The sequence below is a fragment of the Apodemus sylvaticus genome, chromosome 16 (assembly GCF_947179515.1).
Source record: "Apodemus sylvaticus chromosome 16, mApoSyl1.1, whole genome shotgun sequence".
In the NCBI taxonomy this organism is placed as follows: Eukaryota; Metazoa; Chordata; class Mammalia; order Rodentia; family Muridae; genus Apodemus; species Apodemus sylvaticus.
This window is the reverse complement of record NC_067487.1, coordinates 77,889,402-78,177,759: the sequence shown is the minus strand read 5'-3', so window position 1 is coordinate 78,177,759 and position 288,358 is coordinate 77,889,402. Positions and strand designations below refer to the sequence as shown.

The following is a 288,358-nucleotide window of genomic DNA, read 5'->3' as shown; positions in this document are numbered from 1 at the left end:
TTTAATTTTTTGTATTGATTAGTTTATTCAAGCTCACATAGATGACACTGTACAACTATACAACTACAATATGAACATTTTGTAGTTTTCATCTGATTTTTGTAAAATCTTAATTTCCATTTATTTATTTATTTATTTATTTATTTATTTATTTATTCATTTATTCACATTTTTGCCTCTGGACTCATTTGCTTCTTGGTAGATTTTATTTAACCCAGCTGTTTCTCAAAGATTTGTTTTTGTTTCCTGTGGAAGGGAGGTAGATTGCTTGCACAATACCCCAAGTTCCAGAAATTTGTAACTTGAGCAATAGAGGGCAATTTTTCAGTCTTTTTACCACCAGTTTTCAGAGGGTCAAATCATTCAACTGCATTTAATCAAAGAAACTCCTAAATGTTCAACAAATGAGTGCCGAGAGCTTCTGTGAAGCAGCCTGCTGTTTGCTGCTCTGAGTGTCCCGGAGTGTAGAGGAAAGTTCCACCACAAACACATCCAGGAAACACTTCCAGGAAAATCCAGGACATCCTGATCATATTTCAAATACATTGTCTCCCTAGTCTAATGATTTATCATAGTGCCTTGATATTCAGGAGAGCTTTTTTTTTTTTTTTTTACAATTATGGATTCCACATTAGTGAATAACTTTTGAAAAAGGCTTACTTTCAATATATTGTATCCTCTTTTTTTTTAAGAGTATTGCTTAATCAATGGTGAATGTCAGACAAGAAATTTTTCAGTAATGAAAAACTACACAATGTGGTTCATCAACAAATATAAGGCCATACATTAGCAGACTAAAAATCATTTTGAGGTTGATTGTTGTACTGGATTGTTTTGTGTGTCAACACAAGCTAGAGTCATAAGATAGGAAGGAGCCTCAGTTGAGGAAATGCCTTCATGAAATCCAGGTATGAGATATTTTCTCAATTATTCATCAATAGGCTCCATCGTGGATGATACCATACATGGGCTGGTGGTCTTAGGTTCTCTAAGAAAGCAGTCTGAGTAAGCCATATAAAGAAAGCCAGTAAACAACATGCCTCAATGGCTCTGCATCAGCTCCTGTCTCCAGAAACCTGCCCTGTTTGAGTTCGCATTCTGACTTCCTTCAGTAATGAAAATCAATGTGGAAATATAAGGCCAATAAACCCTTTCCTCTCCAACTTGCTTTTCAGTCATGGTGTTTTGTTACAGAAATAGAAATGCTATGACAATCCATAATATTGGTCCATACATCTTTAAGGTTTTCTTTACTATAAAAACTTTACAAATGAAAATAAATAAGAATAACATTGTTCTGTGATAGTAAACTTAGTTATTGAACACTAGAGATATGCTTGAGAGCATGTGGGATGCTTTTCTAAGCTAAATTCGGTACCTGTATGGAAGAGAGATTTTGTTATTTATAAGAACACTGTGTGTGTGTGTGTGTGTGTGTGTATGTGTGTGTGTGTATGTGTATTTGTAGTAGAGTGTAGTGTAGTGTTGTGCACATATGTGTATTTATATGTATTTTCAAAGTAGTTCAAAGTGTTTTAGAGACCTTAAGATCATATTCATAATATGGCAATCACCAGATTCATGAAAGATAAGCTGTTACCTGTAATTAAAGCAAAAATAAGAGAAGTCTTTTTCAATGAAAGGTTGTATGTGTCCAGCTTTGTGTCATTCTGGGAAGGCTTCCTGGCTAAAACTCTTTCCTAACACGAATCAGTTCAGTGGTTCTAATAATGAAGAATAATTAAATCCAAAATAGTTCTATACCTTGTCAAAGGTTGCCCAGTTAATTAGTGGCAGAACTCTGAGTCATGCAAGGATTTTCATTGTCCAGCCACTTTCTGAAACATGAATGAAATGCTGTAGTTCTAAGTTACTAAAACCTGCACAGAAATCTTTAGAGAAATTAAGGTATTGTTGCTTCTTCTTATACTCAGTGTTCTCTGATCACTCAGTATGGATAATGTTTATAAAATATCCATGGCATATCTGAGAATATGCACAGTAAATATTCAGGTTTTAAATAGTCAATGAAAGAGCTTGTGTATTTGGTTTAATGCATTGGCTCTGAGGCAGGGTCTCAGGCTGGCCTGGAACTTAAAGCAATTCTTCTGCCATGGCATTGCGAGCACTGTAATTACAAGTGCACATCACTACACTCGGATTCTTCAAGGATCTAAAATGGCCTAGGGAATGTTGCTTCTCACCTGGTCAAGACCGCATATTCCCTATCTACTCATATTCATTGGAGCATGCTCATAACACTGAACATCATTACAAATTGTATATAGGAAACAAAAAAATCAAAGTTACTTAAGACTGTGTGCCTATGAGAGACTGTTGAAACAACATAATGAATGATAAGGGTGAGACTTGCCTTCAGAAGCGTCAATTTCTTCATCTTCACCATTCTAGATAGTCAGTATCCTCCTTTTTGTTGATATCAAAATATGCTTTTAGGAAAGAGTGGTTTTTTTGCAACTTACTTTATTATCATGTTTCACAACATACGTATTTGGTTGTTTTAGTATCTGTCCTGTCCGATTAAATGCAAAATAGTAAAGGCCACTTCCCTATTGAAGTACATTCTCATGCCTGCATAGTTCAGAAGTGGTCAACAAAGACTCGGGTCCATAGTGAGAAGCACTTATCTTTAAACACTTGAGGGACATGTATGGGTATATGGTATATAGGATGTACCATGCATGGGGGCTCATGGTGAATCCTGAAGGTGAGAAGTACAGAATTTGGCTACATGTGCGAGGACTTGAGTGAAAAATGCAATTAGAAGAGAATAAGAAAAAAGAAATAAAAGAGGTACAATGGAAAGGGAGGAAGGAAATGTAAGCAGAGAGGATGGAGTCAGCCTAGTTCAGTGAAATCACAAGAAAGCCTTTGCACAGGCCCTATTGTGGGGCTGTTGACTTACATTAGATAGGTGCCACATCCTATTTCTTTAGAACATACTGCGGAATATGTGGTGACAATCTCAACTGCATGATGGGTGAAACAGCTGGGGCGTGGGACTCAAAGACATCTGTGCTCAGCTCCAGACAGTTATTGCTACTCATTTATATCCAAATTCAACTCTCAAAAATCTCAAGCACCTATTTACTGGGAGAAATAGTAGGGCTTGAAGACTTCTAACATGAGAACACATCACACTTTGAAAGGAAATATATTTTAAAAAATTTTCAAACCTTTATAATACATTTCACTCTTAATAAAGTCAGAAATTTTTACTTGTTGTTTGAGACAGAGTCTCATTTTATAACTGCGACTAGCCTGAAGATGTCTCTAGGCCAAGCTGGCATTGAACTCACAGAGATTCACCTGTTCTACTTCAAAAGTGCTGGGATTCAAAATCCCAGAGTACCCAGATTCAGTAACTTATTTTAATAAAAGCTTCATATTTATGCCAAGTGATCAATTTAACTAACCCAAAAACATTGAATTATAATATTTCTTGTTTTAGTAAAATCAGAAAGATTCTGCTATTTCTCAAAACAAGAATATTTGACTGTAACTTCATTTCCCTTTTATTCTGTATCATAAAAGCCCTGTACCAAAACAATCCTTATTTTCTTGATAGTTTCATGTGTCTTATTTCACAAAAGGAGAAAGATTAAGACTAGAACTAGTTCCTAGTATCTCCACACCAGTTTCCTCTGGGAGTGGGCCATGCAGAAACTATTTGTTCCTATACTCATTTAAATATTCCAGCCGAGGTATAAGAAAACCCAACTTCCATGTTAAAATCCACATCTGCTTATGCTAGAATGAAAACCCATCTGAGAATCAATGAAGCACATGGAGAGTATCTAATTAAATCCCCATGCCATTTCCTTTAAAACTGTCAAATTGAAATTGTAATCGTGTATTCATTCACCCCCCAATGGTGTAGTGGTAATTTTAGAAGTGGGAATATTTAAGCAATGAGACCCAACAGTGTGTGTTTTGCTAGGATATCAACAATGGTGGATATTTCTTGGGTATTCAGCCAGAGGTCTGGAAACAAAACCTCTCCTAAATAGTGAACCACAAAAGCTTTTCCAAGTATACACCCACACTAATAAAAAACACAAAATCCTGTGTGGAGAATAAGAATTCACAGTGAATGTACTTATTAGGAAATAACAAAATAATCCTAAACTAATGAAAATAATACAAGGGATTGGCACATTAAGTCAAAGTGAGGGTGATGTGTACCATAAATCAAAAGTCAAACTGAAGGTTTCTGGCACTGAAGTCACAGAAGCACTCCAAAATCTTATTTTGCCTGCTATCCTTTGTCATCTAATTGTATTCTTGCCTTAAAGGCTTCTCAGCTAAAATCTAATAGTGAGTATAGGAGGATCATTGCCTTGTTTACTGATACCGTACCTGTTGCCTTTTTTAGAGGGTGGCACATAGTCGAGGATGAGGCTCTTTGGAATATGAGTTGAAGTAACCGCATGTTCTTCTCCCACACAAAAACTCATGAAAACTCAGAACTGCAATTGTCTTAAATAACAAATAACAGACAACAGCAATCACACAATACAGTTAATGTACTGGCTGTGTGCAGTCACATCCTAACTTAGGTCAGGAGCATTCCTGTTTTGAGGAATGTTCCAAGTTTTAAAGGAAAATCTTCATCTACTTGTTTCTGGGATACAGTACAGTTTACATAACCTAAAGCCATTGTTAAGCCTCTTCCCTTGATACTCTCACTGACTGAAGGACTGAATAAAGAACCAAAGAACAACAAAGAACCAGGAGACTATGGTAGCATTGTAAGTGCCTACATATGCAGATGTCATGCTTTTACTCACTTCCTGTCATTTTAAACACTCCTGTCCTGCCCTCTTCTATAGGAATAGGAGTCTGTCCTATAACTATAGACCAGGCAGGAAAGGTCATTGCGCTGGAGCATCAATAGAAAACAATGCAGCCAGGAGCAGGATTTGAGCAGCTGTTTGCCCATCTCTACACCAGCCAGAACTCCACACAAGTGCCTCTCAAAACACTTTCCTCAGTCAAGCTAGGCCACCCTTCAAGGTCACCATTTGAAAATATAGCAACAACAGAGACAAATGAGAAAGGTTTCATTGTCCTGCATGTGTAGGGTGACCTTCAGGGAAGAATCAAGAAAAGTAAAGTTGACAATGAAAAAAAAAAAAAAAGTAAAACTTAATACCAGTTCTGTGTAAAGCTGTATAGAAAATGGAGTGGACTAAGATTCATGCAAATCAGAAGAGTAACTAGGCAACATGTGGACTTGCTTCCCAGAGTCCTCTCTGCTTCGCTTATCCCTGTTTGTCTTTGGCTATCCCTGTAGGTGTTGCCTTAGAAGTAGGTGTTGGGATGTCTGGGAACTCAGGAGAAAGGGAAATGGCCCCACTGCTTTCATTAAATTAAATTTCTCCTCTTGTCCTTCTCTAGTGGTACATCAGGAGTACCAGGAGAGGAAAGACAAAACATAAGTCACATGCTACATTCTGGTCCCTACTCTAGACACCCAATGCCTATAGAGAGCAACAAAACGGTAAGACAACTTAATAAAATGTCACACTCCTGAATCAACCGTAAGAGCTGAAAACCATTTAAATAATAAGAGAATCCATAGACTGCATATCTTCACAATAAATCAAAACTCTCAAATCAGAGTTCACCCCAAAGTGAACAAATATAAGATTATAACAAAATCAAAATGTTAAACTCAGATAAAAGGTTAAAAAAGAAAGATAAAGCATGAGTATTATGGGATATTTCAAGCAGAGGTCAATCACATTGAAAGTTTTTTTTAAAAAAAGTATTGTTTGGGCTCCTATGTTTTCAAAATCCTATTTTTGTGGTTGTTTTATTTTGTTTTGCTTTGCTTTGCTTTGCTTTGCTGTTATTTTGTCTTCTTTTTGTTTATTTGTTTATTTGCTTGGTTTGGTTTGGCTAGATTTTTTTCTATTTAACAAAGCACACTGTTTTAATATCCATATACTCCTGTTCTCCCAAGTTAGTGATAAATTTCTAAAATCTTACAAAAATATTACACAACCATATTGTCAATCCTCATTGGAATAACTGCAGAATTACACATTACTTATCAATAATGTCTAATACATGACCCAAAGTTAAAATAACAAGTCTTATAGCTTTATTTTCAAGAGTTAACTGAATTTTGCAGATGTGAAAGTATTATTACTCAATCAAGCATTTAACATATGCTTATTTAACCATAAACATATTTAGCCATAGATGGTTCTATTTTATTTTTTGAAGTGTTATGTATTAAACCAAGGTCCTCGCAGGTACTAGTCATGTGCTCTCTACTAAACATCCAGCACTATAGACGCACAACATAGGTTCTAAGAGCATGGTTTGTTTTTATTAGAATAGAATTTGCTTTTTCATTTTATATATATCATAACAGTGAAAGAAGTGTATGACCATTAAAATAAATGCTCTGAGTTACCAACAAATTGGATTAAGAAGTAGTAATTTTATAACATTCAGATGATTCATTCTTTCATATACATATTTCTATTGAACTGGGCCATTGCTAAAGATAAAGTATTATTTCCAGTCTAAAATATAGGATTCTGCTGTACTATATGTGTGTTAATTATGAAAAGAAGCTCTCTATTTAATTGGTCTTAGTCCAGATAAAAGATATATAGAAGATATGCAGGTTCTAGGCATTTGAGATAACACCTTGCTTTTATCCAGAGAAAAAAAAAGCAAAGACTTGTTAAAATGGCCACTGTTTTAATTAGGAATGTAGTATCATGAAATACTTTTTATTTATTGTTTTTACTTTATCTGTGAAAAAATCTTGCCTATTGAACATCATCTAATCCTGATGTTACTCAGATAGTTAAGTAAAAGCATTGCTTTCTCAGCAGTACTTAGAAATTAAACTTTACAAGCAGAACAAGGGCTTAACAAAGAGATAGGGATCCAAATTATGCAAGTGAAAAACTTAACATGGAAGTCAAAGTGCATCTTGTTTACTGTTGTTTTTTTGTCACATCTGTGGAATCCATTCTTGTCCCAGGCATGCTGAGATATCAAAGGTGGGTTAATATGAAAACTATTGTCTGTTAGAGGCGGGTAAAGTCAAGGCTAAGAAAATTAACCTAACTGTTAATCTAGCTATGTGAAATTCATAAATTATGTTTAAGAAGGAATTGCAATGTCGAATGCAATCCTGACGGTGCTAATTTGCAAGGGGTTCTGTAACTGTTTGAAGGAAGTCAGGCTCAGTAGTGGGAAGGGCTGCAGGGAACTGCAAGAAAGCAGTCCACTAGGTAGATCTCCATGCCAGCATTGCCTGGGACTCACGGTGAAAAGATTATATACTATGGCCAGAGATAGCTACCCTTCAGATCATTAACACACAAACCTGACCAAGGAGGTCAAAATGTCAGCATGCTGAGACTGGCACTAAATCCCTGAGCTGGTGAAGACATAACTCACATTTCTCTTCTAGTTTTAGTTCTTATTGGCTCTAACTTACACAGAAATGTGCCTACAAACTGCAAGCTTGCAATTACTAATGTGAAATAAGACAAAAGAACTAGGAAATCTACCTTTTGGTGTTATTTATCTCATGAATGTGCATGCATAAACATACATCCACAGTTAGGTGCTTGTTATTAATTTACTATGAATGATTTTCTCCAACTAGGGTGTTTTATTTGTCTAAATTTACTTCTATGAAGTCTTAAAACATGAGGAATCTGGCCATCCCAGTGATTTATGCCTATAATTCTAGCACTTGGAAACTTGAGGCAGGAAAGGTAAAATCTGCAATTTCAAATCCAGCTTCGACACAGTGAGTTCCAATTCTAGTGCGGGCTCCAAGTAGGAGTCTTTCTCAAACACATAACAAATTGTAGCTCATACTAATATATATGTTAATATGTAATTTATATATAAAATATATATTATTATTTATTATCTTTGACATTAAATATATTACCTAAAATGTTCAAAATGAGTAATCTTACTTAGAAGATTTATGAATTTTTACATGGATCGTGGGAGTTAGAGGGAAAACAGAAGTCTGGAATAAATAGGGAAGACATACACATTTCCAAATTTGATTTTCCTAAATTTTAATCCTTTAGTTCTTGATTTAGTAAATGTAAACTCTAACCTTCTCTGGTGATAATGTTTCCGGAACACAAATATAAAAAGACCTGGTTATGCTCCTCATTGGTTCGTTTACTCAGGAATAAGACCTGGATTCCAAGAGACTGAACAAAACACCGAGAGTACAACATGTGTTTCTCCTGCGTACTTGTGGATCCAAGGTTCCTTAAGGAGTTCAAATCATTGATTCAAGAGGTATTAAGCTTCTGAAAAAAAATTGGCTTCCAGAATCAGTAAGTGCTGAATATCTCTGATGGATACCCTGGAATTTTGCACACACTGACACATGATGCTCTACCGCAAGCCAGAGTGCTACAGTTCCACACCAGCTGTCTTGATGCTTCTACATTTTTGTGTACTTCCTTTCCAGTTAAACCATACAAACACTTCCATGATTTTCATTTAGAATTTATATTAGTGCTTTTCTAATTGATGAGAGAAAATACCTGTCAGGAAACAACTGAAGAGAGGAATGGTTTGTTTTGACTGACAGTTTCAGGAAGGGTTCCATCTTGTCACAGTGACAGTCTTGGTAGCCAGTCCTAGAGCCCGCTAGTCACATGGCATCCACAGTTAGGAAGTGGAGAGTGGTGCATGCTGACATTGAGGTGACTTACTCTTCTGTATTCAATCCAGAATCCCGCCAAGCCCATGATACCACTCACAGTGAAGATGGTTCTCATCACATCAACTAGAATAATCCAAATAATCACCCCAGGCATACCCAAGGGCTAAACTAATCTAGATGATCCTTGCTAGGAATATGCCCTGGGATGAAGATCTGTAAAGATGATGTAATAACTATTACAGAATCTGTTTAAATAATACTCGAATAGCCCTCCAGCAAGAAGCTGTGATATACTCCAATATTTATTAGTCTGGCTTAGAGCCTTCAAGAAGTTCTCATTACCACTGTCTATTTACCACTGTAAATTCTCATTACCATGGCCTAATTACCATGGTACATTATTTAATCCCAACAGTAAGGAGACAATGGCAGGCAGATCTCTGGGTGTCTGGGGTCAGCCATAGAGCTAGTTCCAGGACAGCTAGAGCTACACAAAAAATCCTGTCTCAAAATACAGAGAGGCAGGGAGAGGAGTAGAAGCAGCAGCAAAGGATGAAGGAGGAGGAGAAGGAAGAGGAAGAGGAGGAGGAAGAGGAGGAGGAAGAGGAGAAGGAGGAGAAGAAACTGTGATCAAAGAATGTAAGATTTCCCCTAAATACAAAAATTTGGTGTAAGAGTATGAGGAACAAGATTATTATTCCTGCTAGTTAACATCAGCACATCTCAGATGGATAAGATATAGCCACTTCTCTCACGTTGTTTTCCCTGAAAAGACAATAATCAGATGGCACTCTGCAGTCTGAGAACTGAAATGTCCTAAAACCAGACAGTGTTAATGAGAACGTCTTGAAGGCTCTAAGGCAGAGTAGTAAACATACACAACCCTCAGCAGTTCAAAAAAAAAAACATTTCAGAGAATTAAGGGGTACTTTATGTCAACCTTTGCTTTTTCTGGTGCTGTCTTCAGAATATAAGATTCAGACCTTTGACTAAGGTGTCCTAATGTACTTCGTTAAACTAAAAATACTTTAAAATTCCCTGTTGAGTGAATTAAAGTGAATGCATTCATTTGGTAGGTTATATATACATATTTATTTATCCCAACTTGTTTGGAGAATTACAGTAAGTTTTTCATCTCTTACAACAGATTTCTGTGTTAAAAATGGAAATTTGGTGCTGATGAGAGGTCTCAGTGACATAAGCATCAGAGAGGACCAGATATTCTTCTTAAATAATATGTAACATTCTTTTCTGTATTAGCACTGATATAAACATATAACTTAAATTCTTTTTAAATGTCACTATTGGACTTCAGACCCACACAACAAGAATCAAACTTGGCAACAGAAACTTGAGGAGTTGGCAATCAACTCTGCAGGCCTTCTGAAGTTCTAGTTCATAGCCATCCCTTCACTAAACTAACACAGTACGCAGCCACTCTCTAATCTGTGTTCTTAATCTCACACCCACCTTATGCAAACTTCTCCTTGCAAAAGACCAAGACCATAGCAGAAAACTACATCCAACCAAAATGCAGAGTTGTAGAGTCCAATCCCAGTGGACATATGTACAAAACAGTTTCAATACATAAGACTCAGAGAACACCAGGAAACAAAGGGAAAACGACTGTATGAGCCAGAGGATCAGGGAGTTTGCTGTGAGACTGTGTCTTCCAGGAATGTTAGAAGCTAAATCATAAAGTCTTACCAGCATGCCTGCCTAAGATGAGCTGGGTAAGTACAGATATAAAAAATATGCAAAAATAAGTGGGTAAAAGCCCAGAAGGGCTCGACCTTGTACAAAAAAATTATAGAAAACTAAAGGATGCTGAGAGTCGGTGAAGTGGTCTTCTTCAGGGAAGACACGTCAATTGGTTATGTGGTACTAAATGTCAGGCCTGCAAACAAGTAACATATAAACTGAGGGGCTGCATTTATGTATTTAGGAATATATGTGTACATAGTATATGTATACATACACATATGCATGTAACAACACTATTAAAGAAGCCATAAAGTTGAAAGAAAACAAGGAGACGTGGATGGGAGAGTTCAGAGAAAAGAAAGGGAAGTGGTACATAATGGAAACAATCTCAAAATATTAAAGGAAATAACTTTTAAAAACATATGTTGTTTCATATATAGATCAATGCCCAAGGCAGTCTAATAACTCTCTAATAGAACTTTCTAGAATAACAACAGCAGAAAAACCACAACAATACGATTCTGGGCAACTTAATGAACTTAACTGTTGCCAGTCACAAAAATCAAATAAGATAAAAAAAATCTTAGAGGGTTGTGGGTATAGAACACCGACACTGACTACACAAGACCCCAGGTTCAATCGCAAAGACTGTAAAACCAAAATGAAATAAAACCTTATTTTCACATGATTTCAATTTATTAAAACACTTTATTTCAAATGTATTGATTAAACATAAGTATTTTATCAGAACAAGTGTCCAGACCATGACAAGTTAGAGTCCCCATACACCAGAGTCATTGCCAGGTGTAAATCAAGTAGTAGTTAAAGTCCTATCAGTGGAGTATAATTTATGAAGCTTCCTCTGCATTAGTACAATTTCCAAAGGTGGCTTGGTAGCAGTGATTTCATTAATTCCCTAGAATAACCTGACTCATTATATTCAGATAAGACTATTTCAAACCTTAAACACCAGAAGCTAATGCTGACTTCAGAGGAGATTGAGACCTTGTGAATTATTTAAAATTTTTAGAAATCTACAGAAATCAAAGTCATTCATTTGCCAGTAATTCTGCTGCCGGATAACTGTTCAAAACGCTTTATGACATATAACCCTCCTGGTTCTCAAACATGCATGTGGCAGAAACACAGAGTGGGCTTATTTTGCTCTGGGATTGCCACACCATTAGGACACTAACTAGTATGTTATGGCGATTGTAATAGACTTTGTAGACTGGTGGAAAATACATCTAAAAATAACCGTGCCGTTTCTGAGCAAAAGCAGAGGTAATTGATGTTTCCTAGAAAAATGATCCCACCTGGCTTTGTAGAAAAGCGGCGTGAGTGTTTCCGTGCAGGTAGATCCAGAGCAGAGCTTTGTCCTCGCTATCGCAGCAAGTCTCTGAAGCCCCAAAGCAAGGTTCATAGAGTTTCGTTCGAATGCTCCACTTGAAACTCAGATTACACTATTTAAGTGGCCGATGGAGTTCTATTAAAGGCTCCCTGCGGCTCAGGCATTTTCCCCCCATTATAATACATTGCTGCAGATACAACACTGTAGATGCTCTGTCATTTAACTAATACAGCTCAAAAGGTTTCCATCTCTGTGGAAGCTTCTAAATTATGTCATGACAAATAAGGCAAAAGAATGTTTATTTGGCAAACACATCACACGACCTATCAGCATTAAAGTACTAGTTCTGTATTTCAGCTTCCGCCATGCCATAGGTGCCGAGCGGAAAAGCACTAGACGTGTTACAAACATAAGCAACTTTGGCAGCAAGCGCATTTGTAAATGTGCATTTGTAAACTTTAAGTGCACCGCCATGCTCTAACTTACACCCTTCAAATGTCAAACGGGGATGCGGGCGGCTCATTACTCAGCTTTTTCTTTGCCCTCCAAGAAATTGGTAGGCAACCACTGGGATATTTTTCCCTCCTTTAGGCGACCTGCAAAGCAGGAAAATGAAGCAATTCAAAGGAAAGCAGTTTCCAGAAGAAAATAAAACATAGGTCCCGTGGTTGAATTGTTTGGAGCGACTTTTTTCAACTCTCCTCTGAAAACAGGGTTAAAGATGAATGCCAACGCTGACTTGGGAAGGGAAGTTATTTTCCAAGCATTCGCCTGCCCTCTCGGCTGAGGCTGCGCACCCTTGTGCCCTATACACTTCGGCAGCAAGCGCATTTGTAAATGTCCATTTGTAAACTGTAAGATGCACCAGTGCCTTGGGTTTTAGAACCAGAGAAGCCTGAACTCCACATCCACTGGCCTCAACATCATGTCTCATAAGCTATTAGACAAATTGTTTGCCTGAAACTATTCACATATTTTTTACGTCTATAACATCTTCATCTTTGTGATTTAAGTTCTTAGCTTTTGAACTAAAAAAAAAGAGAGAAAAGAAAAGAAAAGAAAAAAGAAAAAAACTAATATCATATTTTACAGCCACATTCTGTAAGTAAGGAAATTAAGAGTCGCTGAACTTGCATTGGTACTATCTTAAACGTAGAACTGTAACAGAATTGAGCACAGACTCCATGACGCCCCCACCCCCACCCCGCACCCCGCCTTCACCCTGCCAGCTATTTCTATCCCAGTATTCAGGACTTTACACATGCTTTGTTTTTGCCGAGTATGCCGACCTTGCTAATGTAAAGAGTTATTTTCATTTTTAACCCAAACAAATCTTTATTTAATCCAGCATGTTAGAAAGTGAAGAGGAAAAATATGTCAAACAGCTCGTCAGGTCAAATATATCTTGCATCTGTTATTTTGAAACTTTGTCCCTAGTTCTCCTGAACTGCTTCTACTTTTCTCCTGTTCTTGTATTTCCCTTCTGAGCTGAAGCAATGTGTCTCCCTCTAGTCTCTACAATTCCATGAGTACCTTGGAAGAACTACAGGACTCAGGAGACCATTCATAAGTGCAACCCCCTCCTGCATTAATGTTGTCTAGGAACTACTTCGAACGACATTTTTTTCTCTACACAATTTACTTGGTAGTCTAAAAATTATAGTACTTACAATGAAAATGTGTCTAAAATTATTGTAAAGTTTTAAATGCAGATTGTATTTATTTTAATTATAATATGTCATAGTATAAAGTTATATTCTTCTATTCAGTTGCGCCTTTCACTAAAAACAAAATACAGAAGTCAGTTAGTATTGTGGCTGTAATTATTCACTAATACTTAGAAAAGCCTCAAAGAACATTGTCACTTAATAAGTATCTGTGATATGAATGGATAAATGCTTCCATTGACCAAACTGCATCTCTTCACCTTCCTGTATTCTTACACCCCAACTGTCATATATGGTGACTATCAGTATGAAATACTATATCTAAGGCCAATGTAACTACTTTTTGTACACTGTACCATCCTTTGTCAAATACATACTATAAGACTCATACCTAGTCAAGGTAAAAATTCTTCTTCTAATGTCCCCACTATCTATTATACTCTCAAGTAAGTTCCACAGCAATACAATAATGTGTTAATCTCTATCATTGTGACAAAGAAGTCTTAACCTGATAGATTCCTCAAGTTTATCTCCATTTCTCTATTTTTTAATTGAAACAATTGTCATACTATATATTTTATCATTTTTCTCTTCCCAAATTCCTCGCAGATCCTCCTCATCTGCATAGATGAACTTTGTGTTCCTTATCTTTTGCTCTATCTTTTCAAAAATGAATAAAAACAAACACAAAAAAACAAAGAACACTGAAACTCACACCTACCTCACAAAAACAGAAATCAAAATCTACAAAAGAACAATATGACAAAAAATGCCCAACCAAAGCAAAATGAGATCATAAATCTACAAAAAAAATAACACTGAGTTTAGTTTGTGTTTGCCAAATACTCCTGGGCACTGAGGCTGCCTTAAAGTGTGGTTAGCCCCGCCCCCACCCCACCCCCACCCCGACCCCAACTATTTCCTTCCCTCCCCTTCTGCTTTTTATTTTTTATATTTTTATGAAAGAAAAAGTTGAATCTTTCTGATGTCTCAGGGAGATTAAGAGTCCATCATGGGGGGGAGGGGAGGGAAAGCAGCAAGCTACTGGTCTCTTGTTTCCATTAATTATGGCTATAAGCATACATGTATATACATACATATTACTAAATATAGCCTGCTCAGTTTATACAATAGCATATATGTTTTCAAGTTTGACCATTTGGTATTAGATGATCAATGGTGCGTTCCTCCCTGAGGAAGACTCCTCCTCTCACCTCGGCATTCCTCAGTCGTCTGTAGTCTGGGATGAGGTTGAAGCACTTGGGGCTTTCCGTCTCCTTGTGGCATATTTATTATTCCTAGTTGGGCAGTTATATTGGAGAGACTTCATATTAGAGAGATTTCTAGAAGACAACCTTATAGCAAACTCAGATTTTGGTGGTTTATCTAGTTCTAGGAAAGTCTCTATTTCGTTGAGGTTTTCCACCTTAGTGGAATGCAGACCAGTGAGGGCTCTGTGCCTGCTGCATGTGCATGCTGCATGTGCATGCATGTGCCTGTTGCAGCAGTCTCTGTGAGTTCATATTTGCATAGGTCATGTTGCTTTGGGATCTCTTGTTCTCTGGTTGTCCTCCATCACGCCTTGCCTTTGCCTTCACAGTTTCTGCTTCTTCTCCCTGGAATTCCCTGAGGCATGAAAGGAGGGATTTGATGAAGCATTCCAAATGTTTTTGGCTCTCTGCCTAGTGTCTGTCTGTAGGTGTCTGTATTTGCTCCCATCTACAGAAGGAAGAAGGATCCTTATGACCTCTGAGCAAGGGAATGATCTATGAGTAAAGCAAAATATCATTAGGAGTCGTTTTATTGCTAATTTTTAGTAGTATTTTGATTTAGTAGTATTTGATTTTACAGTAGATCCTTTGATTATCTAGTCTCAGATCCTGGGTCACCCAAGCAATCTTGGTATAGGTTCTATCTCACAGAGTGAGCCTTCCATCAAACCAGATATTGATTGCTTACTTCCACAGACTTTGTAGCCCCCTCCCATTTCAGTAGAGCAATTTTAATATTTTTGAATTTGTAAGGATTTCGTTTTGTAGCCCAGAATGTGGTCTATTATAGGAAATGTGTGTGCTTTTGAGAAAAATGTGTGATGTCAATTTAATTCTGCTATTTGTTTGCTTTTTGACCAGATGACATGTCAAACGGAGAAAATGGGGCACTAAAATCACTATTAAAGGAACGGTGAGAATATGTGCCTTAAAATCTAATCATCCATGTTTTATTTAATATGATTTTGTTATATATGTGTTAGGATAGTAACATCTTATTTTATAACAATAGTTCAATTAATTTGATTAAAATATCTTTTTAAAAATCTCTTCTGATTAATTTGTTTGAAGTTTGTTTTATCAGATATTAAGATACAGATTCCTGCTTCTTTCTTAGTTCAACTCAGTTGGAAAGTTTTGTCTATCTTCTTATTCTGAATTGATGCCTATCCTGACATTCTTATTTCTTGTTGACATCAGATACATGAATTGATCTGTTCAGTCAGCTGTGTCTCTTGACTGGAGAAAAAAAGACTATTGATATTTAAAGCCATTACAGAAATGTTTGTGCTAATTGTGGTCATTGTGCTGTTGGTTTTTGGTGTTATTGTTTGTGTTGTCATGTGTACTCATGACAACACAAACAATAACACCAAAAATTATAAAATAATTAAAAGTTTATGGATTTATAACTCTACAGTCTGTCTGCTGTGCTCATTCTTTTTCTCAGACCAAAGTATTTAGGTTGGTTTGTTGGATATAAATGTTTTTAGGCTGTTTGGGTCATCAGAAGTTTTACTTTGTCCTTCAATTATGGCAGAACATTTTGCTGGGTATAATAATCTAGACCATCAGAGTCTTATAAGGCTTGAAACTCATTGTTCCAGGTTTTTTCTCACTTCCAACATTTCTACATAGAAAGTATTTCTTATTCTCATAGGTTTTCCTTTACATGTAATTTGTATTTTTTTTTCTTTTACAGCTTTCAATATACTTTCTTTGCCATGTATACTTAGTGTTTTAATTATATGATGAAGGGTTTCTCTTTATCTTGTCTGTTTGGTGTTTACTTTGTTTCTTTGTATCTGTTCAACTGTGTCTTTTCTCAGTTTGAGGAAGATTTCTTCTGTGATTTGTTGAAAGGCTGCTCTATACCATTGATTTTAGATTCATCTATGCCTATAATTTGAATACTTTGTTTTTCTTACATGGTGTCCAATATTTCATGCATTTTTTCAGTACATTTTAAATATTTCATACTTCTTTCTTAATTGGCCTAGATCACCTGCTCTATTCCGATATTCTATCTTCTGCTAGATTCATTCTATGTATAAGGATTTCTTTTGAGTTTTCTAGTTGAGATCCTGCATGTTTCAATTCCTTCTTTATGTCAGCCGCATTCCTTCCAAATGCTTCTATCTTCTTGTTGTATTTTGTTCTCCAATTTTGACTATTGCTGTCATTTACATAAGCATCATATTTGTGTTTATTTGGAATATCTAGGGTACTTATTCTCCTAAGGTTCTTTTTTCCCCTTAATTTTAATGAGCTGTTTCTTTTTGTCTTCTAAAATTCCGTGAATTCTTTGATAATGTTTGTGATCATTATTTAAATACTGTATTCTGATGTTCATCTAGGTAATTCTTATTAACAAACATTTCTACTGTGTGATAGGTTTGGGAGAAATTATAGAGACTTTATCTCCCATGCTGTTTATATGTTTGTGATGAAATCTGGTCATGTGGAATTCTTTTCTTAGTTCTAAGTCTAATATGGATTGAGAAGGTTGAGACAGAAAAGCAGTTGAGCAGGTGTGTTGACTGGTCAGGCTAGATGCTAGAGAAGCATCTTATCTAGTCTCTTTATATGAAATTTTAAGTAATTGTCTGTATTTCCTGATTATATTTTTCCCATTACGTTTCTTTTTTTTCTACTAACCGAGAATACAAACTGTAAGAAAATGGAAATATTGTCTAATTTTTATGGCTATATGCCAATTCTTTGACAGTTCACTTACCATGTTTGATACTTACATATATTGTACCAGGTCAATGACTCCTCTCAATTATGAGAATATAGAGAAAGGATATACCATCATTACAGGCAAAGTTATTCTGCTTCTTAGTCTGCACAGAAACTGCAAAGAACATAATGATTTCAAAGGGAAAATGTATTTATGTTTTGAGTAACACTAGAATTTGGTACCACTAGATAAGTACCACACCAGATTTAATACAATATGAATATTTTAGAAAATATTTTATTTTAGTCCTAGAATTGCTGAAAAGTATGTATTTATAAACCCTACGTAATATAAAATTCAGAATTTAGTAATTACTGTGTGGGGAGTACTAGTCATACAGATCTGCCCCAGCCATCTTCAGAGACATCTTGTAAGACATGCACCACATTTGAATTTCTCTAATACATGCAATGAAACCCATGATACTTAATAAATTTAACAATAGAAATTAATGAACTGATCATGGATATAATCATTTCTTTTCAATGTCAAAACTGCAAGTTTACTTCCTTCTTTTTTTGTCTTTCCTTTTTTATTTTGTTATTCATGAAACTTCTCTAAAATATAAAGTCAAAAATCAGCAAACTCTACTATGAAACAGAAAATGAAAGAACTATTCTAATATTTGATTTTCCGGAAAGTTTTGCAGGTTTTATGTAGGTAGAAAGAGAGAGAGAGAGAGGGAGAGAGAGAGGGAGAGAGAGAGGGAGAGGGAGAGAGAGAGGGAGAGAGAGAGGGAGAGAGAGAGGGATAGGGAGAGGGAGAGAGAGAGAAAGGAAGAAAGTAAGGAGAAAAAGAAAAATTCCACTTAGATTTATAGCAATCCATTATTTTATATGTACCACCCTGCAATTCTCATATTCTCTCCAGGCTCTTTTTGCTTCATTTAAATATATTTTCCTCTCTCAAACAAAGGTTCTCCTTATGACTTATGACCTAATTATTATTTAACGGATTGCTCATGTGACTTCGGACTGCACCTGTATCCTCCTGCCAGCAGAGTCAACTTAAGTGTGAGCCCATGCAATTGTGGTTGTTCTTTCTTTTTTCACTTTTGAAAATGATTTACTTTTTTCTTGTGAATTTGTGGGTGTTTTTTTCCTTGCATGTGCATCTGTATGAAGATGTCAGAGCTCCTAGATCTGGAATAACAGACAGTGGCTAGCTACCTGACACATAATTGCTGGGAGTTGATCCCAGGTCATCTGGAAGAGCAGTCTGTACTCTTAACTGCTGAACCACCAGTCCAGTCCCTGGATGTTCTTTTTCTAATGTGGTCTTTTACACGCTCTGTAGTTCCATTAGTTACATAGTATGGAGCAAAGATTGTTTCACACCAAAATAGTCTGTGCTTTAAATACAGCCTTTTTCCCACCAACTTACACTCTGAAATACTTGAGCACTAATAAATCCTGACTATAACAATTTCAACTCATAATACTTACCTTGTCCAACACACTGAAATATTCGTAGTGTGCTGGAAATAAATCATGAAATGCCGACATTATAGATTCTTTCTCCGCTGAATTCCAATTCTCCCTTCATTACATTTTTAAAATTCAGATCAAGATCTTATATTTCAAATATTATATGTTTATATATCCAACCACAATCAGGAAAGAAAATTTAAAAAACAATGAAACACCAATTCACACATCTTGTTGATGAAAAGCAGCATCAAATAATAAGCATCCTAGCAGAGGAAGAGCCATTTAGAGAAATAACTTGGAAGTACATAATTGAGCTCCTGATGGAAAATGGGTACATTCTTTCACAAAGACACTCTACTTTCTAGTTTATTTAACTCATGCTGCTTAATAAAATGCCACAAATTCTGGGGGCTGTAAAAACCAACTACCAGGTCATTATCTGAATTTGATTTTAAATGAAGGCCTTCTTTATGGCTTATAGATAGCTAATACTTCACTATGTGTTCACGTAACTTTCTCTTGTAGAGGGAGTTGGGAAGGAAGAAAGGAAGGAAGGGGTGAGGGCGTGATAGAGGAAAAGGTGGAAAGGTCTTTCTTATCTCTTCTTCAAGCATGTTAATCCCAACAAGAGGGCACTAACCACATGGCCTCCCATCTGAATCTAATTACCTCTCAAGGGCTGGCTCCACTTCTAAAGACCATCATAGCAAGGATTAGAGATTTCTGTGCTGATTGTGAGAGGTATGCAAACAAAGGACCCATAGTGCCAACAGGGATCAACCTTTGAACCATGGAGACAAAAGCTTATTTAGTCCCATAGTCCAAATAAAAGAGGTTTAGTCTTCCAGTTTAAATCTCAAAATAATTCTAATTAAAAAGGGGATCTGAAAATCATAAGTATAGCGATACAACTAATATCAATACATTTTTAAAGAAAATACTATAAATACAATAGAAATGTGCTGAGAAATAAAAACAAGAAAAAATACATGTCAGATTTATAGTAGATATTCTGTAGTGATGGTATTAATCTGAAAAAAAATATCTACTATTAGTCCTAGCGATGGTTATTCTGTTTTTACTTTTTTAAAATTTTTACTTTAAAATTAATTTTAAGAACATTAAAATTTTAGAATTTGAGACATTTCACCATTACACACAGGTTGAAAAATGTTATCAGGCTTCAGGACTTTGAAAGAGATTTTTTTTTCTTTCTCATAACAGTAACAAATATTAGCAGAATGACTCGAGTTGTCTGGAAGAACTGCTAAAATACACTGAATATCCAAATGCAACCTTTCCCCGGGAGTTTGGAGGGGTGGCTCAGTGGTTAAGAGCACTTGATATTTTTGCAGATAAGGTTTGCTTTTCATCGCCCACAATGGTAGCTCACAATTGTCTGTAGCTCAGCTACTGGGCACCCACCACCCTCCTCTGGCCTCCACAACATTGCCATAACCACACATGACATACACATGAAAGCAAAATACTCATTCATGTAAAATAGAAATAAAGTCAAGAGTACTTCAAAGGAATAGTCACCCAACTAAGCTATGGACAAGACATTTACAAATATAGAATAAAGGAAAATATATAGTTTAATGTACTAAGACTGGGTACTAAGCATGGGTTGTTTACATAATGTAACAATGTACTAAGACTGGGTACTAAGCATGGGTAATGGGTTGTTTACATAAGTTGCAATACGAGTAAGAAAGTAGAATAATCATGTCTTACACTGAGCAACCTAAAAGACAAGATCAGCAGAAGTTCAAACTTAACTCAGAATGGACTGAGACATTTATCTTTCAAAACAAATTGTACTAACTTTAGAGTGCTTTTTAGGAAATATAAAGAATAATTGGCAATGTGGAGAAATCTACACATATATGAAGGAGCTTGTTAAGCACCTAGTCTACTTGGAGATACTTTCAATTAATTACTATTTGCAAGACAATTCAAAAGCTATTTCAAAGCTGGGCATGGTGGCGCACGCCTTTAATACCAGCACTTGGGAGGCAGAGGCAGGCAGAGTTCTGAGTTCGAGGCCAGCCTGGTCTACAGAGTGAGTTCCAGGACACCCGGGGCTACACAGAGAAACCCTGTCTCGAAAAAACAAAAAACAAAAACAAACAAACAAACAAAAAGCTATTTCAAATCATACCCAGTTCCTGTTCCAGGCAAGCACTGGAACTGATGCAATGGGAAATTTTCTAAAAGTGTTTTTTTCACACTCCACATCTTTATGTAACTAAACTGTATATTCAAAGAATCTAAAATATCCAATTTTTAAACAGTAGTGGATGTTAGGATTTTACTGAAACATTTTGAATGGTAATTCACTGGTTATTTTGGAGTTTTAGATACTAGAGATTTATGCTTGCTAAAGTTGTTGACAGGCTGAGGCTACCCATTCAGTTTATCCTCCTCCTCCTCCAGTTTCTACTTATTTTAAATCTGACATCTCCAACCTTGTATGATCCAATATGCACGGTCAGAGTCATTTTATTATCCCATTTAAAAAACTTCAGGGCTAATTATTCTGTATCAGTGGCAGATTTACCATGCAAGAAACAGTGGGTGCAATTTTCAGAAGCAAATAAATAAATAAATAAGCCAAAAGAGCCCGTAATAAACCAACTTATTGATTTGAGAATATTTATTCTAATAGTTGATTAAAGAAAAGGCAAAATGCACTTAAAAATGTGACATACTTGTGAAGCCAGCAATGCTTCACAAGCATTTAAAGCATAGTTACCCTGCATATATGAACGTTATTATAAAACCCGTAATAGAACAAAGAAAATAAAATAAAAGTTAGTATGAGTTAAGGAAGAAAAAATACTGAGAAGGAAAAAAAATGAAAGAAAAAACAGAGTCAGACTGAAAAGCCTTTTACTCTTTAAAAAGAGAAAAGTGTGCTTCTCCATGGAGCTTTGACCCTTTGTAAAAGTCAAATTAAACTCAACTATGATTAAAAAATATATACACAGGAAAAATTAAATGGATTTACTCTTCAAATGGCAGCAATTCCCTTAGTAACCACCACAAGCCAACAAGAAGCCCAATGCCAGTGATTTGTTCTCTCTTTGGATCTGTTGGCCAGTGAGGTCCCATAGCCCCCAAACGTTACAAACTATGGTGATACTCTTTGTTATCTTCCAGAACTTCAGTGTAAGATCCTGTTGCTGAAGATATCACATGCTGATTCTTAGAACATGAATAAATCTAACTGGCACTCACCTGGAAGCCTCATCTCCACTGACTAGCTGTTGAGGTTCTGTGCACGCAGCCAGAGAAGACGAATCATAAATCATACTAACCTGCAGTCCCTTAGAGCTACAACACTGATTAGTCTGCTGAGATGTGCCTACTTGTCACTTGAATGTCATAAGTGCTCTCTGATTATATTTAAGGTCTGCTCCACAAAACAAACCCATACCTGGGACCATTATCATGACCCAGAACCTGTGCTAGACAGGCTTTATGTTTTAAGGGAGAATCTACTACTATGACCTCATTGGTTAGACATAATATTAAACTGACTCTTGATCCTGCTGCTTCATCTCTATACCTATTGATGACTCCAGATCTAGACTGTTATCAGAGCAACCTCTTTTGGCAGTCAATGTAAATTAGCAGAGACACACAATTGGCCACATTGAAGAAAATAGAAAACTGAGGAATTGTCAGCCCCAAATCTAACATCTATATTAAACCCATTTTTCTCTGAAGATCTTCATAGAAGAGGAGTCAGAACCATAAGAGCCAGAGGTGATAAAAAGTTACTAGAAAACAGTGTTTTCCAGGCACAAGTGAATTGTTGCACATAGGAACTCAAGTCATGGCAGTGTGCACAAGACTTGTGCAGGCTCTAGCCAGATGAAATCCCAGCATGGACAGAGGCGATCAGCATGAAATGCCACCTCTCTCTGAGGCTTTCTTAGTATTTGATTCTTAATTTTATGTGCCTCAATATAGGCTGGCCTCAGCACTTAGGAAATGGTGAGCCATCATTGAACTAATATTTTTATGTTTCTTTTCACATTTTTAAATGATGAACATTGTTGCTGTATATCAATATTGTTGCACTTACCATACCCACAAGGATAAATAAGCACTTAAATTTACCATGAACCAATTAGTTTTATTCAAATTTAACGTGATGTTTTACATACATCTCATTTTTATAATAATAAGATACAGGGAGATTCTAAGTTTTAAATGACCTCTAAAATCAAAGTAAGACCCATTTATCTGATCAATGGACCCAGAGAGTGGCCTACTTGTCTGATGGTGCACACAAGCCAGCACATGTGAAAGGCAAACCTTCCCCTCAATACCTCTGCCTTCTCCAACTGTGAGTGAAACCGTCTGGGGAGGTGACTCCCACAGTAGCTAAAGAGCTTACAACACAAGCATAATGACATGACATCAGATCCTCTGAATGTATGTAACAGTTTGCTATGGCAGCATGCACCTACAACTCTAACAGGAGAAACATAGATGGGATTGCTGGATCTCATTAGTCAGTCTGGCTGAATCAGTGAGCTCTGGGTTCAGTTTAAAATGCTGTACCAAAAGTAAATACATGGATGAATAATAAGATAGAGAGCAACTGAGATAAACAAGTAATTCCACCCTCTGAATTTCATATTCACTCATGCACATCATTCACATTAATGTGTCTTTACAACACACATAGACAACATGCATGTCCACCCACATGTGTGCACGCGCGCGCACACACACACACACACACACACACTGCTGTAATTAATGAGATGCCAGGACATTACATTTTCTTCATTTGCATCAGAACCAAGATGAGAATGATAGATGCTAACTTGATAAAAAAAAATTAGGACTACTGATTACTTCATGGACACTAGACAGGTTCATGACTGAAGTGACATTATTTAAGTGATCAGAGTACTTATTTTATTGTCCAGAAAATTAATAGAAATGCTGGAGAATTCACTTTAGATGTCTACTCAAAATAGACAAGAATCTAATCCAAAAGGAGGTATTGATTTCATTATTTTCTCATTGTTCATGCAAAGTAATTGTGCATGATATTTTACACACTAGGAATGAGATGACAGTACATATTCATTTGTATATACTTCTTGTTACTGTAATGAAAAAAGATACTAGTGGACATATGACCCATAGAAAAATAGTGGGTCATTAGAGAAGAAGGTTTATGGGACATATGGGGAGGGGGGAAGTGGGAAAGGGGAAATCATTTGGAATGTAAGCAAAGAATATAGAAAATAAAAATACATAATAAAAAACATTAATTTGTCTGTTTCATCATCTATGTACTTACTACAAATATACATAAATATACATATCAAATAGCATAAAGAAACTTTAACAGATTAAAAGCATTATCTGTGGTTCAATGCAGCAACACATGAATCTCACTGAGAAAGTATAATAGAATAAACTCTGTCAGGGAATGGATGGGAGTAGGTGTGGGCATGGAAACATGAGGGATCAGGTGGGGGAAAAGTCAAAGGAGAGAGTACTGAGAAAATTGGAATTGGGTGGGGGAGTGATCTCTGGGACAAGATAGAAAGCTAGAGCAATGGAAACTCCCAGGAATCTATGAGGGTGACCCAACCCAAGACTCCTAGCAATGGAGGACAGCAAGCCTGAACCATATAGGAAATATCAGCCATCTCCTGTAACCTGGCAAGACTTCCAGTGGAGGTAATGAAACCCAGCCACAAAACTTTGAATCTCCAGTTTGTACTATTTATAATGTATGCAGGAATAAAGAGGAATAATTGAAGAAATGGCCAACCAATAACTGGTCCAGCTTGAGTATCAGGGAGCCCCACCTGTTACAATCGAAGACGGGAACCCAGTATAACCATCATCAGAGAGGATTCACCCAACAACTTATAAAAACAGATGCTGAGATCCACAGCCAAACATTAGGTGGAGCTTGGGGAATCCTGCAGAAAAGGGGGATTGTAGGAGCCAGAGGGGTCAAGGACACCACAAAAAAAAAAAAAAAACCTATGGAATCTACTAACCTTGCACCATAAAGGCCCACAGAGACTGACCTGGCAACCAGGGAGCATGCATGAGACTGATCTAGTCCTCTCCATATATATAACAGTTGTGCAGCTTGGTGTTCATGTGGGACTCCTTACAGCAGGAGCAGGGGCTGTCTCTGACTCTCCTGCATTTGACATCCTTTCCTCATACTGGGATGTCTCTTATGGCCTGGATAGGAGAAGATGCACCTAGCCTTACTGCTACTCATTATTTCAAGGCAGGTTGATATTCATTGGAGGTCTCCCCTTTGCTGAAGAGACAGTGTGGAGCAGAGTCTGAGGGAAAGACATCCAGAGACTGCCCCACCTAGGGATCCATCCCATATACGTTTACAAAACCCAGACACAATTATTGATGCCCACAAGTACTTGCTGACTGGAGCCCGATATAGCTGTCACCTGGGAGGCTCTGCCAGTGCATGACAAATACAGAGTGGGACACTCTCAGCCAACCATTGAACTGAGTGCAGGGTCCCCAATGAGGGAGCTAGATAAAGGACACAAGGAGGTGAAGGGTTTTGCAGTGCCATAGGAGGAACAACATTATGAGCCACTCAATACTCCCAGAGCTCCCAGGGACAAAAACACCAACCATAGAGTACACATGGAGTTACCCATGGCTCCAGATGCATAGGCAGCAGAGAATGGCCTTGTTGGATATCAAAGGGAGGAGAGGCCCCTAGTCCTGGAAAGGCTCAGTGCAGCAGTGTAGGGGAATACCAGGTCAGGGAAGCAGGAGGGGGTTGATTGGAAAACAGGGGGAGGTGGGAGATGGCTTATGGGACTTCCGGAGGTTGAGGATCAGGAAAGGGGAAATCATTTGAAATGTAAATAAAGAATATATCTAATCAAAAAGATACTTTATAATGTTTGTGACTATTAAAACATGATATTTAAAAGTCTAGAGGAAATGACAAAAGGAATTAACATGCACTGGGAGCCCTTGTCAGACCACAGAGGAACTAGCAAGTGCCACCCCATAGTCCAGAATGCCCCTCAATTCATGCCCTGTTAATCTATCCTTCATACTAAGACTAATTCTGACCATAAAACCTGTAATACTGAATATTCTACTGGATTCAAGTAAAGCAACGCTAAGCTAAATAATTTAATTTAGGGTCAAATTACAGTCTTCCCTCTACTTTTTTTCTCTGTTCTCCCTCCAGCATACTGCCGTCTTTTTAATCTTGGGCTCCTCAGTTACAGCTGTCCTACTTCTGGTCCTTTTCTACTCTTCCTTGATTCCCACCTTTGCTTCAGCTGTTTGCAGAGTTTCAGTTTGTTCTTTGCACACCTGTTTGAGACACTGGGATCTTATGTAAGATCTTTCTTGCCGTCTCCCATTCTGTATCCTGGCTAATGCAAGTTTGTTTTGAGCCATGTTTATACAATAGCACTTATAACATTGGTCTAAAATTATTTCTTGATCCCTTATCTTTACCGCTAACTAAGTAATTAGTTCTGTGATATTGTGACTGAAAGCTTTTAGACCTGAATGAAGGATTCCTGAAGCAAGATAAATTTGTTTCCATTGTATGATGGCTTTTACTGACCATAATTAAGGTCCAGCAGTGTGATTTAAGAGGCTTAATGAACCTCGATTTTTCAGCATTCAAATTAAAAGGCTGCTAAACAGTTCTTTGACTAACTGGGGAAAATGGATGAGGCAATTTGGATGGAAGTTGCTATAAATTAAGGTCTGTGTTTATTTGATATGAACTGTGGGGTCCTAAGACGTTCCTGAGTTCATGGTCATAACACAATCCTCAATCCTACTGAGAATTGAAAGAGACTTAGAAGACATCAATAAGAAGCCCCTACTCTTGGCATGATACTTATTTGAATTTTAGTAATTCTTAAATTCTATTCAATATTTTTCATATGAGTATATACTCCAAAGGCACTTTCAGGTATGGAAAAACTATAAGAAAACTATTACATAAATGATATTCATGGCAGCTTTTTATTTATAGGAAAAACAGAAAATATATGTGTATGTAAATATTAAAATATATTAAATAATATTAAAATACATAACAGCAACTAAGGGGAAAAAAGAGGCCATGAATTTGAAAAAGAGCAAGGTGGGGTATATGAGAAGGAAAAGAGGGAGGGGAAGTGATGCAATTATATTATAATACTGAAAAAACAAAGAATAAGAATTATCAGCCAATCCTCCCCCAAAAACTATTCCTTGTTTTAAAATTTCTTATCCAATCATTTGTAAAAGAATAAACCCTTGGGATTTTCTCAGATTCTCTTAATTTCCTTAAAATAAGATAGACTAGGAAGCATTAAGGTCAACTTCTCTGCAGCACCGTCCACATGAAGCACAGATGCTGAAGCACAAAATGCTGACTACTTTAGAACACCGGGCTTGAGGTGGCTGGAAACTGGGTGTGTGTGAGACTGGGGTCAGCAGCCTCAGATGCAGTGTCAAACACCAGGCTTGAGGTGGCTGGAGCCTGAGTGTATGTGAGACAGGGGGTCAGCAGCCTCAGAGACAGTGTTTACATTTTCACCCTGAAGGTGATGAAAGTAAACCTCAGAAATTTTTAGGAAGTGAGAGTCTTGATCAAATTGAAGATTCAGAAATAATCATTTAGGCCAAAGTGTAAAGGAGTTGGAAGAATCAGCTAATGGGTTGTCATAGTTAAGGTGAGATAAGGAACCAGGGAAACAAATCTGTTTGGGAAAGAAAATGTCGGGGTCAGTTTGGGCCAACCTGAAATCACTCTTAAAAATTGACTAAAACACACTTCTTACTTAAACGGTTATAAATCTTTTCCTCTTAGGCCTTGGATACCATATACATTTTTACTCTAAATTATATGTTTTCACTGTATGGTCACAGACATAATAAATAGCTAGCAGTAACCTAAACTATTGCTAACTCCAGATTTTGGGTAGCTTTTAGCCATAAACCTAGCTAATAGAGCTTGAATTATCACTCATTGTTAAATTTGCTTTAAAAATTTCTATTGCTTTTCATTTATCCTTGAATTACAAAAAGTAGAAATATGGTAGACATTCCCTAAAATATATGCACATACACATATATGTATGTATATATAGTATTTAAAGGGGCATCAATATCTCTACTAGACACTGCAAACTTATAAATGAATGAATAATAAATAAATAGGTGCTAGAAATGGATTACACCATTTAGAGTTGTTGGCAAGTGATATCCCATATCAGCAAGGTATGTCCACTGATGCGATGTTAACATAAATATTATAGGAGTAATCAACCACTTTTTCTTTGGTTTTTCAAAGCCTGCTACACAAGTTGAAACCCATAACTTGCACTTTTATTAGGGACAAAAACTTATAACTAAGCAGGTCCTAGGTCCTAGGAGAAACCCTATGACTACTGTTCCACTAAAGAAAATATCACATTAAACAAGCTTCTAATGATATCCTTATAGCATAGATTAATGTATCTATCAACACTCATCAGAAAAAGTTTCTTCTGGCAGTCCATTTAGATTAACACAGAGATGCACGATTGATGGAGATATAAAGAATAAGAAACTTGAGAATGTTAAGCCAAAACAGGTAATCTATATCATACCTCTTCTCCTCCGGCTCAGGGGTCATGGTGAAGGAGGGGGCAGAATGACTGGGATAGCCACAGGAGACTGACAACTACAAGGAAACTGTTTTCTGAACGCCGCGGGACAGGTGCACGATGAGTCCACAGTAATTGTAACAGCAGACACAAGACCAGCTAAACAAAATTCCAGAGCGGGAGTGAGCATGAAGTCCACCCTTGGCTAAGAAGCATTGGCAGTGGACAGATGCTGGGAGAGGGACAGTCGTATTTTTAATGGTGTTGCCCCTGTTGGGTAGACCACTTTGGAGAGAAGATCATGCATCACAAAGATTAGGCAACAAACTTTACGTGATGGTTTTAAAAAGCCAATACAAATTTGGGTGGATAGGGAAACAGGGTGGACCTTGGTGGAGTAGAAGGACCATGTTCAAAATGCATTGTTTGAAATTCTCAAAGAACTGAGAAAAATAGCGTTTTTAGAAAACAAAAAAAGTGAATGAGGGGAAAAGAAAATTGTGTCCCTGTGTGTGTCCAAATTGTCTGTTTACTTGGAAAGCTAGAGCAAAGGAGACTGAGAAAGCCAGGTCTATGTCATTGGCTAGCTTCCTCAGAGCATGAGAACACAGTACAGGAGTAGCAGAGGCTGCTCAGGTGTGGAGAGTTGGGGGAGCTTGAAAGGCAGCCTGCCTTCTGGTTGAGCTAGGTTTAAACTCCAGAGACAGCAGATAACTCAGCAAAGGACAGAAGGAAGTTTACCTATCTCCCAGACACTAGGCTCCTGACAAGAGACCTCAGATCCTAATTCTGTGGTCATCAGTCAGGTAGGGCAATGCCCCAAGCCCCTGGTATTCTGTCTGGACTCCACCCCCCAAATACCTAGCCACACCCAGGTAAGCCTGGCCCACTATAAAAGGGGATGTTTGCCCCCTCCTCCCTCTCTTACTCTCTTATTCTTACCTCTCTTGCCCTCTTGCTCCCCCTCTCCGGCATTCCCTTTCCCCCTCTCTTCACGTGGCCATGCCTGGCTTCTATTTCTCTACTCTCTCTGCCTTTCTCTGCCTCTTCTACCTTCAGGTCTGCCCTGAGAAAGTGGGGTATGGTTTCACTCGTCACAACTCTTAGCCAACAATAAACACTTTAAAACCACGGACTGCCTCTTTTCATCTGCATCCGCCGTGCTGGAGCAATGGAGCAGGTCTTCCTCTCAAGAGCCGGGTCTAGTAGCATGCAGGAGGCCTCCCCGTGCTCCCAGCCACATCTCTGCCAAGCCAAGTCACCAGCCCCAGCAAGCCAAGGATTCCCCTCCCTGTGGAACTGCCCAGAGCCCTCCTCCCCTCACTTTTCCTTTCAGCTTCAGGCTAGACCCAGCCCCTCTGCCACCCCACCCCCCACCCTGGTTCTTAGCTCTCCGAGGCATCCAGCTGCATCTATGTCCAAGAGCTAGAACTTGTCATCCTCTGACTGAGGACTCACGAGCTAGCTTCTGCTGGTTGCCCGGCGACCTCAGACTTTGCTTCTCCATCCCAGGAGCAGGGTCCTGTGGCTTCCCACAGCCTGATGCCCACCTGGTAGGGGCGTGGGGTGTGCCCAGTCAAACTCTCCCATGTCTGCCTCACCCAGAGGCCTGTCCCTGGCCAGACTTGGGCCACCATTTTAACCCTTAGAGAGTGTACCCAGGCAAGCATTATGGTCCAGGGGGCTTCCATCTGGTCTGCTGATCTCTAGAAAATCCATAAGTAGCTACAGAGCTTTGAATGGGATATTATAATGTACTTTGTCATCGTTTCTTGCATGAAAATTATTTTTGATAAATATACTTTCAGTACTTATCCTATGGCAAAGTGACAGCATTACATGCCATGCTTTTTCATACAGAAAGGAAGATACAGACTATTGACAGAACTGTTTCACTGACATTCAAACAACAAAGTAATGAATATCTTTTAATTCCTCACTCTTTCTACATGCTAAAGAAATGTTGCCTTTGTGTATGTGAGCATATGTGTACACGTATGTAGAGGCCATGGCCAGTGTTCTTCCCATTCCTTGTGTCAATAAACCTTGAGCTCACCAACACAGTTAGACTACCTGGGCAAGCCCAGAGATCCTTTTGTCTCCTTCAACAGCACTGTGAAGATCGGCATGCGCTGCCACACCCATCTCCCATATGTCTGTGTGTGTGAATACTGAATACCTAAGGAATAGCCTTACATTTGCGTTTACCACCGGAGCCAAGCTCCCAGCTCCTTCTACCTCCATTTCAAAAAAAAGAATGGCCAGAAGCTTGAGAGATGTCTCAGTGATTGAGAACATGGGCTGTTGTTTCAGAAGACCAGGGTTCAATTCCTATCACCGCATGATGGCTCACAACTGACTGTAATTCCAGTCACAGGGATCTGACACTGTCTGCTAACATCCATAAGCACTACATTCACATGTTGCACAGACATAAATTAAGGCATATGCTCACATACCTGAAATGATAATAAATAAATCTCAAAACAATAAATGACTAAACTATATACATTGATATGAGTGCCAGACCTTCTAAGTAATGGACTATAATAACGAGGCAAGCATATGAGGCTTTTTTTATTCAGCAATGAAAAGCCAAACTTCCTCAGTATGCTTTCTTATGTAAATGGGCATTAAAATCAGTCATTTTAGTTTCTAAATCAGTGTGAAATCTTTGAGATATTTAAAGTGTAATTAACTCTAAAACTTGTAATGTCAGAAAAAGGAAATATTTCATTAAGTCTTGATTTAACAAGTAAATTTGAAGTAAGAGATTTTTTTGTAAGCCTCAACTTCTCATAATGTTAGCTAGGAAAACCAATATTCTATCTATTCAAAAATTTTTGTTTCAACTTTTACGTACATTATGCTAAAATTAAAAACCATTCTTGGTGACCTTAGCTGGTATGCTAGAAATATGTACAGTTTGTAAGTATTGCATTGGGCTCAAAAACCCAATGTTCTGTATGTTCTTTATTCATTCACAAATGTCCTTTATTCATAAAACCTCCCTATGTAAAAGGCCAAAAAGAAACAATGAAATAAATCAGCATATTTTTGCCTCTTTATAGAATGATTGGAAATTGAATTCTTTCTTTATATACTAAATAGAACACAACTGGAGTCGCTGGTCTGTTATGTGGTTGGATGTTTGCTGGGGTGTCTGGACGGGGCCATCACCCATCTGTGCTCAATCCATGCTCAGTTGTGGGTGTCTCTCTCTGCTCTTTTGTTTTTTAAGTTATATTTGACATTTCACTGATCTCTTGTTGTTATGACCTTTGAAGTAAAACATTATCACTCTCCCCATAGTCTACATGTGCGGTCCCAAAAGGTGATTTGTGTATTAGGTAGGTTTTTTTCCTAAAAGCTAAATATCCACATTGGAAGCCAAAGACAATTGGGAAAAGAACACACAAGATTGAAATTGTAAACTTCTGAGAATTTCCCAAGAGCCTCACACCATTTCCATATTTTGAGAGGAATGTGAGAAACAAAACAACGCCTCATGCAAATAAATAAATAAGAAAGGAATAATAATTTATTTGATGAAGCAAAAAAGGACAATATTTTGAGCGTCTGTTTCATATATAGCTACAGCAATGACTAGAGCTTTCCTAAATGGTACCATATGGTTTCTTGGAACAATTAGGTCCATTCTCTGCCGTAATGCTGATGCATGAAATGCCATCGTCAGAAAGACTTTGAGTGCATCAAGCCTTCAGAACTGACATTAGCACACTTTGTCAGTGAAAGTATCATGCAGCACCACCTCTACAAACAAAATGCTTCAGAGCTTTAGGGGCACAACTATAACTTACTAATATAGCCTGTCTGAAATCCAGATAAATTTACTCTAGGTCAAAACATAGAAGGCTTGGGAATAGAACCTCCTCCTACTGGCTGCTCTGGGTCTTATTTAGCTACCTCATAGTAATTCAGAGGAAGTCAGCCAAGAAATAGGTGAGAGGCCATCACAGCATAATTCAGATAGACAATGAGTCTAACTGCAGGCATTGTCTTTTGACATGGGCTTTTAGTTGTTTTATATGAAGCTCTGATCTGGATTTGTTTGTTATGCTAAGACTTGTGATGGAAATGATCCTTTGCCTCCATGATTTTCATTTACTCTTTTTGCCATGCTGAAAGAAGACGGTTCTGTAGGGAGTTACACTGTGATGAGCTTAGAACTGCACTTTCCAGTCTACCTGAACGTTGACCACCCAATGGCTACAGCCTACCAATAAAATGTAAACAGCAGCAGCTGCATGGGGCCATGTCACGGAGTACAACACTGGCTACCTTCCTTCTCCTTGATTTTTCTGCCTACTATGGACACAGTTTACTGAGAATTCCACCTTTTATCGTTGTTAGCAGAAATACAGAAGGACCCTGAGGCTCGGGATAACATTTAGTAAATAAAATAACAGCCTGAAGATGCAGGTCTGTGTGGCACGGGGCGTTAGCTGCAGCCTTTTCTGACTTGCTTTGCTACAGAAGCATGCAACTAATGCTTCATTAATTTCTCCCACAGTTCAAAAGTAGCACAGTGCAAGCAGTGCGGGTGTGCACAGGGAAGTTATGACTCACCAGTTTTAACAAAATTTGAACCTTCTACTTATGCTTTCAAAAATATCTCAAATTCTAGGTGTGACAGAAGATCCAAATCTTCTGCCTGGTATGTACAAAGTGTAGGTCCGGAAAACTCCTATTTAAAAAAAAATATTATTATATTGGTTTCAGTCAATTTATACAAAAGGAAAATTGTGTAGTAACCCAAGATTCTGATTATAAATTATGTCTGAAAGGAAACAGTTTGTTTTTCTAAGGATAGCATCTATTTTTAATAGCAAACACTATAAAATGCTGTTCTCTCAGGTTAATTAAATATATAAATCATATGCAGTCAGATCACTAAGCAGCCTTGATGCTGCTCTAGCTGGGTCTCCATTGTATGGAATTGACAAATAAAAAGCAGTGGGCATTTTGAGCTTTCAGAACTCCTTCCTACACTAAGAACCTTCACCACGTAGTGGAAGAATGGGCTTGCGGCATTTGCTTGGGTTCTTGCTCTGGACATACCTCAAGGACTGCTTTGACTAGGACACCTTCCTTCTCCCCACACAGCCCATCCCTTTTAACCTACAAATCCTAAGATGCTAGATCCACGACTCAGCATCAATCTCACCCAGAAAGCAGCCCTAGCCGGCCCTTGCACTCTCCGTGCCCATGCTCAGTGCAGGGAAGACCTGCTTCCCTCCGCAGGATCCACTCAGTAAGAACTAGCACCTCTCCTTCCATCTTGGTGCCCTGAATATGACTTCCCTCCTAAAGTAGACAAAGTCAAGCATCACTGCAGAGTGAGAGCTGACCAAACACACTTGCCTTGACACTGTTTAGAAACTACACATCAAGGAACCTTAGTACACCAGGGGCATAACCTGGGTCTGGGATTTTAGTTAGTCTTTTCATGTTTTAAATCCTCTACTTACTGATTCCCATTGCCAAATGGATTTTCATGATCTCATGTGAACTTGATCCGAAAAGCCATGAAGGCAGTTATGAGCACTAGAAAGTAGCAAATAACCTATTTTAGGGTGCAGCAGGACATTCAAAGGGCATGTTTTGTCTTTTAGGAGGGCACAAAGGTTCAGGTCGAAGGAGCAGGTAAGGGCAGCTGAGTAGGCAGGGTCATATCATTTCTACAATCTCTAGCTGGGTAGGCTTGTTACCCGAGCACATGTGATAGATACGTATTTTGAAATTAATAGGCTAATCTAGGCTTAAGAAAGGAAATGTAACAGTGAAAACATCAGAAGTATAACCAACCATTGGAGGAAGCACATTGCCTAGCCAGGGCGAAGAGAAACTCAAAGGACCCAAAGTTCTCTTTTAACAAATTAACATTCGTTAACAAACCAACCAACACTTGGCAATTTTAGTTTTAAACAATTATAAACGAGAGTTTTATAGTATTTTCCCTACTTCTTTTTCTAATTTTTCCCATTCATCATCTTTTAAAGGATTCTACAATAGTTTCCATGTTAAAAAATAGTTTTCTTTCTATAATGGAATAAAATGGGGGTCCTATATAAAAGATCCTACAGTGTGAAATACTAGAGAATAACTTAAGCAAATAATGGACATAGTCACTTTAATTGCCACCTTGCTATCTCTGACCTACTTTATTTGGCTGTCTTTATGAAGCCTCACTCTCTAACTTAGAGGAGAAGTTTTGATTTAGAATGAATGTAAGACAATTGTTGATACCTCTTTCTGTTTTGCTAAATGGACTCTATTTCTTTACAAACAAATCACACTATCCAAAGTCATTGTGGATATGGTTTTCCTAACAACAACTTTATATTAAATTAGCTTTAATATAGAAGAAAAGCAATTTTCTATTAGTATCATTCCCTGTAGAGTATCTCGCTCAAGGTAGTCTTAAACTCTCCTGCACTATCACACACAATCCAACCAAATGAAGCAGAAATTCCTCTTTTAAGATTAAAAGCCAGTCTGAGCTCTTTTAGACCATGAATGGGGGGGGGGAGACTTGAACCACAATTTTCTATTTCCTATAGCATGCTTTGCCTGCAAGCTCTTCCCTATTGATTGTTCACTGTGAGTCACCTTAACTAATCAAAAAAAAAAAAAAAAAAAAAAAAAACAGAAAAACAAAAAAAAGGCATGGTATTCCTCTGCAATGACAAGTATCCCAGCTGCCCAGAGCCCATTTGTAAATTACAGAAATCATTTGAAATGTAAATAAAAAATAAATCGAATAAAAAAAAAAGAAAAGAAAAAAAGGAACAGCAGATTTTTTTTTTTTAAAAAAAGCAAGGTCTAAATAAAGCAATTTAGAAGAGTGAAGTTGTTGCCATTTACAGGTATGCACCGTTTTTTTCATGGATAATGATGATAATAATAAACAGATCGTAAGAGTCAAACCTAAAGAGAGAAGACAGTATTCTAGAAAACACTCACATGTAGAGCCAGTCACAGTGCATACATGGCCCTGGCATAACTGAAGTGTAAACACTCTCAGTAGATTTATTTGATCATCCCCCTCACATGATAGTCATGACATAAAGGTGGAAGACCAGGTCTCCAGAGACTAAATATTCATTCTGATCTTCAGTGTTCTGTTCACACTGGGCTGTCTGTGTATACACACTGCACAAACCTGTACATAATGCAAGAAATTAAGCCAGACCATCAGAGTGCGCCACATAGGCTAACATAGGCCATCATGAAACACACTTCTTGCTGGTATTTGGGTGTGATTGTTAAATTATTGGCTTGTAAATTGGTTGCCTTTATCTTCCTTGAGCACGGCTGCTAAGAAATTTCTTCGTTGTTATTAAACTCACATCTACCCTTATTGTTTATTTACATTGGTCTTCATTTGGGCTATTGTAGTATCCTTGGAAACATTCCAAAGTTTTTGCTCATTTTGTTGGGTTTTCTTGGTCAAACCTTTGACTATAATAGACAAACTAAAGGCAGAGAAGGAGGCAGAAGTACGGGGAGAAGAGTAGGTGAACCTTGGACTTTAGCTACTCACTAGTTGTACTGTCAACTTGCTACAATCAATAGTCCTGTGTGTGGGAAGGGAGGGGTCTCAGCTGAGGGATTATTCAGATCAGACTGGCCTGTGTTCTTGTGTGTAGGGAACTGACTTGGTTGCTGATTGAGTTGTGATGGCCAGCCCATTTCACTTTGTGTAGTGTCACATGTGAAGCTGGACCTGGGCTGTAAAAGAAATGTGGATAAGCGCAAGCCAGTGGGAGAACTGGTAAGCAACATTCCTTCCTACATCGCTTCTGTTTCAAGTTCTGCTTCTAGGGCTCCCTCTGACTGCCCTCATTAATGAAGGGACCTGCGAGCTGAGAGATGAAGCAACCACTTCCCTCCTCAAGTTGCACTGGTCCTCGCATTTGTCACATCACTAAAAGGCAAACCACAACTGGGCACAGTGGGATCTGTCTTAACATTTTACTATTTCTTTGATTTTAAAAAGCTCACTTTAGATATGTCTGTCCTACAAATTATCTGACTTCTCAGAGCCAATGTTTCATCTAAAAGGGAAGAATAGAATCATATACCTAGCAGGGAGAAGCAGACAATCAACGAATTCTAGCTTCTTACTAATACTTATGTCAATGCATGAATTCTGTGTTTACTTTCTTTGAACAATAATATGAGCATTTACCAAACATAAAATCATGTATGCACACACACAAACACACACACACGCACACACTCAAGCAAAATTTTATTATTTGTCAGAATTATGACATGCAGAAAATAATGGAAATGCATGTAAACTGAGTCTTTTTATGAAGGCAGTATGGGTACCTAAGAGAGTTTCATTCCTGAGCCCCCACCTCCTCTTGCTGGATTGTCTGTCTCTTACAATAGTCTTCACCAGGGTACACAGGACTCACCAATGACCTATTGCAGACAGTTAATCCAGAGCAAACAGAGCGGCTCTCACAGTACAGGCAGTGACTTGTTCTCAACTCTTTAAAGTTCATAACTCGGTCTTACTGTCATTTCTTTCTACTGGCTCGTGCTTTTACGAAGGGTAAAGCTGAACAGAAAGAAAACCAGAGTCATTAACTGCTCGAAAGTTTAATGTGCTACCAAACCAGAATTAGATGTGATAATGAAATCCCCACTGCTGAGAGCAGACTTTGCTTGCTGATGTATGGAGTGGAAAGGTGATCTCATAACCAATGAAGATTTAAAAAAAACACTTAAGTTTTTTTCTATTTCTCATTCAAATTTTTGTCTAAAATGGCTGAACACTGAGCTAGTTACCTTTTAAAATGTAGTAAAATTCTTTGTTTCTTAAAAAAAATATATATGCAATGTAAATATATATAGATGCCAATGAAATCCCTTTACATCTAGAGACAGACTGGAACAGCAGATAGAGTCTAACACTTCACAATGTTAATCTTTATTCATCTGTGTTCATGGAGCATTCCAAATCATCACTGTCCTTTCCACTGGCCTAATCACAATCCTAAATCCATGGTCAAGGTATAGCTAACAAAAGTTCCAGACATCTTAGCTACAACAGACCCTTAATTCATTTTACCATTTTCCAGTCATTGTCCATCATGAGGACATCCTTTGAAAGTGAACCTTCCCCTCCGGCTAGCAGCCTGCAGTCCTAGCTGGCCATGTAAGCACCATGGGCATGGATAGCCTCTACTCCACAAGGAACTTTTGTTAAGCAAGACAGAATGTTCAATGGGATAGTATATCAAATACATTTCCAACTTATTGTCAACTTACAGTACATACCAATCACTATTTTGGGATGTAGTCCTATTATACATCAAGGAATACCAACACTTCAGCTTCCGTCTCTATGCTTAATATTTATTGTCAGATGGATCATGTATTGTTCTGCAAGTACAACACAATCTGTCTGCCTTTTTTTGTCTTTGAATATACCACTATCTTGCCCTAAAGTTCTCAAGCAGAATTGCTTCAGCTTACTTCCTGCCTCTAGGTACCGACTGTGTCTTTCTTCCCACCACTTCCACTCGGGGACCTGTTATAGATCACCATCTGCTGAAACTGCATTCATTTAAAATTGAGTTAACATACCCCTTTCAAGAAAAGTTTCCTTTTGCCCACCCCAAACTGACCTGCTATCTTACTACTTTACATCCAACTGTTTTGGCTGTGTGTAAATCTAACTGATACATCTCTCATCCTGTGACACACAGTAGGAGTTCATTTACTATGTGATCGTTGACTCTGGGCAGTATTGCAATTTTATTTACATCCATCCACCCTTCTCCTCTTCCTGGGTTTACAAGCTTCTTAGTCATAAAAAGGAGGGGTGGAAGGTGGATGCTTATTAATCTTCATAACATTTCATTACCTAATAGACTCATTGCATATAATGCAGACTTGATAAGTATTTCCTGAATTGCATGATTAAACTGGGTCAGTCAGGCTCAGCTAAATGTACCTCAGTATTGCTTTCAGACTTCTCAGGAGCAATGCTAGTAATGCAAAAGGCATTTGCCTTTGCTGAATCATAGCTGCGTTTAGATCACAGGAAGCTTTGGAAGGTACCACCTTTTGAATTAAATACAAAAACAACAACCTTCCTGTATGTTATATTTTACATTCTCCTGGCTTATTTCAGGCATGAGGACATATCTGTAAGGTGTTGACCTAAATTTCTGCTGACCTAATTTCCTTGTTGCAAAAGGATTTCGGCGCAGCCTGTCCCCGCTGTGGAAAGGTTTTGTTCTACATCACTGTCAAATTTCAATGACAAATGGAATGAACTTTGTTAGTCCTTTGGAGATTTCAGGATATCTCAGGATATTCCCTTTTAATATCTAAGAGGATTTCAGTGATTTGTCCTACTGGCTCCCTGTTTCCCAGGCATTTCTTCTAGGCTGTCAAGCATGTCCAATGGAAGCACTAGACACTTCCTGCAAATGTTTTTACTGTATATGAGGTTGTTAATGAAATGGAGAAGTATACAAGTGGCAAATGAAATTATTGGGCTCTTAAGTAAGTGATAGAACTGTTTTCAGCACTAATGGATTCAGCTTTGTGTCTGGTCCTGTGTATTTTGAAACAAACAGAAAATAACCTCTCTTATGACTGAAATTCTTTTTATCCCAATGGTACACACACCAAATCTATTTTCCAATATACACTTAACATGTTAATTGTGTGCATTTGTGTTCAAGAAGGGACACAGTAAAGGAAAAATGGGATTAAGCCCAAATAATTCAGTAAATATGCATCCATAGAAAGGAATCTAACAACAAGAACAACAATTCCATCCCTTGAGTATTTAAAAAAAATGGAATATACAGCAGGTTTTGGAGAGGGTGTGAAGAAAGAGGAACACTCCTCCACTGCTGGTGGGGTTGCAAATTGGTACAACCACTCTGGAAATCAGTCTGGCGGTCCCTCCGAAAAATGGGCACCTCACTTCCAGAAGATCCTGCTATACCACTCCTGGGCATATACCCAGAGGATTCCCCACCATGTAATAAGGATACATGCTATACTATGTTTGTAGCAGCCATATTTATAATTGCCAGATGCTGGAAAGAACCCAGGTATCCCTCAACAGAAGAGTGGATGCAAAAAATGTGGTATATCTACACAATGGAGTACTATTCAGCCATTAGAAACAATGAATTCATGAAATTCTTAGGCAAATGGATGGAGCTAGAGAACATCATACTAAGTGAGGTAACCCAGACTCAAAAGGTGAATCATGGTATGCACTCACTAATAAGTGGATATTAACCTAGAAAACTGGAATACCCAAAACATAATCCACACATCAAATGAGGTACAAGAAGAAAGGAGGAGTGGCCCCTGGTTCTGGAAAGACTCAGTAAAGCAGTATTCAGCAAAACCAGAATAGGGAAGTGGGAAGGGGTGGGTGGGAGGACAGGGGAAGAGAAGGGGGCTTACGGGACTTTCTGGGTGTGGGGGGCTAGAAAAGGGGAAATCATTTGAAATGTAAATAAATTATATCAAATAAAAAATTTTTTAAAAAAATGGAATATTACGTCTACAATGTTTTCACAGATGTCTACACAGGCTTCTTTCTAATCTAAATCCTGTGTTTACATGCAGTCTTGATATGAGACATATTAGTTTTGAGATTCAGAATTTTAATAACTTTCAGTGATATGGTAAAAGTGCCTTCAGCTGTTTAAAATTACTAGAATTCTCTTATGTTTGATCACAAATTATAGCTCAACAATGTTATTCCAGTGTTTCTATTGGAAGAAATTCTCTTGGAAGACCTGAAAATACCACACCCTGTCATTCAGTGATGTGGTCAGCAAAGTGTAGGGGACTTTGACAAAAGCATCTGTCCCAGCAATTTAGACTGAACTTAAGTTGTAATATGAAATAATACTAAAGTATAGAAGAAAACTAGCAAGGAAAAGTAAAAGCTATTCTTAAAAGAAAAAAGATATGAAACTCAACTGCAGGTTGAGTGAAGAGAAGTGGTGAGTTATTTTTAATAAGAATAACAGACAAAAATCAATAAAGAAAAAACTTTTGAACAAATCAAAAACTGTTGGATGTATTTCTGAAAAGCATCCTTGATATTAACAACAACAACAAAAAAAGATAGTACACACAGGTAACCAGGTAATGTAAAGAGAAAAAGAGACAAATAAAAGTTCTTCACCACCACGAAGTTGTTGGGGACAGACACTAATCCACGTAATGACTCAAGTTGGCAAACCATTACCAATGCATTGCTGCACCTCAACCAGATTAAATGATGGCCAGAGGAACTGACCACTTAGAATTGAATATCGTCTAGTGTGTCATATTAAAGAAAGGCAGAGAAGAGAAGCACATTGTAAGTTAAGAAGGAGAAAGGGGGAAGCAAGAGAAACATCAGGAAAAGAAGACAGTGTGAGAGACCACATGTCTAGTTTTTACCTGCAGTGCTGGTGTGGCCGCCTACAGCCAACTAGACATTCCCTCATAGAATTTTCCAGAATCTCTCAAGATATCCAAATGAAATCAAAGAGTTCAGTATGAAATCAAAGGTCATTAACATCCCAAATAAATTGTTTTAGAGAAGAAATAGCAAGAGTGGAAAAAGTATTGTCTCAATGCATTTCATACACAATGGCCCAAGGTAGTTTACGTGCATACAAGAGAGTTTGTGTGGAACTCTTGAATCTCATTGATAGACCCTAATTAAGAAGTTCATATGACCTCTATCTTGATTCATAAAGGACAGTAAAGCTTTTAAGATTAAAGTCAACTGATAAGAGACAACATGTGTTCTCATGTAGCGATCCTCTGTGGAGACATTTAATGTCCTTTCTTCCTATGAGATATAGCTTTTCAAATTTTCAGAAAGTATTTGAGGAACAGATAGCCTTTGGCTGTCAGAGGTCATTGACTCAGCATCCTACCCTAGCAGCGTCACTCTCACTCTCCTTCTGTGGTAGCACACACCTGCTGCTCCAAGGTCTCCTGGTCACACACAAGGAAAGCAAAGCAAATTCTAAGATCCATTTTCATTTTATCAGGAACAAAGATAACAAGTGAAGCAAAAGCCAGGTAAAATATAGCTTTTTGCAAAGTTCCCTGAGCCCATTTCTGTTCAGGCAAACTCCTTGTTGAACCTTTGCTCAGAAGTTGCAGTAGAATGAACAGAGTGTTTGAAAACCCAGTCATTCCCACAAGGATTTGTGAAGTGTTGGATGTCTGGCATATGGGTGTTCTGAATAAAAGGATTTTGCCAGGACTTTTAAAATCAGAGATCCACAATTAATTCTGACTGCTTGGATCAATAAAGATTGTTTTCCTTTGAAACAGAGCACCCGTAAAGTTATATAATTTGAGGTATAGGAAAATCATTGCCGAACAAGCAAAGAGTGCTTTGTGCCCACAGAATCCATTTGGCAATAGTTTCAGCATGAAAAGTAAGACAATTATTTTGATGGGACAAATGCATGAAAGATTATATGAGTGAAAATTTCGATTTGAATAGAATACATCTATGTTCTGACTCAGATGTAGTACTAACCACTGCAGAAATGCACTTCGGTGTGAGCTCTTTCCTAAAGGAAAAGCACATGTGAGAAGTTGGGTTATTTTGTGTAATGCAGCTGCTACTTGTTCTGCAGAAGCAGAAATGTGGCTGATGACAAGGTAGAATGGAACGTGACACCTCTCCTGGCAACCAGCCAAGAATACAGAATGTTTTAGCCAGTCTGTGGTGTGTGATCCATTTCTTAATTGTTGATAACATATAATTAGGACAATCTTAGCCTCACTTAATGAATGCAGTAAGTTAAACTGCAGTGCTGGAGTATACTTGGATAGACTTTGTTAGTCTTGGAGTACAGAACTGCAGAGTAACATTTTATAAACAGTACAAAATGGAATCTTCCCTTTACAAACTATTGGCCTGGAATTATGGCCAACATCCTAACCCACGCTATAAATTCTGTGCACTGTATAAATGTCAACTGATACTCATGGACAATGTGCCCAAAATAAATTTTCCCTTTGAAGATTTTAAAGGTAAGATTTATGTGAAGAAATTTGGCATATGTTTTAAAATGGCAGATTACATGCTCTGCTAATCAGCTACCAACTTGATCTATTCTGAGGGGGCTCCTTTCTCAAATGGTCTAAGCTCAATCTAGTAGCCTATACTGTTTTATTTTAATGCAATTATTTCTTTCAAAATAATATATTAATTATTGTCTTTTCATTGAAATAGATTACTGATTTTTCACAGCCATATTGCTTAGAACTACATTTTTAAATGAACTTATTATAAAGAAAACTAACATCCTTATGTAGGCCATAATTAAATTCAACTGAATTTTTTATGTTTCTTATCAAAGATTAATTTTTTAGAAGGGAAAAATTCTAATAATCTATGAAATAACCAAAGAAATTTAAAGTTTTGTCAAATGCATTCTAGTTTTTATCTAAAAGAAATCAATAAAACTAAATCTTGTTTAAAGGGAAGAAATATTTGTCCATAGTATGCACACTTTCTCTGATGTTTTCACCGTTTTTTGCTTTTTAAATTTGTTCTAATGCTATCAGAATCAATTTTTAGTTTCAGTCATCCCAAAGGAGTTGTCTTGACTGAAGCTCTTATCAGCAAATTGTAATGAAGAATCAGCTCACATAGCGTTACTATGGTGCTCACATATCTGAAGAAAATTTTAGTGGAAATAAAATTCCAAAGCACTAAATTTAGAGGTATTTCATTTCCTAGTAAAAGGCATAAAAATAGTATTACGAGATACAATTTGAATTGCAAGGGGAAGATATTTATTCCTCCATGATGTTCAAATGTACACATTCTACAAAGCCAGTTTTTTTTCCACAGTGCTAGAGACATATTAAAAATCGTGTTACCTAAGTTGCAGTAAGGCCTCTGAAGGAAAATGCCTAAGAACGGAGAGCTTCATTTTCAGCTGGCTGATGTTTTCACACAGAAATATTAGCAGAGGAAAGCAACAGCTTATTGAGTTATACTATTATGTACTAATATAGTTACACTATTAACTGTTAAATACATACATACATATATACATACATACATATGAGAATATGTAACATAATAGTTATACTAATATGTACTAAGAAAAAAGCAGCAGTGCTATGTATTTGTGATAGGATACTATGCTGTTTATTCTCTGACAAAGGCAACGAGACACAGAAGATCCCATTGTCAGCCTGGTATGCTGACTAGACATTCCAGGTATAAATTCTATTTTTCATTAAAAGGAATAATATTTTCCTATGCAAAAATCAACCAAATTCCATTTTCCAAAAGTAGAAATAATAAAAAGATCTAAAAATTATGATAAAATATATTTCCTAAATTAAAATCCCCTACAAATTTAATATAATTTAGTAATACTTCAGCTCACTGTTCAGAATCATGAAGAGTACCTCAGGTCAGATTGCTTCCCAGAACTACCACCTAAGCGTTTGCTGGAAGAAGAATGTCTTGAAATTATAGTTAAATTTTTATTTCATTAATGCTTTCTGTGATTAAGCCACAGAGAAACCCAGAAAAGGTCTACAATAGCTTGTTGAATTTCATTTCATCTGAATTTCTAGGATTTTAAAACAAGAAGAGAAATTTTTAACTTTTCACAAAACACAACTAAATCCATTAGCAATCTCTAACTTCTATGAGTGGGTGATATAATATAAATACTAATGATTGGGGATAAGAAGGTGTTCCAGTTTTCTAATCACTATCTATATGTTTGCAAAGAAGGTTTGGGACACACAAAAGACACAGAGAAGGTCCTGTGCACACAGGAACGAAGGGGAGAGTTTCTAGAAACTGTCAAGTAAAACCCCAGCCTCTAATTCCAATGCACACTTCTCAGTAACATGAACACATGTGCCCATGATTTCAGAGACGGTTTTAGAAAATGTGGTCATTATATGGGATTCTTTTTATCATGAATTTTGGATTTGGGAGAAATTTTGGCTCAAAATTTAAAAAGCATAGCCAGCACTCATGAGACTTAGTGTGGTACTTGCATGGTAGAACAGAAATCTCCTGTCCAACGCAGGACTTGCAATTATCCATTTTTACCATAAAGGCAAATATCTTCTCACATACTGCAAATACAGAGCATAGTTTAAAAATCATGACTGTCTAGATACATTTTCATATTATCATAGTTTAATTCTCATTTCTGTTTAAAAAGGCCCCTTAGAGAGTCTGAGGTCTAACTGGAAAAGAAGTATAAAAGAGGTGAATTCATTTGCTTACAAGTAAAACAAAAAGCCAGAACATTTGTAAAATAAAATTTACTAATGCTTTTTCTTTTAGGAAACACTTAGGAAACAGGTTTTTTTTTTTTAAACACCAGTTTAAACTGCACTGCAAATGCCACAGTTTGGTTAATTCATTATTTATTGATAAAAGACATGTTTGTCTGTAATTACTTCTCCCTCTTTACAGACTGGATACTAAATATAAAATACTAGTTTTTATCCACTTTTAGTTCACAGCAAACCCAGTTTCCCACCTTTGCTACTTGCTAGACAAAGTGTATTCCGAGTGGTTCCCATATTAACCTCACCAGGAGATAGAGTACAAACTGCACATTCAGCTGCACATTTCCAGACTTTGGACTATACAGGGAGTGTTAATTTGCACATACTAAATCAATGTATTTCAAAACATTCTGTAAATCACATTTCATTTTGCTAAGGCCAGTACAGAAATCTCACTGCCCTAGATCAAGAAATGATAAGCTTTTAACGCAAAAGTAAGGCTCTGCAGAGAATAAACAGATTCACTAAATGCTTTTAGAGCCTACTTTGTATTACATGAATTAATCCCAGACAATTTAGCCATACGTCTCTCATTATGAAAGCAGAGTTCCTTCTACCTGTGAGTTCTCTAGGCCATGCACTTGTTCAAACATCATAGAAAGGCTGAGGACATTGTCAGAAAAGCCATTCTGGATTGGGAATTTTGAGATTATGTCTCAGTACCCTGCTCCCCTTTTTTCTTTTCTCTTCTTAGTGGTTGGGTGGGGAGAGGCCCAAAAGAAGTACAAACTCAACTTCTGTATCTGAATGTAGAAGAAAATCAGCTATAACTACCTACACAGCATGCAATTGCTTCCCTAGACTTTCCTTTCTGTGTGGCATACATGGAAACAAGGAGTTTCCATAGCACCCTGCTCTCGGTCCCAGGGAGAGCTGAGTAGACAGCTGTGTTGAGACGTGGCAAATAGAAGACCTCCGTGGAAGAGACCCAGTTTGGGCTTCCACCAGAAGCCCCAGGGTATTAAGCGACTGAACTCTTATAGCCCCAACCAGGCAAATTTCCTGGTAATCAGACCAAACCAAGAGAGCAGGTGTCAACCTCATATCTAGTACCTACAAACCCAGTAGACAAGGGATTTCTTCATGAATCCCTGAGAATCAGTTGAACTCAACATCCAGTAATGCCAGTTCTTCCCTATCACCCTTAAGTCTGTAAAATAAGCAGCCACTAACTTGAAGAAGAGCCCAGAAGTGGACAGAAGGCTGAAAAATCTGGGAGGCTAAGCATGTTTTCCTAAACAGACAGCATTACCTAAAAGGATGGCTTTAATTATTGAATTGGATTGAATTTTAAAATGCATGGGATTCTAAATTTATAAGAAAACCAGAATAGTTAGAGACAAAATAATGGAACTGTTTTCCAGGGACATCCCAGTTGCTGTGTTCATGAAGTCAATGTTCCATAACTAACACAACGAGTAAAGTTTCTGCAGTGAAAATATTCCGATCCCCAGACAAATCTTACTCACCTGTGAGATCACTACATGGCATGTCGCTATAATCGGATGAGCTTTTGCAACTTAAATTTCCTATACATGATCCAGTTTGGTTTTCTATTTTTGCTTTTTCATGCATGTGTAAGGTAAAAGTATAACTTTATGTTGTAATTAGGACACAAAATAGTGGGCTTCATAATGACATTTTCTACATGTGTATGTCATTGTACTTTGCCCATGTGTCTGTCTCTCCCATTACTTTCTATTCTTTCTTAATTTGTTTTTGGATAGTTAATGGTTTGGTTTGGTTTGGTTTGGTTTGGTTTGGTTTGGTTTGGTTTGGTTTGGTTTGGTTTGGTTTGGTTTGCTTGCAAATAACCATACTATTATCTCCCATAGTTATTTGAGAAAACACATAAGATTGTTTAAATAAAGTTAAGGGCATTTTATAAACTGACCAATACCCAACCTTGTGCTTTATGTTTGAATCTTCCAAAGGCTACCAGCTGCCAGCAGATACCATTTGGGGGAGGTAAAATTTTTAGGATGTGGGCTCTAATTGGAGGAAATAAGTTGTTGGAATTGTTCTGTTCAAGTGTATGTTGGGGTTTCTCCTATGCCACAGGTGCCATAGTTTTCCTGAACTACAAGGCACCCACTATGATGTCATGCATCATCATGTCCTCAAATGAAAACAATAGCCTGTGACCTGAAACTTCTGGAAAAGTAAAGAAAAACTAAACTACTTCTGTCAGGAGAATGCTCAACAGCAAGAATTCTTACAAAGCAAGCTCAAGGACCAGAGTTTGGATCCCAACATGCATAAAATGAGCTGGGTGCTCTCTGCATGCCTTTAACTCCAACATCAAGAAGAGATAGAAACCTTGGGGATTGCTATTGCCCAGTGTAGCCATGAAAACAGAACAAGGAAACCAAAATAAACACGTGAGCTCCAGGGTCAGAGAAAGACTCTTCCTTAAAAGGAAAAGGAGAAAAGGAAAGAATATACGCAAAGCCTCTTATGAACTACATATACCATACTCACACATGTCCACATCACAAATATCATAACTGCACACACCAGAACCACACACATACACACACCACACATACACACACATACACATATGCATATGCACACACTACACACACACACACACACACACACACACTCACACATACCCACACATACACACAAGGCCCTCTTTTAAGTTGCTTTTCGCCATATTTGCTTTTCTGCCTCCTTATTTTTCTCTTTTGAGTAACTTCTATAATAAATATGAAACAATTTAAAGTTCTTAACTTTATGTCATGATGGATTTAAAATAAACTAGTATAAAGATGAATCAAACAAAGAGAAAGTTAAATGTTAGAAGAACCTAGGATAAATCTATCTTCAGCTAATTTTTTAATCTTAAGCTTTATGTTCTGTGATTGGAGAAGGTACTGGCTTTGGTAGCCATTAACTCAAAAGTTTAAAACCATTAAATTTATTTTTCTTATTTAGTTGTTATTAATAAACATAAACTGAATTCTGCAATCCAGCTTCACTTGTAAAGGAATAAGGAGAATACGGAATCCCAAGAATTCAGTGATAGCAGAGGTTACAGAGTACGGTAGCAGATGTATTGGGGATGCTCTCCTGAGCCACAGGAGGAATAATCTGGTTGCTAAGAGACCCACAGGTCAAAAGAATTAGTCCACAGTTGAAAATGCTGGTCTTCTTGCTGCTCCTGCCATTTCTGAACCCAAAATGCTCCACAGACTCCATGATTCCCATGCCGTCTTTTACCTTCCCAAAGACTCTATTCAGCCACTCAGTCTTGACAGTGCAGATAAAAACTGGGACCTGCATGTGTTTGGTGCAGCATTTGTCATGGACAAGATTCCACAACCTGTATTCTTCATGATAAAGTTCTAAGCCTCAAAGTGTTCCCCATAGATGGACCTGCCACTAGTGCCATTACGACATGAATTGTGGGATAATTCTGTGAAAGGAGGCACCCTTACATCCACAAATGATTCTAATTTTACTTTTCTGAAATCAGACAGACTGGAACAATGGCAATACACTGGACATATTAATAAAGGGGGGATGTTTTCTCAGAGTCCCAACACTAGACAGAGGACTATAAGCAACTGATGAGTTCTTGAAAAGGGAGAGTTAGTATCTCTCAAAGATGAGTTCTCTCATTGATTGTCCAGTGAGGAATGCTCAGCCTTGAATCCATATAAACAAAAAAGGCAAAAACAGACTAAGCAGGCTATACATACTTTTGTATTATATATATATATAATACAAATATATTACATACATATACATATATATAATCAAATATATTATATATAATATAACATAATAATATATTAATATATATGTATATATACATATATAATCAAAAAAGGGGGCTATTGATTTGAGAATGAAGGACCATGGGAAGAGCCAGAGGTAAGAAAAAAGAAAGGTAACATGATTCAATATCAACTAAAATATAGATTTAAAAATAACAATAAATAGTTTCCTAGCCCATTTAGGGAACTGGAATAATCTCCTCGCCATCATTTTGTGATTTTGCTGGAAGCTCTGGGCAGGAGAGAGAATGGCGTCTCCACTGTCCCCGTACATTGCGCCCTGTCTGTCCGCGATGCCACTCGCCACTCTCCAGGCATCTCCACGCCAGTTAAGCCAGTTCTAATTATACTTTCTGTTACTTGCAACCAAAATGTATGAAAATATATATGGAAGAACACAAAAGCAAAGAGAAGAGCAATTCATACCTCTTTATGTATTTCAGTCTTATGTGCAAAGTCATTTAAATGATGTTGGTATTTAAATTGTTTAACGTTAAAATATGGGAGACATTTTAGATCTCAGAAATACCAAATATTACCTTCTAGGAATAGGTGCTGAGGTCTCAGTTGTATGCAACAGCAGATGTCTTTACAAGAAGGAAACACAATCATGCCTGTTCTGGTCCTATATAGTTCAGTATGTCAGTGGATAGCCCATCTGGTTTACAGGTGTCAGCACCAGAAAACTCTGGGAAGAAATTAGTCCAGAGGAGATGGAGCAGCTCCTCTGCTCAAGAGGAAAGGGGGAATTTTCTACCCACACATTGAGCTTTCTGTTTCTGTTTTGTAGTATTCCATCTTGGTCCCCTCCCCTCCCCCTTCACCACTGAAAGGCAATGGGGAAAACAGACCTCACCAAAGCACGAGCAAGAATGACCCACAGTGCTGTGCTGGAAGACAGCCAGTTCTCCAGCACTGATGTGGTCTCCCTTAGCTCCTCTGGGGTGGACGCATGTCGAGGCTTAGTGACAGCAAGCTATGGCAGCAGCTGGCGCACAGGGAGCTGAAGCAGAGTTGCTGCAAGAAGGGTGGGCAGAAGAAACACTCCAGAAAATGCTCAAGTATAATTTCAAGCAATCTGCACTGTTTGGAATGTGGGAAACCACAGGGTAAACAAGCCAGGCTGGCATGCAGCAGGCAACAGTAAGGCAGGGCAGTTTTAATGTGACCCAACAGAGAAACCAGATCAAAGATCTGGAGCAGTCAGCATGAAACAGTATTCTACAATATTGATTCGGTCTGTGAACAACTGTTTGTTACATACCAACTATGTGTCATATTCTATGACACTGGAGCCTGGAGAGAAAGGAAGGATCCTGGCCTTCTGTACTGAGAGCTAATGATATCAGATACAGATTTCCAAAATATAGATAATTTTAGCTTTTTTTTCTCCTGTAAATAAAAAACTCATTTATTTGGAGTCCCCATTCACATCATGACAGAAATAAGGCCTCCTTTTCACCTACTTTCCAATAGGTTCCCTCTCATTTCCAGGGATTTAAAGTACCAGGGACTGGAAAAAAAAAAGAGGACAGGAGAGGAGAGGAGAAGAGTGGAGGGGAGGGGAGTGGAGGGGAGGGGAGGGGAATGGAGGGGAGGGGAGGGGAATGGAGAGGAGGGAAAAGGAGGGGAGGGGAGGAGAGGGGAAGGGAGGGGAAAGAAAGGAGGGGAGGAGAGGGGAAGGGAGGGGAGAAAAAGGGAGGGGAGGAGAAGGGAGGGGAGAAAAAGGGAGGGGAGGGGAAGGGAAGGGAGGGGAGAGGAGGGGAAGGGAGGGGAGGGGAAGGGAGAACAAAGAAGGGGAGGGGATGGGGAGGGGAGTGAAGTGGAGGGAAGGGGAGGGGAGGGAAGGGGAAGGGAAAAGGGGAAGGGAGGGGAAGGGAGAAGAAAGAAGGGGAGGGGATGGGGAGGGGACTGGAGTAGAGGGGAGTAGAGGGTAGGGGAGTAGAGGGGAGGGGAAGGGAGTAGAGGGGAGTAGAGGGGAGGGGAGGGGAGAGGAAAAAGGGTAAGGGAGGGGAGGGGAGAAGAAAGAAGGGGAGGGGAGAAGAAAGAAGGGGAGGGGAGATGAAAGAGAGGGAAGGGAGGGGAAGAGAGAGGAAGTGGACAGAAGAGGAGGAATCTCAACTTATCATCCACATCCTACCAGAACTCTAACCTGTTTTGTGTTCATTTCCATCAGCCCTCCTTGGGAGTTAAGTGAGACTCTCTGGTCCTGTGCTCACATAGCTGTGGTTTCAGCATCCTCAGATGTTTGTCTGCTTCCTCGCTGTTCATGCATCATCTTGGGTCCTGGGCAAGCAGTTGCCAGCATCTACACTCGCTTCTTTCCCAGCACTCTACCATTTTGTGAACTAATGACCATTTTACCAACACTGGACTGAGAAGAGTATAAAATCAACTATTTTTCCCAGGTGTAATTGTCATCTTGAAGGCTTACTGATGAATAAGCTCACCCTTTCTCTTTCATAACTCTTTCTGGCAGTATCAATACAGTTGTTCTAGCCAAAATTTCTCTCTTAGCTGGCTGATTCAAACTGACTTCTCTTAGTTTCTCACTGAATTGTTGTTTGGCCTCAAATTAACTCTTGCAATCTGTTCTCATCTTCTGCCTCCTTCTCTTTCTCTGGTTCATTCTATCTTCATGTGTGTCTAGTTTGTTCTCTCTGCATTCTGTCTCTGTAAAAGCATCCAGGTGAAAACTGTGGCCTCCTCCTGCTCCTCCTGCTCCTCCTGCTCCTCCTGCTCCTCCTGCTCCACCTCCTTCCTCTCTCTCTCTCTCTCTCTGTCTCTCTCTGTGTCTCTCTCTGTCTCTCTCTTTCTCTCTCTGTCTCTCTGTCTCTCTGTCTCTCTCTCTCTCTCTCTCTCTCTTCTCTCTCTCTGACTCATTCTGTCAAATCTTTCTCAATCCATCACTTTTCCCCCTCAATTAGAAGTAACTTGGCTACTTCCAAGTTCCTTCCTTTTACCTCCAAACCAAATTTATGTGCATTGTTTGGGATTAAAAGCTTATCCTGTGGGCATGTCTGTATTCAAACCAGAGGGATTAAAGGTATGTGGTGTGTCTGAATTCCAGCTGGATCACATAAAACTGAAGGACTTTGGATGGTCTCCTTTGGCAGAGCGGCCATTTTGCTAGATTAAAATTTCTCTACAGGAAGAAAAGTGAACAAAGTTACATTTTATATGGATAAATGGCTATTTTTGTTGAAACTATATCTCATACAGTACATCCTGACTGCAGTTTCCCCTCCTGCATGCTCCGCATATCCCTGCAACAATATTCCCTCTCCACCAGATCCAATCCCCTTCCTTTTCCTCTTCAGAAAAGACAAGAGCTAAACAGGACAAATCAAGATACAATAAGATAAGGCAAAAACCCTCATATAAAAGGTAGACAAGGCAACTCAGTAGGAATAAAAGAGTCCCAATAACAGAAAAGGAGTCAGAGACACACCCCTCTGACTATTAGGAGTCCCACAAAAACACTAAGCTAACAACTGTAACATATACACAAAGGACATATTTAAATATTATAGCACTCTTCTTTTTTTAGTAGATATTTTCTTTATTTACATTTCAAATGTTAACCCCATTTCCTGGTTTCCCCTCCAAAAACATCCCATTGTCCCCTCCTCTGCTCACCAACCCACCCACTCCTGCTTCCCTGTCCTGGCATTCCACTATACTTGGGCTTTGAGCCTTCTCCGGACCAAAGGCCTCTCCTTCCTTAGGTGTCCAACAAGACCATCCTCTGCTACATATGCAGTTGGAGGCATGGGTCCCTCTTTTGTTGGTGGTTTAGTCCCCAGGAGCTCTGGGGGTACTGGTTGGTTCATACTGTTGTTCTTCCTATGGGGCTGACAGCTCCTTCAGCTCCTTGGGTCCTTTCTCTAGCTCCTCCATTGAGGACCTTGTGCTCAGTCCAATGGTTGGCTGAGAGCACCCACCTTTGTATTTGTCAAGTACTGGCAGAGCCTCTCAGGAGACAGCTATATCAGGCTCATTTCAGCAAGCATTTGTTGGCATCCACACTAGTGTCTTCTTGTGTTAAAAGTTAAAAACACTGTGAGGTTACAAAAATGAGAGCTGGAGTAAGGCCCCAAAATAGAAGTCAAATACAAAATTGTGAATACTCTCCTATGTTCTTTAGCAAGTACCTATTTGACCATTAACTTCCATTACAACAATTGAAGCATCTTTGTGTGTTAGAAGGGTCCCAAACAACACTTTTTCCAGCTCTGAATTAAACTTTTGATGTTTCAAAACTGATTTTAAGATCTTTTGTCAAAGCATAGGCAGAGACTATTCACCATTCATGAGTGTTAAATTTCCTAGCAGCAGTTTGTCTTGCAAATTCTACCAGCTCACGTAAAACCTTCCTTTGCTCCTTTAATCATCATGCCATCAGGATATGTGTACTCTGAGAAAAAAGTCCCTCAGATCCACATCACTCTTCCAACTTGCATTCAAAATTCAGAAGCTGAGCATGCTCAGAGGATCTGACAGGGAGTACTACTGAGGCCTCAACTCTAAATAAATAGTTTAAAATAAAAAGTTGTATAAACATCAGGCCATGCCAATGATGCGGTTTAAGAGGGAGGGCTATAAACACAAAGTAAATTAAATGGGATCTGCTTTTGTGGGGTAGAGGGCTACTTAGACTGGCTATTATAGAGAAGATTCTGTTGTGTGGTGCGACAGCACGTACCCATGTGGCTAACCTACAACTGGTAGAAGAAACAAATCCCACCCATACCTAGGACTGGTGCCACAGCCAGACCACAATTCCTGTGGGGATGAACTTAATTTGCTGAAAATGAAGGCCAGGCTCTGTTGCAGCTCATTAGCTGGTTACAGACACACTGCAAGAGAAGAAAGTGGAATTTGGTCGATGTTCCAACTTCTACATGTGCTGTGAATAAAACAGACTATTGTTTTTTTTTGATAAAGAAGTATTGTTTTGAATGTGCAGATTGGCTAAGTAAAGCCAGCAGAATTTTTTGGCCAAATATAGTCTCTTGCTCACTCCTAAAAATCCTAGCTTTCAAATTAGGAGCTGAAGTCATTGAAAAAAAAAGTTTACATTCCTTCAGCCTGCTGCAGCAAAGCCAAACAAATGTTTGGCTTAAAGTTCACTTACATCTCTTTCATGAACCTTTTCTTTAACATTGAAGTCTGAAAAATATCATTTCTTTTTTATCAAGTCATTTAGTAGCCAAAGTGTGTATATGTGTGTGTGTGTGAGCATGTGTGTGTGTTTGTGCATGTGTGTGAGTGTGTGTTTGTGCATGTGTATGTGTGTGTTTGTACATGTGTGTGTGAGTGCCTGTGTGTATGAGTGTGTGTGAATTTGTGTTTGTGCATGTATATAAGTGTATATGAGAGTGTATGTGGTGTGTGTGTGAGTGTGTGTGCGCATGTGTGTGAGTGCATGTGAGTGAGTGTGTGCCCACTAATCAACAGTATTATGGAGTTAGTGTAGTGGTGTAATTATATGGGTCATATTCAAACTTAAAGAGAGCTATGACTTTATAGCTTCTGCATGATTTAGGTCACAGTCACAAACTGATTTTTTTAAGCATCATTAACCACTGAATGGACAAGGAATGTGTTATTTTCAAGAAGTTTCTTTGGTGCCAGTTCAGGCAATAAAAATCTTAAGATGGGGTCAAGCTGGGAGGGTAACTTGCTATGCAGTTGCCTTCTCAATAGACTTTTTTTCAAAACCATAAAAACGGTGTGCCCTTTGACAGTGAACTCAAACACTGACTGGACAACATGGACTGACAGTATCAGTGTGTTTTAGGAAAATCTCTTGATGGCCAATTTCTTCACAGTCCATAAGGTTAGTGATTTGGTTCTACAAAGGGCCTACAAAGATGATAAACTGAAGGGACTGAGTATGCAAGGTTTTTATGATCCTTGGTCATTCTCGATGTGATACCCTTTGCAGGTTATGCAAAATTTTTCTATTTATTTAAATAATTCTTTGATTTTGCTATAGTGATGCTGCTCACATTAATCAAATTCTCTATTAGGAAGCAGGTATAAAATAGTTTCAATCAAACCCTTTTACAACATTTTGACTACAGCAATCCATACGCAGATCTAAAGGGAGGGAAAGGGAGGGAGCCTTGTGTGATCCCTTCTATCTCTTTGCTCTCCATGCTTAGCAGTTTCCAAAATGCAAAGGTTTGGGAGAAGAGTGAAAATGTCTCATGGTTGAATTGTAGCTCTCCTCGGATCAATTCTAGTTTCCTCCTCACCTTATGCAAACAACATTAGAACTAGAGATGGCTTTTATCATATGGAAAGAAAAAAAGAACCCTATATATTAAAATAGTATTTACATAGTAACTTCTATCAAGACAACATCAAAATCCTGACTTTATAGCCACAGAGTCTCTGAAGTCTCCCTAAGGAAGCTTTGCTTTCTTGCTGCAGTATTTTAATAAAAATTTACCTATATTACATCGTCAGTATCATGGTGACTACAGTATCGGTGTGTTTTTATTTTTCTGTGTTTATTGTCTATTTTCCTAGATGCCCAATTTGTAAATTTGTCTATTCCTGTTCTTTTATAAACTACCAGCAATGCTTTTGATTTATTTGTTTAACATCTCTTAAGATTCAGTCTAGAAATGGCATAGACTCTATGGCAGATAAAACTGAAGGTTATCTTTTCTGAATGTCTAAACCGAACCTTAAACGACAAATACAGAACTATTGTTTTAGTGAGCCTTTTCCAGATCTGAATTTTCTCTAATAAGGTTTACTTTAAGCCTTTCTACTAATTTATAAGATGTGCATATCCCTACTTCTACAAAGGTAAAATTTCTTAAAAGGTAAAATTCTCTTTTCCACCATGCGTTGCTGTGAATACCCTGTTCCACACGCCCGGATCTCACTTCCTTGCCTTCTCTGTCTGTGCTGGGGCCTTGAGTGGGATTTGCTATTGCTGTGTCTGTGTCCAGTAGCATTTCACATTCTTTCTCCAATCTGCTCTGAGACAGAAATGGAGATCTAAGTCTATAAAGAGTTTATGCTAACGGGGGTTGATATGATTCTGACTGGAAAGCAGCTATTTATGTCCCCTACATTTCTGCCAGAGAATTGCAATTCAGAAACTTCAGTACTCAGGTAAGTAAGAAGTTATTAAAAAGTCCATGCCTAATCACCTCTAGCCTACTTCAAAAAGTAAAAAAAAAAAAAAAAAAAAATCCATATTGAAACAGAAATTCAAGTTGACCCATTAATGAACTTTCCATTGAAAAGTAGTTCAATTTTGATACTAGTTTATATATTAAAGTTCTGAAATCTAACTTTACATTAAACTATATTTTACAAAGCCCAGATAACTTTCACACATGCTTGCTGTTTTTTTGAATAATAGCAATAACCTGAATACACTTAGCTCTTTCAGGTAACAAGGAGCACAGGCTTATAGTGCAAATTAGTATACAGTATAGTAGGAAAACCATGGATGCCATCACCTTTACAACAAATTCCCCAAACATACAATGCTACTCAAAACTGGGGAGATTGTTCAGACTGTGATTTATGACAACTAGCTTTTACTGTTGCATCTCAGCATGTTTCTGCCTTTGAAACTATGGCTTCGAAAGCAACTTACTGAATTTTAAAGTTAAAAAATAATGAAAAATTTTCAGTTCTGGATACATAGTCTCATATATTAAACAACTCAAAACAAAGCAGTACCTGGTACCCATGTATGTGCTCATTCATGTACATGCATGAGCACATGCACACATATGCATGGTGATGCACCAAAAAAAGCAACAGGAATTTGAATGTGAACCATTTCAAATAGTTCTTAGTATTATTCTAACAAGCTACCAAGTATGATTGGTACTGCTATTCAAGTAAAAGCATGGTAGGTTATCCATTCCAATCAGCCCATGTAGTTGCTGATTTCAATTCTTACAACCCAGAGTTTGCAATCTCTTTGCACCGTGAGGACAAATTGAGTGTGCTTTGTACTCAGTGCATTCATACCAGAAACACCCTAAAGGTTTCAAAAGGAAAACTAACTGGAAGACTGTTAGGGGAAAAACTGTTCCCAGACATAGGCATGTCCGATGGAGAAGCACTAACACTATGCGGACCTCAGATGATAGACCGTTCATGCATCACTTTGCAGATTTTCTGACCATGTTCACTCTTGTGAAACACTCATCTAAGTATCCTGAGAAAAGGATCGACTCAGAAGGAAGTGTGGTGGAAATTTCCAAAATACATAGAGTCTGTTTGGACAAAAACAGTAAAGACAGGCTTCTATATTTAATGACAGGGCTTGGGCTGCCGGCCTTCTGTGATCACTGGCTCTGTGTGGTACACTTTGGTGAGTTTATGATGGTGTAAGAGGGAAGTACTCCCTTCCCCTCAGCGCTGTTTATTCTTAGCTTATGCACACAAAGAGTGAAGAAAGTTGTCAACAACACATCCAGTTTATACACTGAATGCTGCTAAGAGCCAGTGGACTTAAGTGAACCAAGAAGCTCTTGCAGCCTGATAGTCTTTCATTCATTCATTCACACACACACAAATATTGACTCTGGACCTACTATGTGCCAGGCATAACAACAGAAAAGGTTAGTTGGGGAAACATGTAGAAAAGGACACAGAAGTGGCCAAGAAGACAGGAAAGAGGGGAAAATGCTTTGATTTGTATTAATTAAACAGTAGTGCTCAGTCACATCAAGTGTATTCCTTTCTAATTTAACCCATAATAATCTGAAAGAAGGACACTATTCAATCCAATATTCTCATAGTAGTTTAAAAATGCATATACGTTCATTCTTTAAAATATTTTTTAAAAAGAACATACAACTCTAAGTATACATGGGCAGAAAATAATGGATAAGAAGTTGGGTTGTTTTTTGGAAATAAAGATAATTGACACATTTATAAAGCCATTGTGTGTGCGCATTTTACAATCAGAAAGCAAACAGATTGAAGTGAATATGGCACAGTACCGAGTAGTTAACAGCTTTGGGTAGATGTTTGGGAGAAGAACCATTTGGGAGGAAAATGGAAGACAGTGTGTTCATCTGGAATTCAGTCGGGTTATAGATCACATTATTTCTTTTTAAATGAATCCCTGTCCTTAGGAGGTGGGATTTGGGAGCTCTGGCCCATGGCAGGCTGTTTTAATATCATCCTGCGAATTGGGACAACAGAAATAGCTCTTGTTCAGAAAGTGCTTCCAAGTCATGATTTCTAGAAGTCACCTCACTTATCACTATGTCAGAATATTTTTCTCCAGTCCATTAAAAAGCAGGCTTTGCCTTTATGCTGCCTTCAAAGATTCCAAAGGTTCACTCCCAATGTCAGGCTACAATAAAATTCAGTGTAATGTGAACCACTCTATGATATTGCCGTTCCTTATTGCCTTTCAGCTACACCATTCTAAATGCAATAAAGGAGAGGTTGTTCTGAATGGGACAGAGAGAGAAATGAGGTTCATTCCCAAAGCTGAAAAGTCTCAAACTGCAATAGGCTAACAGCTTAGAGGAGAATTTCCTATATTGATGGTTGGTTATGTGTATTTGAACATCTGAGTAGCCTGAAAAGCACCCAAGATTGCCCATTTCATATCCTGATGGTTTGTATTCGGCATGCATTCCACAATGGGCAATAAAGCACTGCCCAAGACAGCTGCAAGTGTATCGATGTGAGAGGGCAAAACCCAGGTTGCACTGTGGAAGTAGGAAAGGAGACCAGAACAGACCGGTAAAAAACAAGACACTTCCATGGAGCCTGGCTCTCCTCAGTAGGTTGGAGCTATTGGGGGACCGTAAACCTAGGAATGTTCTGAGATGCCAGTTGGGCTCCAAATGATCCAAGCAGTTTATGTACAATCCTGGCACCAAAAGGCGTGATTCTCCATGAGTACAACACTCAGAGGTGAGTTTCTAGACTGGAAGACAGAAATGTACAACTCAGCCTAGGCTTTAGACTGCGTTTCATGGACTCACTGGGAGCCTAAAGGTGGTGACACTGTAGTTTTGTGTTTTGTAGAGGGGGGGGGGGGGTTGTTTTGGTTTGGTTTGGTCTGGTTATTTGGTTTGGTTTGGTTTGGTTTGGTTTTGTTTTGTTTTGTTTTTGGATGATGGTATGAGCATTCTAAACATAAAAGATCGAAAATTCTCTGAGCAGTTCGATGGGACTTTACATATGGTCATCTGTTTATTTTAGGAAGAGAAGAAGGACTGGCAGACAATCGCAGTCTATAAATACCACTGTCCCTAGTCATTATTTTAAGTGTTTCCTTCACCTTCAAAGAAAGGAAGAAGAGAAGGGGAAAAAGAGCTCTAAGATTTCAAGGGTAATTATATTTTGAAGTAGCATCTGAGGAATATGAATGAGTCCAGGTCACATTTGGGTAGTTTTGTTGCTGAATTCCCACTAATGATCCCTTTCCTAGGACCTAAAATAGACCCTTCTATCCCTTCTCCCAAAAGGAAAATAACAAAACTCTCAGAGCTTGCAGGGAAATTATCCCCTGTGACATGAGTGAGTCACGCAAGCCACTGCAGGCAAAGGCTCCCTTCTTTGAAAACACACTCTGTCTTCCTTCGAGGGAACCTTAATCACCAACATCTGATGGGAAAGCACAAAGAAAAACTCCGTGTCATGCACCAGACATCGCCTTGAGACATTCTGTTTAAAGCAAGTGGGTGGACATAATTCACTTCCATGTAAAGTTGGAGTTATAGGTAGATTCATAGAAGAAAATGTGTCCTAAACACTTGCAATCTCAATTCTATGTGCCAGCATTTGCCTCAGTGGGCTGCTCTCTTGGGTTGTTATTTGTTTCATTTGTTCAAAATAGCAAAGCTGATTCCTTTCCTTTGGAACACATCTTATATTCCAAAACAAAGTATTTGCATCCTATATATTTGACAGCAGCCTTCAATGTTTAAGACGTCACTGACTGAGCCAACTCTTTAAAGATTTAGCAAATATTCTTCATTGGAGATTCATTAAGAAAATGAAAGTGTCATTGATTAGACTCTAAGTCTTATCAGTAGGTTTTTACATAATAGAACCTGTTTAATATTTATTTTCTACATTCTATTGCAGTTATTAAATCGCTAAGAGCTACAAGTTCTGGGATTGTATGATAGCTATGAGCAAACTACTTAGGTTCAATAATTAATTTCTTAAACTGTATTTTCCTATCACAAAACACAGAAAAATATTTAATTTTCATCAGATACTTTGTATCAATGAAATTAAATACAATTATATATTATTTTGTTAGAGATTTTAATTGTATTTATTGAAATTATAATTTTCTCATTGTTTTTAGCTATTGCAATTATTAGAGAAATAGAATTATTCTTTCATTAAAAAACATACAAATACATATATTAAAATTAAGTTAAAGTTAAGACTCCCCAGTCTACTTAGCTTCTAGGAAGTTCAGTTTTTGATGCAAAATTTAAGAAATATGAAATAATCATGTTTTAAATTTTATAAATAACAATAGAGACAAAGGCAAGACATGTTATGTGCATATGTGCACATATGTGCATGTGTGTTATATGCAATGCCATATGCTGAGCCAAATATAATTAAATCTTAAACTCCTGCCAAAATGAAAACACACTGTTCTGCATGGTTATCTTGGTGGGATCAGCTCCTCTGATCGAGGCCACCACACTGCCAACCACAGAGATAAGCTGTCAATTCAAAACCACCATTCTAACGAGAGGCAGAAGAAAACGGTCCAAGATTATTTTCTAAGAAAGAAATACAGATAGCAGCTGAAGAATCTAGGGCTGAAAGCAGCATTATAAGACATGGTGATGAAGACACGCACTTTCAAGGAATAAAAAATTTGGGGAAATATGACATCAAAGTCAAAGTTTATGTTTCTTCATTTGGTGGGGGTGTGACATAGCAAGCAAGCAGAAGTAGAAGAACTTGAGGGAGTTCGGTCCTTCCATCCATAATGTGAGTCAAGAGAGAGTTCAGGTTCCCAGGCTTGGGGACTAGAACTTTTATCCATAGTATCATCTTGCAGGCAATAAAAAATCATTTAAAAATTTAAGTAACATACACAATGAAATGAACATATAATCTTTTTTGGTAGCCCTGTGATATTTTACACACATATGTTTTATATAGGTTGGATTCATTTATCTGGTTAAATATTGATCATACCTTACACTGAAAACACTTAGAATTCTTTCTTCTAGCTCTTTGAAGGCCTACAGTGCATTGTAGTTGTCATACCATGTGGTAATAGCAGAAATTCTTAATCCATCTAAGTTTGGCCAAGAGTCCTTTGATCAACCCCATGCTCTTGTCACTACTCTCTTGCCCTCTCTACCGTACTCCCTAGTAACAACTGCTCAAACTTCTGTACAATGAAATTCTAAATTCCATTTGTGAATGAAATCGTGCCATATATGTATTTTTTAAGCCTGGTTTACTATTTACATAATGATTTCCATTTCTACCTCTGTTATTCCATATGTAACAGAACAGTCTTCCATTGTGTATTTGTACAAGTGTTGATTTCATTCTTTAGCAAGTTAATTTTCAATTCTCCCAGCACTATTTAATGAAGCCTCTTCTTTCTCTACTGTGTTCTTAGCATCTTTATAGAAAATAAGTGGTCTTTATGGGTCTGGTTTTAGGGTCCCTCTGTTTTCCATTATTATAGGTACCTATTTTTATGTCAGCTTCCATGGTAATAGTTTTTGTAGTACATATTAAAATCAGATATAATGTCGCCTACATGTTTGTTGTTGCTGTCCAAATTACATTGGCTATTAGGGATATTTTTTCATTAGAGTCAAATATTTTTTATGTCTCTGAATAATGTCATTGGTATTTCAGCAGAATCAGTTAAAGAGAACCTGTAGACAAGTTTCAGTTGGTTGGTGGTTAACTCTAAAAGTTCAAAAAAATCCCAGTTAGTTGATACTGTTGGTCTTCCTCTGTAGTTCCTATCCCCTTCAGTGCCCTCAATTCCTCCCCCAACTCTTCTAAAGAGCATACACAGGCTGGACCCAAGCCCTTTATGTGCAGTGAAGTCTTCAACTGGAGCTGGGGCTATCCCAAAAGCTATTGTCTGACTGTGGGATATGTTCTAGCTGAGCTGCCTTTTCTGGCCTCAGTGGGAGAGGATGCACCTATCCCTGCAGAGACTTGATGTGCCGGGATGAAGAGATACTCAGAGGGTCTCCAACACTCTCAGATGAGAAACAGAAGAGTCAGGGAGGAACTCTGGGAGGGGCTAGTAGGGGGTAGTGATTGGGATGTAAAGTGAATTAAAAAAATCAGTAGTTTAAAAATTCTAATAGTATTTATTCTTCAATTCAAGAATATAAAACTTCATTCCACATTTTATTCTAAAGACTTTCTAACTTGTAAGTATATGTGGATATACATGCATATAAGTACAGGTGCCCATGGAAGTCAAGAGATGTTGTTCAGTCCATTAGTTGTGACTCATCCAACACAAATTCTGGGAACAAACTCAGGTCTTCTACAAGAAAAACAAGCTGTTCTACTGGCCTTCTACTGAGCCCTCACTTTATATTCTAAAGTTCTTCCAGTTCTATAATCTGTGTTTTATAACTTTCATTATAGACAGATTCTCCTACACTTCTTAATATGTTGCATCTAGTTTGTTAAGAGATTTTTGCTTCTATGCTCATCAGTGATACTAGCTGTGATTCCCCTTTTCTGTTACATCTTTGCCTACTTTGATAGCCGGGCCTTGTTGGTTTCATTGAGTACCTTGGGTACATTTCCCTTTTTTCAAATCTAAATATATAAGTATATAAATGCTAGTTAGAAGAATATAGACAATATGGCACAAGCCTGAATTTCCAGTATACATGCAGGAAGTACAACAGGGTGATGACTTTAAGGCTAATCTGGGCTACATCATAAGTTCTGGGTTAACATCAGCTTCATCATGAGACCTTACCTCAAAAATAAAAAATGGAAGCAAGGAAAAAGAACAAAGCATACTGTTAGGTGCCATCAGAGTAGACTAGAATATAGAGTGAATTATTTTCAACTTTACTACTCAGGAGTGTCTTTAAAGCTGCTGTCAATTCTGATTGACAAGTAAAGAGCTATCTCTAGACTAAGTCTCAGAAGCCATCTCTCTATAATTCCCTCACAGGCTCCTTTTCTAGCCTTGAACCTTCCTCAGACATGTGCCCAAGTCTTGAGTTGACTCTAGACCTCAATAATCATTCTCTGTGCATATGTCTGTCTTCTCTGGTGTTTTGTGCAGCATAGTATGACTACCATATCCTTCAACTTTTTTCACTGTTCATAGGCTTAAGGACTTTGCCTCCTTCAGTTAGTAAGGCTGATAGTGCAGCTGTCAGCAATCTACCAATGAAGTGTGCTGTTTGACCTCAGGAGTCTTATCTGTCTGAATGGCTGTCTTTTCCTTGGTGAGTAATGTCCCATATCTTAAAATCCACGGTTTTACTGCTAGTGGAGTTGCAAATTGGTACAACCACTCTGGAAATCAGTCTAGCGGTTCCTCAGAAAACTGGGTATGTCACTTCCAAAAGATCCTGCTATACCACTCCTGGGCATATACCCAGAGGATTCCCCACCATGTAATAAGGATATATGCTCCACTATGTTCATAGCAGCCCTATTTATAATTGCCAGAAGCTGAAAAGAACCCAGGTATCCCTCAACAGAAGAATGGATGCAAAAAATGTGGTATATCTACACAATGGAGTACTATTCAGCCATTAGAAAGAATGAATTCATGAAATTCTTAGGCAAATGGATGGAGCTGGAGAAGATCGTACTAAGTGAGGTAGTCCAGTCTCAAAAGATCAATCATGGTATGCACTCACTAATAAGTGGATATTAGCCTGGAAAACTGGAATACCCAAAACATAATCCACACATCAAATGAGGTACAAAAAGAATGGAGGAGTGGCCCCTGGTTCTGGAAAGACTCAATGTAGCAGTATTCAGCAAAACCAGAACAGGAAGTGGGAAGGGGTGGGTGGGAGAACAGGGGGAGGGAAGGGGGCTTATGTGACTTTCGGGGAGTGGGGGGCCAGAAAAGGGAAAATCATTTGAAATGTAAATAAAAAAATATCGAATAAAATAAAAAAAAATCCACGGCTTTTGTACATTTTATTTTTTTGAGTCAGATTTTTGTTTTGTTTTGTTTTTTGTTGCTGCAATTGTTTTAGAAATTAGGGCTTCAAGTTTTCCAAATAGTTTATGAAGAACTGGTATCAATTATACTTCATCCATGAGTATAACACTACTGTAACTCCATATGCTCTGGACCCTGCCTTGATAGGAATGACATTTTTTTAACTGCTTCTAAATCTACTCATGGTTGATCTTCATATCGCTGTAAAAGAAAAGTTGTCTCTACTCAAAATCAGCAAATTAATCATAAAACTGGGTTTTAGACATTTTTATAGCTTTGATTATACACATTAGGTCATCAAGTGCTCACTTTCAAATTTTTATTTTCTACTTTTAGTTGCCACTTTCAGGCAACACATTTGTATCCTTCTTCCCTGAGCCTGTTTGGTTGTATTTAAAGCAGTAATTGAAGCAGAGAAGGATGCCATCTCTGAAGCCAGTATTTTCATTGGCTGTGTAGCTATTCTCCCAAAATGAAAAATTCCTTCATGGAAGTAGGAAAGAGGTTCATAATTAACAAAAGGTAAATAAAGTCAGAAAGCCTTTTCAAAGCCTTGACAAATTAAAAGCTTATAGAACCCTTCACAAGATTGTAAAGCAGTAAACAACAGCTATGAAAACGAGACATTCTGACAGGCTGATCGTCCTAGACATTGTTCGGGTAGCCTCAGGAATGCCCCTTCTCATAAACCATCACCCAGTCTAGGCTGCACTTCTCAAGGACGTAACTGTTTGAGCCTTCCATATTCATGTCAGTAACTTCACTTATTCTCCTCAAAAGAATCCTAATAAACTCAGTGGATCATTAAACTAGACTAGTGTCCTTAGTCATCAGTGCCCCTACCTGGATGAGTATATGCTTATTCAAGCCTTCCCATGCAGTCACAAAAACACATTTGACACAGGAATGAACACAAATAGAGCCAATTGTTGAGTTGAGAGGAGTGGGTGCAGGCCCTGGACAATGGGTACTGACTGACACAGGAGACTGAGACTGATCAGTGTGTAGGGTAATATTTGTATGGCACCCTTTCCCCATGTGGGACGACATGCCACATTGCTGTAGTATGGACAAACACTCCTTAGAACGTATCCTAGGGTATACAATCAATCCCAAGCCTTCTGAGAGGAGAGTGCCTTCAGGGGTTAACTGTATGAGGCAACATGCCTCCTTGAAGAAGGTTCACCATATAAGTACAAAAATGTCTCCAAAAGTACGTAAAACTAGAGAGTCTGTTACAATCTCTACAAGAAGCTCACATTGGAGAGGACTGTAAGCAAGGTATGGCATCAGCTGCATGGCCTGTGTCAAGGTCAGTGAGAGACACAACTGTGGCTTGAGTGTTTTCCCAGAAATCACTTCCCTGTGTGGGGAGGAATGACAAAGACAAAAAAGCATGAAGGGCCTGTCTGCTGTGTGAACTTCTGACTTTGCAGGAAGCATTGGGGAAGAGAAGGAAGAATTTGAGGTGTTTTTTACATCTGGCAAGATGTAGGGAAGGAAAATACAAATTAGAACTGAGCTAATGACCACTTCCCAGAATACAAAACCTGGAACCCAGGGGAAAAGAAATAGAAATGATAGACATGTCCAACCTCAATACAGAATAAGGACTTCAGGGCCTGAGCAACAGCTCATGGAAACTATAAATAGTTAAGCAGTATAGGTGAAGAAGATAAAACTTAATCTTGGAGTGCGCAGTCACCACCCAGAGTATATGCCGTGCATTTCTCTCTCCAGGGAAATATAATTGAGGTAGAAGTTGCTCATATACACTGGGACCCTTTAAGTAGTCAAGAAAGACAAGAGGCATGGTGCTGTCAGAACTATCAGTGGCCACAATATGTTAAAGCATGTTCTTGCTCCCCCTGAGCCCAAGACCAAGCAACACAAGCTTACCCAACAAAGAGTATGTCAAGGATTGGCAAATTCCCATTCATTTGACAGCAGTAGCACCTAGGCTGATATTGAATGAATCACTAAAAAATCAGCGTGGGTTATAAGGGACTTCACACTGTAAGTTCTCTAGTCCATGTTGTTGTGTCCAACATTATTCTTTTGATAAGGAAGTTAAAGCAAATTATGGAGTCTTTTTATGTGGTATTAAATTTTATCTTCTCCTTTAGCACCCCTTTAACCATCAATGACAAAAAACAAACAAACAAACAAACAAACAAACAAAAAACCCTTGCTGGTAGAGGACAGTGGTGGACCTTTAGAGATACTGCCACTTTTTGCTAAAAGGTTTCTTTACACAGTGCTAATCCTTAAATATTTTCACACATATGGAAGCACAGTAAAGGAAGCAAGTAAGGCATTTAAAAGAGACACTCTGTGAATATGAAAGGGCTCTCCTAGGAACCATAAGGTGGTTGGTTGGAAATCCCAATAACAGAGGTATGATTTGTTAAACAGGAAGGACACTGAGGTCCCACAACAATCAGGCTATTGCTATCTATCTCTGTTGCTTGCATGCATGAAGTAGATGGGTAAAAGCCTTTTGCTCTTCAGCAAATGTTCTTTGACTGCAGGGTGTGGAGGAATGAGGCTGGACCTGAGATGGAAGTTCACTCCCTGTTGTCTGGCTGTCATCATGTCAGAGGGCAGCATGCAGACTGCTAGAGGATAATTTACCCAAACAGTACTGCTCAGATATGGACCTCATATACTACAATATGAACATGATGGCGAAATGAGTTCACTGGCATGATTTGGAGCATGTCAGCTTCGGGAGCATCAAACTCCCTTTTAGCCCTCTTTAAAACAAACTTCACAGAAGTTACCTCATACCCAATACTATAAGCCAGGACAAATCCTGTGATTTGGAAGGTCACATGCCCCAGTGGGCAGGCCATCTATGTTATGTTGCCAAATGGATATGTATGGCGTGTCTATCAAATTACCATCTAAACACCTTTTGTGCCCTGCATTATTATGTTGTCAGGCCTGTCCAGTCTTAAAGGCATACTTCTTTTTCAATAGGAAGCATAGCACAGAGACTTATAAAAGGGCCAAGCTCCTGATAATAAGAAGCTGTTGCTATGGCATAGTGGCTCGATGCATGTATACACAGTCAAAGATGGAAGAAAATGATCAAGCAGCTATACCACCAACTCCAAGGCTCGGGGAAATGTTCAGAAGACAGACAAGAAGAATGCAATAGCAGGAGAAAGGGGTGGAATGTTGTGCAGCTATTCTTTCCAAATTAAAGCATTCTTTCCTGGAAGGAGGCTAGTAAGACTCAGGAAGTAAATGAAACTAAAAAAGGCTACAGTAGGGGAATTCATCATGCTTTTGGGGTTTAGAAGATTACACAATTTGCTATGTCCTTCTCCAAACCTATAAATGAAGTGGGTAAAAAGACTCCCCAATGAAGTGAACCTCCTACAACCTGTGAAGAGAGAGTCAGGACCAAGCTTTAAAATGCCAGCACTATGTTGAGATAGATTTTTCAATTATTTCTATTAGAATGAATCAATTTTTACTTGCCTACTTCATGGAGTTGTAAATAACAATAAATAATACTCAGAGCATGGCACTATTACTTTTCAAAAGTAACATTCATGATGGAACTTTGTGGGAAGTGTGCCTTCCGTCACAACCATGCACATCTTACTAATTAAGAAACGTGATCTAATTGTAGCTAAGCAAGCAGGAATGCCCATAAAAGTGCCTAAACTGTACTACAAAAACTTGATCTAAAGCAATATAGTAGTAAATTATCAAAGTGGGATTAGTAACATTAGTTCTTAGAAGTTCATAGTCAGCAAAACAATACAACACAAGCCAAAGGCTCAGGAATAATCTTCACTTGGGTGGCACAGCCACTATGAAGGAATGCATTTCACCCTGAAGAATTCTGCTTGTAGAGAGTTATGGTAATCCATTAGATCAATTACAGAAGGCGCAACATAATGTTTCTTAAAGGAAAAGTCATTCTATAGATAGGGAAAGTTTGTCTGTGTAGTTCATAGAGTGAAGGACAAAACCACTGTGAAAATTACTTAACTTCTGCAACAGTTTTGGATGTTCTCCCAAACTCCTAAAGCTATTGCTATTCAAGCAATTCCATGAACAGATTTCCTAGAATTTGTTAGTGGTAGAAAATTCCTGGTAGAAATTCCTCTGGTCCCAAACCAGGTAGAAACAGTTGTCTGGCGAAGAAGACAGTGCCATCCACTAGGCAGAAAGTGTAGAAAGAAGTCAGATTAAAATTGGATCTATCTTGGAGCAAAATGAGAAACTACTGCATGCCCTTGGTATTCACATGCAGTTTTTGTTTGCTGTTCAGGGAAGGTAGAAGGTACAGGGAAGGGCTTGGTAGAGATCCACTCATCCACTACCGTAGGTACTGGTGCAATGCTTAGCTATTCATGTGAGTTCACTCTAAAGGTCACAGGAAGAGCTGGATAGAGAGAATGGTATCAGGTATGTTTAACATAACAAGCACTAAGTAATCAATATTTGAAGAACAAATGTGGAGATATGGAACATTATCTGAAGAAGTAGAAAAAATGGGAAGGATATGTGGTGGGACTGGTACTTATGTCAAAAGTATTAATCAATTTGCTCAATTTCAATGTTATGTTGAAATATGCCATGAACAAGTTAAGCCTTCTGTAAAATAATATTTTCTCTGAAATTATATAACTATTAGCTATTTTGTTGGTTTTTGGGTTTATTTTCTTCAAGTCCTATGTTACAAATTTGAGGAACCTTTTTCTTTTAATGTCCAGATAATACATAAACAAAATTTTGCTGGAACTATATGTAAAGCTATATGCAGTAGCTCTGCCTACCTCTAAGGACAACAGATCCATTTACTATAACTGATGCTATGGGCTTTTCCCTCTGTGTTTCTTGGTTCCTTTGGTTGTTTCTTGGTACCCACAAAAGGTGTGGTGGTTTGGAATACTGACCATTGGTTATGTAGCATCAGTGTTCAGAATGTAATGTTCAGTTTCCTGTCCAACTACAATTCAAAAAAAAAAAAAACAGATAGCCTGTGGTTTTGCCTTTTCTTTGTGACTTGTGGTACACTTGAATTAGCTCCCCTTTATGAAGTGTGATGTGATAAGCGATGATAGTGGCTCCAATACTGAACATCACATGGAAACAAGCACACAATGTAAAGTAAATGAACCTTGTAAGGGCCCTTAAATGTCAGTGATAGGCATGAAACTTATTTCAGTTGTATACATATTTCTTAGCATACTATCATGAAAGTTGACTGAAAATGAGACTCTTGATAACAAGTCAAACCAGGGCAGTTATTATAAGTCTCATCTCCTTCAGCAAATATTTACTTAGTACTTCTCAGAAGCTACACACATACAAAGTCCAAAAAATAAAATAAAAATGACTAAGATGGAATTACTATTCAGTCGTGTGATTGCATGTAAATGAGAATACAAAATCAGAATGAAGTAATGGACATAGAGAATTCATTATATTTTTTAGGAATATCTCAGAAGATGCCAATTGGAGGCCTTCAGGTAAAAGTAAATTCTTGTGACAGAGGGAGACAATTCTAAATGCTTTCCTGGCAGAAAGCATTCCAGCTATGAGCACAATGTGATTACTATCTGGTAATTCTTCAATGGTGGATTCTGAAAGTAGTTTTCTGGAAGAGTATGAAAGATACAGTGTATAAAACAGACAATATGAAACAAACAGTGTGGTCTTTGTGTCATACTAAAAGAAAAAAAACTAGACTACATCTTTTGGGGATATCAAGCCCCCATGAATTATACTTGACAATTTGGTCAAAAGAATAAAGCATACAAGTTTTAAGACTTTTAAGCTATTTATTACTCTCACTTCTCTTCCAGCTCTTCCTATGTTACCATATCCAGAATCATGGCCAGAGTGGAGTGGACTCAGGCTGAAAATGGGGACTTGGGCACAGTGGATAAACATACCCATGTATTCATATAGAGCCATATTCAGTTTTATTTCCAAATCTAACTAACAGTTTGCAGAATACACAAACAACACAGAAAGCAACCAACTAGCAAAATAGTTTTCTGACTCTCTAGAAATATTAACTAAAATGAATTTCATCTTGCACACCTCAGAAAAAGGAAAGAATGATTTAATATAAGAGTTTATGTTGTGATTAAGAACATTAATTTCCTCACAAAACTCTCAGTATGGTGAGAAAGTTAAAAAGAAAATGAGACTTAATACATTCTAATAAATCAGGTCACTAGAAAAGTCAAATATGAGAGTTGAGGGGATGGCCTAATGAGAAATAGAGTTTTTTCATGAATTAATTTATTCATTTACTTTAATCCTGATAAAGCTTCCTCTCCCTCCCCATTCTCCCTGGCCCATTCTCCTCAAAGAAGGGGATAGCTCCCATGGCATATCAAGTTGCCCTAGGACTAGGTGCATCTAGTTCTATTGAGGATAGACAAGGCAATGGGATCCAATGGCGGGCCTTAGAGTATCAGAGGAACCCCTCCTCCTGCTGTCAGAGGTCCCACATGATAACCGAGCTGACCTGATGTGTATGTGTAGGGGTCCTAGTTTCATCCCTTGGATGCTCTCTGGGTGGTAGTTCAGTCTCAGTGAGCCACTATGGTTTGTCAGATTAGCTGATTCCATAGGTTTTCTTGCAATGTCCTTGACCTCACTGGATCCTTCAATATTTTCTCCCCCTCCTCCACAAGATTTCTCAAGCTCAGCCTAATGTCTGGCTGTTGGTCTGCATCTGCTTCCATAAGTTGCTGGGTGAGTCTCTCAGATGACAATGACATTAGGCTCCTGTCTGAAAGCATAGCAGAATATCACTTAGGGTATCAGGAATGGGTTCTCTCTCCTGGTCTCAAGATGGGTCTCAAGGTGGGCCAGTCATGGGTCAGCTATTCCTTCTTTCTGCTCCCTTTTTAGCCCTGCATATCTTGTAGGCAGAAAAAACTGTGGGTTGAAGGTTTTGTGGCTAGATTGGCAGCTGAAAATATTATCCTGAGTGAGGTAACCCAGCCACAAAAGAACACACGGTATGCACTCACTGAGAAGTGGATATTAGCCCAAAAGCTCAGAATACCCAAGATACAACTCACAGACCACATGAAGCTCAAAAAGAAGAAGATCATAGTTTGGATACTTTGATCCTTATTGGAAAGTGGATCAAAATACCCATGGCTCACAGCTAACCAATTGAGCAGCTAGAGAAAGGACCCAAGGAGCTGAAGAGGTTTTCAGCCTTGCAGAAGGAACAATAATATGTACCAACCAGTACCCCAGAGCTCCCAGGGACTAAACCACCAATCAAAGAGTACACATGGAGGGACCCATGGCTTCAGCTACATATGTAGCAGATGATGACCATTTCAGATATCAGTGAGAGGAGAGGCCATTTGGTCCTGTGAAGGATTGATTCCCCAGAATAGGGGAATGAAAGTCAGGAAATGGGGGAGGGTGAGCAGAGGAAGGGGTAACTCGGAAAGGGGATACCATTTGAAATGTAAATAAAGCAAATATCTAATAAAAAAAATAACTATAAAAGATAGCTCATTACCTAACTCTCTGCGTTTGTGGATCACTGTATTTAGTGGTATACACTATCAACAAATGGATTGACACAAAAGAGATACTGATGGAGGGAGGGTCGGGGTTTCGGCAGACTTTGTCTTCTGTAATTGAAAACAGTACCAACATAAAGATGGGGACCAGAACAGTATAAATTTTGTAAATTAAGTATTATCACCCAAATTCAAATATATTTTCACTGCAACAGTCTTGACAATATGGCCCTAACAACACTTTAAAAATTAACATTTGAGGGACTTTAGTTAAATAAAAGTTATCAGCAAGAAAATGAGAGTTCATGCAAGTTTTCATACCTGAATATTCTCCTTTTCTGGTACAGAGTTTGCTTTTCAAATTGACTTTGAGTCTTTGTTATTAGATGCTATGCATTTTTTAAACCAGTAGCTTTAATCAGAGCATCTGAACACTATATGTGAAATCGCTTCCTCCTTCTCTGAAAACTACATAAAAATAAAGATGATAGCTCTTGCAGCCTTGTGGTGTGGTTGACATTGAAAATGACAGGTGTTGCAGGTTATCACAATTATATTGACTCTCATTTTATTTCCATTAGTTACTTTTGTTAACTTACCAATTATGCATTGTTACCTTGACCCATTTTTGAGATGTCTCAATGGATCTGAAAGGCAGTAATTTGGGACCTAAAATTTGAGCTTTCAATTGCTATATTTTTAGTACAACCTTAAAGGTGCACAGGAAATTATGAATCTGGATGAGACAACACAGAGCTGTTCTGTAAGAGCATACAATAATTCCATTCACAACTCCTTTCTTTCTGATGTTTCCAAAAGCTAATGTCTTTAAATAATTTCTTGCTCACAGCCATTGGATTAATTTTTTTATGAGTGAGTTTTCAAACTGTGTCCCTCTGCTAGATATAAGAATGAAAAATATTTAAAATCAGGTATGCTGACTAGATAGTATAAACGTGCACTTTTATTATAATTCTCAGTGCAAAGGTTTTAGACATTGTACATGGTATTCCGATTCCTACAAGAAATATTTGAAATTCAGGAATCATGAACTATGCCTGAGTTCTTGGAAACTATGTGTCTGCTTTGGAGGCTGTTGGCTCCTGTGAATGGAAAAAAGTGCCACTGAGAATTTCAACCAACACGAAGCAACTGTTCCCAAGAATGTGGCTTAAGATTTTCAAAGAGAAGCCAGACAGTTAATGCGTGCAGCTGTACTAGATGGTGACCGTGAGTGAGAATAGGGCAGTCAAGTAACAAATGCTGAGCCATGGGGCATCGACTTCTCTGGAATAACTAGAGTTCTTTATTTTTATCTGAACTGTGCTCATATTTCAAAAGAAACAAAGTCAAATACAGACAGAGAATAGATTCTCTGCATCAGCGCTGGTAAATAAAATGGTAGACAAGCTACTGTCCAAAAATCAAAGAAATTACAGATTCTCAAAGTTACCCTGACAACAAGAAATACCTAAATCTTGCATGTTCTTTTGAGGATGGCACATATGACAATTTTAAGTCACACTAAAATTCAACTACAAAATTCTTCCAGAATAAATTAGCTTCCAAAAATCAAACATTTTCAGAGAGCCTATAAAAAAAAGATAAGTGTGAAATGTAGGCCTTCTGTGGAATCACCAAGATCTCATAGCTCTTTATTCTTTCTCTAAAAAGTTTCTCTTGTGAAATATAATTTAGAGAATGCGCAGAAAATAAATTTAGAATGGGCCAAAAAGTTATGAGGCCCGAAGCTCCAATGACAGCTTCAAGAATACACACTTATTCAGCTTCAACCTCTCTCCTCTTGGTGAACAGATATCATCGTTTTTGTAAGATAAAGTTTGACTAATATCATTGTGAATTGCTTATACAAATTAAATGTGCTACTTCTATAGGAAACTTTAGGTCAGCAGCAGATGTTGGTGAATTCCTACAGAAATGCATGCCCAGAGAATGTTGGGTTTCTTTTTTTTTTTTTAAATGGCAGAAATCTGCTAGCTATTCCTGCCTTATCTACAACAGCTGAGCAATCTCTCAGTGCCACGCGGAGACGGGAAACTTGGCTCAGACAGAGCGTGGACAAGCTTGCCTTAATCGCATTGCTCTTTTACATGTGCAGAAGGACATCAACATTGACAGTGCAGAGGAAAGCAGCCATTTGCTGAAAACAACTGTCAACGTTGTCAAGATTTTGGAACCTCTTATAATGTGATTTGTATGACAAATCTTGTGGTATTTTGTTTGTCAGCAACAGTAGTGAATTTCCATGTATCTGGGAAGGAAGGGAAACTGTTCAGAAGTGGAGCGGTTTCTTTACACAGGCTGCAACCGAAGGAAAACAGTTATTAATTTCAAACTGACACATTTCTACTAGAACAAGAATTTTTTTCAAGTAAAAATTCATTTCATACACCGTACAAATGTGTACCCCACACACACATTTTGGCTCAAATGTTCATAAATTACACTCATCTTTCAATTTTCCTTTGTTGCCTTTTAAATTTCAAAGCTGTTACTGTAGAAATATTAATATTTCCTGATACAAAACTGTAGTACTAATGAGAGGTATTCTCAGTGAAATAAAAGGTTCGGTTCTTTCCTCAAGAATGGAGTTGTATTTCCATAGGCTCATCAAAATGGCTTTAATAAGCTATCCCCAAGCTACAGCACACAAGTGTTGTTGAGCAATATTCCTTTCAAATGAGAAGCACAGAAATTCTCAGGCATGTCTCTTTCATTGTCCTGGTTCCTACTTTAAGGTACTTCTCTCATACAACTATCTCTTAATATGGTTTCTTCCTATGTCTTCAGCCAAAGGGCTCCCCTCATGGGTGGAGTCCTTTTGAACATGTTTTACCATAGCCCACAGCTATTCCTTCTGTGCAAATGACAAGATGCCCCTGAATACTTGACACCAAACATGATTCCAGCCAAGAAAGTCTCAGGTTCTCATCCACAACAGTTGTGGCTCCTAGAGCAGACTTGCCAGTGTCTAAGGAGAAGACTTCTGTCCTAGTGCCTCTCTGTCCTTGAGGATCTGGTGAGAGAACTCTCTGCACTGAACCTCAAGCCTCAGCTCCACATAACACCTTCATAAATGCTGCTGTTAGTGTTTGGTATGGCTTTGATGCTTTATTAATGGAATTGAATAAGATCAATAAAATGGAGAGGCAACCTTACCGTGAAAATTCAAATACTTTGCTTCAAACTTTTAGTACCCAGATCTTCCTTTGTTCTTTTTATTTATTTGTTTTCTGAAAAAGAATAGCTGGCACATTCCATGTAGCTATATAAATCAAATGCAACCTCTAAATGCAAAATGAGAAAGTAATTTTAATTCTCCGGGTAACCATGTTAAAAAGTAAATGGAAGCAGATGAAATTAGTTTCAGCAAAGTATTTTATTTAACCCAGTGTATCCATAATGTAATTAGTTTTAAAATGTAGTAATGACATAGTTTACATTCCTTTTTATTTGCATTATATCTTTGAAATCTGGTGTGGTTTTCACACTTGCAGCACATTGCAAATAGGACTAGGAACATTTCCAGCACTTTATAGCCTGATGTGGCTAGCTGCTACTGGACTGAGCGTTAGAGTCCTAGGGATCGTAACTCCAGAGCCTCTTTGTCTATTTTGAGACTCATTTTTTCCTAATACAAGTATTAAAATAATTCCTGTGCCATTGGAACTGTAACTTTTTTCACATGGAAAAATTCGTGAAAAAGTTGTTTGAAGCTTAGGATGTTCTCTGAAGTTTCATTTTTCGTTTTGTTCCTAATTCTTGTTTCAGTCTTCAAATCTCTTATACTTTCCATTTTTTCAAGAAGATTGAAATTGTTGAAACTCGTGAAAACTATGTGTAAGACAATATGATGTAGTTTATGGCTTAAAAAACTATTGTCAAATGCTTCCGGTCTTTTATTCCTCTGCCTGACCATTGACTTCGACAAAACCCTAGCTATCACATCAGCAGCATGCCTTATCTTTGATTAGTATTTAAGGACACTTGTCCCCTGTAGCTTTGGTCTGCCATCTTCTAGCCATCCTAGACTAGTTTAAGATTAGTGTATAGTTGTGTTTAATGGATACATATAAATAAGAAAGAGAGATCTCTGTAGCCTGGTTTAAATAGTTGGCTTATGTTTAAAAAAAAACAAAGTTGATAAAATATGTATATGGTCTGCCTTTCAGTGGGTATATTTTCAGTACATTGTAAATGTGCTAGTGAGAAGAACACACATCAGTTTCAACTACAAATAATCCTATAAACACAGTGCCTAAGCCTCTTTCCCTCCCCAAGTTTTTCTAAAACAAATCTCTTGCTAATACTTTCAGCTAATTACTTGCTAATGGGTAGGAGATTCTAATTCTACAAGCAGGATTCTTCAAACTGAAAGTCCTCTTTGCTATCCAATGCTTTCAGCTGCCTTTCTCCTTTCTCGGTACTCTTCCCGGCCCCTTTCTTTCCATCTCTCCCTTGCTCTTGCTCCCCCCACCTCTTCACCTAGTGAGCACTCAGGCTAAGCTGATCTACACCCAGCCCTTCCTTCCTCTGGCCCTTGTTTCATTCTCTCCTTGTAGTCACCGTGTGGCTGGCTTTCAGGTGATTGTGACAAAACCACTGTGGGCTTTTTGTTTATCCATGGTTCTTCTATAAAAGTGTGTTCTACTGACACTTATACCTGATACTTACAGAACCTAAAAGAAAAGATAGAACATATGCAAAAATATATTGTCATAAAGTATCTTGTAAATTTAATGTAGCAGAATCTACATTAGCCACTGGCTACCCAACTCACTTACTATCTTGGCAAAACAGCAATCTATTTGAAAGGAGTGCTAAATGTCATGGGGTTTTTTTAAATGCTTTTGAATACAATCTTAATCACCATTTCCAGTGGTGTGTCTACCTCCCAGCTGCAGCACTGCTGATTAGAGCATCAATACCAATTGATTTTCGAGCATGCACTTGCAATGTCTATTGTATCTCATTGCACACTATACACTATTGGTATTTAGCCAAAGTTAAGAGAAAAAAAAATGTGTACAGAACACAGGAGTCCCTGAAAGTTTCCTAATTCCCAGGAGAACTTAGGAATCAGGTACTCGATGTCAGACTAAATGGTTTCTTACAGTTAATGTGCTTGGTAGCCACAGCTTCAAATAATTCTCACATCCAGAGCCAGGGTTGTTCAGCTGTATAATAAGCCCTAAAGTCTCTCCTTCAAAAAGGATGCAGGATTCATGGGTTTAATTTTGCTGCTGATAATGTGAAAAGTATAGCCAGTATATGACTGAACAAGTGCTCACTCCCAGTTCCCACTCTAATAAAATTCTCATTGTTTCAAAAGTTTAGGAAGGATAAAACGGTTAATCTCCATGATGACAAAAGGAAGCCAGGAAAATAAAGTGACACACTTGAATGAACTGTGAGGAAATAAAGTGCACAACATGCGATAATGCCATGACTCCGTGTTATTGCGCATTTCTGGGCTGAAAAGATATGGCTTGATGGGTAATTTGTCATGCTGTGCAATAGAGAACAACAGTAAAGAGACTTCAGACAGAAGAAAATTACACAAATAGTAGGGTGGAAAGGTATAATTGAAGATGGCAAAAGATTGAAAGAAAGACATTTAAAATTACTGTACTGACCTACTAAATGCACTTGGGCGTGGAATCCTGGCCTCACAAGAAGAGGCATTAAATGACTGCGGGTTGTGACAGGACTGCGGAGTAATGCCAATCTCCTGAGTTTACAGAGAAGAAAAACACCACACACAGCCTGATGGAGCAGCCGTAACCTGCCTCCTTAAAGAGAGCTGCCTGGGATGCTGGTGAATTACTCTAGGGAAACTTCCCTGAGTAAGCCTGCTTGTCTCTTTAAATTACAAATGCAGCTAGGACACTGAGGGCTTAACTAACTCCTCAATTGTCTGTAGGTCAATAAATTTCTACCTTGCAGGACTACAAGGCCACTGTAATACTTTTTGAAAATAAATCCATGCAAAGAAAATTTCTTCTCACATCAAGTTGTTTCATTAAAAGGATTGAAGAGTTCTAAAGAGTAACATGACTCTGTGGCTGTATGGATAGTTTTATGTCAACTTGACACAAGCTCAGGTTATCTGAAAGGAAGGATTCTCAATTGTAAAACTGCTTTCATGTGATCCAGCTGTAGGGTGCTTTCTCAATTAATGATTGATAAGAAAGGGCCCAGCCTATTGTGAGGTCACCCCTGGGCTGGTGGTTCTGGGTTCTATGAGAAAGCAGGCTTAGCAAAGCATGGGGAGCAATCTAGTATACAGCACCTCTCCATGGCCTCTGCATCAGCTCCTGGCCCCAGGTTCCTGCCTTGTTTGAGTTCCTGTCCTAACTTCCTTCATTGACGGACTGTGATGTGGGAGGGTAAGTCAAATAACTCCTTCCTTCCCAACTGGCTTTGTGGTCATGGTGTTTCATTGTAGCAATAGAAGCTCTAGGATAATGTCTAACCCATTCAACCCTGATATTAACGAGACCAGCCCAAGCAAGAGCACTGTAGCCCTGTGGACTCATTCATGACTCCAGTCAAGATTCTGATCCTCATGAAGATCAAGGTCCCTTTTAGATCAGTAGGGACCAGATACTTTCTGAAGATTTATTTCCTGCCCAATGATTCTACTACAAACAGTAGAATTCCCAGTGTTTTTCCATAAATGTTACTCCCTTTTCCTTCCGGGGCTTGTAAGGCTGGAGATGTCCTAAATAAGCATACCATTGAATAGTTCAAATTATTCATCTACCTTGCTCCCTTTAATAGAGAGAGAGAGAGAGTGTGTGTGTGTGTGTTCTCCAAAAAAAATGTACTTTAAATACTTCATTAGTTTCATTGCAGAAGCAACTACAGGCTATTAAATTAAAATGTTCAAAGATCATAAAACATGATGAAACATCAGAAAGTAACATAAGCTGAACAATCTGAGTATGGTATTGATCCTCTAAAGAATGAGAGGAACAAAAATTAAGTTCCCCTTACATATACAAACATAGTCACTAAACAAACATAAGTATTGGTGACTTTCAGTGTCCTTTCACACTATGGGGATTGTACAGTACAGAAAAACATTTATTCTTCAAAAAGTATATTCAAATTAGTTTGTCGGAAAAGAGTCAAAAACTCTAATATGAGAATCCAAGAGCTGTTTCATGGCCAACATTTAAACTATTTATAAGAAGTAAAATCAGAGACACAGATTTATCTTCATTCTTGTATTATCATAGCCAAACAATGGCAACTATTAAAATAATGAATTGCTCATACATTTATAAATTTAATTAGCTTGTGTCTACCATCTAATTATGCTATAAGTAAAGAAATAAACAGACACAGCCCACCACAGGATCTCCTGGACAGCATTGTGGGCGAGAATAAGCCACCGTGACTTTAGATAAGAGTGGCGCTGTGGTGTGTGCAGAGGACAGTAACACCAGAGAGGCTTGTTACCTCGCTGAGGAGAGATGGGCAGGGAAGGGAGGTGGGCTGAGCAGGGAGAGAGATGGGCATAGCTGGGCCCTGCCAATGGGGAACGGGGCTGTGCCCTAGCAATGGGGAAAGCAGCTGGCCCTTGCAAGTGTAAGCTTAGTTCCATGTTTGTAAACCAGACATTCACTGCCTACAATGACCTTCTTTCTCTCCCAGCACTGCTACCAGACTCAGAAATGGATGCATGACCCATCTTGTATCTCCTGTACTAAAGCCCTCAAAATGTTTAAGATACTTCTGAACGTCTTCTGCCCCTTCAAGGAAAGCTTTGGAATGCCTCACTTGATGCTACTCTCCTTCAATGTCTTCCTCCTTGCCCAATAGCAACCTCAGTCTCCTGTGATGCAGGCTTCTCTCTGCTCTTCCTCAGTTTACAACCATCCGTGAAGCTGGGTGCGCAAGAATGAACCTGAAGGAACAGGAACCCTAAGCCACACTGCTGCCCCAACTCATCTCCTGCTCTGTGCACTGAAAGTGTGTTCAGTTTTCAATAAAGACTTTGGAAAGATATTTTAAAACAATATGTAGAAAGTGTGACTTTTTAAACATTTTCCAGTATAGCTCTGGTTACAGCTCTAATCAGCAGGGTGGGCTTTAAGACCACACATTCTATATCCTACTTGACACTGACTCACTCCACAATCAGGGTAATCATCTGTCTTAAAAGAGACCTAAATCTTACCTTGTGGTCTTCTAATCCTTCAATGTCTTCCTCCTTGCCCAATCGCTACCTCAGCCTCCTGTGATGCAGGCTTCTCTCTACTCTTCCTCAGTTTACAACCACATTCAAAACCTGCTGTCCAGATAGAGTTACTAACACCTATTCACACAAAGCCCTAACAATATATTTGGGCCAAGTTCTCCATTTTGATTTCCTGAGGTATTTCACATCTATATCAATATCCAAAGACATTAATCTGTTTTCCCAAAGTTGAGGATCAAATGCAGATACAGTGGACATTTGTGGCTCCAGCACCCTGATTGCTCTGTACAACAGGGCAACTCCAGATATTTTCAACCATGTCCAGACCAACAGCGTGCCATGTTTGTTTCTTTTTCTTAGCAGTAATTGCACTCAATAACTTGTGGTCCACTTCTATCAAGGGACGTTTGTAACTCTGAGCAGCTCTGGCTGATTTAAGACCATATGTTCTGCTTCCTACTTGTAAACCGAGTAACTCCATATTATAATAAGCATCCATATTTTAAAAATGCCTCTACCTCCAAATTATATCAATATTACAAAAAAAAACCCACTTGGTTTATTACAAAGATGAACAAAATTCCACCTCTTTATTCTATAGCCTAAATACAGATTAAAACTAAATTCTGAAAACAGAACTAAAACCAAAACAAACAAACAAAAAGTGTCAACTCATAAATGTTCCCATCTCAAGCCATTTTGACTAACTGGCTTTGCAATTCAGGTTTTCCAGAGTCACCTTTATTATCAAACATAAAAGCATTCCATTGCACACCTCAACAGAATTTCTTGTGTATTCTTAATGCCTTTCCAAGCAGTTGTATAGAGTCAGCACCCCATACATTAGGGAAGCATGGGTATGAGTGCTGTGGGCTTCTTAGAATAGCAAGGCGCTTCATAGTCGGGCCATCCCTTAACTTTGCTTACTTTTAATTCAGCTTCACTGACACTACATTGTCAGACAAAGACAAGGATGAACATAAGACATGAGATCTGACTAAAGAAAAATACGGCAGAAGAAAACACTGGAGTCATCCAAGGATCAAGTGCTGAGCTTGTGAAGAAGAAAAAAAGAGGCTCCATTTTACTAAATAATTGTGTTCCTGAAGGGATGTCTGAAGTGCTCTGCCGGGCTGATTAGGCCAGATCAATGTACACTTACCTCTCCTGAAGGCTGAAAGGTGTGTAGTGACTATGTGTCATTAAAAATTTACTTGACCAGGGGTATCAAATTCCATAAGAGCACAACCCTCGCAGGGCACTCAAAGTTCCCATTTAACTCATGTCATCCTCTATGCATCAAAACTGCCACAGACACCACTGCTATCACACAGCAGCTGACGTGCTATCTATATTTGAGAGGGTGGTATCAATTAACTATATTATCTATAAAACCACACTTGCAATTACTACCACTTTGCAATTTATCATTAACACATTTGGCAGACTTATTTTTTTTTTTTTGCAAAGTAACATTTATGTAAAGGTTAATCAAAATTCTTAGAATAGCAGTTATTATAATGTGATTTTTGATAATTGACTAAATCAGTGGCTCTCAGAAACACCCTTGTGTCAGTCCTGCTCAGTATACACCACACTGCCATTTGGGGAAAAGAAATACGTATTAGGAATGTTCATTTCAGACCTAGTCATGGAAGATCATATATTAATGTAATCAGGTGGTACATTTACATGCTCATTAGTAATCCATCATTAGTCCAAATGCTCACTATTAGGAATAAATGTACAACGAGTTATTCAGAATACCCAGAAATAGTATTTCTTATTTAAACATTCAGAATAAGCTGACTGAAATAAGTGCACACCTTGAATTTGAACTTTCAAGGCACATCACTAAAGTCAATCAGTTATGTCAGCACATTCTGCAGTAATAATCTCAATTATAAAACTCCTGCTCCTCCCTAACAGAGGCGATGAGGGTAGTTTCAATATTTAAATCTTTAAATCACTGTAGCTGCAAAATTTCCTGATGAATCGTGTGTTTAAATTGTATGCTTTAATACAGAGCATGCCACTAGAGCAAATTAGTTATGCTTTATGCCGTTTAATCTTATGTCAAAATCTGTTCTAGCATACTAAGGTATTTTAACTGCAATTAATCAATCAAGGAAATAAATAAAATGTTTTAAATGCCAAATAGCGTAACTTAAAAAAAAATAACAAACTACTATCTACACGTTTACTCTAAATTGATTTACTGGTCATTCAAAAGGAAACAAGTTAAAAGTCGGATGTTATTAAATCTTTACCTGCCTGGCTGGACCTTTCCAGCTAAAATGTAAACAACCTGGAAGTCACACTTTTTTTATAGCTCATGCTTGATACATTGAATTCTCAGTCAATGTGCTCAGTGTGCTGAAAGAAAAAAATCAAATAATTCAAATATCTACATGTAACCAGAACCTCTTGATGTTGGAGTCTACCACCTATGACACCACTCTGAATTTTCTTAGTAAAATAATCAAACACACTTTCTTGGTATTAGACAAAAAGTGGTGGCATTCATCAATTCTAGAGCCACTTGATAATAAGAAAGTACACTGGTAGATATATTTTCATGTATTACTGCAGAAAATTATTACTTTTCATGTTTGCAATTTAATAGTTTGTTAAAGATAGTTTGAGATTAAGATCCAAGAGGTTGATAATAATTCTCAGATCTAGTCAACAAGAACTCATTAAGCACCAACTGAAGAGCACACACTTTGTTGGCAACTTTGAAAACTACCAAAAGATTAAAAAGACATGTTCTTGATTGCCAGATCTGACCCAGAGGCACAGGCACAACCATCTTGCTTTAATGAGCATTGCTAGCTACACTTGGCTTCACCCCCACGGAAGAGCTACAGGCAAGGACAGTCTTGACCCTCAGCAAAGATATGAGAATATCAAGTGCATGTATGTCAAACAAACAGTCACAACAACCATGAAAACACTCAAACCACTTCCCATCAGAACCTCAAGGGGAAAAGTCTGCAAGGTCATGGAGTAAGTAGGTGTTATTAAGACACCTCATGATCTGTGCAGATAGCATGTACTAGTGCATTTACTAACATCTACACAGTAAGGTCCTTGCTCTCTGGAGGACAGCTTAGTCCATTTGTTTTCATCAAATTAGCTGAGGTGATACAAAATGATAATTTGTGAATTAATGGCCACCCAGTAGAAGGAACAAAGAAATTGTTCCTTTCATGGTTCTTGATAGTAATTATAGTTAAAGATTATCATTGCTAACATTATCCAGGAGATATTATAATAAACAGGAGTTTTCCTTCTCACCTCCACTACCACACTATTCAAGACTGCTGTGCACTGTCAGTCAGCCAGCCAAGACCACCTGTGGCTATTGACCATTGAAAATATGACTAGTCCAAATTGAACTCTGCTATAAGTGCAAAATGTATGTGTATCCAGATAGTCAATGAAATCCTTGTAAAAAAAAATTTACAAAAATTCATTTTACCTATTAATCTAATAGTATTTTGATATATTGAATGGAAAACATTGTATTACTTTATCCATGTCTTTTGCATCTCACTGTGAATACTAGACTTTGTAAAAAAATTTTTGTGGCTCATGTTGTATTTCTATTGGACAATCATAGCCAGAAGGCACTGCTAAAGACAATATTTTTTAAGTATACCCTTGTACAAAGTAAATATTCAGAGCATATGATGATGTTTTAATGTGACTCTGATATTCCAGTTTCTGTTAAGCCACTCCGTGCATGATACTACAAAGTTAAGAACAGCAAAAGGAAAGTTCAAGGTAAGTTGGGATCTGTTATCACACACCTGTCTCTACAAGGGACACCATTGCACATGCCACCATTTACCCCCCCCCCAATGACATCACATGGGAGCTCAAAATTCAAGAAAGTCAGTTCAACTGCTTCATTTTCAAAGGGTCTCAGCCTCCTAGCTCATTTTGTATCATTTCCTATCTCTTGATTTGACTCTTTGCTTTGATGACATTATTCTATAAATACAAAAATGAAAAGATTGGTGACCTATAAATTATTGAGATACCATTCTTCAGAGTTTAAAGACTTATTTTGTCTGAAGCCCTTCTCCTTGTTACAAGTGAGGGCATAGATGGATATTGGGCAATTCCAACATGTACATTTGGTATCACAAACGTAAATCTGACACTGCCCATAGCTGTAATCCAAAGCTAGAGTTGGCAAGCACAGGAATATGCAAGGGGTATGAAGGAACTGGTTCCAACCAAGCAAAGATAAGTCATAAGGCATCAAATCCAAGAAATGTTGAAGCCACGATCAGTGATACCCGGGGAATAGGCAAGGGATGGTATTTATTAGACTCAATCTCATGATCTAATATGGCACAAAGGAGAAAGAAGACATACACACAGACTCCAAGATTCCAGCTGTGAATGAACAGCAGCATGAGAGTAAAAACACTGTGCTTGGAATATCATCTGCTGCTCAGTTTAGGTATGTTTGAAGATAGATTTGTGAGCTTTTAGCCTGACTCGAGTCTCCCCAACATATCCAAACTATATACAAAACAATCAATTAATTAACCAGCCTCTCAAAGGCAAAGACTCACATACCATTCTCAGCCCCATAGTACCTATAACTTGGGGAAGAAAAATTAAGGTTCCAATTCTTAGCCTGCATGTTATAAGCCCATGTATTAGTGGATTTTTGAAAGGTAGAAATCTTAATAAATTCTGGAAAACAACTGAGTTATTACAGTTTGATGAGAACATAATTTATATTGAGTGTCTTTTCCATTGCTTACTACTAATACCAACAAAACCAAAATAAATATCTCCTACAGCATTCAGAAATAATATATTTTCTATTAAGTTTCTGGAAAGAAAAGAAAAACTCATAACTAAAGAAAACTTAAAATATGTGACATTCTGTCAATTAAATCAGCAACAGTACAAATGGTAACATAAGTACAAATTCATGTCATGTATGTGTTCATCTCCACACACAAAAGCCATTGCTAGTACGTCTGATCATATTGCTGACCACAAATGAGCACACCTCTGAACTTGTGCCTTCCTTTGTACAAACGATACAACACCCTTCCCAGTAGACGCAAATAGTATAAAATATCTTGGTGTAGCTCTTATTAAGCAAGTGAAAGATCTCTATGACAAGAATTTCAAATCCCTGAAGAAAGAAATCAAAGAACACAATTCTTCAAAGATGTAGAAAGAGAAATTCTCCACTTCATATGAAAAACAAAATAGCCAAAACAATTTACAACAATAAAAGATCTTCTGGGGGGATCACCATACCTGACCTCAACCTGGACCACAAAGCAATAGTGATAAAGACAGCATGGTATTGGCACAGAGACAGTGCATAAACGGAAAAGAATTGAACAACCAAAAGTAAACACCTATGGATACTTTATCTTTGACAAAGAAGCCAAAAACATACAGTGGAAAAGAAAGAATCTTCAATAAATGTGCTGGTCTAACTGGCAGTCTGTATGTAGAAGAATGAAAATAGACCATATTTATCACTTTGTATAAAGCTCAAGTCCAAGTGGATCAAGAACCTCCACATAAAACCAGATGCACTGTATCTAATAGAAGAGAAAGTTGGAAAAAGCCCCAAACACATGGGCACAGGGGAAAATTCCTAAGCAGAACTCTAATAGACCAGACTACCAACAATTGATAAATGGAACTTCATGAAACTGAAAAGGTTCTGTAAGGCAAAAGACACCATCAATGCGACAAATTGACAACCTACAGATTGGAAAAAATCTTCACTAACCCTACCTCCCGACAGAGGCCTAATATAGAAAATATTTAAGAACTCAGGAAGTTAACCTCCAAAAAGCAAATAGCCCAATTTTAAAATGGGGCACAAAGCTAAACAGAGAACTGACAACAGAAAAATCTCGAATAGCTGAGAAGCACTTAAAAAAAAATGTTCAACATCCTCAGTCATCGGGGAAATGAATGAGATCCCTCCCACCTTACACCAATCAGAATGACCAGGGTCAAAAACTCCAGGCAGCATATACAGGTTCTTCCAAGGCCCCCTGCATGTATTTAGCAGAGGTCTGCCTGGTCTGGCCTCAGTGGGAGAAGATGCACTTAATCCTAGAGAGACTTAAGGACCCAAGGAAAGGGGAAGCCTCGTGTGGTGGGGAGCACCCTTCAGAGGCAAGGGGGAGGGACGGGAGACCAGCACAGGGGGATGTCAATGGCTAGAATTTAAATAAATATAATAATTAAAAAAAATGTTGGACCTGCTATCATGCACTATAATCTCATAGGGAGACAACATTCTGTGTGTATAAATGTGGTTTTGTAGAAAGCAACTAGGTCAAGAGTTAGTTACTACTCAAGAGTTAGTTACTACTCAAGAGTTGGTTGTTATCAAAGTGAGCCACTTCCTCTCTGCTCTCTGGCTTCCTCCTTCACATGCATGATGCCAGAGGGTGTCTGCCATAACCTTCATGCACGGAAATCATAAACCATACAAGCACCATCGTAAGGTACATAGTCGTAGGTATTTTGTTATAGCAACACAGAACATAGATATTAGTCATCACATGTATTCTATATGTTACTTCTTAATTGTTATTAGGATGCATTGTAACTGTCAATGTAGTTCTGTTACAAAATTGCCATTTAAAGTTCACTTTGACATAATTTTAAAATACAAAGGAAATGTATACTCTAGGTTCTGTTTGTAAAGTTAGTATCTTGCAAATATTTAAATGAGAGTTTAAAACTGGTATAATCCACTAAACAAACTCAGCCTTCTACAACTATACATGCTCCTATTTGTATTGGTGCATGGATGTGTGTCTGTATAATTTGATCACATGCATAACTCTAATAGCTGGCCTAAGCAAAACATTTAGCTGTGTCATTGCTTCGAATTTCCAACCTGCATCTACTTCTAATTTCATCCCATTCTCTTCTTTCTCCCTTGCCCAGATACGCACAAATATGCACTGTACTAAAGTAAAACATGTTGGCTTAATATTTATTAACCTGAAGAAATACGGTGAATTGCTAATGTATTTATCTTAAAGATTAATAAGAAGTTTTAGATTCTTATTAATAAATTAATTAATTATTAAGAAATTAAGAACCCCTGTGGGTCAGGATTACTATGTTTGCCAAGCATTTGTGAAGAACCAGTTTCTATTCCCAACACTGCAAAGATAACATAAAACTTTAAAAGAACACGAATTCCAGTTATTTACTTTAAGTGTACCCAGATTAAGTGTCACACCAACTGCAAACGGCACTCTGTTCTTCAAGAATAGCATTTACAGGGGCCATTTCCAAGACATATAATTAGAACTTCTTGGATTGTTGACTAATTTCAGGTTCAGAAAGTGGATGTTCATGATAACCATGTAGACTTTTATCTTGGAGTATTATAAAACTCCCAAAAACCTGTTTCTGTCAAAGACACACACATGAACAAGACAGAACTAGAACTGTCATGACTGGGACGAGGAGTGCCTATAGACAGAATGGCCAGAATGACATTTTAGGACACTAGTGACTGTCAAAGGACATGGAGCACAGGCCACTACACGAAGAATGGATGAAAAATGGGAACAAAATAAACACACTGATCTCCTTTTCTAAAAACTAAACCTCCAATAAAACCTTTTTATCTTCCTGGGAGAATTACTCCTAATAAACTAAACAGAAGCAGAAAGAATTATATCAGTATTTTGCAAACCCTAAAGAATAAATGTCCAAAAGCCATGAACATCAACATCTTTTCCCAAATCTGCTCCAAAACTGATAAAGTTTTCAGAACTTGAAAGGTAAATCAGAGGACAAACAAACTCATTGACTGGCTTCACTATCAAATCAGCAAACTTAGGGAAAGAAGTACTCAACAGCAGCAAACAATCAGGCTTTCCTAGCCTATAAGTAAAAATAAGTATACACTTGTAGACTAAGAGAGACATACCAACCAGGAATAAAGTGTGGGCCTTATTTGATCTCCGTTTTAAGTAGTGGAAAAGACAAAAACTCATGAGATGAAGGCATTAACATATTTGAGAATAATAAAGATATAGCGACTTCTCAGGAGGAACCAGCTTTTTAGATATGGTTAATTTTTATAGTTGAAAAGGTGTTAATCATTAAAAGGCTGCTTACCAAATTAACAAATGAAAATATATTATATTATTTTTAAGATTAGCTTCAAAACAATTTATGGTGGATATAGAATGTTGAACTGAGAATAATGAAACAAAATATGAGCTGATAATTGATGAAGGCAGATGAAACAGTTTACTCAAGCTCATAACACAACATCTCTAATTGTTAGTATTCTTGGACTTGTCATAAAAAAAAGGGAAAACATTATTCTTGTGTAAATCAGTATATGACAAACTGGGGAGGCCATAAAGGAATCAGAAGCCACTAGTACACATTTTTCTTAATGAAAACAATTCTTTCAGACATTTGAAAATTAGATAAGAAATTTTACTAGAACATTGAAGGCTGATTCCCTTCAAAGAGTCATTGTCCACACTGAACAATGACTACAAATAAGAATAGGCCCTTGGTAGGGAAATAGATTAATCAATAAGGCACATGGCTACATCACTGATGGCACTGAAGGATACGCAAGGACACAATTATAAAAAAACTTTTCCTGTAAATATGGTCATTATTGGTCTTTTAAAAAAATAAGGCCTGGTTTATTAGTCTAATAGAAAATATGCATCTTATTCAACAGTTTCCTTGTAAATATTACTTGCAGAAACCAATTTTCCATTCTTGACTTTTTTGACAGTTTCCTGGTCTCCCCCTCACTTTCAACTCACATATTTTAGCCTTGGATTTTGACAATAGGATGAAGGATCTTTGGAAATAGTCACAAATGCTTTGAGGACTGGGGAGGTGGTTTAATTGATAAAACACTTGTCTAGGTGGAAATGTCCAAAGGTCCTTCGTATTTCTTTATCTGGGTTCAAAGTTCAGATCCCCAGAACCTACATAAATGCCAGGAGGTGTGGCAGCCTCTTGTCATAGAACAACTCTGGAGGCAGAGATGGGCTCCCCAGCCACTGTGCAGACTTGCCAGAACTTACGATCTCTTTTTGTGAATGATCCAGCTTCCATAAGTAAAATGAAAACTCAAGGAAGACGATGGCTTTGAGCCTCTATATGCATGTGCACATGCTGCACAAAACAGAGAAGTCGACAGTGAAGGGAGAAAATGTTTTCAAAATCAAAGACTTTATTAGAGGTTTGGATTCTACAGAATCTATTTGTCTTGCGGTGGGAAGGTCCTCTGGGCTTTTGCTTGAAAAGTTTCTCTTCTGATCTCATCTACCCCAAAGCACATGACCAAGTCAAACCATGTGATCTCTGAGAGGATGACTTTTAAGTCTAAGATTTTAAAACATGTTTTATGATCCTACAAATAACAAGCAATTATGCAGCAAGTTGACAGACTGTTTTAAATCTATACAAATTTTTCAGATACGTAATACAAGCTTGAAATTACTTTGCCTATAATATTAGCATATTAGAATTATTAATAAACAGTTGTATATATCATTTTCACAGAATTCCTAAAAGACCATGGAGACTTAAACCTTGCTGTATGCTTTGAGAGCAGAATCACCCATGGAACTAGGTATATATAGGTATATACTAGGTATATACTAGGAACCCTTGTATACTGGTTACGCATTTGAAATTCTTTGCAAGGATATATTGCAGAAATTTTAATTGAACTTTTCTTTTTTATTAGATATTTGCTTTATTTACATTTCAAGTGGTATCCCCTTTCTGCGTTACCCCTCCGAAAACCCCCCTATCCCATTTCCCCTGCCCATGCTCAACCTCCCCCCAATTTTCTGACTTGCATTCCTCTATTCTTGGGAATTGAGCACTCACATGACCAATGGTCTCTCCTCTCATTGATGTCTGAAATAGTCATCTTCTGCTACTATGTAGCTGAAGCCATGGGTCCCTCCATGTATACTCTTTGATGGTTTCGTCTTTGGAAGCTCTGGGGGTACTGGTTGGTACATATTATTGCTCCTCCTGCAGGGATGCAAACCTCTTCAGCTTCTTGGGTCCTTTCTCTAGTTGCTCCTTTGGGGACCCTATGCTCAGTCTATTGGTTAGCTGTGAGCCCTGGGTATTTTGATCCACTTTCCAAAAAGGATGATCTTCCTTCTTCTTGACCCTTATGTAGTCTGTGAGTTGTATCTTGGGTATTTTGAGCTTTTGGGCTAATATCCACTTATCAGCGAGTGAATACCGTGTGTGTTCCTTTGTGACTGAGTTACCTCACTCAGGATATTTTCTAGCTCCATCCTTTTGCTTAAGAATTTCATGAATTCATTGTTTTCATAGCTGAGTAGTACTCCATTGTGTAAATGTACCACATTTTCTGTATCCATTCCTTTGTTGAGGGACATCTGAATTCTATCTATTATAAATAGGGCTGCTATGAACATAGTGGAGCATGTGTCCTTATTACATGTTGAAGCATCTTCTGGGTATATGCCCAGGAGTGGTATTGCTGGGTCCTCAGGTAGTGGTATGTCCAGTTTCCTGAGGAACTGTCAAATTAATTTCCAGAGTGGTTTTACTAGCTTGCAATCCCACCAACAATGGAGGAGTGTTCCTCTTTCTCCACATCCTCCCCAGCATTTGATGTACCCTGAGTTTTTTAATCTTGGCCATTCTGACTGGTATGTTGTAGAATCTCAGGGTTGTTTTGATTTGCATTTCCCTGTTGATTAAGGATGTTGACCATTTCTTTAGGTATTTCTCAGCCATCTGTTATTCCTCAGTTGAAAATTCTTCATTTAATGGGTATTGTATTGAATCTGTATATTGCTTTTGGCAAAATGGCCATTTTAACTATATTGATTCTACCGATCCATGAGCATGGGAGGTTTCCCCTTTTTTGAGGTCTTCTTCCATTTCCTTCTTCAGAGTCTTGAAGTTCTTGTCATAAAGATCTTTCACATGTTTGGTAAGAGTCACCCCAAGATACTTTATACTGTTTGTGGCTATTGTGAAGGGGGTCATTTCCCTAATTTCTTTCTCAGCCTGCTTATCCTTTGAGTATAGGAAGGCCACTGATTTGCTTGAGTTGATTTTATAAACTGCCACTTTGCTGAAGTTGTTTATCAGCTGTAGGAGCTCTCTCATGGAGTTTTTTGGGTCACTTAGGTAGACGATCATGTCGTCTGCAAATAATGATAGTTTGACTTCTTCCTTTCCAATTTGTATCCCTTTGACCTCCTTATGTTGTCAAATTGCCCGAGCTAGTACCACAAGTACAATATTGAAAAGATAAGGAGAAAGGGGGCAGCCTTGTCTGGTCCCTGATTTCAGTGGGATTGCTTCAAGTTTCTCTCCATTTAGTTTGATGCTGGCTACTGGTTTGCTGTATATTGCTTTTACTATGTTTAGGTATGGGCCTTGAATTCCTGTTCTCTCCAAGACTTTAAGCATGAAAGGATGCTGAATTTTGTCAAATGCTTTTTCAGCATCCAATGAAATGACCATGTGGTTTTGTTCTTTGAGTTTGTTTATGTAGTGGATTGTATTGATGGATTTCCGTATATTGAACCAACTCTGCATTCCCGGGATAAAGCCTACTTGATCATAGTGGAAATGGGGTACAGAGTTAAACAAAGAATTCTCATCTGAAGAACTTCGGATGGCGGAGAAGCATCTTAAAAATGTTCAACTTCATTAGTCATTAGGGAAATGCAAATCAAATCAACCCTAAGATTTCATCTTAGACCAGTCAGAATGGCTAAGATTAAAAATTCAGGAGACAGCAGGTGTTGGAGAGGGTGTGGAGAAAGAGGAACACTCCTCCACTGCTGGTGGGGTTGCAAATTGGTACAACCACTCTGGAAATCAGTCTTGCTGTTCCTCCGAAAACTGGGCACCTCACTTCCAGATGATCCTGCTATACCACTCCTGGGCATATACCCAGAGGATTCCCCACCATGTAATAAGGATACATGCCCTACTATGTTCATAGCAGCCCTATTTATAATTGCCAGACGCTGGAAAGAACCCAGGTATCCCTCAACAGAAGAGTGGATGCAAAAAATGTGGTATATCTACACAATGGAGTACTATTCAGCCATTAGAAACAATGAATTCATGAAATTCTTAGGCAAATGGATGGAGCTAGAGAACATCATACTAAGTGAGGTAACCCAGACTCAAAAGGTGAATCATGGTATGCACTCACTAATAAGTGGTTATTAACCTAGAAAACTGGAATACCCAAAACATAATCCACACATCAAATGAGGTACAAGAAGAAAGGAGGAGTGGCCTCTGGTTCTGGAAAGACTCAGTGAAGCAGTATTCGGCAAAACCAGAACGGGGATGTGGGAAGGGGTGGGTGGGAGGACAGGGGAAGAGAAGGGGACTTACAGGGGAGTCAGGGGCTAGAAAAGGGGAAATCATTTGAAATGTAAATAAATTATATCGAATAAAAAATAAAATAAAATAAAATAAGAAAATTCTTCATTTAGCTCTATATATCGCTGTTTGAACTTTCATTAGAGTATCTTTCTGATATAATAGTGTTTATTATGGTCATTTTAAAATCTGCTACCCCAGGCTAATAAAGCAATATTACCATGTCTTTCCATCAACAATATTAAAAACATTCATCTCTAGGAAGTGTTATAAAGACGTTGCACTAGAATGCTGATCTAAATATTTAAGTCACAATCTGTTGTATGGCAGATCATGAATAGATTTTAAAAATCTTTACAAATGGGTATTTAAAGTTCCGATGAAAAAAATACTAATCCTTGAAATTTGACCAGTCAGCTGATAATTTTTCTTAAAATTCAACTCTTTTATCAGGGTACATTTTCCTCTTAGTCCTTAATTATTTTAGTCATGGCCACTGGTGATGGGCATGCATTTTACATTATCTGAACCAGAACTGTGCTTTCCAATTTTGTGGCTACTAGTCATGGGGACTTCCTCCTTGCAATAAAATAAATTCAAACTTCATTTTCTGTGTTCCATAACCACATGTGGCTGGTGGTTACCATATTACAACATGAAGATACAAGGTATTTACAGTATCACAGAACTTTCTATTGATTGGTTGAACAATGTTGGCTAGCATTAGCGAGATCACTGCTGAGGGATAGGAAATTCCAGATGTGTGTTATTTCTCTCTGAGTCTCCTTGACTATTGAGATATGAGTTTAGGACACGAGTTAACGTTCCATGCACAGCACCTCTGTCTGCTGTGCTTTCTCTTCTTTGCCTGGGAATTAATATTGAACAGTCCTTCCCCTCTAGAAGACTTTGCTTTGTTCAGTGTCATAGTCTGGGCCCTGTGTCTTCCCCTCCCTTCACTTGACAGTAGCCTGAGCTTATTTTACAGCAGCAGTTTCTTTTGTAGACATCAACCTCAGTCCTCAGGCTATGGACTTGAAAATTCGTCATGAGCACAAGTTAACTAACATCTGTTTTTACAGGTTCAGGTTTTTCAGGTCTCAGCAAATTTCCAGCTTCCTTTTGCTACCACAGATGTTTCTTAATTCAGAAAGGTAAATTTTGTTACATATAAAAAGATAAAAATGCATAAATAGTATAATGATATAATTATAAGATGAACTAAACACCCCTCTCAAAACTAAATGGAAATAGTTTGAAAAACTCAACCAAATGCTGAACCAGGTGCATTTAAAGTATCTCCCATCAGCCTTGATTTAAAAGTAGTATATCTGTATCAAAAAAGCAGTATATTGTATGTACAAACTGCATAGCTGATCTAAGAGACAACAAATGATTCTATAATTACAAATCATTTTAGGTTTCAAGTACTTTCATGAAGATTATATGAATATAATGTATAGTATGTCCTACTGAAAGTGATTTGATTTTTAAAACAAACTGCTTATTTTATTTTTTTGGTTATTATATTAAATATAAATATAATTTTTCTCAAAGTGAAACGCATATAAGGGAATGTTTAGTAAAACTTTCATTTTCTTTACAGGTATTTTAGGAATGTCTCTTTCTCCAGAGTAACAATGTACTTATTGCTTGGGAATTAAATTTCACCATTAGATTTCACAGTTCCTAAGAATGAATTCGTACAGTATGCTACATACAAAAGTGTTTGTGAAGAAAGAATGAAAGAAAGAAAGAAAGAAAGAAAGAAAGAAAGAAAGAAAGAAAGAAAGAAAGAAAGAAAGAAAGGAAGGAAGGAAGGAAGGAAGGAAGGAAGGAAGGAAGGAAGGAAGGAAGGAAGGAAGAAGGGTGAGGAGGTTGGGGATAAAGGAGGCAGAGGAAGGACAGAGAGAGAGAGGAGGGAGGAAAGGGAGGGAGGAGGGAGGAAAGGGAGGGAGGAGGCAGGGAACGGAGGGAGGAGGGAGGGAAAGGCAGAAAAGGGGATGAAGGGAAGAAGGGAGAGAGGAAGAAAGGGAAGGAAAGAGTGAAGGAGGGAGAAAGTAAAAAGGAGGGAGGGAGGGACTGAGGGAGAGAAGTAGAGGTATGCTAACTCCCTGCTAGTTCCCCAAATACAATTGCGTCCTGGTAATGGCACTTATTTTCAAGAGTCTTTGCTGCCTGCCATTAAAACATAAGCTCATTTCATTCTCTCTCTCTCTGTCCTCAACCAAGACTGAAGCCAACTAAATAGCCAGTAGCATTCACCAATGAAGTATTACCATAAACTTTTCTCATTTTTAAAATTTAAGAATGTTTCACTACACTTAGGTAATTGTTTCTGACACAAGGCCTTTGAAAGGTGGCCTAACAAATACTGGTGTGTCATGCAAAAGTTTGAAACTAGGTTCATTAAGATTTTGAGTAGCTGTTTTGAACAGAAGAATGAGGACTGATGGAGAGGTCGGCACTAAACACATAATTTTATGAAATATGAGGAAACCTAACGGTTTTGTTATGACGCACATAACAATCAAAGACCTGTTTCTTTTTAGCAAGCTCCTAAAAAGTCCCACCCGTATAATTATTAAATAAAAACACTTACTTATTCAGTACGCAGCTAGCTTTCAAGCTCTGAATAAGAGAAGTGCACAGTGAGAGGTGCTTCCGTGGTTTCCCTGGATACTGGGTGATGCCATTCAGGTCTATGTTTTATCTGAAAGTGGAGCCCTGCAGAGAAACGAGGCTTGTTGAGTGGCTGTTTAGACATCGTAAGTAAATAGGAACCTTGTTTATTCTACAAAGCATTTTCATTTTGCCCCAGTTTCTTTCTCTCATCACACCCAAGCACTGCAAACAGCAATAGTATGGTCGAACAGGTACTTTTCCCAACTCCCGTTAACTCCACTTAAGAAATCATGATTGCCAACGTGGAATCTCACAAGGTTTTGTCCTAACTTATTCCTCCTTAGCACACTTTCTAGAGGTGGACTGTTAAATTTGTGCCAGATACATCAATGAACACCGCCTGCCTATCTCTCTCTTCCAACTGAATTAACTAAAAAGAAATCAGTCTAAAAATTCATCTGTTATTAAATATAAATGTCCTTACCTTAACCAGTCATTAAAGAACACCAGCTCTAGTCGGGGTCACACATCAAGGGTCTCCACAGACGTGAGTTTCCATTTTAAATGGTACAGTGGAATCGTGGATTCCCAACAGCTTAAGTGCCATGACCATCCAGTTTTGACACCGAGTCTCTTAGAGTTACAAGCTTTCTAATTTGGGAGCATGATTAATCCCTCCTATGCAATAAGTTTTAACCTTCTAATATTTCTTTGGATTGAAAAAAAAGCAAATGAGCTGTGGCAAAAATGGCAAATAACTACAGTGCTTTACACAGTTTAATAACCCGAGGTGAAGTAAGTGTGTGCTTTGTTTCCATTAAAAAGTTTCCAGCCACAATTAATTGAACAAAAACTTGTCTTGTTCCAAGATTATTCTTGGAAATGTAATTTTAAAGCCTGTGTGAAATGAGGAAACTTAATTTTTTATACCATATGAAAGCAATTTCATTTTTTAGGAATGATTTTGGATAGACTTCCGATTGGATATTTTCCATTGGAACTAACAGTGTAGAGGCTTGGGGTGGGGAGAGCAGTTCTGTGTTCTCTTGCCAACACTGACAAAGGTCTGGTTGTCAATGATACCTTTACAGCTAAATTTACTCCAGAGTGACATGAACAGGTGCACCTCGGCCTGCCAGACACTTGTGCAGAGCGATCACGCATCTCACCGCTTGCCGATCAAGGGGGCAAAGCCTCGGACTTCATAGAAAAGGAGAGGAGGCGAGTGCAGCCCAAACTGGGGGGTTTCTCTTCAAAGCCAGCTGGTCTGGCTTTATTCTACAGGAATTTTTTTACCTGTCAGAGTTTGGACAACAAAGCCCTCAGCAGGTGCTGACGGGAACAACTTCCTGGAGAAGCAGAAAGGCACTGGTGAGTTACAATTGCCAAAAAAAAAAAAAAATATGTACTTTTTTTTAATCTCGAAAAGTTGATTTCGTTGTCGTAGAGGAGACAGTGCTGGGGTACCTCTGTTCACACCGCTGATGAGAGTGCTGGAAACGGAGCCAACTTACCCAGCACTGGGGTTGCTAGGTGCACAAGATAGAACCAACAACATTTGACGGTTTTTGAGATTATAAAATGAGCATTTTGTAAAAAATTATTTATAGATTTAGTATTACTTTCTGACTACTATTTTAAATGTGTGAGGATAATGAGCTCATCACACATATTACATGAGACTACACAATAGCATTTTAGTTTCATTTTAATCTAGTTCTAATCTTCTTTGAATAAAATGTGATTTTCCATTGAATTTACAAAATTAAATTGTGAAATGGCACATGCTTTTCTCAAAAATCTCATGTGCTATTAAGAGTGTGAACACTGTAAGATGATTAAAATACAAAGTTAATTTTATTTAATGTGCTTTTAAAACATCTAAGTGAACAGAATAATTAATAATTAAAAGGAACAACATTTTCTCATTAATTTACAGGGATTTTTTTAAAGAATAAAATCTTTAGAATGGATGATCAAGGAAATAATAAAGCATGTTTTTGCATCATTTATTTCCAAAATTAGTACATTTACATATTTTGGTATTTTTTATTTTGTGAATTCAAAAGTTGGGTAAAAATATTTTTTCAGAACAGGATTTTAATTAATGCAAAAGAAGGAAAAATGAGACCACATGTTAGGGCATATTTTTAAAAAGTGATTCTATTTCAAGGACTCATTCTTTTAACTAGGCTTCACAGCATTTCTCTACAAATTGTTGTATTATAGCAAATTGAAAACATTGATTTACGCAAGGAAGCAGCTCAAAGCTAGATCCTATACATAGCAAACATATGAAACCATTTTAATAAGTAAATTCCATATGCACAAGCAACATGGGCTAATGAATGTAAAAGACACAACAGCACACACTGATCAAGAACGCTATAAATTATTATGCATTAAAATCAATTTTCTGGGCTGTGGGGGGTAGGATGGGTACTTAAGAAGAGAAAAGCTTCTACAAAAATAAATGACTACGACTATGAAGCAAATGTTTTACTCTGATGGCGCCATAAATAATTTCCAATCTACATGTTTAATACATATTTGTAAAGTGGGAAAAATATAAAATCTGACTTTTGTTAATGATCATCTTATCTAAAATATTTTTAAATTAAGTGAGGTTTGGACATAATATAAACTTATGAATATTTTCTTAAACAGACTTAATTTCCCTTTGAGAATATGAAAAAAAAATGTTTTTAAATGACCAAAAGTAGTCTCTCTAGCTCAAAATCTAAGACTCAAAATAATAGTCCCCTGTACAAGCATTTCTGAAATATGTGTTTTAAAACACTGAAACTCCAATTTACTCTTTATTGCAAAGGATGGCCTGTATAATGTTCTCCAGATCATCAGACATATTTACTTAAGTGTATAGGAGATTCCACTGTTCTCTTCACAGATGCATTGTCAGATTTATTGTGGATTCTGAGACAGAGATCTACCAAATTTTTAAAAACATGCATCAGTCTCTTAAAGAATGAGACATGTGAAGCAAGATTCTTTTTCTGCTTTGTTAAATCCTATGTTCTTTAAGAGGCAGCACACTTGCTTTTGGAGATTAAAATTGTTTATTACAAATCATAAGCTCTTGGGTCTACTTTGGAATTACACTTATTAAGTTTTCAAGTGTATTAGTGTTGGCTAAATTTATCGTACCCTCATTAATAAACACAGCAGCAGCAATAAAGGAACATAAAAACTCTTGCTGAACTCTATTGGTTATGACTGTCAACTTTTTATGGGTAGTGGACCTATTTTAAAATGTTAAGTAGAGTCTAACTATACAAAATATCTAAAAATTTATCATTTTCATTGTGTCAGGAATTCAGACTTGGTCTGATAATTCCACATTTCCTTTAAACTATCAGAAGCCCTAATTCCCTGCTGCCACACAATGATATATTTGTCCTTCCTACTGGATCTTGAACACTAGGTCACAAAATACCCACTCTAACTCTTTCAATGTATACAAACTGGTTCTTTTAATAAGTCCTAGTGAGAAATCTCAGCTTAAAATGACCATGAGTCTGACCTGCCCTACACATTTAAAAGACTATTTGACATATATCTTCATAACATAATTATATCAGTGGTGGAAATTTAATCATTCTCCTGCTTCAGAGAGCCAAAAGATTTTTTTTGTTCATATCCTGTATCCATAAGCAAGCTGTTGATTCTTCTAGTAATTAACAATTATTAATGAGCCATGCAATAATTAACCATCTATTCAATCTAAAGCAACAGAGTTTCCATGTAAAATGGTTTATTTGTAAGTATTTAAGGAAACAAAAATTATTTTGGCAGCTTTATGTGGAGCTCCTCCTTGACCGGACACCTGACTGACAGCTGTCATCTGTCCATGGGCCAGATGTAACTTAATAAAGATAAAAATTGCTTATTACTCATCCCTGTTGATCACGCCTGGTGCCAGTAAGTTTACAAATCAGAATACCTAGACCATGGACAAGACAAATTAAAGGGGAACTGTGGCTTCTGCCTAGCATCCAGCCTCCATCATAGACTCATTTTCCATTCCTTCTTACTTGTTTAATTTCTTTTTGTGTCTATACATGTTTCATATACATGTAGAGAGAGTTAATTTCCTTAAAGGAATTGTCAGAGATGTATGCACACTGATCAAAATATGAAGCACCCAGGTAATGATGTCTATCAAAGATAGGTAGCTATTCTTGAGTCAGATTAATTTTGAGTTCATGGAATCCTTGAAAACCACATGAGCTAACTCAAAGTCTCTGCTGTGAGTAGGTAGACACAGGTTTGGGCATGTCTCTCAAGTCCATATTCAGTTTTCTTTGACTTCAATAATAAGGACAATCAGACTGAAAAAGGAAAGGAATCACATGAAAAGTCACATGTGTAGAGGGTGCTTTCACAGCATTTTTCAGTCACTAAACAATATCTATACAGGAATATATATTTGCTTACCACAGCATATTAAATGATGGTAAAGCACCAAAAATAATTGAAATGTGCCCAATTTGAACTGTTTAGGAACCTCTTTGTCATTTAAATAGATTCATAAAATGAAAATACAAATGTATTTTAAATAACATAATTTTTAAAAATGAAAAAATTATTATTACATTAATGTAGAAAATTAATGTAAAATCAAACATTATCTTTCAGAAAGATTAGAGAACAATTAAAAGTACTAAATATACCAGAACATAACCATGTATATAGTACATAATGCAGACTATACTAAAAAGCTGATTTAACAATTAACTAACTTGATGTGTGTGTGCGTATGCTAATAAACAAACTAAAGGCTTCTTCTGTGTGTCCTAGCAAGCTCAGAACCCATACTATTCAGGAGCATTTTATTAATATATGTATTTGATATCAAGTCAAATGTTATTGATTATATCAACTACTATTGATATATTTGTTGATGATCCTGTGCAATAAATGGGTTCAATCAACAGTAAGAATATCAATATTCAAATAAATTCTCATTTTCTGCCCTCTAGAAAGGAAATTGTTCAGATTAAAACACAGCTTTCTGATTTTCAAGAAATATATCTTATCTTTGGACTTTAAGCAGATCCTGCAGGTAAGAGGTAAAGCTTTAATACACAGACAAATTAACAAAGCAAAATGGGGAGAAACTTAAAATACTGATATAAGATATTGATTAAAACAGTGGCTATTGTTCTGTCCAAAAGTTTGTTTTAAAGTAATCAATAGTTCTATGACTAACATTGCCATTTAACAACTAAATTTCATACTTAAATTTATTAATGTTATTTGCCTATTATATTACATTTAGTCCAAAGCGAAATCAAACATTGCCCAGCAAATCATTTGATAATATACAATAGCAGCATGCAAATCAATTGCAAAGCAATTAATCAGCAGAGAAGTTAATAATACCCACTTCCAGCTTTTCTGGAAAATAGGGGCATCAAAACAAAATACACAAACTTGCAAGATGGACTAAGAAACTTAACCATTCTCTTGCATCTCAAAGAGTTTTAAAGAGAGTGGGCCGTCCCCTGTCTGCTTTTAAAGGATAACAAGTATTTCTCCTGTGCTGATGACTATGGTTCAAAGGACCATGGCAGGAGTGCAAGGACCAGAGTCCTAGCTTCTGTTTCTGCTATGTACTATTGTGACCAAAGCAAATCACTTAATCTCTGTGACACAGCTAAATGGATTGGGGCTTTGGGGTTAGTAATATACAAACCACAAGAAAAGGCATTTCAGCTAACCAAGAAAGTATTCTCTCTGCTTCATGGGAGGTGTCCCAAAAGGGCTCTGGATTATTGTTGAATTTCTAGCTGTAATGGCATGTCTTCTCCAAGTTGCCATGAGTACTCCAAATGAGGAAAATCTCAGACCAATGTGGAGCTGGGAGCGTAAACAGTGAAACAAAATCATTCTGCAGAACATTACTGAGTAAGCACATAGGAGAGTACTTTGGTTTCATTACAGGAAAGGTCACACCTCAACATTACATCACTACATGCAATTCTGAGGCTCAGTGTGTAATCTCATAGCTAAACTGGATGAAAGTCCAATGAATATTTAATATTTTCAGTTTTGTGAAATGGATGGAACAATTTAAGTAAAAATAGTTATGACAGATAGTTGCCATAAGCCAACATGATAATGCTTGTTTTGTCAGACAAGACAAACAAATGAACAAACAAACGATATTATGCCAAAGAAGTCCTACTCTAGACATTGAAGATACCTGTGCCAACAGCAGCAGTTAGCTATGACGAGGGTCTGGATGGACAGCAGTTATGTATGGAGAGAGTTTGAAGGCTTGAGCAACTATTCCAGGAGATGGTAATGCTGGGAAGGTCTTTTCTGATTTCTGGGCAGGCAAATACAATTACCAAATTCTTAAGAACATCTGAAAGTCTCCTTCCTGCTGGGTCCCTCTACTCAAGTCACTGAGACAAGTGCTAGTCTTATCTGGAAGGAGTTTAGGCTCACTAAAAGCAGGCAGTCATCACAGCAATCACACATGTGCTCTGTAACTAATGTTAAAGATCCCTCTATTTGATGCCCACTTTACAGGCTTTTCTAAGGGTTCAGGACTCCATCCAGAATAAGGTTTTTACTCAGACAATTTAAAAAAAATGAACCACAAATTAATTAATTTAGGTTCCCAGATGGTACCAGCAGGTCATCTTCAAGACATACACATAAGTCACATCATACAGACTGAGGTTTAGGAAGGCAGTGGTGTGTGTGTGTGTGTGTGTGTGTGTGTGTGTGTGTGTGAGTGTGTGTGAGTGTGTGTGTGTGTGTGTGTGTGTGTGTGTGTGTACAATTATATATATTCACACAATGATAATTAAAGAAAAAGAGGCCATGAAATTGAGAGAGAGCAAGGGGTTCATGAGAGAGTTAAGGGGGGAAAAGGAAGAGGAAAAAGGAAAGAATTACATTTCAGAAAATAAAAATTATTCATATAAAAATCAGAACCTAAGTTCCCTATGTTTCTTAATCAGCTTTTATAGAGCAGTCTTCAGTGAGGTTATTATGTGTAGTGTGTCTTGTTGTTTGTGTACAGTCTGAACAAAACTGGGTCTTGGAACAATTCATTTTATTTTGAACCCTCATGCTTATTATATTAAAAGGAGATCACACACTTGTTGGGATTGCTTGAAAGAATAAAAAAAGTAAGAGAGAGGAGGTGGGGTTATAGCATTAGAAGGACTTCACAGGTCTATGTTACTCTTACCAGAAGTCAAGACCACATAGCAAAGTGTAAGTGATACCTACTGAGTCCTCTCCCTCCTTCTTCCCTCTCGCCCGCCCTCCCTTCCTTTCATCCATTTTTCCTTTCTTTTTGAGAGAGGATCTTTCTATGCAGTCCAGGCTGGTTTCAAATAGTAGGCAATACTCATGCCTCAGCCTTCCAAATACTTGGGTTACAGGCCAATGCCATCTTACTGATCTCTGAGGAGCCTTTGAAAATGAAAAGCGTGCGTGATGTATGGAGAGAGTTTGTTTTTGTTTTATGTTGTTTGTTTTATTGTTGTTGTTGTTGTTGTGGATATTAATTTTAAGATGCAGCTTTCTGGGATGGCAGGTTTCATGGACAAGGAGTAGTTCAGACTGTCAGGTTTTAAACCCTGCTATTTCTGAGGACTGTCACCAGTGCTTTCCACTATCCTCTCGAACCTTCACAGTGCAACATCAGTTCTCACTGTCCAAAGAGCTAGAAAATGCATATAGTATGAGACCACATCTTGAGAGGCCAACAGTATCAAATGGCTCCAGCTAGAAATGTTCCTTTTGGTTTTAGTCATTGTCTAACACATTGAATACTACAATGCTTACATAATTCAATCACCTTTTTATATGAATTGTCAAATGATAAATATCCCCCAAAATGAGCAAAGTCTTGATCTTATTCAAGTCTTATACTAGTTTAAGGCAATAAATAATATAGTTTTGAGTAAGCAAAATGGCTTCAACTAACTCTTCAGGAAAGTTATTTTATCAAAATATAACAAACAGTGAATACTCTAAGTGCATGTGTGCATTCACAAACAACAGGAAACTCAGCCAGTGCTGATGTGAACAAGCAGTAGGCTTAATTCTCCTCTGGGTGAGTTGTTTTATAGACTCCATAGTCTAGACTTTCACAGCTATGTGAGGCTTAGTTAGGGACATATGGATGGTAAATATAAATCTTTCATAGACAATATATGAAACAAACCATTTTTGTTCATTATGAATCACCATTATAGCTATGAATAAGAAAAATATATAAATTATATAACCATATTTTCAGTATAAGATCTTGGTTGGGTAATTTAATCTTTGGTGGTTTAAAAAAATTGGAAAAAATAATAGAAGTATGCCTCAGTTCTAAAATAAAAATAATTTTATACAGAAAGGATAATTGGTCATTAATATGAAAGGACCCTTGTACTGACAACTGAGAAGAAATTTATAACTGAAAATGAAGGACAACATCAAAGGAATAGAGGGATGGAATGGAGGAGGAAAGGAAAGAGGAGAGACAGTAGAAAAGATGGAAACCATCAGTTGACTAACTATTGCTAAAGATGTCAAGAGAAACAAAAACTGTTGCAAAATGTTTCTCATGCAGTATTCAGAATCTTTTACATAAGACAAGCCCTCCTCTTTCAATTCCTTTCAGAAAGATGATTATTACTGCAAAACCCACTTGTCTGGTAAAAATCACTTCAGTTGGAGAATATTTTGTTTTAAATTTTATTTTATTTCATTTTATCTCATTTTTACAAAAAGTTATCTTTTTGTGATTTTCATAGAAGTGATAGGGATAAGGCATAGCAAACATTGCCCTTTGACCCTACAACACTCCTAAATAGTACGCCCTCTGTTTAAGAAAAAGTGCTTATTATAGACGGTTCTTTAACTCCCTTCACATTACATCGGATGACTTTTAATACAAGGGAATGAAGTCACATGCAGTGAACTAAATGATGACGCCAACGCACAAAGGGCGCGCATGCTTTCATGTAGTTGGGGTGTCACTTGAGTGCAAAGAAAAAATGAGAAAAAAAAGCACCCGGGATGGGAATTTACAGAATCTGGAGGGCAAGTATATGGGTTTTCAAGGAGCTGGCAGAGAGCTCATCTTCCAACCTAACATTTTCAGAAGCAATAAAAATTTTTCCTCAAGTCAGAGGCAGCCTTCCTGCCCATTTGCCCTTCCTTCCGCGTGTACTATTAAGTGGTTGGCGATGGAATGGAGTTGAGACCGTAAAAGCCCCTTTAGAGACACAGCAGGAGATTTATGGACTGCTCAAGACCCTTTACGTTATAAACGTTTTTTTCTTCTTTTAAAAGTTTAAAAATAAAGTTTAAAAATATTCACTTAAAGAGGTAACTCGTTGATAGTGTATTGTGGATAAGGCAGTAGAAACAGCAGATTCTGATCAAATATAATCCACGGGACTTCTGGGGCTTACTGGGCAGCCGAGAGATGAGAGGACGTTGTATGTCCCATCAGTAGACGGCAAGAGGAAGTAGAGGCACTCACAATGGAGCTGTCATTGATTTTAAAATTGCTGCTGGGTGAGTTGAGTGTACCAAGGTGAAATAGGGACGATTTGAACAACGTGGGTGAAGCAAGGGCGTAAGTAGTCAGGCCTTGGTGATGTCACTCGGCTGCCGGACAAATCTCAGTGACGTCACATGGCTACAAGGGGCACAGGTGAGACTCTGACTCCATAGGAGCCAAAAACTTTAGATTCGTAGAAAGTGACTCTTGTTCAAATTCGTAAGTTTAAGTGCAATGTTATTCACTCACTCCACAACTTAAGATTTCTGAAATAACCAAAATATACAATCATAGATCCTTACTCTAGGCAAGTATATCCTCATTTTCATGTATCTGATACAATCCAGTATGAATATAAAAGAAAAATTTCTCTGAAAATTATATTCTGCAGAGCACTGACAAGGCTAATATAAATTACCACCCATAAAATGTGAATTATCTTAGTATAATATATGCTGATTTAATCAACATACAAGCATAAATATATTTTATTTTAAATATCAAATGATCATGAAATTACACAGTTGAAGTACAAATCCTGAGAGAAAAGAATACATGTTTTGAAATGTCATTAAGTACCTATCTGGTAGTAATGTGTTTCTCAAGGCCATGAAAGATAGTTGACGGTGCAATGAAAAAGTGGAATACTTTACTGGAGATTTTCTATAGGCCAGGAAAAATAAAATTGTACATCCTTTTCCCAGCAAATGGTTAGGGGTAGGTCCATCTTCTCTGGAAACCTGGGTTCTAATCTCCTGTCATATTCACCTTTCTCTGTCTTTGGCTCTCTCCCATAATATATACCTATCGATTAGCAGACTTCCAGACTTTGCCAAAGCTGCACACCAAACCTTTGCCTTCAAAGGCTATGTATTCCTACCAGGAAGAAGCTCGCAAGTGTACTTTTCTATCTCTAGTTCAACGGCGGCTTATTGTTCAAATATCAAACACTTGAGACTCTATAATCAAATCTTAGTTTTCACCTTTCTAATATATGTCCTTTAGATTTACTTTTAACAAAAAAAAAATCAACAGTAACAATACTGAATCTTTAGAACAATTTAAATGCTTCTTAAGAATACAAAGCAGTTTCTAAGGAGACTTCTAAGGGATTCAAGCAAAAGCATCTGTGAGTGGCTAGTCCGCAGGAGTAGCCACTGAGAAGCTGATAACCTGAAAGCAGATGTATTTTCAGAAGTTTATTCCGGTTGTGTGCCTGTATCAATCCCTGCTGAGTCTGATTGTCCAAAAGTATCCTAGCTAAGAACAGAGTGTTGGAAATGAATACATCTGGTTTCATGTCCTTTGACATTTATGGGCTGAGTAGACAAAGTAAGGCTTCACTTTACATTTTCATTCTTAAAATCTATCAGAGATAATAATAAAAGCCCTCTAGAAGGCTGGAGCCTGGATAAAAGTAATAACATTTGGAGAGTAATTGATGCAGTCTTAATGTAGCAAGTGGTCACAAAATGACAAGTATTTTGAACATACTTATTTTTATATGCATACTAAAAATATTGAATTTTTGCATATGAATCTCAAGTATTACACTTAGATTATAAATACAATTGATTTGAAAGACTCAGATATAAATATAGCAAAGGCAATCAAGCCCATTGGTTTGGGTCTTTGGCTCAAAGAAGCCAGCAAGAAGATTGCTTTCAGCCACGGATTTACATTTATTTTCTTTCTGTTGTTGACATTTTAGTTTCATTATCACCCTATTCCAAAATATTTAGGAAACTTTCATCCAGAACAATGAAAAATTTTCTTGTACCTAGGAAGTGAGAATATTAGCATAATTACTTATACACTTATTTAAAGTCTACATAGAATTAGCACATATTCGGTGCATATATTTTGCATATTTCTTTCCATCTTAGCAAAAAAATTATGTTGTTTAAATTACTCTGCTTAACTTAAATTTTTAGATTATAAATAAGATATTTTAAAATAATATATACTCTTATTTATAAATAGACAATCATTCAAAATCACATAAGAAGGAGGAGGGAACACAGTTTACTTTATCATGCTATTTTCCTCTCTCTAGATTCCTTTTGTATTAATAAAAATGTTACCATGAACACGATATAAAAAGTCTTTAATGGCCGGGCGGTGGTAGTACACACCTGTAATCCCAGCACTCTGGGAGGCAGAGGCAGGCGGATTTCTAAATTCAAGGCCAGCCTGGTCTACAGAGTGAGTTTCAGAACAGCCAGGGCTACACAGAGAAACCCTGTCTCGAAAAACCCAAATCCAAAAAACCAAAAAAGAAAATAAAAAGTCTTTAATGTCCAAGTTCTGTTTTTTTCTAATAATATATACTTATACCAATAGACAAATAAATGATTGTCCCATTCCAAACATTACTAACAGTCCAAAATGGCCATGTTTTTCATTTTGTATAGCGTTAATGCAGAAGCGATATCTACCACACAAGCAACAGAACAGAATACTGCCCCTAGATCCCCCTAGATCCTCTAGAATGCTCCATTAGGCATTCCATGAGTTCCCCCTTCCCTGTGCCCAGTCTAGTTGCCATAGATGGCCATCAGACATTTGCAATGACATCAGGAGACTATCTGAGCAGCCACTGCCCTAAAGAATCTGCTTGCAAGAGACTGGGGATATCAATGTCTTCTTGGCCGACAACTGCATTCCAAAGGTCAACTGGGGTGAGGAGCGGACAGGCTTGGAGTGTCCGCTGCCTTTTCAGCAACCAGGCAGCTGACAAGCAGCGCACAGCGCCATAGAGGCTGAAAGCAGCCTGGAGACTCCACACCTGGGAACGAGTCAACCTGACCCAGCGAAACATAGAATTTTAAGTCTAAAGAGATTTCCACTTCTTCAAAGGTAAAATTCCAGACCTGTTCGCATCCTAATCAAGTCTCGGATGAGCCATTTCTTTTTCCATGACAGCCTCTGTGGGAGTGAGTAGGAACTTAGAAGTGAGGAAGTAGGAGTGTTCTCACAGGATCACTGCAGTTTGTTTTCTCAGCCCTGTTTCTGGCCCAGCAGCTCATTCCTTCCTCAGAGCAAAGCTTGGATGACGTCACACCAGCGTCCACATGGGGAGCACCGCCCCCAGGAACCCGAGTCCCTGAGAAGCTAGGCATGGGAACCATCAGTTGCCCTGTGTTCCCTCAGAGGACCATTAGGCATTCATTTTCCAGCCATGGGGAAGCTGAGGCCTTCTCTGTCTGCTGGGCACTGACCCACTTTCATTTAACGTCTTAGATTTCAGGTAGTATGACAAGAATCCTTTCAAACACGAGCAAATGGTAAATTGACATGAGAAACAGATATTAACTCAAATATGGATCTGTCCAATGTGCAAAAGAATTATCATTTTAGCACTGTTTTCCATCTGCGAATATGCTGATGTGAACAGAGATCATCTTCGTTAAGGGTTAATTACCACAAATGGGCAGAATTAGCATCAACATTCATATCTGTAAAGAACAAAGACAGCAACCTATTGAAGTCCCAAAGTTTACGCTCAATCTAAAGCTGATAGCACTGGCCTGCTTATTACTCATCTTACATAGTATTAGTTGTCATTTCATTGTTTACATTATTAACATTTTGGAGCAAATCCCTCCCTTGTGACGTCAGTTAATTAGATATTTTATCAAATATGAGGAAGATTATAGTTGGCTAGTAAGTCTCACTCACTTCAGATAACACCTTTTTTCTTTACTTTAATATTGCTTCTTATCGTTTATTCTAAAAGCATACTGCTAGTTCTGCATGCGTTTTAAGTACAAATAAACACAGTATTAAATCTCAATTGTTCTCTTTGCAAAAGCATTATGTGGTTGTCTGATGCTATCGATCACGCAGGTTAAGTTTGGGAGACAGTATTATTCCTCATGTAGCTTATTCTTTATTAAATGGAATTTTCTCTAGGGTGAATGCTTAGGGGCATTCTCTCTTGTTAAAAAAAAAATCTACCTAAAATCTGTCAAGGCACCTTCTTTTACAGTCAGTTTGCCTAGCCAACTAACTAGACATCCTGGCCAACAGAAAAGATGCTGGACTCATCAGAGGACTTAAGCTTTCCAAATTAGAGATGAGGATCACTTAGGCCTTCATAACATAACATAACATAACATAACGCATTTAAAGCGAAGATTTTTTTCCCTTAAAACTTTGCCCCAGTACTCTCCAGTCTGACTCCATGAAATAAAAGGCATATTTAATATCTCCCTACCTCAGAGGTCCCACTACTCACACAGGCCTATTGAGTAGTTAAAATATGGACAATGCGATTGAAGGAATAAATTTTCTGTTTAGTTTTAATTACCTTGAAATGCTGCGTATTACTCTAGCATCTACCCTATTTGCAGGGGACACACGCCTTCAAGTTAGAGGTGTAGAGCCTCTGTTCTCTGAGCCATTGGTATAGCCTCTCTATTACACTTGCCCTCTGGCACAGCACCCTAGACAAGTAAAGAACAGAACCTCACAAGATTCTGCATCTCTTGATGGTTATTTTTTGCACAATATCCCAACACTGTTTCAAAGTGGTAACAAAAGAAAGTTGTGCAAGAGGAAAAAGAAGTTTTCTCATTTGGGTTTGCTGTGAATTTTCCTTAGCACCCCAGTTCTTTCTACTCTGTGACCTTTACCAAGGCCTGCATATATTCACAGAGGTAGCTTAGTGGATGGCTTTTAGTTTTTAAAAATACTTCTGAGAACCTAAGTGCTTAGGGTTTAAAGCAAATTTGGGGCGGTGATCCTTTCCTATTAGTCTATTAGATTTGTTATAAATCCAGGATGCTATAGGGCAGGGAGTCTGGACCTGCCCACAGGCCCTCTTTTTCTCCCTGACAGCACCAGGTAGCCAGAAAGGCAGAGGTACTGGCAGCACTTTGTGAACTGTGGGTGGGTGGTGGGTTCCTTTCCCGGACCCCCGGTGTTTATGGAGATTTCTCAAAGCTCATCTCCAGTTCCTGGGAAGAAATGTTCTTGGGATCCTAAAAACCAGACCCGCCTAGAAACTCCACCAGCACCGCCACCGCGCGTTTCCAAAGCACACCCACTGCCTTTGCGCCCCCCTCCATTCCCTGGAGCCCATTACGCTCCATCTTTATCAGCACACCACGGGTCTCTTTCTCCCAAGACAGCTCCCCCTCTCCTGCCGAAAGCAGGCCGGCACACCCTTTCCTGTCCTGCTGCAGACAACATGCCCAACCCTCTGAGTACCCAGGCCCGGCAGGTCTGTCGGGGGCCCAGCCTCCTCCACCCTTCCCGAGGCTCACTCACGTGGCACACGCAGCGTCCCCCCCCCCACAACACACACACACACACACACACACACACACACACACACACACACACACACACACACACACTAGCATCCTGGGAGCTCCAAAACTAGCCAGGGAAAGAGTCCCCACCCCCTCAGCCCCAAGAAAAGTGGGTGGGAGGAAGTTGCGACCCGCCGAGAGAGCCGATAGGAGGGGAGAACATGTCGGAGGGGAGGACCAGCAGTAATTGGGTGGCGTTGTGGCCGTTGCGCCTCTCCAGTCCGCCCAGCCAGCGGGTCAGCTTTCAACACGAATCAGCCAGAGGGATTGCTTCTGCCTGCAATCAATAACTCAGCCGAGTGAGCTGCTGAAACCAGAGGCGTCCCTTGTCTGCTCTTTAAGGGGCCCTGCGGACTGAATCCCAGCCCTTCTGCTTCCCAAACAAAGAAGTGGGTACCAAAATGCCTGAGCAAAATTTTAACCCCAAACTTCGATGGCATCCCCTGGTTAAGATCTTTTAAAATGAAAAGAGCACAGAACTAGGAAGGTCTCTAGAAGAAAGGGTTAAAGGGGGAAATTTACGCCTTAAATTTCAGGTCTCCTGCGATATTTCAAGAAATGGAGTAGAACCAGTGTTTCAATAAGCATTTAACAATGGGGAGAGGAGATGTAAAGTCCCATTAAATTTAGCTGTCCCCACAGATGCTTTCGAGTCAGCCGCACACTTAAAAGCAAATTACCAATCAAGTCTTATTTGGATTTGCTGATAGAAGGAAAGGAGAAATGTATCATACTTCGTAGAGGAGAATTTTGGGGGTTTAGAGCATATATTTCAGACTTTCTTTTATGAAGACTAAGGTTAAGAGGTCCTGAGAGATATATCATGATTCCAACTTAATAATATACATCAAAGCCAAACAAGAACTGAAAGAAAAGGATGTGTCAGAAAACTTGGGTCTGAGTACCAGACCAAGTTAAGACTTAGGCATGGTGGGCCTGAGCTTGAAGGATGGGGTAAGTTCAATCCCCATATCTATCCCTAAAACAAATACTGCCCAGACTCTTCATTTCTTTGAGACTTGCACAATATTACTAAAAATAAATGACACCGATGGCCACCCAGATGAAGAGATTTTCTAAATTACTCCTCACTATGAAAAGTCCTGCTAAGACAACTGGGAAACCTGATAATTGACCCTCGTTCTGCTGCACCCTGGCTGGTCCTTGAGGGGTGGGGTGAGGACTAGTCCCATTTTAAAGCCAAGAAAAGATTCGTTTGTGTATCAAGGTCACTGAAACCTAGTCTGAGATAGAGATTAGAATACAGAAACACTTGTCCATGCTCCACACAACTAACCACTGCTGGGAAAGGTAAGGTATTGTTACTAACAGAATTCACATACATTAGTGAAGACACATCATTAATCCCAAAGTATTTTAAGTGGGCCTTTAAGCAATGCATAAAATGAGTCTTTTACTGAAAAAGTTTAGACATTATTACAAACCATTACTTAGATATTATTGCAAATATTCTCCCTGTTTGACAAATTTCACTAGCAAGAGAAATGATAAATTTTACTTTACTTTTTTCTTGTAATTCTTATTCAGATATAAAAAAGTTAAAGGTAAAAAGTAAAGATAAGGCTAGGTTCCCTGTGTAGGAAATGAATCCTACGGTAAAATCTTTCCTTGATAAAACAAATCTTTTGTAGAGCACAGATTCTTTCAGTTTGCCTGCAGTATGGTCAGCTTGGGATAACGCTGTGCCCAGTGAATCTGTGTAATATAAAAATGTGTGCTATTAATTTTAAAATCATAGACACTGATAAATCTGATCATTATTTGGTCCTTAAAATAATAACTGTTGCTACTTTAGAAGTTTTCAACCACATCTACCGGAATCTAATGTCAGCTTTAAAGACAATAACTACTTTTTTTTTTATACTTACACACTTTTAAGGTGCCAAAAGAAGCATTGAAAACTGTGAAGTAACCTCTGGAGAGATGAAGTGGAGCATGGACGGCCAATGGCTGTGGCAGTGAAGACGTGTAGAGGGTGAGTGTTCACATCCAGCATCCACCACAAACTTGCCATGGAAGGAAAGCCACCAATTCCTTTGTCTTGAAGTATTTAAAATGTTGGCATGTGTGACAGTGGCCATTCTCTTCTTTATGACCTGAGCTGTGACATGTTGCTTAAAGCTCCTAGCACCTTCCAGACCCCACCTTAGCAAGTGTCTACTACAATTAAGCTGTTCCCTAGGCCGCCATGTACATCATAATAGGACAAACTACAAAGAGGTTAAAATATCTTTTACGATGTGGAATTTGAATCTTACCATGTTTTGCAGATATTTTTTTTTCTAAATTTTCATGTTCAATTATATTTACGTTGAAAGCATTCTGTCTGAAGAATAAATACTATACACTTGAATAATCTTGAGGGGTAGATTAATCTATATCCTTTCTTCATCTCAGGGTAGGTTGCTGTGGCAACCGCCCCAGCTCACTTTAAAATAATTTTTAAAGCTCACTTCAAGAGCTACACCCAGCGTGGGCCAGGCTTAAAAGCAGGCAGACCCAGTGCATAGGGCTTTCGTAGACTGCTGCTTTAATGTAGGGAGGTAGAAGAAAGGAACCTGAAGTAAGATGGCTCAAAACAGAAATTGGAATGTTAGCTTTGAGCTGAAACAGTCAATCACCACACTCTCCGTAACTTCAGGTGTTTAAATGCATTGTGAAATAAATCCTTGGAGGGGATAGCTAATGTTTATTTATATTTAAAATTAAGCACTTATAATGAAAGCATTATTTGTGATTATACAGACATACACAGAGAGAGGGGTAGAGAGAGAGGGAAGGAGGGAAGGAGAGAGGTGGTTTAAAGGCAGATCGCTTCATCCTCTTTCCCTAAGGAGTGTTTCCTTTTATTGAATCCTTAGCTTCTCTCCCCACTGATAGAAAGGATGTAATAATTATGTTTATTTTCAAGCATAGAGCTAAACTGGAGAGCTCATGCAAACTAAGAAACTGAGGCCTGCAAAGGATTTATCTATTAGTAAGACGCTTGGTGATCTCAGTGTTAGCTATCACTCATAAGCAAAGGAAGTTATTGCTGTGCCACAGAGTCACATCTACAACTACAAATCCCAACCTGGATAGAGAATTCTAAGTCTCTCAACATCTAGACCAAAATACTTCCTACACAAGAAAATAAGTACCATTAGGTAGCAAGAATTACCAGTTTGGGTAAATTGGAGTAAACAGATAATGTGAGTCTAGCATTATTTAAAGGGAAATACAAAACACACTCTGGATTAACAACCTCATAGATTATTACAAATTTATTTATTTATTTATTTACTTGTTTGTTTATTTTTCTTCCACTTCAGCTACAAGGTTTATGTGAGGGGAACTAATGATAATATTAACTTAGCTCACACATCACTAAGAAGCTAAATATACAAAGGGGAAAAATCTAATCTTTTCCAAGGCCAACTGTAATACATTCCAGACCTGAAGTTTCAAATCATCCTGACATCAACTAAACATACTTTTAAATGTTTACACTACTGTTGATAAATAAGGATTTGTTACAGTGTTTATGACTAAATAATTCTTTAATACCTGACTGGGTAAAACAAAAGTTTCCTTTTGAAGGAAAATAAATAAAAGCTAAAGTGTACTGTGGTAAGTAGAAATACCCTCTATAATTAAGGAGAAGAGCATGATTGAATTCATGTATTGGCTATATCTACTCTGTCATGTAACATAGGCCCTCACAGTTCATTACATTAATTTAAATCACAATGACAATAAGTTCCCTTCGTCCTTCTTATAATTTGCTCTGTGAGGATCTTGGGAAACCTCAAAAATGATCTAAATGTTTATCTATATCACCATATCTAGTTACGCCTTAGCATGCAGCATGTCTAAGCTCACAGCTTGCACCTTGAAAGATACCATTCTGTTTATATAAACTCATGGTAGTCGCACTCGCTATGGGAAAGAGAGGCAAACACAATACAGCGTAGATACTGATTTTCAAAAGCAGAACAAACAAAAAGCCCACTTTGCCACAGAGCTCGTGCTCGGTGACAGCTCGTCATGCTTCCGTGTAATAAAATCGCAGTACTAATTAATAGTCTCCGTGGTAAGGAGCCAGGGGCTTGAAGACTGCTCCGTGTAGTTTAACTTGCCTGTAAAATCACCTTTCTGCTTTCAAGTGAAGCCTTTGGAGGGTGTTTAAATGTTGAGTCCACTGCTCTGAGAGAAGCTACTGACTTCAAACAACACAATGAGACAGGAGGCTTTTTTGAACTACATCTGCATTAAAGTAGTCCTCTGCAGGCCTACTGGAGAACTTACCAGGAAATGCAGCCAGTTATTGGGTTAAACATATACTTTTGAAAGGAGTTGATTTTTGTGTGTGAGGAAATATTTTTAATTAGCTAGATATTTCATTGGGCTACTATTGTCTACTCTTGTGTCTTATATTATGGGACTCTGTGAGTTTTCTCTTCCTCTAGTCATAATATTAAAAATTAACTTTTCATGTTTTATACAGTCTACAGTACATCTGGCATGCAGTCTTTCCCTAGTTTGCAGAGGCATAGGGTTGACTTGTATACTAGTTGATATATTTAATCTTTAGCTTTTTAGGTGTGGTCCCAATATCTATTACCTTTTTTTCTAAGTATCAAGTCTTTGTTAAGCTATATTTTTACTATGGAAAAGTGTTCGACAGGCTTAAACCTTAACCTAAGTATTCTTATCAGCCTCTGCTCCTGCTTCCTGTGCGGCTGAAACTCTTCAGGATAAGTGAAGTCACCCGCTATCGGTCAGGAGAGCCTAATGCATTTGGGAAGTTGGTTTTTAGTTTACTTGCTAATGATCTGGATAAAGTCCAGTAAGGTGTAGAGGAGACACTGGAGGGAAGGAGGGGGACTCTCCGAGGTAGCTGTCCCCTCGGTAAATGTGTCCAGATTGATTCGAAAGTTAATGGCCCCGAGATAAAGTCGAGATTTCAAAAACTTATAATTATTTTATTACTAACATTGGAGGATCCTTTCGGCTCACTCTCTAACCTAGCCCTCCTGACTCTCAAGGCCAAACGCTTTATAATAACATTCTGAGCAGGCAGGAAGCGCAAGCTGGGATAGAGGCTTGCAGACATCCTGAATCGTGGCTTTTACGCGTGAGTAACTGAGGCGCGCGCGGACCAGAGCAAGGATGAAGTGGCTACTGCGAATCCAAGGGGGTGGGGGAGTCACTAGAGCTGCTCTTAGGGTCGCGCTCCTATTGGTCAAAGGGAAGAGCTCGACTTCAGAAGGACTTTCCTGCTAACTGGCTCGCAGCCTCCCGGGGGAGCGAGCGCGCAGCAGCCGAGCGTCCTCTGTAGCGGCGGGGAGAGAAGCAGGGAGCCGCCGCTCCCCGTGTTGTCTTCCCTTTCATGTAATAAAGAATTGTCATTAGGTTTGCGTATGGCATGTGCCATTACCCCACCGTAAAACTAAAATTAGCAAAATGTCAGGAATGGAAAGATTGATTCACCAAGATGCAATTATCATTTAAAAGTGCTTGATTGAGGTACTGATGTTCAGTGATTTATTCTGCATACCATATACATAATTAAAGTAGTGTAGTGGAGTAATTTATCAATCTAGTTGAGACTGGAGGGGTGAGGAGGGAGCTGCAGTATGTTTGTTTTATTAAAATGCTGCGAGGTTCTAGTCCCGCCCCCCTTTTGCAAGAGTGAAACTGATGATTTCCCCAGCTCGCGAGGAGAGGCAACGGTTTGGGCTGGTTGGGATAGAGAAACGGAAAGGAAAAGGCAGCGCCAGGCAGAGGCAAGAATAAAATGAATTGGGGGACGGGGGGAGCACCGGCGCGTACGTGCTGCTTAGAACCCCAGCTCCCTGTGCTCCGTCTTGCTTGTCGCCCCCGCGTCCCCTCCCAGTATCCTTACATTGCCCCCACCCCCCGCTCTTTTACACGACCTATCTAAGGCTGTGAGCTGCTCTCCTTTTCCCATTCGTCTCCTGTCACTTCCTTCCTGGACGCAGTTTTCTGGACGAGTCTGGTTACTTTTAATCCCACCGGCCACTGAGAGCCACTTTCTCCTCCTCTTCCACCTCCTCCTTCGCTTCCTCCACCTTCCTCCTCCTCTCTTTCCTCCTCCTCTTTCTCCTCCTCCTCTTCCAGCGGCTTCGGTGTGCGCGCGAATGCGCAACCCCGCGCGCGCCTCCCCCTTGCCCCCCTCTCGCGCGCGCACACACGCACACTTCGTCTCCAGCTCTCTGCTCGCTCGCCTCGCAGTCACAGACACTTGAGCACACGCGTACACCCAGACATCTTCGGGCTGCTATTGGATTGACTTTGAAGGTTCTGTGTGGGTCGCCGTGCCTGCAGCTTTGAATCAGGTGGAGAAGCACTTCAAGGCTGGACGAAGTAAAGATTATTGTTATTTTTTTTCTCTTCCTCTCTTTTAAGAAAGGAAAATATTCCAAGGACTAATCTGGTCGGGTCTTCCTTCATGTAAGTACCTCTGACATTTCTCCAAAAGAATAGAAATAGCTTGCGTATTGTCTCTGAAATCTGCACCAATCTCTTCCAGGCACTGGGTTTCTACAACTCCTTTCTAGAAGGCTTAAGTTAAGGCTTGTTGTGCATTCTTTTCTTTAGATTTTACGATTTCCTTGTGTGTGTCTGAAAGTAACTTTTGAGATAGTAGTATCCGTTTGCCATCTGCTATTGAAATCACATCTGAGTGTTCCCGACACATCAGTTTGTTTAAAGTTTCAAGAAGTTAGTTAGCGTCATTAGCATGTTTGTTAGGGTGGAGAACGTGGATACTAGTGGATTTTAGTATTTCACAGACTGTTCTGTGACCTTGAAGTGGCTGTCTTAAAATTTAGCTGTTAGCTCACCGTGGAAAGCTGTTCCTATGAGTTGCCCCCAAAGACTGATTTGCCCCGGGTTTGGATTCTGAGCCACTAGTCCTTGGGATGACTTTAAGCTAGAGCAGGGCTGTGTGCCAGAGGCCACCTTTTGTGCATCTTCCTCCCTTACCGAAGTGCAGGCTTGAGAGAGTTTAATTGGTGGGGACCAGAAGCAGTTGCCCTGGCCATGAGAGTCTGTGCATGGCACAGTTCATGTTTGTATTTCAGCATGTGCACTGCTGCTTCGATCAAGGGAAATAGTAAGTTATTTAAAAACAAACAAGACTAAGTCACTTAGCCCTCCTTCTGTTTGGACTTTGGATGAAAGTTAACAAACTAAGTGACAAAGTTGGCCATAAAGGAAGTCTATAGAGCCGGGACACATTGCTTATTGTATTATTGTGTATTATGCAAGTGTTTGGGTGCAATATTAATCTGACTTCCTTTCCAGAGCAAGGCTACCAATTCTTAAGGAAAATGTAATGTCTGAGCCATTTTGTACTGTTCTAGATGCTGTAGTTATAAACCTTTTCCCTCACACTTTTGAAATGGATGTCTTCTGTATAAAATACTTGGTATGTAAAGGCTGACAGTGTATGTAGAATCAGGCTCTTTGCCAATTCTTCAACTAGTCCTCGGTGGAGAACTGCTTTGACACAAAGTGCATTTTACTATTGTTACTGTGATAGTAATTCTAATGGTAACTGCCTTATGAAATGCTTAGTGTCTACATGTGTTCTCTAAGTGCTGTAAAGAAAACTCCAGTCACCTTTCCATGCCTTTCCAGAAGAGTAGCCCAGCTCCCTTCCACAGGCACCTTGCAAAGGAATTGTGTTGCAGAGTAAAAATGTTTGTGTGGGGCATAGCAATCCCCTTCCCCTAGGACATGAAATGGGACCACCTGTGAGCCACACTTAACCTTGCAGCCATACTCATTTTAGCTTTAAGTGGATCAGCAATTTTCAATTTATAGATAAAATATCTCATTTAATTTAAAAAATAATGTCAGTCTGGCTAGTCTTAAATGTAGTTCAATATGTATAAGTACTGCACAAATGGGGTGTTTGTGCCGCTATTGATTCAATTATAAAAATATAGGCAATAAACCACATTAGTATCATCTAGTATAAGCATGATATTAATTATTGAGTTTAAAAGTAGTCCTAAAGCAAGTGCATGTTGGGTAAAATGAGTTGTCCCTGCGTACCATCTCAAGTGGAGAAAAAATTCCTTAAATCAATGAGGTTTTGTACTATTTGAAGAATAATACATTTAATCCTGTATCAGATTCTGGTATTTATTCTAAGAGTATTCATTGAAGCATACTTAACATATAATTTTAAAAAATTGGTACCCTAAGCAAGTTAAAGGGCCAATAGTTGGCAGTTATCTTTACTTCAACTTGTACTGAACTTTATATTTTTTAATTTAATTTTATTTTGCTGTGGTTCCCACAGCTTGGGATGTGCTGTATACTTCTCACAGTCCGTATTAGAAGCAGTATTTTACTTCATTCATTCATCAAGCTATTTACATCTTAGTTGCTGTGCATGTGACTACATAGAAGGGTAACACTAAGGTGTGCTATTCATTTCATATTAATGCTTTTGATATCAGTGGAAATCACAAATGACCATAGCATAATAACCAACTTTAAACACTTTCCAAGTGAGTCATATGTAATCTTGGGCATTAACTTTCCCAAGCAGAGATACTAAATAGCCACAGGAAACTTGAGTAACAAAGAGTTGCTATGACATCCTTATTTTTTTTGCTTTATAAACAGGTTAATTTTGTAGAATTTTAGGAAATTTACTCATCCTAATAAAAAAGTAACTATCTAATGATTCCTGAAAGTTAAATGAAGCCTGAAAAAAAAACAATATATTCTATAGTTTTCAAATATTTTTAGCTTTTCTCTGGCCTTCACCTTTTTCAGTGACTAAGTTGAACGGCATATAATTATGTCTTTCTAATAAATTATTCATTGTATTTAAATGTCTTTAATAGGGAACTATTCTAAATCACACTTTGGTAAAGCATTATCTTTTAAAACTTTCTTCTAATTATTGTAGTATATGCTGTGGGTTTTATTTCCCAACTCTTTGTGCAATATATTTGAGTCTTTGAAATCTCAGAAAGGGACAAAATGGGGAAATATCTCTACAGTAATAACTGTATTATATAACAAAAATAGTTATTAAACACAGAGCGAAGGTTTTCATGACATGATTCAAAACAACATGGAGAAATTTTGTGTGTAGCTAAAGGTCACAACCTCGCAGCATGGACTGAAGGATCACTGATTAATTTTTGACTTTTTTACATAAAAGCTTTTAGAATAATGCCTCCCAAATGACTATCTAAACTTAGGAAGCATGTTTATTCCTTTACATTTATATAGTGATGGTTTGGACCAAATGAAAGGCTTTCTCTTCGATGCTGCTTAGAGAGTGTAACACTCGGGAGAGCTGACTGAGATACCATCCTAGCATGGTGCCTTAATTCACGGACTCGTGGTGGTTCCTGCATTCAGGAAAGCTTGACTCTTCACTGGGATTTGTCACCTTTAAGAAATCAAACCAGATTACAGAGGCAAGTCACAAAATTGAAGCAACAGCGCTCTACACCTTACAAAAGGCAGATCGCACAGTTCACATGTTATTCTGATAGGGCAAAGAGAAAAGCTGATTGCTGAGGAACAGCAAGACACTCTGATCGAAATGATTGCTAGATAGGTATGCCATGACCCTGTTGCTTTGTCATTATAAAGAGACATTCAAATAGTGGAAAACGCAGTTTGCAAATAATAGGCTCTCAGTAGTGCTTTTTCATTGCTTAAATTTTAAGTTCTATCAACTCTCTTGAAACAAATATCAACTTGTCTGTGTGCAGTGGTTACAATAAGGCTTAAAGGCAGTAAGCATTTTCAGAAGTGTTGTGTAGAATGCAGAATAGAATTTGCCAAAATTAATATATCCTCATGATATTGAAAAATTGAGCAGAAAATACATAATTAACAATATGTAATACAATATTAACAATAACTGTATGTTGTTTTGTTACCTGTATATTCTTCAAGATGAGTAGCTACATAGTTATGATTCAATACAATCAAAACATATCATGATAGGTATTATTGATAAATAATATATACATTTATTTTATGAATGTTATATAAACATTCTTTATGAAAACTATAATACATGGAGACTTTGTTAAAGAATAGTTTTGTTTTACCTGTAGCATATTTAAAACTCAAACTTCCTAAACATCCAACACCACAGTAATTTCTTGAGTCTTTTAAAATTGCAGTCCTATTTTACCCTGCTGATGCCTCCTAGTGTCTCCCACAATAAAGCACTAATGAGTCATCTATAAATGTAAACATTGCACTTTCATTGCCTACATCTTCTGTGATACATAAAATTAATATTTATGTGTTTAATTTTCTGTGCGTTACTATACTAAGAATACTTTAGTGAATGAGATGCCTCATCTGTGGATTTCTGATGTGTAGGTTGACTTTGGCTTTAGCAGTATTCTGCTAAGTGTAATAAGTTGATATCTTTGGTTGAAATTCATGTAATCCTTCCTTGCATTCACTTTTATTGCAGTTGAAAATTAGCAGATCTTCCATTTTGTAGACCTGGAAATTAGATAGAGTTCATCATTGAATGGCCGATAAAAAGATGGTTAGAAGAACCCATCATTTTATTTAAGAAAACCCCCTCAAGAGATAACTACTTTTGTTAACTCCATGTCTTCACACATGCAAATTTCCATGTGAATATTGCATTTCAAAGGTTAAAAAATAAGAAGAAAGATAAGTGCACATGTTTCCCATAAAATAGCAAAAGAAAAACTTGATTAGGGAGAAAATGTCTCTATGCAGTGAAAAGAGGTTTACTAGGACATAATTTCTCAGGACTCACAGGAAGCCATCATGAGGTAGACACTAGTGGGCATCGATGTTACTGCAAGTTTTATGTCCTTAGTCTCACAGCAGCGAGTGACATGCTTGCATATCTGTGACTTCTTGTACCTCTGATTCTATCCAAGACAATTGCAATTTGAATTTATGATTTTTTTCTTTAGTACAGTTATGAAAGGGGACATTCCCTTATAGTTCTAAATTCAAGTTCAAAATCTCTGGGCCTCCTGGGTTGTCCCAGAGCACATGTGCATATCACATTCCTGACTTTTAGTAATACCGTGTTCTCAGGATACACGTGCAAATGCTAGGCCTGAGCTTAATTAGTTGTTACACTTACACAGGAGGGGCAGAAGAGGATGGGAGGAGGGAGGGAAAGAGAGGCAGAGACAGAGACAGAGAGAAGCAGAAAGAAATAGAGACACGGGGAGAGACACAAAGAGAGAGACAGAGGGAGACAGACAGACCCAGAGAGAGACAGAGAGACAGAGGGAAACAGAGAGCCCAGATTAAAAAGAACACAGAATATTAACAAAAAATGCCTATTGATTATTTTGTACTAAGTTAGTCAGTGATACAGTGCCATTATAATTCTTTGACTGTTGGACAAATTTCAAAGAATGTAAGGGGTGTGTTCCTTTCGGCTAAGGAAGCAAACATCTAGGAAGGGGTGGGCCTTTCCCACAGGAGCCGCATTTCTTCCCCTGGAGAATTGAGACAAATCTGTAGTCTGTGAGAGACTGGCCCATGAGAAGAAGAATGATTTGTAGTGATCTGTTGTAGTTAGTGAGCAGAGACAACCAGAAAGATTTTACCCCTGAAAAGCAGCTCCTGTCTACCGCTTAAGACTCAGTGCTAAAAACGGACCCTAAAGCAAAACAGAGCAAACCCAGAAAGAAATCAACATTTTTTAGTGTTTGTGCTCACAACTATAAAGTACACTGAGATAATTTTGACAACCTCACAGTGTGGATTGTACTAAGATGTAGAAATCAAAGGTGCTATACATTTTTCAGCACCATTGTGAGGCTATGCAGGTAGCACTAGTATCCTATTTCCTTGTCTGTTAAAAAATAATAGTGTCTATGAGAATGAATACTATGGTAAATATAAGAATATGGAAGGGACAGCCTGTCTCAGTGTTATTTTGTACTTTCTTGCTCTCATTGCACAAAGAGAAAACATGGTCCTGCTAAGAAAGGAGTTTACGTTACCTGTTATATAAACCCATGGCTTAGCCTCATTGGCAAAACAAATGGCATTTGCTTTCACAACAGTGTATCTGCTATACATTTCTATTGCGTAACTCTAATCTCTGTTACTTGTTTAATTTTTAAAATATAATCAGTATAAACAAAATTCAGAGTGCACATGAAAACAATTTTCTGAGGGCATTGTACAGTAAATCAGTGTCATGACAAAAGATCAAGGCAGTAAATCTGTTATGAAGAAAATCTGTAGGACCAGTACTTTTTAGTAACAGACACCTTTGAGAGACCTTATTAATTCTTAATGCAGAAAATGTGAAGTGAATGAAGCAGTGATGTCCAGCCTGCTTATTGAATGGCCGTGCAAGGCTTCAAGCGATGATGTAAATAAAGTCCCTCCAACTTGTCTGAGTGACTGGAGGAAGCAAGCTTTGAAGCAGTTCCTAATGGGAACCTGATTTTTCCAAACTGCATCCTGATAGTTCTTGGTTTTCTTCCTGAACCTTGTAACAGATACATATGAAGATGCGTAATACATTGTTTACAGATACTGTTCGTTTCTAGCCTGTTGAGTTTTAAAAGTGTTGGATATGGTTCTTTGTTAGACGATGTAAACTGCTTAAAAGAAAAACAGCCAAAAACCGCATGTTTTTTTCAAAAATGTATATGAATCTCTTCAATAATTTAAAATAATAGCAAGAAAACACAACCACATCCCAAATCCCACATACCGGCATCTGTGACTTAAATGTGCTCAGTTTTTATGAAATTAGGAGGGAGATTTGTCAATATAGATATAAGGAAATTTGCCTAGTAGGGTAATAAAGTTGACTTTCATTTCTTAGATCCTAGTTAATTGTTGATTCTGCATAAGGTGTATAACAAGCCATTCTGGAAAGCTGACATGTTTTAATGGGACTTGAAGGCTTGGGATCTCTTTATAGTAATTTTGAAGATGTGGTTATTTAGTTGAAATATTCACCGGACCATTTTATTTTTGGAAATCATGGTCACACAAGGAATACTTTATAGGGCCAACCACCTAATTGCAGACAATGATGTCTTTAATGAATGAACACACACAGAAGAACATATATTTTAAGAATATAATGGACCTGTATTTTTTCAAATTGACACACTTTTTATATCAGAACAAAACATATGTGTCTGAGCAGATGTTTTAAGTTATATCTTTCATGTAGGTAAGTCTGTAAATGTACAATTTGACTTAAATGGCTTTGTAAGAAGGTAGTTTGGGGAATTTAAAAAGGAAGATTTCAGTTACTGTAGTTTCAACTCTTTTTGTAAAGCAAAACAAAGCAAAGCAAAAAATGATGGTAGTTACACTCAGGATAAAGAAAGCGAAATAAACTCTTCTACTTCTGTTTAGTATGCACTTAGTTCCTGGGGCAGAGCAGATTTTTATTCTTGTGTATGCAGGGCAGGTACTGGCAGCGGGCTACAAATGAATCCGTGCTGGCTGCCAACCAGACTCACAGTGCAGAGCATCACATCATAAACTTCCCTCCCCTGTCTCCAAGTGCTTCCATTCCTAAGCAGTGCCCTTCTCCTTCGTAGGCTGAGCAGCAGAGGGCCTCCTTCCTGAGCAGAGGCTTTGGGAAAGGAAAGGCACAGTGTTTCCCTTTTTCAACTTGAAAGTCTGCCTCTTAAATCACTAAGGCACGAACTGCAAACTGGATTCAGTATGTTTCCTTTTTCTTCCTATATAGCGGTTTAAAATGAATCAAACAATAGGTGTGAGTTATTAAATGGGACTGACTACCTCCCCGCCCCCTACCTACATAGTACAAGAAGGCCTGATCAGATATCTATGGCACTTTTTGTTGTTGCACAAAGAAAAGATACAATGGTTTCTTTTCACTGAAACTTATGCATTATATTGCAGATAGGCCAGATCATTTTGTGATGCAAATTAACATCAAAGGTGGGGTTTTTTCTGCCTATCACAGGAAATAGCTCCTCCATCAGAACATATGATTGTACCGTGATTTTTTTTATTGATAAACATTCACATTTTTAATAATTATTAGGCCAAATTATAGGTTACAAAGAGCATGTGTAAGTGACTTGATTAATAATGCCACGTTAAGTAAGTTGATTTCTAAGCATCTGCGTTTTTATCCTTGCACGTGGAATTGTGGTCTGAGACATCTACTTCTCTTCAGCATGTAAAGTAACAAATGTTTAAAAGTAGCATGTAATTGCTAGTTACACTTTGAACCTTTACCAATGAGCTTTTTTTCCTTTAAATCCTATTAAAAATAATTTCTGGCTGCCAGGGCAGTGAGCGCTCCTTTGTGAGAGGTGGGGTCTGATTATTGCCAGCACACCTTTCTAAAACGAGCCTTCACCTTTGGAAATATATTAAATGGGACCCTTCAGGAGAAAGTGTTACTACATAATAAATATTTGTTCCACATTTATTTTTAAACTAAATTATTGCTTTCACGATGTTCTAACAGAGCGTAAGTCTTAGTAACAAACTAAACCAATTATTAATTACCTAAATAACATTTACTAAACACCCCAACAAGTAAATATAACTTTATGTTCCTTTAAAATAGATAAAATTTATTTTTTTAATTTTATTTAAATGTCAAGGGCAACTATTTATCTGTCAATACCAATACATACATCTTTGTAACAAAGTAGTAAACAGTAATGTAGCATATCTCTTTAGAAAATGTAAAAGGACTGTCATGAGAATATCTGTGGGCAAGAGCGGTCTAGCAAGAGAGGAAAAATATTGAACTTTGATGTACATGTTGTAAATATAGACAGGAGTAAAATTTAGACATCCCATTAAATATTGTGTGAACCTTTGATTTTGCTTTAATTTAAAATCTAGAATGAAATTTTTTTGCTTTTTGGATAGTCCAAAATGGCAAGAGAGTCTAAATCACACCTCCAATAAACATTGCTCCACCCACTGTCAAGTTTCAAGTGTGGGAATCTTAAATAGAAAATACACTATCTTGATATTTAAATATTATAGAAAGTATTCTTCATTTTAAAGCCTGAATCTCGTGGAGTTGCACCTAGTCGGTAGTTTGTCCCGTCAAGCACTTTAGACATTTTAAACTTTATTAACTAATAACTTCTTCAAGGTGTATGGCTTCCATCCACCTGAGAGGGGACTTACTAGGCTGTTAGTCTTTTAGTAAAGGTTTCTGTGGTCAAGGATGTCTTTTCTCCCTCTTTGTTAACTGTTAATAAGTCAAAATATATAAAAACCAGTCCATCTGAATTACCTCCTCCCAAGTGAAAGCAGCAAAATTAGCAGTTTACAAAAGTGAGTGTGCATGACTTCGATTATTACATGTATTGATACACTTTAAGGCCACTTAAAGTTGGGGTAGGGTAATGGTTAGGGAAATACTGTTACTGACACTTTCCTTGAACATTTGCACTTTTCTCCCTTTACACGAACTAAATGTCCACAGTGACTTGGACAGACTTCCAAGGGCTCACTTACATTGCCCACCCCCAAGCCCTAGCTCCTCATGGCTTTATTGGCCCAGATTGGTGATGTTGCTGAGTCTGGATGGAGTGAAAGTGTGCACAATGTGAGCCGTGTCCCTCTGTTCCTTCATTTAATAACTCAAAAGAAACATTCCTAAGGATTCTTGACTTCATCTTTCTCCCTTTTAAATCTATTTATTTTGGACTCCCATCTAACCTTCCTTCTTATAGATAGATAGATAGATAGATAGATAGATAGATAGATAGATAGACAGATAGATATACAGATATAGATTGGTTGATATATTGATATACACATACATATAAATGATTTGGTATTGTGAAAGCATGTACTTCTAATTTTCTTTGTCTACACTTGGGTGACTGTAGAAGTGTTTCAAGGGTTATTTACTTATACTTGAGAGATATGTGTGGTTCAACATAAGATACTATCATGTCACAAAAAGCTCCTAGCACTGATCTTGACAGTATAAGGATTATAGATGCTGTCTTTATAAGGAGCTGCGGTGACTTTAAACTCAGTGGAGAGCACAGCTACATCAACTCATGAGCTCTCAGAAGACGGTGCATTTATGGAATAAGCTGAATGATATTACAGCTTCTGTCTGACTCTCTGAAGTGTGTGTGTGTGTGTGTGTGTGTGTGTGTGTGTGTTTACACGTGAGCATACATGTGTTTATGGAGTGGTGAGTAGAGATGAAAATAGCAGAAAATATGAGAGACACAAAGCATGAGAGGGTGAGAATGGAATCTGAAAGAAAGAGAAAATCGTTTCAGCAAACACAAAGTTTAAAGAACCAATTACCACATTCAGTTGCTGCGTCTTGATCACTCATGCTCACGTTATTATATACATTGTGGGCCTATAAAGTGTGGAGCATGATCATGGGGGGATACAGGTCCAGCTTGGTTCAAAATCTAACCAGCAGTTTATTGGCCTGTGGTCAAAGACAGGTTACCTAACCTCCAGAAAGCCTCAGACCAGCATCTCTAAAATGGGGGGGTCATACTAGTCACCTCTTCAAGTTTTCCTTAAGGCTAAGTGCACAGAAAAGCAGTATTCCAGCATCTAATGAATGTCTAGTAATTATTAAATTGCTGCAATATCACTCAATTTTAACAATTTTATTTCTGACTAATGATCACTTAACAAATTCTTGGATAAATAATTTTTCCTTCAATATATTTAGACCATTAAAATGGGTCACCATCAGGTCACATATCTTGATGCTGTTAGGTCAATTTTAATGATTACTAAATCCACTATATATTTCTCCAAGAAAAGCAAAACCTTCATAGATCAGATGTTACTTTCAGACTTAGAAATGTGACCACAGAAATAAAATATAATTGCATCCTTGACTTTCAGAAGTAATTTATTGTAAGTTTTGACTTTAGATGGATTATTGTTTAACAATAACAGTTGCGTTGGGATTTCGGTTCAGGGAAAGAGTTGGATGCACAGAACTGGAAGTACTTTGTGACAACAGGCTCTAAGAATTTTTGAAGTCTTTCATTTGTTGAAATCAGTGCTTTGAATGGCCTATCAGCTTGTCTTGTTTATTTCACATTTTGCTTGTGTGTGGTAATCGAATTACTTGTGAAGAAGGAGTGATGTTGTAGTCATCTTATGTTGGTGCAGGAACATGCTTACCTATAACAATCATCGTATGGGTCTTGCTGAATAAGAGCTTGAGGTGTTTAATCATAAGGATAAAATGTATTATTCTTTGAAGAGTTAAAAAATAAGTAAATACATTTTACTATCCTTAGTTGCGTGAGTAATTTTTAACTCTAGTTATAGTTTGCCTACCTTGGGCAGTTAAAAGATAGACACAATTTAGGTATTTTCATTCATGTCAGAAGAAAAAAAATCATAGAAAATGCAGAATTTTACTCATGACTTTAGCATTCAACCTATAAAAGACACATTCGGGAGAATTTGATAAAACTTGCACTATTTCTGGTGCAAGAAAAGAATTTCCTTCTTTTGGTTGTTTTTGTATCCACTTAATTTCTCAAAAAATCATATTTTGATAGTAGGTAATGTTGACAAAGCTTTCCAGGGTATACAGCCTGGGGAGTTATGTCTGCTTGAAATAGTTCTCCTGCTTTTGAATAATGAGCCTCTGGTGTGCACCTTGCATTTCAGCTTTCTTTTCTAACCTTGTTTTAATGCCTGGATAAAAGAGTGCTCAGCGCAAGGAATACTTGCCGAGTGGACTTCCCTGTGGTAAGACAGCATGGACAGCTCCCAACACTGCAATCAAGGACGCTTCTAAAAGCTTTAATTTAAAAATAATAATAATAATAATAAGTCTGCATGAAGATGATGGCGCCCTCTAAGGCATATGGGCTTAGAGAATTATTCCCATCTGCAGCCCCTCCCCCTGCTTAGTAGCCCTTTCCAGGGTTATGATTACTGGAAAATGGCTGTTAATCACCAGGATTTTTTTTTTGACTGCAGCTGCTTCAGTCAGACTCCTAATCTATTAAACAACTTTGTCTCCAGTTTAAAATTTGCATTGTATACTGTATAGAATAAATTTTCATTGTAATCAGAGTATCCAAGAGAACTTCCAGATATGATTTATAGCAACACATTTGTTTGTATATATAGACCTCTCTTCTGCTATTGAGCCAACTGTTTGAACAATACTGTGGGTGATCAGCATAAAATGAAATATTACAGCATTATTGAACGCAAGTGCCACTTACAATAGTCACATTAACAGAGTTTGAATTGAGGCATCCTTGGCACTTGGCACAATAATACAAAATTTGAAAACTTAACTCAGATATTTAAATTTTCACTTGAACCTGAAAGAATTTTTTTTGAAGTTTAGTGAGCTTGTACCAAACCACTAGGTATTTTTGTCAACACTTGTGCTTATTACATTTGACATAATTTTAATAAATAATCCAATGCCAGAGTCAACATTCAGTGCTAAGAGAGGATACAACAGCACTGACTTACAAAGGATTCTTTTAAAACGCATTCTTACATGTAAAATTGACAGGCTACAAGAAGTGGTTGGACGATGTTCATCATGCTGGAAAGAATGTTTCAATTAAAGTTGAGCATTTTCTCTTCCAGCTCTTTTTTTTCTCCATTTTTTATTTGCTGTGCCAAGGTACCCATGTGCGTTTTTCCACTGTCATCTGGCTCGTTCCCAGCAGATGCACACAATCTGTTCCGCTGTCACTAACAGGGTTTGGTTTATGAAAAGAATGTGTCAGAACATGCCACTGCAGTCACTTTTACAGGTTTTAAAGAGTAACTGAGAATATATGCGTTGCCCTACTTTCTTCATCCCCATCCCTAAGATCTCCAAGAAACTTTTATAGCAGACCAGAAGCTTGCTTTCAGACATTCTTGACCAAATAGTTACTTTTTATTAAAAATAAAATCTCAGAAGTTCAAAAACGTCTTTAGTGATTAAATTTAAGAGCAGATTCTTATGAGCGTGTTTCAAATAAACCAAAGATGGTTTTGATAAAATTATCAAATTTCCAATTATGGTTATTTCCTGCATAATTAAATACAAATCTACTCTCATACTAGACTTGAGCCTACTATTCTACTAAGTCATTGCTTTGCTTAAATTATTCTCTGATAGAATATTAAAGAGATGGTCATAAATAGCAACTATTTAGTCTAATAGACAACATTATTATGTTAATCCCAAAGCAATTAAACTATTAAATACAATCCCATCCTTTATAAAGACAATCACATTCCAAGGAACATTGGGATATTCTGTTTTACATATATTCATATTTTAAATACAATAAGTAACTTTTTGAGTGAAATCTTGTTCAATAAGCTTTCTTTATCCTTATTAACTATTCTCAACAAAGATTTTAGGTTTATGTTGTTTCCACTGAAAATAATTTTTCTGTTTTTATATGAATTCTTGATGGACAGTGCATACATCCCTAAGTTAATAAACTTAATTATACATCAGTATTTTAAGTTTTATGTATCTATACTTCATGCATATTAATATGCAAATAGTTACTGAACAATATTTATATCTTGTTGAGATGTTGTAGTATTAAATATCTGTCGGAATTAAAGTCTCAAACATTACTTGAATGCTGATTTTAAGTTATTAAAACAATTTTCTGACTTCGGTAAAAATTTAAATCTCAGGGAACTCAAACTTTCTTAATCAAAGTTTAAAAGTCAGATGACCCAAAAATACAGATTCAGAACTGAATACAGACATGATAATATAAATGGTCATTGATAAAGTATATATTTAGAAAAGCTCACTTTGGATTTCTTCAACAAGAAATTTTATAAAGTACACTTCAGGTGTCGGAAGTCCTTATAGCAAAAAGTTGATACCATTCCATAGAAAACTCTTGCAGTATAAATTATGTTTTAAAACAGTTCTGCACATTTTAAGAAGAAAATAACTTACAGTTGGAAATCATTGGCACTGCTATTACAGCATATAAATTAATTGCTAAATTATCTCTATAGAATTAAAGCAGACAACTGTTATGTTTTAATTCTTAAAGTAAAAGGAATCCTACTATTCTGTACTTAAATGTTGATTTATGCATGCCTTTCATAAACAGATTTTATAATGTTTTTGATGAGCGTTGCACACATATTTAAGGCGAATCCTAAAAGCTGGACACAGTAATACATGTGTGCTATTCAGAGGTGAGGGAAAAGGATAAAATTCAAGGTCAGCGTGGGCTTCATAGTAAGACAGCTGAGGGGAGGGGGAGGGGAGGGCAGGCAACAGGAGGGAGAGGGAGATAAAGAGCAATTAATTCTAGGCTTTGTTTTATTTCCAACATTTTAATTTATTCATACTTTTACATGTCATATGATATCACATTCTGATTTGTGGGTACTTGTATTTCTTGTGGTTTGGTGCTCTGATATGTGTGTTGGCACAAAGAGCTGAGAATCTTGGGTGAACTAATAAGAGGTGTTTGGCTGAGTCCCATGGAATGGCCTGGCCCCACCCTCCATTCCTTTCTCTTTACCTGTTGGAAGTCAGGTGGGGAAGTGTTGTCAGTTTGGGGATTGACTTTTCATCTAACCACTGCTGCTATTGAGGCAAGGGTCATGTGGACACAGGGTAATTGCAGTCTTTAATCTCATATGAAAAACAAGATTTCAAGACAACACTCCATGTGTGAATTTAGGCATCCTGGATTGTTAATCCTAAAATCTCCTATATCACTCACAGCATAGAAACAATCTTAAAAGTCATTAGGGAGAAAAAAGTTTACTCCTTTTAGCACGATTCACAAAAGTTGAATATTCACAAATAGATTTTGCCTGGTGAAATACTACATTCACCAAAAAAAGATAAGCCTTTCTTTTAAAAATTAATGCCTTCCTTCTAAAGAAGTAATCCGATTTCCAATCTTAACTTGATCTTTTTAAAACTAAAGCAAATATACTTTCCAATGTAAATTACTTTTTGATTACTGAGATGAACTTTGGAAACATTTCATCTTAAAAACACTTAGAGTTTTGTTAGTTGCTTCAAATTCCAACAATGATGGGTACTCAGCTGTTTAACAAGAGTGGGAAGATAATCCTGCCAACAGATAGAGGGACACCTTTCTTTGTGGTTAAGATGTGATAGTTCATTTGCATTTGCTTAGTCATGGGTCTTTTAGAGCAAAGATAGATCATTTTGTAAAACTGTCCCCATAATATGTATTATTCATAGAATAAGAAAGCCTCCAGTGTCTCTCACTGCACAAACACATCAAAGACTCTTGCTGCACAGGTAAAAGGCTGGACCGCAGTGACCAGAAATCTTTCCACTAAGCTTTCTTTAGAGAATTTCAAGACAGTTGAAATTCTTTTTTCCATCTGCATTGACATATGCTGCCCAGTTGGTTTTCAGTATTTGTTGGCTGGTATGAAGGAGGACTGATCTATAAATGTAATTGATGCTCTCAACTGTGACTTAGGAATTCTAACTCTACTTTTCTCCACTGTCCCTAGCCAACATATGTCTAATAACTCATGTAACGTTCAGACTGTGTCAATGGTTAGCATTGTTAATTTACAGGAACCATGTATTGTGGTTGCTGTTGGTAGTAAATATAGTGGCCAAGAGTTTTGGAGAACTTTTAAGTACTGTAGTACGATCTTAAAACTCTATTAAGTCCATTGCTTTATTTATTCTTCAAAGCTTAATACTTTTTTTTCCATATTACTGCCTTTATCTTATTATAGGTGAAGAAACTGATCCATAACCTTTTAAAGTAATTTACCTAAGGTTATCTAGTAAGGGCAGCACATGAACCTCAAACCATGGAGTCTCCAGAGCCCATTATCTTACATACTGTTAAGCAAGATGCTACATACATCGTAACTGCTGGGTAAGAAAGGTCTCGCCTATTACATCTGAATTTTTTATGGCTGGTTAGGGGAAACTATTTAGTAGCTCCACAAAAACAGAAGACATATGTCTGTGAGCTTTCTAAACAGAAGAGAAACAAATATTAGTCTGACATATAGTTTTATATTGATAAACTGAATGGGAGCAATTTTACTGACAGACCTCTTTTACAAGCAGTGTCTTATTCCTGTTTGTGAAATGTCCTTCCCGGTCACAGTGTGAGCCTGACTGACACTGTTCATCACTGTCTACTGATGTCCGCCTTGCTTTTCACCTCTTGAGCTGTTCCCTTTCCAAACTTCACTTGAAACAATTATTATAATTTAATATACTTTCTTTATTTAAGAATTTGAGTTATTAAACAAAGTCTTTGCTGGATATTATATGAATTTCAGGAATTATTTAGTTCATTGAATTAGCGTGGTGTATATTCTGGGAAATTCAAATTCAAATACATATTATAAGTGTTTCTTTGTAGTTTAAAAAGAAAATAAAAAAATCCTGAAACCAGTGGTAGATTTGAAACAAATAGTGACGGCTTAGGATTTCTTATATTTAAAAATTAATATACATTGTTTATTCACCAAGTGTGGACTTTAAGTTTTAAACGAAGTATTGCTGGATTGAGTAAGGGAGCATTGGAAGTGCAAAAGAGAGACATTTTTCGATAATTTTTTTTACTATTAGTAAACAGTATGAGCTTTCTTTTCTCTAAGAAACAGGTTTTCACAAAAGTCTTGCCGTGGTGTAGAATGGAAGTGAGGACCGAGTCTGGTGGCGGGCGAGTGGGACTCAGATATTTCCGAGCTCCCCATAAGCTGAGGACTTTGGAGTCAATAGCTACAATGTTTCTACTGTCGTGGGTCTCTGTCCGGTGTTCCCAGCTCACGTTAATATCTACATTTGCTTCTGCTCTCTTTCTGTTTTGAAGAAAGACCTGACTGTCTTGCCAAGAAAACAGGAAAAAGCCCCTATGTTCTCTATATTTAAAAATGCTGTTGCTATAGCTGTTGTTTGAAGCTTTGGGTGTCGCATGTTCCTTGGGATTAATGTGCTGCAGAACTAAGGAGTTCCCTCCATCACTCTGGTGCCTACGGGCAGGGGGCTTTGCTCGGTGTTAGTCACTGGTAATGGTCAGCGCTCACTCATTACCAAACCACTAAGGCAAGCAGCTGCCTCTGTTTCCTAACACAATTCGGAATAAATGCTCTGACATCCTCTTCTAGAACCTTCCAATTATAATACGCACTCTTGAAGTGCCATGGACCATTAAATTTATTTTTAGAATTTATTTTCTTTCTAAATATATGGGAAAGAGTAATTTATCATAAAGGCTTTAAATTACTGCAGCTTGAAGAGGCAGTCATAATTATTGGATAAGTCTAAAAAAAAGATAGTTACATTAAAGTTGTTAGTAATAGTCCCAGAGCAAGGCTGATATAGTTCATCACCTCTTAAAATAGTTATTTCTTTAAAAAAATAATCATCCAAGGACTAAAATCAACAAACAATTTCTTATAAACAGTCATTCAAAATTTGTGTGACAGAGTTGATCTTGGGTGTATGTTAAGAAAGAACATGAAGTTGTCTTTGTATAATTAGTTTAGATAATAAGGTCTCAATCCTGACTAGATGAGAAGCTTTTCAAAAACATGATACCCAGATCCCACCTCCAGATTTGGATTAAGTTGAACTGCCATCTGGGCATTGTGGTTTTTTAAGCTGCTTGGGTGGTTTTTATGTAAAGACTGGCTTAAGAATTCCTAGTTAAATTATAAATATGGATTTTTAAACTTGGGCATGCAACTCAGAATGGAGACATTCTGAACGTTACAGAAACAAATAAACATAATAGTTCAGGCTCTGCCCCTTCATTGTGTTCTCCAGCACTTGATCATGAACACCACCTCTGAACATTTAATGCGTCAGTACAATCAGAAGAGGGCAGAGGGTGACTTCCGGGCATTAGAGGCACAGAGGTGCAAGGTGACAACTCTGGCCATGAGGAAATCAGTCTCATGAGCAAATGAAAATGCCAAGTGAAGTTAGAAATCCCATGTCCTCGACACAAGATATTTCAAAAGTGGAGTCAGAGCTGTGCGATGAGGGGCTCTACTCTTTCTGTATATAATTCCTCTTTGGTAGAGGGCGTCAACTACTGTGACCATTAAATGACAAAGCCAAGCCCTGCTGTCAGCCTGGAAAACAGAGTTTGGGCAGCCAATGCACCTGAAAAAGCAAAGGGTCTCATGTGGTTTTTACGACAGGCCATATTCTCAATTATGCCTTTCCATCTTAAAAAGCTTCTCGGGCCTGGCCTACAACGCTAATTTCTATTGAGTTTCAGGGAACTAATGAAGGTGTGAAGATGGGCCAGAAGTAGGACAACCATGCGGAATCCCTTTCTGTTCTCTAGGATGCCACAAAACCCTCCCTGTTGGGGATCTCGAGATAACTTGGAGGACTGGCTCTCGTCCTCCCACTCCTGCCCTAGTTCCTAGACACGGCTGAAAGGAAGGTGCCTGGTTCTGGTCCTCCTCTGCAATCCCTGCTTTGTCAAAGGATATAGAGCAGGTTATGAACAAGAGAGAAAAGCACCAACAGAGAAATGCCCCAAGAATCCTTTATACAAAGGAACTCAACTTTTATCTCATACAAAAAGTAATTTAAAAAAAAAAATCTGCCAACATTTTCCTTTTTCCTTCTTGTTCTAAAAATAAAATAAAATAAAAATAAATAAAGTTCTAAAAGGATATCTAATCTTCCAGAAAAGAATCTTGTATATATTAAAGGAACCCTTAAAGTTATGCTAGTAGAAGGGGCTATGTCTTTTTGAAAGCTGATTCAATTTTTTACTTTTATATATTCTTTTTTAATTTGTTTGGAGATTATAATATAATTATATAATACCCTTTCCCCCTTTTTCCCTCTAAAATCTCCTATATACATGCTCTTGCTATCTTTCAAATTCATGGCTTCTTTTGTCTTTCCTTATTAATACATATGATATATTATTATTATTATGTTACACATTCCCAAATATATAAATACACTGTATTCACTCTGTGCATTGTACTTTGTTTGTGCGTTCTCAGGGCTGTCCATATGGTGTGGATTAATGACTTGTTGTTCTTCCTTGTGGAACACCCTATCTCTTGCTCTCAGCGTTCCTTAGTTACCTTCAGTCCTTGGCCTGGGTTAAGACCTCATGAGCTTTCCCTCCCTGTTAGCTTGTCTATTGGTGTCATTCTTGTATGCACTGTGTAGGCAGCGATGATGCACTTCTTAGGTGGGAATAAATCTTTAAGAGCAAATTACGGTTTTAAAAGATGCAAAGAATAGTGGGAACTGGACTTGCTTAGTACACATTGGCAAATACAAATACAAAGTGCACACACACATACAAACACAAACACAATAGTACTGCATATATAGAATGAAAAGACATGACAGTAAAAGTACAGATATAATTTTACATAGAAAAATGTTTTATTCTGTTACAAAAACCATTACCATAAAAGACATGCTTAGAGTTAAGAAAGTCAGGGCTTTCCATGATTGTAACTTAAAGTCCACTGAACTCTTCAGATGGACATTTTCTCTCAGGTCATGCAAAAGATGAATAACTTTTCCAGATGAATCAGCTCACAAATGAATAAGCTAATAACTTTCTCAGTCTAAGTGTGATACTGAACAATCACATGTGTCATGAGGTGTTACCTTTCTGAGTAAGTTTAATACAAAAGATTTCAGATCTAGCTTCATGTTTGAATATCTCGGAGTTCTTAAGAACTATCAGTACCTAGAAGCCAGCAACTACAATTCTGATTGATAAGTCAGTGATTGATAAATCACTCATGATAGATCATTATTTTTCAAAGTGACCAAAAAAATTAAAATTCAAAGCCAGAGTTAAGAGCTATTGTTAATGTATCTTTCAAATCGCTAAAATGTTGAGGCATCTTTGAACAGTAAAGTGGTAAGTTGGGACAACAATATTACTTGCCTATAACTGAAAAATTTGGAAGAAAATAACATGTCTTCTTAATTTATAACACAATTATCTCTTCCATAGAATCTTCCTTTCCCAAGTTTATGAGACCATTCTAGATTCTAAATTATTGACATTTCTAAAGATGAAGTAACAGGGGAAGTGATGAACTTTATAAATAGACTGCCTAAAATATTTGCCATGAGGGGTCAAGATGTAGGCGAAGCTGGAAAAAGACTTTAGCTTGGGGATTAGCCAGAGGCCAACAGTTGTTAAATTCCCAAACTTCCTTAAGAAAGTGACTAAGAGTCTCTTTAAGAACATTTTTTTCTCTTCATTGGATAGTAAGTGAAACCCAGAAAGGGGGAGGTTGATTAAAAAATACTGTATCTTTTTAGCCAAAATTAGATCATGCCAACCATAGCAAATTGGAAGCTCTACTTAAACTGTAGCCTTGTGGGGTTGTTGTTTGTCTTCTTGTTGTCACGCACATGGAGAGACTATGTCTCCAGATCGTGGGCTGCTGGCTCTGCTGAGCAGGCCTGTTCTGCTCTCTGAATCTGACTGTCCAGCCTTGCTACACAGTGACCCAAGGCTGTGTCTGGAAGGTATGAAGTAGACCATGGCATTTGAAAAATACAAACATACATCCTGTATTTTAGCAGTTTCTACAAACAAAACCACAAAACACATTTCATTCTGCTTTATGTTGCTAGAGTAACAAAGTGACGAAAGAACTAAGAGACAGATAGTATAGAACATCAAATGACAGGCAATGTTGCTTTGGCAAAGCCCCCTCTTATCCCGAAAGGATAAGAATGTAGAAACACCTACATAGTTCTGCCCCTTATGCCCCTGCCTATCTGAGGCAATGGGATGATTCTCTCTCTGGCTGTGAGAAGAGAGAAGACAGTCAGGGGGGTCTCCATTCACCCAACAAGTACTTCACAGCATGGGAATGTTGGATCTACTGTAAAATGCAAGGTTTCTCCATTTGTGTAAAAGGAACCCTCATTTCCTAGCTACAGATCCCAACATTTCACTGGTAATTTTAGTCATCATTATAGTGTTGCTTTGGCCATAATTGAAAACTATATTCCCATTATATTCAGAGAATTCACATTTTTTCCTATTTGCAGACAATTTTTAACAAAAGTCTAAAACCTATATGGTTTACAAAACTACATCACAGCATTGCCACACAGAATGCTTTTTGTTGTTGTTGATTTTTGATTTGTTTTTTTTTTTTCCTGTTTGGACTTATTACTAAAGGAGCAGATACCTTTGCAGCTGAAAGCCTTGTTTATAGATATCCACAGCTAACTTAAATCTGGTGGTGTATTGACAAAGAGTTTTCCTCTCTGAGGACAAATTTCCAATGTATCTGATTGATTATCAGTGAAATTTCCATTGCTGGAAATTCTATTTTCATGTAATAGTGTATCCCTAGTTACAGAACCTTCCACCTGCTGTTTGCTGAGCTGAGGGATCGGGCAGGAGACTGAAGAAGTTAGCTCCAGCTTGGCGGTAGAGAACACTGAATTCACAGTTGTTTAGATCAGGAGCTAAATGTGTAAGCAGCATTATCCTCTGGTCTCCTTATATGCCAGTTCTATATTCTTGAAAATAAAGAATTAAAAGCCTGGTCTGTACTGCATAAAGATTCTGGAAATGCTCCACCCAGCAGTACACCTTCAAAGCAGGTCTAAAGATTATTTCTGTGTCTTGTGCTATCATTTTTGGTGTCCCTAGTAGTATTCATAGTGTGAATTGTGTCACTATATTGTGTCACTTTGTGCCCAGTAATACTAGCACAGCTCAAAAGACAAATGCATTGTGTCTAAAAGTGTAATATAATTAATGTAGAAAATACAGAATTTGTTTTCCTTGGAGATAATTTTTTTAATTTATTATTATTGTTGTTGTTGTTATTACTCACTTTACCTCCCAATCACAGCCTCCTCCTCCCAGTCTCACCCTTATAAAACCCCAATCAGGGACCCTTCCCTTCCCCTCACAGAAGGGAAGCCACCTTGTGTACCAACCTGGGACATCTAGTCCCAGCAGGACTAGACACATCTTCTCTCACTGAGGTCCAACCAGGCAGTCCAGGCAGAGGGGAGAGTAGCTAATGGTGGGGAACAGATACTAAGACAACCCTTTGGGGACAATTTTTAAATGGATGATATGAACTTACATGTGCCCATAGAAACCTATGGTGAACCTCAGATGAAAGTTCAAAGATTAGTAAAAGGCCATACTAGTTCAGTAATACAAATAGCTGAACATATTGTTTGAGTTTTCTTTCCTTGGTGCTGTTAGCCAGAGATCTCTGACAGAAACCTGAATGGCTAGAAAGAGATCAGTTTCCAGATTTCGAAAGTGTACCCCATGGCACCCAAACTCTTCCTTCAGAGAACATATTTCCTAATATCACACTCTCACAGGAGAATCCTCTCTCTTGTTCAGGTAATAAGGATGCCTGCCAGAACTTGAGCATGGCTACTGAGGGAATGACTCAGTTTTGTGGCTGACAATGTAGTTACACTAAGCTGTTCCTGTTTCTCGGTGTGAATGTGCAGTGCTTGTCACTCTAAATGTTTACTACTTATCTTTAGTTGACCTCACAGACCCATGATGAGGAGCCCTTTCTGGAGAGCTAACTGAGTAGACACTAAAGAGGAGATGAGGAGAAGACCAGTAATGGTGTGAGCATGTGGTAGCCAGCATGGAATGTATTCGTTATCAGGCAACTTCAGATGGGCTCCCTTCACTGCTGAAATCTCCTGCCTCGGTTACACCCCAAGTCACATTTCCTGGAGTACTTCTTCATATTGACCCAGCCACATTTTAAGACCCATTGCCTGTAGTTCCTAAATTTAAACTCTTCCATGCACGTGGTTAATAAACACTTAATAAATGAGTGAGCAAATCAATTATGGTCCCCTCTTTCTAAGTTCTATGGGTTCTTATTCATCTTGGTTCCCAGAAATACTTAGGAAGGTGATGTGGCCCCATAGATATTACTACCAATGAATTGAACTGAATGAGAGAAAAGCAGGGTTATGGGGAGATTTGATTTAGAAACTCTTGTGAGAAGTTAGTGTGAAGTGATTGGCGTGTGTATGGAGTGATTTGCATATGTAAGGAGTGATTTGCATATATAAACAATAGCTGGAAGACTGAGATGATCCTGACTTACCAGGGGTAGATATGTATACACTGAGTTGAGGTGAATTAGTTATTCACATGTTGGATTTTATTATCAAAAAAATCTCTCCATTTTCTGAAGTTAATAGGAAAGGAGTATTTTGTTGGATAGGTTATGAGTCTAAAATCAGCACTCCATATATTTAACCAAAACATTCTTATTAGTGTTTAATTAACTTCTGTTTAATGAATCTTTGAGACTCCTTTCTCGGCACGCTATTGCTTGAACCATGGGCTCCGCTACATCACAGGGAATCTGAATGAAACGGATGGAGATGCGTGTGAGGTACAGCACATTATTATTAACTGGACTGTGGGATACTTATCACACCAACATATTTTATCCTTTTGTACTGAAAACCAAACCACGAAAAGCTACTATAAAAACCCATAATTATAAAAACTGAAATGTATAATTTTATAACTGTGTGTACCTTTATCCTAAGAACGGTGATGGTGTTTTTCTTCTGAAATATGAAGTAATTTGCATCAGAAATAAAATACTTTTGGATTATTAAGAAAAAAAACTTGACCACTGGAAATATTTTTTAAATCCTATAAAGTCTTCTATATTGCATTTTTAATCATAATTTAAAAATGGGTCAGAAGTCTAAAGAAGTGTTCAAAGGGTTCATTTTAATCTGTGTGGTCTTTGGAATTCCTCAACAAGGACAGCACTGGACCACAATTCTTTGCAGGGGCCTCCCAGCTCAGTTCCTTCCTGCTCCTTGAGCCACTTGGGGGAGTGGTTCATAACTCTTCTGGAATGCTTCAGTGTATTCACATAGATACTAAAAGTAGAACGAAACTCAGTTCTCTACAACATAAAAGTAAAGTCCTAAAGAGAGGTGTGATTCATTGCAAACCACTTTTCATATCACAATAGAAATAGTGTCAAAATTTGTAACTTCAGTAACCATGATCCCTAAGCATTTAGTGAAATGGTTCATGTACAGTAGCACTATAAGATGAAAACACAGTATAGTGAACATTGTTCTTAACCCATACTGCATTGCTGGCTTTGTGAGCTTGGGGAGTATACCTTACTCATCTTTGAGTCTGTTATGCATAGTAGTTTTTCTATAATTGCTGAGGCAAATGAATGAAGGATAATAATTGTTCTATTTCAAAATAGAGAAGCTTGGAGGAGCAGTTCAAGTCATCCCTCCGTGGGCCTTTTCCCTGTGGAGTTGACTTTCTGACATCTAACTTCTGCAAGATTTTGTGTGTATATGGTGTTTACAGGTTTTTAACTAGAATGAAAACTAGTATTTAAAGTGTCTTTTTCAACATGACAAGATGTCAGCTCTTTGGAGTTCAGAGTTTTATTCGTTTTCATATTTGGGTTATACAGACTGGTGAAAAAGTATTCTCTCAACTAATAAAGTTACTTTTTGCACCATCTATAAACACCTGACAGGCTAAAGGATTTCTATCCTAATTGTTCTATGAACTCGAGGTAATAAAATCTATGTCATACCATGTGACACAACAGAGAGTTGAGCTTTAAAAAACATTCAATGACTATAACAAAATGTGGTTCTCTTCTGCCTATGAAATGCTGCTAATTCACATATCACATGGTGGGTTGATAATGCTTCTACACATTTCTTGACTTATTTTTCTCAAGATTTTCTTTGCTTAAAAAGTGTAAATTACCATGAATCTTGTTTATATCACTAGTAAAAGTCATGAGATAATCGAATGATAAGTCATTCAATATAGATAGATAGATAGATAGATAGATAGATAGATAGATACATAGATGGATAGATATATATACATACATACACACATACATGCATGCATGCATATATATACATAATATACACATACATAAGCACATAGATATATAGACACAGATAGGTACACACATGGATTCATTTGAAGGCATGTTCACTGCTCCACTGGGAGTTTAAACTTCATCAAACCTTTGCATGTGATAATCATCTAAATTATTTCATAAAAACATAAGAAATTCCAATACATAGAAAAAGAACTTATATCTCCCTTAAACCCTTTGTAAAATGCCATTTACTTATTCCACTGTTAGCATCAGCAGATGGTGAGAAGAAAACTCAAAACGATAATTAAATCATGAAGACTTACTTCACTAGAAATCTTCATATTTTCATGACATATTTGTTTCAATGATATTGTTCCCTAAAATTATCATCACTTGAATTATTTCATAAATTTCATTTATTCAGGCAGTCTCCAGTCACCTGCTTTCCTTTATACTTACTACTGTTTTGAACGCATTGGCTTGCATATCTAGGCATTATGTAATTAACAGCACATTTCTTCTTAGTACTCCTAGTGGGAGATTAGTTTGTTACCACATGTACAAAAGTAACTGCTCAGTAATCATCTCTTGTTCACTAGCAACAACTCCCGCCTAGAAAAGCTGTCACCCAGTAGATATTGCTGCCTACTGCTTAAGAACACCATATATCCTTATTATCATTTGAGAAATTAAATGATTACATTAAATTCTTTGTTAAATACTTTAATCCAGAAATCAGATGAAGAGAGCATTGCCTTGAACTATCATGTACAGAATTGAGTTTAAAGTATGATTTTACTTTCATTAACTAGTCCATTCATGTTCTATATTTCAACTTCCAACTCAGCTACTGATGCATTTAGACCTGTGTTTTCTTGTATCAGTTAATAAAAAATAGCTTTAAAATTACCATTTTATGCAGAAATAATTTAAAGGATAAGGAAAAAGCATGTGAATTCTTAAGTGTTAAGCAGTGTCAAACATACACTTTAGTATACTGATCTAAGATTGTTTTAGTCATAATTTTATATCAAATATTATAGCAATTTAAGCTATTTTTATCTTTATAATGCTCAGAAATGTAGAACATTCCGTATATATTAGTACCCATACTTCACTTCCAGTGATTTAATCCCCACTTGTTATTATGGAATGTTACAACCTGAACTATAAATGTATTTTGATAACTTGCTTTTATTAATGTTACTTAAAGCATTTATGGTCTGAGACTGATTGTATTGATTGCATTACAAAGCTTCAAGAAATAATCATCAGTACATTTTAGTGTAATTAATGCTTTAGTTTCTTGAAGTGCCTAAAATAGATTTCATAATTTCAAGTACTTGTGGCAAATATTCTATTCACATAAATGTAAATGTCTTAGGTTATTTAAAAGTATGAAATATAGCTGTTTACATTGCTAAATATTTAGGTTTTATACTTTAAACTTTCCAGGTGGTCATCCAGAATGGGAATCATTTTTTAAAATAATGGTTCATAGAAATGCATCACATTTTTAAACAATAATTGATTAGCAGGTTGAATTTACAATAGAGAAATTTAAGCAATCCTAGCAATAGTTGTTTACAACAAGAAAATTCATAAACTCTGTAAAAGTCCAGCATAAGTTGTTTGTACAGAGCGAGGTTATGGAGCTTGTCTTGGGTACCAACCAATGGGCATCAGTCGGAGACAAAATAAAGCAGTGGTGCCTCCCAGCAACGAAATGAAGAAATGGCTTCTTAGTGGGTGAATGCTTTAGATGAGTTATTCCTTGTACATACATATCTTTGTTTTGAAAAAGTGACATCACTAATGTCGTAGGGTTTTACATGAGGCCTAGAGTCTCCATGTTGAACAAAATGTATGTGCCTGTAGAGCCACATATTGCCATAGTTTATCCATGAGGCCTGAAGGGCCCACAGGCTGCTCTGGTACTAAGCCTTTCCTAGTTCTTTTTGGCTATGAGATTACACACACACACACACACACACACACACACACACACACACACATATATATATATATATATATATGGAGAAAGAGAGAGAGACAGAGAGAGACAGAGAGAGAGACAGAGAGAGAGAGAGAGAGAGAGAGAGAGAGAGAGAGAGAGAGAGAGAGAGAGAGAGATGTGATGTTTTGGCTGCATGCATATCTATGGACCACATGCATGCAGAGCACTCTGAGGCCAGAAGAAGATATTAGATACTCTGAAACTGCAGGTGCAGTTGGGAGCTCCTATGTGGCTACGTGGGACTCGCCAGGGTCCTCTAGAATAACAACCAGTGCTCTTAACCATTGAGCTATCTCTCCAGCCTCTCTTCCACATTCTTACATTCTTCTGCAGGTGTGTTCATGAATCAGTCAATAGTTGATGTTAGATTCTTTTTATCATGACAAACAACAAACACTGGAATGGAGAATTAGTTTCCAGCTTTAGAGATTCATACTTCTCATAGCCAAAAGTAAAGGGAACTTGTCTTTGCTGAAGCTTCCTGATCTGTAAAGTGGGCATGATGATGTACACCAGGGTCTTACAGGGATTCAGGGAGTTTGCGGGCATAGAACAACTCACCATATACAACAAGGCTTAAACTAGGTATCCTTAACAATCAGAACTCTCCCGATTTGTCTTTTGTAAGGAAGTTCTAATAAATACATCTACAATTACCAGAATAATCAACTAAAGACATTAAAAACAAATTTACATTTTTATTTTATATTTTCAAAGATTTAAAAAGTGTTTATAGTGGATTTTTAGTGGTTTCAATTAAAATCTTTAAAGATGGTACCATAGAATCGAAGAAAGATTTACGTATTTCTGGATTTTTCCAGTTTTGAAATGTTGATTAAGAGTAAGCAATTTCTTTCTCTTTTTTGATATTGATTTTTATTTCCTATGTTTGGATGTTTTGTTTGCATGTATGTCTTGTACCACATGCATATCTGTTATCTGTGGAGGCCAAAAGAGGACACTGGATACTCTGGAACTGATGTCATGGTTGGTTGTCATCTACCATGTGAACCTTGACCCTCTAGAAGAACAGCAAGTGACCACAACCACTGAGCTCTTAATCATTTCTAGCCCCCGTGATAAGCAATTTCTGGAAGGAAAGTCATCTTTCTGGAATATCAAACAAAACTTGAATGAGAGGGGTCAGCCTTGAAGTTTACTGACATAAATTTAAACATTAGATATGTATTAAGTAATATTAATGCATTTATTGTTATAGATTTGCACTTGGAAACATTTTTGTATTAGCCTATCCAATAACCATTTTAGAATATTTACCACGTGCACGTGATGCCATTATGTATGTATTTTTATTAAATAAGTCTCGCAGTCTTTGCTGGACACACAGTAGGTATTTTCATTATGATGCCCAGGAGTGAGCAGCATCCGGTGTGATGGCTTTGTGAGGGTGAATCTTAAGCTTTAGTCAGAACATGTGGGTTTATGAATATCATTTAAAGTCAAATTACTTGATTTTGAAATAAGCATATTGAAAATCCTTTATGTTTATCATTACAAAAAGTATCATTTTCTGACAGTAAATAATTTTTTGTCAGTCAAGAAAGTATAACACCCCCGATGGCCCACATAAAATCCTACAATGACACCGAGAGTCTCTTTGGCACATCTTTCTCACAGCTATTGACACAGTGAGCAGGACTTGTATTACCAGTAACGTCATTTTTTAGTCAGAATCTAATCTTGTGTTTGTCATCAGCTTGTGCCCTTAATCAGTGTATGATGGATGCATCTTTCATGTCTAAAAGCATGCGTGCCTTAGGTCTAGATGGCCATCCAATGGTAGCAACTATCCTTACTGTGTGGAGAGGTGGACAACTCTTTCACATTAAACAAAACTTTTCGTTCACTTGAAGTCACCCTGCGTTCCACATGGCAAGAGCTGCTGATTTGTAGAGATCACTTTGTTTTATACTGAGGCAGATTCGGTTCACTCTGGAGGGTGGAAAGGGGAGAATGTGAGCTGTGACCCACCTGAGCTATCCTTCTCTACCCTGCCTTTAAAAACAGCAGTTTGGCCACCAACACCTATCATTGACTTTAAATCAGTCAGATCATGTCAACCACGTCTTTGGAAATTCCATATTAAAGGCAAGTAATTCTATTTCTATCTTTGTAAAAGTTTGATGCTAAAGGAATGCAAACCTTTCATGAGGTTTCCTATGTGGACCTAAGTGGCACCACTCTGTGGCTCATTCTAGTCAATGATTTCAAGTTCGTAAAATGGGGTTATCTATTGAACAAGTTCTTACCCATGTAAGTTACTTTGTAACTTAGATAATAATTATTTGCATCCAAATCAAATTTGAAGAACTCTTTCCTAATGCATATGTGATCCAAATCTTTACCAAAAAGGTGTTGGCGACTATGAATGTAGATGATACGCAGAGTGAAAATGGTGATCATATATAAGCTGCGCACGCCAGCTGAGCATGTCTTCTAACTAACTGGATCTCTCAGAAGCCTGCTAAAGTTCTAGCTAGAGGTCCTGAGATTATTTTTAAGCACATTTGTTTTAGAAGTGAGGTGCTAAACGAGAAAGAGAAAAGTGGTAACAGGGGAAGTTGGTATGGAGAACTTTCGCTGCCCTCAGCTTGCTTGATCCTTCTTCTGAGTACAGTTCTAACATTCCGCCCCGGCCCGCATTGATGGACTCAGGGCCCTCTCACGGCTGTGTCCCTTCCCAGTCATCTCCATCATGGTTTTAGTGAATGTACGTGGAACAAAACAGCTGAGTCCCAATATCAAATCCAGAATCAAAGTTGCCATTCCTCTAAATATTTTTAATAAATTAATAATCTCAATACCAGGCCTAAGTTGGTGTTTCAGGACTGAAACTAACTTTTTTAAAAGTTACTAAGGTGTCATATTATAACATACTAGAATACCACTTATTCTTTGATGGAGTGATTTATTATGCTCATGTATAAGCCCTGAAAAAGAGATGTGTTCATTTTTTATTGAATATATTCTTCATTTACATTTCTAATGTTATACCCTTTCCCAGTTTCCCCCCTCCCAGAAAACCCCCAACCCATCCTCCCACACCCTGCTTCTAAGAAGATGCCCCTCCGCCCACCCCACTCCCACCTACCCGCTTCGGTTTCCCCATGCTGGGGTATCTATCAAGCCTGTGTTCATCTATTTTTACTCTAAGAATATAAACATGTCTGTTACAGTTGTCAGTAAATGAATTCAGAAGCCAATATGCCTACATGCTCAAATTTCTTCTGTAAATGATGAATAATATTGATAAATGAAAATTACAAATCTGCAATAGAGCTTAAGTACTGAATAGTAAATCATTCTGTTACTAACTCTGTGTTCCAATGACATTTTCTAGATAAAAAAGTCATTCCCATATTTAACAATATTTTGTGCCTTTGCAGCAATATAAGCAAATGTGCATTTGAAGGAAAGTTCACTTTCCTTCACATATAATTCCCTTTTGGAATCATAAAGTGCCCTTTTCAAAAATGGTTCATATCATCAAAATATAGTATTTAAAAATCTTCGTTCCTGCCAGACTACATACATTGCACGTGTTTGTTACAATTAAAATAGAAAAGTTGTGGATAGTTTTAAAAGACACCCTCATCCACCTCAGTCTGTCAGGGTGCATTATGGTGCTGGTCGTCACGCAGGAGAGAAAGAGGAGGACAGCAGCTTTAGCTCGTGTGACTGACACACACCTAACATGGCTGTTAATACAAGTTGGCAGTGACCTTGGCAGCATCACAAGCAGTCTCCTTGGGAGGATGAGTTATATTTGCACGATACTTCTCCTGTGCTGAGGGCAAAGTGGGTGCTCTTAGTAACTTTACTGTTTAATTGTCTCCTTCAGTTCTAACACAAATATTTATAGTTATCCTTATACTTATTTCCTATTTATTATTGCTGTCTCAAATAACAGCTTCTCTGTCTGGTGGGGAACTGCCATTTGTATTCGATAGCACTTTCAGAGTCAAGGTTAATTTTATTTTTATTATAGTTACGTGTTTGCAGCCAAATATTGTTATGCCCATCAGAACCAAAGTTCTAAGGCTCAGGAAGCACACCTGCAGAAGACATAGACTCATAATTTGATATAATAAAGCAATTATTATTAAAAATTTAGCTTTTACATGATAAAAATTCTCAGCACTAAGGACCGGGAAGATGGCTCCCCCAATAAAGCACTGGCTTCACAACCTTGGGCCTGAGTTTAAGCCACAGCACACATGTAAACTCGCTCTGCAACACCCAGTCCCGGGACACAAATGCAGACAGGCAGATCTTGGGTCTGCTGGAGAATCAGGGTGGGCTCCAGGCAAAGTGGGAGTCCCTCCTTCAAAACTGGCAGAAAATTTTCTGAGGATAACACATGCGTGCACATTAACCTATGTACAGACAGGTACACATGCACACACATTGTGACAGCATACATTATCACTTCAGGATTTAAATGATATAAAATGTATTTTTTCACAACTTCTGAGATAATTGAAAGAAAATATTTAAATTCATCATTGCATAGTTTCTGTTTCAGACAAATTTATCACATAGGCAGAGAACTGTGGTGCAGAAAATATTCAAATAATAACATTGTCATCATTTCAAATCATCTGTAATATACAGCTTAAGAATAGGTCACTACTGAAAGATCTACATTTTAGGGTTGATTTAAGTAAACAGACTTTGAGCAGGTTATGCTTTCTTGCATATAATTGTTTGTGAATCATATTCCTGTCAGAAAATAATCAGTGTCTATGAAGGGACAATATTTCCCACTTGTGCGGTTCCATTTAAAAATAACTTCTTTCTGAGTTATGGTGGTCCTCTGGTACTTTGAACCAGCTGTTGACAATAACACTTACAGGGGTCACTGTACTGAAGGATAAGATAATTGTCAATTTCAAACTTCGGCAGGCTTTCCAAATTAATCGATTGGCAAACTTAAAGCAGAGTTGCTAGGCATGAACGTATTTTAGTATTTCATGTATCAGAGTGATGCTTCCAATTAGTGGGTCATCTCAATTATTTTCATGCAGAGTTCCCTCAAGCCTTATCTGTTAAGACAGAAGAAGTATGTGAATGGATGTAGCTCTTGGTTATCATACTCCGTGAAGCTGGCCTGTATATACAGTTTCTTGTTATGCTTAAATTGTTATGAAATACACTGAAAGTTGGAGGTATTTGATGCTTGTATATTAATTGTAAGTCAGTATTTATTCAGACCCTATAGCACCAGGTGGAGGGAGGGCACCTGGCTGTATTCCCAGCGCCCAGAAGGCAAAAGCAGAAGGATGCCAGCCTGGCTTGTACAATGATTTTAAAGCCAGCCTGAACTACAAAGCATGGCCCTGCCTTAAAAACAAAAGCCTGGGAGAAGACACCACGCCCTAGAACACTTTAGAATCATAACCAGGAAGAAGAAAAGTCCCTGAAAGGCTCTGCTGTGCTACGGTATTCCATCTAAACGGTAGAAAAAGCTGAGTTATCTTGTATTTTTTTTTGTATTTTCTATTTAAAATACAAATAAGACAGGGGTTGAATCCACTTTCAAAAATATGTCAAAAAAAAAAAAAACTAAATGGAAATTCCTCATCGACTGCGACTCAAGCTTCCAGATTTCCTTTCAGATAGAAGCACATATTGTAGGTTTGCTTGAATTTTATACTCTTCACTTTTGCCTGACAAGGACCTTTGACACATAGCTTTTAACTACAATATCATGTAAATTTGTCTTCAGAACAAGACATATCTTTATAACTTGTGGCAGCACAGCAGAGGCAAGAACTGAGGATCTGGAGTCAGCCTCTGTCACCACAAGAGGCAGCTTTTAGTGTTTTCTGTGAAAAGCTGGACAAGTTGTATATGTTTTCCTGTGCTTCTATTTCCTCCACAGAAATGCGCTAATAATATGCGATGACAGTATGAATTTATGCAGATATCATATTTAATAGAAATCATAAAAATAGTTTCCCAAGGACATGCTCATGCAGTGTGAACCATGGTGAGGAACAACTGTTTCACAGAAATAAACTGTCAAGCACATATTTGGGGCAGGGGGATGCCAAATCGTATTATTCTTTCTTCACCCAGTATTTCATCTGAACTTGGATTTCTTAACGTAATAGTCTGATACTGAAAGAGGTGGCTATTTGGTCAAAGGTCATAAATCATGACATCTTTACTTAGAAACATATATTACATAGTTGATATCTCATAACTGGTAATAGAGAAATGGAGTCTTGGAAAAACATTAGATTTCCAAACTGAATTTCAGAATTATGAAAATCACAGCTTTATTTTAATTGTATAACATAAATTTCTGCCTGATAATTGATTTTCTTGCAGCGTATCAATAGAATTCATAAAATAGACTTTACTTTCTTGATTTGCTTAATTCTAAAATATAAGGTTTTTTCTTGGACAAGAGAGAGCTGTTAGAAAAGTTAGATTGTATATACATATGCAGTATTTGAAAAGGTAGTGAACCTGCTTGTGTTTGGCTGTGTCAGCAAAGAATAAACGTAAAACTTAGAAAACTGAAAATGGCCAATAGAACAAGAAACCCAAATGGGAATCTTGTTCCTGTTGTATACAGAGACGGGTGGGGACAGGAGAGAGAGGGAGAGGGAGGAAATTGGAGACATTTTGCAAAATATTGCATACAAATTTCAATGAGTTGAAGTTAGAGCTACAAGAGGTGGACAGTATCTCAACCCCACGCAGGCTGGGACCTCATGAAATACGGACATGCTCTGTCTCCATTGCCCTTTTCCGAGGCAGGACAAGCGAAGGACACTGCTATACAGAAGCATCATCAGTGTGCACTCCGCTCCAGATACTTCACTGGAAGAACTGTACACACTAATAATTGCAAGAATTTTTCTGGAAAAGGAAAAGAACATTTAATAATGCCAAGAATTGTTTTTGACTTAACTCCATAGCATTCCCTTATGGAGACAGGAAATGTTGTCACTTTGATTCCATAGAGTTCATAACTTACACTCTGCCATGTATGTAACCACAAGAAATGAGGGCATTTCACTGATTTAAAGGGTTGAAAAATAAGTCAAATAAACCTTATTTACTGGATTCAGTTGAGATCCTAACTTGAAATGTCACCATTTCTGAAATGATTGCTGTTATTTAGACTTCCATACGTAACATGGAAATTTTACTAGACGCCTGACATTCTGACAAACACCTAGCTACACAGATGTTTTCTGTTTTATCTCACTGTTTTATCCTCCTGAGAATTTCTCCAACATATTTAATGAAAACTGAAATTGTGACAAAGAAATCATCACGGTTTCCCACTTCTTTATTTACTGTGGTTTCACTGCTTATTCTGTATTCATAAATTCTAAAGAAAGGATTAATCTCATTGTGTGTCTTTTACTTTATTTTTTTATATGACTGATGTCTGAAATTGCACTCCTTTGCGATCCTCTGTCTTTTATTCTCTGATAGTCACTGATCACCAGCTCTCATCTGCATGTAAGAGAAATATCTAAGTCGTACTGCCACAGAACGCTCAGCTACTCAGCACCAGGAATCACATCACATCACCTTTCTTCATGAATTCGTTTTTCTCTCTGTCAATGAATCTGAGACAAAAGTTAGTAATTGTTTTTGTTTTGGTGAGTTAGGATTTTTTTGTTGTTGTTTTGACATTAGTAAAGTTTTGTTTTGTTTTGTTTTGTGTTTTTATCAAACCTAGTGATTGGCCAAGGATTCATAATATTTTGGGCTCCAAATACAAGCACAAATTAAAGATCTGAGAATTAAGCTACAGAAAAGATGTATTTTACCAGAAGAGACTTCACACAATTCAGAAATATTAGAAGACACCCTTAGAAAAGTTAGTGTGGGACATAAAGGATGGCACAAAGAGCACAGGACACTACTGTTTATATCAGAAGCAGCAAGCTGTTGGGATAATTGAGATGAATCTGCATGGAGAGTGGAAGTAAAAAGAATTGCAAGATAGGCAAGAATTAAAATAGAGGAAGTGGTAAAGGATTGAACTCAGGTAAAGAGAAGGGAAATGGAGATATATACATATACACATACATATAGATATATGCATGTGTGCGTGCGTGTGTTTGTGTGTGCATGCATGTGTGTGTGTGTGTATGTGTATGTACGTGTGTGGTGTGTGTGTGTACTTACTTTCATCCCAAGTACCAACAATACAAAGTGTTACCTCCTTGAACACAGAGGGGAGGATAAGCACAAGTAGCAGAGAGTATGAATTAATTATGTGAGAGCAGAAACCTTTGCCATGTTAGTCATTCACATATCACACAGAACAATCCCTGGAACAGCTATGTTTTTTAAAATTATCACTGAATTAAGAAATGAATAAAGTGTTGCTTTGGTTTGATTTTTTTACCTTTATTGATCAGTAATATGAACTTGTGTCTGTGCTCACATAAGTGTGAGAAGTTCAGAAGCAAGTGACATTAACAAATGAAGATCTCACAGAATCCCTCCCTCCCGGACACATTTCCTTAAGGTTATCGTATTGCCGGAATTTTGGCTCTTAGGCCTATTGCAAGTCCACAAGCTACTGGCTTAAGAAAAATTTTAAATAAAATCTAGTAGGTAACTAACATAGCATGGTATATCTTATTTTTTGTCAAGAGATTGAGAGTTGACTCTGGAAGCTGCAGTCAGTAGCTCTCTTCTTTTCAATTCCAAATCCAGTCTGTGTGATTTCCATCCTATGGTGCATAAGCACAAATAAATTCAGCATCATTTAGGAATAATAACTGGCCAGTAGGAAAAATTTCTCCTTATTAATAGTAAATTATATGGAAAAGATAATAGATATAATCTCACTTCTCCAAGATTCTAAATTTTTCCAGGATGGCAAACTCATTCATCGGTGTGCAAAATACTCTCCCAAACACACAAATTTTTATGGGAACTACAGAAATAGTGAAATCGGTAATTTTGGGGATAACATTAAATGGCTAAAGAATCCTGATCAATTAGAGTGTTTGGAAAGATAGGTTGGGAGAAGCTGGGTGGCAGGAGAAAAGATGCAAACTTAAAAGAGGTGAGACAATAAATCGGTGCTTTGAGTTTGTCTGAGTTTGGGGAGTGTTGAGACTGTTGCTGTGAGGCCTCAGCTGGCCTCAGACTTCACGCCTCCACCCCCTGAAACACTGGAATTACAAGCATGCACCACCACACCCAGGTTAGACTTTCATTCTTTATAACTATGTATATTTTTGGATTCTAGAGCTAAAAGCAAGAATATAATTTGAAACAAAGAGCTTTGACAAAAACTGAAGTAAGGAACAATTAAAGGAATCCATGAAATTCAATCCAGACTTCGAGGTTAGGGAGGGAGGACCTGTCTGACAGGTGTTACTCTCAGTGCAGGGGGCAGGAAGGAAGAGGGAGCAAAAGCCAGGTATTCTGTGAGAGATTAACTGAGGGGAAGAATTTCCTGGGTCCAAGCTGTGAAATATCAAAATAGTTTACTGAGGAAGCTTGTGGTGCTCCTTTTCCGGAAGCCCTTAAAATAGGAGAGGCGGAATCCTTGTGAAATAATTTCTCTATGGTATTATCTGAAGGTGGGAAGGATGCTATGACTGAGTTCAGCCATTGCCAATATTGACCCAGAATGCCAATGTTCAATTGAGCTGAATAGAACTACGGATCTATGCCTTCCCACTATGAAGAAAGAACACCCACCTCCTTTAAAAAATATCTTGCTTGGTAAATTATTGTTTTATGTAAAGATGAATTTTAAGAGAAGAGAAATGCTAAGGCCTGTCTTGGAATTCTCCCTAGTGATTTAGGAAATCCTGATATCAACTAATTTTTACAAAGGAATTCCTAAGTGTTACCATATTTATTGTATCTCTATAGCATAAAAAAGATAAACCCCTTATATCATCTTAAATTTTAGAGTCCTCAGGGATATGACCAATTAACTACTATGTCAACTAGTTATTTAATGACAACGTCCATTTTCCTAGTGTCCAAGGGTAATTAATTTGTCAATATTTCCTCTTTTGAAACACCTTTTTTCTAAATACACCCATAGGCCAGGGACACTGATATATATATCAGTATGACACCAGGGACATACAGAGAAACCCATACATGAAATATATGCATGCCATATATATTCCATATGCCAACTGCTTTCAATTAATATTTATATTAGGTATATATATTATAAAGCTGATAGCTACAAAATTTCTTCTAAAATAATGTTAGTGTAAAAGTGCTAGAAAAACATAACACATATATATATATTATTGCAAGGTTTCTTTTACTTTGAAGACAGTATCTGACACCTGGGCCATTCTTTCTGACCTAAAAATAGATTTCTTGTTTAGCGAACGTTCTCTTAGACTGCATGGAATAAACAGAAGGGCATTTGATATTTTGAGTGATATTTTACATTAAATTCAGTCTTGGATATAATATACTAGTATCACCTGTGGAGTTTTTAAATGGCCCTGACCCACTGTTGTCAATAATATCATGTGTAAATATATGAATGAATATATATATGTTTATCCTATTACCATGTATAGTGGTCTGCCTGTGAAAATAGTCTGATACATGCTGAAAATATACAAAATCTTGCTGCCTCCTTCTCCACAGGCCCTGATAACACAAGACTACATAATATACCATCTGCAATGAACTTGTATATAGCACTAAAGTATGTGAAATTTCAATAACCTCACTGCATTGCTGCCAGGAGTATGGTTTATTTTATTATACAGATTTAACCTCAGCACTGAAAAGGTAGAGGCAGTCTTGGTCTACATAGTGAGTTCCAGGACACCAGAGTACCAGGGACATACAGAGAAACCCATACATGAAATATATGCATGCCATATATATTCCATATGCCAACTGCTTTCAATTAATATTTATATTAGGTATATATGTTATAAAGCTGATAGCCATAAAATTTCTTCTAAAATAATGTTAGTGTAAAAGTGCTAGAAAAACATAACACATAGAATCCCAAAGAAATTATGAATGTATGAACTCTGAGGTAACAATTTTCAAATAGGAGAGTGTTATAGCCTGTAGCCAACAGTGATTGCAAGAGATGAAGGTAAGAAAACAGAGTAAACCTTACTGTCAGGCTTCTTCAACCCTTTTAGGGGACGTACCAACCTCTAAGGTTGCACTACTTTTGACTTTGTATCACTTAGGAATGTAAAAAGGCACCTTAGAAACTGAATTTAGTGGCTTGTGTACCTGTAAATAATACTTGGATTTGCCGCCTGGCTGACAGGCCTACAGCTGTGGGAAGAAGAAGCCACAGGAGCTCTAGATTGTCTCCTGCACTTCTACTGCTTGGTCTGCAGTTCTTTGGGCTTCAGGGACAAATTACATTCTTTGATTGCTAAGTATCTATTTATACTTTTGGCTTAAATAAGCACCTATTTCCTATACTTACCTGAAACGTGTGATTTTTGGTGTAACTAGAAGAAAGACTCCCCCATTCTTTCTGCATTCCTTCATTCACTTCATAGACTACTATGCTATCCTTGGGCTGAGTATCAATTTGTAAGCTCCTCACCTCTCAGAGGCAAGAATCTTGCCTCTTTCTATAGGGATAGTGTTATCAGAGGATCACCCAAATACACTGGAAAATGTTCCATACTCTAAGATTCAGGACAGGGAAATTAGCAGGGCATGCAGCTACTGGGGGACAGTAATTTTTTTGGAATCCACTTCTGGAAGTGTATGTAAAGAGATCTCCAGGACAGTCATGATTTTGCCTATACCTCTGAGAATTTTCTTTTAAATTCCAGATTAGAAAGAATCACGCTGAAGTAAGAGCTCCATTTAGTAATTTCTGACCTCTACTAACAGACCTTTCTCTACAGGAGGAAGTACTATAATACTTTCCATTAATATTATCTGCCAAGGATGACTTGATCTATCCTTGAAAACAGCCCAGGACAGAATGTGTAGACATGCAGAGATAAGGAGCCTCCTGCAGGCCTTGGGCTCCAGGAGCTGTCTCAGCTCAGCTCTGGCCCAGGCGCCTTTCCCTGCAGTGTGCTTGCCTTACCACGCTTGGATATTATAGCGGAAGCATTTCGCTTGTCTGAGGACACCTCTATTCCTAGCTCTTTGACAGTTTCACTCACCATATCCCCTCAGTTCTATGTGCAAATGGAGATAAAGAAAGGTGATGAAATGAAAACGGAAAAAAAAACAAACAAACCGGGAGTGGGTTGCTACACTGGAGAAGATACTCCTTTTGCAGAAACGCCTGTTTAGTTTGCAGTCGTGACTGGGTTTTGGAGGATGATAAAGTTGCAGCATAAAGGGCATCTTAGTACATAGGGAAGAGAGGAGAAAACTCAGTGTAAACCACTAGTTAGCATTAAGGATAAAGTTAAATGTTTTAGGATTTAAAAAACAGGTATTTCATGATGGGGGGAGCACAGTTCTGTCTCTTAAATACTTCTACGTTTGTGTTTCTTCTTTAGAACCCTTAGCCTTATAAAGAAGCATTAATTTAGTCTACATGGCAAATCCTATAACTTACTTTGAAACTCATTGTGTTCATAAGATAAAAAAAAAAAGAACATGGCTTATTATAAAGGATCAAGTGTGCACAACTACTTCTAAAAATCGAGCAAGAGAGAACAGTAAAAATGTGTACTTTACTCTGACATTATACTACAAAGGGAAATTTTATCTTCATCCCTTAAAATTATATAGTTCTTTTTGGTGAATCTCTGTGTCCCAATTTTTAAAAATTAAAGTGAATCATGCTTCTTTTACTCTAACTTCAAACTTATCAAGACATAAGTCTTCAATTTGTTTTTTTTCCTATTAAAATGCTTCAATTTTAAAAGTAGTGGATAATTCAATTTGTCTTTTCATTTTCATTTGGAAATTAATCTGCTTGGCTTTAGGCTATGTAACACCTCTCATTAGATTGGCTACCCATAGATATACTAGTATTTCAAATACAGGAAACACTGAGATTTTCAGATATTACTGAGATCACAATCAAAACTGCTGATTGCATCCATGTTAGCTCTTTTGAGAGAGAGAGAGAGAGAGAGAGAGAGAGAGAGAGAGAGAGAGAGAGAATGCACTGACTGAGCAAATGCCTGAATCACGCCAGTGATTTGTAAAAGTACGTGTGCACAAAGCATTATTTATAGTAACAATATTTCTCAAATACATCCTGTTGTTCAAGAGTAAAAAGTTAATGGATTTGATTTACATAATATCTTATAAGATAAATCAGAAAAAGCTAAGGGTTTAACTTTTTATTAGAAATCTGAGGGTTAAATTCTTATGTACCAAGTAAATAATGCGTTGAGCATTTGGAACACATAATAAGATATAACGAATGATTTGGTTGTTTTGTTATATTTAAATGGTACTTCCATTGCAATTTTGCCCTTAAGTAATAAGTACATGGTTAAAATATATAAATAAGCTACAGGAAATGGCTAAAAGTTTTTTCTTTAACTACAAAGTAAAAGTATTATTTCTCTACCTACTTTATTTTCAAACACTTCATCTTATTTCTATGTAAAATGTGTTTATGATTTCCATGTTTCTGAGAGGAAAAGAATCATTTTCAAATATTAATAAAAGTTTTTCAATTTTTGTTTAAAAAAAGAAATAAACATAACGTATGGGAAAAAATAGTGTTTATGCACAAAGAGAAGCAGGTCTTTATACAACACTGGGATTTGAACTTGCAGTAATCTTGAGTGCATTGTCAGACAGTCATGGCGCTATCCACATCTATGACTGAAAAATCAAATGATGCTCCTAGGAACAATGTCAACCAGTTTACAGTGTTTTCACAAAATAGCTGTATATTAAAGAAAGATGTGTCATTGAATTGGTGTCAATTTAGAGGCTTTAAAAGTATTTTTTAATTATATACCACCATGATAAAAAATAAAGAAGTTTGAACAACAAATTTATTAAACTGAATTTATTCAAATGAAATTTTACAAGTGAGAGTGGCTAAATGCTATATAAAAGAATAACTGCATTATTATTTCTACTTTTCAGATGAGAATACCAAAGGTTAAGGTACTGTAATTTAACTGTGTTTGCCAAACTCAGGACTGTGATAGGAGAGGACAGCAGTGTTCTGTCCTAAGACCTCTCTACAGTGCTTTACATCTTCCTGGTGTCTTCTAAAGAAAAAACGCCCTATTAGGCATTGAGTAAATGCCCACTTCCATGTTTCTGCAACAACTCGCCCCTGGCCTGCTGTTCAATAGCCTTCTCCTCAGGGAGGTTCACTCTCAAATCATCAGAGGGTTTGAGCTTCCCAGAGCCCAGACCCTCCCTATTGCATTCCCAGTGATGTCTCTGGCGTTGAGCTATCATGATTCATGCCTGTCTCTCTCTGACTAACAAACAGACATTTTCCTGTATTTTAAGAGCCGTAAGTTTGGCCCATGGTATACCATGCATGATGACAATTAAGCTAGAATTTGATTTTTTTAAAAATGTAATCCAAGCTCAAGCCTCATTTAAAATGTGCTTGCTATCAGAGTGTACCAAATCTGTGACAGTGATGAACCTTCTCCAAATTGATGCCTGGGAGATGGAACACCATCCTCCCTGCTGCACCTTAATCTTGTTTATGAAGTTTACTGCCGCTTGTGCTAACCCCACTCCCACCCCTGACATGCGTTCTGTAGTGCTAAATCCGTGTGTTACACAGTCCTGGCATGTTTTGCAGTGCAGAGAGTCTGGTTGTCCTGGAGTTTTGCACAGATAAAGGAAGGATACAGTTCCGAGAGGAATGCACTGACTACAAAGTGCATCCTGAAGGCCATTTAGCTCACAATGAAGGTCTGTGTTTTAAAATAGCTCTATAACAAAGTAACTACAGAGTGTTGGCAAGGGCTCCAACTATTTATAGAACTGAGTAAGGCGTGGTAAATACCGCCGGTACCCAGTTCTCCCATGCCACAACCCCAAACTTATAAGAAGCACTGTAATTATATTTTTCTACTTGGCAAAAAAAAAAAATCATAGTAGCCATTATCAGTTTAACCATACGGAAGCTTGGGCTGAGATTTCTTCTTTAAATGCATAGTTTTGAGTTTCAACAGCTGTGCTGGGTCTTTAATCATATATTATCTTTATGAAGCCTTTTTCTAACATATGTTAATTGGCTGTTTTCTGTGACAAATTATGAGCTCTTACTTTGATGAGGTTCAATTGCAATCATGTTGGAGTCGAGTACGTCAAGTTTCCACCCCTGCTGGTTCCTCAAACCACTACAAACATCCGCGCGTCACTGCAGTGCTGAGTAATGGCACGATTGGAGCTGGCTGATTTGGCTACAGATTTTTTTTTCCACAGGATATTTTCAGCTTCTTTGTACTAAATCTGTTGCAGGGTTTGCCCTTTTTAGCAGACACATGCTCTAAAATTAACATCAAATCTTATTGGAGATTACTATAATACCGTGAAAAATATTTCATAATACAACGTCTCAGCGTCTGCTCTGCTTTACTGAGATTTCAGGACATTTTTTCCACATCTTAAGTCAGTCAGTTGTAACTCTGACTAGGACTTCCTACACCATCAGCACGCTGCAGCAGACATTTTGAATGTTCCTCTTTGAGGGAAGCAAGTTATCGAGAGGATGATGAGGTAGAGAGTCAGCCGTTATAAAGACATTAGACGTGCATGCTTTTCTAGGTGTTGACAAATATGTTGGAATGTTAAAAATTCTGTTGTTCATTATACTCTTTTTCTTCTTCTTCAATATTACATTATCAGTCAGGTAATGAGAAAAGATGTGTTCATCGAGGTTAACATCCTAGAAGATGTATAACAGACTTTCCAGCTCTCTGTCCTAGTGTCAACTTTTAATGTATGATTCACATGAACAGAAATGTTCTAATCCATCTGCTCTGAGAGCTGTGACAGATAGCTTGTATCAAATACCAACAGATGATCAGTGAGAACTATAATTAGAACAGATACAAAAACGCAGTGTGTTTGTCTATAATTGTGGGAAATTAGTCAAGGTAATTGATTAAGGTCTTCAGTGCCTGCGTCAAACATCAGTAGTATTGGGATTCATTTAAGTGTTTTCTGCCTCAACCTGTCATGTAAAGGACTCTAGATAAACTGCAGTTCTCCAAACCAAAGCGAGAGGTCGATTTCCATATAGGCATCAGGAGTTTGGATAAGATGAGCCAGATGTTAACAGAGCCAGATGTGACTAGGCACTGCTCTCCTTGGGAGGCTGTTTTTAATCAGCTATTTCCCTAGGGTAATACACAGCCAATGAGCTCTAAATCCTGAGGCTACCTGCACTCAAAGGAAGGCCTGGGAACATCATTACAAGGCTTACACTGAGCATATGTGAAAAAATTAGAGCAGAAATTAAGGGTAGGAGAGGTTAACTTCAGAAGTGATTGCGATTGCTTAAAAAAAAAAGACAGAAGTAAAAAAATACGTTTCTGACACTTTTAAATAATTCAAAAGAGTCAACCCCAACTTCCAAATACAGATACAACTGAAAAGCTATAATTGGTTAATATTAGTTAGACTTGTGTAAAGGTGGATATTATTTTGAGAATGCGGATGGAGAGTCATTTTCAGCACAAGTAAATAATTTCAAAGTGCTACTGACATTAGCGCTCACACCAAGGGAGCTTGGCTTTGTGAGCCCTGTGTGGTCCTGCGACAGTGGGCCTGCAAAGTCAACCCGCACACTCCATCTTGAGCCAGCTTACACAAGGAAATTTAGTTCCACTTGATAAGACACATACTTAATTGGCTTTAAGAAAATAAACCAAGGTAAAGAACAATGTGTAAATGAAACAGAGCTTGGCTGTTAGGAAGCGTGTGAGCCATGCGGCTTAATTGGGGCCAGTTGGGATCATTTAATGATTACTGTCAGAAGATCAGATTTAATAGAAGACCACAGTGGGGTACAGTTAAACAAATTGTCATCAGGCATTTCAGATGAGCCAGACCTTAATTAGGTGGATTAGAACGCTGTAAAAGAGATGAAGAGACAGAGAAAAATTGATGAATCACTAAATTCCACATTGAATATAATATTACTACAAATATCATCTATATTTTACAGGACCTTTTTTGGAAGTTTGAAAACCATACATATTAGCCTGTAAACTTTAACAATTGTCTAAGGTTTAATTACAAATTAAAAACAGGTGGCATTCAGTTTAAATACCAGATGATTTACCAAGTATCTCTTACTTAATAAACAATAAGATCATCCACTGGAAAACAGTGTGACTTCCCTTTGTAAGGTCATTTTTAAGTGTTGCACAATTTGAAAAAGTAAGTAACAGGAATAGCAAATTATTTTAAGGACATAATTTTGATTATTTAGTGTAAGGAAATATTATCTTCACTTAGAATATCTTGTTAACCATTCATATCTGATTATTTACTTGTTCTTTCCTGGTGAGGTCACTCATGTGTCTTAAAATGCACTCACTGTTTTTATCTACATCTTCTAAAAGATACACCTCTGTTCCTCCACATGCCACACACACACACACACACACACACACACACACACACACCATAAATGTGAAAAATGTGCCTAACACATACAAGCTCACAAGGAGAAAACATTTATAGAGTATTTCCATTTTAAGCATTAAATACATACTATACTAAAGATTGAGAAAATTTGAAAAGAATATAATATGCTTTAGAATGTGATTTTTACCCTAGTAGATGGCCATATGTGAAGGCAGCGTGTCTCACTTTGGGCCAACCTTACTTAGAAGGCTGACAGTCTAGCCTCACTGCTGGTGAAGTACAGTGCTTAACTCCAGTAACAGTGCATTGTCCAGTTACTCAGACTGTATGTGCTGGTCACAGCTGGAACGCAGGGCCGGGCAAGTATGTGATGCTGCATAGTAGCTCTAGCTTTGTGCTAAATACAGACCAGCGCTCCCTGCATGGGAAACCTTACCCCAACCCTAACTGGTCTGAGCGAACATGTGGCGACAAGGACTGGGTACGTCTGCGAGAACAAAGGTGTGACAGAAGCCTGCATCACCTATATAACCTGATATGGAAATACTGAAATCTGTCATGCCACTGAGGAATATGAAGCTTTGGCATATTTAGACCATTTGGAGTTTATTTTGGCTTGGAGAATGCAGGATGCCACTTTAACTACAGTAGGGGGAAAATGTCCAAAGCATTCTATGGCATGGGTAACTGTGACAGGAAATCTGTGATTCCTTATGTTTGTCAAATTGTTTGTAATGCTGTGCAGTTGTCTGGAGGTATGTTGCTCCTAAATTCTGGAGCTGTGTAAATACAGTGATTTATTTAAATGATATCGACAGGTTAGGCCCACTTATTAAATTAATTGCAAGAGTTTTCAAAATGAGCTCCGTTTTAGCCTTATTATATTTCTGACATACATTTCATCTCCTTTTGTCCTTGGGGAAAGATACTAAAGTAGGACTAGAAACACTTACCTAGAGTTTCCAGCAGCTGTGGTCACTGGGAAATTGATGTATTTCCCTAGTTATTTCTTCTCTTGTAGCCTGAAGCTCTTCTCTGGCTGATACTTAAGAGAAAGTCCTTAATTTGTATGACATGTTCCTTCATCTAATGCTTGTTGTTAGCAATGTAAGTGAGGTCTCCATGTTATCTATATAGGGATGACATTGTTACTAACTTTACTCCACACTGTATACATGAAAACCAACATACAAATGTAGGTAATCCACATTCCTGCCACCACCAGACACTGTACCCTTCCTGTAGTATCATATGTAATGAGGCTGTAACCAACCGTCTTGGAAATGCAAATATATTTCCAGTTTCAGGCAGGAGATGAAAACTCTTCAGGGAGAGGTTTGATCATAAGCAGCAGTTACCTGAAGTACCCGTTTCCTAAGGCACTGGCTCACTCAGTTCTCACTTCTGCAAGAATTATTTTTATCCTACCTATAGAATACTGTCCACTATAAGGGATTAACCAAAGTTACAAGCTTGTTTCCATATAAGCAAACAATGGGGGGAAAGTCCTTAGTACTAATTATTAAAAATCCCTAGTAAATCCCTCAGAGGATAGATACAAACCTTGACAAAAAGAGTTCAGTGAATCAACTGGTAATTATTAGTCCCACTCATTACCTGATACCAGGATAGATCCTGGCACTACAGACATTTGACCCCCCACCATGGTGAGAGGGACTTGGAGCTTTGAGAGTTGTCTAGGGGAAGTGCTTCCTTAGGAAACCGAGACAGTAGGAAGAAGCTCAGCCACAGAAGGGAGAGAATATTGCAGACAGAAGGGATTGCATATGCAAATGCCCTGTGGTAGGAAGAAGGACAATGGAGAGAGAATTTTTTAAACAATTCTATTTGGGTTTTTTGTTGTTGTTGTTGGTTTTGTTTTGTTTTGTTTTGTTTTGGTTTGGTTTGGTTTGGTTAGACTTGAAGGTGATTCAGGATCTATCATATTGATACTAAATTCAATCAATTGAGAAATGTTTGCCCCAGTGCTACTTATCTAGGGAAAGGGAATAATCCTTTTATACTCTCAAGATGAGCCTCAGCTATGTGGCTCTAAAGCCAGCTGCACTCTATTCTATAAAATACATGATAAACTTAGAGAAAAATGGAGTGATTTTCAAGACCAGAAAACTATTTCTCATCACACAGGCAAGCACTGCTAAGAATAATAATTGGGTTATTTCATTTGAAGCTCTTAAGGGAAAATAGGTATGTTCTGCTAGTTCTTTTTAACCAAAGCATAATTGCATGCCTCATATGTCTTTCAAATAAACCATGAAGTAGGAAGTTTAATGTATCTAAATGCAAGTAATGAGCAAAAGTTTCCCCTGAAATGGTAGTGAAGCGCTGAATCGCTTGAATCAGTGACGAACGCAGGCTTTCAGAAACAGTGTATATCACTTTGGCCTCTTGCTGTACAAGGGGCTTTCATTTATTCAATAATATTATTTCTTGGGTAATACAGTGTGCCTAATTTGCAGCCTTGAGTTCTACAAAACAAGGATTTCTGAGGATGCTCATAGTGATGTAGATGGGAGCCAGAGGAAACATTATTTGCCAATCTGGATGAAAGAAGTAATTCTCTCCTTGCAGATTGGCATTACATAGTCTAATGCTTTAGCCTCTTTGGTCTGTTTTTATTTAAGTGACTGCACTAGACTCATTGAAACAAAATACATGCCTTGCAAAGGTAATTTTAGAAGCAGAGAATTAATTTCTTCCCACATCTTTTAATGTGGCATGGGAGTCTCAATCTACGATCAAAACATGTAACTGAAGGTTATGTTTAATTTCTAAATCAAAGTGTTGTGGGAAGACGATTGAAATTTGTGGATGACTCAGACCCAGTTGCTATGTGGTTTTCTTCCTACAGAAACTTTAGGGTGGACTTCCATTACCATGTGAGAGGAGCCAAGCATCGGGAAGGAGATGAAAATAGTTTCACCATTGACTAAAAGTTTGTGTTAGTTACTTTGATTTATAATTGAGTTTTTAAGGAACACGGAGAGCCCCAATAACAAGTTATTTCCTCACCGCTTGTTCTTTCCTTTGCAAAGTGAGATGAAATAAGTAATCAATGCATATTACTAACCAACATTTGTTTACTGCTGTCATGGTTAAGTTCTTTGCCAGAAGTTTTAATTCACTTGTATTCTTTGTACAGAAATCTTCATTTGCTTCAAAAAGTAAATTCAAAATATGTGGTGCTATTTTCTGGATAATGTAATTTTTGGTAAGGCACGGTAGATGATAAGGGAGAGGTATCTGCTGCCTCACACAGGGCCATTTCGGTCTGCTTAACTTCTCATATTTATATCTTAAGGTGATCCTAAATTAACCAAGAAGCAGAATGGCTTTTTCTGAAGTGTTTGGAGATAGAAATTAGGAATTGTGTGCCTCCCTGCCATCTGCCTTTCCCCGCACTGTCCTTTACATGAACCAGCACGCCAAGGCCTGTGTGTGGGGTGCACTGCAGAGCACACTGGGCCTGCTCTGCTCCGAGAAGGAAGTGGAGAGTTTTGGTTCCCATTTTACACTTGTGGGGCAGTTTAGGGAAGGAAGCACCTTTACACCTTTTATTGTTCGCGGTTGCTGACATCACGTCCTTCCCTGGCCAGTCTGTGCGTGTTTCCTGTCATTCTGTGAAGATTCTTCTCTGTTACTGGGAGGGATTTGCTGAAGGGAAGGAGGGAGGAAGAGGGCCAGAAGGAGTAGGAGGAGGAAGGGAGGGGGAGGGGGGTGTCAATCAAGCTAGCTTGTTTGTAAATGAGGGGCCAGCGGGGGAATGGGCTCCAGCCAGCCAGAAGGCATTCACTCTTCCTGGAGCAGATCTCAGAAGGCTTTGCCTTCCTCTGTCCGTTTATGCCAAACTCTAAGTGAGCAGAAGCTGCCGTGCTGAAGTTCCCCTTTTAGTAAGCAGACTGACTTTACTTTTTTATTTAAGTTGGCAAAGGAAGAAAAAGTGCAAACAACTGTAACTCCACACAGTGTTCTTTTTCTTTCCTTCTTGTTCAACGTTTTGATTGTTTACACGTAGCTGTCATTTTCCAAGAATGGTTCCTTCATGTGAGAACTGTGGTGTCCAGGCGAAGCCGGTGGTGGATTATACATAATGAAAGTTCTCAGTGTGACTGAACTCTACTCTATGTAGTTTAATTACTAATAATCTTTTTTTCATATACCTGCGAAACCACCGAATAGGTTACTACAGTAATAATAATCTCTTTCTCTAGCCCTCCTGAAAATAAATACTTGAAACAAACCTTACAGTATAGTTTATGTATAAAAATTAGGTTAATAAATATTTATACTAAAAAGTAGAAATTAAGCAAAAGTTATGCACTGGTGCTGACCTTCCTAATTCTTTGAATTTTTCTTGATGGGCCCGAAATGTGAGAACATCATTGATCTGTTGCTATTCTACTTGTGTGGACTTTATACAATTCTATATTTTATGAATATTCAAAAAGCAACATTTCAGTTACTGAATTGAGCATTGTCCCTATGAGGAAAACAAAATAAAAGTCGAATTAGGTTTAAGTTTCCTTCTCTTTCCACTACCTGGCCATATTTCAAAACGGAGACTATTTTCAATTCCGTTTTCACCAATCATTTCATGTACGTGTGCATATTTGCACATACACGCATGCTAATACATTTGCATATGTAGTTCTAAAAAAAAAATTCCTCATTGTGTTTTAAGAATTAAAAAGCAAACACTTTCTTTGGCTTCTTCTAAACACAGTGCCTGACTTCAAAGTTCAGAAAGGCCAGATGGCGATTTGAGGGGCTCCTTTGCTTTCGGTGGTCAGGAACTCTTCGTCTGTAAGGGCACTTTTCCCCAGGAGTGTCTCCCTGCTTACTCTTTTACATGTATTTTGAATCAAGGTCTGGAGCCGGTGCCCTCCTCCCTGCTGAGCCACTGTGCTCTAATCTGTTCACCCTGACCTTCCACCTGAAGTGAGGAAGGGCTTAGGCAGGCATAGTCCAGTAAGCCGATAGATAGATAGATAGTGCGTCTGGCCTCCGCTGAGAGAATGGACCGGAGGCACTCCCAGACGCTTTGACTTGAGATCCATGGATTGTTTTTTGTTTGTTTTGTTTGTTGTCGTTCTTTTTTCGTGGTGGAGAAAGCCTTCTTGTCTCACTGGGGTCTCGCACATGCATGGGAAATACCACTCTGGGCTACTGTTTGTTTCTTGGGTAAGACTATAGGAAATACAGAAAAGATTTCCACTTGTATGCTGTTTAAGATCATTTCTAAGACTAAATGGGTAGACTGCTTAACAATTTTGAATACATTATGTGTTGTGCTTTGCAAATTCTTTATCTGTGTGATCTTGGTGTCTTATAGTAGTGTCTTTGGGTTGTGAGTGATTAATCAATGTGTGTTGTTCATATAACTTAAAACCTTTGAGACTGCTGCTAACATTGAAAACTGTGGCTGGAGTCATACTCTTTGACAAGCACACCATAATCATGGTGTATGTGCCAAACTGAACTGCAGTTTAGGAGAAGGGCGTTGGGTAAAGGAGATTGGATAGTCTTAGTGATTAAGCAGTGCTTAATCCACCAGAACTAATTATATCATAATAGCCTCTTCAATTAGATAATTACCCAAACTTATATTTTTAAAAATTTACTCAAGGTGACAAAGGATAAAGAAATTGAAAGGCAACTGAGGATCAGACCAGGTATCTAACAGCCTTTTCTGTTCTAAGAACCTTGAACTAGAGCCAAATAATCTATTAAGTAGTCAGGACAGTGGCTTAGCGTTACATAATACATGTGGGAATTTTTCAGGTCCACTGTCAGAGACTAACTAGAGTCAACATGGAAATTCTGAGCAGTGTGTAAAGTAGTTATATCCTCTGACATGAGAGGAGACCAAGTAATGGAAGCCACTGCTTGCGAATGAAACAAACACGTGGAAAGCTTCCTACCTAGTTAACTTCCAGTTCATAGCAATTCACTTGCATTATGTGCAAATATTTTTAGATATAATTTTAAACAGAATAAAATATAGACTTTTAATATTCTGTGCTCTATGGGTTTGCCATGTAATTGATAATCATTATTTTAATTTTAATTCATGACCTAGAGCTCTCTGGTATATAATATCAAGGTTCTGTAATTTTGTGTCTGACTCCCTAAGGAGAGATGATATGTCTCTTTCAAACATTTAAATTTAGAGGACTGTGGTCTATTATTAAAAAAGTATATAGTTACAAATGAGATAATAACCTTAGTTTTTTGCACCACTTATTTCTTATCAGGGACCATCATGTGCAAGGGTTGTTTGAATGGACAGCTTACGAGCTTCAGGGGGGAGTGCTCTCACTGCTACACTGCCCATGTGCTTGAACATGAGAGGAAACACCCCATATTACTTTTCCTGTGTTCTCCTGGCAGTGATCTTCTCAAAATAAGATTAAAGGATTTAGTTTTAAATTAGTTGACATTTACATATATCAAAGAGCACTTCCATAATCGTCCATCTTATTTGCATAACTAGGGACGTTATCACCTCTACTGTCAAAACACGAGATTGTTTTCCATTCAGAAATGAATTAGATGCCCTACTTAGCATACACAGGTATATAAAGGTTCATTAACTCTCTGATTTGGGTAATTTTTCATAACAGAAGGGTGAAAATTGTCACCTAATTTCATTAAAACATATTAAGAAGCTCTTTACAAAAATACAGTTCATTTCAAGTGTGGGGTTTTAAAACACAGTTTTCATCCCTTAAATGACTTCTTAAATTACCTCTAAGGCTATTTTCATTATAAAAGCAAACTACCCTGGGCAGTATACTCCAGAGTGTAATGGGCCATGTGCTTTTAAAGAGTTATTCTTATTCATTTTATTGTTTTGTGAAGTTTATTTTCCTGATGAATGTAGGAAACTGGCTTGCTGTGGAAGGATTGTTTAACTTTTCATTTTTGTTCAGCAGGAACGAATGCAGGGATTTGGGAACTGAGCTGTGCATGTGCTGAAGAAGGAAACTTGTTTGAAGGAAACAGGAAAGAGAAAGAAAAGGAAGGAAAAAATACATAATTTCAGGGACGAGAGAGAGAAGAAACACGGGGACTATGGGGAGAAAAAAGATTCAGATCACGAGGATTATGGATGAGCGTAACAGACAGGTGAGTGTGGGGATAACCCTTTACATCTGCTCCACACACATATTCAAGGTACTGAAAACATATTGGAGTCTGTGAGCACAATGTATCCAATTTGTTGATTTTTGTCTCTTTGGAACAAAGCACGGAAGAGAACTTTAACTGTTAGAAACATGTTGTAAAGATTCATGATTGTTCACTATTCACTGCCTCAAGACTTTTAAATGGAAGCTGTATTTGTATGGCATGAATAGCTTAATAATTAGGAGTTAATAAGCGTAGAATTGCTACACTGCACGCATCACCAAACAAAGATAGGCTTACATGCAGGGGAACTGGGCCTTTTGTGGTCATCCATTTAAAAGTTTATAATATAGCTTAAATATCCTCTCTCTGAGAAGTGGCCAACTTCTCATCACAAAGAAGAGTTTGAAATAAAGCCAAACATTTCCAGCCTCTCCTGACAACAACAGCAGAACTTTCACATGAGATAGCAGTTGTGTAAAACACAGAGACAAGAACTTCCTGTCAACACGTGTTTTCTCTTATTCTTGAATTTTATAAACATAGTACCATAATTTCTTTTCTACAACTCCAGTGATAACCTCTGTAAGACACAAGCAGTTTCGAAGACTTCAAATATCAGATGTTCAGTCCTGCATTATGGACCTGTGCATCATGAGTGCCTTTAGTTTAAGTCACTGTCTTTATTCTGGGAAGAGTAGCTAGGCTATGTGAAAGTGACTAGGAGGTTTAGACACATCCTTCTGTTGAATACCAGGTGTCCTTCCTTAAGAGGAATTTGTCTACCTGGATACACACACTGGCCTGCAGACAATGGAACCTGCTCCTTGGCCCTAAGAGAGGACAGAGCCCCACCCCAACCCATTTATGGTCCAGAATATTGAATCTAGCCTTGGAAATGGCTCCCCACACTCTATGTCTCCAAACTACAGACACTCCCCTTCCATTTGGTCCCTGTTTACCCTCTGTAGCATGAGAATACATTCCCTTTAAAACATAAATGCTTTACACTCATAAAGTAGAATGTACAGGATTCATGTTTTATTTCATTATGTTTACTGATAGCTCTTTACAAAAAGTCAGTGGATTTTTAAGAACAAAGAAGATTTGCCCTTTTTTTTTTTTTAAAGATTATACGCTTTCAGAAATGAGTGCATCTTCTAAGGGCCATAGGACTTGAATTGCTTTGAGCTTAATTTTGAGTTAAATGATGAAAAACACAAGCTTCATAAAGGATTCTACTATTTTCATTCATTTATAGCTGAAATCTGAAATTAATAGTGAAATATTGATCATCACATACATTGATTATGGGGGCCTTGTTATTTGAAACACAATCTGCTTGGATTAGGGTAAAAAAATACATGAATTACCATTTGTAACTAATTAATAATATGATCTCTTTTTTAGCTTCTTGAGATTCATTATATCTTTTTTACTTATAAAGACAGAAGAAAAATTGTGGGGGCTGACTTGTGTGGACTTTTGCTGTGCTTTTTAAGGAAATAATGAATCTATAGAAATATAAAAGTTGTCACATTACACTCTTGAGAGAGCAAGTTTAAATGTTTACATGTAGTTGTCTTGATCCATGCTTGTAGATACTCTTACTCATAGTAAAAGTCACAACAATTTTAAGTACTAAGGACTATTTCCTTCATTTTATTATATAGGATTTAGAGTAGATTTGTTATTTTCCTCAGTCTGTGTGTACAATAGGCCTTTTAATTCAATACCATTGAAGAAAATTAGTAACAATAATATAACTGTGGTTGAAGCTATGTGGTTGTCTAAGATGACTGTTGACAGTTTTAAAGAGCTGTCATTTATGATGGTGTTTGTCTTGCCTATCTCTCATTTTCTGTGTGAATGGTCCAAAGAGCCACTTGGATGAGAGCATGAAGTATATAGGTCACTTCTGATAATCAAAACCAGCGAGAATGTGGAGGAGCTCCTAACCTGGGCATCCTTTAAATCATGCGTTCACATGTTGAAAAGCAGAGTGTCAGCAGCTTAGCTCTTTCTGAAGCTGCCGCACCAGGGTGGCCTAGTAGGACCTCACACAGACTCACTGCTGTTTCTTCTTGAAAGCAGTGAACACAGTTTTTTTTTTCTGCCTTTGCATTTGTGTATTTAGCCACATACAGAATAATGTGGGCTTGTGCAGAAAAAAGGAACGCTAACCCAAAGTGAGCCCTGAAATACCACAAAACTTATTAATACATTGTGTTTCAGAAAGGTAACTCATCTGAAGACAGAATAGTGGCTTATATGCAGTTTTACCTTCATTGTCTCCTTTATAACAAAGAAACAATGACTAAAGCTCCAAGTTAGAAACATAAAATAGTGTAATATGGATAAAAGTTCACATCATTTTTTACTTTACATTCTTTTCAGTTTCTAATCCTATAAAGCCAATTTCTTAGCCTTCATTAAGTTTAAGTTAACATATACAACAAACTCATGAATTGTCAATTTATCTTATACACTCAGACATCTTGATGAAAGTCATCATCCAATGATGACATGTAAATTATTCCATTTAATCCTTAAAATAGAATTCTGTTTTATAGCTAGAGGTTATTTATTTATTAAATCAACAAGCATTATTTGACTTTACCCTGCCTAAGGGAAAACACTTACTAGTGAATAAGTCTCATTCAGGGATGAGCAAACTCTTCTGTAAACAACCAGGTAGCAAATACAGTTTGCATTATGAGCAATATAATATAATAGTGTCTCTGACTCAGCTGTGGGGCAATTCCTAGGTGCTCTGAATGCAGCCAGAGGCAATAGATATGTCTATATTTAATCAGAAAGCAGTACTGACAAACTTAGTGGGAGTTACAATTGTCTAGTGGATCTCAGTTTATAGACCTCTGGTGGACTGAAAGGACTGAAATAGCCGTGAACTATGGAAATACAGAACGTCATTTACAGTCTGAGAATGAAACTATCAAAGCACTAGGAAAGAGCGGCCAGGGGCTGCTGGATTTACCACTCAAACTTGGAGAATGACCTTTCCAAGCAGGTGAAAATATGGGAACTACAGCATTCTAGAGGAAACAGAATTTCTAAGGCTTGAGATAGAAAAAAAAAAGCTTGGCTGAGGGTTGAGAGCACACTTAATAAGCCCTGAGTCTATGTGTGTGGCTTTAGAGTTATAAAGGACTCCACATTGTGCTGAACAACATCCTAAACCACTTAGAGAGTCTGCTTCAGTTCAGAATCAGTCAAGACTTACAGCAAAGGGTAGAAAATGCCAAAGATCTAGTCTCAAATTCCTCATTTTCTAAACAAAAATGTGCTTCTTTCAATGATGCCATGCTGCATCTAGCATAATTTGATGGCTAAAGGGCCAAGAATTTACTTCATCCTTTTCCAGTCATTTTATATTGGATCCTAAAGAGACAACAAATAAGTGTTCACTCTTTAGAGATATACAAACCTGTTTCTAGTTCCAGCTCTACATGTAGTAATATTACTCTCCAGTTACCTTGGTTTAATAGATACTGTAATACATGTTTACTATAGTAAAACAGGATAACTCTTCAGTAAATTATTTAACCTCTCTGAACCTCATTGGTAAAGTGAAGATTAAAAATAGTCGCCCCCTCATTACAGTGCTAAAATATGAAGCCATGTTTATGAAGTGCCCAGGATGTAAGTGCGCAGTGAATGCACAGACCGACTTCTCCCATTGCAAACCAAGGCACACTCTGGGCCATTGTGTCTTACAGTCGCTGTGATTTCTATCAAGAGTTGCTGGGCTTTTGCTCCGAGGAGTTCTGCCATTACAGAATGTCAGGAGGGGGTGGCGCAGAGTAGAGCAAGAACACAAACAGGCTCCTAGGATGATTCTCATCCTGGGCTGCTCTGCTGCAGGGGATAGCCCGTGGACAGGAAGGAAGAGCACACAAGACGCGCAAAGCACACCTTCTGACAGGGAGGTTGGAAGCGTGTCCTAGACCCTGTGTAGGTGGGACTGTTTTCAAATGTGTGTTACTGATCAAATTCTTTTTAAAGTGTTTTTCGTCATTTCATCACATCTACCTCCAAGCTTATGGTAACTATCATTCCAATCTCCAATCTCTCCATCTTGTTGTTTCCTTGTTCACCCTTGACCCTTAATGATTAGGCAATCATCGAGTCTTAGCCTTTTTCATGTGTTACACATTCTTCAGTTAGTCCTTGAAACAACTGGACTTTTCATTAGTTTATTATATGTTTCAGTTTTATAAACAAAATATAATTAGAAGCCTGTTCTATCAGGAAGATTTTATATATATATATGTATATATACATATATATATCAAACTTGATACAAAAAGGCATCTAAATAAATGAATAACTAATAACTATAAGAGGCAAATATTTGCCGATAGTTCATTTAGAATCTAGGACCTAAAACAGCACATATACTTATTCATATACCTACACCTGCACCTGCACCTGCACCTGCACCTGCACCTGCACTTACACCTGCACTTGCACCGGCACCTATACTTACACTTGCACCTGCACCTGTACCTACACCTACACCTACACCTGCACCTGTACCTGCACCTACACCTGCACCTACACCTACACCTACACCTGCACCTGCACGTACACCTGCACCTGCACCTACACCTGCACCTACACCTACACCTGCACCTATACCTACACCTGCACTTACACATACACCTACACCTCTGCACCTACACCTACATCTTCACCTACACCTACACCTGTACCTATACCTACACCTACACCTGCACCTACACCTACACATATACATATATATGCCTGTAGTTTTCCTTCATATCTGACTATATTTTTTGCCACAAAGAAAATTCTACATAATTATCAGTACGATAACTTGAACATAAATTAAATACAATCAGTAACATTCCCCTTTTAGTAAGTCAAGAGAATCTTCTTACAAATTAAAATAATTCAGAGTTCATAGCAATTACATTTTTTAACATTCCATCCTCTTGGGCTTCTAGACGTTTCTTTGCATCAACAATTAAGGGAAGGTCTGCTGAAGTATGCTCATATCTAATAGTTTGTACACCCTGAGTTTTCAATCAGCTAAATCTAGTTTATTTTGTGCTGAACTAAAGAATGAAAAAAATAGTGCAATTCCCTCAGATGACTCAAAAAAGCTTCCTTTTACCGATATTCAGTTCTTTACATTTTAGCTCAAGTTTCACAGGTATTTTTAGTGTAACTTCCCTTCAAGATGGTATCCAGAAGTTGAACAAGTGAAAAAGGGCTGGTTACAATTCTAAATTTGGAGATTATATCTAATTACTTAAATAAAGTTTGATGAAGCTGTGACCAATTCAGTCTTCAAATGTAGAAAACTAGATATTTGAGAAATGCAAATTACTTGTTTTGACAACTTAAGCTCTTGGTGAATTCTGTCATCTGCCATGGAGAACAGAGTTCTGTAGGCCCGTTGACAGAGGCACTTCCTTCCACATCACCAGAAGCAGAATGTTCGTACTTGCCAGCTTTAGCTGAGGCAGTACCACTGAGCCGCTAAGGTCCTTTAATGGAGGAATCTTGACCCTGCTGCAGATCTTGTGAATAGGAGATTCAATAAAAAAAAAAAAATGCTGAGTTTTCTGTCTTAGTCAAAGTAAGTGTGTGTGTAACTTCATAATGTTGGTCATTTTACCTTTTTCCTTAATAACATATTTTAACAGATATAATTTTCCCCAAGCTCATGTAAAAATTATGTTCAGGTCATTCTATATAAATGAAATATTGGTGCATCCTGGTGTTTTTAAGACAGGTATTGCTCAGAGTTGATTCTAGGTTACACTGATGCATACTGGGAATATCTAATGGAGAGTTAAACTACACATCCTCATTCTTTTACTAACTATTCTTAAAATCATGATGGAAACAGTCTTTGGTTAGATTTGAAATTATTTGTCATTGAAGAAATGAACAAGGAAAGCCAGAAGCAGGGAAAATGGTGTTTATTATACTTTTATTTTAATAAAGTGAAAAAAGGAACAAGGAGTGGTCAGGGTCTCCTGTGTGGTTAAAGGGATGCCACCCTAGTTCTTTTTGTTTTAGCAATTAGAAAAATTGTTGACAAATGGTCTCTGAATCACAGAATTAACACACAGCACACACATACCCATCCAGTGTGGCTGTGTTTTTTTATGTCTATGTCAGCTAGATCTGCTCCCTGTGGTCAGCAAAGGACTGTCCCAACTGTTAAGCACATTCATTAGGTTTCCTCTGATAGGAAATCCAAGAGAAGTTAAAATTCTCTCATGGAAAGAGCTAAGTGCTCTTCATGTAAGAAATAAGTGCTTTCTCTGCATGCTCAGGTTGTGGTGTTGGCTTTGTTCTAATTTATGATTCTGACATAATTTCTATTCAGAGATAACCTAAAATTTGTAAGAATATTTTCCTGTACCTGAAAACTTTGAGCAATTTTTGTAGAAAGCAGACCGAAAATGCCCTGTTGTCTCTGAACACGTGCTCACAGCATTTTTCTCTTTGAGTGCAGGGACACATGTCAGATGTGAGGAAGAGACTGAGGACAGAAGTGGGGCCACAAAGGAACAATGTCTCCCATATGCTGGATTAAAAGAAACACTAGTAAATGTTTGCAAAGCCTTGCCCTTTGCCGTCAAAACTCCCTTTAGCACTCTAAGTGTATTCATTTAAAATGGAATACTTTCAAATTTATGGTGAAAGCATTATTCTAAAGTTTATAACGCATCATACTTTTTGAAAAACATTTGGAAGCTATATTTTTTCGAAAAATAATAGCAAAAATAAAAAATAAAGTAAATAACATAAACGGAGGATTAAAAATTCCCCATTTGCATTGTGTATTTGTGTTTTTCTTAAAATATGTTAGACCATTAATGGGAATAAGAGAAACCAATTTAGATGTTTGGAAATTCGACTTTTAATTTTAAATTGGAACCGTTTAGCTTAAGAAATCACTAACATTTAAATAACATTTCAACAAATGTAACTGTTTGGAAACTACAGCTGAGGCAGCCTCCTGCCTTCTGTCTTGCAAGGATTGATTTGGAAGGCCCTGAGGGAGAAAATATTGGAGTTGGGAGGTAAAACTGCAGCCACTGTGGGAAGGAAGAAGTTACTCTCTTCCTGTTATGACAGGAAAGCGTAGACAAATGTGCTTCCTGAGTTAGCTCAGCAGGGAGTGTAAGGTTCTTTGACCTTTAACTTGGGTGTATTTTGACTGTGTTGAAGTAGTAAACATGCTTTGGTCCTCCAGATACTAATTTGTCCTATCTGATTCTTCTCCATGTGAAATTGGTATATTTAATAGATGACGGTGTGGAGTTGCAGCCTGTAACCACTGTTGAGACTGTACTTACAAGAGAAGTGAGCTATTTTATCTATCGCATTTAATCTATCACATTTCATATCACAAAGAGATCTTTAAAACGGTTTGAGTGCATATTATTTTTAGCTTGAGAAGATATCATGTATATTTAAAAAGCATTTAACTCTTATAAATTATTTTGATGACTTAAAAAATGTCAATACTAAATTGTATATTTTACAATAAAATGTGTTAGTTTAATTTAATAAAAAGGGGGGGGGGGAAGAAAAGAAAGGAAACGAATCAGACCTAAACAGCCTGTACAAGTGTGTTTAAATGTTGCAGGATAGAATTCTCTTTTACTAGATTTTGCAAGGGTCACTCTTAAATTCTGACAAACTTAATGACTGACATTAGCCTCCTCTGTTCTTACATAATCAAAAGCATCAGAAATCCACAGACACAGCTTTTAAAGCCTAGACTCTTCGATGGACACTCCCTTGTTTGTGATCGAATCTCCGATTTATTATCCACCCTCAAAATACCATGCAATGCACAAGATTTAAATTTTTGTTTAGGAATTGTGTATGTTGACTTAGGGTAAGGGGCTGATAGAGTTCTATTCTCAGAGGCCCTCATTCTAACAAGTTTCTCATGTTGAGAAAGTTAGGGACCACTGCTAGCACATCCTGTGGAAGCGCTCCTGTATCTCACTGAATCACGGCTCAGTTTGCTCCAGGCTAAGCAGGACAATGGCTTCCTTTGCCACAGAGCACACTGCTGTCTCTTGGTCGGAGCTTGTGCTGGAGGGTTACAAGCACATGGTAGCAGTCTGCTTAGAAGAGCCCCTCACTGCTCTTTAAAGAGCCTTTCATTTAGGACAGCAGGCCCCTCATTGTATAAAGGAGCGCTTGTCTAGAACACAAGTCTGCAGTGGCACGGCCTCCTCCCACTGAGAGTAATCATCAGGCCTAGAGCTCGAAGCCTTTCTAATGACAGGCTGAGTTAAACAAAATAAAACTGAGGAGGAATACTCAGAACAGTTGTGCCATTACTTACTGGCAGGAACAAGGGAGGCATCCCAGAGAATTTAGAAGCCACATCCCTTTTGACAATTAGAGATTGTCCTTATAGACTCTTGACCCCATCCTTAACCCTTTAAACACATGGAAGGAAAGACCCAGTGGCTCATGGATTATTACAGAGCACACTGTGTCCAGGAGCTGCTCCTTCTGTCACTCTTTACTCCATCATCTGCCTCAACTTAGGAAACTGGAGATCATCTTGGTGACCAAGCAGAGATAAGGAGAGTTAGGTTTAAAATATGTTCAAATAAAGAAGTTATGTTAGTAATTCTAGGTGTGACAGAATGGAAGAACATTGAAAATAGAGTTAGTTGGGTGTATTAGTTCCAACATATTTTAAAAGAAAGGACAATTACTTTATGTGTTAAAAGTATGGCTTTAGGATCAAGTTCCTCAGGGGTAGATTGCTACAGAAACCTCTGTTTTTATGCCAGCTCTGAGAAAATGGAAGAGAGAAATAAAGACACAGAGGGGAAAGGAGGGAAAGAGAGAAGGAAAGGGAGAGAGGGGGGAGAAGGAGAGAGAGGGGAAGAGGGCAGAGGAAGGAAGAGAAAAAAGGAGAGAAGGAAAGAGAGGGAGAGAAAGAGTGGTAGGGAGAGAGAAAGGGGGAAAGAGGGAGGGGAAGGGAGAGAAAAGGGAGGAAGAGAGAGGGAAGGGAGGAAAAGAGCAAAAGAGAGGAAGAGAGAAAAGGGGGAGAGGGCAGGAGAAGCGGAAATAGAATGGGGAGGGTGGGGCAGTTAAGAATCACTCTGCTCCATTCATTGAATACAAAAACATTTCATTACCATTAGGACTCAAATACTGTGATTTCAGATTCTAAACAAAATTAATGTGTCTTCTCTTAGAGGCAGTCTGAAATCTTCAAGGTTTCAGCCTTGGGTGTTCTTAGTGGTGTAGTAGCTACTGTTTGAAAGGTTCATCACCTTCATTTCTTTAGAACTTTTTCCAGTAGGATGCAAGGATTCCCGTTGTTAATACAGTGGTAGGTTCTTCAGGGGTGGCTAGGAATGTAAAGAATGTGAAGCAAGGGTATGGAGGGAACTGGATCCCAAAATACCCTTTTCTGTGACCCAGTAAGACAAACTAATTTCCCTGCCTCGGAAACAACTACACAGAAATCCTGTCCTGGGATTTTAAAACTGCCTATGTAGCAATGTCTGTGTGAAAATTGGAGTTCCATTCTTTTTATTCTAGCTTTGAGCAGGCCTGTATCTGCTGCCAGCCAAAGGACTTCCCATTTTGGGAAACTGAAACATCTATAAATATAGAAAGAGTATGTACCCTCTCATGCCGTGTGTGGTTCTCACTGGCTTTCGTGGGAATGGCTGGAGTGTCTGGGGCAGCAGGGGAGACAGAACCACACAAAAGCGACTCTGGTTTGTTGCTGGAAGTAGAAACCACTGGCTCTCGATTGAATCTCGGTAGCATTATTTTATTTACCTTAACCCAAGAAGCTATCTTTACATAAATTAATGCTCTCCCTCAGGGTGTTGTTCTCAGGAAGAGTGTCAGGCAACTACAAAAGCAAATAAATAGCAGTACCTGTACACCTCAGCTAGCACTGGCCTGTGCCTGAGCCATGGGAGCATCTGCTCAGGGGAGAGTTACTTACAAGAGGGCAAGCATGCTGACTGGAGGAACATGCATTGTGTATGGGAAAGGTATTGTTTCTGGTTCATCTAGGGACTGGTTGTATAGCTTTACACAAGACCCCCTTACTTCTGCATGTATAGTATCCATCTGAGAAAGGGGGAGGGCAGACTACCAACTACAGCCTGCAGAGATACTATTAAGTATAAAAGAGCTTAGTAGAAAGTCTTTGACCTAGAAAATATACCAAAGTCACTGTTCCTGCCTAAGACAATAATCATGATAATCAATATGCTCTGATTTTATCCACAAACTCAAACAAGTTATGACACCATTCAGTTTTTCTCTCCAACTCAACTCCATGGAATGTATATTTTTACTCTCAGTCAAAATGACTGAAAGCCTACAACAACTATGTGAACATGTCTCCTGTGGATGGTAGCTTTCTTTTAACTTAGTCTGAACATACAAGAGTTTATTTTGAAAGTTCCACTTTATAAAGAGAGCATGTACAATTTCTCCATTCATCTGTCCATTCATGCAATAAGTATTTAGTCAGTTATTATTTTTGGACTTTAATTGAAATGATGAACAGAAGAGGGGTTCAGCTTTCAAGGAAAGCAATGATGCAGATGAAACACTTTAAAACCTGTATGTCGGTAGTGTTAACACATGGGCGTAACCACAAAAATCACAATGATGGTTTACTTCTCGGCATATGAAATTTATAGGTGACAATTGTGATGAATTGATGAAGTTGATTTACTAAACCGTAAGATATTATATATAGTGTACAATTGTAGGAGAGGGTACTTGCTATGAACTTTATTACTAATTAATGATATATTCTTTGCTACCTAAACATCAATACCATCTAGCCATAGAGGTTGAAGGTGTAAAAACTGTAGAAAGAGTTTTAGGGCAAGTTCATTGTTACCTTAGAAACACATTCTCTTGACCTCAACATCCAGCTGTAGAACGAATTTCAGAACAAGGGGAGTTAAGATGAGCTCTACTAGTCTCTCTCATTATCATGTTTTCTTTTTCTTGAGTGAATGATATTCATTATATATCAGAATGCATTCTAGAAAAAGACAAAATGTGCATACCTCATCGCGTGCATGAAGCTTCAGAGCTTGGAAAACGCTTATCATCTGACTTTTAACGTCCTGAGTATAGAAGGGTTAAAAGCAGCAAATTCCTTCAACGGCTCTTCCCCTAAAGTTATTCTCACACCCACATCAGCTTCTCTGTCATCCTATCAATGGTCTGATTTTGTCTCCATCTTCCTACAGTATAACTTATGGCACCTAACATAGTCACCAAAGATTACTCTGACTAACAGAAGGATCTGTAAAGATAATTTCTTCCCACTGTAGGACATCTTAAACTTAGATCCTTTCCACCAAACCATCTACCATATTTTTCGAAGGCCTGGAAAGTTTGTTTTAAAAAAAAATGAATGAGTGCAAATTCCAAAATCACCTGTTTGATTTAGCTTATTTATGACTCAACTTCTTAATGTCCACAGAAGCTACAGACTCTGACACCCCTTCTTAGCCCTGCTCTCCCCATTCTTCTTATATGCAGACCTAACTAGCATGTCTTGTGTTTTCACCTAAACCGGTGTAAAAAGTGTTTCCTGGGAGCAGAAAGTGACTGAACATCACAGTGCCTTCTAGAGACTCCTTCACACCTAGTTGCCATTAATTAGTTCATCTTTTCAGTGTGTTTCTTCAGCCAGTTACTGTCAACCATCCTCAAATGCACAAATACATATGAATTAAAAGTCAGAACTTGGGGCTGGAGAAATGGCTCAGCAGTTAAGAGCACTAACTGCTCTTTCAGAGGTTCTGAGTTCAATTCCCAGCAACCACATGGTGGCTAACAATGATCTGTAATGAGATCCAACACCTTCTTCCAGTGTGTCTGAAGACAGCGACAGTGTATCCATGTACATTAAATAAATAAATAAATAAATAAATAAATAAATAAATCTTTTTTAAGGGAGTAATCTTTTTTTTTTCCTTATGTATTTCTCATTGACTTTTTTTCTATTTTTTTATTTTATTTGATATATTTCTTTTATTTACATTTCAAATGATTTCCCCTTTTCTGGTCCCCCACTCCCCGAAAGTCACATAAGCCCCCTTCCCTACCCCTGTTCTCCCACCCACCCCTTCCCACTTCCCTGTTCTGGTTTTGCCCTATACTGCTACACTGAGTCTTTCCAGAACCAGGGGCCACTCCTCCGTTCTTCTTGTATCTCATTTGATGTGTGGATTATGTTTTGGGTATTCCAGTTTTCCAGGCTAATATCCACTTATTAGTGAGTGCATACCATGATTGATCTTTTGAGACTGGGTTACCTCACTTAGTATGATGTTCTCCAGCTCCATCCATTTGCCTAAGAATTTCATGAATTCATTGTTTCTAATGGCTGAATGATACTCCATTGTGTATATATACCACATTTTTTGCATCCATTCTTCTGTTGAGAAAAAGTGAGAACTCATCAGAAGGCGCAAAGAACATTTGGTTGATAAATGCAATCATCCCAAACGCTGAGCCTCCTCTATGGATGGGGAGACAGCAAAAATGTGGGTTTGTGTGTGTGTGTGTGTGTGTGTGTGTGTGTATGCGTGTGGAGGCTCTAGTTCTTTTGTTTGTTTGTTTTTGGTTTTGTATTTTTGTCTTCCTCTGTGCCTCTCCACCTCATTGTCTTAAGACAGGGTCTCTCACTGACCCTGTATGTAGCTCAGGATGTCTGGCCAGAAAGCTCCAGAGATCCACTTGACTGTACGGTCAATCCCTAGCCCTGGTCATAAATGAACCTTTAAGTGGGTGCTGGGGACCCAAACTTAGGTTCTTATGTCTGCACAGTGGACAATTTATGGACTGAGTCATCTCCCTCCACCTCATCTTTCAATCCTCCTTTTTCTTTCCGTGCCTACAACTATAAAAATAAACTTCTATCTTCACACTTCTCCACCCTTCATGATGCATCATCCAAGCACAGATTCAAAAATACTTTTCATTGAACTTTTCCTGAAGTCTGCAGCTTCTACACATATGTGCACTGTTCTGGACATTCTCTGATTTCCATAGTATAAATTTCAAAATATTATAATTGCTTTGTTTCTCTCAAGATTCATGTCAGTAGCTAGTTAGAAATATATATATTTCTAACTTTTGCTAATGTAACCTTTTAAAGATAAGACACCTTTTGGTAATGTAGCCTCTTAAAGATAAGAGATTCTAGATATATCTTAGCTTTAAGAGGTTGAATTATCAAATGGCAAGTAAAGAAAACTTCTACTTTTAACAGAAAATTATAGTGAGGAAGTCAAAGTTTTTAAGTAGAATATTTCTATTCTGTAATCTATATTCAAGTACTAGTCATTATGTACCCATAAGTTAGTTGTGTGAAGACTGATCTGGGATCTTATGGAATTAAACAGCATCAAGAAAAACCAATAAGCAATCAACCAATCAACTCCGTAATATAGGAATACTTTAGGAAATAATGGCTTATACAAGTTATTGGGGAACCAGTTTGTGATGATGCACACCTATAACTCCAACAATTGAGAGACTCAAAAAGAAGGCCCAGTGCCAACATGGACTACATAGAGACCATGTCTCATCCATCAGTCAATAAAACAGTACTGAAAGCTAAGATGAAGAGGGACTGATATCTGAGCATCACTATGAAAACATCTTGAAAATTATGTTTTAAACTAAGCCTCATCTGGTGAGAGGCTACTGATGGCCAAGAAAGGGAAAAGTCATAGCATCACAAGCAGTTCTGATCAACTCCAAGGTAAGAAGTAATTCCAGGAAGGGAAACTGTAGTTCATAATCATTTCAATTGAGTTAAAATCTATCATTTTTCCTTCTCAGTCTTTTTCAGTTTTGATCTGAAAACAAAAGCTAAAGTGCAACAATTAGATAATAATGCCACGCCAAATCACTAGGCATGATGGGAGAAAGGAGTCTGTTGGTCAAATAAGGGATGTTCTTAAGAAAGAAGGTTCTGTTAAGCATTAAGGCATTTGATGATTTTCTTCTTCAGCCACAGTGAAATGACATGAACTCAAGAAATATCATTTTACGTAATAGAAGCTATAGCATCCAGCACAAAATGAGTAACATGGAAGACTCCAGAATACTCAGTAGATATTGGATGTGTAGAAAGTCTTCAGGAAAAACTGTCTCTCGCAAGATTTTCATTAATTTCTTTATAATTGGATTATATAAAGTTGTATTCAACAAATATGACTCTTTTCAATTTCATATTCTAACTTCAATTTCTCATCTCTCCTTAATAGAGTTGTCATTAAATATGTGATATATGCACATTTGCTAGGACTTAAGGTTTAGGGTTATTATGAAACCTAATATTGAAATACCTTCATACATCATCATCACTTCATGTAGGGCTATGGGAAGCTTCAATGGGAAGATAAAATGTTCAGTACTTACAGTGCATTTCTTCCTTTAATGCAAATGTATTTATCATACCTCTTTAATTTTGAAAGCTAGATGCTGAATTACAATGCCCACTCAATTAATACTGGCTTTATTCTTCTCTCAATGCATCCCAATTGAAGTAAACATTGGAAAGAACACCCTTTACTTAGCTGCTGTAAAAGCGGTGTTCGGTATCACCGAAGGTTCAAAGAATGCTATTGAAATAGAAATATGGACTTGTCCCCATTACAAACTATTGTCAGGTTGTGAAAAATGTAATACATTATTATATTTAAGCCTAAGCGCTCTGAATTGCAATCTTTGTCATTGAGTGGCATATTTTAAATGAAGAGTAACATCTCAGATCTCTTTGGAAAGCTTAATGCTTAAAAACAATTTTATCTAACTATGAACAATGATAAAAAGCATTATAAAATACATTTTGAGTATGCATGAAGGATATGAACATAATACAGAATTAAATTTAGAGCAATTAAGAGTAGGGTTTGAAGGTATTTTCTTAACTGCATTAATACAGTCATCATTTCAGATTGCAGTTTTAATGAAAAGAAGCTATATGCACTGACTCGTTTGACAGGTATTATTAAATAAGTATGCATTATCCAGCAACCAATTTGGTTACACAAAAGTTGAGGAATACCTAAGAGTAAACACAAATAGTGGTTTTAATGATATTTCTGTCCTACAAATACTTTGATGATGAGTGTTATAATGTGCTAAATTCTGAGGTTCGAGTACAGCAGAAACCATATTGTATTGAGACATTTCACCTACAGTTTGTGGTCATGAAATCTGATTAAAAATGGTTCCATATATGTGATACTATTTTATATCAGAGCTTCTGTATTTAATACATTTTAGCATATTTCACTAAATAAGACAAGTATGCAGTTAGATTTATGTTTAAATTGTATCTTGAAGAAATGTTAAAATATGTTTTGAATAGTTCACTTATAATTAATAATAATAGTTATTTATCCATTCGAATAAGAAAGTCTTCAGCCCATCCTTATAGTCAGTCATAACTCATCCAGAGGAACCAGAATTACTTCAGTTCCTGAAGTAAAGTGATAACCAGATATGGACATAAAATGCTAGTTTATTTTATCAAAAGCACATTAGAATTTTAAAAAAACAGTAAAACCACCACCACAACAACAGTAGCAGCAACAACAGTAATAGATGCTAAGGCAGCGGTAACTGCTTTGAAGCAAAGTTGGGCAAGCTAAAATGAAGATAACATCTGAATAGAGATTATCTGGTTTAGTGTGGGCTGCAGTAGCAGTGCTTTGTGCACTGAAGGATAGACTGTCAGTGTGGATAGCTCATCCTGCCCTCTCACCGGGAAAAGCAGCACTCTCAAACATTAGGACACTCTTTATGATACCGAGACATGCACTTTATTAGTTCTCAGTTGTAGAGACACTGAGCTTATGATTGAGATGGGCAGTATGGAGGAAGGGGATCTTAGAGTGAATGCTGGAGCTAGGCTTTGGAGCTTTTGATAGTCCATGGAGATCATTCAATGGTTTTCTGGAATCAAAGGGGGGAAAAAGAGAAGAATGGGGACCTAGATTTAGGATCTAGATTAGGACTTAGAATTGAGTGGCAGTAAAAAGTGAGCTGACCTGTGTAAGACCCGTTGTGTTTAAAGAAAATGCTAAATAAACCAATCAGACTTCAAAAATTTATATGAGCCTTAAAAAAAAATTTGTGTTTCTTAAATAAATAAATAATAAACAAATAAGCACCTGACACTGTCAGCCATTAGTTGAGGAAGCCTGTTGTAATTTAAAAGGTTTCTGAGCCTTTGATATACCAGTCTGCCTTACTACTGAATCTGTGAGACAATAGGATATGTTCTGGAAGTCGTTTCTGAGAATGATACACTACGCGATGCTTGTTTGGAAACATTAGACCATAGATGGGTTTGTAGCTGATGATGTTCATGCTGTTGGGTGGACTGACCAGGAGGACCAGCTAATGCTTGAAGAACACTGAGCCGCAAGTGTGAGATATGTTCTTTTACTGACAAGGGAAGGGAATGCAGAACTGCAGACAGGAGCCTAAGGGGGCAGTTCCTGGGAAAAGAGTGTGGAGTGAGGTTTTGCAGAATAAGATGAATAGAAGAGACAATGATTCCAGGCAGAGGAGAGGAGAGGATCCAGGCCAGGAAGCTGCTAGGCTGTCCGTGGTGACATGATAAGGTTGGGCTGCCTGGGAAACAGACAAGTGTGAACTTGACAAATATTTGCAGGAAAGGGATTATGGGACTTGGTCATAGATTAGACCAGAAGAAAAAAGGTCGAAGATAACAGTTACTGACCTCAGAGAGGAAAATCAAAAACTGAAGAATGAAACCAAAATACGTCCCAATGCCCAGCTAAGCTTCTAAAGAGACAGTAAACTGCCCAAGAGTTGTACCCACAAGCCTACAAGGGTTGTCAATTAAGTGGCACAAGTGTAACCAGTTTTATGTGTGTGTTGTTTTAACGTGATCTAAAATATTAGGCTTATAATGTCATGGCTAGAGTTCAAGTGATTAAAAAAACAAATCAACCTCGAGATTTGTAATTGGGAAAACTGCTAAACATGCTGAAGTTGAAGAAGCTGAAAGTTTCAAAGAAACAAAATCGTTTCTTCCATCCCCTTCATTCGAATGCCCTGAATTAAATCTTATGTCTCCAGTTTCCCAGTTTAACACTAGCTAGAACTCACACATTTTTGAATTGTAGGCAGAAATCAGTTTAGATTATTTGCGTTATCTTTGAATGTTTTAGTACCCAAGACGCTGGCAGCTCTACACCATTGTTTTGCAAAGGAAAAAAAAAATAATAGCATGAATACATACACCACACACGAGTAAAGTTTTGGTCTTTAAAAATGCGTTCTTCTTCCAGGTGACTTTTACGAAGAGGAAATTTGGATTGATGAAGAAGGCTTATGAGCTGAGCGTGCTATGCGACTGTGAGATTGCGCTGATCATCTTCAACAGCACCAACAAGCTGTTCCAGTACGCCAGCACGGACATGGACAAGGTGCTGCTCAAGTACACAGAATACAACGAGCCGCACGAGAGCCGGACAAACTCAGACATTGTGGAGGTGAGCAAGCTGTGAGCCCGGCTTCCTGCCGCGGGCCCACGGGCTTTCTGCTGTGAGCCCGGCTTCCTGCCGCGGGCCCACAGGCTTCTGTCCCTGTGTTCCTAGTCCTGTACCGGTTCTTGGGCTGTTTATCCCACCTATGACTGCTACATGCTGGTTACGCCTCCCAAAATGAGAATCAAAAGTGGCAAAGCGATGGCCATATGGGATCTAGAAATCAAGATCCAGGGTCAGATCAATGGCTGCCTCTTTTACGAGTGCGCGGTGTCCTCCACTGCTATCAGGACCTGTGAGTCAGGAACTGTGACCAGGGGCTATGTCATCCACACTCACAAATTCATCTGAAGTGTATAACAGCTTCTCCAATAGAATCAAAACATTTCTTCAGGTGACTTCACTTGAACTTTATTATCTGCCATATATGTCACCTCTTTCTAACTCATTCTCTCTCTCTCTCTCTCTCTCTCTATCTATCTATCTATCTATCTATCTGAAAAAGTAAAAACAGCTAGTTATAAAAATAATGCTTTTCCTCAAAATGATATCATTATATCATTGAAAACTGTTAATATACACGAAGCCAAAAGTCAATTGACAGTAGATTTATAAGGAATGGGTTAGTACTGCATCTCAATCAGATTTAGGTTCCAGCAGAAATAAGTTAGCTGCGGTGGAGAACTCTAAGAGGTTTTAGATGGGTAAAGGGCACACGATTTCAGTGAGCCTTTTAAAGTATTTTCAACACGTGTCCTATTTAGATGTTGCTTTCTTACTAGCAATGGCTCCACAACTAAAAAGGGAAAGAGAATTTTTCTGTCTGCCTAATTTTTGCCTCTCCTGTCCATCCTTGGGACAAGTAGGTTTATACAGACTTTCCCGGAACTGGAAGAAAGTAAATGCTTTGGAAGCAGGAAGGCCACAGTTGGACTGTCAGAGTACAGCTCCTTGTCACAGACAGCCCTCTGTCCAAAAGGCCCAGCCCCAGTGCTAAGCAAAGGCACAGACCTCCTACATACCCATCTTTTTATTATACCCCCTCTAATGATTAATTATTTAAGACAAATCCTGATTTCGTTCCTTTTATTTGAAGTTTTTGAAGGCATTGCGTTGACTGGTTTTACATTTTCATTCTGTCACTTTGCCTAATAAGACAAACAAACAATTTCAGTTAAAAGTCACAACATGTCATTTTTTGCTTATGTTGGCTAGTAATCTGTGCCACGCACTTGTTAGGGTCCTCAAACCCTAACTGACAATAAAATGTACCTGCCTTTAGGAAAGTTCTTTCGACTACCACGCATAAACTTGAAAATGCAAAGCCAAGGATGAAGGAACTGGTTGGTTATAATGCTTCAAGGGCTGTTATGTATGTGTACTGATGCTTCCAACCTTATACTACAGCTAAAACAACAAATACGCCAGACCAAAAAAAAAAAAAAAAAAAAAAAAAAAAAAAAAAAAAAAACGGAGTTAAAATCTGACATTGCATTTGATGTCCTTGGACTTCATGTGCTCTGAAACAGTAGAACTGTATTAGATGGATTAGAAAAACATGTTGGCTTTTAAGTTTTGCTTTCAGGGTTTATAATCCCAAAGGTTCATATGTAGAGTTCTGCAGAGAAGGGTGCTCTATGTCTTAAAGGTGACTTCAAATTTGGCCTCCCGTATGATATTTTCATAGTCTTGTATGGATGCACATGTGAGAGTTAGATTTCTTTAAAGGCTGTGATATGAACAGTGGGTCAAGAGACAGAGATTTGCAGTATCATGGTACGTGGGAAGATGTCTCTCTCTCCAGCTGAAGGTTTCTCATCTGAAAAAGAATAGGCGTGAGGATCAAAAGTGGTGGTACAACCCGGTGCGCAACGGAGACTCCGAGTCCCAATCCTAGAACTGCACAAAAACTTCCAAAATCTTCTCTGTCAATATAATTTATAGAAAGAAACATTGGAACACCACAGTAAAGCTCTAACTCCATTATCTTATATTTGATATAAATATATTAAATCCCTGAATTGCTCTATGCTTCTAACTCTCTGGAAAACTCTAGAGTTTTTGACTCAGTATTCTGAATGGATACAATATGTAACTCTTAACACATTGTAAGTGTATCGAGGTAGATCTTCTCTGTAACATTCCTCATGATTCAGCCCTCCTCCGTTTTAGAAATAACAGTTGATGGAGAAAATTGAAAGGCAAAGTCTCTAACAGAAAAGTTTTATATCACTAGCATATATACCACTTTTAAAGATATGGAACATTTAAATAAGAATTCTTGAGGTAAATTTGAGTGGAGAGTGTACAGAGAAGACATCTTCCCTCAAGTGGTCAAACATACTAGGTTTCAAATCATAGTGGGGCATCAATTACAGTAGAGAGACTAAGAATCTGCAGTTGGAAGAATTCTCCTTTAGAATAAATCTAACAGAAAACGTAAAGTGGAGATAGTCTGCTACTCTTGGGTAAAATTTTGAATCTTATTTATTTTAATTTAATGGAATACATTTAACTGAGTAAGTTTAATGAGTAGCATAATATATTCCATAAAGGGTCATTAGTTTTACATTTCCCATTTGGACCATTGCCTCTTTCCCTTAACCCTCTACAAACAGTTTACTCACAGGAAGAAAAGGTTGGGGAGAGAGAGAATGTTATGATTGCTAACACAGAGACTGGAGTGCAGATTCCTGGCCCATGCTAGAGTAGAGTTGTAGGGTCACAGGAAAGTCTGCAGTGAGTGGGTGTTGAAAAGAGATTTCTCCTTTTAGCAGAAAGCTCTGTGTAATTACCATGTCTTTGCTTGATAATTAGCACTACTGTTACAATGGCACAGAGACACACAAAGGCTTAACAGATAGGCTGAAATAGGTTTTTTTTTCCCTCCATTGTATCATAATGCAGCTTGAATATCTGTTTAGATACACTATATAAATATGCCAGATTTAGTAAATGTGTTAAAATTGTAATCCATTGTTTAAAAAAAGAAACAAAATCAGCTATTGTCTTTAAAATACTTACTTTGAAGAAAGTCCATTTTGTTTGGCTCCATAGCACATAACTAGATATTTATCCAAGTGCTAGCTTACAGGACTCTGAAATTCAGGTAGTATAAAGGAACTGCCTGGTCACCACTTGTCCATTAACAGAAGAACTTGTGGACGTTTCTCTCTGGCTGTATTCCTGAAGAATAGTTTGTTAAATATTTGAGAATGGTCCAAAGGATGTAGATCCTACAGGGCTAGTATCTAGGACAATGATGCCTTCATTCTGAGAAGAATCGGCCAGGCACTCCTGTTAAAGATGTAAAACAAAGGGTTACAAAAAACAGCTTGGGAAAAATTGGAAGGCAAAGGAGCAATAGCCCATAAATACCACATAAGCTACCGAAGGTGGCAGACACTAACAGTTCAACCTCACTACATGACAGGACGTGGGTCCTGAAGTATACTGCAAGTGATCTGTGGGGTAACAGAGACCGAGACTAACTGTTACCCCATATCCACTCTATGTCTACTAACTATGAAGCCCAGGGGTGGGTGTTGCTAGCAGCTGGCCAACACAGAGTCTCTCACCAGTCAGAGGGTCTATGGAATGGTCATCTAGTCTGGACCAGAAGTCAAACTATTACATGTAAATAGAGACAAAATGTAAAAGAAATCCTGGAATCACAAATGTATCAGTAGAAGATATCTCTCTCCCTCCCCCTCCCTTTCTCCCTCCCTCCCTCTCTTTCTCCCTCCCTCCCTCCCTTTCTTTGTGTGTATGTGTGTGTGTGTGTGTGTGTGTGTGTGTGTGTGTGTCTGAATGTAAGAGAGCGAAAGAGAGGGAGAATTTAACTGAAATTGTATTTTCTGTCACCCTATTCCTGTTGCATTTAAAGATAACCTAGAAGCCATTGTTGCATAAAAAAATGTTTCCTTGCCCATTAAGTGCAGTAAGTGTTAAGGCCTAAATTAGAACTTACAAGGCCTTAAAATAGCTTTCAACCTTTGCTGCCTCATAGTACTACGGGAAGGTTACATACAGTGTAAGTGCTCTTGGAGAGGAGGAAAATCAGCAAGTACAATTTTTGTTGAAGAAACGCAAAAGAAGTAGAATTAGACCTCTTTACAGAGAAGTATTACAGAATTTGAGATTTGGTATAAAATGCAAAAACTACTTCACTTGACCTTTTATTACAGCCAAACCAATATAACTTGTAATTATAAAATATAGATTTATAAAATACTTTGCATGTGCTTATATTATGTACAAGTACTTAGCAGAAAAAGCCTGTTTACTGACTTGTTTAGTACTTTCTAGACTTTCTCTTCTTCAGTCATTCACCTAACAAAGATTTGTTGAATTCCTGGTGTGTGCTATGTGCAATGGAATCTGTGAACTGCAAATATGACCAAAGTACCTCAAGAAGTCTTAGTTCTGAAAGAGGCTCGCCGGGCCAGGTGACCCTGACATTGGCTCCCTTCTGCCTTTGCTTGTTCCTCAGTTGACCCTGTCCCTCCCTATCCTGTGCTCCGACATACAACATATACTCCCCTCACACACACAATTTGCCATAAACTTTACAAGGGAGAGGGTGACATAGGATGAGTTAGAGAGAGGAGGACAGGGATAATATGAATACAGTCTCCTATATAAAAGTCTCAAAATTGATTAATTTATTTAAAAAAAAAAACTCTATCTAGAGCTGTCACCTCTTCTCTGTCAACCACTAGCCGCATGGGGTTCTTCATAATTAAATGAAATAGCACTCGGTGACATTTATGGTTCATTTCCTCGGTAGCACTAGCCACATTTCAAGTGTTCTGTGGCCATATGTGGGCTCATGGCCACTCACTGAACAGGAAAGACCCTCACCTACTGCGTCTCACAAAAGGTCAGTGAGACCACACCGGCCTAACTGAGATGTAAAGAGGGCGGATTTTAACTAATCATACCCTCAGAGTAACTCCAAGAGAAATCCTATAATTTATCATAAATCATTCTTCAAATTGATATATGAAGGGTGCATTTCAGAAGTGGCGTACTCTCCAGCAGTGTAACTTTAGAATACAGAGTATGAAACTTCTTTTTAAAAGACACCAGTTTGGAACTCAATACTTAGTAAAAACTAAACACACATCTTACCCCAGGCCAGTAACCACAGTCAATCAGTAACCTCATTGTCTGGTTAAAACACACCTGCAAGTGGTCTAGACCATAGAGGGCACTAACCATGTGGGTGGGGCTGTGGTCCTAGGTAAATCTTTGTCTAAGAGAGAGCTGGTACATCTTCCATGATACCATTTTAAACATTTTTGATGCGACATTGGACCACTGCCTAACTTTATGATTAGTAATTTCTCTTAAAAAAAAAAAGTCCTCTTTTGGAAGAGATTTAAAGAAATAATATCCATGATTTACATTAGAATATTCCATAGATTTACCATAAAACATAATTGAAATAGCTCATATGGTTAATGACTTAGGAGGCCTCTGCTGCCCTATGCTAAATCAAGTATAGACTTGTTTTCAATAGAATACTTGACTTATTAACTTAACAAAATATTAGCATATCCCATAAATATTTAAATATTTTATGTTGAGCTTTCGAAGGAATAAGAAAGAAACTGAATTTTATAAAAACTTTTTCAGATTTTCACTTTTGTGTTTTATATATCTTTAAAAATTTCACTAAACCTGTAAATTGTATTTGCATTTGTCCTAATATGTCAGACTACAATTTTTGATATATTCCTTTTTCTCATATCTATACTATAATGGGTTTCTTGGGCTCTCCCTTACTTCCCAGATCTATTGGCTTTAACAGTATCAGTACTTCACAGGGTCAACAGAGCGTCATTAGCAGTGAGAGCAGAAAGGGCCATCCATTTGACAGCACAGCCTTTTGCCAGGACTAACTTCATCAGATTAGTCATTACCACTTCTCGTTATTACCTTTTCAAAAAAACCTTATTGAACTACTGTGAACCAAAATCTTCATATCTTTCCTTTCTCTTAACAACTAGAAAGAAAAAGGAAAAAACACTTAGACTAGATCAGAATCATCCATTTTGGTGATATTTGCACATTTCGTAGCAGGAAGGATTTGATGATTGCAACCTGTTTCAACCAAAGAGGACAGGCTAGCTGTTACTACCAGGCACATAAATGCTTCATGGCTTGGAATTTTAAAACTGTCCTATAAAATATTAAAGGATAGACCATTTCTTTCAAATGTGTTGCTCAATCTTTACTGAAATTCATAAGTGAAGTTTTTGGGACAGTTCTCAGTCCTGTCTAAAATTAGGATAAAAGATAATGGTGCTTCTCAAAACTGAATTCATTATTTTAGAACATGCATTGTGCTGCTGGACAAGTTGTGGGTTTTTTGTTTGTTTTTTTGTTTTGTTTTTTTTTTTTAATTACAACTAGTTTTTATTTGACTGGAGGATACAACAATAGAACACCATCAACACTCAATATACATCAACTTGTTGATGCTCATTGTAGTATAAATAAAGTCTATGAAGACTTCCTTTTTATTTCCTCTGCTCTAATAGTAAAAGTGGCTTTTAAAGTGAACTTGAAGAAATGTCATTGTTCCGTCAGAAAACAAACTTTGGGCTGAGAGGGTGGGCCTCTCTGCTGTGCAGGAATGAGTATCTGTGATCAATTCCTTAGCACATCCCCACATTGGAGATGCAAAAACAGCCGAGGATCCCTCGAGCTTCCGCCTAACAAAACTACTTTAATCAGCAAGACCCGAAGCCCAGTGTAAAACCCTGTTTCAAAAAACAGGCAAAACTTAATTCTATCCTTCACATATACATCGCACATGTGCACCCTACACACAGACATGCAGTCACTGACACCCAAATGTGTGTGTTTATACAAATAGGTAGATGTAGATATAGACTAAGATGTAAAAGGCACAGGAAACTTGTTTCTAGTCCTGGCTAAAAGTACTCCTTCTATGCCAAGGTCTATTGATTCCTAGGGAAGAATGCATTTCAGGGCCCTCACCTTGATTTAGGAAGAAGGTCAAAGAATGGGTCAAAGTCCCTCTGGTCCTCTTGCATTCCTGGTAGTGTCTTCCTAAAATGTTGATTCCAGTGTGGCGGCTCTACGTGTGACATAGGACTGTGTATTCCTGGCATGCTTCTCATTGATGCTGGTCTTTGTGACCACTCACTGTCTTCCAAATGGAATTTGAAACTTTAACTGTATACTATTTCTTCTTTGTAGTTTTACTGTTCAGGGTCACATCATAAGATAGATTCTTAGAATAATACCAGTAATATTTCCTTAAACTGGTAGTCAACAAAACTAATTCTTTGAGCAAGAGTTGACTTTTTAGGAAGCGCCATTGTTAACAACCATTATGACTCTGCAATCAAGCTGCACTTAGGGCACACAGGGCGGTTTGGTCTTCACACTAGGCTCCCTTCCCTTGTGACCAGTCATTGGGGCATGGCTTTCTAAAGCAGGTGAGGAGGAAGTTTCTGAGCCCAAGTCGGAAGCTGCTGGGTAAGTGTAATGTTCTTGGCCAGGGTGAGTCAGAAGGATAGTCGGACTTCTGCCACTGATTTTACTATCCTCATGGTCATGAGAATCCTTAAAACAGTCTTAAAAGGACCATGAAGCCCAGTCACTGAAAGAACTATAATTACATGAGTGTTGCGTGTCCACAGAACAGAGTACATGGGTAAATTATGCTACAGAGCACAATGTATTTCTGATACAGTAGCTACTACTTGACACATTATCCAGTTACATCTCATTGCTGTTCACAGCATGCTTCCTGTTACCCTGAAATTCAGCCACTTCTTACACGGCCTGAGCAAAGAAAAGAAACTTTCTGTCAATTATCTGTAAAGGTCATAGAGTTAATGACTAACTGGGAGGTTAATTAGATTCTGAAAGCCTCTTCATATCAATTAAATCTCTTATTTCTATGTTTCAGTAAATAAACTCAGTAACTTCTCAGGGCTGCTGTTCTGATGAAGGAAGCATTATAAACAGCATCTGTAAATGAGTGTTTGTTTATTCTCACAAAAATACTACCAAAAAAACTAGATATATGAATTAGTTATGGCACCTCCTCAGTTTCTTAATTGTGTGGTGTAGTTTTCAAGATAACTGCAAATGCTGCCTTATTTATAAACAAATGCCATATCGCTATACTAGCAAGAGGACCATTTTATAGACAGGAAAACTGAGGTTACAGTGACCCTAGGAATAGCTAGTAACTGAAAAGAAATCTCTTGTTAAGCTTTCAGTTTCTGAAACACAATATTTTTGAAAAAAATAGTGTGTGTGTATGTGTGTGTATGTGTGTAGTGATGAAGGTTCAACCCCAAGTTTTGATTTTTCTAGAAAAGTACTTCCTCCTGAGTTATACCTTCTGTTCTAATATATGTATATATATATATATACATATATTATATATACAAAACATACATATATTATATATACATATTGTATATATTATATAGTGAGATATATATGTGTGTATATATATATATGTGTGTATATGTATATGTATATATATCACATGAATTGTCCTGGATAATAGAACCACATTTTACAGAACCTGAAATAAGTCAGCATTGGTCAGTAAATGGGGCCATAACCTTACAAATGCATATACATTGACATTAAGTGAAGGTTCAGATCTTCTCTCTATCTGGATGTATTTCAAAGTGCTCAAGAACTAAATGAAGCTGTAACTTCATACTTAGCCATGCATCATCAAGGCTTTCTACAGACAGTAAGAAATGTACTGGTGAGCCTAACACTCTTGTCCATTGAGATAGCTGGCATCACAGTGATTAGCCACTACCTAATGGAGGACATATAGCCAGACTCCAGTGACTGGTTCTCCTTAGCTGTAACTGTGCTGAGTTCATTTCATATTTAAAAAATCAGAAGTTAGATGGTCATTGTTATATTGTGAACATTTTAATGAAACTTGATCATTTAATTTGAACTTTCAGAAATAAAATTTTTAAAGCCCCACAAATTGGGATTAGAGATAAAAGTTTAATTTAATTTCAAGGGTATGTAGTTCAGTGTTAGAACACAGGCCTACCATGGGAAGTGGTGGGTTTCATTTCCAGCACCTCAAAACACTGTTACAGTAACATAACATACCCATTGTCTGACTGCAGAACAATTATGTACCTTCTAGGCTGCAGGCTTCTCCCTTGAGTTAGTATTGTTTCCATTGAAGTCTCTCCTGGGTCTCTAATTAGGATCAAGGGCTACAAAAGATGTCAGAGCCTATTGTAAACTGTTTAGTTCATTTTTATATTTTGAAAGCCAAGGAGGAAGTTCAGAAAATAAATAAAATAAGATAGCAAAGGGAGCAAGTTCTTAACTTCAAGATGTATATTTCGTGCTAATAAATGTGTAATTTTATAAATAACACATTTACCATTAATAGCTAGCATGTCACAAAAATTAAGAAATTTAAATGAGATCAATATAGTGTTTATTTTCCACAAATATTTAGAAAATAAATGTGCAAGGCTTGGTGCTAAGCACCCCGGGAAACGAAATGATTGTGCCATGTTCAGTGTTTCCTGCCCCAGAACAGATAGTCTAGCATGTGCAAAACATATACAGCTTGGCTATTTCATGCAGCGATTAATGGTGATGCTGAGTGTGTATACGAAGCATCTTGCTGGCTGGTAGAGATGCAGCTGTAACTATCCTAAAGCCCAGCGAGCCACACTCTGGGGAAGTAACACTACATATAGTGTGGGTTGTCCAAGAAAAAAGAAATTACAACTGCAAGCACCCAAAGGAATGCCATAGTGAATCTGAAAGGTTTTTATTTTCTTCATCTCTTGTTTATGGTGTGGTATGGGGTGCATACAATGGATCTCCCAGAGTAGGAGTCACAGGAAGTTCTGAGCCATGGGATATGGCAGCTGGAAACCAAACATGATTCTCTTCAAAAGCAGTATGTGCCCTTAGTTGTTGATTGACCCATCTTTCCTCATGGTAGAGTTGTAGATGAAAGAGTGACCTCCAGTGATGAGTGGAATACATTAATGTATAAGTATTTATTTCCATTTAAAGTAAAAAGATTAGTGATCTATAGATTTTCAATATATATTTAAATATTAAGGAATATATAAGTACAATGATAGCAAATCATAAATGTATGAACAGACCAGGCTTATCTATGGTATGGATATGATGGGGTCTGATTTCCCATAGCTTTTGATTTTTCAAATGTAGAGTTTCTCTGTTAACAGGTGGTTATAATTTTAGGGGAAAAACATAGAATACATTAGCAAAATGTGGCAGATATCTTCCTAAAGTTTGATTTGAAAGTTCCACTTTAAAGTTCTATCCCATACACTTGACAGAGGAGTCCCTACTTCCTAATTCTAAAACAGGATACTTTGGCCGAGGGGCTGGAAAATTGTTACGTACTTGTGTGACATTCCTATAACCTAATGCTCTTCAACTTTTTCTCTCAGTTTAATCATTGGAGAATGTTCTTTATTTCTATAGTCACTGTTTCACATAGTAACAGCTTGTTGTATTCTGGTGTGTTAGCCAGAGGGGAGGTTTATTTTTAAAACCCTGAACTCTGAATTTTTCTTTATTTTTCCAAGATTGAAAGCAGCTGAAATGCCTGGAGTTACAGGTTGAAGGCTGCTTCCCAACATGTTGGGAGAGGCTTTCTTCCCTCCTCCCTTTGTGTGTGTGTGTGTGTGTGTGTGTGTGTGTGTACGCGCGCGCGTGTGCATGTGCGTGCGTGTGTGTGCGTGTGTGTGTGTGTGTGTGTGTGTGTGTGTGTGTTTAATTTTTTCCTAACAAATGTCTTCTAACTGGCAGTTGTCTAAAAATAGAAAGCTGCTTAACTAAAAATAGCCTGGCTCTCAGTCGTGCCAAAGAAAATGGAGAGGAACAGGCGTGGACTGAGTACGCCGGTCCTATTCATTCAGAGAAACCTTTGAGAACACAGGCCGTGATAAAGTGCCCTCCAGAAACCACAGGCCGGACTCTCTCTTCAGACTTCGAGGTGCCAGTAAACATTTTAGCCCCAGGACACTTTTTTTCCCCTTCATAGATTGTAAACACTTTCTGAAAGACGAAGCTTTGTTTCACAGAACCTGACCAACTGCCAGAAGTAACTTTTGTAAGGTCTTAAAAATTTCATAATTGTAAGGCTTTCTTTTTAAGAAATAGGATTCTTAAATGAAAATGTTGGAAAATAATGTACATCATGTAATAATTAACAGGAAACTCTGTTATAACAAAAACCCTACTTACTGCTTGCAATTAAACTCAAAACTTTAAAGTCCCACAGAAAGAGCTCACTTGTGTGACTCACCGTAGCTGGAGAGCTGCAGCTGACTCGTTGGCTTCAGGCCTCAGTGGAAGGACATTCTTGGTGGAACAGATCCCCTAACCACCCTATTTAACCACTGTCTTAAAGCTGTCTTCATGCAAGCAGGATTTTTTTTTTCATTTTAATTCTTAAAATGGAATAAAAACTATCTCAAAAAAATTCTTTAGAAGATGGCTTTCTGGTTTAAAAATGGCATTCTGACTAAGCCATTTTTAAAACAAATACATAGACAGTTTTTGCTGTGTTAACACACACACACACACACACACACACAATTTTCCTTTGCTTAAGTAATCTGAATAACCAGGTCAAACACAGCAGCAGGGTGTGGAAATGCCAGCCCAGGTCAGGGGTTGCATGGGTCTGAGCATCGTTATTTTCAGTTCCTGTAATGCAGCTAAGGACTCCTGAGACAAAGGAAAACTAATGGATGGAAAGAGACTTAAATCATTGCTAGAAGAATCAAGGTCCTTGTATCTGTGTGCATCGACTCATCTGGTCTCCTTCCGTCTTGTAAAGCGTTTTGTCTGTCGTTTTGCATGTTGGCCCCCTACCGCTCTTTGTAATGGATGCAGACCACAAGTGATTCCTTTATGCAGCACACAGGGTGTAATTGTGTCTGTGTGGTGTATTAGTAATTACCAAGCTGAATTCCCATATTGTATCTTTACTGCAGGCATGGAAAAATAGGACACACCATCCTGCATAACCATTTTCAACCTAGATAGTGAGTCACTCAGAGCTGTGCTCTAGGGACAAAGCCTTTGGCATGTATACTTTAAAACAAAATTGTCATTATTCACTCAACTTTGGCAATGCTTTTCTTTGACATTATAGTATCTTTTTTCACTATAAAAAAAGTCTTCACATTGCAAAATACTGTCTTTTTAATTGTTGACATAAAAATTGAATATTGCTAGATAGCATAGTGATATAAACTATATTCACTATGCTAGCATATAGTAAGAGCCCAAGTTTCTACATACAATAGGTTATATGACATTCATAAATATCTCAAAGTACAATTGTGTTAGAGTTATTTTGCCCTTAAACAGTCACATTTTCATATATAATTTATCAATCTTGACTCAAGCATTGTTAAACCAGAAAGAGCTGACAACAAATTTTTGTTACAGTAAACAGATACAAGTTAATTATTAATTTGTTTGCTATAAAATTTGCATCCATCCTTTATGTATTATGTAGTTGTTATCGATTTGACTACCTCCTAATCTGTAGGGAATTGAAACAACTTCAGGACTATTTATCTATAATAGAAGTCAAAATAAAACAAGCAGATTGATCTCAACAAGATAAATTCTACTTTTGTGTGTGTGTCACATGCTTATAATGACAATAAAGTATTGTTAACTACAGTAGTAAAGAAAGCAATATGACTTTTTGATTGAGGTTAATAGATTAAATTGGATATATTTTGTGGATTACTAATGAAGTCAGGATGTTAATTACATTTTACTATCAAATCTAAAAATGACCTTTTGATCTTTATGTTAAGTTTTTATTTTTCACTGTTGGTTTTTTATTCAAGCAATAATTATGAAATTCCAACTATGTGCAGAACTCAGCAATACTAGGAGAGAGAGAAAAAAAAGTTTGCATAACATAATCTGTGACTCTCCCACTATCTAGCTAAAATAGAAAATACACGTGGGAAAATACACAACTGGACAAGACAATCTAGAGAGGAAGTGTGTGAGATATCTTACGAAGACAGTATAGCATAAGTCAAAGAGCAGCAGCTCTGAAGCTACCTGAGATGTCTGCTTCTCGCTTGCTGTATGACTAACACTTTGTCCCTAAGACTGTTTATGTTCTGTGTCTCAAGGTCATTGTTTGCAAATGAGATTAGTAATAATAACTAGTGCATAACTGCTGTGACAAGTAAGAACATTTTGAATACTTGGAACAGGTGTCTGGCCCATAGGAAAATTTATAATGAAGACAATGATAATGATGGTGATATATGGGATGGACTAATGCCTAGTAGGAAGCAGAATAATTAAACCTAAAAATACTATGTATTATCATTATAGGTTCTAAAGGAGCTAGAACGGCTATAAGGGAGATCTTTCAAAAGATGAGTGAAAATGAAAATCTTTCAGAGTATCGTGAAAAGGGGAAGCTGAAGGATATTAGGGTGTCAATAATAATACACTGTGCACATACAGCAAGGGGTAGGAAAACGGTTGTGAGGTAGTTAAGAGAGAAGGGCCAGACCCAAGAAACACTAACTGCTTAATGTAGAATTATATATGATAAAAACAAAACAAAAATGTCTGAAAAAAAGACGTGATGAACTCAAGCAGGAGAACAGCAGGAAAGAAAACTTGAGACATTTTTGAGTAATATTAGCTACCTCAAAATGAAAACAATAGAATTTTCAAAAAATGCTAAACTATTTTAATTTGTATAAATAGTGTATGTGCATGCATGTAGAAACCCCAAAAGCTTTTCTTGTGTGTGTGTCAGTGTGTGTGTGTGTGTGTGTGTGTGCGTTGCAAGCTGTTTCAGTGACCCTGTAAATATCTATGATTGTACATGAGATATTTTTTAATGCATATGGTTTCAGTTTACACTGATAATGTACACATGCATTTCTCTGAGAAATATTTATTATATAGAGAATACTAAATAATTATAGAAACTGCAGGTCACATATTTAAAGCAATATAAGAATCTATACATAAAATTGAAGAACTTGGAGTTTCCTAAAAACATGCCATTTTAATGACTAAACAAACAGATTAGAATTCTGTACACATAAAGTATCAAAAATGAAAACCCTTAAGCTTTCTGTGTGCTACAGAAAGTCGGAAGCCTAAAAGCCCAGCTTTCTCACGACTACACTGGCTAGTGTGGTACAAGAGGCAGACACACACTGGAGAGTCACACAAACCACGTTTCTATCCTTGTGTAAACTGTGACCTTGGGCATGCTTCAAAACCTCCACTGAAATTCAGCTTTTTAAATTGTAACCTCATGTTTGGTCTCACTGTGAACATTAACAAGTAATGGACATGGCCACTGGCACAAGCAGGGTGTGTGATCTTCAAGCATGCTGCACCATTTCTTTTCTTGCTGATCCTCATTAGGCAAGTTTTAAAACACCCAACATACACATACACACCTTCTAAGTACTGAAATCTGCAGTATAATTTGTTTTTATATCTTTAAAATCATTTTATAAGCTGAGGGTCATAGTGCACCTGCCCTACTGTGTTAAAGGACCTGTACGAAATGAATTCTCAGCATAGGGAGTGAAGTCATTTTGTGAAGCACTTTACATAATAGAGGAATAAATGGTATTCAATGAGGTTCTTTGGACAGTCTACTGATTTTTAAAATGAGAAAATATTGCACAAAAGAAAAACTAATTCTGTTAAGAAACATCAAAATAATGTTGAAAAAGAAATAGGAAGAACGACATCAAACAGGATACCTATCCCAATTTCTGTTAGCAAACTTTGTTAGGGTTATAATTCAATGTGTGGTTTGCCTTCTTAACTGTGTGCCTCCAAGACAGAGCACAGTCAGACTGGAGTGTTGTGTGCGAGAGGGGTGGTGTGCAAAAACACCCAGCTTTAAAAGACTGTGAAGCTAACTGGCAAGGCTAACACAAAGGGTGCCTCTCCTTTGCTGTTGGTTCCTTTCTGACCCAAAAATAATTAATTTCATTATAATACTAGCTAGTCATAGGTGTTTAGTGTGGTGATCCTGTTGATGATAAAAATACAACCATGTCCCAAATTGCTTCTAGTGAAACTTTTAAGTGTCTCTGTGCCAGCTCCCTCCGTATTTTGATGGCAGTATGATACATGATACTGGACGTGAGCCAAGCATTTGCTAATGTATTATACATTTGGCTCAGTTCCAGGACAGCAGGTGTTTTAAATATTCTAGTCACACACCCACAATGTATATTGCCACTGGGGGAAAATAGCATTTCTAAACCGCTGATGCTTGCTTGGAACCACACCTATTTTGCTCTGTAAGGGCAGTGTGTATGAACCGTGGTAGGGAAGGACGCTTTCTCTGACTGGAGGTGCAGCAAACAAGTCATTCTGAAGTCTGCACTTGAACACTGACTCCCAGACCAAGGTGCTGGTTGTTAGTAACCAGAAAACAAGTGATCAAAATCCAGGCAAAGAGTTCAACACTTTTCATAAACCAGTTCGAATTGGACCGTGACTAGGAGAAATTCTACTTATAGTAGAAAAAAAGTAGTAAATTGTATGATAATAAATTGATAGGTTCTGATGAGGGGGAAGAAATCTGTGTGTCATTAGAATCTACCATTCAGTTTGCAAGCAAACTAATGTGGAAAAAAACCTGACTTTCCTGGGGTTCTAATTACTAAATTGAACTATTTCCTTTTAGAGGAAAAAAAGGCAATAATAGCTGTATGGAAATACATCTACACAGAAATAATTCAGAAAATTATTTCACAAGTTTTATCTTCCTGATAGATCCACATATGCACATAGAGACAGAGACAGAAGGGGAGAGGTGGGAGAGGGAATGAGGGAAGAGAGAGAGAGAGAGAGAGAGAGAGAGAGAGAGAGAGAGAGAGAGAGAGCTGCTTCCACTGCTGTAATAAAGAGATAAAACCTGCAGTCCCAGCAGATGAACTCAGACAGCTTCCATTTCCCTAAGCACAAGTTCCTGTGTTAGATCAACAAACCTTCATTGATCTTTATCTAACCCTTTGGCTTCAGCAATAAGTAATACAAGAAGGGCGGGAAGGGTCCTGACTGCCCTTCACCCACTGCTTCCGCCTCATGCTTCGTTTCTGTATGGACAGGGCCTCTTTGATGATTGGTCAATAACGCACATTACCTCATGGAAACAGGCTTTGAACTGCATTTTTACTTCCTCTTTTAATGGTGCTGTTTCCTCTCATCTTTCAACTGTGATCTTTAAAAAGAAGCAAGATGTTATTCAAAGCAATGGTGACAGCAAGTTTGAGCATTTTGAAACTGTTAAGTGGTTAGTTAGTATTATCTGTCCAACAGAAAACTGATGTTAAACCCATGCAGAACTCCAAGCATGGCTCCCAGAAACACCTTTAAATATTATAAAACATGATTTTATTTCCGTTTTTACAAAATCCGGTCTTCCATCTGAGAGACAAGGGCATCGAGTGTACTGTGGGAAGCCTCCAGAGAAAACAGGGAGTTCACAACTGCAGAGACAGTCGGTGACTGTGGGTGGCATTTCTCTGCTGAGTCAGGTCCCCAGGCTTTACCAACAGTGCAGATTTTCTGACAAGATGTGAAAGCCCAAGTCTGTGGTTCTTGAAGCTTTTCTGTAATTTTCCCCTTTTCCTTGCAACTTTGGGAAATTTTCAGTTAAGATTGTATTTTTCCCCTGTCTTCCTCAGAGCTGTTAAAGAAAATTGAGAAGTTTTACACTGGATTCCTTTGCATTTCCTATCATCCGACCTATAAATTAAAACAGCATTATCTGTGTGTGGGTTAAAATGGGAGAAAGAAACGGCTTCTGTAGCTGTGGTTAGGAAAGGAACCCTTAAGACGCATGCAAGATTTCCATGAGACCCAGAGCACTGCACAGAGACCATCATCATTTGTTCATCTGAGCACTTGCTTCTGTCTTCTGCACCCTTGCCTCCCCTCCTTCACCTGCCCAGGCAAACGGAAACCAAGAACTGAGCAGCGGGCTTAATCTCAAAGGTGTAGATTCTCCCAAAATAAATCACTGAAGGTGTTTTTCTCAGTACCTGAGAATTGGGACTCTGATGAGGAGCATCTTACAATCGCAGTAGCCCTGCACTTAGATGCCCCCAGAAGGTCAGACTACTTGTCTTAGACCAGACTCCCTGGCCTTAGGAGCTGAAAGAAATACGTCTTTCTCTCCCTTGTTTTTAACCAGATAGATACTACCTAAAAGCCATAGAAGAGGCTGTCCTCTCTATCCAGTGGCCATTGTAGTATCAATGGGGAAATATTATACATAAAATGTATATGCACATACATAAAATACTATACATGTCAGATAGCACATTTTATTATAGATATTTCCCTTGGTGGGAAAAATTATCAGGCAAACTGCTCTAAAGTTACATAGATGTCAGTTTCGTATTTTTGTGTGCTTGGTTAAAAGATTCAACCTTGTACATATTAGGAATACACTCTACCACTCTGCCCCTAGGAAATCTTTATTATGAGACAAGCTGGCAGAAACAGTACCCTTGGAAGTAGGCAGTGCAGTTCACACATAGCACATAAGCTTGCTTCTGTAATAACTGTCTTGGAATTGGTTTTCAAAACAACATTGTTCCTACTCATTGGCATATGTGGAGATAGATAGATAGATAGATAGATAGATAGATAGATGATAGATAGATAGATCCACACAGGGATGTAGGCTCAACTCTTGACAAAGATAAGTGCTCCACAACTCCACAAATGGTAGCTTTCATTGCTGAGAAATACATTCAATTAAAATATTAAGAATATTAATTTTTTTATAGTGAAGGAAGACTTGTTTAGTTTCTTCTTTGTACATAGAAGGAGAAATATTTTCATGATTACCTGGTAAACTATGAGGAAGAAATGATTGTACAAATGAACATTTCTAGATTCACCAGTAGACTAATAAAAAATCACTAAGATTTCATAAGCTATAAAAATTGAAATGTCAAGCCTAAAAATCAGGTTGCAGAACATTTCCATGGACAACTGAAGCCAACAAGGAAGAGACACCTAATTCCTGGAAACCCCTCAGAGAAGGCCTTCTAGGGCCAGAGGACAGAGTAGGCTGTGGCTGACAGCCTCCACTTGGTTTCTGTGAGTTAGGGAACAGATTGAGTCACTGCCCATAGTGAATTGAAGGTCACGGTGTCCGGCTTGTGATAAAGCTGTGCATTAGATCATAAAGTGCAAAGCTAACAGGACAAAAAGCCGGCTGACACACTGACCAGTGCTTTGTGGCCTCTCCTTATTATCTTGTCCTTGCCCGTCTTTGAAACACTCCAGCACTGCCATTCATTCTTTCCTTTCCTCCCACCCCAAGTCTGTCTGTCTACCACGGTGTCTAGTCATGTTCTGTGTAATCTGCACTGTCCTTACTCCTTTCCTTCAACGTTCTCTCTCTATACCTTTCTCCTATGAAAGTCTTCAGTGATCATTCTGACTTTTAAAGCGTCCATTCAAGATGAGAGGAACTGAATGAAACCTTAGCCTTACTGTTTGTATAAAATATGAAATCACGGAAATGTAATTTTATCAACTGTGACTTGTCACAAGTCTTGGAACCTTTGCAGGTATAGCTATATATCTATCTTGATTCTTCAAAGTATCAAGTTAGAAATTTTTAAACTTGTTCATAAATTAATAATAGTGATGTAGACTGTTTAGGTCTTACTCAGAATATATTAGTGTTACAACCAGGCTTTCCAAATCACTTTTCTATGAAATGTGTTCCATTTATAAGTATTTAATCTACAAGGAAAGTTCCAAGTTTCTACAATGAATACATTAGATGTTTTCAGACTCTTTTGTTCTATTACTGCACCCTATTTATTCTAATCCTTATACTCAATTTGTAATTGCCTATGCTAATAAAAACTGGCTCTCCACATTAATACTATAAAAATAACAGGAACTGGAGTATGAATCTAAGAGACAGAGCCTCCAAATAACAAATGATCCAGCCAACCTCAGGGCATGTCCCAGTGGAAGGCTGAGCTGAGAGTACTAATTCAGAAATGCTACTGGCACTTTTGATGTTCGTTCTAGAAGCACCATTCAGTTATTTAGCTAGTTCCAGATGGAAATAATTATATTGTTAAGAAAGCAAATAGTGACCCTTTGATTAATGGACTCAAAATTTACATTAGCTCATGAAATTCTAAGGAATGTGTTCTTTCCCAGGTATGAGGACTCTCAGTTAAAAAGGCACAGCTGTGATCTCTGGACGCTGAGTTTGGAGTAAGGCCTGGGTGGGAAGCTGGCGGCCGTACAGTGGGAAGAGTCAGGATAGGACTGCATGGAGAACATGCAGAGAGAGATTGGAAGAGCACCAATGTGCTGGGCAAGTGCAGCCTGAGCTCCACAAGGAAGGCTAACACTAAGCAGGTCTCGGGAGGGTTTGTGGCATATTTACATTAAATAGTAGAAGCATGTAGCACTTTCTACTAGAGACCTACTCAAGACCATTGAAGAAAATCCAGCAGCTATTCTTGATCCACAGGTGTTGATGAGAGTAAGTTGCACGGTGAAGACTCTGAAGTTCTTATGAGTCCAGACACTGTGCTTTACAGTTTGATTGGGAAAATAAGATATAGACGCCAATATAAACTACTATAGGAAAGAAAAGGGCACCTTTGCTTTTCAGAGTCACTGCCCTTAGGAATTCCTTACTGACTGATATCAGTGCAGATAAATGGAATTGAGTTCTATTCATTGACCATTGGCAACACCCTGTAAACCTAAATCTCTAATTCCAAGCCTACCCTCTGAATCTGAACTTGTGCATAATCTTTTCCTCACATCTGATGTCTACCTGGATTCTCTGGTTTTCTGCTCATAGATAGGTCTGCTGAAGTCCAGTATATTCAGTCTACCTAGCTAACTGTCCTGCCTAACCAACCACTAGCAACTCACTACAGGTTGAACACTGTTGAACAAAGTCCTAGAAGAAATTTTATATTGGGAATGGTGGTGGTGGTGGTCATGATGCAGCCAGAGACCAAGGCTGCTGACCTTTGTAAGGAACACTCCACATGTATGGGAAGGAAGTGGGGCTTCTAGCCACTAGCCGCTTCTTAGCCTGTCTGAGGCTACCTGCTATGTGTCACCAGGCTGTCTTTCGCACTTTTCTTCTATACAACTGCTTTGTAGTTAACTGATTTGTAGTAAAAATCCTACTGTCAGATACACTGCTAATTACCAGGACCAGAAAACTCTCAAGAGACCTTGTCTTGTCTGCATTCATCTTACAATCTAAAAAATAAAAACAGATACAAACAATAATAGAGATAGAATACAGATATCTTCTAGAGAAAGATAAAAGAGATACAGTAACTTTTTCCAGGGGCCTGTAAAGGCCTGGCCAGCTGCTCCACCACTGATCTACATTCTGTGTTCTCCATCATCCTCTGTTCATCTTCTTCCTAGTTTAACTTTTGTCTGACAGTGGGGACCCTAGAGTTCTACAGTGGCCATTGCTAGAGGAAAAAGCAATAGGTATCCTGCATCGAATAGCTGTTCTCTATGGGTTTTCAGATCTTGTAATTCCACTTTTAAAACGAGACACTGCCACTGAAGCCTTAGGTACCGTTATTCATTTATTAAAGCCCATGTTGGTTGAATGGCATCTGTGTGCTGGACAAAGCCAGGCTGCAGAGGTAAAGAGTTTTCTCTGTCATGGAAGTGCATTCTCACCATGCAGATCTCCTTACTTGGATATTCAGAGTGGATGACTGACAGGCTGTCCTTACAGTACCCCAGTGGCACTGCATATTCCTCAGACCTTTGTTACTTTCCAATATGCCAGGAAAAGGGGATGCCATTGCTAGTTCGTGCTTGCCATGGTTAATGCAAGTCTCTGGAATGTTACCTTTCAGACTCAGAATTAGGACCTGCAAAGTCTTCAGGCTGTGCTCAATGGAATGATGTTACATAAAAGGCCCTTTCCTATTTTGTTGCCATCAAAATACTGTAGAATAACCAAAATAAATTATATAGGGAATGGATTTTTGTTGTGGGAAATAATAAAACAGAATCCACTCTATTCCGGCAAGTCACTGACAGTCCGGCCGGCCAGGCTCTGGCGGGCAGTGACTGGCCTGTTCTCTTCTTGTGGAGACTCTGACTCAGAGCTCCGAAATCTCTCCACTCAGCTCACTAAGCTCCTACTGGCTGGACGTTACCACACCAATCCCATGCATCAAAACACCCACAACCTTTTGTGGTGCACATCTGGCAAACCCATGTTTTGCCACCGTACCTTCCTCTCTGGAACCCAGTCGAGCAGTCGCATGAAGGAAAACGCCACACAAACTTAGTTCAGAAACAACATTAACTCAATCGCTGGGTGCAACAAGTAAAACCTAATCTTGTCAGCCATATTAAATCTAAATCCTCCAGGGGTGAATCCTGGCAGATCCACCGTCTAAACTAGGAGAGTCTAGTAGCTATATCTTGTCCTCTCTCCATCCCGCCCAAATTCGCCTATCTTTCTCCTGTCTCTCTCTTCCTCCCTCCAACCTGGAAGTCCAGCCCATTCACCCAGTAATTGGTTTCTTTATTCGTTAGGGGAAAGTTCACAAGAAGTCTTGACTCATTCATTTCTCATTCCAGACAACCCCTCCTGGGTGAGCAAAATTAACATCAAAATACAAACAGCACCTGGGTCATCCACAATAGATTGTGACTACTTGAAGGAAATAGGCAACTTTCTGATGTGGTAAAAGGACAAGTGGAAGGGGCGGAGAGTGAGGGTGCCTGTGGGAGGAGGAGGAGGAGGCGGGTGCAGAGGTGAAGCCTACTTCTCTTCAGGTTCTAGAACTGGCCTTGACTCTTCCATGCCTACCAGTGAAGAACTCAAGAAATTGGGGAATAATTCATTTCTGTCCCAGATTGGGGTCTATTAGCGCTCGTGTTGAGCCTGTAACTAGAAACCTGAAAGCTGTGTTATAGATGAAGGGCAGACGGGGATTTCCCATTGGGCAAGGGAAAATGGGCCAGAGTCAAGCCCATTAGAGTTTTTAATTCTCTTCAGCCTTCGGAGAGACTGGCAGTAGAAGCATTTTTGGCAAGGAAACACTATAGCCTCTACATCTTAGGAGTCTCTCAATGCCTTAGAAATAAAGGTTTATGTCTCCTTCTGAGGTATTAACAAATGTTCTAAGATACCAGTGAATCCATGGCTAGCCTCACATCTTTATTTTTGTTGCTTCACAGAAAAATCTAGGTATCCTCTGCCTTTCTGACATGCTAGACATAGACCAGAAATCAAACCAACAGAGTTTTCAGTGTATATCAAAGGAAATGCTTTGTTCCCAGGGAAACCTGAAGTAAGGGTACAAAAATACCTGTTGCAATACTTTGGTTTTTGTTCTCCTTGTGGTAACTTCTGGGAGACACAGCCACAAAAATACATCTCAGGAGGAAAGCAATATCCAAACTCTAGGGATTAGCTCTTCTAAGTTGACGAAGGTCTACAAAGCAGAGAGGAAAAGAAAGCAAAGACATCACAGACAGGAAAGAATGGCATAGATCAGGAGTGCTTGGAAACCTCCTACAGACGTCCTTAGGTGAGAACACAGTGTTCTGGAAAACGAGGGAAGAACTACAGGGGAGAAGTAGCGGGGGAGGGTACTGTACAAGCTTGCCTGTGACGCGGCTGTTGGTGGCCGCCATGGTTTATAACAACAGCTATGAGGCAATTAGGTTTTCATTTTAATTAGATCCTGCCTGATGTATAAAGGATATTTTAATTAGACCCTGCCTAATGTATAAAGGAAAGTGCGGTCAGAAACCAAACAGACAGAGGACAGGAGGCAAAAAGGCAAGATGAACAACAGATGAGAGGAGGTGATGAAATGGAGATGGTTTCTGGGCTTCTCTCTCAGAGAACTGAGTTGTAACGTTTTCCGAGAGGGGACTCGAATAAGAGAGGAGCTGGAATCAAGGAATAAAATGGGAAGAGAAATAAACCAAGATCTCCTAAGTCCAGGAGAAAGTGAGAACAATAATGACTGACAACAGTGTTGTGAAAGAGAGTAAGATAGAGGCCACTGTCGTCTCCAGTGATGCCATGCAGCGACCCTACATATGAATGGAAGAATCACAATAGACAAGAAACTACAAGGAAACAAAAGTAAATGTTGGAAATTAGTGCAGTTACTGAAGATAGCATACGCATCTGCTTTTGTTAGTATGAAATATGAATAGTTTATAAGAGAAGATGCTCTGAAGAATTATTTTTAAAGCTCCAGTTGACTTTGGATTCAGCCTTTTCCCCCTGTAACAGATTTGCAGCGGAAGTGCCACAGTCTAAAAAGATTCATACGTGAAGCTACAATCACGTTTCACACTCTCACAAAACCTGCTTCCTGATCTTTGTTAATTTATTCCCTTCCTCTCTTTCTCAATTGTTGAATTCATTTTGGCTTGCTTTCCTCCTCCTCGGTCCTCCTCCTCCCCCTCCTCCTCCTTCTCCCCCTCCTCCCCCTCTTCTTCCTCTTCTTCCCCCTTCTCCTCCTCTTCCTTCTCCTCCCTTCCTCTTAGATCTCTCCCTCCTAGTCCTCTTCCTCTTCATCCTCCTCCCCCTCCTCCCTCTCTTCCCCCTTCTTCCTTTTTTTGAGAAACCATCAACATCAGCTATTCTTCAGGTTCTTCTTGAATTTGACTTACTTTATGAACATTATTAGACACATAACATGTTTCCTGTATTTAGCTTCAAATTGATGCTGGATTCAGGATGTCAGAGCGTTTCATGGCTGAAATGTGCCAGACTTCCCCAGCTCAGCACTGTTCTATCCCAGCCTGTACCTGATGTCTGGGTCCCAGAACAGTTGTGGTAGAAAGGCCCTAGAGGACTCTAAACTACTGGCCAGTCAGTCCTGAAGAAGTCTGCACCGTCTGATTTGCTCTAGAATCACTCATATTTGCATTCTCCCCCAGGTTAAGGTGTTTTCAAAATAAGGATAAACCCAGAGTCTAGAAGAATGGGGGACTCCAGAGCAGGTTTTGTCCCATCTGGATACAGATGAGCTGTACTGGGAGGCAGGAGGACAGCATTCTCCTTGACCTGGTGTGCTCTACACATTCACAGACCTCTCCCCTGCTCTTCCCTTCCATATTCCTTTTGCTTTCTTCTAAAATTCACATTCTGTTCAAAATACCTCTCTTTTCTCCCTTTGCTATGATTAATTCATTCTCACTGTCCTTTTGCCTTATAGAAATTATACACTCATAACTTTCTACACTCATCATTGTACCATGATCGCCTATCTGAGGTTTAAATTTATATCAACCTACTCATTTTTAAGCTATGAGATTAAATTCCTGAATTCAAATTCTGAATTATGAGTAGTCCCTGTGTTGTTTTCTGACTTTAAAACTATACATTAAAAAAAAAATAACAAATTTGTACCAGTTACTTAAAAAAGTACTAAGATGGAAAGTTTTAAAAATTACATGAAGTAGTAAATAAAATAGTAAGAAGAGAGAAATTCCCTTAACAGAAGCCCTGGACTGAACCTGACCTCCCACCTCCTGGCAGGCACGTGGCGGTGTTCTTTCCTGCTTGGTATCTCCATCTCAGTCTCTCGGCTTTGTCCCACCCACTTATGGTTCCTGCCATGTCCCAGGTCCCATGCTGCATCCTGGCAATACAGGATAGCAAGTTATCAGGCCTGTGCTATAAGACGCTCCCAGGAATAGCAAGAAAGCATGCAACAATTTGAACACTATAATCAAAAGACCAGTTTACATCTGGAGGACCAGAGGCAACACCCAAGACAGAGTAGCTGTTAGCAAGCAGACATTAAGTGGTCTGGATCCCACTGCTGTCTCTGCCTCGAAGTCAGACAACTTCAATTCAGTTGGGAGACCCCAGGAAGCATTAACACCAAAGAAGAAAGGTGTCTTTAGTTCAGTTCTGTAGCACTTGTTGAAAACTAAAATATGTCAGACTGCTGTGTGCTGAATTTAAAAACAAAAAACAAAATAAAACAAAACAAAAGGAGGAAAAGCTTTTGTTAAGGGCCTTTTAAGCCCCTTAATGCACCCAAGGAGACAAACTCATGAATGATGGATAAAGAGTGGTTAAGGACACAGCAGTAAACGTGCATCATAATGCTGTGCATGGGTGGTATAAGGAAAGTGCTTCGGTGGTGTGACGGAGGAGTCCAAAGTCCAGGCATGGTGACCTGCAGCTGTGCTTCGTTCGGAAGAGGGACGGACTGCAGACTCCCCCAGCCCCACTGGGGGGGGGGGGGTGGCTCTGCCACTGCTTCTGCACCGATCTCCAACCTTCTGGGAGCAGGAACAGACCCAGATGACTCCTGGGCTCACCCACACTGCAGTCCAAATAACTCTATGAACTGTTATATTTGAATGCTTATGTGAAATAATCTGTGATCAATAGAAAACAAGTGGTGATACTCTGATACACTGGAGCCATTCAAATCTTTAATTGATGTTTTCTGCATTACTGAAAAATAACTTACTGGGAAAAAAACCCTTCAGTGCCAATATCTTTTCTAGGCTTTATTTTTTAGTTACATGTACTTGGAGCTAGGAGATAAGTGCATTCGAATGTGGGGTCCAGCAGTGGCCAGGGATATCAGATTCCATGGACCTCAAGGTACAGGCCTAACACAGATGCTGAAAACCAAAGTCAGCTCCTCTGGAAGAGCAGTGTATACCCTTGCCTGCTGACCTATCTGTTTATTCCCTCTGATACTATCTATTAAGAAATGTTTGGGTTTTTTTCATTAATTTATTTATTTATTTATTCAGTTTTCATCCCAATATCAGCCTCTCCTTCACTGAGTCACTCCACACATAGATTCTTCCCAGATTCCCTTCTCCTCTTCTCCTCTGAAAGGGAGAATCGCCCGCCCGCCCGCCCCGCAGGTATCATTCCCCCACCCCTGCACATCAAGCCACTGCAGAACTAGGTGCATCTTCTTCTTTTTTAATAGCTCTAAGTTCAGCTCCAGGAGAGCCAACACCCTCTTCCTGTTCCGTGAGCACTTAGATTCACATGCTCAAACCCATACAGAGAAATATACATAAACCAAAAATAAAATCAATAGACTCCATTTGTTCTATAGAGAAATTGCTTTTCTCTTTATAATGCATCATGTCTCCTCCTCCTTTCATCACTCTAAATTCTTTCTTGCTCTCTTTTAAAGTCATTGCATATATATATATATATATATATGCACACATATATGTCTGAGTATAGCCTGCTCAGTCTCTATAATGCTACCTGTATATATGTTCTCAGGACTGACCATTTCGTATTGGATAACCAATGGGTGCGCTCTTCTCTGGGAACGGCTATTCCTCCCGCTCTCAGAATTCTTGAGTTGCAGGTAGTAAGATTGAGCCTTGCGGTGCATCCCTGTCCACTTGGGAATGACTATTGTTCTCCTTGTTCAGCTCATGTTAAAGCAGCCATGATGGTGACACTTTATATGAGGAGCTTCTCAAATCTCTAGGAGCTACAGTGTCACAGCAAACTTCTTGATCTTCTGGCTTCTATCATCTGTCTGTCTGTCTGTCTTCTCAAATGCCCCCTGAGGCTTATATGGAGAAATGCTTTTACAAATCATCTAGGGGGGCTGAGCACCACAACTCAGCGTTTTGATTAATAGAGGATTCTTTGATGAGGCACAGTAGTTACATTTATCTGTAGACATAAAGATAAGGTTTAGACTTTATTAAGAAATTATGGTGGTTCCTCAGAAAACTGGGCATGACACTTCCTGAGGACCCTGTTATACCACTCCTCGGCATATATCCAGAGGATTCTTCAGTATGCAGTAAGGACACATGCTCCACTATGTTCATAACAGCCCTATTTTTAGTAGCCAGAAGCTGGAAAGAACCCAGGTGTCCTTCAATGGAGGAATGGATACAAAAAAATGTGGTATATTTACACAATGGAGTACTATTCAGCCATTAGAAACAATGAATTCATGAAATTCTTAGACAAATGGATAGAGCTGGAGAACATCATATTAAGTGAGGTAACCCAGACTCAAAAGATCAGTCATGGTATGCACTCACTGATAAGTGGATATTAGCCTAGAAACTTTGAATACCCAAGACATAATCCACAAATTAAATGATGTCCAAAAAGAATGGAGGAGTGGCCCATGGTTCTGGAAAGACTCAATGCAACAGTATAGGGGAATTCTAGAACAGGAAAGCGGGAAGGGGTGGATGGAGGAACAGGGGGAGGGAAGAGGGCTTATGGGACTTGCGGGGAGTGGGGACCCAGAAAAGGGGAAATCATTTGAAATGTAAATAAAAAATATATCAATAAAAAAAAGAAATTATGTTGGTCTAGCAAAATGATGGTAATATAAAAGGAGATATCTCACACATGGCACTGGGGTTCATGGTTCTTATGAGGAGCATGTCAGCCCAAGTGGCATAAATTCCGTATATAGTATATGATATATCATATGTAAATATGTGTACACACATATACATTTGCCTTTTGTACAATTTGGGTAAATATATGATAACATGATTCTTTGAGGCAGTATCAAATAATCTCAGCCTTACGTGTTCCTCCGCTGAGAACGAGAACAATGCGGAGATGAACGGCTAGGAGTCAGCCCGGCCCCATCGGATATGTCTGCATCACAGCTCCTGCATTTACGACTCAGGGAACATCATAGAATTGAGAGCTGAAACACTGTGAGCGTGAACGTGAGGGTACCAGGAAGTTTGCTGTTACAGCCTCTCCTAGAAATGGCAGTATGAACTATGGAGAATAATGGCTAGAATTGCATGCTAATGTAGGAGAGAGAAGATCGCATGCGTCCCACCCCTAGACAGAGAACTGCAGGCAGCAAGTAACTTGTGTAAGTGGGAGAATTAGCCTCTTCTGGGGACAAGCCGCTTACTGGTCATCCAGTACAAACTGGTCAGGCCAGAAACCAATATAGACCCAACGACAAATACACTGGCAGCAGATTGTATTTATGTCTTTGTGCATGCATACACTCACACACACACACACACACACTCACACACAAACACACACACACCTTTAATCAGTACAAAGAAAGATATTCTTAGAATGAATATTGATCTAGACATACACCATATAATAGTTTTATATTTTCAACTTTTTTAGATTTTTAACACAAATAGGTACTTTATGAGTTAGTTTTTCTTATACATGATTTGCTTGCCTAATAAAGACAAAAATCTTGATTTACTAAACTCAGAGTATATTATTGTTTCTTTTTCACTTCTGGAATAAGAACAGAAGAGAATTGTGGTATACATAAATGCAGTAAAGAGACTTTTTACAGATTTGATTATTAAAATCTGTCGAGAAATTCCTCGGCACCTACTCTTGCCCTGTCCAAGAGCTCTGTTAGAAATCATAAAATGAAATACACAGTATATTTTTGCTCAGAATTTATATTCCTAATTCCATATTTAAAGGAGCATCCTAAGGTGGTCAGTCCCACATGACAACATGTCCTGAGCCAGTGTTAGGAGTTCCCTCACACAGTGGTCATTACATCCTCACTGCCCCCCCCTACTGACATGACTTCCCATTCCAGAGCCCACGGAGTGTGCCCACAAGTGCTTGTCCCCTCGGCTGCTAAAGTCAAGAGCAGAGGATTTAAGCCAGAAGAAAAAAAGCTGTCGTTCCTAAGTGGATGAATTTTCTTTCTTGCTTTTTGTGTGAATGCAACATCCATGCAGACAACAGTAATAATTCCTGCATGTGTTCTTGACACATGAACCCTCCAAAGTCAGGGAGTACTGTTATGCAAGAAAGCATGATTATTTGGATTTTAACAAAGGTTAATGGGAGTAATTTGGGGGTTTTAACAAAAGGGGTTTTAAATTTCAGCTGTGTAGTTAGTCACAGATAAAAGTAAGAAGACAATGAAAACATACGTTATTCAGGAATGAAACTACATACGCAGGGAGAAATTGGCTGGTTTGAAGCTTTTAATATGAGATACTAATTCTTTGGGGAAAAATGTTGAATTTAAATTAAATAGCCTTAAGATGAGATATATGGTCTCATAGAATCAAAAAGGACTAATAATTTAGTTGCCTCTTTTGTACTGAGAAGAGATTTTTTTAAAGGAAACTAAGACTTAAAAAATACATAGCAAAAAAGGAAAAGTCGGTTTAAATCATTACATAGGAAAGAGATTACCTAGTTGATAACAATGCATAAGACAAGACATAATACTCCATGTGGCATTCTTTTTCATTTATATTCCTTTCGGTAATGAAAAAGAATCTGTTACCCTACATCGATTTCGTTAGAATTTTTGAAGCACCTGTCATCTACCATCATCAGTTTATACATATTTCAGGCTTTTCTGGTGAACAAATGCAGTAATGCAGGTCCATATGTCCACATGTCTGGGAGAAGAGATTCTAAATGACGCTTGGATTACCTGCCTGGACTTCCCACATCTATTGTGTGGCATATAACACCTTCTGTCAATCTAATTGCTTCTCTAAGAGCGCCTGTGCTATGCTCACAGTGTGACAATAGTTACTATGTGAATATGCCCTCAGAGGCCTCTCTAGTCAATTGATCTAGCCCAAAAGTGTCACTCCTCTGTGGCAAGTTGGCCTCAGTATACAGTCTCACTCAAGATTTGCAGAGTTCTCTGGGGGTAAGGTCTCTTTAGATATGTTGTGAGAGAAGTTGGCAGTTTTAGTAGATACCTTCCTTACAGTCTCTTCACACACAGGAAAAGATTGCCTCAAAATGTCCTCATCTGAGGGACACCATACATATGACCCGTGTATAGATGGCTGTCTGGGTACCTACATAACCTAAACAGAGATACCAGAGATAAAAATATCAAAGACATTTTCAAGGCCAACAGCAGAGAGTATGATTTTGCTAGAAAAGTCCTAAAGGAATATGCTTAGAATCCATTTAGTTCATATTGACTATTCATTACTGTGAATAGACAGACTTGGCTGGAGCTAACAGTAGTTCCTTTGTCATCATTAAACAGCTGTAGATTTTAATATAATAAAGATAAAACTGTTCCTCTGCTTCTGCATTCACACTGTGGCATTCGAGTCGGTGCCACCACTTTCATTTTCCGAGCTTTATAATTCCACCATAATCATTTGTTCTTGGCAGAAATATGTTATGCAAGCACTCAGCTGAGGATAATATTTTTGAACAATTTTTCCAGTGTTCTGGTTATGTGATTATGGGAATTTAGAACTCGGTATTAATTCACTCTCAGATTTTGTGTTTCTGGGTCTCAAAAAAAAGCTATTTTTTTTAAATAACGCAATTTAGCTTAAATCATTACTTCCATACCAGTCATGTTTGTTACAATAATGTCACCCAACACAAGAAGACCGTCTTGGGAGAGAACTAGCCACTGCTTTCCCTGCTCATTACTGCACCATGCCAGCAGCTCTGTCTGCATTCAGTAATTCCCATCCTGCTTCAGACACAGAGTGACTACTGACTCTTTTGGTTTCATACTCTGTGAACTCAGTGATTGCTATCCAGCAGAGTTCTCTACTCTTGACTCAAATCTGATGTCAAGGGATGCAAGCACGGCTTCGTTGGTAGAGCCCCTGCCCCACATGCTCAAAGTCCTTATTTGATCCATAGCATAGTATCAACCAAAAGCAATAATGCATGCCTGAAAGCCTAGCGTTTGGGAGGTAGAGGCGTAAGGATAAGAAATTCAAGATCATTACTGCTATAGATCAGTTCAATGTCAGCCTTGACTACATGAGATCCTATCTCAAAAAAATATATAAATATATTTTATTTATATTTCTATCCTTAGAATTTTCTCCAAAACTTAATTCCTTAACATTTCAATTTAATTTATACTATTATTAAATGGACTGCTGCCAGTGAACGTGAATGCAAGAGTTGAAGTCTGTGTTTCTTGTTTCTTAAAATCAAAAGATTTCAGCAGACAAACAATAGCCACGGCTTTTTCCCAAGCAGTGACCAAAGCTCAGCTATAATGCTTGGCAGTACTGGTTTGAGATTTGTCATAAGGTTTCCTAAACTTGTAGTGAAATACTTGTGAGAGAGAATGAGTTAACATTTGTAGAGGTATTTCAGAGAAATATAAGCAGTGTTTGAATTTTTATAAGCCACAGTATCTATCTACCCAAAAGCTTTGTGAGAATATTTAGCACACATGCATGTGCCAGATGGATTGTAATGACAGTTGATAGGCCTCTTCTAACCCTTGCGTTCTGTTGTCAGAAATCTGCATAGCAAAACAACGATACTTTTTACAATAAGATTTGTTGGGTAAAATACACATTGAAAAAAATCTACTGTCTATTAAGACTCTAATTTAACATCATAAGAGGTTTTTAAGTTAAAGATTTTTTGTAAGACTGTCTTAATGTGCCTTATGTAAATACAAGTAAGTTACTTTTGAAGACTACTAAATATTTTCTTGATCTTACCTTCTTTTCTCTATGAACATGAATTCTTTATTATTTTTGTGTATGTGAGGTACTATATGTGTGTCTATATGGCATATGTGTGTGTGTGTGTGCGTGTGTGTGTGTGTGTGTGTGTGTGTGTGTGTGTGTGTAAGAGAGAGCATGTAGAGGCCACAGGTTGATATCATATATCCTTTCTAGTATACTCCCTTCCTTTGATTCTTGAGGTAGTGTCTACCCCTGAAGTTGAAGCTAACTTGTTCAGCTAGACTAGCTAGCCAATTAACTCCAGGGATCTACCAGTCTCCACCACCCTCTGCCCCAAGGCTGGAAGTTGTAGGCACACACACTGAGCCCAGCTTTTTGCGTTAGTCTGGAATAGAAGAACTAAAGCATCCCCATGCTTGTGTGGCAGTGAGACATTTCACCAGCCCTGTGAGTGAATTCTTAATTCTATAGATTAGCTATAAATTAGATATAGATTGTTGATTGTAATGCAAAATACTCATTTCCATTAGAGGTCAAGAATATATAGAGGCCAAAGCAAAAGCACACCATAATACTCCAAGTAGGGTGTTCTTGTGGCTGAGATAATTCTAACAAAAGAGTTGAAAACGTAAGAAGCTAGGAACTAGAATCAGCATCCAAGTGTTTTGTGATGTGCATTCTTGTGTTATTGTAGGAAATCTCAATAAGTACTTGCTCTAGACCAAAATACATGGTTGCAGTTTCATGAGAGGGGGACAGGTGGCTCCACCAATTAAAAATTTCTCAAGATTATAAATGTATATTTCATCATCTTGTGTCAAAATATTCATTTTAATATTCAAACATCTTACCACATAATAAGCTGTAACCATATGTTTGTTATATTATACCACTATAACATTAATAAATATTTACAGGCTGCACTGCATCCTAGATGTTGAGAAATGATAGTTCCCAGTTTGGTCTTAAGTACAAGCCTTCAATGCCTCAGAAAGTAATTTTAAGAAGCATTATATTTGTTACACACTAATAAAAATCAATTGATTTGAATTTATAAGGTGGACATTCACTTGAAAATGACATCATTTTGGTGTCCTCAAATGCAAAACTCAAGGACGCAGTGTTATCTCAGCTTTCAGACCCTGGGCTGGGTGTCTCAGCTTTTGCTTTATTTGTATCTGAGTTCTCTCTCCAACATGGATCTGAAGACTTTCTGTTAGTAAGAGGCAGATAGCTCTACAACTCTTTGTAAGCAAACCTGGTAGTACCAAGAAAAATAAGAAATGGTGTGTGAATCTCTTAATTATTAGCATGTCAAGTTGTATAATTAACCAGAGATTTTATGATCTCCAAAACCACATTATTTCTGTCCATTGGATTGTACATAGTTTAGCTGAAAAACATGCTTTTTAAAATGAATAAAATTTGGGACTCCTGATTCATACTTTTCCAAACTGTTACACTGTTTTATTGGTATTTATTCCTTAGTGACAGCTGAAACTAGAGCAGACCTACACCAGGAGACAGGAGGCTGGCGAGAAGCCACTGACTTCACTTTCATGTGTCAGGAGAGTCTCAGGCTGATTCGTACTCGCCTGAAACCAGGAGGAGTTTGTGCCGTTTGATAACTCCTGACTTGGTTGTCTATATGCAGTGCTGTCGTCCGTACCCAGCTCAGGATAATGAAGCCCTAAGCTCAGCCGCCCCAGAGCTGCTTCCCGCCCTTGTTTAGCAAGATAATTTCTCAATATTGGAAATTTCAATACAGAATCTTACAGATCCCCAGAATTCTAACAAGCAAAAATAATTATCCCAAATGAGCTTCTTCTTCCTCGCCAGTGCTTGGTGATGAGCTGGCTTTTTAATGCCCTGTGCCTTGTGCCATCAAGCACCAGGGGTAAGACGGGAGAGTAACTCCAACCACTATGTTAAATCCAGAGATAACATTTGTGACATTTCTGCTTTTTTGTCATAGATTCTGAAATGATTTTGCAACATCCTGACTGCTTGCGTTTCTGTGGGAAAAGAGTTCTGTATCGCATTACACTTTGCATCTTGTAATTAATTTTCCTTATATATTTCTATCTGAGTTCTGTATCAAGATATTTTACCCTTCTTTGTTCCTTGACTGAAGTTGGCTGCAAACGAAATAGCTGCTTGTTCCTTCTGTTAAACTAGTCATGAAAACTATGTTGAAATGGCTCGTTCTCTTTTTGTGATTTCTTTCCTCAAATGTCGTCTAGCGTATACAGTAGCCTGAAATGCTGGACAGCTTTAATTTCTGTAACATCACTAAATGTCTCTTACAGCCTTTGTCTAGGTTTGAACTTTGCACATTATGTATTTCAGACATTGAGAAAGAAGGGCCTTAATGGCTGTGACAGCCCAGATCCTGATGCAGACGATTCAGTAGGTCACAGCCCTGAGTCTGAGGACAAGTACAGGAAAATTAACGAAGATATTGATCTAATGATCAGCAGGCAAAGATTGTGTGTAAGTACTGGAAACACCCTTCACTGTTTTTTACTCTTGATATCTCTCTGAACCTGGCAGGCATTGAACAAGAAAGAAAACAAAGGCTCTGAAAGCCCCGACCCTGACTCCTCTTTTGTACTTACCCCACGCACCGAAGAAAAATACAAAAAAATTAATGAAGAATTTGATAATATGATCAAGAGTCATAAAATTCCTGTAAGTACCGAAGGTAGATGGCTGGTCTGCAATAACTGCTGCAGTAACACCCCTTAACCCTCTCGATGGTGGCTTGCTTTAAGAAGCATTGCAAAGTCAGACAGATGAAGTAGCCATCTCATCCCACAGGCAGTGCATTTAGAAAGCAACCCCTGTGGGATACTGAAATGGCATCAACTCAAAGAGTTGCCATGGAGAAGTTCATTCAGAGGTAGAAGAGTTCACTGGAGGAAGAGAAAGATCTGTGTGCTATGCCCTGAATTTACACAACCTTTGCAAAATGAAGTTCTCAGGCAGGTCATCAGAGTACACTGAAACAACACGAGAATCTCTTTCTGCATAAGTTTTGTATGCAGAGTCCAAATACACAAGTGGAACCTTTGTTCCGTCGTGTACAGTGGCAGACATCACCTAAGTAAAGGTTAGTTTCTGAATGGCACTGCAGCCCCTCCCCCACACACATGAAATTCGACTACAGCACTGAAGGGCTAAAGCTAATGCGCTGCAGGGAACAGACTGCATGAAACCTAACGGTAAGACTTCAACGTTTGTGTGATTTTAAAGCTCTTATCAGAGCATCATGTGCTTTGCCTACACCAACAGTTCCCATGCCTTAACATGCGGCTCAAGTTTGTCTTAACCGATTAAGAAATCTCCTAACAATCAATCATACGCCTTGCCAGACAGTTAAGAAGAATAACTGTGCATGCATTATTTTTTTTTTTTGGTCCAGATGTATAAAGAAAAGATGTCCAACTTAGTATTACATTCAGTTAACAATCATTCTTAATTCTATATCATAAAAGACTACATTCAAGGCTCACATGCTAGGAATAATGTTAATACCTGAATCATAATATGTACACAAGCCTTCTCAGTACATAATTAATTCCTTTTCAGAAAAAGTTCGTTTCTGGTAAGTTAGCAAATCCTGAGTACTCCGAGCAGATCTGCCGTGAAACCGGGCTTTGCCGATTATACGTGTCGATGTTTAAAGTCAAAAGCTGGAAACAGTACCCACACTGCTCTCACAAAGTAAAGTAGCAGGTGCCACAGTCAGCACACACTCAGCCTTCGCTGGTTGAAATTAACCCTTTAAAATATATTTGCAAAATATTGTGCTAATTAGCTCTGTCCTTAGGAATGCTTCATTTTTTCTTTCGCTAAATGAAAACTCTGTCAGTGAGAAAACTTTCTTCAAAGTTTCATGCTTTAAATACTTTTCTGAGATTATAATACAATTACATCATTTCTCCCTTCCTTTTCCTTCCTCAAAACACTCCCATGTGCCCCTCCTAGTCTTAAAGGTCATTACCCTGCAGTGCTTCACACAGCATGTTCACAGTGTTTTGTTCCTCAAAGAACTCTGTTTATGCGCACTAACTGTATATAAAAATTCCTAAATGATAAAATATCCATCAGACGTTATTTTACTCTGAAAAGAGAAACAAACTCCTTCTTTGGTTCAACTTCTAGTTTGTATACCCTGAGTTTTCTTGCTATACATAAAAAAAAAAAAAGACTGTTCGAAAGCTGTGTGTGCAAAGGTTTAAAGGTAGAACTGTAAGGCCTTCAGTGCCTGTGGACCAGAGGAATCCGCTTCACATATCGAAAAGAAGCAAACACCTGCCGTATTGCTGAAAACTGGCAGCACAGGCGAGCCTAAATATGGAGAAAAGTTGAACCCCAAAGTGTCAGGACTCATGGGTCGTGGATCCATGCATCTGTCCCCTGTGTTTGAAGGGGAAGAAGAGCTAGATTCCCTGAGATATTTCACTCTGTCATGTAAAAAGGTCCAAAATCAAGATACATGGTTTGTTAAAAGGTACAAGGATATGTGGCTGGAGGTGAAACGCATTTGAGAGTCCATGGGCAAGAGCATGGAGGAGGAGCCTCATCACGTGACCTCTCGCAGTGCCGTGGAGTCGTCAAGTCTTCCAGAGTGTCTCAGTGTCCACAGTGAAAAAAAAAATGTCCAGTTTTTGCACATTGCTCTCGCTTGCTGGAAGTTCATTTTGTTGAACATTTCCACAGCTGCTAAAACATTTGCAGCAGCGCAAGGACGCTCTGCCCTTTGTGTGCAGAGACTGTCTCCAACTCTTTCTAAACATGACAAGACTGTTGCTCTCTTTCAAAGAACCAGTGTGAAGCATTTCCCTTTTAAAACCGAAATTTAGATACTGAAGTCACCTGTTGGAGTGATACAATTCATGCCCACATTCCTCACTTACATGAAATAATTCACGGGTGATTTGGAATCTTGTCGACCAGCATTTCCTCCTGCTGGCTCTGCTACAGTTCATGCTGGGTATCGTGGCCAGCAGAGACAGGCCATTGGAGGAGCCAGGGAGGAGCAAGAGGCCTGAGTGGAGGAGAAGCAGAGGCAAAACTGCGTGAGAGGAAATGAGGAGCAAATGGACAGAAATGTCTGTAGCTTCTTCAGAAGGGCAGACTGTGAAGACAGTGGCATGGATGTGCTTAGAATTAGCAGTAGAATGAATCTGGACATGACTCGGTTTCTATGCAAAGGAAGAATGATTGGAGAAAAGGAAAAGAATGACTGTATAGGTCTGGTGGAGGACCGGATAGTCAAGCTGAGGAAAGAGGAGGTGGGTGGAGACTGTCAGTCTGCACGAGTACCCAGGAGCCTAAGGTGAGGGGGGGCAGTTCCAGCTAGGTTGGGATGGCCACGCTGTCACTTGTACATAGTTGTGAAGGTACTGAATACAGGGAACGAACAGGAGAGCAGGTGCTCAGACAGGGCTGAAAGTCTGGACACTGAGGACGGAGAGGGACAGACAGATGTCATGTGTGCTATAGCCACTCAAGCCAAGAGCAGACTGAGATGACGGCAGCTGTAGTCACTTGTCATTACACCTGTGTGATAGTTTATCCTCTACTAGGAACTTTGCTGCTTAGTAATAGTAGTTCAGTTAGAGGCAAAGCCGTTCAGTTCATGTAAACAAAAGAAGTAAAATTAATATTTTTATCAAAAATATACTATTTTATTTTTATTGGACTTTTCTTCGTGGGACGTTTGGGGAAAAAAAGGGTTTACATGTCCTCTTGACCTGGTCATCATGCCTCAAGAGCCAGGATCCCTGGTCAGAGGCAGCAGCTATGCGCATCTCAGCCATCATTCCTGTATCACGAGGGACAAGGAGAAACCTGGATCCTCTCCCAGAGATGAGCTTGGGATTATGTCCTGCTATCACCATGTCTTTCACTCCGGAAAAAAAGAGCTCATCTCCCTTGTCTTCCTGATAGCCAGGCCTACTTACAGCACTTTATGTGATCACTCCAAATTCTACTTTCCAGAATTGAGTGTTCTAAACATTTAGAGACTGGCATACTATAATTAACTTTAGGGGTGGCTTCTGGTTTTGAGCCCAAAAAAATGTTTTTAATATAAATCTTTTAAAGCTTCCTAATTTTAAAAAGTCAAGAAGGAAAAGAAAATGCAAATTTCTTCTAAATATATGTTACTTTATCTTCTATATTGCTTCCTAAGTACATAAGGACATTTAGTGCCTTTATCTATGCAACCATCATTTTCCATGGATAAGGAGATCAGGGTCAGGGGACATTAAATGACTTCCTGATTAAGTAACAAGGTATTCCATTACTGGGGCTGTGGCTGAGATTTCTCTGGGACAGGCTAATCTTGAATTGCTAGATTACCACTCTTCTATCAGAATATATCTGGCTCCCATTCAGCCAACCACAAATGAATTTTATAGCAATCCTCCTCAAGTTGTTATGGTCCAACGTTCTAGAAACTCATTAACTCTTCAGGCTCAGGAGGAAAAAGGAATCTACTGACTTGCACTGAACTGGTTGTTCATTTAAATTATTAACATCTTCTATATTGTGAAAGTGCCTCTAACCTCTTAGTGGAGGAAACATGGGCTTGGCCCTCCAGTGAGGCCAGGTCAACATTCTGTTCAGTATGGAGACACTGGACTCTGTAGCTAGTCTTAGGGGCCCAGTGAGAATAGGAAATGCCTGAGGAAAAATGAGGAGGGCAGATTAAAACGTTTACAACCAAAAGGTAGTTTTAAAGTATGGGCTTTTAGATAAAAATGGAAGAAATGACTTTTTTAAAGTTGACTTTCCCTACGGCCTGAGATGTAGTAGTTAACCATTAGTCATGTGGTCCACAGATAGTCGTTTACCAATACCTAATATGTGTAAATTATATGATCACCAACTACAAGATTTCATTTGCTGCAAAATAATTGTACTGCACAGTGAACTAGGAGAAAAACCAGATACCATCACTAGTTTGATGTTTCACCATTTTTCAATCTTACTGTTTTGAAAAGGGAAAAATTATGTACAATGAAGGGATACTGACAGTATTAAATTATATCAAATAAGTAAATTACACCCCTAGTGCCTGTTCAATAGAAAATATATAGGAAATGATAATCTTAAACCTTTATATTAATGCAGTATACTTTAAAAATTCTCCTTTAAAGAAAAATATTCATAGTATGATAAAATATAAAAATAATAAAGATATAATAAGGAGAATCATTTTGAATTGTTCGTAACAACAGACATTGAGTACTTTGAGGAAGTACTATTACCAACTAACACCAAAACTGTTTTTGATTTTAATAAAAGAGAAAGAGATCTAAAAAGGTGGGCGTAAGGAACAAGCAAGATGTCAGGTAAAATAGCATAGTCAAGTAGGACATCCTCCAGACGGCCAGACTTTGAGCAGAGGTTTGGATGTAGTGCTGGGATTAGTCATGCTATTTGGTCAAGAGGAAGAAAGGCGGGCAAGGACTGGCTGGCAGGTGCGAGGAGTGGAGGTTGGTAAAGGCGCTCTAAGCCATCGGAGGTAGTGGGGTTTTTCCCTCTAGGTAAAATGGGTACACTTGTGGGGACTTGAGAGAGGGTTTGCTGTCATCTAATAACGTGTGATTTTAAAAGATCAAGATCCTGACCGGTGTCTGTCTGTTGAAAGTAAGAAGCAGGAAGCCAAAGCCCAGAGTGGGGTGAACGATCAGGAAGCAACTGCAGGAATGACCATGATGTTGCCGGGTAGGCTGTTCACATGCCCACCCAGAATTCCAAGATGTCCCCATCCAAAATCTGCAGAGCTAATGTTATGGCCCAAGGTCATAGCCAGAAACAGGTGCCAATCAAAATATAGATAAAGAGAGCTCATTAAAAGGACTACACATGTAGATAAATGAAACTTGAGGGGGTAGTTAAAATATGTTGGGCCTGGGAGCCAAGAAGTTGCTATTACCTGCACACCTAAGGACACGAGAAGAAGAAATCACTAGAGTAGGGAAAGCCCTGTTTCAGCAAGAGAAAGCCACTCAAAGGGTGTCGTTCAGTAGGCGAACGCAGCGCCTGCAGGAATCCAGAAAGAAGGATGCTGCTGCAAACGGGGCCGCGGCCTCTCGGCTCCACCTGGGTTGCTGCTATGCCTGTACCAGTGGCTGGAAGGCCTGGTTGAGATATCTGGAGCTCAGGGCAGAAAGGAAGAGATTTAACTGATGGCGGAGGCTGCTGATGGCGGAGGCTGCTGATGGCGGAGGTTGCTGATGGCGGAGGCTGCTGATGGGGGAGGCTGCTGATGGCGGAGGCTGCTGATGGCGGAGGCTGCTGATGGCGGAGGCTGCTGATGGCGGAGGCTGCTGTGCACTGTCACTGTACAGTTTTTCATAGGTGACTTTGACTCTCACGTGGCATGTCAGTGAGTGAAAGGATATATTTATCACTCTACAGATGCTTGGAGCACACATTAATATTTCTTCTTGTTTATCAGGGCTTTGGATATATGGGTATATATTCACACTTTGATATATTACCATGCATTTATATTCCATGGTTATAGGGTTTATCCAAATATCATTTTCTGTTATCTTGTATGCAATCCACAAATGACCTAAAAGACAGACATATTATCATATCACGTGAACATTTGTATTTCCCTTAAAAACAATAAAGTCATTTGAAAGAAAGTTGCAAAACATTTGCTTTTACCAGTATTAGAATTTCCACAACACGGAAGAAAATAGAAATGGAAGTGAAGACTATGAGAGCATAGACAGAGAATATATTACAGTCTACAACAGGGTAAACACACAATTACTGCAGATACATGTATGATGCAGGCAGCCAGGCAACCAGTCACAGAAAACAACTAGTAATTAATAATGAAAACAGTAAGAACAAACCACATGTGAGCCACAAATGAACATGCATTTAAACTTGTACAACTTTTTCCTGGACGCCTCGGAGGGCTTATACAGGTCTTTGTGTGTATGCACACACATGCACAACTTTTCCTCACTGAGCCTGTATGCCGTGAAGCCAGGAGTCCCCTGGCTTCTTTGAACAGTATTTTCACTTGTGATGCTGACAAAAGGAGAAAGACAAGAGTGTTTACAACTATGACGAGTTACTGAAAGCAGAAACAGAAACATAGTTTTGCTTAAGTTGCCAAAATAATAGCAAAAAATCAATAATTGGAACCTGGCTCCCTCTAATTAGACATCCACCCAGCTTCAGCTCACTAAATATTTGCCAACTCTCTCATTTGAAATATAGATCTTGCCATGCGGCAGGGGCAGTACCTATATAGCAAAATGTGAAGCAGTGCGTATTTTCTGAGATATCACTTTAAAATGTGACTTACTAAATGATACAAACTCCGCTGAAACCTGTACCTTAAAACGCCTATTGTCTCCTGACTTGCGATTAAAAGACAGATTTTTAAAAATAATAATTAAACTATATGTGCTATTCACAGGCCTGAAGATGATTTTATATCATTAAACTTCTGCATAAATATGCTTCAATAAGCAATTAAACCAAAGGATCAGCTCTGCATTTTAATTCCCCTTTTCTCTGTGAAGTCATCACAGTCACATACCTTTGATCTTACCGTCATTTCTGGCAACTGATTCAGATATCACAAATGAATAATTATTACTTCATAGAATGGAATTCAAAGACAATGGAGTCTAATGAAAAAGAGCTTTGTTTCACAGAAAAGTGAAGTGTTTCCTATCGGTGGCAGAGAAAGCGTTCTAAGACAGGGAAGAAATCAGTTTATGATCACACATCTTGTGGCCTCCTTCTGGGAGTAATCTACACACTGCACGACTCGGAATTTGGAATTTTCCTTGGCGAAGCCAATGCTTTCTGTACTTGAAGCCTTCTGTCTCACTTCCAGGGACCTCCCTGTGTTTCTTCCCCACAGGCTGTCCCACCTCCCAACTTTGAGATGCCAGTCACCATCCCAGTGTCCAGCCACAACAGCTTGGTGTACAGCAACCCTGTCAGCTCACTGGGAAACCCCAATCTTCTGCCACTGGCCCACCCTTCTCTGCAGAGGAATAGTATGTCTCCTGGTGTAACACATAGACCTCCGAGTGCAGGTAACACAGGTAGGTCCTTAAGGACATAATGTTCACACGGTGTTGGGAGGAACCACATCTAGTGAAAGCTTCCTTACTTAGGAAGATCCTGCTTAGTTCCTGTTTGTCTTTTCTTGCTCAACATCCACCCTTTACTAAATATTCTTTGTGACAGTGCCTGAGTTCTTCATATTATCTTTCAGTGTATTTCATAACCCACACTCTGTTTTTTCTGGCTGTCAATTTTCTCCTCAAGTTGATATTTAAACACATACTTTCTCCAATGGTGTGTCAAATATCTGGTCCACACATATTTGTTGTAGTCTCCTTTTCATAAAGAATCTTTTTTCCTTCCTACTAAACTGTCACTGTGAGAGTGACCTCTGTGTTCTCTAGCAGTGTTTGTCCCTATCTATAATTGTTTGGGTTTGTTTGTTTGTTTTTTGTTTGTTTGTTTGTTTGAGACAACTTATCCCAGAAAGGATATATGGTAGAAAAGACTTTTTCTACCGGTACACTAGCATGATTTATATGTTGTATGAAATAAAACACAGCTAAATGACAAGTGCAGCTGATGGGACATTGCACTCACCCACTTGCCACAGATTTGTCTCAGGTTATAAAATATCCTTGTTGCTGTTCAATTTACAATGACCTAGAGACAAGAAATTATTGCTCAAAAAAAAAAAAACCCAGACATTCTTAGTATGTGAATCCAGCTAAATATGTTATGATGTACTGTATTGAATACATGTCTTTTCTCCACTGGGCTTGAATCTTGAAAGGAAGAATGCCCATTTGATTTGCCAACCTCACAGTGGGAGCTAATTCAGTGTGTACTGAATATAACTAAGCCGTTCCTTCATAGTTCCAGATGCAGCATCAAAAATAATGGTATTTCTAAATCTCATTCAGCAGTCTATTGTGTATTTACATTCTGGTTTTAAGAAAGTACTCCATGGGGTAGCTTCAATAGCTCAGGCACATTTAACTGTACTAAGCGATGGCTTATTGACAGAAGGACGTTTTCCTCTAGAAGATTTTATAAATCTTGAACCAGGGAAATATGTACAAAGGACTTTGCTGTGCCATTCTCTCCTCTATAATATGATTGAATTTTTATATGCATTTTAATAGTTATATAGATTCCTTTCGGTTCATATTTTAAATTTTGAATATCCTATTTGCTAACTTGTGTTCACTCATTTTTTTATTTGATATTTTGTCTTCAAACTATATTTGCTGGGAAATAAGTAACATTTCCTTAAAATATCATAAACATCTTTTCTGATTTCAATAGCTAGAAACAATTGGCAATGAAGCATTGCTTACCAACAACTAGAAAATCGCAGTTCGATGGTATTCTCAACTCCTTTTCCTGGATCTTGTTCTCTATAATTTTTTTTAAATAATTGTCTTCAATCTTGCTGAAAGTTCACAATTCTTACAAAGAAACATAGTCATTGTTGTGTTTATCCATTTGTTTGTCTGTCACTGTGACATGCGAGTCCTTGTGTGGTAATCAGAAGACAATGAGAAGAAGTCAGTTCTCTTCCCCCAGGTAGGGCCAGGATGGACCCTGGCCATCAGGCCTGACGGTAACCACCATGACCTGCTGAGCCATCTTGCCAGTGCAAGTTTTTGTGTTGTTCTTAAATTAGCAATTAATTCATATATTGTAAACCTGTGGCAATGAAAACTTGCTCATTGTGTCATTAAGTGAAATTCAGCTAGATATAGTAGTCAATTATGAGAAAATAAAAATTCTAGTCAGTTAATATTTCATAAAAATGTTACAAAATATATTCAGAAAAATAGACAGATATGTGGATATCAAGGCATGTCGTAGAAATGAAGTAAGATTTTTTTTATTTTCTGTGAAGTACCACTTTAGACTTGGAAATAATAAAAATGCAGAGACTATTATAAGACAGCATTTTTCTAATGTAATCTTTCCTGGGAGGGGTGGAGAAAAAAAAACTCTGCAAAATGTCAGTAAGTGAATGCATTTTTAACATTTGAACACAGCATGTCACAATAAAACAAATGTCAGCCCTGTGACTAAGGTAGCACGTTTTACCTTTGTGTCTCAGACGAGGACAAAGGCTGAGTGCTGAAGTTCCTGCTCTGTTCTGGGGCCCCTAGCCTTTCTCCCTTTGATCTTCCTCTCTTCTCCATAGGTGGTCTGATGGGTGGAGACCTCACATCCGGTGCAGGCACCAGTGCAGGTAAGCGCAGACCTCCATGCTGCAGCATGGGTTATGGACCAGTCCGTTGGTTTATTTCCAAGAAATTCTACAGTTCTTTCTGAAGGGAGAATGGCCAAACAGTAACTTACAAAAGAACTAGTTACTAACTAGAGTCTTCCTTAATAAAACTTCAATGGAGGCAAAGCCAGCATGAACCAGAACGGTTATGTCCAATTTGTTAATGAAGAGAATTTACTTGTGTTACTTATGCAGTAAAAGAATATTTTAAAGAAGTCTAAAAATAAAATAGCTGCAGCTGGTCTGCAGAGAAGGGTAGGCCCTGATCAGATCGCCTCAATCCCTGTTACCACTCGTAGACAACAGTATATATGGAGGCCATAGTTCTCATGTTCTTTGTTAATCAGTCCCTAATTGAATCAATTTTATGTCCACACAACAAACTGATATTCTAAATATTTCTAAAGAAGAGTACATAAGGAAGCAAGATTGCAATCATTCAACAATACTAGTAATAAAATCACATTTGGCCTTAACATGAGGTTTCAGAGAATATCAAAAGACTATGCTACCACAAAACTCCTCAACCATACTTTAGCTTTTACAAATATCTTCAACACTGACCAGTGTCATGTGTCTTCATATTCGCAAAGAAATTTATAATATTGGAATTATTGATATGCCCATTTCTTTTTCAGTGCAAATACATAATGTAGCACAGGACTTTTAAGTGCCAACTCTAGTTTACTATGATGCATAGAAGTAACCATGGTAATTCTACAGCTGGAACACGCTATAAATTTAAAATAGGAGGAGGCAGGCATAAATGACACAAGGTTATGTTTGAAGTGTCAAAAAAATCAAGTTTATTGAAATATGCATGGACAGCCTAATTAAAACATTTTGCTCTGGTCAAATATAATAGCCTGCTAATTATAAGAAAGAAGATAAGGAAAATTGGCATATAAAAACATTTTTACACATACATCTGCTGGAGGTGGTGTCTCTTCTGGGTATTAGTTTTTTACTGCTTCAGTGAGTGATGCAGAAAAAAGACCACAACTACACACAAAGTAGAAGAAAGGATGAATAGAAGCAACTCCCTAGTTTACATTGTTTATAAAAAATTAGGTTCATCCAAACTAGTAAATAAATTCAATAGCATTTTTCTGGACAATGAATATTTCATATTCAATTTTCACTCCTCAGAAAATACTTTGCAAATAATAAGCTCAAAATTCAAGAACCAGAACAAGTCCACTGAGGAGTTTCCTGGATTTAAGTCCTAACTACACACTGGTCATAATCAGTGGTGGGATTAGTTGGGCAGTAACCAGTCACCTGCTGGACAGGTGGGACCGCAGCATAGCCCAAGAAGAGCAGTCTCCACGTCATGACTTAGTCTAGCATCTCAGTAGACCAGTTGATTACTATTAGAGGAGCAGCCAGTAATGGAAGGAAAGGTTAATAAAAATGTTTTCAATTTTTTGTTTCATAAACGTGGGTTAAAAAAAAACGGGTTACTAAATTTGGATACAAATGGTCTTTTGTTACTGTTAAAAGCAACAATACTTTAGAATGCAATGTTAAAAATAAAAGGTGTTTGATTGTTCAGTTTTGCTGTTATTGTTAATTGCCTGACAGCTTACTAAATGTAATCATTCTCTAAGAATAAAGAAGATATTCAGTCTTCTAAATATAAAAATTATCACATACAGAGTGTAGGATCATTAAAAAGATCTCAGGAGTTAAGCAAGTTCGTCCTACTACCTCAGAACCTATTCCATAGGCATACGACTCCTTATATTTAAAAACAGGGTGACTCAGGCTGCGGATGGCTCAGTGGACAAACTACTTGCCAAGCATGCCTGACAATCTGAGTGTTGAGGCTTCCGTAATTATATCTTGTTCCTGTAGAGAAATGGGAGGCAGACATAGGACAATGTGCAGAAACTCATGCCAGCAATGAGCAACAGGTGAAGCCCCTATTTCAGGCAAATGTTCAAGGTTGTTTCCCCAACATTGACTGTGGCACTGACCCCAGGACCACGCCTACTCATAAACATATGTGCATGCATTACATACACACAGATACAGAAATAGAAAGAATCAAAAGGAAAATCTGTAGCTGTATCCTGTTACTAGATAAAATTTTCTGGTATATCATAGTCACACATGTATAACTTTCATAGTTTCTACATGACTGTATAAAAATAGCTTAAATTTCTTTTAGACAGAGCAAGAAGCCATTTCTGACCCTGGTTCCAAGGAGCACCTGTTACAGATGCCGTTTAGTCTTTAGCATAGCCTTGTCCTGCTTGTGAGCTTACTCACCTCTGCCTTCCTTATGATGCAAGCCATATGTCGAGGCTGAATGTATCTGAGCTGATGTTAGAGAATCCCACAGCACCAAGGGAACCAAGGTCGGCCAGAAAGTCTGCATTCTCAGTGAAGAAACCTAAAGCAAGATTACCATAAGATATCTTCCAAATGTTTAACAAGACTGCAACCAGATTATATACTTCTTACCCTCTGTTCTTTGTTTTTTTAAAATCAAGTAGAAAAAAAAAAGATACAGTTTCACAAGGGGAAGAAGTAACACTTACTGTGTGCCTTAACAATTCCAATCAGGTAGACAAGCATTCTCTTTCTCAGCTCAGCTTGGTTACATGTAGACATTTTCCACCTAGTCTTTGAGCCATTAAGCTATTATCCTGCGACTCCCCTATTCCCGCTAACTTGATTGACAGGATGCTTCCTAAGACAAGCCCTCTCTCCATTCCCATCCTAGTGTTCTGGTTCAGACCCACAGCTCTGCTCCTAGGCTCTTTCCAGAGTCTCCAACTTCCTGTTCCGTGCCACATTCCTCATTAGTCTTCCTGCATCTGATCAGACTTTCTCACTGCCTCAAACTAATTATACGCCATCATTTACGTGCACTAAACTCTCAGGATTAACTGTAAGCTGCTTATCTCTGTCTGACCACTCCTACTTTCCTGCCCTGCATCCTTTTCTGTCACTGCCATCCAAAGCATCTGTGCTATACCTTTACTAAAAACAAGCATTTGAATAATTCATAACGGGTGTTTTTAACAAAATGAGAACAGTGGCTCAGTTGACCTCATAGCTGTCTTTTAAAATAGATGCTCCCATTGTGCCATCTCTACTGATGGGTAAGTCAAGGCACAGGGCACGTAGCAAATGGTCTAAGGTAGAACGCAAGAAGACCATCCCAGAAACTGTTTTTCTAACGGCCTCACTCTGCTCTCACTTCTTGGGCAGTGTCACTCCCAACACACCATACATTTCCTGACTCTTCCTCCTGTTTGTTGCTTTGAGCACCTGAGCACTGTTGGTCACGGCTCTGAATCCAGTGACGCCACTCAGAGTCCTGCACCTCCCCTCCGTGCACTGTGCCACAGCCTGCACGGACATTAAATGTCTCTCTTTGCACTGTGATTAGTCTCTGCACATTTCTCTTCTGGACACTGCTGTCTGGGGCAGACCCGGCTCAGCTGATGTCTCTTCTCAATACATAAAGGTTAGCACACAGAAGATGCTCAGAAAATGTCTGCTCACTGAAAAAAGCCCCAATCTTCGAAATATAAAGCTACAGTAGCAATGCTAAATGTGAGACTATTTCAAAGTAACTAACTTTAAACACAAAAACCCTTGATCTGTTCTTTAAAAAGAAAATGTATTTATTTAATATGAAGTGAATTTTGATAAAATGACTGAGCCCTATTGGCCGATAGAGCAAGGTTTTCTTCGTTCTCTGACACTTTTGGGGGGAAGGGAACTAAATAGTTAATATATAGCAGAGAGTGAACACGCGGATTGGTATCTCATACCATCACAGAGCACTGCTTAAAACAATGAGCCCCTCATCATCACTTATATTGAAATAATTACCAAGAGGAATGCAAGCTGCACTGGAGCAGGAATGAAATGGGCTTGCGCTCTTCACGCAGGGGATATATCCAGCAAGTCATTATAACACATTAGTAACAGTGACACGTCTAGCTTTCAGTTGACAGCTACTCATCCACGACTTATCCCTTTCCTCCCAACAACCAAAATGAGACGTCACTGCCTTTAAAATTACATTTTGCCACGTCTCTGTACATTAAAGCTCTTAGCATGTTATTCTAAGTGGTTATTGGTGATTGTAAGATCAAGTTCCATTGAGGTTTTGTTGTAATCATTACATTTAATGGAAATAACCATTAGCACAGCAATGCCTTGTGCTAGATCATGTGCTATCACATGAATAGACGGCTTCTGCTTTTACTTTGTTAATATGCATACCTTTCACAGAGCAGAAGGTCACATACTTACTGATTCGTGATTAAGATTTAATCTGGGTAAGGGGGAGTTTCAGAAATCATTTTGAAAAATTAAGAAAATATGATAATCCACATAGCTACTTGACAATAAAACAAAGAAAATTTATGTATATTGGTTAATAATTTTAATTGGCATTCATTGTAAATTACATATCATTTTTTATAAAAAGAAACCAACAGCTGTTTCCATATTTTGATTGTCAATTGTTTACTATTTTATGCATTTGGTTGTCAAGCACTGCCACTTCTGGAATGCTTAATTTACATCAGCTAAATAGGTGGAAATATGTGGACTGCAATGCACTGCCGTGGGTACACAGAGAGACAAAGAACAGGACCTGCTTTCCAGACTGTAGACAGGCCTAGGGAGATCTTCATCATGATGCCTTATGCAGAGTACTCACAATGAAGTGAGGACACAATTATTTAACAATAATCCATAATAATAATAATCCATTTGCAAACAATGTTTTGTGTGGGCATAAGCACAAAAGTTTATACTTCATAAAATTCATGTAGCAGAGAGACAGGCAGGTCTCTGAGTTTGAGGCCAGCCTGGTCTATACACAGAGTGAGCTCCAGGACAGCCAGGCCTGCTGTCCAGCCACAGAGAAACTCTCTTGAAAAACAGTTTTTCACATAGCAGTGAAAAAGAAAAAAAATAGCACACTACAATATAGAACCGACTTAGAAGAGTCATGAACATGGAGTGCTTAAAAAATTCTCAGGTGGCCTTGTGTCTCCCCAAGCATTTTTAAAAATTGATGAAGTGATTAAAATTTCAACTTACAAAGATGGCTTAATAAGTTGCCATTTTGCTTTAAAAACAACAACAAAATTCAAATTCCATTGTTTCCAGAAAAGAAATATACCAAATGATTGCTCTCAAATAAGAAAACTAATCTTAGTATAAGTATATAATTTGCATTTCAATTTGTTTTGAAGGTTGAGGTACATTACCAGCCATATTTTTGTATTTTAGAAATATTATTAGGCAGAATATGAGGGGAAAATGGGCTAATTTTTACGTTCAACTATAGAAGTGTTAGCCTGTATTGTCTGGAAGAGAAAGAAAAAGAAACTCTAAGTTCACTTTCAATTTTACCTTGGAAGTTCCCAAAACATAAATAAATGTCCTATAGCCTTGCCTTATTATTATCTAAGAGACTAAATACCAATGATATTTTTAACCTAAACCAAGGTTCACAAGATTTATTAAGAGGGTGGGTGTCACACATGGTCTTCTAATTGGATAATCTGGATACACATGATAATCATGATACACAGTTAGTGCCAGGAAAATCAGTGTCCACTCTGCATGTACAATACCTGACAAGTTATAGATAAGGCAGAGTCTGTCACCCTTCTCCAGGGGTTGACGCTAGTCTGAGGAAGGCGGGTCTAAAGGGAGACAAGAGAAACTGTACAAGCTAGCTCAGCACATAAGACCCACCTTCCACTGCTAGGCTCTGTTTTAACACCTAAGGAGTTTGATTTCCTTAGAAAGAGAAGGGAAATCTCTTGGGTCATAGCTTCCTAGAACAGCGGTTCTCAACCTTCCTAATGCTGTGACTCTTACGTTGTGGTGACCCTCAACCATAAAATTATTTCTGTTGCTACTTCATAACAGTAATGCTATGAATCATACTGCTATAAGTCATAATGTTAAATATCTGTGTTTTCTGATAGTCTTAGACGACCCCTGTGAAAGAGTTGTTAGATACCCACCCCCTCCCCCGAGGGTCATGACCCACAGGTTGAGAACCAGTGCTCTGGTATCTTCAAGCAGCTGTTGGAGCCCTTCTTTAATCAGTAGTTCTGCCTTCCCAAACTATGTTTGTTTGCTTGTGACAGTGTTACTGTTGCCCAGGTTAGCCAGAGGCCAGGTACTGGAATGATTCCCAGTTAAGATCTTTCTGATTAGCTGTGGCTACAGATGTGTATGGCCCACTACTCAGCTTTCAGGGTATTTTTAGTCACCTACATATCATTTATGTTTAGTAAAGCAATGTAAAAATTTACATCTTCATGCATATCTTATAAATTTGATATGATCGTGACTGCTAAAAAAATTTGATATTTTTTACTTTAAGGTTAAGCAGTTAATATGTCCCTCTAAATATTAGTTTTATTTAAAATCTGAGTCTCCTGTTCTCGTGAATGCCTTTTAAGTTACCTGGCCCACGTCCTTATCTTCCTGGTTCTCTCTGCCCTATTATGACATCACCATAAGATTTATTTATTTATTTATTTATTTATTTATTTATTTACTATTTATTTATTTATTTGCTTTCCATAGCTTATATTTAGTTTTTATATAAATTTTGTTACAATTATTTATTTACTTGTGCATTATGGGGAATGCCATGGCACTTTCTCCATTTACAGAGGACGGCTCGAAAGATTTGAGTCTCTCCTTCCAGTATGTGGATCCCAGGGACTGAACTTAGATTAGGAAGCTTAGTAGCAGGCACTTTTACTCACTGAGATTTTATTTGTAGATAGCACAGTAATATATATATACATATATGTATTACTATTATTTATATATGCATTATATATATATATATAAAACCATGAGGAACTTATATTACACAATATTACACATAAGTAGACGGCAGCTGCTGAAGGAAGATGTGGTTCAAAAGCACCTCTCTTGAATCAATGCCTTACCTCCTATGGGTTCTTCATTTAATGCTATGAGACTGCCAAGAGCATAGTTTTTTTATATTTGGAAAATTAATTTTTCCAAGAACTTAAATTGCGTAGTTAGACTTACATAATACATTTCAGTTGAATTTCAACTCAATGAGTCTACCATCATGGCACCTCTTTTTTGGAAGACAATAGTTATTTTAAGAAAGTTGAACTAGAGATACTACAATCTTGAGCAACAGTTTGAGTTTACATCAAAGTGTGCATGGGCGCTAAAGATGCACAAGGCTTACTCATGATGGCACTGGTTCAATTATTTGAACTCAAGCACTGAAGTCCTCAACTGTCGTCCTAAGCCTGATGTCAACCTGTAAGAATGTCTCATTCACATTATACCAAAGAATGGATTCTGCTTTTTTTCTGAACTAGAAGGGGTACCTGCTGGACTAACACAGTTGTTACAGGAGCAGAAGCAAGTCTGTCTTTGTCTAATTTACATATTCAAACAGGATAATACTCATTTGCATAGCAAACATGAAAAAACAATTTTGAGTTAGCACTAATATTAAGTCTAATAAAAACAACAAGGTCATGAAGCAGAGTTTTGCCTTGGAAATTACTTGCTTTGGGAAAATATGCATACATTGGCATTCACTGGAAATAATAAAACACCCAAAGAAATACCTGAAATTCAAACTTCCTTAAAGTTGACATTCTTGTCTTTAAAAAGTATAAAATTTTATTGTGCCAGATTGATGCAAGAATGAGTCACATGAGATAGTCAGCAGACAGCTCCAGCACACTTCCTACCCTAGAGTAAGTTCTTGTTAATAAATGTTGGCTTTTCTTAGTGTCACAATTATCCAATATCCTTGCTTTTCTAACCAAGAAAAAGTACATTAAATCACTTCATTAAATGTGCGCAGTCCAAGTGCAGGAGCAGCTTCCACACAAGGCCAGGTCTAGGCTACATCCTTGTGAGTGAGGGTGAAGCGAGTGCGTTACTAACTCCAAGGCAGCACGCAGCAGAGCAAGCACAGTGCCGCGTGTTTCTCTTTGAACATTATGAACTTCGGATGTGTTCAAAGCAGTTGTGTAAATGTTAAAACCACAAGTCATTATTCCTTCTCTTCTGTCACGTTCTCCCTAATTTATACTGTCTCAATATTTTTGTTTAGAAAAAAATGACTGAAAGAATGAACGATTGTGTCAATAATGAAGACACCCCCTCATTTTTTCAAAGAGACAGCCCCCAAAAAATCTCAAGAAGTGAACAGTTAAATGAGTCATAAATCTATCATTCACGGTTAAATGGAATTTTTTTTTTAAGATAGTGAAGTTTGATGCCATTTTTTTGTGGTGCCATTAAAAACTATCCTTTAAGTAAATCATTACCCAAAGCATGGGCCTATTCTGAGAACCTGAGTGCATGGGAAAGTCAGATTGTCCTCCTCTTCCTACGTTACAAATGAGAGCTCTTTCAGAGATGGGGAAAATACGCAGGGCATGCTAAATTTCAAACATCTGGCCTTTGTAGTGCAGCAGTGGAGGCCCATGTTTGGAGACGTATCAAAGCTCTCACATTTGCAGCCCAGGGATTGCAGACGCCTTCCTAGCTTCAGTTTCCTCAGTCGTTAAAAGTTGGGTGACAAAAGCAAGGCCCTCACAATGGTTAGGACAAAAGAAAGCACAGCATGAGTGACACAGACTCCCTTTCCTTGGGGAATGCACTCTGTGTAGGCAGGAGCTCTTTGATTCTGCTTCAGCATCATATGTGAACAGCGCATGCTCTGTGAAAGCTAATCCCTCCTGGACTGATAAACCCATGACTTTCCCAGACGGTACATAGCAAAGCACAGTACCAGGCTGGGAAAAGAGCTCAGTATGTAATGCCTGGTTCCCATACATGAGAAGCCAAGACAGATCCAGAGAACCTATGTAACAGACAGGCCTGGAAGTGCATGCCTGTAACCCCAGGGTTTAGGTGACAGAGGCAGGAAGATCCCTGGCTAGGCAATCTAGCCAACTCAGTGGTCTCCAGGCTCAGTGAGAGACCTTCTCTTAAAACAAGGAGAGAAGCATGATGTTAGCCTTTTCTCCTAAAGATACAGACACACACACACACACACACAGCATGAAACAAACAATAGTTCCCTAACAACAAAGTTAAGCAGGCTAGATATGGTGCCCTTGAGACTGGCCATCTGGTAACACAATGAAGCAAAGTGTTCTCTGATCATCTGTTGCCCCCAAGGTGGTCTATCTCAGTGTAGTTTCCTGAAACCCACCAGGGAACAGGGCTTCACAACGGAACTTATGGGGAGGGGGGAACCAGGAAAGGGAAAATCATTTGGAATGTAAACATAAAATATAGAAAATAAAAATTATAATTAAAAAAAAAAGAAGAAGAAAAAGAGTTTCTTCACAGTCCAGGGCTATTATACTTTCATTGAGAAGTCCCAAAAAGAGGAGAAACTGGATTCTGAGGATCAGAATCTGAAATTAGGAGTCTTTAGTAGGAGAAGAACCAAAGATCTGATTTCCTCCATCTACACAGACAGGCATGCTGAAACTTTCATCATTTCCAGACTTCATTCCCAAAATGTCACGTGATTGCTTCTTCTCTTAGAGCCATCCATAAAAATGAACTCTTTTTTAAAAAAATTAAAATTAAAACCCTTATTTTGATTTACAACAGCTGAAAAACACATTTTTTTTTCAAATTCGTAATGGGGTTCAGGCATTCAGTGCACAGTAATGTAAGACTGCAATCTAGAAAGCCAAACGTTCCTCCAAAGAAATTGTTCAAGAATGTCTTTTCAGCAAAGTATGGGGTCGTCTTTGCAAGTTGACTGTGTACAGTTTGAGATCATTATTTAAAGATATATGCAGATTTGAGAGATAAAATAGCACCTTTTGTTAAAAAGCTAACTTGCAGACTGAAAACTTTTTAAAAGTTGAATGTAAAATGAGTGGATGCTGGCGATGTGTTTACATAAATATGGCAGCTCCTACTTAACTAGGCAATATATGGAAAGTATTTTCAAAATGATTCTAATAAAAGAGAAATTAAGGAGCTATGGGCATAACTCAGTGGAAGTGCATGTGCTCAGCATATGTAAGGTCTTAGGGCCAATCAACAGCATAAAACAAATTAAAATAACAAGAAGTCTAAGTGGCTCAAACACTTAGCAGAGGAGAACGCCACAAATCGATGCATGAGATGTTTAGCTGTGTGTTCTCCTTCCTGTCTCTGTCTCCGTGTGGCATTTTCCCCCAAACTCACCCAAATCAGGTGCTACTAACAAATCACCACACAAGGCAATTCTAAATTCTGATAACGCCTCTAAGTTAGACATTTTTCAAAGAACTAATAATAGGTACCATACGATACTAGACATTTTTCTGTTGTGTTGATAGAAGCGCTCCTTTTGATTGATAGTAAATCGGTAAATATCTTTACTCATGATAAAAATTTTACAAAATCTCATTGTAATGTATATCTAGTCATCCACCCAACATAATACACTGCAGTAGCTGCTCCAGCCCATCGTGCATCTAAAGCCAGCATACCCTGTCCATCGTAGGCGACCAGAAATGTCGCTTGCTGCATCACCATTCTCTACCAGTGTATATAAGTTGTCCTCTAAACCAGCCTTAATAAGGTTTGGTTTGCTCTACCATGTTTGATTTTATCTTGTGATGCTAAGGATTGAAGCCAGGGCTTCTTCAATCGAAGGCAACAGTTCTGTCCCTAGGCTACCATCGCAATATCATTGTTACTATCTGCAGTGTTCTCTAATGTGGCCTTCAAAAGTTCTACATCTCCTTGGGCTTAGAGTAGCTAAGGCTCGTGCCCCCACTCTCACAGTTCTCTTCCTTTGTGATCCTCCAGAGTAGGACAATGTGTAAAAGCCTTTCAATTTAGATCCTGATCTAGGCAGCTTAGGCAGGGTATGGACACACTGCTGGAGTTCCGCATTATGCTCCCATAGCTGTGTGCTTCTTTGATGCTGAGCAGGCCACTAGACCTCCCTGTTCTTTGCGCTCTTTTTCCATTATGCAAATAATAACATACTTTTAACATCTCACAGAATTATTCTTGTCAGGATTAATGGTCTTTTCTGTCCATGTTTGGACAGAAATACCAGCTACGTGGCGATTATGGGGTACTTGGAATTACTGTGGGGAGATGTGTGTGTTCTTGACATCAGATGGTTGACAGATGAAGCCTCGAGGTGTTTGCTGTTGTTGCTATTGTTATATGGCCAGTTGACAAAGTGTGCCTCTGACTCACATTACACCGAGGCTTCTCTTGCCTAACACAATACTGCGAAGGCAAAAGCTCTCTCCAGTTGAAGGAACTTTGATAGAAGCTTCATTAGCAGCTGAGTTGATCTGCTCTGGCTCTCTCCATGGCCAGCTCCTGACGGCCAGTATACTCGCCATCCTGCCTCGCCTGATGCTTAGTGTGCTCTGTACATCAACTTCCCTGACAGCAGCCTAACCCACTTTAAGGATTTGTCTCATAACATACCAAGTTATGCTTCCGGTGCTAACCACTCAGAAGCTTTTCCTGGCTGCACATCTCCTAGAGGACAGTAAGAGTTCAATATGGCGCTAACATGTTCCAAGATACTGCATTGTCTAACCCACGTTTTCTATTGAAAACTGCATATTCTAAAACAGCTAGTATTTTACCTTCACAGAATACTTCTCAAATTGTCAGGATCCAGCAGCCTCATGGTTTTGTGCTCCCTGTCTCTGAAAAGTCTTTCTTAACCTTCTAACCCTATTTCCCCTTAGTGGACACTGTCCACCATTGCTAACAAAGTTTTACTTAAGAAAATCTTTGAGAGTTACATTAAGAGAGACTTGTTTCTGGGCTTCCATGCCATACGCTTGCTAGCTTGTTTTATTGGAACAGTTGGCCACCAACGTGTAATGATGATCCAAATGGAAAAGTTTTGCAAGCAACATTAAGAGGAGAGACCCTCAGAGACTAAGTTTAACAAGTCATTACAATTCAGTTCACCTCCTGTTCCCTTGTAACTTCCTTCTTGGTGCCAGTTTTGAGTAATTCCTAACCCTCTAGCTTACTTTGCATGTTTCTCTAATACATGAAACATTACACAAATGACCAGTCCCATAGTAACTGCCTCTAATTGCAGCAGAAAGTTGGAGAAGGTTTAGTGCAATATAGACAGAACTTATCTGAGGGGCACCGTGAAAGAGTTGCCACTGGAGCTGATCCTTAAAAGACAAATGTGAATAAAACAGGGGAGTGAGCACTGCCAGTCCTTGAACTAACAGAGAAAAGACTCAGGTATGTTCAGAGGATGTGGGCTTGGCTGATGCCATTGGAAATTAGGTTAGACAGCACGAGTCTAAGACAGAAAGCCACGAGAGACAGGCAGTATACTAATTCAAGGTACGTCAAACAGTATGTGAAGAAAGAGAACTGATCAGAAGGCCAGTTTAGAATGATGTCGCCAAATATGCTAGCCAGCATCACACATCTACACAGAAGCTTGCGTGCAGCTCAGACGTTCCTAAAGCTCAATTTAGGATACTGAGAGGAACCCTTCAGCTAGAGAATAGAGAACAGTGGGAGGACTTTGAAAGACTTGGTCAAATGAAGATTGAAGCCTATATTTAAAAAAAAGATTAAAAATAAAAAATGCAGGCAGGCCTTTCTTTCTTAAGAAAATTGGACAAGATTGGTTATCTTATAGAATATAGAGATGGAGGAAAGAGAGCAAAAAATAGCCTCAGGCCCAAATAATAGTTTCAGCTCTGTGCTTATTAATATGATGTGCTTTTATTTATAATTGGAAGTTAAAACAAGCAAAGAATAAATGACAAGGCTCATAATGCCTAAATGTCCAAACATAAGGAAGTGTGGCACTGTGGTTCAGAGGAGAGCATGCTTAGCAGAGCGCTGTGTGACACAGCCAAGAGCCGGCCTCATAATGTCTGCAGCCAGGAGTGCGTCCTCAACACGTACAGCTCCCTAAAGGAGGCGTGAGTAACGCCAAATAAAGTAGAAAAGGCAGAAAAGCAATTATTATTATTATTTTTTTTTTTTTTTGGTTTTTCAACACAGAGTTTCTCTGTGTAGCTCTGGCTGTCCTGGAACTCACTCTGTAGACCAGGCTGGCCTCGAACTCAGAAATCCTCCTGCCTCTGCTTCCCAAGTGCTGGGATTAAAGGCGTGCGCCACCACTACCCGGCAGCATTTTTAACTGTGCTGAAAAATTACCTCTCTATTTGAAATCTTGACTATTTACACTGCTTTTGTTGTTTATTACATACTTGTAGATGCAGAGGTGGAATCTGTTATCCTTCATGTGGCTACATCATGAAAGCCTAAATTGTTTCATGAGAAACAATATTTTTAATCAAATGAAACTATAAAACCTTCATTGGACTCTAAACTCAGTCTGTCCCTCATTTTCCTATAATCTATAATCAGGAAATCCATTTACCATACATTATAATTTTTGTCCTTTTAAGTGGTCAGAGGAATGTGACATCTGCATACGGTCACGTCTAAATTGATAATTGTCCAAGTTGGAGTATAATTTTAAAACATAGCATCAAGAAAGTTGAATCTGTATATTAGAAGGTTGTTGAGAGGTGGTGTTTCCCACCTCCTGGGCCCCTGAAGTTAAGTGTGACCATGCTCTCTGGTGAATTTATCTTAAGGTGGGACCTCAGCCTCCACACAGGCCAAAGCGTTCTGAGTGAGAAGGAGGCTGCGGTTTCCCAGCCGACTTAAATGCAGGCTCTTCTTAGCAATAAGCCACACACATGCATTCATCATTGACTTCCAAATGATAGGTTTCAATATCACTGGTCTAGGGTCCACAGACTCACATTCCTGAATCTATATTATGCCAAAAGAATAACAATTTGGTGGCTGGAAACAGAAATGGTTATTATACTGCTCCAAAATGCTAGCTGGCACAATATTCTAAAAATAGCAGAAATTCACTCATAAAAAAAAATAACATTTATTTGTTCATAAAAAAAATAACTTCATATTCCAAAAATATAAGTGTAAGAAGTGTCATGCTTAACTGTCATCTATCCTTCTGCTTTTGAAATGACTTGGTTAATTTTCCATTTGATTGTTTATTTAAGTCAGATCTCGCATGGGGTTAACATGTACATGACACCTTTAAACTATGTAACTAATCTTCTAAAATAGTGTAATTTCCACATAGCAGCACATATTTCAGGAGAGACATAGGATGCTTTTGATTCTGTTTTTTACTTCTGAGGTGTTTACTGAGGGAGAAACCATGTGTGTGTGCTTCCTTTTCCTCCAAATCGCTGTTTGAAAACGTGGCAGAGAGACTGGGGCTGGTTTGGGACTGTCTCTGAGCTTGCCGTGGAAAATGTTTTTGAAGAGGCGTTGTGCACAGCCTCTGTGCAGCTCACTACTTTCTCACACTGGCCCCGTGCTTGTCCTATCTTAGGACAGCACATGTCATGAAGTGGTTTTACTTCCTTTTAGCAGAATTACTCCTCCATGCAAACCAGCATCAGCGTCTACCCAGGCAGGATTTTAGTTTCTTCTCATTCGTTCAGGCTTCACTGCCCTGCTCAACTGACATTTCTTCTTCTTCTTCTTTTGAAATTACTTGGCTAATTTTCCATTTGATTGTTTATTTAAACCAGATCTCTCAGAGGGTTAACATGCACATGACATGTGTCAGTGTGTGTGTGTATATGTATGTGTTTGTGTGTGTGTGTGTTTGTGTGTGTATGTGTGTGTATGTGTGTGTGTGTATGTGTGTGTGTGTGTGTGTGTACTTCAGCAGGCAAGAATGCACACTGCAAATGTCTTAGCCTCTTTTCCTTTTCTTGTAGGTGACTCTACAATTCAGTCAAAGGCCCTAACACAGAACAATGTTCGAGGGTGACCCATTAAAAACAGACGTCCCCTGTGCATCTTAGCTCACCCATTATCTTTCTTACAGAAGACAAATTGTTTATATTTCTTTTAGTGAGAAAGGGTAAATGTATTGTTTCATACAAGAACTTTTACCATCAAACACTGTCCAAATTAACTGTAACAGATAATTTGGGGTTTGAGATATTTAGCTAGCTATAATTTAACAACTTTTCTTGATGTTTTATTATAGAAGACTAATTTGTATTCAAATTCAGTACAAATTTCTTAAACAACGACTTTGTAGTTGGCACATGTTTTGGGGGTGTTTCATTTGTTTTGTTTTCATTTTGCCTCAAGATACTTGCTAATTTTTATCCATAATCCAATTGCAAGATTGAACCTTGAAAAGTTTTCATATATTCGGCCTATTTATTTATTCATAAAACAATGCAGGTAAATGAGTTGATATGAAGAACTAGTGTGTTTTGGACAACATGACCCAAAACTATTTAATTTAAAGAGTCCCTACAGGGATAGTTTGGGAAGAAATGAGCCAATATGGGGTAGAAGGAACAAGAGAGGGTGAATTTATTAAACTATATTATATGAATGTGCAAGCATGTCATAATGAAACCATGACTTTGCCCAATTAAAATTTACGTAGTTTCCATAAATATCTCCTAGAAACAGTCTGTGCTTTCCCTTACCAGCTCCTTGTTTTCCTTCTGAAACCATTGCTATAGTCTCAAGAAAGATCCATACACCCAGGCTTTCCCTAGACCACCTCTGCCAGGGCATGTAGATGTCTAACTGTTCAGGGACCAGTTCTATCGCTGTTCCGAAACTCTGGGTGGTCTCCATTTCTAAGATATCATCATAAAATTTGAAGTCTCCACTGACCAACTTCTTCAAAGAGCACCTTCAAAGAGAACCCTGTTTTCATTGGCTCCTTTGTAAACAGATCCCTCCCAGCTTTCTTAAGGATGCTGGGTAAAATCCTTCCTCAGCCCTCCCCCTTCCCAGCTACCCAAGTCAGCAGCCTAACTACCCCTTCTTCTCTTTTTTTGAAATATGCATTCTTTCCTATCTCTTCCTAAACATGCATTAGGTAATCTCTTCTCCCATAGATAGCGAATAATGTATAATCCATATTAAACTACAGGCAGTTTGCCCTTGGTTTTCTCGTTTGTTTGTACGTGTTCCACAAGTATGCATTGCTTAACTCCAAAGAAATTTCAGAGCCCTCCAAGGCTGTTTTTGCCTTCTTACTGAGTACATAGCCCATGGTCTCATTCTTGTAAGGTAATATATAGTTGTTTTTTATAATGTTGATAATGATGACTATAACAAGAGCGTTTAACCAGCTTCTTTAATGATGCTCAGAAGACACCTATCTAGTTTTCTAGGCAGCATTATTGAATCCAGCAGTGGGTTTCTCCTATTCTCCCTCAGGAAACCAACAGATAACTTTCCAGGTGGGCTCCTACTCCACTTCAAGATGACTTTCCAACCAACTCCTCAGCTGTTTCTATTGGGGGTAGTGTATTTTAAACATGGAAAGTGGAGGCTTTCAAATACCTACTTTCTTACTAGGAGCCTAATTATCAGATTCTGAAAGAACCTTAAATCTTCACAATTAGTGACTCTCCCTGTGTCTGAATGAGTCAGCACTTCCCTGGAGGCGCCGTAGCTTCTGTGCCTGAGGACTGTCACTTTGAAGACTTTCGAGCAGGAAAGGCTGTGTGCTGAACTTGGTGAGGAGGGTAAACTCAAATAAGAAAGGCCATGGAGAGAGAGCATTCACTTAGAGTGGAGGAGACTGAAGAGCAAAATGTGCGCATAGCTTTCCTTCCTCCCACCCACCCTAGAAATTACAGCCTTGGTGCCATGCCCGTCTTCATCTGAGGACACACAGACACACAGAATCAAACCCAAACCAAAGAACTGGAAGGATGAGTCACTGCAGCCCAACGCCTCCAAACTTGTCAATTAAGTGCAGGACCAGTTCTGCACTTGTCTTAGATCCTGAGCTGTCTGTCAGACTCTCTTCCAGGGGGTAGAAAATAACAATAACAACAGTAAATGATAATAATAATAACTTTAAAAGCATGTGCTATGTAGATTTCTGGTCAAGTTAACAAACATTTGCTTTCCTCTTATAAAATAAAAAGTTGTAATATCCTTTCAGAAGTATATGAAACAATTCGCTGGCAAGCTGCCTTTCACACAAAGGTTAAACCAGTTGGCCTTCACGTGTTGATTTGTGTGACTCACAGCCTGCCTTAGCCTTTTATCCTCAAACCAGCGCTCTTTAGAAACACGCATGTGCCTCCATTTTCCCTCTGAGCTCTGTTCTCTCTTGTGCTAACAGGGAATGGATACGGTAACCCCCGGAACTCGCCAGGCCTGCTGGTCTCACCTGGTAACCTGAACAAGAACATACAAGCCAAATCTCCTCCCCCTATGAATCTCGGCATGAACAACCGAAAGCCAGATCTCCGAGTTCTTATCCCACCCGGCAGCAAGAACACGATGCCCTCAGTGGTAATACACAGCTCTGTTCTTAATTCACATTGATGATATCTTATCTGTATTTGCTAATTGTCTATATAGGAATTTCTTAGGACATTACAGATGATTAACACTACTGACTGAGGACTTTTTTTAATCGTATTGATGGGGTTGTTGTCACTAATTTTGCATTTTTCTTTTCTATATTAAAAAAAAATTCCAAGAAACTCTCCTTTTGGATTGTCTTTCTGGAATAAGAAAAAACATTTCTTCCTATGGCTGTCTGTTTATACTTAGAAAAATAATTCTAACCCTGATCAAATCATATTCCATAGGAAAAGTAATTATGAGGTGTTTCAGGATAGAATTTTTATATTATTGAGCTATTTCTGTTCTCGGGATGCTAATTGATAGTGAAAAATACTTTCCCTGATTCCTCAATGAAATTTCTTACATTAATTGGAAATCCTTTCTTAGATATTATTTCTTTAATACCTCATATATTGTATGTCTTTGCATTGTCTCAGTTAATCCTTGCCTATTGTATTTTATGAAAATTACTCTCAGAACCCAAGAAATTTTGAGAACTAATGTTACATTTTAAACCAAAAAAAGTAGTAGCATGCTTTTAAGTGAAAATATAGAGATATAAAATATAAATTTAAGCATATGTAAAATCTCATGTTATATCATTTTCTTATTCTAAGATGAACATAAGATGAACAGAATATTGTGGTATCAAGCTCAAAAACAAAGATAAGTTGTAGCTAGGTAGGTAGGTACATAGATGATAGATAGATAGATAGATAGATAGATAGATAGATAGATAGATAGATCAATAGATGACAGAGTGGTCTCCAAATTAGCAAAACTTAACAATGAGACTATATATAACAAAGACTTAGTAGATAGATTTAAATTATTCTACAAATATTTCTCTCTGTTTTGTTTTGCTTTGGTTTGCTTTTTTTCTTCAGAGTTCTCTGTTCTGTGCCATACTTAGGAGTAAAAGAGTCCTGTGAAGTGACTGGTTTATTATTACATTCATTTTGTGAATCTAGCTAAAATCAAATAACATCTGACATTCCCTTTAGAAAAGCCTGGGTGTAAGAAATAAAACCTCCCACAGCGATGCAGTGATGCAGTGAGTGTGGGGCGGGCGGGGCCAGCACTGTCTCTCAGCGAGCTTACCCCACAGCCCCAAAACTGATGCATCCCATGCAAGTGACAGATCAGCTCTCTCTCTCTCTCTCTCTCTCTCTCTCTCTCTGACAGGTGTGACTCCCTTTCCCTCTAGCAAGTAGGGTTTAAAGTAAATTCCTGTCATCTTTTTATCAAATCGGTGCACAACAGTAATCAGGGAGACACTGACCTGTGCTGCAGAGCATAGGCTGTCTCCAGATAGACAAGGAGCACCTCACTAAGGGAGACAAAGAATGTCTTTGTTAAGGAGTTGTCTTTGGCATCCGGTTCGCAATGCTGTTTAAACTGTTGTGTCTATCAGAAGATGCTTCCCTTTTGCTGAAAAGATTTTCACAGTTAAAAGTATTTACAGACACTGATTAATAAACTCCTTCCCCCCTTCCCCATGCTCTCAGTCTGAGGATGTGGACCTGCTGTTGGTAAGTGGGAAGGAGGTGTCCGTCGAAGAGCATTCTAGGAAAGATAACAGAACTACTTCAGTGATCAAAAGGAAAGATTTTAAAACTTACCTCACTAGGGTATTGATTACGATCAAACACCTAGATCAAACCTCTGGAATCATTGACAGTCTGTGGAAAGGCATATCTTGTTTTGTGGGCCTTTTATTCCTCTGTCCCGACCTTTCAATTAGAGGCCATGTTTTAAATATTAAGACTGAACTTACTCTAAAATCTAAACACAAAAGTGTATCTTTAGTTATTAAGCAGTATAATGCATATTCTTTCAAGATTTAAAATACCATTATTTTGAGTGTATTCATCTCTTACCTCCTGGCTATTAGGAGTTAAATACTGGCATTAGCTACTATGCTATCCTTTTGCAAGGATGTCTAGAAGCAGAAGAAAGTGGTCACAGCGCCACCTGCTGGTCATAATGTAGCATAAACCATATCTGTCAGCTCTGCTGTACATAGACTGATCAAAATCACCATGGTTGATTTTAATTTTTTAATTTGCATTTGAATAAAAACTGAAACAATAGCAGTACAGTATACATATTTCATCAGTTCTCAACATAGTCTGTTTTTACCCATAATAAAGCTATGGTACTTGTTACTAGTTCAGTTGCCTAGGAGATACTGATGTAATGGGTTACTATGGCAACAGCTGGTCTCTTGAAGGATTGTAAATGATAGGGTTGGCAGAGTTCATAGAGACACATGTTAAATGATTAATTTCATGAGCTTTGTACCAACTTATTTCTTTATGTGAAAAAAACTAATAGTGAGACCTAATATTTTTAACTTTTTAAAATCTGCCACCAATAATATCCTTTTATTTATTTTAAAAGAATCAAAGGATAAATAACTCCCAGTCAGCTCAGTCATTGGCTACCCCAGTGGTTTCCGTAGCAACTCCTACTTTACCAGGACAAGGAATGGGAGGATATCCATCAGCCATTTCAACAACGTATGGCACTGGTGAGTAGTTTGGCTATGTACAAATATTACAGTAAACACTTTAAAAAGCATATTTTACAAGTTATTTTCTTTGCCCTGTTGGGAGCTCATGTGGCATCTGTGTCCAGAATGCACAGTACCAGCACCTCTGTCTTACTCAGTGATCTACAGTGCTCCTTTCTAAGTGCTGGGAAATTTTATTTGCCCAAATTGAATTCAGTATTTCAAGGAAACTGAGCTACTATCTCTTTAATACAGTAGAAAGCGCTCTTTCTTGAAGACTTTTCATTTAAAACCTATTTCTAGACCATAAAACATGTAGATACTTTACACTTTTAAACAGAGTTAGTACAATATGTTAACGTTGTAGGTTCTATTACTTGGGGGTCTATTGTGATATTCTTACTCAGATGGATAATATTTTTCTTTTTAAATTCAAATCATGCCTGGGGTTTTATTTCCTTCTTTACCCAAATCGAAAACTTTGACTTAAAGTATGTTTTAGAGGTTGAAACTGTGTGATCTTGCCATCTGACAGTCTCCTAACTCGGTGTCTCCTCTTGCTGCTCCTCGCTCGTCTAGAGTACTCTCTGAGTAGCGCGGACCTGTCGTCTCTGTCTGGCTTCAACACCGCCAGCGCGCTCCACCTCGGCTCCGTCACGGGCTGGCAGCAGCAGCACCTCCACAGCATGCCGCCATCTGCCCTCAGTCAGCTGGGGTAAGCAACAGTTCCGTCTTTATGGTATAACCAGAGACTGTAGCGTTTACGGGATTAAGTAAACTCTTCAGCAATGTGCTGTCATGCCCATTAAAGCCATGACATTTGATTGCCCAGAAAGTCACTTTCTGATCCTTCCTATGTTTGTTGGTGAAGGGCAAGTGCTAATGGTTAGTCACAATCTTCATAGTCTTTCCTTTATGCTGGAGGGTCTGTTTCGTCCTCCTGTGGAGGTTTGGGTTAGATTTCTGAAATTTTATGTAAAATGTGGAGGTACTTATAATTTTTTACATTTTTGAGCTGAGGCTCTCATTTAGCACAAACGACATGATTTCCTCTAATGTGAACCTACTGTTCATAGAATCAACTGTTGAATTTCTATACAGGCTTTAAATATGTGTAACATACAATAGCATAGTTGTCTAGCTATTTCCATTGTATTAAAATATATGCACAAATACTAATTAGCACATCCAGTACTAATTACTGAATATTAGGCATAAAAATAACTTTTGTTGTTTTCTGGTCAAAGTATGTATCTTTCTGCCCTCTTGTGGTCACTTTGAGGTATATCTTTGTCATAGATGACTTCTGTCATTTATCTGTAGAGAAGTTCAAACTCAAATATGGCCTGAATCCACAATTCAAATCATCCCTGGGGTTTTATTTCCTTCTTTACCCAAATGGAACACTTTCGTGTAAGAGTTAAACCAGACACATCACTTTAATTTGAACTAATAATTCCAGCACTCAATTAGTCTTCAAAAGAAAATGGAATATATCTGCTTAAAGATAAATTATCCTATTTTAGAAACACCCTATATACCCACCCCACTTTCTTTCAGTTTTCTACTAAGTCATCTTATATAAGCATCACTAATTGTTACTATAACCTCAGTGTTCTTGCCCCGTCCTGTCTCCCCTCCACCACTGAACATCATTTGGTGTGGCTATAACATAGATCAGAGTTCTGAGGTATCATTCAACAGTCACGACTTACCATGGCCATCCCACTGACTGACTCATCTCTGTCATGGAAAATCTAACCTTCTGTGTGCACAGTAAAGCAAATTTGCATTGCATTACAGCTGTGCTTTCCTGAGAGAGTGTTGACATTAAAGATGTATGAAGGTTTTTTTTTTAACATTTTCTACATTTTACATTTTTTACACTGAGTTTTTCATTTTAAGACACTTAAATTTTTCCTCCAGTGTTAATTATGTAAGTAGATTCTGGTTGCAGTAACTTTTTTTCTGATGGTACATAACACCATCCCCATGAGTTTATATACATATTCACAATGTTATACTGGCCTACTTCTGATCAATAATAAAAGGAATTGTTCATTTCTCATCTTTCACAAAATCCATCTATTATAGCACTAAATTCCATCCTCCTGAAAGATATTATACATATCAAAAAGCCCTTAAGGGCCAGCCAGATGGTTCACAGGCAGAAGCTGCTTGTCACCAAACTTCACTTAACAGCCGTGGCAACCTACCCGACTTGGGTTGCTGGGATCGACATGGTGGAAGAAGAGGACCAGCTACTATAGATGTCCGTTTACTTGCACTCACATACACAAATAAGTAAATATCCAATAAACATTTAAGTCACACCATTTCATTAGAATACGGCTTTTCAGTTTGCTTGTAATGCCAGACATTTTTAGTTATAAGGTTATACACATATTTGTTATTTTGAGCATACCCACATTTTTAAAACCCATCACATGGAGAAAACATAATTTCTATTAGGTATAAATGAAAAGGGAGGGAGTGGAACCCCAGCCTGGAGGAAACAACTGCTGAAGGAGCCTGGGACTCTCTCCCTGCTGTTTCTTTCATAGTTTGAGTTTAGTGTATGATGTGCACTTGCTTAATCATGTCCCTATGCCTCAGAGTGGAGCAGCCTGCATGTCTTCACTGCCAGCACCGCCCCCCTCTCCCTCTTCTGTCACCTTCAAGTTCTCCCTAGTTCTCTTTCACGGTGGCTTCTTGAAAGGTGACTTCAGATGAGCTGTCTCAGCGCCTTACAAACTGTTTTGTAGAAAACCCCAAGTTCTAATGTTTCTGTAAAATAAAGTATATAAACATGTTTAGTTTCCAAGAGAATGAATCAGTTAAGGCTAAAGGGACTGATGTTTCCCAAGTCAAATCATCTCACAGACCTGCACCTAGTGCCCATCCTCTGGATAGGAACTGTATTTTAAACAAAGAATGAGATAAATTTTTAGCTCCACTAAAGTTAGTACACCCAGAAACCTAAAATGGCTACTGTAATTCCCTCTCCAAATTGCAAAAGTGTAAAAGAACACTTCATATTTGTCTGTGAAGAAAAAAGTTCTCTTTGTCCTTTATAGTGCTGTCTTCAAGGCTAGACTTTATAAACTATGCAGTACTCATTTTACCCAGTGAGCTTAGATGAGAAGCATACGTTAATTCTATGTAGAAAGAGATGTGCTGGAGGGGAATTCAACATTTTAGAGGAAGACCCTTGACTTTTAAATGCTTTTGATTGCTGTCCAAAAAAAAAAGGACAACCTGCTTTCTGGACAATGTTTTCCAGAAAAGGGACAATATTTTGTTGTTTTTGTTGATGATGATGATGATGATGATGATGGTGATGGTGATGGTGATGCAGGACTCTATCCATACTGAGAAGGGAGTTGGGGGTGGAGGTCAGATGGAATAAATACTACTCTTAAAGGTTAGGCCCAAGGTCTGGGTGTGGTCTCAAGTCAGTGCCTTATATAGTAAGTACCAGGCCAGCCAGGGATGCACTGCCTGGACAGACAGTGTCTCAGCAACTAGATGTGTTTGCTAGTCTGGCAGAAGACTCAGTGGCCATGTCAGGTGGTTCACAAATGCCTGTAACCCTAGCTCCAGAGAATCCAGCACCCTCTCCTGACCTCCTCAGACACCTGCACACATATGCCCAAACTCACACATGATATACACATAAATAAAAACCAATCGATCTTTTTAAAAAAAAAGATTAGGCTAATTGAGTTCTATTTGCACACCTATCATCCCAGCACTTAGGAGGCTGAGGCATTTGAGGCCAGACTGGCATATGTAATGAGACTCTGCCTCACAGAGGCAGAAAAAGTAAATATAGTAAGAAAAACTGATTTTTTGGGGGTGCAGAGTGAGAGGAACTTAAATACAACTTTCCACATTTTATCTCTGAGCCATTTGAAGGAAGTGTAGCTTTCTCAGCTTAAAATCCTCTAGAGTGGATCAGAAGTCACTCCGAGGACCTGACAAGGGACCCGCAAGTCTGACCCTGCCTGCTCTGCCTACCTCTATCCCAGTCGCTCACACTTGTAGTCTCACAATTATCTACAGCTATATTTGGTTCCCAAGAACAAACTAGCATATGTGCAGTTACGTGGTATTAACGCTGCCTTCTCTTGGCAAGAAAGTACCTGGTACTCTGGTAGCAGAGATTAGTCAGTCTATGTTGCAGGCTGTGCTACAGTGCAATGAACTGAGCTGAAGACCCCGTATAGAGTTCTGTGCTGCAAATGTAGTTCCAGCAGCTACCCAGCTCAGAATAAGCTTGTACGGTCAAATGGAAGCCCGCCACCAGAGAAGTTGTTGCAGTCATGGAAAAGAATTACCAACAAATAAATACTCCATCTTTTGTGAGGAGCAAGATGCAGTGAGACTTCTGCATGGTCATTGATCCTGGGAAATGAAACAAATAAAAGGATAATTCATGTTTCTGACGACATTAAAGGCACATCATATTGTTCATACTACTTTTAAGTTAATTTATACAGACAAATTACCTGTGTAACCCAACTCACTGAAGTTTTAGAAGTGTCCCATTCTATTATACTTAGAGAAATAGAAGCTAAATGTCAAAGAGTGAAGAAAAGTATTCATTGATATGCTGTGTCATTTCAAGTCTCCTAATTAACATTCATTATTAAGCGTTTGTATGATCCACAGCAGAAGCATTTAATTAAATGTTAGTGAAATGGTTTTTCTTACCCAGAGCCAGGAAAACTCTTTCTTCCTGAAATCAAAAGAGGATTTCCTCAAACATCAAAATGAATCATTAAGTAACTTTGAACTGGTATAAAATAGTCCACCATTATGGGGCCTTTGAAATATAGGTGTTTTCCTGTCCCCTCCATCTTAATATAATCTTGATTTAAAGACAGTTTAATTAAAAGTCTTAGAAAATCAGAGAACTAATATAGACTTAAAAAATAAGCTTCTGATTAGCAGTTTCACGGATAAACAGAGATTGAAAACTGTGGGCTCTGGGTTGGCATCTATATCTGAGTCCTCACACTGCCTAACAAAAAGGGCTCATTAAAACAGCAAAGCCCCCTTTATAATGCCCTCCATGTTAGCTCATCTACTAATAAGAAGGGAAAAGTCATTCCTTGCCAGTAGGTGGTGCTTTTGTATAAAACATTACTCAAAGATAAATTTGTTTCTGACTAATTTTCTATCTCTGTACGTCTCCCAAAAGGCCAGACCCAAGTTATTCCACTGTTGTCTCTGAAATACACTTGCCTTGTCAGTGTTCAGAAAGACACTGGCCCACATGTAGTTCTCTGTTAGAGAGCAGCATAACTGCATAGTTAATAGGTAGGCTTGCTTTAAAACCAGTGTCTCTGTACATATAATTGTTTTCTGTGAATATCCCACAATTAAAGAGACTAAAGTACTTTCTTGACAGTATAGTTGGATCAGAGTGACTCTGGATGTGCATGTCAGTGCAATCAGGAATCAGGAAGAAAACAAAACAAACAAGCAAAAACCTTGACACTGATGGCAGCTGATTGAGCACAGTTCACCCTGATCACAGACACTGTTCATCAGTCCAAACTGAAGTCTTAATGCTTTTCTCTTGGGCTAAAGGTTGTCCAAAGCCTCCCAGAACGCACTCTCTGGAAGTCAGTGACGATCAGAGTCACAGTAATACCACACCCCATCCTTCTTCCCACACCTTCCTTCACAAACAACAGATTCACCTGCTAGTACTAGTTATAAGTAAGAGAAGCAGCCCCTTAAGCTCCGGTTGTCACTGCTTCTTAGTCACGTTACGACTGAAGGAACTCTGAACCACAGACAGGATTTTCATCCCTCACAGCTGCCAATGGCAGAAAAAGTCCAGCTAGGTATCAGTTTTAGTGAGATGATTTTAAACCAGCTTTTAAATTTTCTGCAGCTAATATTCAGTCCTTTCCCCCTTCTTACCTCTCCTTCCCCTCCCAAGCTTTTAATCAGTTATATATCATTATACAGTGTTTGATGTGTTCTGTTCATTTGAGATTCAAACTGCTCACTTTCCCTTAGTAGTATAGATTTCCGTTTATATGGGCATATCAGTTGAAGGGAGAGAATTTTTTTTAACAATAACAAGTTTTTAAAAATAATCTCAAACATAGGCATTGGTAAAAGAAGAGCGTCCCATTCAAAATCAAACACCGTCTCCCAAGGCTCAGAAAACTAAAGATTGGAAATAGTATAGGGGAAAATTGCATGAACACAGAACGACTGTTGTGCCATGTCTTAATCCTCTATGAAAAGGTCATCTAGACAGTTACAGAGTTTCTTAGGAGCTGGAGATAATTCCTGAGGCCTGGGCCGTTGCGTAGTGCGTTTACCGCCAGGCACAGGCGTTCTCCCCATCTCCAGGCAGTGCCGCCGCCCCTCAGTGCCTAGCTGCACTCACAATGAGCATGCACTAGCGTCTATGCAAGTCTTTAAGCTGATATGTTTGTAATGTGAGTTCCGGGGCCTGCAGGCCTCCTCCATCTGTAACTGGGTTTCCTTTCCTCCTACAGAGCTTGCACTAGCACTCATTTATCTCAGAGTTCAAATCTCTCCCTGCCTTCTACTCAAAGCCTCAACATCAAGTCAGAACCTGTTTCTCCTCCTAGAGACCGTACCACCACCCCTTCGAGATACCCACAACACACGCGCCACGAGGCGGGGAGATCTCCTGTTGACAGCTTGAGCAGCTGTAGCAGTTCCTACGATGGGAGCGACCGGGAGGATCACCGGAACGAATTCCACTCCCCCATTGGACTCACCAGACCTTCGCCGGACGAAAGGGAAAGTCCCTCAGTCAAGCGCATGCGACTCTCTGAAGGATGGGCAACATGATCACATTATTACTTAATAGTTTTTTTTTTCTTGCAGTGTGTGTGTGTGCTATACCTTAATGGGGAAGGGGGGTCGATATGCATTATATGTGCCGTGTGTGGAAAAAAAAAAAGTCAGGTACTCTGTTTTGTAAAAGTACTTTTAAATTGCCTCAGTGATACAGTATAAAGATAAACAGAAATGCTGAGATACGCTTAGCACTTGAGTTGTACAACAGAACACTTGTACAAAATAGATTTTAAGGCTAACTTCTTTTCACTGTTGTGACCCTTTGCAAAATGTATGTTACAATAGATAGTGTCATGTTGCAGGTTCAACGTTATTTACATGTAAATAGACAAAAGGAAACATTTGCCAAAAGCGGCAGATCTTTACTGAAAGAGAGAGCAGCTGTTATGCAACATATAGAAAAATGTATAGATGTTTGGACAGACCCGGCAAGGGGTGGCCACTGGTAAATGTTAGGAACATGCCGGTCACCTAACATCCAAGCACGCTCACAAACCTGCAGGGCAAATCATTGGCGTACGGCACTCATCCAAAAGGATCAGAAACCGTTCAGAGAGGACCATACCTACTTTAAAAGAAAAGGAAAGGAAAAAAAGTGTGGCGTTTGAGAGCTAACATATTTAATTAAATAAATAAATCTGGGTCTGCATCTCTTATTAAATAAAAATATAAAAATATGTACATTACATTTTGCTTATTTTCATATAAAAGGTAAGAAAGAGTTTGCAAAGCATTTGTGGCTTTTTGTAGTTTACTTAAGCCAAAATGTGTTTTTCCCCTCGATAGCTTCGCTAATATTTTAAACAGTCCTGTAAAAACCCACAAAGGACTTTTTGTATAGAAAGCACTACCTAAGCCATGAGGAACTCCATGCTTTGCTAACCAACATAACTGTTTTCTCTTTGTAGAAGTTTTGTTTTTGAAATGTGTATTTCTAATTATATAAAATATTAAGAATCTTTTAAAAATCTGTGAAATTAACATGCTTGTGTATAGCTTTCTAATATATATAATATTATGGTAATGGCAGAAGTTTTGTTTTCTTAATAGCGGGAGGGGGGTATATTTGTGCAGTTGCACATTTGAGTAACTATTTTTTTCTTTCTGATTTCTTTTACTCTGCATACATTTTATAAGTTCATGGTCAGCTGTCAAAAGGATAAGCTGTGGGGTTAGAACATATTACATTGTAACATCCTAAATTGTTTTTAAAACGTCAGCAAACTATTGGGTCAACTGACATCCATTGTATATACTAATTGGTTTCTTTCAAACTATTTTTTTTTTGTTTTGTTTTGTTGGTTATTTTTCTTTTATTTTCAAAAGCAGGGCCCCTTTCAGATCTCTCCATCTCACCATGCATCTTGGAATTCTGTAAGTTTGTATCCTAACTTGCCCATATTCTAAATTTACACAGTTCATTTTCAGCCTTGAATTTGACGTTTCTTAGAAATATGCCCAGAGTAAGAAGCTGTGATGGAGCCTAAGTCCCGTAAGCTGGGCCCTAGGAACAACTGATGTGCTTTACTTGATGGATAAGTTAGAGAGTTCGGAAGTAGAACCACGTGGAAGACTGGGTGCGAGAGTGGAAGGAAACAGCTTAAGTTACGTAGTTACTTAGTGTCCACCTTCATGACTTTAACTGGCCCATAGCAATCTTGTCAGCAGTATAGGACTGTTGAACAGACTGGTGTGTCAGGACTCCCGAATGTCACTTCTGCATAAAGCATGTATGTCACCTATTTTTTTCTTCAATAAAGAGATTTAACAGCCATTTTAAGAAATCCCATTTAAAAAAAACCCTTTCTCTATGTCCCCTTTTTTCCAATTTTCAAGATAATTTAACTCTTGTCTAATATTCGTGTGTAAGGGATTAATTTTCAGACCTCTTAAAAAGTGAGTGCCATAAAGAGTCAATATATAGTGTTGAGGTGAAATTTCAGGCTAGGAATGATTCCCTTCTCTTGGAATGTGAAGATCTGTCGATTCATCCTGTCGTCAATGCTGATATACAGAACAGAGAATGAGGCAACATCAGTTCTGCTAGGTCACGTGTAGGATGTGCTTATCCAGTTTCCCCCCCTTTTACCTGCATAGTTGCTACGTGTTTCTCACTGTAAAAGGCTGCCGCTGGGTGGCAGAAACCAAAAGACCTTATTGATGAGGCTATATTTTTCTTAACTTGATCTGCAATCCAGAATTAGACCACAATGCACCTTTGGTTGTGTCCGTATAGGATGCTAGCCTGCCTTGTAGTAATGTTTTATATATTAAAATCAAAGTAAAGACATCAGCCATTTCATATATATTCCACTACTAAAGGTATCCATGGAACATGAAGACTAGTATTTATGCAGAAGCAAAACAGGAAACCATCCTTACAAACATGCTTACCTACACACCTGTGGCATGGTCATGTGTACACACAAACATGCACATAAAGTGAAAAAGAAAGTCCGCCATTATTCCACTCCAGACTTGACTCCATCCTGAGAATCCATGTTTATAACTAAATGTGTGTTAAATATGCAAGCATATCACAAATGTTCCTTGTCATTTCAAAGTGCATTTGTTCATCAAGATCAATAGCATCTTACCAGTGGGTGGGAAAGGGTCATATAAAAATATGAAGAAATAGCCATATTAAATTTTTACCTGCCATTTGCCTCCGCAACAAAGTGAGTGTACGTTCCTAACGCTAGAGCTAGAGAGAGCTCAGGTGCCAGCAGAAGCCTCCTCTATTATAGCAGTTCTGACAATAGCTTTTTTTTTTTTACAAACTCAAAAAGAACAGACTCACTAGAAAACTGGGTGCCAGTCACCTTGTCCCCACTACTGCACTCAAAGCAGGGGCAGATAGCAAAGGGATCATCTGAGAAATGTAGAGACGATTTAATGAGAAGCACAATTTTTATTGTGACCAGTCACGTTCTATAAACAGTCGCTGTCTGTCTCTGCCCTTGCCTTTTCTGTACCTCCCATTTCTTGTGTTTGTGAATCTAGTATGGATTTTAATCACACAAAGTTCTTTGTATCCAGAAGTCTGGGGCAGAGCTCTGGGGGATTATTATTTTGCATTACCTGGTCTACAGTAGCATCTTAGACAACATTCATCATTGCAAGTAGGAGGACTGAAAGTGGCATTTTACGTGGCTGCAAGTATTGTTATACCGAATCCTATTTTAAAAGAGTTTTGGTAACAGTGAGCTGAGAAATGCTGGTAATGGCGTGTAGCCGGTGCAAGACACACGGCCTGTGTCGGTTGTGTGAGCATTGCAGCCCCAGCAAGCCATGCGGCCTGTGGTTTGTGTGCACTAATGTGTGGAGACTGTTTATTTCAACCTTTTTAAAAATTGTGTTTTTAGTAAAATTGCTTATTTTTCCCAAAGGTGGAATTTAATGTTTTGTAATGACGAATATGAAAATGCCTGTCATCTTTAGATCATTGAAGGGTTAACTAACGTGAGAATTTCAAAACAAATTTCCATACACATTTAAAAAGAGTGTCTGCCCTCTCTCACTTCTCTGTATTTGTTTTCCGACATACTCTCCCTTTTTGAGATAGCATTTTGCTCCTTTGATCCCCTCTTTTTTGTCCCTTCAGAGAGTAAATGCTTTGTATTTCTTTCTTTAAAAAATTTACTTTAAAGAAGAAGCCACTTGAACCTTCAATAAAGGCTGCTGCCTGAGCGTGGCGTACGTCATCTGTTCTCGCCTCCGCCATCTGCTACGGTGTCGTCAGTCTATGGCGTTAATTTCCTGCCACTACAGATCTTTTGAAGATTGCTTGAATGCTGGTGTCTGTTAGAATGCTTCAGACTGCAGATGTAATTAAAGGCTTTTCTTACTATGTTTTAACCAAAGATGTGGAGCAATCCAAGCCACATATCTACTGCATTAAATTTGTCCATTTTGGTTATTCATAATTGGGTATTGCATTTTGCCTTCCCTGTTCATACCTCAAATTGATTGATACCTCAATTTAATTCAGAGAGGTTGGCTAAGTGATGGATTCAGATTGTGGTTTGGATGCAGCAATGTGCTCTTGGAGTAAGCAGACAAGTCACTGCAGGCACGGAGCTTGGATTGCTTCAGATGGTTTGCCGTATCGTTTTTCTTCCTTTTCCTTTTCTGGGGACTTGTTTCCATTCAATGACAATAATTAAAATAGCTTGTAACTGAGGGCATACAAGCATTTGCAACAAGTATTCAAATAGAGGCTCACAGCGGCATAAGCTGGACTTTGTCGCCACTAGATGACAAGATGGTACACCTAAGCTAACCACACGTGTGTATCTCAAGGGACTTAAATTCAGCTGTCTGTAGTGAATTCAAGTGGGAAATTTTCAAAAGTTTCTCCTGCTGGAAATAAGGTATAATTTGTATTTTGCAGACAATTCAGTAAAGTTACTGGCTTTCTTAGTGATACAGTGTCTGTGGTGCGTTTTTTTAAACTAATGTTTTGCTGTTTAAATTTATTCCACTTTATCATCTTTTTTAAAGCAGCTTTTCCCCCCAAGTACAAATGAGCTTTCTCAGTTTTCAGCTCGAAATGTATGGAAAGATGGGTCTGTGTAGGAAGGTGTGAACTGGGTAACAGTTCTTAAGACAACGTAATACCCAGCCAATGTGGGAAGCTGGGGCTTTGAACAACAGGTTCAGTTTCTTTCTCCAAGTCATTCCATGAAGATCTCTGCTTGTCTGTTGACAGGACTTGCCAGGTTCTTCATGAAAAGCACTCCAGTGAAACAAATCATTGTTCTAACTAAAATGTATAGAAAGTGTTTTCAGAAACCTTTCTTTTTTAATCAAAATGTTTTTTTTTTTTTTAAGTTGAAAGTGGGCTGGAGAAATGGCTCAGCTGTTAGAAGCACTGACTGCTCTTCCAGGGCGCCTGAGTTCAATTCTCGGCAACCACATGGTGACTCACAACCATCTGTCATGGGGATCTGATGCCCTCTTCTGGGGTGTCTGAAGACAGCTACAGTTACTCATATACATTAAATAAATGAATAAATAAATAAATAAATAAATAAGTCTCTTTTTAAAGATAGGCTTATATCTAAATATTTGATATTTAAACAGTAGATTCATACATTATATACATTACCATAATCCAATTATAATGTATAATATGAGTGTCCTTAAAAGATCAATATGAATTGATAGAGAAACTAACAGAAAGAGAAGGACCACGCTGCCAGGCAGTTAGACCATTTGGACTTTTACATTAGCAGTGATTCTTGGTCTGAAAACTAAAAACGCCTCATGGAGACTTTGCACATGGCTTTGAATTTATAATTGCTCCCTTTAATTGACTTCCAGCTAAGGCTTATTAAGCAATAATTATCTGTAACTTCTGTGGTAACTTCCAGGGTGCATGAGTATGCATCTCCTGTTTCAGGAAACTCATGGCTGAATGAGAGATTAAAGTTGGCAGAAGAGTCTTCAGAGACTTTGACCATCTGGAAAGCACAGACTTATCTAACATCGTCTTGGCTAGAGAAGCCTTGTCTTGCCTTTATGGAAGATGATCGGGGTTAAGAAAGGCTCAAAAGCACCAAGCAAGCTGACTTTGTGGCCCACGGCCCTGCCCTGGGTTGACACTAGTGTCCTGTTCTTACCTCTGGGGAACATACTAATGTCATCTGTGAGCTGGTGTTCTGTAAGCAAAGTACAGTAGGACAGTAGGATGTTTCTGTAAGCCAAAGGAGACACACAGGCAACGGGTTAATACCTTTAACGGAAGATACCTTTTTCTGCCTTTATGAGAAGCACCCCCACTTTTTCACTTCCCACTGGGACCCCTGCTGCCCCCAGGTAAGAAAATCCTTCAGGAAGGAGCAGCAAATGCAAAGACACTTGTGATGTGCAAAGACACAGAAATTGTAGCCCATTCTATTTCAATAAAGGGAAGCCATGAATAAAAACAGATGAGAGATACTAGTGCAAGAACTGGCTGAGCACTTGATTAGATCATAACTGTGGATTCAAGAAACCAGTTAACTAGCAGTCCAACACTCCAAAAGGCAGAACAAACTGTGAGTTTGGGGCCAGTCTAATCTACTTAGTAATTTCCAGGCCAGCCAGGGCTACATAGTAAGATCCTGTCTCAAAAAAAAAAAAAAAAAAAAAAAAAAAAAAAAAAAGAAAAAGAAAGAAAGAAAAGAAAAAAGAAAAAAGAAAAAGAAAGAAAAGAAAATCAGTTATTTTATAAAAAAGAATTGTGAGAAATCAGCAAATGGTTAGATTAATGGTTGGTCCATGTTACATTAAGAGTTATAAAAGTTTACAGCATGAAGCTTTAAATGATTAGGATCCTGATAATCTTGAAATCACACAGAGCTTCATTGCTTCATGAGAGTGACAGTTATTCCAGCATGTTGACTTTGATTTATATCCATGAGAGTATTCTAAACACAAGCTTGAACTCAGTTAATGTTGAAGATAGCATTTTGGTTATTGCTGCCAGAGGTAATAGTGAAGCCATACCCATGAGGTCTCGTCAAGGAGACAGGAGAGGGATGAGAGAACCTAGGAGAGGAAGTCGAAGAGACAAGATCTGCATGCAGAGAAGAAATGATGAACACCTGAAGCCTCAGCAAAGGAAAACAGACAAAAAAAAGGAAGTCAGACAAAAGGAAAACAGAAGCTGCCAAGGTCAGAGAGGATACAAGAAAATATTACACACACAGCAGCGGTCAAGGACTTTACTGGGGCCACAGAAGAAGATAATAAGAAACACTTTGCTTGCTGTGAGGAATAGCTAAGACAGCCATTTTGACAAACTGTTGTGGGAGACAAGAAGACTAAATCAGGTTATCTGGCAGGTATTACCAGATTTAAGGCAGCAAATCTGAATTTGCTTAAAAGTTTTAGTAGCTAACGTAAAAGCTGTCTTGACTATCAGATGTGGTAGCATACATCTTTAATCCCAGCACTCACAAGCAGGTGGGTCTATGTTAGTTTGAGACTAGCCTGGTCTATATAGCAAATTCCAGCACAGTGTTACAAAGAGAAACACTGTCTCAAAAACAAACCAAAACAGAAAGGTAGCTTGAGTAGGTGGCTTGAGTAGGTGGCAATCTCAAGGACCTTTTTACATGTCAGATGGTGCCTAAGCACTGTATAGAGCATAGGAGACAGAACACAAGGCACAAAGGAGTCATACTCACCAAAGGCTAGAAGCTTGTATCATGTGTCCCCAAAGTGCAGACTGGATGTGATTTCTCTCAGTCAATGATTTGAGGTATCTTGGTTAAATATAGTTATTAGTATTGTCTATGGAAATCTACCCAGTACAGAATTTCTGATTTTTTACTTTGTAATTTTAAAATAACATTTTTTCCAAAATTCATTCAAAAATAACTATGACATTTTCTTATAAGTTACCCTTACAGAGGGACTTGTAGTTCAATTCTTGTGGTAAAAGAACTAAGGTAATCTCACCTTCTCATTCTGTATTTCTCAGGACTGTCTCTCTACTTCCTGAAATAAATATCTTCGCCACCCAAAAATGAGGCTACTCTTTAATCTTCCCATTACAGGTGCTTTCCTAGGCACCTTTGATTCAAAAGTAAGGGTTAAGAAAAAGCATGAAGGTTATAATTGGGGGCCTGACACATAGTTTGTGGTCTGGACACAGCCTTGGCCTCAAGGTCATTGTCAGTTCTCTACCATCTGCAGACACACACCCCTGATGCGTCCGTTAGCCAAATGGGAATGGTGATAACTTTCATTGCAAACACCAGGTTGAAAGGAAGGAACATTGAGGAGCAGAGAGACAACTCCCAGATAAATAGGAACTAGGGGAGAGCTTGTTCAGACCCTACAAAGTCAGTGAGAGGCATAGAACCCTCGTCCTTAGAAACTTAGAGTTTCTCCTGCCTCTGTCTCCCTAATGCTGGGATTAAAAATTGGCTGCACCATACCTGGCAGAGTGAAGCAGTATATAGTATATGTTGCATTTTAGACAAGAAACGAGAGAAGGAAAACTACGACACAAAGAAACATTAGGAAGATACACAAGGGAGACCAGGCAGTAACTACTGAAGTGGTGGGAAACAGTGGGTAAAAAGATTGATGATGTAACACTGTTAAACATAGCTTTTGTTTTTTCCCCTATGTGAATACATTGCTTATTTTCAGAAAAGGTTTCCAGTTTGAGGGAGAAAAATGTTTTCCCAAAAGCCACAAATGATCTCATCCAGTGAAAGCTCTCTTCACACCAGAAAGAGCTTTGGGAAGTGCAGTGCTTGGAGCACTCCTGAGGACAGCTTGCTTGCCTCCTGAAATCTCCACAGGCTTCAGCTGTGTTACCCCAACACTGGGGTAACACTGGGAGTCTGATTCTTCACTCACTAAGCTAGTCGGCCCAAGAGCCTCAGTTAATCTCTGCATTTTAAAAACCTGGATTCAAAACTCATCCTATGAGGTTTAATTACTTCCATTACTCAAGAATCTATTCACCTTATCTAGAGATATGATATTAAGAATTTAAAACATACAGAAACCTTGGCCAGGTTTCTGTTGAACTTACAGCTGCCTTTCTGGTTTCCTCTAGGAACCCTGAGCTCTAGTATTTGAGAATAAAATATATCGTCTTCTTCAACTTACATGTCCTCTTCGTCAGCTAAAATAGTAAGGAGGTGTTGTTACTCTGTGATCTGGGATCCCTCACAGTTTGTATGTTACATTTTCAAAGTGAGATTAGAAGGCACAAAAATGGATTTGATTTGTAAGCATTGTCCCGGCCTCTCCATGTTTGATCCTGGTTTCTGCACTTAGTGTGGACAAAATTTGACCTTTAGAACATGCTAAAGAACTTACTTGACCAAATCAAAATATACCTTGTTTGCTTAAGAATTCTACATCTATCTTCTCTTCCCTAAAACATCAGCTTGTTATCAATATTTGTCTTTGAGTTTGAGTATTAAAAAATAACTCATCAAAATGTTTTCCACTTGCCTAATAGTATATCCTCTCCAGTATTTACTTTAAAATGTGCATCAAACCTTAAACTTCGCCTAATTTGCTAAAGCCCAAGTTTTTCTTTCCTTTAATAGCACATTTTATGAGCTATAAAATAAGTTGCCAGGCATAGGTGGTACAAGCCTTTAATTCCAGCACTTGGAAATCTAAGGCAAGTGTATCTCTGTGAGTTAGAAGTCAGCCTGGTCCGGTTCCTCAGAAAACTGGACATGACACTTCTGGAGGACTCTGCTATACCTCTCCTGGGCATATACCCAAAGGATTCCCCGGCATGCAATAAAGACACATGCCCCATTATGTTCATAGCAGCCTTATTTATAATAGCCAGAAGCTGGAAAGAACCCAGATGCCCCTCAAAGGAGGAATGGATACAGAAAATGTGGTATATTTACACAATGGAATACTACTCAGCAATTAGAAACAATGAATTCACAAAATTTTAGGCAAATGGTTTGATCTGGAAAATATCATCCTAAGTGAGGTAACCCAGTCACAAAAGAATACACATGGAATGAAATCTCTGATAAGTGGATATTAATTAGCCCAGAAGCCCTGAATACCCAAGGCACAAATCGCATAACAAATGACTCCCATGAAGAAGTATGGAGAGGGTCCTGATCCTGGAAAGGATTGATCTAGCATTGGAGGGGAATATAAGGACAGAGAAAAAAAGAAGGGAAGTGATTGGAGAATGGATGGAGAGAAGAAGGTTTATGGGACATTTGGGGAGGGGGGATCTGGGAAAGGGGAAATCATTTGGAATGTAAACAAAGAATATAGAAAATAAAAATATTAAAAAAAGAAGAAGAAGAAGTCAGCCTGGTCTACACAGAGTCCCAGGACAGCCAAGACCACACAGAAAAACCCTGTTTCAAAATAAATAAATAAATACATATATACATACATTTTTAAAATATAAATTACTGCAAAATGTAGATTCAAAAGATAGGAGAAATGTTTTCCTGTGCTTCTGATTTAAAATTTTACAAAATTAAAAATTTGTATACAAATAATAGAATTTAGAATTCAAATTTATGTAAGACTAGTTGCATATGTCAGAATATAATGAATGAGGGTGGAAATTCTGATTATAACTATTAAAAGTCACCCATTTAGGGGATGGAGAGAGCTCAGCAGTTAAGAGCACTGACTGCTATTCCCATGGGTTCGGAGTTCAATTCCCAGCAACCACGTGGTGTTTCACGGCCATCTGTAATGGGATCTGTGCCCTCACGTCCTCTTCTGGGGTGTCTGAAGACAGCTACAGTATACTCACATACATAAAATGATTTTTTTTAATGTATCCCTTTTAGTTTGCATCAGAACTCTGAGTGAGCAAAGGCTGTGAACAACGTGCACTGTGAGAACGCAGTTCCTGGTTCACTTTGTTCACGCTCAAGAACACGTGGATCTAACTGCATTCACAGCCATTGGAGCAGCGGGTGCCTGGGACAAGGAACTGTGCAGAAGATACAGAAACTATTTATTTGCTTAACTGCACATTTAAGATCTGTGTATGCACTTATCTCTATGATTCTCCTCAGTTAAAAGCACGCAAGACTGGAGGGATGGCTCAGTAGCCAAAAGCACTGGCTAATTTTCCAGAGGACCTGAGTTTGATTTTCGGCACCCACATGATTCAGTTGTCTAATTTCGGTTCCAGATGATTCTATCTCCTCCTGAGTACTGTGGACACCAGGTGCACGTGTGTTGCACAGACATACATGCTGACAAAACACCCATTCACATAAAGAACAAAATTCAAAAAATAAATTCAAAGGCATTTATGAAGTGAGCCCTCAGGTTTAGAACAGAATATGAAATTTAAAAATTTAAAATAAGAAATTATCTCACCTGGTGTCAAATGTATTAATGGAGATCATTATGTTATGTGAAATAAGCCTCCTCCACATCCCCCAAAAGTAGCACATGTTCTCACACATGCGTGGAAGTTAGGGGGAAAGAAAGAATGACAAGAAATAAAAAGGAGAACTACAAAACTGTGGAAAGAAGAGAATAAGAATAATAAGCATGGTGGTTAAGATCACAGTATATTATATGAATGTACAGAAATGTCCTAGTGAATCTCTTCACAACTCATATATACTAATACATATATATACACATATATATACATATATACCAATAAAAAACATTCTCTGAAAAGCATTAGTTAAATGTTTTGGAAATACTCCAATTCCAATGCTGTCTTATTATTTTACCACAAATAAAGTATGTCAGGTTATTCCCAGTCAGACACACTACCATAAATAAACTAGTACGATTACAATGAGACTGCTGGGTCATGTAATGACAAACAGCGAATGAATCGACTACTTCAGCAACAATGGTATTGTTTGCTCCAGGATACTGAATGATTACTGAATACTGTATTATTGACACCCTTAGACCACATTCTTATCAAATCTTATGCAATATTATGTTAAACTTCAAAATATAGAAGAGAATGAGAAAGTGTGGATTCTTTCCTTTTGCCTATAGATTGTCCCAAAAAATAAAAGCCCACTTACTTTTCTTCTCTGGAAAATTAAATAAAGTTTCAATATGTGCAATAGCAAAAGTGACCATCATTGTAGCCAGTTATATTAATCTACTTGCTTACAAGATTGGTCATCTATCCGCCTATCCACGAGGGTTAATTAGAGGATGGCACAGATGAAAATAAAAGGCTCAGGTGCAAATTGAGTGGTGTTTCACTCAGTGAAACTAAGTCCATGACCTAGCTACTTAAGTACTCTGAGACTACCAGGAGAATTTCATGAGGATATGAAGTTCAGGGGGAAAGTACACATGATCAATACAGGAAATACACTTGAGTTAGGCTGGAGCTGACATTTGAAACTTTCAATTATTTTTTAAATTACATTATGCACTATTTTATAAAGTATTAACATCCCTGATCAGGGTTTTCTAGGTCACTAGGGTTCTGAGTTAGAGAACCCTGGGTAAACTCAGTGTGTCACAAAATAGGTGTGAAGGCGAGAAAGGAATTTGTAAGAAGAGGAAAGTTAGACACAAGTAAAAGTGAGTGAGGGTGGTCAACAGCATCGTGTACACCTGGGGAATGTATGTATAATGTATAAAAAAAATGTGTGTAAAAGTTGTTAAATGGGGCAGCGGCAGCGGCAGCAGTGGCTGCTCCAGCTGAAGGGCCATCAGCAGTGGAACCAAGGCGTCACAGGGACCAGTTAGGCCCTGCGCCCACGACCACTGACCTTCGCTAACCAGCCGGGCAGCAAGCAGCTGCAGTCGTGCGGTGCCTTTCCTGCACGGAGGCCACTTCAGAACTCGGCCTCCCACCAGTCAGGAGAGGCGCATCCATCTTGGTTCCGTACTCCACGGATCAGACTGAGGTACACAAACATAATCCGAGGCCAACACCGCGGTGGTCTGAGCCCGACAGGCGTTGGCCTGCACCCAGGCCCTGGGCGGGTCGGGGGGCCATCGGGGTGCCAACCCAGGCAGGAGGTCTTTTTGCACAGGCCTGCGAGCGCGCCGCCGCCATTTTGCCTGCAGGACGACAGAGAGCTCAGGCGGGCAGACCTGTAACAGGCATAACCTAAGGCTAACAAAGCGGGGGTCCAGGCCCCAAAAGGCACAGGACTGACCCCAAGAACTGGGCGGCTTGGTGGGCCATCTGTGAGTCAACCCGCCCAGGTGATTGTTAGCAAAGCAGACTCTCCCGGCGCTTTCAGGGAGCGCGGGCTCGCACGCCCGCCATCCTAGTCACCTGGCAGACCCAATTAACAGTCATAGCCCTAGGGGAACTTTGCTCGGACCTTGGCCTCCCAGGCTTTTGCCTGGACTCAGGGACTGGGCGGCAAGGCTAACCTTGTATGCGACAGCCCGGTTGGCGGATCGGCTGCCCAGCAGAGTGAGCGGAACACAGGGGAGGTCACAGTAGCATACACCGTCTGCACTCCCTGGGAGTGCACACGGGCTCCATCTGCTCCACAGACACAATCTGGGGCAAGGCCTCAGGCAGAAGCCCTTAGCTCTACTCTCTCCGCTTCCGGATCCAGATCAGTCTGGGCGGCAGCATTACATCTCCAAGTCCTGCAAGTGGCTAGCTGGGCTTCTGGGCAGAGAGCTGGGAGAAGTCAGTGTGCTCCAGTGAATCCAGCGGGCCCCAGCGGGAGCCTTCGGGTGCCTGCTTTGGGATCAGAACAGCCTGGGCAGCAGCACACTGTCTACAAGCAGTGCAGGAGGTAAGCTGTGCACCAGAGGCCAACTGGGAAGGGGCAGCTTGCACTGGTGAGTCCAGCACTGACAAGATAAACTAACACCAGTGAGAACTAGATGGCAAAAGGCAAACGCAGGAACGTCACTAACAGAAATCAAGGCAATATGGCAACATCTGAACCCAATTCTCCTCTACCAACATGCCCTGGATACCCCAGCACACCAGTAAAACAAGATTTGGATTTAAAATCACTGGTCATGATGCTGGTACAGGAACACATGAAGTTCATACATAAAGAAATTCAGGAGAAAATGGATCAAAAGTTAGAAGCCCTTGCAAGGGAAACACAAAAATCATTGAAAGAAATCCAGGAGAATACAAAAGCCAACAAGGAGGAAATGCAAAAAACACTTAAAGAAATACAGGAGAACTTTGCTCAACAGGCTGAGGTCATGAAAGACAAAACACAAAAATCTCTTAAAGAAATACAGGAGAACTTTGGTCAACAGGCTGAGCTCATGAAAGAGGAAACACAAAAAACTCTTAAAGAATTACAGGAAAACACAAACATGCAAGTGAAGGAGCTAAGCAAAACCATCCAGGATCTAAAATCAGAAGTAGAAACAACTAAGAAAACTCAAAGGGAGACAACTTTGGAGATAGAAAGCCTTGGGAAGAAATCAGGGGACAGAGATGCAAATATCAACAACAGAATACAAGAGATAGAAGAAAGAATCTCAGATGCTGAAGATTCCATAGAAACCATGGACTCAACAGTTAAAGAAAATGCAAAATGCAAAAAGCTTGTAACCCAAAATATCCAGGAAATCCAGGACACAATGAGAAGACCAAACCTAAGGATTATAGGCATAGATGAGAGTGAAGATTTACAACTTAAAGGGCCAGCAAACATCTTCAATAAAATTATGGAAGAAAACTTCCCTAACCTAAAGAGAGAGATGCCCATGAATATACAAGAAGCCTACAGAACTCCAAACAGACTGGACCAGAGCAGAAATACTTCCCGTCACATAATAATCAAAACACCAAATGTTCTAAACAAAGAAAGAATACTAAAGGCAGTAAGAGAAAAAGGCCAAGTAACATATAAAGGAAGACCTATCAGAATCACAGCAGACTTTTCACCTGAGACTATGAAGGCTAGAAGGTCCTGGGCAGATCTCATGCAGACTCTAAGAGTACACAAATGCCAACCAAAACTACTATATCCAGCAAAACTCTCAATCACCATAGATGGAGAAACTAAGATATTTCATGACAAAACCAAGTTTACCCAATATCTATCCACAAACCCGGCCCTAAAAAGGATAATAGGAGGACAACACCAATACAAGGAGGGAAACTTCACCCTGGAAAAAGCAAGATAGTAACCTTTCATCAAACCCAAAAGAAGTTAAGCATTAAAATTTAAAAAATAACGTCAAAAATGATAGGAAGTAACAATCACTATTCCTTAATATCTCTTAACATCAATGGACTTAATGCCCCAATAAAAAGACACAGACTAACTGAATGGATACGTAAACAGGACCCTACATTTTGCTGCTTACAGGAAACACACCTCAGGGTCAAAGACAAACACTACCTTAGAGTAAAAGGCTGGAAGACAATTTTACAAGCAAATGGTCTCAGGAAACAAGCTGGAGTAGCCATTTTAATATCAGATAAAATTGACTTTCAACCCAAAGTCATCAAAAGAGACCCTGAGGGACACTTCTTGCTGGTCAAAGGAAAAATACAACAAGAAGAACTGTCAATCCTGAACATCTATGCACCAAATGCAAGGGCACCCTCTTTCGTAAAAGGAACTTTATTAAAACTAAAAGCACACATTGCACCTAACACAATAATTGTGGGTGACTTCAACACTGCACTTTCCTCAATGGACCGATCAGGAAAACAGAAACTAAACAGGGACACAATGAAACTAATTGAAGCTTTGGACCAATTAGATTTAACAGATATATATAGAACATTCTATCCTAAAACAAAAGAATATACCTTTTTCTCAGCACCTCATGGTACCTTCTCCAAAATTGACCATATAATTGGTCACAAGACAGACCTCAACAAATATAAGAAGATCGAACTAATCCCATGCCTCCTATCTGATCACTATGGAGTAAAAGTGGTCTTCAATAGCAACAGAAACAACAGAAAGCCCACATACACGTGGAAACTGAACAATACTCTACTCAATGATACCTTGGTCAAGGAAGAAATAAAGAAAGAAATTAAAGACTTTTTAGAACACAATGAAAATGAAAACACAACATATCCAAACCTATGGGACACAATGAAAGCAGTGCTAAGAGGAAAACTCATAGCCCTGAGTGCCTCCAAAAAGAAAATGGAGAGAGCATACATTACCAGCTTAATGACACACCTGAAAGCCTTAGAACAAAAAGAAGCTATTTCGCCCAGGAGGAGTAGAAGGCAGGAAATCATCAAACTCAGGGCCGAAATCAATCAAGTAGAAACAAAGAGAACCATACAAAAAATCAACAATACCAGGAGCTGGTTCTTTGAGAAAATCAACAAGATAGATAAACCCTTAGCCAGAATGACCAAAGGGCACAGAGAAAGTATCCAAATTAACTTAGAAATGAAAAGGGAGATATAACAACGGAAACCGAGGAAATCCAAAAAATCATCAGATCCTACTACAAGAGCCTATACTCAACACAACTGGAGAATCTGGAGGAAATGGACAATTTCCTTGACAGATACCAAATACCAAAATTAAATGAGGACCAACTAGACCATCTAAACAGTCCCATAATGCCTAAAGAAATAGAAGGAGTCATAGAAAGTCTTCCAACCAAAAAAAGCACAGGACCAGATGGCTTCAGTGCAGAATTCTACCAGACCTTCAAAGAAGAGTTAACACCAATACTCTTCAAACTATTCCACAAAATAGAAACAGAAGGAACACTACCCAATTCCTTCTACGAAGCCACAATTACGCTGATACCAAAGCTACACAAAGATCCAACAAAGAAAGAGAACTTCAGACCAATTTCCCTTATGAACATCGATGCAAAAATACTCAATAAAATTCTTGCCAACCGAATCCAAGAACACATCAAAACGATCATCCACCATGATCAAGTAGGCTTTATCCCGGGAATGCAGGGTTGGTTCAATATACGGAAATCCATCAATACAATCCACTACATAAACAAACTCAAAGAACAAAACCACATGGTCATTTCATTGGATGCTGAAAAAGCATTTGACAAAATTCAGCATCCCTTCATGCTTAAAGTCTTGGAGAGAACAGGAATTCAAGGCCCATACCTAAACATAGTAAAAGCAATATACAGCAAACCGGTAGCCAGCATCAAACTAAATGGAGAGAAACTTGAAGCAATCCCACTGAAATCAGGGACGAGACAAGGCTGCCCCCTTTCTCCTTATCTTTTCAATATTGTACTTGAGGTACTAGCTCGGGCAATTCGACAACATAAGGAGATCAAAGGGGTACAAATTGGAAAGGAAGAAGTCAAACTATCATTATTTGCAGACGACATGATCGTCTACCTAAGTGACCCAAAGAACTCCACTAGAGAGCTCCTACAGCTGATAAACAACTTCAGCAAAGTGGCAGGTTATAAAATCAACTCAAGCAAATCAGTGGCCTTCCTATACTCAAAGGATAAGCAGGCTGAGAAAGAAATTAGGGAAATGACCCCCTTCACAATAGCCACAAACAGTATAAAGTATCTTGGGGTGACCCTTACCAAACATGTGAAAGATCTGTATGACAAGAACTTCAAGACTCTGAAGAAGGAAATGGAAGAAGACCTCAAAAAATGGGAAAACCTCCCATGCTCATGGATCGGTAGAATCAATATGGTTAAAATGGCCATTTTGCCTAAAGCACTATACAGATTCAATGCAATACCCATCAAAATCCCAACTCAATTCTTCACAGAGTTAGAAAGAGCAATTATCAAATTCATCTGGAACAACAAAAAACCCAGGATAGCTAAAACTATTCTCAGCAACAAAAGAAAATCTGGGGGAATCAGTATCCCTGACCTCAAGCAATACTACAGAGCAATAGTGTTAAAAACTGCATGGTATTGGTACAGTGACAGGCAGGAGGATCAATGGAACAGGATTGAAGATCCAGAAATGAACCCACACACCTATGGCCACTTGATCCTCGACAAAGAGGCTGAAAACATCCAATGGAAAAAAGATAGCCTTTTCAACAAATGGTGCTGGTTCAACTGGAGGTCAGCATGCAGAAGAATGCGAATTGATCCATCCTTGTCTCCTTGTACTAAGCTCAAATCCAAATGGATCAAGGACCTCCACATAAAGCCAGACACTCTGAAGCTAATAGAAAAGAAATTGGGGAAGACCCTTGAGGACATCGGTACAGGGAGAAAGTTTCTGAACAGAACACCAATAGCGTATGCTCTAAGAGCAAGAATTGACAAATGGGACCTCATAAAATTACAAAGTTTCTGTAAGGCAAAGGATACCATCAAGAGGACAAATCGGCAACCAACAAATTGGGAAAAGATCTTCACCAATCCTACATCAGATAGAGGGCTAATATCCAATATATATAAAGAACTCAAGAAGTTAGACTCCAGTAAACCAAACAACCCTATTAAAAAATGGGGTACAGAGTTAAACAAAGAATTCTCACCTGAAGAACTTCGGATGGCGGAGAAGCATCTTAAAAAATGCTCAACTTCATTAGTCATTAGGGAAATGCAAATCAAAACAACCCTAAGATTTCATCTTACACCAGTCAGAATGGCTAAGATTAAAAATTCAGGAGACAGCAGGTGTTGGAGAGGGTGTGGAGAAAGAGGAACACTCCTCCACTGCTGGTGGGGTTGCAAATTGGTACAACCACTCTGGAAATCAGTCTGGCGGTTCCTCTGAAAACTGGGTACCTTACTTCCAGAAGATCCTGCTATACCACTCCTGGGCATATACCCAGAAGACTCCCCACCATGTAATAAGGATACATGTTCTACTATGTTCATAGCAGCCCTATTTGTAATTGCCAGATGCTGGAAAGAACCCAGGTATCCCTCAACAGAAGAGTGGATGCAAAAAATGTGGTATATCTACACAATGGAGTACTATTCAGCCATTAGAAACAATGAATTTATGAAATTCTTAGGCAAATGGATGGAGCTAGAGAATATCATACTAAGCGAGATAACCCAGACTCAAAAGGTGAATCATGGTATGCACTCACTAATAAGTGGATATTAACCTAGAAAACTGGAATACCCAAAACATAATCCACACATCAAATGAGGTACAAGAAGAAAGGAGGAGTGGCCCCTGGTTCTGGAAAGACTCAGTGAAACAGTATTCAGCAAAACCAGAACGGGGAAGTGGGAAGGGGTGGGTGGGAGGACAGGGGAAGAGAAGGGGGTTTGCGGGACTTTCGGGGAGTGGGGGGGCTAGAAAAGGGGAAATCATTTGAAGTGTAAATAAATTATATCGAATAAAAAAAAAGTTGTTAAATGCCAAATTCAATGAATAAGAATTTTTAAAAAGAAAATATGTCATAAATGTTCACAGTGTCATTTATAGCATGTAAAGTAAAAACATGATACCATTAAAAGCAAGTGAAAGATCTGTATGACAAGAAATTCAAGCCTCTGAAAAAATAAATCAAGAAGATTTCAGAAGATGGAAAGATCTCCCATGTTCATGGATTGGCAGGATTAATATAGTAAAAAATGGCCCTCTTGCCAAAAGCAATATACAGATTCAATGCAATTCCCATCAAAATTCCAAATCAATTGTTCATAGAGCTAGAAAGAACAATTCTCAAATTCATCTGGAATAACAAAAAAACCAGGATAATTAAAATGGTTCTCCACGAGAAAAGATCTCCTGGAGGAATGACCATCCCTGACCTCAAGCTATACTACAAAGCAATAGTGATAAAAACCATATGGTATTGGTATGGAGACAGGCAGAAAGATCAATGGAATAGACATGAAGACCCAGAAAAGAACCCACGCACCTATGGTCACTTGATCTTTGACAAGGAGCTAAAAACATCCAATGGAAAAAAACAGCATTTCTAATAAATGGTGCTGGATCAACTGGAGGTCTGCATGCAGAAAAATGCAAATCGACCCATTCTTATCTCCTTGTACAAAGCTCAAGTGCAAGTGGATCAAGGACCTACACATAAAACCAGCCACACTGAAGCTTATAGAGGAGAAAGTGAGGAAGAACCTTGAACACATGAGCATGGGGTGGGGGTGGGATTTCCTGAATAGAACACCAATCGCTTATGCTCTAAGAACAAGAATTGACAAATGGGACTTTCTAAAACTGCAAAGCTTCTGTAAGGCAAAGGACACTGTCAATAGGAGAAAAAGGCAACCAACAGATTGGGAAAAGATCTTTACCAATCCTATATCTGATAGAGGGCTAATATCCAATTTATACAAAGAACTCAAGAAGTTAGACTCCAGAGAATCAAATAACACTATTAAAAATGGGGTACAGAGCTAAACAGAGAATTCTCAGCTGAGGAAACTCAGATGGCTCTGAAGCACCTAAAGAAATGTTCAGCATTCTTAGTTATCAGGGAAATGCAAATCAAAGCAACCCTGAGATTTTACTTCACACCAGTCAAAATGGCTAAGATGAAAAACTCAGGGGACAGCAGATGCTGGCGAGGATGTGGGGAAAGAGGAACACTTCTCCATTGTTGGTGGGACTCCAAGCTAGTAAAACCAGTCTGGAAATCAATTTGGCAGTTCCTCAGAAAATTAGACATAGTACTACCTAAGGACCCAGCTATACCACTCCTGGGTATATGTCCAGAAGATACTCCAACATTTAATAAGGACACATGTTCCACTATGTTCATAGCAGCCCTACTTATAATAGTCAGAACCTGGAAAGAACCCAGATGTCTTTCCAATAGAGGAATGGATACAGAAAATGTTATTCATTTACACAATGAATAACACTATTCATTACACTATTCAGCTATTAAGAATGATGAATTAATGAAATTCTTAGGCAAATGGATGGAACTAGAAAATATCATCCCGAGTGAGGTAACCCAGTCACAAAAGAACATACATGGTATGCATTCACTAATTAGTGGATGTTAGCTCAAAAACTCAAAATAAACAAGTTACAATTCACAGACCACTAGAAGGTCAAGAAGAAGTACTAAAGTGGGAGTGCTTTGGTTCCTCTGAGAAAGGGAACAAAATACTCACAGGAGCAATTATGGAGACAAAGTGTGGAGCAGAGACTGAAGGAAAGGCCACCCAGAGACTGTCCTACCTGGGGATTCATCCTATAAACAGTCACCAAAACCCAACACTATTAAGGACAACAAGAAGTGCATACCAAAAGGAGCCTGCCATGGTTGTCTCTGGATGGGCCCTGCCAGAGCCTTACACATATAGAGGCAGATGCTAGCAGCATGGGGTCCCCAGTGGAAGAGTTGGAGGGCATACTGGAAGAGCTGAAGGGGTTTACCGCCCCATGTGAAGAACAAAGATGTCGACCACTCAGAACCTCCAGGACTCACAGGGACTAAATCATCAACCAAGGAGTACACATGGTTCCAGCCAAAAGTGTGGCAAAGGAATGCATTGTCGGGCACCAGTAGGAGGAGAGGTCCTTGGTCTTGTGAAGGCTCAATAGATGTCCCAACAAAGGGAAATCGAGGGGGGGGTGGGAGTGGGTAGGGTGGAGAGGCATATATTTGGAGGCAGGGGATGGGAGGAGGGGTTGGGGGTTTTGGGGGAGGGAGGAAAACAGTAAAGGTTTTAACATCTGAAATGTAAATGATGATTTATTCAATAAAAAAATGGGAAAAAAAGTTGTTAAATGCCAAATTCAATGAATAAGAAATGTTTAAAAGAAAATGATATGTCATAAATTTTCACAGTGTCATTTACAGTATATAAAGTAAAAACATGATACCATCAAAAGATTAGTATTTGAAATCTGTGTCCTGGGCATTTTGCTCAGTTGGGTTAATTCATGCGGAAGAACGGAGCAGAAAGAATGTAAGAACCAACAAGTGGGAAGAGAGCTGTGAAATGCGGTCTAGACATGACATGCTGTCACCTGCACCAAACCCGAACCAGATAAAAACCAGCCAAAATTCTGGGATGCGTCTACAAAGTGCCCCAGAGGCTCTGCCCACTCTGGAAGAGTTATGGAATGCTGGAAACTGGGTAAGAGGCCACTCTCCTTTGAGAACATGGCCACTGGTAGATAACTGAAACCCCAGGGGATGGTGTAACCCTAAACCCTAACCTGAATCCTAACCAGAGGATGACCACATAGCTCCACATGCATGTGGGCAGCATTAACTGGGCTTGTGGTTAATAAAAAATAATATTTAAAAGAGGATATAAAAATGAAATCCCACTCTCTCCTCCAGTCGAGCAAGATGCCTAAAGGAAAGAAGGCCAAGGGGAAGAAGGTGACCCCAGCCCCCACAGTCATCAAGAAACAGGAGGCCAAGAAGGTGCTCTTTGTTTGAGAAAAGGCCCACGAACTTCAGCATTGGGTAGGACATCCAGACCAAAAGAGACCAAACATGCGTCTTATGCATTCATGCACAAAAAGCGGCTCAAAGCCCCTCCTGCCATTAACCAGGTCACCAGGCCCTGGACAGGCAAACAGCTACTCAGCTGCTTAAGCCTGCCCACAAGTAAAGACTAGAGACAAAACAAGAAAGAAGCAAAGGTGAGCCTCTCCTGACTGGCGGGAGGAGACAGCAGGTGTTGGAGAGGGTGTGGAGAAAGAGGAACACTCCTCCACTGCTGGTGGGGTTGCAAATTGGTACAACCACTCTGGAAATCAGTCTGGCGGTTCCTCCGAAAACTGGGCACCTCACTTCCAGAAGATCCTGCTATACCACTCCTGGGCATATACCCAGAGGATTCCCTGGCATATAATAAGGATACATGCTCTACTATGTTCATAGCAGCCCTATTTATAATTGCCAGAGGCTGGAAAGAACCCAGGTATCCCTCAACAGAAGAGTGGATGCAAAAAATGTGGTATATCTACACAATGGAGTACTATTCAGCCATTAGAAACAATGAATTCATGAAATTCTTAGGCAAATGGATGGAGCTAGAGAACATCATACTAAGTGAGGTAACCCAGACTCAAAAGGTGAATCATGGCATGCACTCACTAATAAGTGGATATTAACCTAGAAAACTGGAATACCCAAAACATAATCCACACATCAAATGAGGTACAAGGAGAAAGGAGGAGTGGCCCCTTGTTCTGGAAAGACTCAGTGAAGCAGTATTCGGCAAAACCAGAACGGGGAAGTGGGAAGGGGTGGGTGGGAGGACAGGGGGAGAGAAGGGGGCTTGAGGGACTTTCGGGGAGTGGGGGGCTAGAAAAGGGGAAATCATTTGAAATGTAAATAAATTATATCGAATAAAAAAAAGGAAGCAAAGGCCGGTGCTGAGAAGAAAGCTGCTGGCAAAGGGGACTTCCCAACTAAGAGACCACCTGTCCTCCGAGCAGGAGTCAGCACAGTCACTGCCTCGGTGGAGAACAAGAAGGCTCAGATGGTGGTGATCGCCCATGATGTAGACCCCATCGAGCTGGTGGTTTTCCTGCTTGCCCTGTGTCAAAAGATGGGAGTGGCCTACTGCATCATCCAGTGAAAGGCCAGGCTGGGGCGCCTGGTCCTCAGGAAGATATGCACCACTGTTGCCTTCACAAAGGTTAACTCGGAAGACACGGATGCTCTGGGTAAGCTGGTGGAAGCTATTAGCACCAATTATAATGACAGATATGATGAGATCCACCACCACTGGGGAGGCAACGTCCTGGGTCCTAAGTCTGCGGCTTGCATTGCCAAGCTGGAAAAGGCAAAGGATAAAGAACTCACCACTAAGTTGGATTAAATGTACACAAAGTTTTATGTACATAAATATAATTACAAAATTTAAAAAAAAAATGAAATCCCAGAACTTAGAAAACAGCGGCAAGCAAGTATCTGTGAGTTCAAAGCCAGCCTTGCAAATGAAGTAAGTTCCAGGATAGTAAGGGCTACATGGTGAGACTCTCCCTCAAAAAATAAAATAAAAACAAGAAAAAAAAGGAAGTTGGTAGAGATATGAAACAGGAGCACAGAAAAGGGAGATATCAGTAGATAAGTAGGATCAATATGCATTGTCTAAATTATTGAACTTTCAAGAATAAAAAAAGCATTTGACTTTACATGAGAAATGTAGCAGTCACCTTTTGGATGCCTGGATATCTTGAACTCTGACACATGAAGCAAAATTAATAACTCAACAGGACCTTTTTCACAAGACTCTCCCTAAAGCATGGGCTGAACTTACTAGCCACATTAGGAGTTGACACTACACAATGCAAAGTAGCAATGGTTTATTTTCAATGAAAGCATGGGAGAACTAAAATCAGGGCCTAGACAAGGCTGCCCTCTCTCTCCATAGCTATTCAGTATAGTACTTGAAGTTCCAGCTGGAGCAATTACAAAATAAAGGGAGGTCAAAGGGATACAAATTGGAAAGGCAGACTTTTTTTGACAATTGCCCACAGCTCTTACACATCCTTTTCTTTTTTTCTTTTTTATTCGAAATATTTTTTATTTACATTTCAAATGATTTCCCCTTTTCAGGCCCCCCACTCCCCAAAAGTCCCATAAGCCCCTTTCTCTTCCCCTGTTCCCCATCCACCACTTCCCACTTCCCTGTTCTGGTTTTGCCCTCTACTGTTTCACTGAGTCATTCCAGAACCAGGGGCCACCTCTCCATTCTTCTTGTACCTCATTTGATGTATGGATTATGTTTTGGGTATTCCAGTTTTCTAGGCTAATATCCACTTATTAGTGAGTGCATACCATGATTGATCTTTTGAGACTGGGTTACCTCACTTAGTATGATGTTGTGATATGATAGTATACTTAAGCGACCCAAAAAACTCCAACAAAGAACTCTTACAGCTGATAACCAACTTCAGGAAAGTGGCTGGATATAAAATTAACTCAAACAAATCAGTAGCCTTCCTATACTCAAAGGATAAACAGGCTGGCGAGGTTGTGCAGAAAGAAGAACACTCCTCCACTGCTGCTGGGATTGCAAGCTGGTACAACCACTCTGGAAATCAGTCTGGCGGTTCCTCAGAAAACTGGACATACTACTACTACCTGAGGACCTAGCTATACCACTCCTGGGCATATACCCAGAAGATGATCCAACATGTAATAAAGACACATGCTCTACTATATTCATAGCAGCACTATTTATAATAGGCAGAAGCTGGAAAGAACCCAGATGTCCCTCAATGGAGGAATGGATACAGAAAATATGGTATATTTGCACAATGGAATAGTACTCAGCAATTAAAAACAATGAATTCATGAAGTTCTTAGGCAAATGGTTGGAACTGTAAAATATTATCCTAAGTCAGGTAACCCAATCACAAATGAACATACATGGAATGCAGTCACTGATAAGTGGATATTAGCCCAGAAGTTCTGAATACCCAAGACACAATTCACATATCAAATGATACCCAAGAAGAAGGAAGGAGAGGACCCTGGTCTTGGAAAGGCTCTATGCAGCAGTGTAGGGGAATACCAGGACAGGGAAGCAGGAGGGGGTTGATTGGGCAACAGAGGCAGGGAAGAGGGCTTATGGGACTTTCAGGGAGGGGGTAGCCTGGAAAGGGGAAATCATTTGAAATGTAAATAAAGAATATATCTAATGAGAGAAAGAAAAAAGAAAAGAAAAGAAAAGAAAAGAAGAGAAGAGAAGAGAAGAGAAGAGAAGAGAAGAGAAGAGAAGAGAAGAGAAGAGAAGAGAAGAGAAGAGAAGAGAAGAGAAGAGAAGAGAAGAGAAGAGAAAAGAAAAGAAAGCCAGCCTGGGAGATTCTACTTAGGACCCATTACCTCAATGACCTGCACTAGGAGCTATAATCCTTTCCTTAGACAACAGTTCTAAACACCAGGTGAAATGTTCTTTTACTGACTCTTGATCTGTATTCAATGGCCTAAACATCAGGCCTTCATGAGAGACAACAGGCTTCCAAGAATAAATGCAGGGTGACAAACTGACAAAGAAAAATAAATTATGATCATTGTTATGAGAGTCCACACCTCCAAGGAGATGACATCTCACAAGGCACCACACCCACCAGCATAGACTAAGGTAATACAAGTCTAATAGAGATTAGCTGATGCCAATGTTAGTCCATTTCACCACTGGTTGGTTCTTGGCTAATGATAAGGAAAAGATGATGGGTCATAGATGCCTAATCTGGAACTTTAGAGACTCCACTGCTGTTACTGAGAAGATACTCCCTTCCTTGAGTTAAGAACTCTATGCACTGGCCCAGGAGGAACAGCAAGGCCGCCTCTACATAATGCTGGGTTCCAGGCATCCACAGTGACATCTCCTGCAGGGTGTGGGTAGGGACCTAACTGAGGATTTCCGGAGAGACCAAGGATTACTGACATAGACAATGCTAGCCAATTGGGAACTGCTGTTTAGGAGACATGTTTTCTTGGGACCAATGAGGCACCAGTGGTTGGTATTAAAGGGGCTTACAGCAGTGTTCAGAGAACTTGCTGTGGTGTTTCTCACCTCCTCCTGGAATCTGTGTCACTGATTCCACACCACCTCACCTCCAGCCTCCAGTGGCAAGAAGGGTAGGCAGCAGGCAGTCCAGGACACAGGCAGCAATAGTTTTTAACTTTTCTTTTTTTAAAAAGAGAAGCCAATATGTTTTGCATATGAATGATGGTTGTAAGAAGTTCTATTATTTTTCTTACTATTTTGCATACCTTAATGGTTTATACTCAAAGCTGAAAACTAATTTTAAATTAAGGCACCATTACCTGGATTTGAACCACCTCCTTGACTTCTTTTGAAAACTAAGACTTTACTTCAATCTAGTAACCTAGCACATTAGCATTACATTTTCATTTATACTCAAATTCAATAATTTCAAATGTTATAAACTCCATGGTTATATGTCTTAAAATAAAAGGAAACTGAAATGGTCCAAGTTTGATATTTTACTGATAGCATTATAAACATATGGATATTTTAGGTTAGAGTTTTTCATCTCTATTCTTTGAGAAGTTAATAATAGCCCACTTCTATTAATTTGCATAATATTTCTAAATAGGTTCAGACAAACAAATATAATTAAAGTTAACCTACATAAGGGTTTACCCATTTCTCAGGGTTTTTTGTTTCTGTTTCTTTCATTTTATATGTATGAGTGTTTGGGCAGCATGTTCAAATGTATAATGTGTGCACACAGGAGCCAGTGGAAGTCCGACGAGGGTGCTGATGGTGCAGAACTGGAGTGCAGAACTGGAGATATGGCAAGCTGTAGGAGACCGTGTGGATGCTATAAACTGTACCCCGTCTACTGTAAAAATGACAAATCCTCTGACTTGTGAGCCATCTTCCTCTCCTGGATCTCTCACTCTGCAACACACTTACACTTCACAGAGTGGGCTTGCTCCTGCCCCATCCCACACACACACACACACACACACACACACAAGAGCTGGGATAAAAGGTTAAAGGTGTGTGCCACTGTGGCCTTTTAAAAGAGAAGCAGATAATTTACTTTATTGAATCTGCTCCAGAACTGCTCTGAGGGAGTCTCTGCTAGCCTAACAATGCTTGTGCAGCACAACTGTAAGAATTCAAAGACATACACAGAATGCAGCCAGAGGCCATACATTGATTTGTTGTTTGCTGGCTTCTTTAGTTTTTTTTTTTCCTGAAACCAGGTTCTATAGGCATATATCTTTTTTCAAATCTACTTTAATAAACATTCAACCTCTCCTCTAGCCTATCACCCACCAGAGGTAGTGGAAAAGAAGTTATTAGGACAAGGGGAAAGTAGACTTGTTTAGCAGTGAGTCAAATCTTCATCACCAAGATATCAGCATTTCATTCCAGTAGCAAACACTAAATACAAATCAGCAGCTTCAGTCACCACACAGGAGCCAGCAAGGGCAATTCAATCCAGAAGAAACCAAAAGGCTCACCAACCAGCACAAGGCTAAGGAAGTGTCAAAAAGCCAGAGGAACCTCACAAGAGGTTCTTTGGTGAGTTTCTCTCCGTGGTGTAACCCCAATCAGGGCCTACTTAGCAATGAAATGTAAGGCAAGTGAATGCATTCATGCCAATAATGTCAGGGAAGAGTAGCAAGACAGAGCAGAGCAAACCAATCAGTGCTCGGGGTCCCATTGTCTTTGGGGTCATACTTATGTTCCTTCTAAGCATCACGATTCCCTTCATGTGTCTGCTTTAGCAAAAGATCCTTTCACCTGTGTGCCCAGCAAAACATCATTTAACATAACTGACATTCCAAAGAATCCAGAAGTTTCAACTTCAGGGTTCCTCTGAATATTTCTTAAAAATACCTAGCATGTTCACATGTGAGAAATTGAAGGCCAGGTACTAACTAGCTCACATGTTCATAAAGGTTACCACACATGCATTTAAAGACGAGAATAGCAAACAAATGAATATGCATCCTCATGTGTTCCTGTGTAGTTTTCTTCTAGGTCAATATTCTTCAATGGAGAATTTTAAGGATTTAAAATAATGGCCTGATAACTTTCTTATATCTCATCACAAAATGCATATATTCAAAATAGAGGACCAAATGAAGGCAAAAAGTGGAGGAAGCTTTTACTCCTTTCTCACCTAACTGAGTATTGAAAATGTCTTTAGACCCATGTTTCTCTGCTGACAAAGAAAGGTGCACTGGTGAAAAAGAGTATTCTCCATCTTTTCAGTTGAAGGCAGAAATGGAAGGGTAACTGGAGATGTTGTTATCTATGCAATGGATAAATAGGTCTTAAACTCTGAAAGGCAAACGGTGCTTTATTAAGTACAGCCATTGGTGTCAAAGGCTCTTTGAAACTAAAATGTCATGAAGAGGTATAAGTACCATCGCAATGTTGCAGCAAATAGCCAAGTTGCCAGTCCCCACTGCGCAGGCCTCTGCTGGTCTGCTCCTGTCCTCTGCTCTCTGAGCTGAGCCATCAGGATGGTGGCAACATAAGCAGCATTGTCCTAAGTGACATCATCAGGGTGGAATGCTAGGTAAAGAGAAAATACACTGCCAACAAATGAAAGGGAAAGATCAAGACAACAAGAACTGGGAGTTTTAATGTAAAATACAGCTGGCAGTTTTATTTACTATTTATTTACTTAATTTATTTATTTATTAAATGTTGAGGGTTTTTTTTTCAAGAAAATGACATAAGACTAGGGAAATATTGCTACCTTATATTTGCTAGTGGCTATGTGATTGTTTTTATTTTGTTTTTTGCTTTTTTTTTTTTTTTACATTTTAGATTTAGAATTTAGATACTGTGAGAATTTATATATGCTCTGTCCAGGGAGTGACACTATTAGAAGTTGTGACCCTGTTGAAATAAGTTTATCACTGTGGGTGTGGTCTTTAAGACCCTCATCCTATCTCCCTGGTAGCCAGTATTCTGTTAGCAGCCTTCAGAAGAAGATGGAAAGCTCTCAGCTCCTCCTGCACCATAACTGCCTGGATGCTGCCATGTTCCCACCTTGATGATACTGGACTGAACCTCTGAACCTGTAAGGTTGTCCTCATAAGAGTTGCCTTGGTATCTTGTGGTTGAAAGATTTTATCCAATATTAGAATGGCTACTCCAGCTTGTTTCTTGAGACCATTTGCTTGGAAAATTGTTTTCCAGCCCTTTACTCTGAGGTAATGTTTGCCTTTGACACTGAGATGTGATTCCCATATACAGCAAAATTCTGGGTCCTGTTTATGTATCTAGTCTGTTGGTCTATGTCTTTTTATTGGGGAATTGAATCCATTGATGTTAAGAGATATTAAGGAACAGTAATATTTTTCTTCCCGTTATTTTTGATGTTATTTTTATGTTTGTGTGTATGTTTGTTGTGTATCTTCTTTTGGGTTTGTTGGAAGAAGAAATGGGCTGGCATTTGTGTATGGAATCTTCCCAAGTTCTTCTAGCTTTCATAGTCTATCGTGAGAAGTCTAGTGTAATTCCAATAGGTCTGCCTGCATTTATATGTTATTCGATCTCTTTCCCTTACAACTTTCAATACTCTTTCTTTGGTTTGTACATTTGGTGTTTTAGCTATTATGTGACAGGAGGAATGTCTTTTCTAGTCCAATCTATTTAGAGTTCTGTAGGATTTTTGTATGTTCATGGGCATCTCTTTCTTTAAGTTAGGTAAGTTTTCTTCTATACTTTTGTTGAAGATATTTACTGGCCCTTTAAGTTGGGAATCTTCACTTTCTTCTATATCTATTATCTTTAGATATGATAACATCTAAGGTTTGGTCTTCTCATTATGTCCTGGATTTCCTGGATGTTTTAAGTTAGGAGCATTTTGCATCTTCTTTGACTCTTATGTCAGTGGTTTCTGGCAATCCCCATCAAAATTCCAACTCAATTCTTCATGAAGTTGGAAAGGGCAATTTCAAATTCATTTGGAATAACAAAAACCCAGTATATGAAAACTATTATCAACAATGAAAGAGCTTCTGGGGGAATCACCATCCCTGACCTCAAGATGTACTACAGAGCAATAGTGATAAAAAAAACTGTATGATATTGGTACAGTGACAGGCAAGTAGATCATTGGAATAGAACTGAAGACCCAGAAATGAACCCACACATCTATAGTCACTTGATTTTTGACAAGGGAGCTACAACCATGCAGTAGAAAAAAGACAGCATTTTCAACAAATGGTGCTTGTTCAACAAGGAGAAGAATGCAAATTGATCCATTCTTATCTCCCTGTACAAAGCTCAAGTCCAAGTGAATCAAGGACCTCCACATAAAACCAGATACACTGAATCTAATAGAAGAGAAAGTGGGGCAAAGTCTCAAATGCATGGGCACAGGGGAAAAGTTCCTCAACAGAATACTAATGGCTAATGCTCTAAGATCAAGAATCAACAAATGGAACCTCATAAAATTGCAAAGCTTCTGTAAGGCAAAGGACACTATCAATAGGACAAAATGGCAGTCAACCAATTAGGAAAAGATCTTTACCAATCTGACATCAATAGAGGGCTAATATACAATATATTCAAAGAACTCAAGAAGTTAGACTCTAAAAAACCAAATAACACTATTAAAAATGGGGAGCAGAGCTAAACAGAATTCTCAAGTGAGGAAACTATCTAAAGAAATGTTCAATATCCTTAGTCATCAGAGAAAAGCAAATCAAAATAACCCTGAGATTCTACCTCACACCAGTCAGAATGGCTAAGACCAAAACTCAGGTGACAGCAGATGCTGGTGAGAATGTGGAGAATGAGAAACACTCCTCCATTGCTGGTGGATTGCAAGCTGGTACAACCACTCTAGAAATCAGTCTGGAGATTCCTGGGGAAATTGGACATACTACTACTACCTGAGGACCTAGCAGTACCACTCCTGGGCACATACCCAGAAGATGCTCCAACATGTAATAAGGACACATGCTCTGCTATATTCATAGCAGCCATATTTATAATAGCCAGAGCTATAAACAACACAGATGTCCCTCAACAGAGGAATGGATACAAAAAATGTGGTACATTTACACAATGGAATGCTACTAGGTTATTGAAAACAATGACTTCATGAAATGGCAAATGGATGCAACTTGAAAATATCATACTGAGTGAGCTAACTCAGTCACAAAAGAACACACATGGTATGCACTCGCTGATAAGTTGGTATTAGCCCAAGAGTTCAGAATATCCAAGATTCAATTCACATACCATATGAAGCCTAAGAAGAGGGAAGATCAAAATGTGGATGCTTCAATGCTTCTTAGATGGGTGAACAAAATACTCACAGGAGAAAATATGGAGACAAAGTGTGGAGCAAAGACTGAAGGAGAGGCCATCCAGAGACTGCCCTACCTGGGGATCCATCCCATATACAGCCACCAAACCCAGACACTATTGTGGATGCTGGGAAGTGCTTGCTGAGAGAAGCCTGATACGGCTGTCTCCGGAGAGTCTCTGCCATAGCCTGACAAATACAGAGGCAGATGCTCACAGCTAATCATTGGACTGAGCTCAGGGTCCCAGATGGAAGACTTGGAGAAGGAACTGAAGGAGCTGATGGAGTTTGCGGCCCCATGGAGGCACAACAGTGTCAACAGGCCAGACCCCCCCCCGGAGCTCCCAGAAATTGGACCACCAACCAAAGAGCACACACGGAGGGACCCATGGTACTGGCCACATGTGTGGCAGAGGATAGCCTTGTTAGACATCAGTGGGAGGAGGGCCTTGGGCCTGAGGATGTTTGATGCCCCAGTGTAGGGGAATGCCAGGGTAGGAAGATGGGAGTGTGTGGGTGGATGGGGGAACACTATCATAGAAGCAGGGGAAGGGAGGAAGGGATAGGGGCTTTCTGAAGGGCAGAACTGAAAAGGGGAAAACATTTGAAATATAAATGAAGAAAATTTCAAAAACAAAAAGTTGCATTTGCCATGGAGTCTGTTCACAGCAGTAAAACCCTAAGACAAACGTTGGTACCAAGGTCTGGGGTATTGCTGTGATAGGCCTGACCATGATTTTGTTTAGAAGAATGTGGATTTGGACACTTTGGATTTGGAAAGCAGTGGAATGATTTAAACAGGCTTAATGAGCTATCTTAGTAGGAATATGGAAGACTTTGCTGCTGTGAGTGATTTGAATTGTATGGACATGGCCCAAGAAGTTTCAGTGGAGAACTTACGTATATGGCCTAGACACTGTGTTGGGGGGTATTTTGGTAAAGAATGTGGCTACTTTTTGCCCTTGTCTGAAGAGTCTGCCTGAGGCTAAGGTGAAGAAACTCAGATTAATTGCATTGACAAAGGAAGTCTCAGAAACACCCATCCTAGACTTTGTTCTCTGGTTAAGTTTCTGGAAGAGCATTTTAAACAAGCACAACAAGCTAAGAAAGGAAAATTATAAAACATATGGTTCGAATTACTAAAGGGGCATCATGAAGTGACATGGAGCTGAATCCTGTGTTCACGGATATTTAATTGAATTAAGGGAGTGGTGACCTTGGGATAAGATCCCACCTAACTACATTTAGGTCCAGGCATGGTAGTACAAGCTTTAATCCCAGGACACAAAGGCAAGCAGTTCTCTGAGTTTAAGGCCAGCCTAGGAAAGAGCAGGTTCTTGGTGAAGATAAGCTTAAATCCAGGTGTGGCAGTACACACCTTTAATCCCAGAATTCAGGAGACAGAACCATGCAGATCTCTGATATCAAGGCAAAGTTCCAGAGCAGCCAAGCTTTGGCAGTGTAGGAAAACAGAAAGTGATAATGGAATAGAACAAGGGGACCATGTTCTAGCTCCAGCAAGCAACAGAACTCGGTCGCCTTGGCCAAGTGGCTCTGGATTACAGTCCATAATAGAAAGCACTGCTGGGACAATCGATGCTGGTTAGCTGGAGCTGAGAAATTAGCAGTGATTTGTTCAACATCCCTAGTCATCAGGGAAGTGCAAATCAAAACAACCCTGAGATTTCACCTTACACCAGTCAGAATGGCTAAGGTCAAACACTCAGGAGACAGCAGGTGCTGGAGAGGATGTGGAGAAAGAGGAACACTCCTCCACTGCTGGTGGGATTACAACCACTCTGGAAACCAGTCTGGAGGTTCCTCAGAAAACTGGGCATAATACTACAGGAGGACCCCATTATACCACTCCTGGGCATATACCCAGAGGA

General features: G+C 38.5%; 1 protein-coding gene, 1 long non-coding RNA gene and 1 pseudogene across 9 annotated transcripts; 2 read left to right on the top strand and 1 right to left on the bottom strand.

The window, feature by feature from the left end:
- The first annotated feature begins 115,502 nt into the window (after positions 1-115,502).
- Mef2c (myocyte enhancer factor 2C) lies at positions 115,503-259,817 on the top strand. 8 transcript variants are annotated; one of them, XM_052160030.1, is made up of 11 exons: positions 115,505-116,003; positions 166,941-167,136; positions 184,518-184,721; positions 218,580-218,723; positions 218,784-218,921; positions 226,150-226,336; positions 228,487-228,534; positions 245,789-245,961; positions 248,422-248,551; positions 249,113-249,248; positions 255,061-259,817. In XM_052160030.1, the coding sequence occupies exons 2-11, from the start codon at positions 167,083-167,085 to the stop codon at positions 255,380-255,382; spliced, it is 1,536 nt and encodes a 511-aa protein (XP_052015990.1). In that variant the 5' UTR covers positions 115,505-116,003; positions 166,941-167,082; the 3' UTR covers positions 255,383-259,817. The 8 variants fall into 8 exon arrangements, with proteins under 8 accessions (XP_052015987.1, XP_052015990.1, XP_052015989.1 ...); XM_052160027.1 differs by lacking the exon at positions 218,580-218,723 and having other exon boundaries at positions 115,503-116,003; XM_052160029.1 differs by lacking the exon at positions 218,580-218,723 and having other exon boundaries at positions 115,508-116,003; positions 255,157-259,817.
- Positions 185,626-196,613, bottom strand: LOC127667010 (uncharacterized). The gene is made up of 3 exons (XR_007973767.1): positions 196,057-196,613; positions 187,740-188,012; positions 185,626-186,534 (listed from the first exon to the last, which is right to left on the bottom strand). It is a non-coding gene; the product is annotated as an uncharacterized LOC127667010 (long non-coding RNA).
- Positions 259,818-277,199: 17,382 nt separating the features above from the next.
- LOC127666700 (60S ribosomal protein L7a-like) lies at positions 277,200-278,518 on the top strand (annotated as a pseudogene).
- Positions 278,519-288,358: the final 9,840 nt, after the last annotated feature.

Coding starts and splice junctions, on each gene's coding strand:
- Mef2c (XM_052160030.1), top strand. CDS start 167,083: ATGGGGAGAAAAAAGATTCAGATCACGAGGATTATGGATGAGCGTAAC. Junction 248,552..249,112: donor TTCAACAACGTATGGCACTG/GTGAGTAGTTTG, acceptor TCGCTCGTCTAG/AGTACTCTCTGAGTAGCGCG. Junction 249,249..255,060: donor TCTGCCCTCAGTCAGCTGGG/GTAAGCAACAGT, acceptor TTCCTCCTACAG/AGCTTGCACTAGCACTCATT.